Source organism: Microcebus murinus, unplaced genomic scaffold, assembly GCF_040939455.1.
Source record: "Microcebus murinus isolate Inina unplaced genomic scaffold, M.murinus_Inina_mat1.0 scaf002_hap2_Mmur4.0, whole genome shotgun sequence".
Lineage (NCBI taxonomy): Eukaryota > Metazoa > Chordata > Mammalia > Primates > Cheirogaleidae > Microcebus > Microcebus murinus.
Genome location: NW_027438948.1, coordinates 808,467 through 1,012,583, shown reverse-complemented (window position 1 = coordinate 1,012,583; position 204,117 = coordinate 808,467). Strand labels below are relative to the sequence as shown.

Genomic DNA, 204,117 nt, shown 5'->3' with positions numbered 1-204,117 from the left:
TCTGTCCTGCCAGAAGGCCCAGCTGGCCTGCGGGTCCTTAGAGTGGCAAAAACATCCGAAAACTGAGATTGAGGGTCCGGTGGTTGTCTGCACTTTTGTGCTGGGCACCCCAGGGAGGCCCGGGGGCTGGCTGGACAACGCGGTCTGCTGGGCGGGGGGGGGGTTTGGAGGAGCAACTGATGCCCTTTGCACTTTGGGTAGCAAGTGTCTGAGGTGTCTCTGAGCCCTGCGCCATGTCGGGGGTGGGGGTGGGAGGTCGGGGGGGGGTGGAGGAGCAGGAGGAGGAGGAGGAGGAGGAGGTGGGAAGGGCCGTGGCCTGCAGTCGTGTTCCCGGGGTGGCTTCTTCCACAGGCTGCTTGGCCTGGGCTCCCTGCACCTGGGCCTTTGGAGGACTGGCCCTGTGCTTGCCAACGCTTCCCCTGCAGGGACCCAGAGCTGGGAGGTTGCATCTCTCAGCCCTGGGTCGGGCAGAGCCCCAGCGGGCCATGCCCACAACCTCTCTCAGCACGGGTCCCCCAGAAGGCTCCTTTGGGACCAGGATTCTCTTGCGGGTGACTCTTTAAGGTCTGGCCCCTGGATGGAGGGGCACCAGGAGTAGAGGAGCAGGAAGGGGAAGGGGGTGGCCGTGCGAGGGGACACTTTCAGGCCAAGTCCCAGCTTCAGCCTGATCCTCCTGGGAACCCCGGGGTGTACGTCACACCTCCTGGTTGTCCCGCTCTGAGACAAGGAGCCGGGCTTCGCATTCCCCCAGCAGCCAGTCGTGGGCTGAGGACACCTGGGGCGTTGGGAACTCCCTGGCTTCTCCTTGGCTTAACATCTGGAGCTGCTTGTGAATCGTGCCGCCACACACACCCGAGTGCAGGTGTCTTCTGCACAGACTGCGGGCCTCGCTCTTCTGAATGCCGCTAGCTCGCCACCCACCCACGGGTGAACCTGGTCAGGGTACTTTCTCTCGGGGGCAGACTCTGATCCTGGCGGGCTACCGGTGTCTCTGTTTGCTCGTTTCTTTCTTCCATTTCGGGAAAGGCTTCCTTACTGGGTGTGGAAATCTCCTATGCCTTTCCTCGCCTATTCTGTCAGCTTTAAAATTCTCTTTCAGTTGCCACCCTCACAGATGGATTAGGAAACTCTTTCCGGTGCACTCATTAGTGAAATGACCTCAATGAAGCTGGAATCCAATATCTAATCGCCGATTTTTAGCGAGTCCACACGCTAGGGTGGTCGGGGTCCAATGCAGCCCCGGCCAGGCCCAGGCCCCTTGGACTGGGCCACAGGAGGACACAGAGGAGGGTCCCGGCCCCCACGGTCGCGTTGCCGGCAGTTCTCCAAGGGCTTGGGCGTTTTCCAGAGGTAGGAGATGGAGGGGACTGATTTCTTCAGCGCCCCACTAACCACGCCACCCCACCCATGGGACACATCCCTAGAGAGAGAGAGAGACGCCCCATACACTCGCTCCCCTCCCCCATGCGCTGTGCCCCAGCCCGGGCCCGGGGGAATAGGCGGCAGCCCACCCACAGGGTGGGGGGCGCAGCTGAAAGGGGTTGTCGGGGAGGGCGGCCCCTGCCTGGGGTCAAAGGGCGGGCGACCCGCGCGTGCGCAATCGGCGGCGGCGGCGGCGGCGGCGGCGGCGGCGGCGGCGGCGGCGGCGGCGGGGGCGGCCACGAGCTGGGGGTGGGCCAGGCGAGGAGAGGAAGGGGGCTGGAAGGTCTCCACCTTGGCGAGTCCAGCCGTGGAGGCGCATCTTGTGTGAGTGTGAGTGTGTGTGTGTGTGTGTGTGTGTGTGTGTGTGTGTATAGAGAGACAGCCCCCCACCCCGGCCCGCCGCTCCCTGCCCGCCCCGCCCCACCCCGCCTGTCACCCCCGTCCCTCGGAGCCCTCCCGCCCGGTGCGGGTCAGCGCCGGCGCGGGGCCTGGGGCGGGAGGAGGCGGCGGGGAAGCGCAGAGAGGCTTGGCTTCTTGAGCGGGGCAGGGGCGCCCTCCGCCGTCTAGGGCCACACCACCCTGAACGCGCCCGATCTCGTCTGGTCTCAGAAGCTAAGCAGGGTCGGGCCTGGTTAGTACTTGGATGGGAGACCGCCTGGGAATACCGGGTGCCGTAGGCTTCTTTTTTTTTTTTTTTTTTTTTTTTGTTTTGCCTCTTGTTCTGTCCCCTCTCTGGGAGCGAGGCGGCGGCCCGGGGCGGGGGTCACCCCCACCCTCAGCGCCCGCCGCGGTGCCTGGCGCCCCAGCCCGCACCGTGGGGCCTCCTCTTGTCCCAAGCCGCGACACCGCCGTCACGCGGCAGCATGCGTGGCTTCTGGACTGTCAGGTCTCAGACCAAAGGTCTGCTCTGTGGGAACCGACACGCTGGAGGAAACCTTGAGAGTCTGAGAGGGGAGGGAGTTCCAGAAGAAGGCCAGGATGTCATTTTGAGGGAGTATGTGACCAGAACTCGTCCCGTTGCTTTTGGGGTTCTATGGGCTACACGTAGGAATCTTTGGTGGTGGCACCTGATGTTGGGGGATCCGGAGTCACACCCAGACCTGCCCCACAGGCCTCCTTTTACTTTTCTCTTCGGATTCATTATGTTTAAAAAGTGTCTCTTATCTCTATGATTGCATTTTCTTTTCTCTCTCTTTTCAAGCAGATGATGGGAGTCCAAGTATTAAGGTGACATGTGTTGCCCGTGCCCCCCTCCCCCCTGTGTTCTTATTCATTTACCTCTGATGTTGTTCCAGCGTATTGTGGGGGTACCAATGTTAAGGTCGGGTACGTTGCCCTCTCCCAGCCTCCCCCCTCGGGTCAGAGCCTCAAGTGCGCCCATCCCCCAGTCGGTGCGCACCCACCCCATTCCTAATGGAGGTGTATGCCCATCCCCTCCCCCCACCCGCCCGACACCCACCCGATGAAGGTGATTCCTCTGTGTCCACTTGGGTGTCCGTCGGTTCGTACCCATTTGCTGGTGAGCGCGAGCACGTGGTGCTCGTGTGTCCATTCTTGGGCTACCTGGCTTACTGGAACGGGTTCCAGCTCTGGCCAGGAGAACCACGAGAGGTGCCCTCTCACCGCTGCTCCTCCTAGCTGAATAGCACTCCGTGGTGTCCACGCGCCACATTTCATTTACGCACTGGTGGGTCGATGGGCACTCGGGTCGCTTCCAGGTCTTTGCGATTGTGACTTGTGCCCTGACTCTAACCCTAACCCTTACCCAGCCCCGTCTCCTCCTCGGCCCCTGCCTGAATGACTCCTTCCCGCCCGGCCTGTCACCTGTCACCGTCCTCTGCCCCTGCCTGACACGCTCCTCCCCGCCCGGGCCGTCACCGTCCTCGGCCCCTGCCTGACGGGGCTCCTCCGTCGCCTGGGCCTTCCAAGGGCTTGGTGTGGACGCTGGTTCCAGGACGCCCTCCCAGGAACCCGGTAGCAGGGCGGCCGCAGCGTCTCGCGCCACCCAACCGTCCGCCGGCCGCCGGCCGTCGCTAAGTGGCCTGCGGGGGACGTGCCCCCACTGTGGGGCGGGCGCCCAGCCTGGTGTCTTCTCTGAGGCCCCGTGGCTGCTTTCCCCCCCCCCGCAAGGGGAGAGCCGCGGAGGTGGGGACCGCCTCCTCGTGGGGACGTACACCCAGCTCTCCACGTCGGATTCCGGGGCTCTCTGTCCTGCCAGAAGGCCCAGCTGGCCTGCGGGTCCTTAGAGTGGCAAAAACATCCGAAAACTGAGATTGAGGGTCCGGTGGTTGTCTGCACTTTTGTGCTGGGCACCCCAGGGAGGCCCGGGGGCTGGCTGGACAACGCGGTCTGCTGGGCGGGGGGGGGGTTTGGAGGAGCAACTGATGCCCTTTGCACTTTGGGTAGCAAGTGTCTGAGGTGTCTCTGAGCCCTGCGCCATGTCGGGGGTGGGGGTGGGAGGTCGGGGGGGGGTGGAGGAGCAGGAGGAGGAGGAGGAGGAGGAGGTGGGAAGGGCCGTGGCCTGCAGTCGTGTTCCCGGGGTGGCTTCTTCCACAGGCTGCTTGGCCTGGGCTCCCTGCACCTGGGCCTTTGGAGGACTGGCCCTGTGCTTGCCAACGCTTCCCCTGCAGGGACCCAGAGCTGGGAGGTTGCATCTCTCAGCCCTGGGTCGGGCAGAGCCCCAGCGGGCCATGCCCACAACCTCTCTCAGCACGGGTCCCCCAGAAGGCTCCTTTGGGACCAGGATTCTCTTGCGGGTGACTCTTTAAGGTCTGGCCCCTGGATGGAGGGGCACCAGGAGTAGAGGAGCAGGAAGGGGAAGGGGGTGGCCGTGCGAGGGGACACTTTCAGGCCAAGTCCCAGCTTCAGCCTGATCCTCCTGGGAACCCCGGGGTGTACGTCACACCTCCTGGTTGTCCCGCTCTGAGACAAGGAGCCGGGCTTCGCATTCCCCCAGCAGCCAGTCGTGGGCTGAGGACACCTGGGGCGTTGGGAACTCCCTGGCTTCTCCTTGGCTTAACATCTGGAGCTGCTTGTGAATCGTGCCGCCACACACACCCGAGTGCAGGTGTCTTCTGCACAGACTGCGGGCCTCGCTCTTCTGAATGCCGCTAGCTCGCCACCCACCCACGGGTGAACCTGGTCAGGGTACTTTCTCTCGGGAGCAGACTCTGATCCTGGCGGGCTACCGGTGTCTCTGTTTGCTCGTTTCTTTCTTCCATTTCGGGAAAGGCTTCCTTACTGGGTGTGGAAATCTCCTATGCCTTTCCTCGCCTATTCTGTCAGCTTTAAAATTCTCTTTCAGTTGCCACCCTCACAGATGGATTAGGAAACTCTTTCCGGTGCACTCATTAGTGAAATGACCTCAATGAAGCTGGAATCCAATATCTAATCGCCGATTTTTAGCGAGTCCACACGCTAGGGTGGTCGGGGTCCAATGCAGCCCCGGCCAGGCCCAGGCCCCTTGGACTGGGCCACAGGAGGACACAGAGGAGGGTCCCGGCCCCCACGGTCGCGTTGCCGGCAGTTCTCCAAGGGCTTGGGCGTTTTCCAGAGGTAGGAGATGGAGGGGACTGATTTCTTCAGCGCCCCACTAACCACGCCACCCCACCCATGGGACACATCCCTAGAGAGAGAGAGAGACGCCCCATACACTCGCTCCCCTCCCCCATGCGCTGTGCCCCAGCCCGGGCCCGGGGGAATAGGCGGCAGCCCACCCACAGGGTGGGGGGCGCAGCTGAAAGGGGTTGTCGGGGAGGGCGGCCCCTGCCTGGGGTCAAAGGGCGGGCGACCCGCGCGTGCGCAATCGGCGGCGGCGGCGGCGGCGGCGGCGGCGGCGGCGGCGGCGGCGGGGGCGGCCACGAGCTGGGGGTGGGCCAGGCGAGGAGAGGAAGGGGGCTGGAAGGTCTCCACCTTGGCGAGTCCAGCCGTGGAGGCGCATCTTGTGTGAGTGTGAGTGTGTGTGTGTGTGTGTGTGTGTGTGTGTGTGTGTATAGAGAGACAGCCCCCCACCCCGGCCCGCCGCTCCCTGCCCGCCCCGCCCCACCCCGCCTGTCACCCCCGTCCCTCGGAGCCCTCCCGCCCGGTGCGGGTCAGCGCCGGCGCGGGGCCTGGGGCGGGAGGAGGCGGCGGGGAAGCGCAGAGAGGCTTGGCTTCTTGAGCGGGGCAGGGGCGCCCTCCGCCGTCTAGGGCCACACCACCCTGAACGCGCCCGATCTCGTCTGGTCTCAGAAGCTAAGCAGGGTCGGGCCTGGTTAGTACTTGGATGGGAGACCGCCTGGGAATACCGGGTGCCGTAGGCTTCTTTTTTTTTTTTTTTTTTTTTTTTGTTTTGCCTCTTGTTCTGTCCCCTCTCTGGGAGCGAGGCGGCGGCCCGGGGCGGGGGTCACCCCCACCCTCAGCGCCCGCCGCGGTGCCTGGCGCCCCAGCCCGCACCGTGGGGCCTCCTCTTGTCCCAAGCCGCGACACCGCCGTCACGCGGCAGCATGCGTGGCTTCTGGACTGTCAGGTCTCAGACCAAAGGTCTGCTCTGTGGGAACCGACACGCTGGAGGAAACCTTGAGAGTCTGAGAGGGGAGGGAGTTCCAGAAGAAGGCCAGGATGTCATTTTGAGGGAGTATGTGACCAGAACTCGTCCCGTTGCTTTTGGGGTTCTATGGGCTACACGTAGGAATCTTTGGTGGTGGCACCTGATGTTGGGGGATCCGGAGTCACACCCAGACCTGCCCCACAGGCCTCCTTTTACTTTTCTCTTCGGATTCATTATGTTTAAAAAGTGTCTCTTATCTCTATGATTGCATTTTCTTTTCTCTCTCTTTTCAAGCAGATGATGGGAGTCCAAGTATTAAGGTGACATGTGTTGCCCGTGCCCCCCTCCCCCCTGTGTTCTTATTCATTTACCTCTGATGTTGTTCCAGCGTATTGTGGGGGTACCAATGTTAAGGTCGGGTACGTTGCCCTCTCCCAGCCTCCCCCCTCGGGTCAGAGCCTCAAGTGCGCCCATCCCCCAGTCGGTGCGCACCCACCCCATTCCTAATGGAGGTGTATGCCCATCCCCTCCCCCCACCCGCCCGACACCCACCCGATGAAGGTGATTCCTCTGTGTCCACTTGGGTGTCCGTCAGTTCGTACCCATTTGCTGGTGAGCGCGAGCACGTGGTGCTCGTGTGTCCATTCTTGGGCTACCTGGCTTACTGGAACGGGTTCCAGCTCTGGCCAGGAGAACCACGAGAGGTGCCCTCTCACCGCTGCTCCTCCTAGCTGAATAGCACTCCGTGGTGTCCACGCGCCACATTTCATTTACGCACTGGTGGGTCGATGGGCACTCGGGTCGCTTCCAGGTCTTTGCGATTGTGACTTGTGCCCTGACTCTAACCCTAACCCTTACCCAGCCCCGTCTCCTCCTCGGCCCCTGCCTGAATGACTCCTTCCCGCCCGGCCTGTCACCTGTCACCGTCCTCTGCCCCTGCCTGACACGCTCCTCCCCGCCCGGGCCGTCACCGTCCTCGGCCCCTGCCTGACGGGGCTCCTCCGTCGCCTGGGCCTTCCAAGGGCTTGGTGTGGACGCTGGTTCCAGGACGCCCTCCCAGGAACCCGGTAGCAGGGCGGCCGCAGCGTCTCGCGCCACCCAACCGTCCGCCGGCCGCCGGCCGTCGCTAAGTGGCCTGCGGGGGACGTGCCCCCACTGTGGGGCGGGCGCCCAGCCTGGTGTCTTCTCTGAGGCCCCGTGGCTGCTTTCCCCCCCCCCGCAAGGGGAGAGCCGCGGAGGTGGGGACCGCCTCCTCGTGGGGACGTACACCCAGCTCTCCACGTCGGATTCCGGGGCTCTCTGTCCTGCCAGAAGGCCCAGCTGGCCTGCGGGTCCTTAGAGTGGCAAAAACATCCGAAAACTGAGATTGAGGGTCCGGTGGTTGTCTGCACTTTTGTGCTGGGCACCCCAGGGAGGCCCGGGGGCTGGCTGGACAACGCGGTCTGCTGGGCGGGGGGGGGGTTTGGAGGAGCAACTGATGCCCTTTGCACTTTGGGTAGCAAGTGTCTGAGGTGTCTCTGAGCCCTGCGCCATGTCGGGGGTGGGGGTGGGAGGTCGGGGGGGGGTGGAGGAGCAGGAGGAGGAGGAGGAGGAGGAGGTGGGAAGGGCCGTGGCCTGCAGTCGTGTTCCCGGGGTGGCTTCTTCCACAGGCTGCTTGGCCTGGGCTCCCTGCACCTGGGCCTTTGGAGGACTGGCCCTGTGCTTGCCAACGCTTCCCCTGCAGGGACCCAGAGCTGGGAGGTTGCATCTCTCAGCCCTGGGTCGGGCAGAGCCCCAGCGGGCCATGCCCACAACCTCTCTCAGCACGGGTCCCCCAGAAGGCTCCTTTGGGACCAGGATTCTCTTGCGGGTGACTCTTTAAGGTCTGGCCCCTGGATGGAGGGGCACCAGGAGTAGAGGAGCAGGAAGGGGAAGGGGGTGGCCGTGCGAGGGGACACTTTCAGGCCAAGTCCCAGCTTCAGCCTGATCCTCCTGGGAACCCCGGGGTGTACGTCACACCTCCTGGTTGTCCCGCTCTGAGACAAGGAGCCGGGCTTCGCATTCCCCCAGCAGCCAGTCGTGGGCTGAGGACACCTGGGGCGTTGGGAACTCCCTGGCTTCTCCTTGGCTTAACATCTGGAGCTGCTTGTGAATCGTGCCGCCACACACACCCGAGTGCAGGTGTCTTCTGCACAGACTGCGGGCCTCGCTCTTCTGAATGCCGCTAGCTCGCCACCCACCCACGGGTGAACCTGGTCAGGGTACTTTCTCTCGGGGGCAGACTCTGATCCTGGCGGGCTACCGGTGTCTCTGTTTGCTCGTTTCTTTCTTCCATTTCGGGAAAGGCTTCCTTACTGGGTGTGGAAATCTCCTATGCCTTTCCTCGCCTATTCTGTCAGCTTTAAAATTCTCTTTCAGTTGCCACCCTCACAGATGGATTAGGAAACTCTTTCCGGTGCACTCATTAGTGAAATGACCTCAATGAAGCTGGAATCCAATATCTAATCGCCGATTTTTAGCGAGTCCACACGCCAGGGTGGTCGGGGTCCAATGCAGCCCCGGCCAGGCCCAGGCCCCTTGGACTGGGCCACAGGAGGACACAGAGGAGGGTCCCGGCCCCCACGGTCGCGTTGCCGGCAGTTCTCCAAGGGCTTGGGCGTTTTCCAGAGGTAGGAGATGGAGGGGACTGATTTCTTCAGCGCCCCACTAACCACGCCACCCCACCCATGGGACACATCCCTAGAGAGACAGAGAGACGCCCCATACACTCGCTCCCCTCCCCCATGCGCTGTGCCCCAGCCCGGGCCCGGGGGAATAGGCGGCAGCCCACCCACAGGGTGGGGGGCGCAGCTGAAAGGGGTTGTCGGGGAGGGCGGCCCCTGCCTGGGGTCAAAGGGCGGGCGACCCGCGCGTGCGCAATCGGCGGCGGCGGCGGCGGCGGCGGCGGCGGCGGCGGCGGCGGGGGCGGCCACGAGCTGGGGGTGGGCCAGGCGAGGAGAGGAAGGGGGCTGGAAGGTCTCCACCTTGGCGAGTCCAGCCGTGGAGGCGCATCTTGTGTGAGTGTGAGTGAGTGAGTGTGAGTGTGAGTGTGTGTGTGTGTGTGTGTGTATAGAGAGACAGCCCCCCACCCCGGCCCGCCGCTCCCTGCCCGCCCCGCCCCACCCCGCCTGTCACCCCCGTCCCTCGGAGCCCGCCGGACCCGGCCGGTGAACTCAACAGGCCCGCCCGGTGCGGGTCAGCGCCGGCGCGGGGCCTGGGGCGGGAGGAGGCGGCGGGGAAGCGCAGAGAGGCTCGGCTTCTTGAGCGGGGCAGGGGCGCCCTCCGCCGTCTAGGGCCACACCACCCTGAACGCGCCCGATCTCGTCTGGTCTCAGAAGCTAAGCAGGGTCGGGCCTGGTTAGTACTTGGATGGGAGACCGCCTGGGAATACCGGGTGCCGTAGGCTTCTTTTTTTTTTTTTTTTTTTTTTTTGTTTTGCCTCTTGTTCTGTCCCCTCTCTGGGAGCGAGGCGGCGGCCCGGGGCGGGGGTCACCCCCACCCTCAGCGCCCGCCGCGGTGCCTGGCGCCCCAGCCCGCACCGTGGGGCCTCCTCTTGTCCCAAGCCGCGACACCGCCGTCACGCGGCAGCATGCGTGGCTTCTGGACTGTCAGGTCTCAGACCAAAGGTCTGCTCTGTGGGAACCGACACGCTGGAGGAAACCTTGAGAGTCTGAGAGGGGAGGGAGTTCCAGAAGAAGGCCAGGATGTCATTTTGAGGGAGTATGTGACCAGAACTCGTCCCGTTGCTTTTGGGGTTCTATGGGCTACACGTAGGAATCTTTGGTGGTGGCACCTGATGTTGGGGGATCCGGAGTCACACCCAGACCTGCCCCACAGGCCTCCTTTTACTTTTCTCTTCGGATTCATTATGTTTAAAAAGTGTCTCTTATCTCTATGATTGCATTTTCTTTTCTCTCTCTTTTCAAGCAGATGATGGGAGTCCAAGTATTAAGGTGACATGTGTTGCCCGTGCCCCCCTCCCCCCTGTGTTCTTATTCATTAACCTCTGATGTTGTTCCAGCGTATTGTGGGGGTACCAATGTTAAGGTCGGGTACGTTGCCCTCTCCCAGCCTCCCCCCTCGGGTCAGAGCCTCAAGTGCGCCCATCCCCCAGTCGGTGCGCACCCACCCCATTCCTAATGGAGGTGTATGCCCATCCCCTCCCCCCACCCGCCCGACACCCACCCGATGAAGGTGATTCCTCTGTGTCCACTTGGGTGTCCGTCGGTTCGTACCCATTTGCTGGTGAGCGCGAGCACGTGGTGCTCGTGTGTCCATTCTTGGGCTACCTGGCTTACTGGAACGGGTTCCAGCTCTGGCCAGGAGAACCACGAGAGGTGCCCTCTCACCGCTGCTCCTCCTAGCTGAATAGCACTCCGTGGTGTCCACGCGCCACATTTCATTTACGCACTGGTGGGTCGATGGGCACTCGGGTCGCTTCCAGGTCTTTGCGATTGTGACTTGTGCCCTGACTCTAACCCTAACCCTTACCCAGCCCCGTCTCCTCCTCGGCCCCTGCCTGAATGACTCCTTCCCGCCCGGCCTGTCACCTGTCACCGTCCTCTGCCCCTGCCTGACACGCTCCTCCCCGCCCGGGCCGTCACCGTCCTCGGCCCCTGCCTGACGGGGCTCCTCCGTCGCCTGGGCCTTCCAAGGGCTTGGTGTGGACGCTGGTTCCAGGACGCCCTCCCAGGAACCCGGTAGCAGGGCGGCCGCAGCGTCTCGCGCCACCCAACCGTCCGCCGGCCGGCGGCCGTCGCTAAGTGGCCTGCGGGGGACGTGCCCCCACTGTGGGGCGGGCGCCCAGCCTGGTGTCTTCTCTGAGGCCCCGTGGCTGCTTTTCCCCCCCCCTGCAAGGGGAGAGCCGCGGAGGTGGGGACCGCCTCCTCGTGGGGACGTACACCCAGCTCTCCACGTCGGATTCCGGGGCTCTCTGTCCTGCCAGAAGGCCCAGCTGGCCTGCGGGTCCTTAGAGTGGCAAAAACATCCGAAAACTGAGATTGAGGGTCCGGTGGTTGTCTGCACTTTTGTGCTGGGCACCCCAGGGAGGCCCGGGGGCTGGCTGGACAACGCGGTCTGCTGGGGGGGGGGGGGTTTGGAGGAGCAACTGATGCCCTTTGCACTTTGGGTAGCAAGTGTCTGAGGTGTCTCTGAGCCCTGCGCCATGTCGGGGGTGGGGGTGGGAGGTCGGGGGGGGGGTGGAGGAGCAGGAGGAGGAGGAGGAGGTGGGAAGGGCCGTGGCCTGCAGTCGTGTTCCCGGGGTGGCTTCTTCCACAGGCTGCTTGGCCTGGGCTCCCTGCACCTGGGCCTTTGGAGGACTGGCCCTGTGCTTGCCAACGCTTCCCCTGCAGGGACCCAGAGCTGGGAGGTTGCATCTCTCAGCCCTGGGTCGGGCAGAGCCCCAGCGGGCCATGCCCACAACCTCTCTCAGCACGGGTCCCCCAGAAGGCTCCTTTGGGACCAGGATTCTCTTGCGGGTGACTCTTTAAGGTCTGGCCCCTGGATGGAGGGGCACCAGGAGTAGAGGAGCAGGAAGGGGAAGGGGGTGGCCGTGCGAGGGGACACTTTCAGGCCAAGTCCCAGCTTCAGCCTGATCCTCCTGGGAACCCCGGGGTGTACGTCACACCTCCTGGTTGTCCCGCTCTGAGACAAGGAGCCGGGCTTCGCATTCCCCCAGCAGCCAGTCGTGGGCTGAGGACACCTGGGGCGTTGGGAACTCCCTGGCTTCTCCTTGGCTTAACATCTGGAGCTGCTTGTGAATCGTGCCGCCACACACACCCGAGTGCAGGTGTCTTCTGCACAGACTGCGGGCCTCGCTCTTCTGAATGCCGCTAGCTCGCCACCCACCCACGGGTGAACCTGGTCAGGGTACTTTCTCTCGGGGGCAGACTCTGATCCTGGCGGGCTACCGGTGTCTCTGTTTGCTCGTTTCTTTCTTCCATTTCGGGAAAGGCTTCCTTACTGGGTGTGGAAATCTCCTATGCCTTTCCTCGCCTATTCTGTCAGCTTTAAAATTCTCTTTCAGTTGCCACCCTCACAGATGGATTAGGAAACTCTTTCCGGTGCACTCATTAGTGAAATGACCTCAATGAAGCTGGAATCCAATATCTAATCGCCGATTTTTAGCGAGTCCACACGCCAGGGTGGTCGGGGTCCAATGCAGCCCCGGCCAGGCCCAGGCCCCTTGGACTGGGCCACAGGAGGACACAGAGGAGGGTCCCGGCCCCCACGGTCGCGTTGCCGGCAGTTCTCCAAGGGCTTGGGCGTTTTCCAGAGGTAGGAGATGGAGGGGACTGATTTCTTCAGCGCCCCACTAACCACGCCACCCCACCCATGGGACACATCCCTAGAGAGAGAGAGAGACGCCCCATACACTCGCTCCCCTCCCCCATGCGCTGTGCCCCAGCCCGGGCCCGGGGGAATAGGCGGCAGCCCACCCACAGGGTGGGGGGCGCAGCTGAAAGGGGTTGTCGGGGAGGGCGGCCCCTGCCTGGGGTCAAAGGGCGGGCGACCCGCGCGTGCGCAATCGGCGGCGGCGGCGGCGGCGGCGGCGGCGGCGGCGGCGGCGGCGGGGGCGGCCACGAGCTGGGGGTGGGCCAGGCGAGGAGAGGAAGGGGGCTGGAAGGTCTCCACCTTGGCGAGTCCAGCCGTGGAGGCGCATCTTGTGTGAGTGTGAGTGTGTGTGTGTGTGTGTGTGTGTGTGTGTGTGTGTGTATAGAGAGACAGCCCCCCACCCCGGCCCGCCGCTCCCTGCCCGCCCCGCCCCACCCCGCCTGTCACCCCCGTCCCTCGGAGCCCGCCGGACCCGGCCGGTGAACTCAACAGGCCCGCCCGGTGCGGGTCAGCGCCGGCGCGGGGCCTGGGGCGGGAGGAGGCGGCGGGGAAGCGCAGAGAGGCTTGGCTTCTTGAGCGGGGCAGGGGCGCCCTCCGCCGTCTAGGGCCACACCACCCTGAACGCGCCCGATCTCGTCTGGTCTCAGAAGCTAAGCAGGGTCGGGCCTGGTTAGTACTTGGATGGGAGACCGCCTGGGAATACCGGGTGCCGTAGGCTTCTTTTTTTTTTTTTTTTTTTTTTTTGTTTTGCCTCTTGTTCTGTCCCCTCTCTGGGAGCGAGGCGGCGGCCCGGGGCGGGGGTCACCCCCACCCTCAGCGCCCGCCGCGGTGCCTGGCGCCCCAGCCCGCACCGTGGGGCCTCCTCTTGTCCCAAGCCGCGACACCGCCGTCACGCGGCAGCATGCGTGGCTTCTGGACTGTCAGGTCTCAGACCAAAGGTCTGCTCTGTGGGAACCGACACGCTGGAGGAAACCTTGAGAGTCTGAGAGGGGAGGGAGTTCCAGAAGAAGGCCAGGATGTCATTTTGAGGGAGTATGTGACCAGAACTCGTCCCGTTGCTTTTGGGGTTCTATGGGCTACACGTAGGAATCTTTGGTGGTGGCACCTGATGTTGGGGGATCCGGAGTCACACCCAGACCTGCCCCACAGGCCTCCTTTTACTTTTCTCTTCGGATTCATTATGTTTAAAAAGTGTCTCTTATCTCTATGATTGCATTTTCTTTTCTCTCTCTTTTCAAGCAGATGATGGGAGTCCAAGTATTAAGGTGACATGTGTTGCCCGTGCCCCCCTCCCCCCTGTGTTCTTATTCATTTACCTCTGATGTTGTTCCAGCGTATTGTGGGGGTACCAATGTTAAGGTCGGGTACGTTGCCCTCTCCCAGCCTCCCCCCTCGGGTCAGAGCCTCAAGTGCGCCCATCCCCCAGTCGGTGCGCACCCACCCCATTCCTAATGGAGGTGTATGCCCATCCCCTCCCCCCACCCGCCCGACACCCACCCGATGAAGGTGATTCCTCTGTGTCCACTTGGGTGTCCGTCGGTTCGTACCCATTTGCTGGTGAGCGCGAGCACGTGGTGCTCGTGTGTCCATTCTTGGGCTACCTGGCTTACTGGAACGGGTTCCAGCTCTGGCCAGGAGAACCACGAGAGGTGCCCTCTCACCGCTGCTCCTCCTAGCTGAATAGCACTCCGTGGTGTCCACGCGCCACATTTCATTTACGCACTGGTGGGTCGATGGGCACTCGGGTCGCTTCCAGGTCTTTGCGATTGTGACTTGTGCCCTGACTCTAACCCTAACCCTTACCCAGCCCCGTCTCCTCCTCGGCCCCTGCCTGAATGACTCCTTCCCGCCCGGCCTGTCACCTGTCACCGTCCTCTGCCCCTGCCTGACACGCTCCTCCCCGCCCGGGCCGTCACCGTCCTCGGCCCCTGCCTGACGGGGCTCCTCCGTCGCCTGGGCCTTCCAAGGGCTTGGTGTGGACGCTGGTTCCAGGACGCCCTCCCAGGAACCCGGTAGCAGGGCGGCCGCAGCGTCTCGCGCCACCCAACCGTCCGCCGGCCGCCGGCCGTCGCTAAGTGGCCTGCGGGGGACGTGCCCCCACTGTGGGGCGGGCGCCCAGCCTGGTGTCTTCTCTGAGGCCCCGTGGCTGCTTTCCCCCCCCCCGCAAGGGGAGAGCCGCGGAGGTGGGGACCGCCTCCTCGTGGGGACGTACACCCAGCTCTCCACGTCGGATTCCGGGGCTCTCTGTCCTGCCAGAAGGCCCAGCTGGCCTGCGGGTCCTTAGAGTGGCAAAAACATCCGAAAACTGAGATTGAGGGTCCGGTGGTTGTCTGCACTTTTGTGCTGGGCACCCCAGGGAGGCCCGGGGGCTGGCTGGACAACGCGGTCTGCTGGGCGGGGGGGGGGTTTGGAGGAGCAACTGATGCCCTTTGCACTTTGGGTAGCAAGTGTCTGAGGTGTCTCTGAGCCCTGCGCCATGTCGGGGGTGGGGGTGGGAGGTCGGGGGGGGTGGAGGAGCAGGAGGAGGAGGAGGAGGAGGAGGTGGGAAGGGCCGTGGCCTGCAGTCGTGTTCCCGGGGTGGCTTCTTCCACAGGCTGCTTGGCCTGGGCTCCCTGCACCTGGGCCTTTGGAGGACTGGCCCTGTGCTTGCCAACGCTTCCCCTGCAGGGACCCAGAGCTGGGAGGTTGCATCTCTCAGCCCTGGGTCGGGCAGAGCCCCAGCGGGCCATGCCCACAACCTCTCTCAGCACGGGTCCCCCAGAAGGCTCCTTTGGGACCAGGATTCTCTTGCGGGTGACTCTTTAAGGTCTGGCCCCTGGATGGAGGGGCACCAGGAGTAGAGGAGCAGGAAGGGGAAGGGGGTGGCCGTGCGAGGGGACACTTTCAGGCCAAGTTCCAGCTTCAGCCTGATCCTCCTGGGAACCCCGGGGTGTACGTCACACCTCCTGGTTGTCCCGCTCTGAGACAAGGAGCCGGGCTTCGCATTCCCCCAGCAGCCAGTCGTGGGCTGAGGACACCTGGGGCGTTGGGAACTCCCTGGCTTCTCCTTGGCTTAACATCTGGAGCTGCTTGTGAATCGTGCCGCCACACACACCCGAGTGCAGGTGTCTTCTGCACAGACTGCGGGCCTCGCTCTTCTGAATGCCGCTAGCTCGCCACCCACCCACGGGTGAACCTGGTCAGGGTACTTTCTCTCGGGGGCAGACTCTGATCCTGGCGGGCTACCGGTGTCTCTGTTTGCTCGTTTCTTTCTTCCATTTCGGGAAAGGCTTCCTTACTGGGTGTGGAAATCTCCTATGCCTTTCCTCGCCTATTCTGTCAGCTTTAAAATTCTCTTTCAGTTGCCACCCTCACAGATGGATTAGGAAACTCTTTCCGGTGTACTCATTAGTGAAATGACCTCAATGAAGCTGGAATCCAATATCTAATCGCCGATTTTTAGCGAGTCCACACGCCAGGGTGGTCGGGGTCCAATGCAGCCCCGGCCAGGCCCAGGCCCCTTGGACTGGGCCACAGGAGGACACAGAGGAGGGTCCCGGCCCCCACGGTCGCGTTGCCGGCAGTTCTCCAAGGGCTTGGGCGTTTTCCAGAGGTAGGAGATGGAGGGGACTGATTTCTTCAGCGCCCCACTAACCACGCCACCCCACCCATGGGACACATCCCTAGAGAGACAGAGAGACGCCCCATACACTCGCTCCCCTCCCCCATGCGCTGTGCCCCAGCCCGGGCCCGGGGGAATAGGCGGCAGCCCACCCACAGGGTGGGGGGCGCAGCTGAAAGGGGTTGTCGGGGAGGGCGGCCCCTGCCTGGGGTCAAAGGGCGGGCGACCCGCGCGTGCGCAATCGGCGGCGGCGGCGGCGGCGGCGGCGGCGGCGGGGGCGGCCACGAGCTGGGGGTGGGCCAGGCGAGGAGAGGAAGGGGGCTGGAAGGTCTCCACCTTGGCGAGTCCAGCCGTGGAGGCGCATCTTGTGTGAGTGTGAGTGAGTGAGTGTGAGTGTGAGTGTGTGTGTGTGTGTGTGTGTATAGAGAGACAGCCCCCCACCCCGGCCCGCCGCTCCCTGCCCGCCCCGCCCCACCCTGCCTGTCACCCCCGTCCCTCGGAGCCCGCCGGACCCGGCCGGTGAACTCAACAGGCCCGCCCGGTGCGGGTCAGCGCCGGCGCGGGGCCTGGGGCGGGAGGAGGCGGCGGGGAAGCGCAGAGAGGCTCGGCTTCTTGAGCGGGGCAGGGGCGCCCTCCGCCGTCTAGGGCCACACCACCCTGAACGCGCCCGATCTCGTCTGGTCTCAGAAGCTAAGCAGGGTCGGGCCTGGTTAGTACTTGGATGGGAGACCGCCTGGGAATACCGGGTGCCGTAGGCTTCTTTTTTTTTTTTTTTTTTTTTTTTTTTTTGCCTCTTGTTCTGTCCCCTCTCTGGGAGCGAGGCGGCGGCCCGGGGCGGGGGTCACCCCCACCCTCAGCGCCCGCCGCGGTGCCTGGCGCCCCAGCCCGCACCGTGGGGCCTCCTCTTGTCCCAAGCCGCGACACCGCCGTCACGCGGCAGCATGCGTGGCTTCTGGACTGTCAGGTCTCAGACCAAAGGTCTGCTCTGTGGGAACCGACACGCTGGAGGAAACCTTGAGAGTCTGAGAGGGGAGGGAGTTCCAGAAGAAGGCCAGGATGTCATTTTGAGGGAGTATGTGACCAGAACTCGTCCCGTTGCTTTTGGGGTTCTATGGGCTACACGTAGGAATCTTTGGTGGTGGCACCTGATGTTGGGGGATCCGGAGTCACACCCAGACCTGCCCCACAGGCCTCCTTTTACTTTTCTCTTCGGATTCATTATGTTTAAAAAGTGTCTCTTATCTCTATGATTGCATTTTCTTTTCTCTCTCTTTTCAAGCAGATGATGGGAGTCCAAGTATTAAGGTGACATGTGTTGCCCGTGCCCCCCTCCCCCCTGTGTTCTTATTCATTTACCTCTGATGTTGTTCCAGCGTATTGTGGGGGTACCAATGTTAAGGTCGGGTACGTTGCCCTCTCCCAGCCTCCCCCCTCGGGTCAGAGCCTCAAGTGCGCCCATCCCCCAGTCGGTGCGCACCCACCCCATTCCTAATGGAGGTGTATGCCCATCCCCTCCCCCCACCCGCCCGACACCCACCCGATGAAGGTGATTCCTCTGTGTCCACTTGGGTGTCCGTCGGTTCGTACCCATTTGCTGGTGAGCGCGAGCACGTGGTGCTCGTGTGTCCATTCTTGGGCTACCTGGCTTACTGGAACGGGTTCCAGCTCTGGCCAGGAGAACCACGAGAGGTGCCCTCTCACCGCTGCTCCTCCTAGCTGAATAGCACTCCGTGGTGTCCACGCGCCACATTTCATTTACGCACTGGTGGGTCGATGGGCACTCGGGTCGCTTCCAGGTCTTTGCGATTGTGACTTGTGCCCTGACTCTAACCCTAACCCTTACCCAGCCCCGTCTCCTCCTCGGCCCCTGCCTGAATGACTCCTTCCCGCCCGGCCTGTCACCTGTCACCGTCCTCTGCCCCTGCCTGACACGCTCCTCCCCGCCCGGGCCGTCACCGTCCTCGGCCCCTGCCTGACGGGGCTCCTCCGTCGCCTGGGCCTTCCAAGGGCTTGGTGTGGACGCTGGTTCCAGGACGCCCTCCCAGGAACCCGGTAGCAGGGCGGCCGCAGCGTCTCGCGCCACCCAACCGTCCGCCGGCCGCCGGCCGTCGCTAAGTGGCCTGCGGGGGACGTGCCCCCACTGTGGGGCGGGCGCCCAGCCTGGTGTCTTCTCTGAGGCCCCGTGGCTGCTTTTCCCCCCCCCCGCAAGGGGAGAGCCGCGGAGGTGGGGACCGCCTCCTCGTGGGGACGTACACCCAGCTCTCCACGTCGGATTCCGGGGCTCTCTGTCCTGCCAGAAGGCCCAGCTGGCCTGCGGGTCCTTAGAGTGGCAAAAACATCCGAAAACTGAGATTGAGGGTCCGGTGGTTGTCTGCACTTTTGTGCTGGGCACCCCAGGGAGGCCCGGGGGCTGGCTGGACAACGCGGTCTGCTGGGCGGGGGGGGGGTTTGGAGGAGCAACTGATGCCCTTTGCACTTTGGGTAGCAAGTGTCTGAGGTGTCTCTGAGCCCTGCGCCATGTCGGGGGTGGGGGTGGGAGGTCGGGGGGGGTGGAGGAGCAGGAGGAGGAGGAGGAGGAGGAGGTGGGAAGGGCCGTGGCCTGCAGTCGTGTTCCCGGGGTGGCTTCTTCCACAGGCTGCTTGGCCTGGGCTCCCTGCACCTGGGCCTTTGGAGGACTGGCCCTGTGCTTGCCAACGCTTCCCCTGCAGGGACCCAGAGCTGGGAGGTTGCATCTCTCAGCCCTGGGTCGGGCAGAGCCCCAGCGGGCCATGCCCACAACCTCTCTCAGCACGGGTCCCCCAGAAGGCTCCTTTGGGACCAGGATTCTCTTGCGGGTGACTCTTTAAGGTCTGGCCCCTGGATGGAGGGGCACCAGGAGTAGAGGAGCAGGAAGGGGAAGGGGGTGGCCGTGCGAGGGGACACTTTCAGGCCAAGTCCCAGCTTCAGCCTGATCCTCCTGGGAACCCCGGGGTGTACGTCACACCTCCTGGTTGTCCCGCTCTGAGACAAGGAGCCGGGCTTCGCATTCCCCCAGCAGCCAGTCGTGGGCTGAGGACACCTGGGGCGTTGGGAACTCCCTGGCTTCTCCTTGGCTTAACATCTGGAGCTGCTTGTGAATCGTGCCGCCACACACACCCGAGTGCAGGTGTCTTCTGCACAGACTGCGGGCCTCGCTCTTCTGAATGCCGCTAGCTCGCCACCCACCCACGGGTGAACCTGGTCAGGGTACTTTCTCTCGGGAGCAGACTCTGATCCTGGCGGGCTACCGGTGTCTCTGTTTGCTCGTTTCTTTCTTCCATTTCGGGAAAGGCTTCCTTACTGGGTGTGGAAATCTCCTATGCCTTTCCTCGCCTATTCTGTCAGCTTTAAAATTCTCTTTCAGTTGCCACCCTCACAGATGGATTAGGAAACTCTTTCCGGTGCACTCATTAGTGAAATGACCTCAATGAAGCTGGAATCCAATATCTAATCGCCGATTTTTAGCGAGTCCACACGCTAGGGTGGTCGGGGTCCAATGCAGCCCCGGCCAGGCCCAGGCCCCTTGGACTGGGCCACAGGAGGACACAGAGGAGGGTCCCGGCCCCCACGGTCGCGTTGCCGGCAGTTCTCCAAGGGCTTGGGCGTTTTCCAGAGGTAGGAGATGGAGGGGACTGATTTCTTCAGCGCCCCACTAACCACGCCACCCCACCCATGGGACACATCCCTAGAGAGAGAGAGAGACGCCCCATACACTCGCTCCCCTCCCCCATGCGCTGTGCCCCAGCCCGGGCCCGGGGGAATAGGCGGCAGCCCACCCACAGGGTGGGGGGCGCAGCTGAAAGGGGTTGTCGGGGAGGGCGGCCCCTGCCTGGGGTCAAAGGGCGGGCGACCCGCGCGTGCGCAATCGGCGGCGGCGGCGGCGGCGGCGGCGGCGGCGGCGGCGGCGGCGGCGGGGGCGGCCACGAGCTGGGGGTGGGCCAGGCGAGGAGAGGAAGGGGGCTGGAAGGTCTCCACCTTGGCGAGTCCAGCCGTGGAGGCGCATCTTGTGTGAGTGTGAGTGTGTGTGTGTGTGTGTGTGTGTGTGTGTGTGTGTATAGAGAGACAGCCCCCCACCCCGGCCCGCCGCTCCCTGCCCGCCCCGCCCCACCCCGCCTGTCACCCCCGTCCCTCGGAGCCCTCCCGCCCGGTGCGGGTCAGCGCCGGCGCGGGGCCTGGGGCGGGAGGAGGCGGCGGGGAAGCGCAGAGAGGCTTGGCTTCTTGAGCGGGGCAGGGGCGCCCTCCGCCGTCTAGGGCCACACCACCCTGAACGCGCCCGATCTCGTCTGGTCTCAGAAGCTAAGCAGGGTCGGGCCTGGTTAGTACTTGGATGGGAGACCGCCTGGGAATACCGGGTGCCGTAGGCTTCTTTTTTTTTTTTTTTTTTTTTTTTGTTTTGCCTCTTGTTCTGTCCCCTCTCTGGGAGCGAGGCGGCGGCCCGGGGCGGGGGTCACCCCCACCCTCAGCGCCCGCCGCGGTGCCTGGCGCCCCAGCCCGCACCGTGGGGCCTCCTCTTGTCCCAAGCCGCGACACCGCCGTCACGCGGCAGCATGCGTGGCTTCTGGACTGTCAGGTCTCAGACCAAAGGTCTGCTCTGTGGGAACCGACACGCTGGAGGAAACCTTGAGAGTCTGAGAGGGGAGGGAGTTCCAGAAGAAGGCCAGGATGTCATTTTGAGGGAGTATGTGACCAGAACTCGTCCCGTTGCTTTTGGGGTTCTATGGGCTACACGTAGGAATCTTTGGTGGTGGCACCTGATGTTGGGGGATCCGGAGTCACACCCAGACCTGCCCCACAGGCCTCCTTTTACTTTTCTCTTCGGATTCATTATGTTTAAAAAGTGTCTCTTATCTCTATGATTGCATTTTCTTTTCTCTCTCTTTTCAAGCAGATGATGGGAGTCCAAGTATTAAGGTGACATGTGTTGCCCGTGCCCCCCTCCCCCCTGTGTTCTTATTCATTTACCTCTGATGTTGTTCCAGCGTATTGTGGGGGTACCAATGTTAAGGTCGGGTACGTTGCCCTCTCCCAGCCTCCCCCCTCGGGTCAGAGCCTCAAGTGCGCCCATCCCCCAGTCGGTGCGCACCCACCCCATTCCTAATGGAGGTGTATGCCCATCCCCTCCCCCCACCCGCCCGACACCCACCCGATGAAGGTGATTCCTCTGTGTCCACTTGGGTGTCCGTCGGTTCGTACCCATTTGCTGGTGAGCGCGAGCACGTGGTGCTCGTGTGTCCATTCTTGGGCTACCTGGCTTACTGGAACGGGTTCCAGCTCTGGCCAGGAGAACCACGAGAGGTGCCCTCTCACCGCTGCTCCTCCTAGCTGAATAGCACTCCGTGGTGTCCACGCGCCACATTTCATTTACGCACTGGTGGGTCGATGGGCACTCGGGTCGCTTCCAGGTCTTTGCGATTGTGACTTGTGCCCTGACTCTAACCCTAACCCTTACCCAGCCCCGTCTCCTCCTCGGCCCCTGCCTGAATGACTCCTTCCCGCCCGGCCTGTCACCTGTCACCGTCCTCTGCCCCTGCCTGACACGCTCCTCCCCGCCCGGGCCGTCACCGTCCTCGGCCCCTGCCTGACGGGGCTCCTCCGTCGCCTGGGCCTTCCAAGGGCTTGGTGTGGACGCTGGTTCCAGGACGCCCTCCCAGGAACCCGGTAGCAGGGCGGCCGCAGCGTCTCGCGCCACCCAACCGTCCGCCGGCCGCCGGCCGTCGCTAAGTGGCCTGCGGGGGACGTGCCCCCACTGTGGGGCGGGCGCCCAGCCTGGTGTCTTCTCTGAGGCCCCGTGGCTGCTTTCCCCCCCCCCGCAAGGGGAGAGCCGCGGAGGTGGGGACCGCCTCCTCGTGGGGACGTACACCCAGCTCTCCACGTCGGATTCCGGGGCTCTCTGTCCTGCCAGAAGGCCCAGCTGGCCTGCGGGTCCTTAGAGTGGCAAAAACATCCGAAAACTGAGATTGAGGGTCCGGTGGTTGTCTGCACTTTTGTGCTGGGCACCCCAGGGAGGCCCGGGGGCTGGCTGGACAACGCGGTCTGCTGGGCGGGGGGGGGGTTTGGAGGAGCAACTGATGCCCTTTGCACTTTGGGTAGCAAGTGTCTGAGGTGTCTCTGAGCCCTGCGCCATGTCGGGGGTGGGGGTGGGAGGTCGGGGGGGGGTGGAGGAGCAGGAGGAGGAGGAGGAGGAGGAGGTGGGAAGGGCCGTGGCCTGCAGTCGTGTTCCCGGGGTGGCTTCTTCCACAGGCTGCTTGGCCTGGGCTCCCTGCACCTGGGCCTTTGGAGGACTGGCCCTGTGCTTGCCAACGCTTCCCCTGCAGGGACCCAGAGCTGGGAGGTTGCATCTCTCAGCCCTGGGTCGGGCAGAGCCCCAGCGGGCCATGCCCACAACCTCTCTCAGCACGGGTCCCCCAGAAGGCTCCTTTGGGACCAGGATTCTCTTGCGGGTGACTCTTTAAGGTCTGGCCCCTGGATGGAGGGGCACCAGGAGTAGAGGAGCAGGAAGGGGAAGGGGGTGGCCGTGCGAGGGGACACTTTCAGGCCAAGTCCCAGCTTCAGCCTGATCCTCCTGGGAACCCCGGGGTGTACGTCACACCTCCTGGTTGTCCCGCTCTGAGACAAGGAGCCGGGCTTCGCATTCCCCCAGCAGCCAGTCGTGGGCTGAGGACACCTGGGGCGTTGGGAACTCCCTGGCTTCTCCTTGGCTTAACATCTGGAGCTGCTTGTGAATCGTGCCGCCACACACACCCGAGTGCAGGTGTCTTCTGCACAGACTGCGGGCCTCGCTCTTCTGAATGCCGCTAGCTCGCCACCCACCCACGGGTGAACCTGGTCAGGGTACTTTCTCTCGGGGGCAGACTCTGATCCTGGCGGGCTACCGGTGTCTCTGTTTGCTCGTTTCTTTCTTCCATTTCGGGAAAGGCTTCCTTACTGGGTGTGGAAATCTCCTATGCCTTTCCTCGCCTATTCTGTCAGCTTTAAAATTCTCTTTCAGTTGCCACCCTCACAGATGGATTAGGAAACTCTTTCCGGTGCACTCATTAGTGAAATGACCTCAATGAAGCTGGAATCCAATATCTAATCGCCGATTTTTAGCGAGTCCACACGCCAGGGTGGTCGGGGTCCAATGCAGCCCCGGCCAGGCCCAGGCCCCTTGGACTGGGCCACAGGAGGACACAGAGGAGGGTCCCGGCCCCCACGGTCGCGTTGCCGGCAGTTCTCCAAGGGCTTGGGCGTTTTCCAGAGGTAGGAGATGGAGGGGACTGATTTCTTCAGCGCCCCACTAACCACGCCACCCCACCCATGGGACACATCCCTAGAGAGAGAGAGAGACGCCCCATACACTCGCTCCCCTCCCCCATGCGCTGTGCCCCAGCCCGGGCCCGGGGGAATAGGCGGCAGCCCACCCACAGGGTGGGGGGCGCAGCTGAAAGGGGTTGTCGGGGAGGGCGGCCCCTGCCTGGGGTCAAAGGGCGGGCGACCCGCGCGTGCGCAATCGGCGGCGGCGGCGGCGGCGGCGGCGGCGGCGGCGGCGGCGGCGGCGGGGGCGGCCACGAGCTGGGGGTGGGCCAGGCGAGGAGAGGAAGGGGGCTGGAAGGTCTCCACCTTGGCGAGTCCAGCCGTGGAGGCGCATCTTGTGTGAGTGTGAGTGTGTGTGTGTGTGTGTGTGTGTGTGTGTGTGTATAGAGAGACAGCCCCCCACCCCGGCCCGCCGCTCCCTGCCCGCCCCGCCCCACCCCGCCTGTCACCCCCGTCCCTCGGAGCCCTCCCGCCCGGTGCGGGTCAGCGCCGGCGCGGGGCCTGGGGCGGGAGGAGGCGGCGGGGAAGCGCAGAGAGGCTTGGCTTCTTGAGCGGGGCAGGGGCGCCCTCCGCCGTCTAGGGCCACACCACCCTGAACGCGCCCGATCTCGTCTGGTCTCAGAAGCTAAGCAGGGTCGGGCCTGGTTAGTACTTGGATGGGAGACCGCCTGGGAATACCGGGTGCCGTAGGCTTCTTTTTTTTTTTTTTTTTTTTTTTTGTTTTGCCTCTTGTTCTGTCCCCTCTCTGGGAGCGAGGCGGCGGCCCGGGGCGGGGGTCACCCCCACCCTCAGCGCCCGCCGCGGTGCCTGGCGCCCCAGCCCGCACCGTGGGGCCTCCTCTTGTCCCAAGCCGCGACACCGCCGTCACGCGGCAGCATGCGTGGCTTCTGGACTGTCAGGTCTCAGACCAAAGGTCTGCTCTGTGGGAACCGACACGCTGGAGGAAACCTTGAGAGTCTGAGAGGGGAGGGAGTTCCAGAAGAAGGCCAGGATGTCATTTTGAGGGAGTATGTGACCAGAACTCGTCCCGTTGCTTTTGGGGTTCTATGGGCTACACGTAGGAATCTTTGGTGGTGGCACCTGATGTTGGGGGATCCGGAGTCACACCCAGACCTGCCCCACAGGCCTCCTTTTACTTTTCTCTTCGGATTCATTATGTTTAAAAAGTGTCTCTTATCTCTATGATTGCATTTTCTTTTCTCTCTCTTTTCAAGCAGATGATGGGAGTCCAAGTATTAAGGTGACATGTGTTGCCCGTGCCCCCCTCCCCCCTGTGTTCTTATTCATTTACCTCTGATGTTGTTCCAGCGTATTGTGGGGGTACCAATGTTAAGGTCGGGTACGTTGCCCTCTCCCAGCCTCCCCCCTCGGGTCAGAGCCTCAAGTGCGCCCATCCCCCAGTCGGTGCGCACCCACCCCATTCCTAATGGAGGTGTATGCCCATCCCCTCCCCCCACCCGCCCGACACCCACCCGATGAAGGTGATTCCTCTGTGTCCACTTGGGTGTCCGTCGGTTCGTACCCATTTGCTGGTGAGCGCGAGCACGTGGTGCTCGTGTGTCCATTCTTGGGCTACCTGGCTTACTGGAACGGGTTCCAGCTCTGGCCAGGAGAACCACGAGAGGTGCCCTCTCACCGCTGCTCCTCCTAGCTGAATAGCACTCCGTGGTGTCCACGCGCCACATTTCATTTACGCACTGGTGGGTCGATGGGCACTCGGGTCGCTTCCAGGTCTTTGCGATTGTGACTTGTGCCCTGACTCTAACCCTAACCCTTACCCAGCCCCGTCTCCTCCTCGGCCCCTGCCTGAATGACTCCTTCCCGCCCGGCCTGTCACCTGTCACCGTCCTCTGCCCCTGCCTGACACGCTCCTCCCCGCCCGGGCCGTCACCGTCCTCGGCCCCTGCCTGACGGGGCTCCTCCGTCGCCTGGGCCTTCCAAGGGCTTGGTGTGGACGCTGGTTCCAGGACGCCCTCCCAGGAACCCGGTAGCAGGGCGGCCGCAGCGTCTCGCGCCACCCAACCGTCCGCCGGCCGCCGGCCGTCGCTAAGTGGCCTGCGGGGGACGTGCCCCCACTGTGGGGCGGGCGCCCAGCCTGGTGTCTTCTCTGAGGCCCCGTGGCTGCTTTCCCCCCCCCCGCAAGGGGAGAGCCGCGGAGGTGGGGACCGCCTCCTCGTGGGGACGTACACCCAGCTCTCCACGTCGGATTCCGGGGCTCTCTGTCCTGCCAGAAGGCCCAGCTGGCCTGCGGGTCCTTAGAGTGGCAAAAACATCCGAAAACTGAGATTGAGGGTCCGGTGGTTGTCTGCACTTTTGTGCTGGGCACCCCAGGGAGGCCCGGGGGCTGGCTGGACAACGCGGTCTGCTGGGCGGGGGGGGGGTTTGGAGGAGCAACTGATGCCCTTTGCACTTTGGGTAGCAAGTGTCTGAGGTGTCTCTGAGCCCTGCGCCATGTCGGGGGTGGGGGTGGGAGGTCGGGGGGGGGTGGAGGAGCAGGAGGAGGAGGAGGAGGAGGAGGTGGGAAGGGCCGTGGCCTGCAGTCGTGTTCCCGGGGTGGCTTCTTCCACAGGCTGCTTGGCCTGGGCTCCCTGCACCTGGGCCTTTGGAGGACTGGCCCTGTGCTTGCCAACGCTTCCCCTGCAGGGACCCAGAGCTGGGAGGTTGCATCTCTCAGCCCTGGGTCGGGCAGAGCCCCAGCGGGCCATGCCCACAACCTCTCTCAGCACGGGTCCCCCAGAAGGCTCCTTTGGGACCAGGATTCTCTTGCGGGTGACTCTTTAAGGTCTGGCCCCTGGATGGAGGGGCACCAGGAGTAGAGGAGCAGGAAGGGGAAGGGGGTGGCCGTGCGAGGGGACACTTTCAGGCCAAGTCCCAGCTTCAGCCTGATCCTCCTGGGAACCCCGGGGTGTACGTCACACCTCCTGGTTGTCCCGCTCTGAGACAAGGAGCCGGGCTTCGCATTCCCCCAGCAGCCAGTCGTGGGCTGAGGACACCTGGGGCGTTGGGAACTCCCTGGCTTCTCCTTGGCTTAACATCTGGAGCTGCTTGTGAATCGTGCCGCCACACACACCCGAGTGCAGGTGTCTTCTGCACAGACTGCGGGCCTCGCTCTTCTGAATGCCGCTAGCTCGCCACCCACCCACGGGTGAACCTGGTCAGGGTACTTTCTCTCGGGGGCAGACTCTGATCCTGGCGGGCTACCGGTGTCTCTGTTTGCTCGTTTCTTTCTTCCATTTCGGGAAAGGCTTCCTTACTGGGTGTGGAAATCTCCTATGCCTTTCCTCGCCTATTCTGTCAGCTTTAAAATTCTCTTTCAGTTGCCACCCTCACAGATGGATTAGGAAACTCTTTCCGGTGCACTCATTAGTGAAATGACCTCAATGAAGCTGGAATCCAATATCTAATCGCCGATTTTTAGCGAGTCCACACGCCAGGGTGGTCGGGGTCCAATGCAGCCCCGGCCAGGCCCAGGCCCCTTGGACTGGGCCACAGGAGGACACAGAGGAGGGTCCCGGCCCCCACGGTCGCGTTGCCGGCAGTTCTCCAAGGGCTTGGGCGTTTTCCAGAGGTAGGAGATGGAGGGGACTGATTTCTTCAGCGCCCCACTAACCACGCCACCCCACCCATGGGACACATCCCTAGAGAGAGAGAGAGACGCCCCATACACTCGCTCCCCTCCCCCATGCGCTGTGCCCCAGCCCGGGCCCGGGGGAATAGGCGGCAGCCCACCCACAGGGTGGGGGGCGCAGCTGAAAGGGGTTGTCGGGGAGGGCGGCCCCTGCCTGGGGTCAAAGGGCGGGCGACCCGCGCGTGCGCAATCGGCGGCGGCGGCGGCGGCGGCGGCGGCGGCGGGGGCGGCCACGAGCTGGGGGTGGGCCAGGCGAGGAGAGGAAGGGGGCTGGAAGGTCTCCACCTTGGCGAGTCCAGCCGTGGAGGCGCATCTTGTGTGAGTGTGAGTGAGTGAGTGTGAGTGTGAGTGTGTGTGTGTGTGTGTGTGTATAGAGAGACAGCCCCCCACCCCGGCCCGCCGCTCCCTGCCCGCCCCGCCCCACCCCGCCTGTCACCCCCGTCCCTCGGAGCCCGCCGGACCCGGCCGGTGAACTCAACAGGCCCGCCCGGTGCGGGTCAGCGCCGGCGCGGGGCCTGGGGCGGGAGGAGGCGGCGGGGAAGCGCAGAGAGGCTCGGCTTCTTGAGCGGGGCAGGGGCGCCCTCCGCCGTCTAGGGCCACACCACCCTGAACGCGCCCGATCTCGTCTGGTCTCAGAAGCTAAGCAGGGTCGGGCCTGGTTAGTACTTGGATGGGAGACCGCCTGGGAATACCGGGTGCCGTAGGCTTCTTTTTTTTTTTTTTTTTTTTTTTTGTTTTGCCTCTTGTTCTGTCCCCTCTCTGGGAGCGAGGCGGCGGCCCGGGGCGGGGGTCACCCCCACCCTCAGCGCCCGCCGCGGTGCCTGGCGCCCCAGCCCGCACCGTGGGGCCTCCTCTTGTCCCAAGCCGCGACACCGCCGTCACGCGGCAGCATGCGTGGCTTCTGGACTGTCAGGTCTCAGACCAAAGGTCTGCTCTGTGGGAACCGACACGCTGGAGGAAACCTTGAGAGTCTGAGAGGGGAGGGAGTTCCAGAAGAAGGCCAGGATGTCATTTTGAGGGAGTATGTGACCAGAACTCGTCCCGTTGCTTTTGGGGTTCTATGGGCTACACGTAGGAATCTTTGGTGGTGGCACCTGATGTTGGGGGATCCGGAGTCACACCCAGACCTGCCCCACAGGCCTCCTTTTACTTTTCTCTTCGGATTCATTATGTTTAAAAAGTGTCTCTTATCTCTATGATTGCATTTTCTTTTCTCTCTCTTTTCAAGCAGATGATGGGAGTCCAAGTATTAAGGTGACATGTGTTGCCCGTGCCCCCCTCCCCCCTGTGTTCTTATTCATTAACCTCTGATGTTGTTCCAGCGTATTGTGGGGGTACCAATGTTAAGGTCGGGTACGTTGCCCTCTCCCAGCCTCCCCCCTCGGGTCAGAGCCTCAAGTGCGCCCATCCCCCAGTCGGTGCGCACCCACCCCATTCCTAATGGAGGTGTATGCCCATCCCCTCCCCCCACCCGCCCGACACCCACCCGATGAAGGTGATTCCTCTGTGTCCACTTGGGTGTCCGTCGGTTCGTACCCATTTGCTGGTGAGCGCGAGCACGTGGTGCTCGTGTGTCCATTCTTGGGCTACCTGGCTTACTGGAACGGGTTCCAGCTCTGGCCAGGAGAACCACGAGAGGTGCCCTCTCACCGCTGCTCCTCCTAGCTGAATAGCACTCCGTGGTGTCCACGCGCCACATTTCATTTACGCACTGGTGGGTCGATGGGCACTCGGGTCGCTTCCAGGTCTTTGCGATTGTGACTTGTGCCCTGACTCTAACCCTAACCCTTACCCAGCCCCGTCTCCTCCTCGGCCCCTGCCTGAATGACTCCTTCCCGCCCGGCCTGTCACCTGTCACCGTCCTCTGCCCCTGCCTGACACGCTCCTCCCCGCCCGGGCCGTCACCGTCCTCGGCCCCTGCCTGACGGGGCTCCTCCGTCGCCTGGGCCTTCCAAGGGCTTGGTGTGGACGCTGGTTCCAGGACGCCCTCCCAGGAACCCGGTAGCAGGGCGGCCGCAGCGTCTCGCGCCACCCAACCGTCCGCCGGCCGGCGGCCGTCGCTAAGTGGCCTGCGGGGGACGTGCCCCCACTGTGGGGCGGGCGCCCAGCCTGGTGTCTTCTCTGAGGCCCCGTGGCTGCTTTTCCCCCCCCCTGCAAGGGGAGAGCCGCGGAGGTGGGGACCGCCTCCTCGTGGGGACGTACACCCAGCTCTCCACGTCGGATTCCGGGGCTCTCTGTCCTGCCAGAAGGCCCAGCTGGCCTGCGGGTCCTTAGAGTGGCAAAAACATCCGAAAACTGAGATTGAGGGTCCGGTGGTTGTCTGCACTTTTGTGCTGGGCACCCCAGGGAGGCCCGGGGGCTGGCTGGACAACGCGGTCTGCTGGGGGGGGGGGTTTGGAGGAGCAACTGATGCCCTTTGCACTTTGGGTAGCAAGTGTCTGAGGTGTCTCTGAGCCCTGCGCCATGTCGGGGGTGGGGGTGGGAGGTCGGGGGGGGGGGTGGAGGAGCAGGAGGAGGAGGAGGAGGAGGAGGTGGGAAGGGCCGTGGCCTGCAGTCGTGTTCCCGGGGTGGCTTCTTCCACAGGCTGCTTGGCCTGGGCTCCCTGCACCTGGGCCTTTGGAGGACTGGCCCTGTGCTTGCCAACGCTTCCCCTGCAGGGACCCAGAGCTGGGAGGTTGCATCTCTCAGCCCTGGGTCGGGCAGAGCCCCAGCGGGCCATGCCCACAACCTCTCTCAGCACGGGTCCCCCAGAAGGCTCCTTTGGGACCAGGATTCTCTTGCGGGTGACTCTTTAAGGTCTGGCCCCTGGATGGAGGGGCACCAGGAGTAGAGGAGCAGGAAGGGGAAGGGGGTGGCCGTGCGAGGGGACACTTTCAGGCCAAGTCCCAGCTTCAGCCTGATCCTCCTGGGAACCCCGGGGTGTACGTCACACCTCCTGGTTGTCCCGCTCTGAGACAAGGAGCCGGGCTTCGCATTCCCCCAGCAGCCAGTCGTGGGCTGAGGACACCTGGGGCGTTGGGAACTCCCTGGCTTCTCCTTGGCTTAACATCTGGAGCTGCTTGTGAATCGTGCCGCCACACACACCCGAGTGCAGGTGTCTTCTGCACAGACTGCGGGCCTCGCTCTTCTGAATGCCGCTAGCTCGCCACCCACCCACGGGTGAACCTGGTCAGGGTACTTTCTCTCGGGGGCAGACTCTGATCCTGGCGGGCTACCGGTGTCTCTGTTTGCTCGTTTCTTTCTTCCATTTCGGGAAAGGCTTCCTTACTGGGTGTGGAAATCTCCTATGCCTTTCCTCGCCTATTCTGTCAGCTTTAAAATTCTCTTTCAGTTGCCACCCTCACAGATGGATTAGGAAACTCTTTCCGGTGCACTCATTAGTGAAATGACCTCAATGAAGCTGGAATCCAATATCTAATCGCCGATTTTTAGCGAGTCCACACGCCAGGGTGGTCGGGGTCCAATGCAGCCCCGGCCAGGCCCAGGCCCCTTGGACTGGGCCACAGGAGGACACAGAGGAGGGTCCCGGCCCCCACGGTCGCGTTGCCGGCAGTTCTCCAAGGGCTTGGGCGTTTTCCAGAGGTAGGAGATGGAGGGGACTGATTTCTTCAGCGCCCCACTAACCACGCCACCCCACCCATGGGACACATCCCTAGAGAGAGAGAGAGACGCCCCATACACTCGCTCCCCTCCCCCATGCGCTGTGCCCCAGCCCGGGCCCGGGGGAATAGGCGGCAGCCCACCCACAGGGTGGGGGGCGCAGCTGAAAGGGGTTGTCGGGGAGGGCGGCCCCTGCCTGGGGTCAAAGGGCGGGCGACCCGCGCGTGCGCAATCGGCGGCGGCGGCGGCGGCGGCGGCGGCGGCGGCGGCGGGGGCGGCCACGAGCTGGGGGTGGGCCAGGCGAGGAGAGGAAGGGGGCTGGAAGGTCTCCACCTTGGCGAGTCCAGCCGTGGAGGCGCATCTTGTGTGAGTGTGAGTGTGTGTGTGTGTGTGTGTGTGTGTGTGTGTGTGTATAGAGAGACAGCCCCCCACCCCGGCCCGCCGCTCCCTGCCCGCCCCGCCCCACCCCGCCTGTCACCCCCGTCCCTCGGAGCCCGCCGGACCCGGCCGGTGAACTCAACAGGCCCGCCCGGTGCGGGTCAGCGCCGGCGCGGGGCCTGGGGCGGGAGGAGGCGGCGGGGAAGCGCAGAGAGGCTTGGCTTCTTGAGCGGGGCAGGGGCGCCCTCCGCCGTCTAGGGCCACACCACCCTGAACGCGCCCGATCTCGTCTGGTCTCAGAAGCTAAGCAGGGTCGGGCCTGGTTAGTACTTGGATGGGAGACCGCCTGGGAATACCGGGTGCCGTAGGCTTCTTTTTTTTTTTTTTTTTTTTTTTTTGTTTTGCCTCTTGTTCTGTCCCCTCTCTGGGAGCGAGGCGGCGGCCCGGGGCGGGGGTCACCCCCACCCTCAGCGCCCGCCGCGGTGCCTGGCGCCCCAGCCCGCACCGTGGGGCCTCCTCTTGTCCCAAGCCGCGACACCGCCGTCACGCGGCAGCATGCGTGGCTTCTGGACTGTCAGGTCTCAGACCAAAGGTCTGCTCTGTGGGAACCGACACGCTGGAGGAAACCTTGAGAGTCTGAGAGGGGAGGGAGTTCCAGAAGAAGGCCAGGATGTCATTTTGAGGGAGTATGTGACCAGAACTCGTCCCGTTGCTTTTGGGGTTCTATGGGCTACACGTAGGAATCTTTGGTGGTGGCACCTGATGTTGGGGGATCCGGAGTCACACCCAGACCTGCCCCACAGGCCTCCTTTTACTTTTCTCTTCGGATTCATTATGTTTAAAAAGTGTCTCTTATCTCTATGATTGCATTTTCTTTTCTCTCTCTTTTCAAGCAGATGATGGGAGTCCAAGTATTAAGGTGACATGTGTTGCCCGTGCCCCCCTCCCCCCTGTGTTCTTATTCATTTACCTCTGATGTTGTTCCAGCGTATTGTGGGGGTACCAATGTTAAGGTCGGGTACGTTGCCCTCTCCCAGCCTCCCCCCTCGGGTCAGAGCCTCAAGTGCGCCCATCCCCCAGTCGGTGCGCACCCACCCCATTCCTAATGGAGGTGTATGCCCATCCCCTCCCCCCACCCGCCCGACACCCACCCGATGAAGGTGATTCCTCTGTGTCCACTTGGGTGTCCGTCGGTTCGTACCCATTTGCTGGTGAGCGCGAGCACGTGGTGCTCGTGTGTCCATTCTTGGGCTACCTGGCTTACTGGAACGGGTTCCAGCTCTGGCCAGGAGAACCACGAGAGGTGCCCTCTCACCGCTGCTCCTCCTAGCTGAATAGCACTCCGTGGTGTCCACGCGCCACATTTCATTTACGCACTGGTGGGTCGATGGGCACTCGGGTCGCTTCCAGGTCTTTGCGATTGTGACTTGTGCCCTGACTCTAACCCTAACCCTTACCCAGCCCCGTCTCCTCCTCGGCCCCTGCCTGAATGACTCCTTCCCGCCCGGCCTGTCACCTGTCACCGTCCTCTGCCCCTGCCTGACACGCTCCTCCCCGCCCGGGCCGTCACCGTCCTCGGCCCCTGCCTGACGGGGCTCCTCCGTCGCCTGGGCCTTCCAAGGGCTTGGTGTGGACGCTGGTTCCAGGACGCCCTCCCAGGAACCCGGTAGCAGGGCGGCCGCAGCGTCTCGCGCCACCCAACCGTCCGCCGGCCGCCGGCCGTCGCTAAGTGGCCTGCGGGGGACGTGCCCCCACTGTGGGGCGGGCGCCCAGCCTGGTGTCTTCTCTGAGGCCCCGTGGCTGCTTTCCCCCCCCCCGCAAGGGGAGAGCCGCGGAGGTGGGGACCGCCTCCTCGTGGGGACGTACACCCAGCTCTCCACGTCGGATTCCGGGGCTCTCTGTCCTGCCAGAAGGCCCAGCTGGCCTGCGGGTCCTTAGAGTGGCAAAAACATCCGAAAACTGAGATTGAGGGTCCGGTGGTTGTCTGCACTTTTGTGCTGGGCACCCCAGGGAGGCCCGGGGGCTGGCTGGACAACGCGGTCTGCTGGGCGGGGGGGGGGTTTGGAGGAGCAACTGATGCCCTTTGCACTTTGGGTAGCAAGTGTCTGAGGTGTCTCTGAGCCCTGCGCCATGTCGGGGGTGGGGGTGGGAGGTCGGGGGGGGGTGGAGGAGCAGGAGGAGGAGGAGGAGGAGGAGGTGGGAAGGGCCGTGGCCTGCAGTCGTGTTCCCGGGGTGGCTTCTTCCACAGGCTGCTTGGCCTGGGCTCCCTGCACCTGGGCCTTTGGAGGACTGGCCCTGTGCTTGCCAACGCTTCCCCTGCAGGGACCCAGAGCTGGGAGGTTGCATCTCTCAGCCCTGGGTCGGGCAGAGCCCCAGCGGGCCATGCCCACAACCTCTCTCAGCACGGGTCCCCCAGAAGGCTCCTTTGGGACCAGGATTCTCTTGCGGGTGACTCTTTAAGGTCTGGCCCCTGGATGGAGGGGCACCAGGAGTAGAGGAGCAGGAAGGGGAAGGGGGTGGCCGTGCGAGGGGACACTTTCAGGCCAAGTTCCAGCTTCAGCCTGATCCTCCTGGGAACCCCGGGGTGTACGTCACACCTCCTGGTTGTCCCGCTCTGAGACAAGGAGCCGGGCTTCGCATTCCCCCAGCAGCCAGTCGTGGGCTGAGGACACCTGGGGCGTTGGGAACTCCCTGGCTTCTCCTTGGCTTAACATCTGGAGCTGCTTGTGAATCGTGCCGCCACACACACCCGAGTGCAGGTGTCTTCTGCACAGACTGCGGGCCTCGCTCTTCTGAATGCCGCTAGCTCGCCACCCACCCACGGGTGAACCTGGTCAGGGTACTTTCTCTCGGGGGCAGACTCTGATCCTGGCGGGCTACCGGTGTCTCTGTTTGCTCGTTTCTTTCTTCCATTTCGGGAAAGGCTTCCTTACTGGGTGTGGAAATCTCCTATGCCTTTCCTCGCCTATTCTGTCAGCTTTAAAATTCTCTTTCAGTTGCCACCCTCACAGATGGATTAGGAAACTCTTTCCGGTGTACTCATTAGTGAAATGACCTCAATGAAGCTGGAATCCAATATCTAATCGCCGATTTTTAGCGAGTCCACACGCCAGGGTGGTCGGGGTCCAATGCAGCCCCGGCCAGGCCCAGGCCCCTTGGACTGGGCCACAGGAGGACACAGAGGAGGGTCCCGGCCCCCACGGTCGCGTTGCCGGCAGTTCTCCAAGGGCTTGGGCGTTTTCCAGAGGTAGGAGATGGAGGGGACTGATTTCTTCAGCGCCCCACTAACCACGCCACCCCACCCATGGGACACATCCCTAGAGAGACAGAGAGACGCCCCATACACTCGCTCCCCTCCCCCATGCGCTGTGCCCCAGCCCGGGCCCGGGGGAATAGGCGGCAGCCCACCCACAGGGTGGGGGGCGCAGCTGAAAGGGGTTGTCGGGGAGGGCGGCCCCTGCCTGGGGTCAAAGGGCGGGCGACCCGCGCGTGCGCAATCGGCGGCGGCGGCGGCGGCGGCGGCGGCGGCGGGGGCGGCCACGAGCTGGGGGTGGGCCAGGCGAGGAGAGGAAGGGGGCTGGAAGGTCTCCACCTTGGCGAGTCCAGCCGTGGAGGCGCATCTTGTGTGAGTGTGAGTGAGTGAGTGTGAGTGTGAGTGTGTGTGTGTGTGTGTGTGTATAGAGAGACAGCCCCCCACCCCGGCCCGCCGCTCCCTGCCCGCCCCGCCCCACCCTGCCTGTCACCCCCGTCCCTCGGAGCCCGCCGGACCCGGCCGGTGAACTCAACAGGCCCGCCCGGTGCGGGTCAGCGCCGGCGCGGGGCCTGGGGCGGGAGGAGGCGGCGGGGAAGCGCAGAGAGGCTCGGCTTCTTGAGCGGGGCAGGGGCGCCCTCCGCCGTCTAGGGCCACACCACCCTGAACGCGCCCGATCTCGTCTGGTCTCAGAAGCTAAGCAGGGTCGGGCCTGGTTAGTACTTGGATGGGAGACCGCCTGGGAATACCGGGTGCCGTAGGCTTCTTTTTTTTTTTTTTTTTTTTTTTTGTTTTGCCTCTTGTTCTGTCCCCTCTCTGGGAGCGAGGCGGCGGCCCGGGGCGGGGGTCACCCCCACCCTCAGCGCCCGCCGCGGTGCCTGGCGCCCCAGCCCGCACCGTGGGGCCTCCTCTTGTCCCAAGCCGCGACACCGCCGTCACGCGGCAGCATGCGTGGCTTCTGGACTGTCAGGTCTCAGACCAAAGGTCTGCTCTGTGGGAACCGACACGCTGGAGGAAACCTTGAGAGTCTGAGAGGGGAGGGAGTTCCAGAAGAAGGCCAGGATGTCATTTTGAGGGAGTATGTGACCAGAACTCGTCCCGTTGCTTTTGGGGTTCTATGGGCTACACGTAGGAATCTTTGGTGGTGGCACCTGATGTTGGGGGATCCGGAGTCACACCCAGACCTGCCCCACAGGCCTCCTTTTACTTTTCTCTTCGGATTCATTATGTTTAAAAAGTGTCTCTTATCTCTATGATTGCATTTTCTTTTCTCTCTCTTTTCAAGCAGATGATGGGAGTCCAAGTATTAAGGTGACATGTGTTGCCCGTGCCCCCCTCCCCCCTGTGTTCTTATTCATTTACCTCTGATGTTGTTCCAGCGTATTGTGGGGGTACCAATGTTAAGGTCGGGTACGTTGCCCTCTCCCAGCCTCCCCCCTCGGGTCAGAGCCTCAAGTGCGCCCATCCCCCAGTCGGTGCGCACCCACCCCATTCCTAATGGAGGTGTATGCCCATCCCCTCCCCCCACCCGCCCGACACCCACCCGATGAAGGTGATTCCTCTGTGTCCACTTGGGTGTCCGTCGGTTCGTACCCATTTGCTGGTGAGCGCGAGCACGTGGTGCTCGTGTGTCCATTCTTGGGCTACCTGGCTTACTGGAACGGGTTCCAGCTCTGGCCAGGAGAACCACGAGAGGTGCCCTCTCACCGCTGCTCCTCCTAGCTGAATAGCACTCCGTGGTGTCCACGCGCCACATTTCATTTACGCACTGGTGGGTCGATGGGCACTCGGGTCGCTTCCAGGTCTTTGCGATTGTGACTTGTGCCCTGACTCTAACCCTAACCCTTACCCAGCCCCGTCTCCTCCTCGGCCCCTGCCTGAATGACTCCTTCCCGCCCGGCCTGTCACCTGTCACCGTCCTCTGCCCCTGCCTGACACGCTCCTCCCCGCCCGGGCCGTCACCGTCCTCGGCCCCTGCCTGACGGGGCTCCTCCGTCGCCTGGGCCTTCCAAGGGCTTGGTGTGGACGCTGGTTCCAGGACGCCCTCCCAGGAACCCGGTAGCAGGGCGGCCGCAGCGTCTCGCGCCACCCAACCGTCCGCCGGCCGCCGGCCGTCGCTAAGTGGCCTGCGGGGGACGTGCCCCCACTGTGGGGCGGGCGCCCAGCCTGGTGTCTTCTCTGAGGCCCCGTGGCTGCTTTTCCCCCCCCCCGCAAGGGGAGAGCCGCGGAGGTGGGGACCGCCTCCTCGTGGGGACGTACACCCAGCTCTCCACGTCGGATTCCGGGGCTCTCTGTCCTGCCAGAAGGCCCAGCTGGCCTGCGGGTCCTTAGAGTGGCAAAAACATCCGAAAACTGAGATTGAGGGTCCGGTGGTTGTCTGCACTTTTGTGCTGGGCACCCCAGGGAGGCCCGGGGGCTGGCTGGACAACGCGGTCTGCTGGGCGGGGGGGGGGTTTGGAGGAGCAACTGATGCCCTTTGCACTTTGGGTAGCAAGTGTCTGAGGTGTCTCTGAGCCCTGCGCCATGTCGGGGGTGGGGGTGGGAGGTCGGGGGGGGTGGAGGAGCAGGAGGAGGAGGAGGAGGAGGAGGTGGGAAGGGCCGTGGCCTGCAGTCGTGTTCCCGGGGTGGCTTCTTCCACAGGCTGCTTGGCCTGGGCTCCCTGCACCTGGGCCTTTGGAGGACTGGCCCTGTGCTTGCCAACGCTTCCCCTGCAGGGACCCAGAGCTGGGAGGTTGCATCTCTCAGCCCTGGGTCGGGCAGAGCCCCAGCGGGCCATGCCCACAACCTCTCTCAGCACGGGTCCCCCAGAAGGCTCCTTTGGGACCAGGATTCTCTTGCGGGTGACTCTTTAAGGTCTGGCCCCTGGATGGAGGGGCACCAGGAGTAGAGGAGCAGGAAGGGGAAGGGGGTGGCCGTGCGAGGGGACACTTTCAGGCCAAGTCCCAGCTTCAGCCTGATCCTCCTGGGAACCCCGGGGTGTACGTCACACCTCCTGGTTGTCCCGCTCTGAGACAAGGAGCCGGGCTTCGCATTCCCCCAGCAGCCAGTCGTGGGCTGAGGACACCTGGGGCGTTGGGAACTCCCTGGCTTCTCCTTGGCTTAACATCTGGAGCTGCTTGTGAATCGTGCCGCCACACACACCCGAGTGCAGGTGTCTTCTGCACAGACTGCGGGCCTCGCTCTTCTGAATGCCGCTAGCTCGCCACCCACCCACGGGTGAACCTGGTCAGGGTACTTTCTCTCGGGAGCAGACTCTGATCCTGGCGGGCTACCGGTGTCTCTGTTTGCTCGTTTCTTTCTTCCATTTCGGGAAAGGCTTCCTTACTGGGTGTGGAAATCTCCTATGCCTTTCCTCGCCTATTCTGTCAGCTTTAAAATTCTCTTTCAGTTGCCACCCTCACAGATGGATTAGGAAACTCTTTCCGGTGCACTCATTAGTGAAATGACCTCAATGAAGCTGGAATCCAATATCTAATCGCCGATTTTTAGCGAGTCCACACGCTAGGGTGGTCGGGGTCCAATGCAGCCCCGGCCAGGCCCAGGCCCCTTGGACTGGGCCACAGGAGGACACAGAGGAGGGTCCCGGCCCCCACGGTCGCGTTGCCGGCAGTTCTCCAAGGGCTTGGGCGTTTTCCAGAGGTAGGAGATGGAGGGGACTGATTTCTTCAGCGCCCCACTAACCACGCCACCCCACCCATGGGACACATCCCTAGAGAGAGAGAGAGACGCCCCATACACTCGCTCCCCTCCCCCATGCGCTGTGCCCCAGCCCGGGCCCGGGGGAATAGGCGGCAGCCCACCCACAGGGTGGGGGGCGCAGCTGAAAGGGGTTGTCGGGGAGGGCGGCCCCTGCCTGGGGTCAAAGGGCGGGCGACCCGCGCGTGCGCAATCGGCGGCGGCGGCGGCGGCGGCGGCGGCGGCGGCGGCGGCGGCGGGGGCGGCCACGAGCTGGGGGTGGGCCAGGCGAGGAGAGGAAGGGGGCTGGAAGGTCTCCACCTTGGCGAGTCCAGCCGTGGAGGCGCATCTTGTGTGAGTGTGAGTGTGTGTGTGTGTGTGTGTGTGTGTGTGTGTGTGTATAGAGAGACAGCCCCCCACCCCGGCCCGCCGCTCCCTGCCCGCCCCGCCCCACCCCGCCTGTCACCCCCGTCCCTCGGAGCCCTCCCGCCCGGTGCGGGTCAGCGCCGGCGCGGGGCCTGGGGCGGGAGGAGGCGGCGGGGAAGCGCAGAGAGGCTTGGCTTCTTGAGCGGGGCAGGGGCGCCCTCCGCCGTCTAGGGCCACACCACCCTGAACGCGCCCGATCTCGTCTGGTCTCAGAAGCTAAGCAGGGTCGGGCCTGGTTAGTACTTGGATGGGAGACCGCCTGGGAATACCGGGTGCCGTAGGCTTCTTTTTTTTTTTTTTTTTTTTTTTTTGTTTTGCCTCTTGTTCTGTCCCCTCTCTGGGAGCGAGGCGGCGGCCCGGGGCGGGGGTCACCCCCACCCTCAGCGCCCGCCGCGGTGCCTGGCGCCCCAGCCCGCACCGTGGGGCCTCCTCTTGTCCCAAGCCGCGACACCGCCGTCACGCGGCAGCATGCGTGGCTTCTGGACTGTCAGGTCTCAGACCAAAGGTCTGCTCTGTGGGAACCGACACGCTGGAGGAAACCTTGAGAGTCTGAGAGGGGAGGGAGTTCCAGAAGAAGGCCAGGATGTCATTTTGAGGGAGTATGTGACCAGAACTCGTCCCGTTGCTTTTGGGGTTCTATGGGCTACACGTAGGAATCTTTGGTGGTGGCACCTGATGTTGGGGGATCCGGAGTCACACCCAGACCTGCCCCACAGGCCTCCTTTTACTTTTCTCTTCGGATTCATTATGTTTAAAAAGTGTCTCTTATCTCTATGATTGCATTTTCTTTTCTCTCTCTTTTCAAGCAGATGATGGGAGTCCAAGTATTAAGGTGACATGTGTTGCCCGTGCCCCCCTCCCCCCTGTGTTCTTATTCATTTACCTCTGATGTTGTTCCAGCGTATTGTGGGGGTACCAATGTTAAGGTCGGGTACGTTGCCCTCTCCCAGCCTCCCCCCTCGGGTCAGAGCCTCAAGTGCGCCCATCCCCCAGTCGGTGCGCACCCACCCCATTCCTAATGGAGGTGTATGCCCATCCCCTCCCCCCACCCGCCCGACACCCACCCGATGAAGGTGATTCCTCTGTGTCCACTTGGGTGTCCGTCGGTTCGTACCCATTTGCTGGTGAGCGCGAGCACGTGGTGCTCGTGTGTCCATTCTTGGGCTACCTGGCTTACTGGAACGGGTTCCAGCTCTGGCCAGGAGAACCACGAGAGGTGCCCTCTCACCGCTGCTCCTCCTAGCTGAATAGCACTCCGTGGTGTCCACGCGCCACATTTCATTTACGCACTGGTGGGTCGATGGGCACTCGGGTCGCTTCCAGGTCTTTGCGATTGTGACTTGTGCCCTGACTCTAACCCTAACCCTTACCCAGCCCCGTCTCCTCCTCGGCCCCTGCCTGAATGACTCCTTCCCGCCCGGCCTGTCACCTGTCACCGTCCTCTGCCCCTGCCTGACACGCTCCTCCCCGCCCGGGCCGTCACCGTCCTCGGCCCCTGCCTGACGGGGCTCCTCCGTCGCCTGGGCCTTCCAAGGGCTTGGTGTGGACGCTGGTTCCAGGACGCCCTCCCAGGAACCCGGTAGCAGGGCGGCCGCAGCGTCTCGCGCCACCCAACCGTCCGCCGGCCGCCGGCCGTCGCTAAGTGGCCTGCGGGGGACGTGCCCCCACTGTGGGGCGGGCGCCCAGCCTGGTGTCTTCTCTGAGGCCCCGTGGCTGCTTTCCCCCCCCCCGCAAGGGGAGAGCCGCGGAGGTGGGGACCGCCTCCTCGTGGGGACGTACACCCAGCTCTCCACGTCGGATTCCGGGGCTCTCTGTCCTGCCAGAAGGCCCAGCTGGCCTGCGGGTCCTTAGAGTGGCAAAAACATCCGAAAACTGAGATTGAGGGTCCGGTGGTTGTCTGCACTTTTGTGCTGGGCACCCCAGGGAGGCCCGGGGGCTGGCTGGACAACGCGGTCTGCTGGGCGGGGGGGGGGTTTGGAGGAGCAACTGATGCCCTTTGCACTTTGGGTAGCAAGTGTCTGAGGTGTCTCTGAGCCCTGCGCCATGTCGGGGGTGGGGGTGGGAGGTCGGGGGGGGGTGGAGGAGCAGGAGGAGGAGGAGGAGGAGGAGGTGGGAAGGGCCGTGGCCTGCAGTCGTGTTCCCGGGGTGGCTTCTTCCACAGGCTGCTTGGCCTGGGCTCCCTGCACCTGGGCCTTTGGAGGACTGGCCCTGTGCTTGCCAACGCTTCCCCTGCAGGGACCCAGAGCTGGGAGGTTGCATCTCTCAGCCCTGGGTCGGGCAGAGCCCCAGCGGGCCATGCCCACAACCTCTCTCAGCACGGGTCCCCCAGAAGGCTCCTTTGGGACCAGGATTCTCTTGCGGGTGACTCTTTAAGGTCTGGCCCCTGGATGGAGGGGCACCAGGAGTAGAGGAGCAGGAAGGGGAAGGGGGTGGCCGTGCGAGGGGACACTTTCAGGCCAAGTCCCAGCTTCAGCCTGATCCTCCTGGGAACCCCGGGGTGTACGTCACACCTCCTGGTTGTCCCGCTCTGAGACAAGGAGCCGGGCTTCGCATTCCCCCAGCAGCCAGTCGTGGGCTGAGGACACCTGGGGCGTTGGGAACTCCCTGGCTTCTCCTTGGCTTAACATCTGGAGCTGCTTGTGAATCGTGCCGCCACACACACCCGAGTGCAGGTGTCTTCTGCACAGACTGCGGGCCTCGCTCTTCTGAATGCCGCTAGCTCGCCACCCACCCACGGGTGAACCTGGTCAGGGTACTTTCTCTCGGGGGCAGACTCTGATCCTGGCGGGCTACCGGTGTCTCTGTTTGCTCGTTTCTTTCTTCCATTTCGGGAAAGGCTTCCTTACTGGGTGTGGAAATCTCCTATGCCTTTCCTCGCCTATTCTGTCAGCTTTAAAATTCTCTTTCAGTTGCCACCCTCACAGATGGATTAGGAAACTCTTTCCGGTGCACTCATTAGTGAAATGACCTCAATGAAGCTGGAATCCAATATCTAATCGCCGATTTTTAGCGAGTCCACACGCCAGGGTGGTCGGGGTCCAATGCAGCCCCGGCCAGGCCCAGGCCCCTTGGACTGGGCCACAGGAGGACACAGAGGAGGGTCCCGGCCCCCACGGTCGCGTTGCCGGCAGTTCTCCAAGGGCTTGGGCGTTTTCCAGAGGTAGGAGATGGAGGGGACTGATTTCTTCAGCGCCCCACTAACCACGCCACCCCACCCATGGGACACATCCCTAGAGAGAGAGAGAGACGCCCCATACACTCGCTCCCCTCCCCCATGCGCTGTGCCCCAGCCCGGGCCCGGGGGAATAGGCGGCAGCCCACCCACAGGGTGGGGGGCGCAGCTGAAAGGGGTTGTCGGGGAGGGCGGCCCCTGCCTGGGGTCAAAGGGCGGGCGACCCGCGCGTGCGCAATCGGCGGCGGCGGCGGCGGCGGCGGCGGCGGCGGGGGCGGCCACGAGCTGGGGGTGGGCCAGGCGAGGAGAGGAAGGGGGCTGGAAGGTCTCCACCTTGGCGAGTCCAGCCGTGGAGGCGCATCTTGTGTGAGTGTGAGTGAGTGAGTGTGAGTGTGTGTGTGTGTGTGTGTGTATAGAGAGACAGCCCCCCACCCCGGCCCGCCGCTCCCTGCCCGCCCCGCCCCACCCCGCCTGTCACCCCCGTCCCTCGGAGCCCGCCGGACCCGGCCGGTGAACTCAACAGGCCCGCCCGGTGCGGGTCAGCGCCGGCGCGGGGCCTGGGGCGGGAGGAGGCGGCGGGGAAGCGCAGAGAGGCTCGGCTTCTTGAGCGGGGCAGGGGCGCCCTCCGCCGTCTAGGGCCACACCACCCTGAACGCGCCCGATCTCGTCTGGTCTCAGAAGCTAAGCAGGGTCGGGCCTGGTTAGTACTTGGATGGGAGACCGCCTGGGAATACCGGGTGCCGTAGGCTTCTTTTTTTTTTTTTTTTTTTTTTTTGTTTTGCCTCTTGTTCTGTCCCCTCTCTGGGAGCGAGGCGGCGGCCCGGGGCGGGGGTCACCCCCACCCTCAGCGCCCGCCGCGGTGCCTGGCGCCCCAGCCCGCACCGTGGGGCCTCCTCTTGTCCCAAGCCGCGACACCGCCGTCACGCGGCAGCATGCGTGGCTTCTGGACTGTCAGGTCTCAGACCAAAGGTCTGCTCTGTGGGAACCGACACGCTGGAGGAAACCTTGAGAGTCTGAGAGGGGAGGGAGTTCCAGAAGAAGGCCAGGATGTCATTTTGAGGGAGTATGTGACCAGAACTCGTCCCGTTGCTTTTGGGGTTCTATGGGCTACACGTAGGAATCTTTGGTGGTGGCACCTGATGTTGGGGGATCCGGAGTCACACCCAGACCTGCCCCACAGGCCTCCTTTTACTTTTCTCTTCGGATTCATTATGTTTAAAAAGTGTCTCTTATCTCTATGATTGCATTTTCTTTTCTCTCTCTTTTCAAGCAGATGATGGGAGTCCAAGTATTAAGGTGACATGTGTTGCCCGTGCCCCCCTCCCCCCTGTGTTCTTATTCATTAACCTCTGATGTTGTTCCAGCGTATTGTGGGGGTACCAATGTTAAGGTCGGGTACGTTGCCCTCTCCCAGCCTCCCCCCTCGGGTCAGAGCCTCAAGTGCGCCCATCCCCCAGTCGGTGCGCACCCACCCCATTCCTAATGGAGGTGTATGCCCATCCCCTCCCCCCACCCGCCCGACACCCACCCGATGAAGGTGATTCCTCTGTGTCCACTTGGGTGTCCGTCGGTTCGTACCCATTTGCTGGTGAGCGCGAGCACGTGGTGCTCGTGTGTCCATTCTTGGGCTACCTGGCTTACTGGAACGGGTTCCAGCTCTGGCCAGGAGAACCACGAGAGGTGCCCTCTCACCGCTGCTCCTCCTAGCTGAATAGCACTCCGTGGTGTCCACGCGCCACATTTCATTTACGCACTGGTGGGTCGATGGGCACTCGGGTCGCTTCCAGGTCTTTGCGATTGTGACTTGTGCCCTGACTCTAACCCTAACCCTTACCCAGCCCCGTCTCCTCCTCGGCCCCTGCCTGAATGACTCCTTCCCGCCCGGCCTGTCACCTGTCACCGTCCTCTGCCCCTGCCTGACACGCTCCTCCCCGCCCGGGCCGTCACCGTCCTCGGCCCCTGCCTGACGGGGCTCCTCCGTCGCCTGGGCCTTCCAAGGGCTTGGTGTGGACGCTGGTTCCAGGACGCCCTCCCAGGAACCCGGTAGCAGGGCGGCCGCAGCGTCTCGCGCCACCCAACCGTCCGCCGGCCGGCGGCCGTCGCTAAGTGGCCTGCGGGGGACGTGCCCCCACTGTGGGGCGGGCGCCCAGCCTGGTGTCTTCTCTGAGGCCCCGTGGCTGCTTTTCCCCCCCCCTGCAAGGGGAGAGCCGCGGAGGTGGGGACCGCCTCCTCGTGGGGACGTACACCCAGCTCTCCACGTCGGATTCCGGGGCTCTCTGTCCTGCCAGAAGGCCCAGCTGGCCTGCGGGTCCTTAGAGTGGCAAAAACATCCGAAAACTGAGATTGAGGGTCCGGTGGTTGTCTGCACTTTTGTGCTGGGCACCCCAGGGAGGCCCGGGGGCTGGCTGGACAACGCGGTCTGCTGGGGGGGGGGGGTTTGGAGGAGCAACTGATGCCCTTTGCACTTTGGGTAGCAAGTGTCTGAGGTGTCTCTGAGCCCTGCGCCATGTCGGGGGTGGGGGTGGGAGGTCGGGGGGGGGGTGGAGGAGCAGGAGGAGGAGGAGGAGGAGGAGGTGGGAAGGGCCGTGGCCTGCAGTCGTGTTCCCGGGGTGGCTTCTTCCACAGGCTGCTTGGCCTGGGCTCCCTGCACCTGGGCCTTTGGAGGACTGGCCCTGTGCTTGCCAACGCTTCCCCTGCAGGGACCCAGAGCTGGGAGGTTGCATCTCTCAGCCCTGGGTCGGGCAGAGCCCCAGCGGGCCATGCCCACAACCTCTCTCAGCACGGGTCCCCCAGAAGGCTCCTTTGGGACCAGGATTCTCTTGCGGGTGACTCTTTAAGGTCTGGCCCCTGGATGGAGGGGCACCAGGAGTAGAGGAGCAGGAAGGGGAAGGGGGTGGGCGTGCGAGGGGACACTTTCAGGCCAAGTCCCAGCTTCAGCCTGATCCTCCTGGGAACCCCGGGGTGTACGTCACACCTCCTGGTTGTCCCGCTCTGAGACAAGGAGCCGGGCTTCGCATTCCCCCAGCAGCCAGTCGTGGGCTGAGGACACCTGGGGCGTTGGGAACTCCCTGGCTTCTCCTTGGCTTAACATCTGGAGCTGCTTGTGAATCGTGCCGCCACACACACCCGAGTGCAGGTGTCTTCTGCACAGACTGCGGGCCTCGCTCTTCTGAATGCCGCTAGCTCGCCACCCACCCACGGGTGAACCTGGTCAGGGTACTTTCTCTCGGGGGCAGACTCTGATCCTGGCGGGCTACCGGTGTCTCTGTTTGCTCGTTTCTTTCTTCCATTTCGGGAAAGGCTTCCTTACTGGGTGTGGAAATCTCCTATGCCTTTCCTCGCCTATTCTGTCAGCTTTAAAATTCTCTTTCAGTTGCCACCCTCACAGATGGATTAGGAAACTCTTTCCGGTGCACTCATTAGTGAAATGACCTCAATGAAGCTGGAATCCAATATCTAATCGCCGATTTTTAGCGAGTCCACACGCCAGGGTGGTCGGGGTCCAATGCAGCCCCGGCCAGGCCCAGGCCCCTTGGACTGGGCCACAGGAGGACACAGAGGAGGGTCCCGGCCCCCACGGTCGCGTTGCCGGCAGTTCTCCAAGGGCTTGGGCGTTTTCCAGAGGTAGGAGATGGAGGGGACTGATTTCTTCAGCGCCCCACTAACCACGCCACCCCACCCATGGGACACATCCCTAGAGAGAGAGAGAGACGCCCCATACACTCGCTCCCCTCCCCCATGCGCTGTGCCCCAGCCCGGGCCCGGGGGAATAGGCGGCAGCCCACCCACAGGGTGGGGGGCGCAGCTGAAAGGGGTTGTCGGGGAGGGCGGCCCCTGCCTGGGGTCAAAGGGCGGGCGACCCGCGCGTGCGCAATCGGCGGCGGCGGCGGCGGCGGCGGCGGCGGCGGCGGCGGGGGCGGCCACGAGCTGGGGGTGGGCCAGGCGAGGAGAGGAAGGGGGCTGGAAGGTCTCCACCTTGGCGAGTCCAGCCGTGGAGGCGCATCTTGTGTGAGTGTGAGTGTGTGTGTGTGTGTGTGTGTGTGTGTGTGTGTGTATAGAGAGACAGCCCCCCACCCCGGCCCGCCGCTCCCTGCCCGCCCCGCCCCACCCCGCCTGTCACCCCCGTCCCTCGGAGCCCGCCGGACCCGGCCGGTGAACTCAACAGGCCCGCCCGGTGCGGGTCAGCGCCGGCGCGGGGCCTGGGGCGGGAGGAGGCGGCGGGGAAGCGCAGAGAGGCTTGGCTTCTTGAGCGGGGCAGGGGCGCCCTCCGCCGTCTAGGGCCACACCACCCTGAACGCGCCCGATCTCGTCTGGTCTCAGAAGCTAAGCAGGGTCGGGCCTGGTTAGTACTTGGATGGGAGACCGCCTGGGAATACCGGGTGCCGTAGGCTTCTTTTTTTTTTTTTTTTTTTTTTTTGTTTTGCCTCTTGTTCTGTCCCCTCTCTGGGAGCGAGGCGGCGGCCCGGGGCGGGGGTCACCCCCACCCTCAGCGCCCGCCGCGGTGCCTGGCGCCCCAGCCCGCACCGTGGGGCCTCCTCTTGTCCCAAGCCGCGACACCGCCGTCACGCGGCAGCATGCGTGGCTTCTGGACTGTCAGGTCTCAGACCAAAGGTCTGCTCTGTGGGAACCGACACGCTGGAGGAAACCTTGAGAGTCTGAGAGGGGAGGGAGTTCCAGAAGAAGGCCAGGATGTCATTTTGAGGGAGTATGTGACCAGAACTCGTCCCGTTGCTTTTGGGGTTCTATGGGCTACACGTAGGAATCTTTGGTGGTGGCACCTGATGTTGGGGGATCCGGAGTCACACCCAGACCTGCCCCACAGGCCTCCTTTTACTTTTCTCTTCGGATTCATTATGTTTAAAAAGTGTCTCTTATCTCTATGATTGCATTTTCTTTTCTCTCTCTTTTCAAGCAGATGATGGGAGTCCAAGTATTAAGGTGACATGTGTTGCCCGTGCCCCCCTCCCCCCTGTGTTCTTATTCATTTACCTCTGATGTTGTTCCAGCGTATTGTGGGGGTACCAATGTTAAGGTCGGGTACGTTGCCCTCTCCCAGCCTCCCCCCTCGGGTCAGAGCCTCAAGTGCGCCCATCCCCCAGTCGGTGCGCACCCACCCCATTCCTAATGGAGGTGTATGCCCATCCCCTCCCCCCACCCGCCCGACACCCACCCGATGAAGGTGATTCCTCTGTGTCCACTTGGGTGTCCGTCGGTTCGTACCCATTTGCTGGTGAGCGCGAGCACGTGGTGCTCGTGTGTCCATTCTTGGGCTACCTGGCTTACTGGAACGGGTTCCAGCTCTGGCCAGGAGAACCACGAGAGGTGCCCTCTCACCGCTGCTCCTCCTAGCTGAATAGCACTCCGTGGTGTCCACGCGCCACATTTCATTTACGCACTGGTGGGTCGATGGGCACTCGGGTCGCTTCCAGGTCTTTGCGATTGTGACTTGTGCCCTGACTCTAACCCTAACCCTTACCCAGCCCCGTCTCCTCCTCGGCCCCTGCCTGAATGACTCCTTCCCGCCCGGCCTGTCACCTGTCACCGTCCTCTGCCCCTGCCTGACACGCTCCTCCCCGCCCGGGCCGTCACCGTCCTCGGCCCCTGCCTGACGGGGCTCCTCCGTCGCCTGGGCCTTCCAAGGGCTTGGTGTGGACGCTGGTTCCAGGACGCCCTCCCAGGAACCCGGTAGCAGGGCGGCCGCAGCGTCTCGCGCCACCCAACCGTCCGCCGGCCGCCGGCCGTCGCTAAGTGGCCTGCGGGGGACGTGCCCCCACTGTGGGGCGGGCGCCCAGCCTGGTGTCTTCTCTGAGGCCCCGTGGCTGCTTTCCCCCCCCCCGCAAGGGGAGAGCCGCGGAGGTGGGGACCGCCTCCTCGTGGGGACGTACACCCAGCTCTCCACGTCGGATTCCGGGGCTCTCTGTCCTGCCAGAAGGCCCAGCTGGCCTGCGGGTCCTTAGAGTGGCAAAAACATCCGAAAACTGAGATTGAGGGTCCGGTGGTTGTCTGCACTTTTGTGCTGGGCACCCCAGGGAGGCCCGGGGGCTGGCTGGACAACGCGGTCTGCTGGGCGGGGGGGGGGTTTGGAGGAGCAACTGATGCCCTTTGCACTTTGGGTAGCAAGTGTCTGAGGTGTCTCTGAGCCCTGCGCCATGTCGGGGGTGGGGGTGGGAGGTCGGGGGGGGGTGGAGGAGCAGGAGGAGGAGGAGGAGGAGGAGGTGGGAAGGGCCGTGGCCTGCAGTCGTGTTCCCGGGGTGGCTTCTTCCACAGGCTGCTTGGCCTGGGCTCCCTGCACCTGGGCCTTTGGAGGACTGGCCCTGTGCTTGCCAACGCTTCCCCTGCAGGGACCCAGAGCTGGGAGGTTGCATCTCTCAGCCCTGGGTCGGGCAGAGCCCCAGCGGGCCATGCCCACAACCTCTCTCAGCACGGGTCCCCCAGAAGGCTCCTTTGGGACCAGGATTCTCTTGCGGGTGACTCTTTAAGGTCTGGCCCCTGGATGGAGGGGCACCAGGAGTAGAGGAGCAGGAAGGGGAAGGGGGTGGCCGTGCGAGGGGACACTTTCAGGCCAAGTTCCAGCTTCAGCCTGATCCTCCTGGGAACCCCGGGGTGTACGTCACACCTCCTGGTTGTCCCGCTCTGAGACAAGGAGCCGGGCTTCGCATTCCCCCAGCAGCCAGTCGTGGGCTGAGGACACCTGGGGCGTTGGGAACTCCCTGGCTTCTCCTTGGCTTAACATCTGGAGCTGCTTGTGAATCGTGCCGCCACACACACCCGAGTGCAGGTGTCTTCTGCACAGACTGCGGGCCTCGCTCTTCTGAATGCCGCTAGCTCGCCACCCACCCACGGGTGAACCTGGTCAGGGTACTTTCTCTCGGGGGCAGACTCTGATCCTGGCGGGCTACCGGTGTCTCTGTTTGCTCGTTTCTTTCTTCCATTTCGGGAAAGGCTTCCTTACTGGGTGTGGAAATCTCCTATGCCTTTCCTCGCCTATTCTGTCAGCTTTAAAATTCTCTTTCAGTTGCCACCCTCACAGATGGATTAGGAAACTCTTTCCGGTGTACTCATTAGTGAAATGACCTCAATGAAGCTGGAATCCAATATCTAATCGCCGATTTTTAGCGAGTCCACACGCCAGGGTGGTCGGGGTCCAATGCAGCCCCGGCCAGGCCCAGGCCCCTTGGACTGGGCCACAGGAGGACACAGAGGAGGGTCCCGGCCCCCACGGTCGCGTTGCCGGCAGTTCTCCAAGGGCTTGGGCGTTTTCCAGAGGTAGGAGATGGAGGGGACTGATTTCTTCAGCGCCCCACTAACCACGCCACCCCACCCATGGGACACATCCCTAGAGAGACAGAGAGACGCCCCATACACTCGCTCCCCTCCCCCATGCGCTGTGCCCCAGCCCGGGCCCGGGGGAATAGGCGGCAGCCCACCCACAGGGTGGGGGGCGCAGCTGAAAGGGGTTGTCGGGGAGGGCGGCCCCTGCCTGGGGTCAAAGGGCGGGCGACCCGCGCGTGCGCAATCGGCGGCGGCGGCGGCGGCGGCGGCGGCGGCGGGGGCGGCCACGAGCTGGGGGTGGGCCAGGCGAGGAGAGGAAGGGGGCTGGAAGGTCTCCACCTTGGCGAGTCCAGCCGTGGAGGCGCATCTTGTGTGAGTGTGAGTGAGTGAGTGTGAGTGTGAGTGTGTGTGTGTGTGTGTGTGTATAGAGAGACAGCCCCCCACCCCGGCCCGCCGCTCCCTGCCCGCCCCGCCCCACCCTGCCTGTCACCCCCGTCCCTCGGAGCCCGCCGGACCCGGCCGGTGAACTCAACAGGCCCGCCCGGTGCGGGTCAGCGCCGGCGCGGGGCCTGGGGCGGGAGGAGGCGGCGGGGAAGCGCAGAGAGGCTCGGCTTCTTGAGCGGGGCAGGGGCGCCCTCCGCCGTCTAGGGCCACACCACCCTGAACGCGCCCGATCTCGTCTGGTCTCAGAAGCTAAGCAGGGTCGGGCCTGGTTAGTACTTGGATGGGAGACCGCCTGGGAATACCGGGTGCCGTAGGCTTCTTTTTTTTTTTTTTTTTTTTTTTTGTTTTGCCTCTTGTTCTGTCCCCTCTCTGGGAGCGAGGCGGCGGCCCGGGGCGGGGGTCACCCCCACCCTCAGCGCCCGCCGCGGTGCCTGGCGCCCCAGCCCGCACCGTGGGGCCTCCTCTTGTCCCAAGCCGCGACACCGCCGTCACGCGGCAGCATGCGTGGCTTCTGGACTGTCAGGTCTCAGACCAAAGGTCTGCTCTGTGGGAACCGACACGCTGGAGGAAACCTTGAGAGTCTGAGAGGGGAGGGAGTTCCAGAAGAAGGCCAGGATGTCATTTTGAGGGAGTATGTGACCAGAACTCGTCCCGTTGCTTTTGGGGTTCTATGGGCTACACGTAGGAATCTTTGGTGGTGGCACCTGATGTTGGGGGATCCGGAGTCACACCCAGACCTGCCCCACAGGCCTCCTTTTACTTTTCTCTTCGGATTCATTATGTTTAAAAAGTGTCTCTTATCTCTATGATTGCATTTTCTTTTCTCTCTCTTTTCAAGCAGATGATGGGAGTCCAAGTATTAAGGTGACATGTGTTGCCCGTGCCCCCCTCCCCCCTGTGTTCTTATTCATTTACCTCTGATGTTGTTCCAGCGTATTGTGGGGGTACCAATGTTAAGGTCGGGTACGTTGCCCTCTCCCAGCCTCCCCCCTCGGGTCAGAGCCTCAAGTGCGCCCATCCCCCAGTCGGTGCGCACCCACCCCATTCCTAATGGAGGTGTATGCCCATCCCCTCCCCCCACCCGCCCGACACCCACCCGATGAAGGTGATTCCTCTGTGTCCACTTGGGTGTCCGTCGGTTCGTACCCATTTGCTGGTGAGCGCGAGCACGTGGTGCTCGTGTGTCCATTCTTGGGCTACCTGGCTTACTGGAACGGGTTCCAGCTCTGGCCAGGAGAACCACGAGAGGTGCCCTCTCACCGCTGCTCCTCCTAGCTGAATAGCACTCCGTGGTGTCCACGCGCCACATTTCATTTACGCACTGGTGGGTCGATGGGCACTCGGGTCGCTTCCAGGTCTTTGCGATTGTGACTTGTGCCCTGACTCTAACCCTAACCCTTACCCAGCCCCGTCTCCTCCTCGGCCCCTGCCTGAATGACTCCTTCCCGCCCGGCCTGTCACCTGTCACCGTCCTCTGCCCCTGCCTGACACGCTCCTCCCCGCCCGGGCCGTCACCGTCCTCGGCCCCTGCCTGACGGGGCTCCTCCGTCGCCTGGGCCTTCCAAGGGCTTGGTGTGGACGCTGGTTCCAGGACGCCCTCCCAGGAACCCGGTAGCAGGGCGGCCGCAGCGTCTCGCGCCACCCAACCGTCCGCCGGCCGCCGGCCGTCGCTAAGTGGCCTGCGGGGGACGTGCCCCCACTGTGGGGCGGGCGCCCAGCCTGGTGTCTTCTCTGAGGCCCCGTGGCTGCTTTTCCCCCCCCCCGCAAGGGGAGAGCCGCGGAGGTGGGGACCGCCTCCTCGTGGGGACGTACACCCAGCTCTCCACGTCGGATTCCGGGGCTCTCTGTCCTGCCAGAAGGCCCAGCTGGCCTGCGGGTCCTTAGAGTGGCAAAAACATCCGAAAACTGAGATTGAGGGTCCGGTGGTTGTCTGCACTTTTGTGCTGGGCACCCCAGGGAGGCCCGGGGGCTGGCTGGACAACGCGGTCTGCTGGGCGGGGGGGGGGTTTGGAGGAGCAACTGATGCCCTTTGCACTTTGGGTAGCAAGTGTCTGAGGTGTCTCTGAGCCCTGCGCCATGTCGGGGGTGGGGGTGGGAGGTCGGGGGGGGGTGGAGGAGCAGGAGGAGGAGGAGGAGGAGGAGGAGGAGGTGGGAAGGGCCGTGGCCTGCAGTCGTGTTCCCGGGGTGGCTTCTTCCACAGGCTGCTTGGCCTGGGCTCCCTGCACCTGGGCCTTTGGAGGACTGGCCCTGTGCTTGCCAACGCTTCCCCTGCAGGGACCCAGAGCTGGGAGGTTGCATCTCTCAGCCCTGGGTCGGGCAGAGCCCCAGCGGGCCATGCCCACAACCTCTCTCAGCACGGGTCCCCCAGAAGGCTCCTTTGGGACCAGGATTCTCTTGCGGGTGACTCTTTAAGGTCTGGCCCCTGGATGGAGGGGCACCAGGAGTAGAGGAGCAGGAAGGGGAAGGGGGTGGCCGTGCGAGGGGACACTTTCAGGCCAAGTCCCAGCTTCAGCCTGATCCTCCTGGGAACCCCGGGGTGTACGTCACACCTCCTGGTTGTCCCGCTCTGAGACAAGGAGCCGGGCTTCGCATTCCCCCAGCAGCCAGTCGTGGGCTGAGGACACCTGGGGCGTTGGGAACTCCCTGGCTTCTCCTTGGCTTAACATCTGGAGCTGCTTGTGAATCGTGCCGCCACACACACCCGAGTGCAGGTGTCTTCTGCACAGACTGCGGGCCTCGCTCTTCTGAATGCCGCTAGCTCGCCACCCACCCACGGGTGAACCTGGTCAGGGTACTTTCTCTCGGGGGCAGACTCTGATCCTGGCGGGCTACCGGTGTCTCTGTTTGCTCGTTTCTTTCTTCCATTTCGGGAAAGGCTTCCTTACTGGGTGTGGAAATCTCCTATGCCTTTCCTCGCCTATTCTGTCAGCTTTAAAATTCTCTTTCAGTTGCCACCCTCACAGATGGATTAGGAAACTCTTTCCGGTGCACTCATTAGTGAAATGACCTCAATGAAGCTGGAATCCAATATCTAATCGCCGATTTTTAGCGAGTCCACACGCCAGGGTGGTCGGGGTCCAATGCAGCCCCGGCCAGGCCCAGGCCCCTTGGACTGGGCCACAGGAGGACACAGAGGAGGGTCCCGGCCCCCACGGTCGCGTTGCCGGCAGTTCTCCAAGGGCTTGGGCGTTTTCCAGAGGTAGGAGATGGAGGGGACTGATTTCTTCAGCGCCCCACTAACCACGCCACCCCACCCATGGGACACATCCCTAGAGAGAGAGAGAGACGCCCCATACACTCGCTCCCCTCCCCCATGCGCTGTGCCCCAGCCCGGGCCCGGGGGAATAGGCGGCAGCCCACCCACAGGGTGGGGGGCGCAGCTGAAAGGGGTTGTCGGGGAGGGCGGCCCCTGCCTGGGGTCAAAGGGCGGGCGACCCGCGCGTGCGCAATCGGCGGCGGCGGCGGCGGCGGCGGCGGCGGCGGCGGCGGCGGCGGCGGCGGCGGCGGCGGCGGGGGCGGCCACGAGCTGGGGGTGGGCCAGGCGAGGAGAGGAAGGGGGCTGGAAGGTCTCCACCTTGGCGAGTCCAGCCGTGGAGGCGCATCTTGTGTGAGTGTGAGTGTGTGTGTGTGTGTGTGTGTGTGTGTGTGTGTGTGTATAGAGAGACAGCCCCCCACCCCGGCCCGCCGCTCCCTGCCCGCCCCGCCCCACCCCGCCTGTCACCCCCGTCCCTCGGAGCCCGCCGGACCCGGCCGGTGAACTCAACAGGCCCGCCCGGTGCGGGTCAGCGCCGGCGCGGGGCCTGGGGCGGGAGGAGGCGGCGGGGAAGCGCAGAGAGGCTCGGCTTCTTGAGCGGGGCAGGGGCGCCCTCCGCCGTCTAGGGCCACACCACCCTGAACGCGCCCGATCTCGTCTGGTCTCAGAAGCTAAGCAGGGTCGGGCCTGGTTAGTACTTGGATGGGAGACCGCCTGGGAATACCGGGTGCCGTAGGCTTCTTTTTTTTTTTTTTTTTTTTTTTGTTTTGCCTCTTGTTCTGTCCCCTCTCTGGGAGCGAGGCGGCGGCCCGGGGCGGGGGTCACCCCCACCCTCAGCGCCCGCCGCGGTGCCTGGCGCCCCAGCCCGCACCGTGGGGCCTCCTCTTGTCCCAAGCCGCGACACCGCCGTCACGCGGCAGCATGCGTGGCTTCTGGACTGTCAGGTCTCAGACCAAAGGTCTGCTCTGTGGGAACCGACACGCTGGAGGAAACCTTGAGAGTCTGAGAGGGGAGGGAGTTCCAGAAGAAGGCCAGGATGTCATTTTGAGGGAGTATGTGACCAGAACTCGTCCCGTTGCTTTTGGGGTTCTATGGGCTACACGTAGGAATCTTTGGTGGTGGCACCTGATGTTGGGGGATCCGGAGTCACACCCAGACCTGCCCCACAGGCCTCCTTTTACTTTTCTCTTCGGATTCATTATGTTTAAAAAGTGTCTCTTATCTCTATGATTGCATTTTCTTTTCTCTCTCTTTTCAAGCAGATGATGGGAGTCCAAGTATTAAGGTGACATGTGTTGCCCGTGCCCCCCTCCCCCCTGTGTTCTTATTCATTTACCTCTGATGTTGTTCCAGCGTATTGTGGGGGTACCAATGTTAAGGTCGGGTACGTTGCCCTCTCCCAGCCTCCCCCCTCGGGTCAGAGCCTCAAGTGCGCCCATCCCCCAGTCGGTGCGCACCCACCCCATTCCTAATGGAGGTGTATGCCCATCCCCTCCCCCCACCCGCCCGACACCCACCCGATGAAGGTGATTCCTCTGTGTCCACTTGGGTGTCCGTCGGTTCGTACCCATTTGCTGGTGAGCGCGAGCACGTGGTGCTCGTGTGTCCATTCTTGGGCTACCTGGCTTACTGGAACGGGTTCCAGCTCTGGCCAGGAGAACCACGAGAGGTGCCCTCTCACCGCTGCTCCTCCTAGCTGAATAGCACTCCGTGGTGTCCACGCGCCACATTTCATTTACGCACTGGTGGGTCGATGGGCACTCGGGTCGCTTCCAGGTCTTTGCGATTGTGACTTGTGCCCTGACTCTAACCCTAACCCTTACCCAGCCCCGTCTCCTCCTCGGCCCCTGCCTGAATGACTCCTTCCCGCCCGGCCTGTCACCTGTCACCGTCCTCTGCCCCTGCCTGACACGCTCCTCCCCGCCCGGGCCGTCACCGTCCTCGGCCCCTGCCTGACGGGGCTCCTCCGTCGCCTGGGCCTTCCAAGGGCTTGGTGTGGACGCTGGTTCCAGGACGCCCTCCCAGGAACCCGGTAGCAGGGCGGCCGCAGCGTCTCGCGCCACCCAACCGTCCGCCGGCCGCCGGCCGTCGCTAAGTGGCCTGCGGGGGACGTGCCCCCACTGTGGGGCGGGCGCCCAGCCTGGTGTCTTCTCTGAGGCCCCGTGGCTGCTTTTCCCCCCCCCCCGCAAGGGGAGAGCCGCGGAGGTGGGGACCGCCTCCTCGTGGGGACGTACACCCAGCTCTCCACGTCGGATTCCGGGGCTCTCTGTCCTGCCAGAAGGCCCAGCTGGCCTGCGGGTCCTTAGAGTGGCAAAAACATCCGAAAACTGAGATTGAGGGTCCGGTGGTTGTCTGCACTTTTGTGCTGGGCACCCCAGGGAGGCCCGGGGGCTGGCTGGACAACGCGGTCTGCTGGGCGGGGGGGGGGTTTGGAGGAGCAACTGATGCCCTTTGCACTTTGGGTAGCAAGTGTCTGAGGTGTCTCTGAGCCCTGCGCCATGTCGGGGGTGGGGGTGGGAGGTCGGGGGGGGGGGTGGAGGAGCAGGAGGAGGAGGAGGAGGAGGAGGTGGGAAGGGCCGTGGCCTGCAGTCGTGTTCCCGGGGTGGCTTCTTCCACAGGCTGCTTGGCCTGGGCTCCCTGCACCTGGGCCTTTGGAGGACTGGCCCTGTGCTTGCCAACGCTTCCCCTGCAGGGACCCAGAGCTGGGAGGTTGCATCTCTCAGCCCTGGGTCGGGCAGAGCCCCAGCGGGCCATGCCCACAACCTCTCTCAGCACGGGTCCCCCAGAAGGCTCCTTTGGGACCAGGATTCTCTTGCGGGTGACTCTTTAAGGTCTGGCCCCTGGATGGAGGGGCACCAGGAGTAGAGGAGCAGGAAGGGGAAGGGGGTGGCCGTGCGAGGGGACACTTTCAGGCCAAGTCCCAGCTTCAGCCTGATCCTCCTGGGAACCCCGGGGTGTACGTCACACCTCCTGGTTGTCCCGCTCTGAGACAAGGAGCCGGGCTTCGCATTCCCCCAGCAGCCAGTCGTGGGCTGAGGACACCTGGGGCGTTGGGAACTCCCTGGCTTCTCCTTGGCTTAACATCTGGAGCTGCTTGTGAATCGTGCCGCCACACACACCCGAGTGCAGGTGTCTTCTGCACAGACTGCGGGCCTCGCTCTTCTGAATGCCGCTAGCTCGCCACCCACCCACGGGTGAACCTGGTCAGGGTACTTTCTCTCGGGGGCAGACTCTGATCCTGGCGGGCTACCGGTGTCTCTGTTTGCTCGTTTCTTTCTTCCATTTCGGGAAAGGCTTCCTTACTGGGTGTGGAAATCTCCTATGCCTTTCCTCGCCTATTCTGTCAGCTTTAAAATTCTCTTTCAGTTGCCACCCTCACAGATGGATTAGGAAACTCTTTCCGGTGCACTCATTAGTGAAATGACCTCAATGAAGCTGGAATCCAATATCTAATCGCCGATTTTTAGCGAGTCCACACGCCAGGGTGGTCGGGGTCCAATGCAGCCCCGGCCAGGCCCAGGCCCCTTGGACTGGGCCACAGGAGGACACAGAGGAGGGTCCCGGCCCCCACGGTCGCGTTGCCGGCAGTTCTCCAAGGGCTTGGGCGTTTTCCAGAGGTAGGAGATGGAGGGGACTGATTTCTTCAGCGCCCCACTAACCACGCCACCCCACCCATGGGACACATCCCTAGAGAGAGAGAGAGACGCCCCATACACTCGCTCCCCTCCCCCATGCGCTGTGCCCCAGCCCGGGCCCGGGGGAATAGGCGGCAGCCCACCCACAGGGTGGGGGGCGCAGCTGAAAGGGGTTGTCGGGGAGGGCGGCCCCTGCCTGGGGTCAAAGGGCGGGCGACCCGCGCGTGCGCAATCGGCGGCGGCGGCGGCGGCGGCGGCGGCGGCGGCGGCGGCGGGGGCGGCCACGAGCTGGGGGTGGGCCAGGCGAGGAGAGGAAGGGGGCTGGAAGGTCTCCACCTTGGCGAGTCCAGCCGTGGAGGCGCATCTTGTGTGAGTGTGAGTGTGTGTGTGTGTGTGTGTGTGTGTGTGTGTGTGTGTGTGTATAGAGAGACAGCCCCCCACCCCGGCCCGCCGCTCCCTGCCCGCCCCGCCCCACCCCGCCTGTCACCCCCGTCCCTCGGAGCCCGCCGGACCCGGCCGGTGAACTCAACAGGCCCGCCCGGTGCGGGTCAGCGCCGGCGCGGGGCCTGGGGCGGGAGGAGGCGGCGGGGAAGCGCAGAGAGGCTCGGCTTCTTGAGCGGGGCAGGGGCGCCCTCCGCCGTCTAGGGCCACACCACCCTGAACGCGCCCGATCTCGTCTGGTCTCAGAAGCTAAGCAGGGTCGGGCCTGGTTAGTACTTGGATGGGAGACCGCCTGGGAATACCGGGTGCCGTAGGCTTCTTTTTTTTTTTTTTTTTTTTTTTTGTTTTGCCTCTTGTTCTGTCCCCTCTCTGGGAGCGAGGCGGCGGCCCGGGGCGGGGGTCACCCCCACCCTCAGCGCCCGCCGCGGTGCCTGGCGCCCCAGCCCGCACCGTGGGGCCTCCTCTTGTCCCAAGCCGCGACACCGCCGTCACGCGGCAGCATGCGTGGCTTCTGGACTGTCAGGTCTCAGACCAAAGGTCTGCTCTGTGGGAACCGACACGCTGGAGGAAACCTTGAGAGTCTGAGAGGGGAGGGAGTTCCAGAAGAAGGCCAGGATGTCATTTTGAGGGAGTATGTGACCAGAACTCGTCCCGTTGCTTTTGGGGTTCTATGGGCTACACGTAGGAATCTTTGGTGGTGGCACCTGATGTTGGGGGATCCGGAGTCACACCCAGACCTGCCCCACAGGCCTCCTTTTACTTTTCTCTTCGGATTCATTATGTTTAAAAAGTGTCTCTTATCTCTATGATTGCATTTTCTTTTCTCTCTCTTTTCAAGCAGATGATGGGAGTCCAAGTATTAAGGTGACATGTGTTGCCCGTGCCCCCCTCCCCCCTGTGTTCTTATTCATTTACCTCTGATGTTGTTCCAGCGTATTGTGGGGGTACCAATGTTAAGGTCGGGTACGTTGCCCTCTCCCAGCCTCCCCCCTCGGGTCAGAGCCTCAAGTGCGCCCATCCCCCAGTCGGTGCGCACCCACCCCATTCCTAATGGAGGTGTATGCCCATCCCCTCCCCCCACCCGCCCGACACCCACCCGATGAAGGTGATTCCTCTGTGTCCACTTGGGTGTCCGTCGGTTCGTACCCATTTGCTGGTGAGCGCGAGCACGTGGTGCTCGTGTGTCCATTCTTGGGCTACCTGGCTTACTGGAACGGGTTCCAGCTCTGGCCAGGAGAACCACGAGAGGTGCCCTCTCACCGCTGCTCCTCCTAGCTGAATAGCACTCCGTGGTGTCCACGCGCCACATTTCATTTACGCACTGGTGGGTCGATGGGCACTCGGGTCGCTTCCAGGTCTTTGCGATTGTGACTTGTGCCCTGACTCTAACCCTAACCCTTACCCAGCCCCGTCTCCTCCTCGGCCCCTGCCTGAATGACTCCTTCCCGCCCGGCCTGTCACCTGTCACCGTCCTCTGCCCCTGCCTGACACGCTCCTCCCCGCCCGGGCCGTCACCGTCCTCGGCCCCTGCCTGACGGGGCTCCTCCGTCGCCTGGGCCTTCCAAGGGCTTGGTGTGGACGCTGGTTCCAGGACGCCCTCCCAGGAACCCGGTAGCAGGGCGGCCGCAGCGTCTCGCGCCACCCAACCGTCCGCCGGCCGCCGGCCGTCGCTAAGTGGCCTGCGGGGGACGTGCCCCCACTGTGGGGCGGGCGCCCAGCCTGGTGTCTTCTCTGAGGCCCCGTGGCTGCTTTCCCCCCCCCCGCAAGGGGAGAGCCGCGGAGGTGGGGACCGCCTCCTCGTGGGGACGTACACCCAGCTCTCCACGTCGGATTCCGGGGCTCTCTGTCCTGCCAGAAGGCCCAGCTGGCCTGCGGGTCCTTAGAGTGGCAAAAACATCCGAAAACTGAGATTGAGGGTCCGGTGGTTGTCTGCACTTTTGTGCTGGGCACCCCAGGGAGGCCCGGGGGCTGGCTGGACAACGCGGTCTGCTGGGCGGGGGGGGGGTTTGGAGGAGCAACTGATGCCCTTTGCACTTTGGGTAGCAAGTGTCTGAGGTGTCTCTGAGCCCTGCGCCATGTCGGGGGTGGGGGTGGGAGGTCGGGGGGGGGTGGAGGAGCAGGAGGAGGAGGAGGAGGAGGAGGTGGGAAGGGCCGTGGCCTGCAGTCGTGTTCCCGGGGTGGCTTCTTCCACAGGCTGCTTGGCCTGGGCTCCCTGCACCTGGGCCTTTGGAGGACTGGCCCTGTGCTTGCCAACGCTTCCCCTGCAGGGACCCAGAGCTGGGAGGTTGCATCTCTCAGCCCTGGGTCGGGCAGAGCCCCAGCGGGCCATGCCCACAACCTCTCTCAGCACGGGTCCCCCAGAAGGCTCCTTTGGGACCAGGATTCTCTTGCGGGTGACTCTTTAAGGTCTGGCCCCTGGATGGAGGGGCACCAGGAGTAGAGGAGCAGGAAGGGGAAGGGGGTGGCCGTGCGAGGGGACACTTTCAGGCCAAGTTCCAGCTTCAGCCTGATCCTCCTGGGAACCCCGGGGTGTACGTCACACCTCCTGGTTGTCCCGCTCTGAGACAAGGAGCCGGGCTTCGCATTCCCCCAGCAGCCAGTCGTGGGCTGAGGACACCTGGGGCGTTGGGAACTCCCTGGCTTCTCCTTGGCTTAACATCTGGAGCTGCTTGTGAATCGTGCCAAAACACACACCACAGTGCAGGTGTCTTCTGCACAGACTGCGGGCCTCGCTCTTCTGAATGCCGCTAGCTCGCCACCCACCCACGGGTGAACCTGGTCAGGGTACTTTCTCTCGGGGGCAGACTCTGATCCTGGCGGGCTACCGGTGTCTCTGTTTGCTCGTTTCTTTCTTCCATTTCGGGAAAGGCTTCCTTACTGGGTGTGGAAATCTCCTATGCCTTTCCTCGCCTATTCTGTCAGCTTTAAAATTCTCTTTCAGTTGCCACCCTCACAGATGGATTAGGAAACTCTTTCCGGTGTACTCATTAGTGAAATGACCTCAATGAAGCTGGAATCCAATATCTAATCGCCGATTTTTAGCGAGTCCACACGCCAGGGTGGTCGGGGTCCAATGCAGCCCCGGCCAGGCCCAGGCCCCTTGGACTGGGCCACAGGAGGACACAGAGGAGGGTCCCGGCCCCCACGGTCGCGTTGCCGGCAGTTCTCCAAGGGCTTGGGCGTTTTCCAGAGGTAGGAGATGGAGGGGACTGATTTCTTCAGCGCCCCACTAACCACGCCACCCCACCCATGGGACACATCCCTAGAGAGACAGAGAGACGCCCCATACACTCGCTCCCCTCCCCCATGCGCTGTGCCCCAGCCCGGGCCCGGGGGAATAGGCGGCAGCCCACCCACAGGGTGGGGGGCGCAGCTGAAAGGGGTTGTCGGGGAGGGCGGCCCCTGCCTGGGGTCAAAGGGCGGGCGACCCGCGCGTGCGCAATCGGCGGCGGCGGCGGCGGCGGCGGCGGCGGCGGGGGCGGCCACGAGCTGGGGGTGGGCCAGGCGAGGAGAGGAAGGGGGCTGGAAGGTCTCCACCTTGGCGAGTCCAGCCGTGGAGGCGCATCTTGTGTGAGTGTGAGTGAGTGAGTGTGAGTGTGAGTGTGTGTGTGTGTGTGTGTGTATAGAGAGACAGCCCCCCACCCCGGCCCGCCGCTCCCTGCCCGCCCCGCCCCACCCTGCCTGTCACCCCCGTCCCTCGGAGCCCGCCGGACCCGGCCGGTGAACTCAACAGGCCCGCCCGGTGCGGGTCAGCGCCGGCGCGGGGCCTGGGGCGGGAGGAGGCGGCGGGGAAGCGCAGAGAGGCTCGGCTTCTTGAGCGGGGCAGGGGCGCCCTCCGCCGTCTAGGGCCACACCACCCTGAACGCGCCCGATCTCGTCTGGTCTCAGAAGCTAAGCAGGGTCGGGCCTGGTTAGTACTTGGATGGGAGACCGCCTGGGAATACCGGGTGCCGTAGGCTTCTTTTTTTTTTTTTTTTTTTTTTTTGTTTTGCCTCTTGTTCTGTCCCCTCTCTGGGAGCGAGGCGGCGGCCCGGGGCGGGGGTCACCCCCACCCTCAGCGCCCGCCGCGGTGCCTGGCGCCCCAGCCCGCACCGTGGGGCCTCCTCTTGTCCCAAGCCGCGACACCGCCGTCACGCGGCAGCATGCGTGGCTTCTGGACTGTCAGGTCTCAGACCAAAGGTCTGCTCTGTGGGAACCGACACGCTGGAGGAAACCTTGAGAGTCTGAGAGGGGAGGGAGTTCCAGAAGAAGGCCAGGATGTCATTTTGAGGGAGTATGTGACCAGAACTCGTCCCGTTGCTTTTGGGGTTCTATGGGCTACACGTAGGAATCTTTGGTGGTGGCACCTGATGTTGGGGGATCCGGAGTCACACCCAGACCTGCCCCACAGGCCTCCTTTTACTTTTCTCTTCGGATTCATTATGTTTAAAAAGTGTCTCTTATCTCTATGATTGCATTTTCTTTTCTCTCTCTTTTCAAGCAGATGATGGGAGTCCAAGTATTAAGGTGACATGTGTTGCCCGTGCCCCCCTCCCCCCTGTGTTCTTATTCATTTACCTCTGATGTTGTTCCAGCGTATTGTGGGGGTACCAATGTTAAGGTCGGGTACGTTGCCCTCTCCCAGCCTCCCCCCTCGGGTCAGAGCCTCAAGTGCGCCCATCCCCCAGTCGGTGCGCACCCACCCCATTCCTAATGGAGGTGTATGCCCATCCCCTCCCCCCACCCGCCCGACACCCACCCGATGAAGGTGATTCCTCTGTGTCCACTTGGGTGTCCGTCGGTTCGTACCCATTTGCTGGTGAGCGCGAGCACGTGGTGCTCGTGTGTCCATTCTTGGGCTACCTGGCTTACTGGAACGGGTTCCAGCTCTGGCCAGGAGAACCACGAGAGGTGCCCTCTCACCGCTGCTCCTCCTAGCTGAATAGCACTCCGTGGTGTCCACGCGCCACATTTCATTTACGCACTGGTGGGTCGATGGGCACTCGGGTCGCTTCCAGGTCTTTGCGATTGTGACTTGTGCCCTGACTCTAACCCTAACCCTTACCCAGCCCCGTCTCCTCCTCGGCCCCTGCCTGAATGACTCCTTCCCGCCCGGCCTGTCACCTGTCACCGTCCTCTGCCCCTGCCTGACACGCTCCTCCCCGCCCGGGCCGTCACCGTCCTCGGCCCCTGCCTGACGGGGCTCCTCCGTCGCCTGGGCCTTCCAAGGGCTTGGTGTGGACGCTGGTTCCAGGACGCCCTCCCAGGAACCCGGTAGCAGGGCGGCCGCAGCGTCTCGCGCCACCCAACCGTCCGCCGGCCGCCGGCCGTCGCTAAGTGGCCTGCGGGGGACGTGCCCCCACTGTGGGGCGGGCGCCTAGCCTGGTGTCTTCTCTGAGGCCCCGTGGCTGCTTTTCCCCCCCCCCCGCAAGGGGAGAGCCGCGGAGGTGGGGACCGCCTCCTCGTGGGGACGTACACCCAGCTCTCCACGTCGGATTCCGGGGCTCTCTGTCCTGCCAGAAGGCCCAGCTGGCCTGCGGGTCCTTAGAGTGGCAAAAACATCCGAAAACTGAGATTGAGGGTCCGGTGGTTGTCTGCACTTTTGTGCTGGGCACCCCAGGGAGGCCCGGGGGCTGGCTGGACAACGCGGTCTGCTGGGCGGGGGGGGGGTTTGGAGGAGCAACTGATGCCCTTTGCACTTTGGGTAGCAAGTGTCTGAGGTGTCTCTGAGCCCTGCGCCATGTCGGGGGTGGGGGTGGGAGGTCGGGGGGGGTGGAGGAGCAGGAGGAGGAGGAGGAGGAGGAGGTGGGAAGGGCCGTGGCCTGCAGTCGTGTTCCCGGGGTGGCTTCTTCCACAGGCTGCTTGGCCTGGGCTCCCTGCACCTGGGCCTTTGGAGGACTGGCCCTGTGCTTGCCAACGCTTCCCCTGCAGGGACCCAGAGCTGGGAGGTTGCATCTCTCAGCCCTGGGTCGGGCAGAGCCCCAGCGGGCCATGCCCACAACCTCTCTCAGCACGGGTCCCCCAGAAGGCTCCTTTGGGACCAGGATTCTCTTGCGGGTGACTCTTTAAGGTCTGGCCCCTGGATGGAGGGGCACCAGGAGTAGAGGAGCAGGAAGGGGAAGGGGGTGGCCGTGCGAGGGGACACTTTCAGGCCAAGTCCCAGCTTCAGCCTGATCCTCCTGGGAACCCCGGGGTGTACGTCACACCTCCTGGTTGTCCCGCTCTGAGACAAGGAGCCGGGCTTCGCATTCCCCCAGCAGCCAGTCGTGGGCTGAGGACACCTGGGGCGTTGGGAACTCCCTGGCTTCTCCTTGGCTTAACATCTGGAGCTGCTTGTGAATCGTGCCGCCACACACACCCGAGTGCAGGTGTCTTCTGCACAGACTGCGGGCCTCGCTCTTCTGAATGCCGCTAGCTCGCCACCCACCCACGGGTGAACCTGGTCAGGGTACTTTCTCTCGGGAGCAGACTCTGATCCTGGCGGGCTACCGGTGTCTCTGTTTGCTCGTTTCTTTCTTCCATTTCGGGAAAGGCTTCCTTACTGGGTGTGGAAATCTCCTATGCCTTTCCTCGCCTATTCTGTCAGCTTTAAAATTCTCTTTCAGTTGCCACCCTCACAGATGGATTAGGAAACTCTTTCCGGTGCACTCATTAGTGAAATGACCTCAATGAAGCTGGAATCCAATATCTAATCGCCGATTTTTAGCGAGTCCACACGCTAGGGTGGTCGGGGTCCAATGCAGCCCCGGCCAGGCCCAGGCCCCTTGGACTGGGCCACAGGAGGACACAGAGGAGGGTCCCGGCCCCCACGGTCGCGTTGCCGGCAGTTCTCCAAGGGCTTGGGCGTTTTCCAGAGGTAGGAGATGGAGGGGACTGATTTCTTCAGCGCCCCACTAACCACGCCACCCCACCCATGGGACACATCCCTAGAGAGAGAGAGAGACGCCCCATACACTCGCTCCCCTCCCCCATGCGCTGTGCCCCAGCCCGGGCCCGGGGGAATAGGCGGCAGCCCACCCACAGGGTGGGGGGCGCAGCTGAAAGGGGTTGTCGGGGAGGGCGGCCCCTGCCTGGGGTCAAAGGGCGGGCGACCCGCGCGTGCGCAATCGGCGGCGGCGGCGGCGGCGGCGGCGGCGGCGGCGGCGGGGGCGGCCACGAGCTGGGGGTGGGCCAGGCGAGGAGAGGAAGGGGGCTGGAAGGTCTCCACCTTGGCGAGTCCAGCCGTGGAGGCGCATCTTGTGTGAGTGTGAGTGTGTGTGTGTGTGTGTGTGTGTGTGTGTGTGTGTATAGAGAGACAGCCCCCCACCCCGGCCCGCCGCTCCCTGCCCGCCCCGCCCCACCCCGCCTGTCACCCCCGTCCCTCGGAGCCCTCCCGCCCGGTGCGGGTCAGCGCCGGCGCGGGGCCTGGGGCGGGAGGAGGCGGCGGGGAAGCGCAGAGAGGCTTGGCTTCTTGAGCGGGGCAGGGGCGCCCTCCGCCGTCTAGGGCCACACCACCCTGAACGCGCCCGATCTCGTCTGGTCTCAGAAGCTAAGCAGGGTCGGGCCTGGTTAGTACTTGGATGGGAGACCGCCTGGGAATACCGGGTGCCGTAGGCTTCTTTTTTTTTTTTTTTTTTTTTTTTTGTTTTGCCTCTTGTTCTGTCCCCTCTCTGGGAGCGAGGCGGCGGCCCGGGGCGGGGGTCACCCCCACCCTCAGCGCCCGCCGCGGTGCCTGGCGCCCCAGCCCGCACCGTGGGGCCTCCTCTTGTCCCAAGCCGCGACACCGCCGTCACGCGGCAGCATGCGTGGCTTCTGGACTGTCAGGTCTCAGACCAAAGGTCTGCTCTGTGGGAACCGACACGCTGGAGGAAACCTTGAGAGTCTGAGAGGGGAGGGAGTTCCAGAAGAAGGCCAGGATGTCATTTTGAGGGAGTATGTGACCAGAACTCGTCCCGTTGCTTTTGGGGTTCTATGGGCTACACGTAGGAATCTTTGGTGGTGGCACCTGATGTTGGGGGATCCGGAGTCACACCCAGACCTGCCCCACAGGCCTCCTTTTACTTTTCTCTTCGGATTCATTATGTTTAAAAAGTGTCTCTTATCTCTATGATTGCATTTTCTTTTCTCTCTCTTTTCAAGCAGATGATGGGAGTCCAAGTATTAAGGTGACATGTGTTGCCCGTGCCCCCCTCCCCCCTGTGTTCTTATTCATTTACCTCTGATGTTGTTCCAGCGTATTGTGGGGGTACCAATGTTAAGGTCGGGTACGTTGCCCTCTCCCAGCCTCCCCCCTCGGGTCAGAGCCTCAAGTGCGCCCATCCCCCAGTCGGTGCGCACCCACCCCATTCCTAATGGAGGTGTATGCCCATCCCCTCCCCCCACCCGCCCGACACCCACCCGATGAAGGTGATTCCTCTGTGTCCACTTGGGTGTCCGTCGGTTCGTACCCATTTGCTGGTGAGCGCGAGCACGTGGTGCTCGTGTGTCCATTCTTGGGCTACCTGGCTTACTGGAACGGGTTCCAGCTCTGGCCAGGAGAACCACGAGAGGTGCCCTCTCACCGCTGCTCCTCCTAGCTGAATAGCACTCCGTGGTGTCCACGCGCCACATTTCATTTACGCACTGGTGGGTCGATGGGCACTCGGGTCGCTTCCAGGTCTTTGCGATTGTGACTTGTGCCCTGACTCTAACCCTAACCCTTACCCAGCCCCGTCTCCTCCTCGGCCCCTGCCTGAATGACTCCTTCCCGCCCGGCCTGTCACCTGTCACCGTCCTCTGCCCCTGCCTGACACGCTCCTCCCCGCCCGGGCCGTCACCGTCCTCGGCCCCTGCCTGACGGGGCTCCTCCGTCGCCTGGGCCTTCCAAGGGCTTGGTGTGGACGCTGGTTCCAGGACGCCCTCCCAGGAACCCGGTAGCAGGGCGGCCGCAGCGTCTCGCGCCACCCAACCGTCCGCCGGCCGCCGGCCGTCGCTAAGTGGCCTGCGGGGGACGTGCCCCCACTGTGGGGCGGGCGCCCAGCCTGGTGTCTTCTCTGAGGCCCCGTGGCTGCTTTCCCCCCCCCCGCAAGGGGAGAGCCGCGGAGGTGGGGACCGCCTCCTCGTGGGGACGTACACCCAGCTCTCCACGTCGGATTCCGGGGCTCTCTGTCCTGCCAGAAGGCCCAGCTGGCCTGCGGGTCCTTAGAGTGGCAAAAACATCCGAAAACTGAGATTGAGGGTCCGGTGGTTGTCTGCACTTTTGTGCTGGGCACCCCAGGGAGGCCCGGGGGCTGGCTGGACAACGCGGTCTGCTGGGCGGGGGGGGGGTTTGGAGGAGCAACTGATGCCCTTTGCACTTTGGGTAGCAAGTGTCTGAGGTGTCTCTGAGCCCTGCGCCATGTCGGGGGTGGGGGTGGGAGGTCGGGGGGGGGTGGAGGAGCAGGAGGAGGAGGAGGAGGAGGAGGTGGGAAGGGCCGTGGCCTGCAGTCGTGTTCCCGGGGTGGCTTCTTCCACAGGCTGCTTGGCCTGGGCTCCCTGCACCTGGGCCTTTGGAGGACTGGCCCTGTGCTTGCCAACGCTTCCCCTGCAGGGACCCAGAGCTGGGAGGTTGCATCTCTCAGCCCTGGGTCGGGCAGAGCCCCAGCGGGCCATGCCCACAACCTCTCTCAGCACGGGTCCCCCAGAAGGCTCCTTTGGGACCAGGATTCTCTTGCGGGTGACTCTTTAAGGTCTGGCCCCTGGATGGAGGGGCACCAGGAGTAGAGGAGCAGGAAGGGGAAGGGGGTGGCCGTGCGAGGGGACACTTTCAGGCCAAGTCCCAGCTTCAGCCTGATCCTCCTGGGAACCCCGGGGTGTACGTCACACCTCCTGGTTGTCCCGCTCTGAGACAAGGAGCCGGGCTTCGCATTCCCCCAGCAGCCAGTCGTGGGCTGAGGACACCTGGGGCGTTGGGAACTCCCTGGCTTCTCCTTGGCTTAACATCTGGAGCTGCTTGTGAATCGTGCCGCCACACACACCCGAGTGCAGGTGTCTTCTGCACAGACTGCGGGCCTCGCTCTTCTGAATGCCGCTAGCTCGCCACCCACCCACGGGTGAACCTGGTCAGGGTACTTTCTCTCGGGGGCAGACTCTGATCCTGGCGGGCTACCGGTGTCTCTGTTTGCTCGTTTCTTTCTTCCATTTCGGGAAAGGCTTCCTTACTGGGTGTGGAAATCTCCTATGCCTTTCCTCGCCTATTCTGTCAGCTTTAAAATTCTCTTTCAGTTGCCACCCTCACAGATGGATTAGGAAACTCTTTCCGGTGCACTCATTAGTGAAATGACCTCAATGAAGCTGGAATCCAATATCTAATCGCCGATTTTTAGCGAGTCCACACGCCAGGGTGGTCGGGGTCCAATGCAGCCCCGGCCAGGCCCAGGCCCCTTGGACTGGGCCACAGGAGGACACAGAGGAGGGTCCCGGCCCCCACGGTCGCGTTGCCGGCAGTTCTCCAAGGGCTTGGGCGTTTTCCAGAGGTAGGAGATGGAGGGGACTGATTTCTTCAGCGCCCCACTAACCACGCCACCCCACCCATGGGACACATCCCTAGAGAGAGAGAGAGACGCCCCATACACTCGCTCCCCTCCCCCATGCGCTGTGCCCCAGCCCGGGCCCGGGGGAATAGGCGGCAGCCCACCCACAGGGTGGGGGGCGCAGCTGAAAGGGGTTGTCGGGGAGGGCGGCCCCTGCCTGGGGTCAAAGGGCGGGCGACCCGCGCGTGCGCAATCGGCGGCGGCGGCGGCGGCGGCGGCGGCGGCGGGGGCGGCCACGAGCTGGGGGTGGGCCAGGCGAGGAGAGGAAGGGGGCTGGAAGGTCTCCACCTTGGCGAGTCCAGCCGTGGAGGCGCATCTTGTGTGAGTGTGAGTGAGTGAGTGTGAGTGTGAGTGTGTGTGTGTGTGTGTGTGTATAGAGAGACAGCCCCCCACCCCGGCCCGCCGCTCCCTGCCCGCCCCGCCCCACCCCGCCTGTCACCCCCGTCCCTCGGAGCCCGCCGGACCCGGCCGGTGAACTCAACAGGCCCGCCCGGTGCGGGTCAGCGCCGGCGCGGGGCCTGGGGCGGGAGGAGGCGGCGGGGAAGCGCAGAGAGGCTCGGCTTCTTGAGCGGGGCAGGGGCGCCCTCCGCCGTCTAGGGCCACACCACCCTGAACGCGCCCGATCTCGTCTGGTCTCAGAAGCTAAGCAGGGTCGGGCCTGGTTAGTACTTGGATGGGAGACCGCCTGGGAATACCGGGTGCCGTAGGCTTCTTTTTTTTTTTTTTTTTTTTTTTTGTTTTGCCTCTTGTTCTGTCCCCTCTCTGGGAGCGAGGCGGCGGCCCGGGGCGGGGGTCACCCCCACCCTCAGCGCCCGCCGCGGTGCCTGGCGCCCCAGCCCGCACCGTGGGGCCTCCTCTTGTCCCAAGCCGCGACACCGCCGTCACGCGGCAGCATGCGTGGCTTCTGGACTGTCAGGTCTCAGACCAAAGGTCTGCTCTGTGGGAACCGACACGCTGGAGGAAACCTTGAGAGTCTGAGAGGGGAGGGAGTTCCAGAAGAAGGCCAGGATGTCATTTTGAGGGAGTATGTGACCAGAACTCGTCCCGTTGCTTTTGGGGTTCTATGGGCTACACGTAGGAATCTTTGGTGGTGGCACCTGATGTTGGGGGATCCGGAGTCACACCCAGACCTGCCCCACAGGCCTCCTTTTACTTTTCTCTTCGGATTCATTATGTTTAAAAAGTGTCTCTTATCTCTATGATTGCATTTTCTTTTCTCTCTCTTTTCAAGCAGATGATGGGAGTCCAAGTATTAAGGTGACATGTGTTGCCCGTGCCCCCCTCCCCCCTGTGTTCTTATTCATTAACCTCTGATGTTGTTCCAGCGTATTGTGGGGGTACCAATGTTAAGGTCGGGTACGTTGCCCTCTCCCAGCCTCCCCCCTCGGGTCAGAGCCTCAAGTGCGCCCATCCCCCAGTCGGTGCGCACCCACCCCATTCCTAATGGAGGTGTATGCCCATCCCCTCCCCCCACCCGCCCGACACCCACCCGATGAAGGTGATTCCTCTGTGTCCACTTGGGTGTCCGTCGGTTCGTACCCATTTGCTGGTGAGCGCGAGCACGTGGTGCTCGTGTGTCCATTCTTGGGCTACCTGGCTTACTGGAACGGGTTCCAGCTCTGGCCAGGAGAACCACGAGAGGTGCCCTCTCACCGCTGCTCCTCCTAGCTGAATAGCACTCCGTGGTGTCCACGCGCCACATTTCATTTACGCACTGGTGGGTCGATGGGCACTCGGGTCGCTTCCAGGTCTTTGCGATTGTGACTTGTGCCCTGACTCTAACCCTAACCCTTACCCAGCCCCGTCTCCTCCTCGGCCCCTGCCTGAATGACTCCTTCCCGCCCGGCCTGTCACCTGTCACCGTCCTCTGCCCCTGCCTGACACGCTCCTCCCCGCCCGGGCCGTCACCGTCCTCGGCCCCTGCCTGACGGGGCTCCTCCGTCGCCTGGGCCTTCCAAGGGCTTGGTGTGGACGCTGGTTCCAGGACGCCCTCCCAGGAACCCGGTAGCAGGGCGGCCGCAGCGTCTCGCGCCACCCAACCGTCCGCCGGCCGGCGGCCGTCGCTAAGTGGCCTGCGGGGGACGTGCCCCCACTGTGGGGCGGGCGCCCAGCCTGGTGTCTTCTCTGAGGCCCCGTGGCTGCTTTTCCCCCCCCCCGCAAGGGGAGAGCCGCGGAGGTGGGGACCGCCTCCTCGTGGGGACGTACACCCAGCTCTCCACGTCGGATTCCGGGGCTCTCTGTCCTGCCAGAAGGCCCAGCTGGCCTGCGGGTCCTTAGAGTGGCAAAAACATCCGAAAACTGAGATTGAGGGTCCGGTGGTTGTCTGCACTTTTGTGCTGGGCACCCCAGGGAGGCCCGGGGGCTGGCTGGACAACGCGGTCTGCTGGGCGGGGGGGGGGGTTTGGAGGAGCAACTGATGCCCTTTGCACTTTGGGTAGCAAGTGTCTGAGGTGTCTCTGAGCCCTGCGCCATGTCGGGGGTGGGGGTGGGAGGTCGGGGGGGGGTGGAGGAGCAGGAGGAGGAGGAGGAGGAGGAGGTGGGAAGGGCCGTGGCCTGCAGTCGTGTTCCCGGGGTGGCTTCTTCCACAGGCTGCTTGGCCTGGGCTCCCTGCACCTGGGCCTTTGGAGGACTGGCCCTGTGCTTGCCAACGCTTCCCCTGCAGGGACCCAGAGCTGGGAGGTTGCATCTCTCAGCCCTGGGTCGGGCAGAGCCCCAGCGGGCCATGCCCACAACCTCTCTCAGCACGGGTCCCCCAGAAGGCTCCTTTGGGACCAGGATTCTCTTGCGGGTGACTCTTTAAGGTCTGGCCCCTGGATGGAGGGGCACCAGGAGTAGAGGAGCAGGAAGGGGAAGGGGGTGGCCGTGCGAGGGGACACTTTCAGGCCAAGTCCCAGCTTCAGCCTGATCCTCCTGGGAACCCCGGGGTGTACGTCACACCTCCTGGTTGTCCCGCTCTGAGACAAGGAGCCGGGCTTCGCATTCCCCCAGCAGCCAGTCGTGGGCTGAGGACACCTGGGGCGTTGGGAACTCCCTGGCTTCTCCTTGGCTTAACATCTGGAGCTGCTTGTGAATCGTGCCGCCACACACACCCGAGTGCAGGTGTCTTCTGCACAGACTGCGGGCCTCGCTCTTCTGAATGCCGCTAGCTCGCCACCCACCCACGGGTGAACCTGGTCAGGGTACTTTCTCTCGGGGGCAGACTCTGATCCTGGCGGGCTACCGGTGTCTCTGTTTGCTCGTTTCTTTCTTCCATTTCGGGAAAGGCTTCCTTACTGGGTGTGGAAATCTCCTATGCCTTTCCTCGCCTATTCTGTCAGCTTTAAAATTCTCTTTCAGTTGCCACCCTCACAGATGGATTAGGAAACTCTTTCCGGTGCACTCATTAGTGAAATGACCTCAATGAAGCTGGAATCCAATATCTAATCGCCGATTTTTAGCGAGTCCACACGCCAGGGTGGTCGGGGTCCAATGCAGCCCCGGCCAGGCCCAGGCCCCTTGGACTGGGCCACAGGAGGACACAGAGGAGGGTCCCGGCCCCCACGGTCGCGTTGCCGGCAGTTCTCCAAGGGCTTGGGCGTTTTCCAGAGGTAGGAGATGGAGGGGACTGATTTCTTCAGCGCCCCACTAACCACGCCACCCCACCCATGGGACACATCCCTAGAGAGAGAGAGAGACGCCCCATACACTCGCTCCCCTCCCCCATGCGCTGTGCCCCAGCCCGGGCCCGGGGGAATAGGCGGCAGCCCACCCACAGGGTGGGGGGCGCAGCTGAAAGGGGTTGTCGGGGAGGGCGGCCCCTGCCTGGGGTCAAAGGGCGGGCGACCCGCGCGTGCGCAATCGGCGGCGGCGGCGGCGGCGGCGGCGGCGGGGGCGGCCACGAGCTGGGGGTGGGCCAGGCGAGGAGAGGAAGGGGGCTGGAAGGTCTCCACCTTGGCGAGTCCAGCCGTGGAGGCGCATCTTGTGTGAGTGTGAGTGAGTGAGTGTGAGTGTGAGTGTGTGTGTGTGTGTGTGTGTATAGAGAGACAGCCCCCCACCCCGGCCCGCCGCTCCCTGCCCGCCCCGCCCCACCCCGCCTGTCACCCCCGTCCCTCGGAGCCCGCCGGACCCGGCCGGTGAACTCAACAGGCCCGCCCGGTGCGGGTCAGCGCCGGCGCGGGGCCTGGGGCGGGAGGAGGCGGCGGGGAAGCGCAGAGAGGCTCGGCTTCTTGAGCGGGGCAGGGGCGCCCTCCGCCGTCTAGGGCCACACCACCCTGAACGCGCCCGATCTCGTCTGGTCTCAGAAGCTAAGCAGGGTCGGGCCTGGTTAGTACTTGGATGGGAGACCGCCTGGGAATACCGGGTGCCGTAGGCTTCTTTTTTTTTTTTTTTTTTTTTTGTTTTGCCTCTTGTTCTGTCCCCTCTCTGGGAGCGAGGCGGCGGCCCGGGGCGGGGGTCACCCCCACCCTCAGCGCCCGCCGCGGTGCCTGGCGCCCCAGCCCGCACCGTGGGGCCTCCTCTTGTCCCAAGCCGCGACACCGCCGTCACGCGGCAGCATGCGTGGCTTCTGGACTGTCAGGTCTCAGACCAAAGGTCTGCTCTGTGGGAACCGACACGCTGGAGGAAACCTTGAGAGTCTGAGAGGGGAGGGAGTTCCAGAAGAAGGCCAGGATGTCATTTTGAGGGAGTATGTGACCAGAACTCGTCCCGTTGCTTTTGGGGTTCTATGGGCTACACGTAGGAATCTTTGGTGGTGGCACCTGATGTTGGGGGATCCGGAGTCACACCCAGACCTGCCCCACAGGCCTCCTTTTACTTTTCTCTTCGGATTCATTATGTTTAAAAAGTGTCTCTTATCTCTATGATTGCATTTTCTTTTCTCTCTCTTTTCAAGCAGATGATGGGAGTCCAAGTATTAAGGTGACATGTGTTGCCCGTGCCCCCCTCCCCCCTGTGTTCTTATTCATTAACCTCTGATGTTGTTCCAGCGTATTGTGGGGGTACCAATGTTAAGGTCGGGTACGTTGCCCTCTCCCAGCCTCCCCCCTCGGGTCAGAGCCTCAAGTGCGCCCATCCCCCAGTCGGTGCGCACCCACCCCATTCCTAATGGAGGTGTATGCCCATCCCCTCCCCCCACCCGCCCGACACCCACCCGATGAAGGTGATTCCTCTGTGTCCACTTGGGTGTCCGTCGGTTCGTACCCATTTGCTGGTGAGCGCGAGCACGTGGTGCTCGTGTGTCCATTCTTGGGCTACCTGGCTTACTGGAACGGGTTCCAGCTCTGGCCAGGAGAACCACGAGAGGTGCCCTCTCACCGCTGCTCCTCCTAGCTGAATAGCACTCCGTGGTGTCCACGCGCCACATTTCATTTACGCACTGGTGGGTCGATGGGCACTCGGGTCGCTTCCAGGTCTTTGCGATTGTGACTTGTGCCCTGACTCTAACCCTAACCCTTACCCAGCCCCGTCTCCTCCTCGGCCCCTGCCTGAATGACTCCTTCCCGCCCGGCCTGTCACCTGTCACCGTCCTCTGCCCCTGCCTGACACGCTCCTCCCCGCCCGGGCCGTCACCGTCCTCGGCCCCTGCCTGACGGGGCTCCTCCGTCGCCTGGGCCTTCCAAGGGCTTGGTGTGGACGCTGGTTCCAGGACGCCCTCCCAGGAACCCGGTAGCAGGGCGGCCGCAGCGTCTCGCGCCACCCAACCGTCCGCCGGCCGGCGGCCGTCGCTAAGTGGCCTGCGGGGGACGTGCCCCCACTGTGGGGCGGGCGCCCAGCCTGGTGTCTTCTCTGAGGCCCCGTGGCTGCTTTTCCCCCCCCCCGCAAGGGGAGAGCCGCGGAGGTGGGGACCGCCTCCTCGTGGGGACGTACACCCAGCTCTCCACGTCGGATTCCGGGGCTCTCTGTCCTGCCAGAAGGCCCAGCTGGCCTGCGGGTCCTTAGAGTGGCAAAAACATCCGAAAACTGAGATTGAGGGTCCGGTGGTTGTCTGCACTTTTGTGCTGGGCACCCCAGGGAGGCCCGGGGGCTGGCTGGACAACGCGGTCTGCTGGGCGGGGGGGGGGTTTGGAGGAGCAACTGATGCCCTTTGCACTTTGGGTAGCAAGTGTCTGAGGTGTCTCTGAGCCCTGCGCCATGTCGGGGGTGGGGGTGGGAGGTCGGGGGGGGGGGGTGGAGGAGCAGGAGGAGGAGGAGGAGGAGGAGGTGGGAAGGGCCGTGGCCTGCAGTCGTGTTCCCGGGGTGGCTTCTTCCACAGGCTGCTTGGCCTGGGCTCCCTGCACCTGGGCCTTTGGAGGACTGGCCCTGTGCTTGCCAACGCTTCCCCTGCAGGGACCCAGAGCTGGGAGGTTGCATCTCTCAGCCCTGGGTCGGGCAGAGCCCCAGCGGGCCATGCCCACAACCTCTCTCAGCACGGGTCCCCCAGAAGGCTCCTTTGGGACCAGGATTCTCTTGCGGGTGACTCTTTAAGGTCTGGCCCCTGGATGGAGGGGCACCAGGAGTAGAGGAGCAGGAAGGGGAAGGGGGTGGCCGTGCGAGGGGACACTTTCAGGCCAAGTCCCAGCTTCAGCCTGATCCTCCTGGGAACCCCGGGGTGTACGTCACACCTCCTGGTTGTCCCGCTCTGAGACAAGGAGCCGGGCTTCGCATTCCCCCAGCAGCCAGTCGTGGGCTGAGGACACCTGGGGCGTTGGGAACTCCCTGGCTTCTCCTTGGCTTAACATCTGGAGCTGCTTGTGAATCGTGCCGCCACACACACCCGAGTGCAGGTGTCTTCTGCACAGACTGCGGGCCTCGCTCTTCTGAATGCCGCTAGCTCGCCACCCACCCACGGGTGAACCTGGTCAGGGTACTTTCTCTCGGGGGCAGACTCTGATCCTGGCGGGCTACCGGTGTCTCTGTTTGCTCGTTTCTTTCTTCCATTTCGGGAAAGGCTTCCTTACTGGGTGTGGAAATCTCCTATGCCTTTCCTCGCCTATTCTGTCAGCTTTAAAATTCTCTTTCAGTTGCCACCCTCACAGATGGATTAGGAAACTCTTTCCGGTGCACTCATTAGTGAAATGACCTCAATGAAGCTGGAATCCAATATCTAATCGCCGATTTTTAGCGAGTCCACACGCCAGGGTGGTCGGGGTCCAATGCAGCCCCGGCCAGGCCCAGGCCCCTTGGACTGGGCCACAGGAGGACACAGAGGAGGGTCCCGGCCCCCACGGTCGCGTTGCCGGCAGTTCTCCAAGGGCTTGGGCGTTTTCCAGAGGTAGGAGATGGAGGGGACTGATTTCTTCAGCGCCCCACTAACCACGCCACCCCACCCATGGGACACATCCCTAGAGAGAGAGAGAGACGCCCCATACACTCGCTCCCCTCCCCCATGCGCTGTGCCCCAGCCCGGGCCCGGGGGAATAGGCGGCAGCCCACCCACAGGGTGGGGGGCGCAGCTGAAAGGGGTTGTCGGGGAGGGCGGCCCCTGCCTGGGGTCAAAGGGCGGGCGACCCGCGCGTGCGCAATCGGCGGCGGCGGCGGCGGCGGCGGCGGCGGCGGCGGCGGGGGCGGCCACGAGCTGGGGGTGGGCCAGGCGAGGAGAGGAAGGGGGCTGGAAGGTCTCCACCTTGGCGAGTCCAGCCGTGGAGGCGCATCTTGTGTGAGTGTGAGTGAGTGAGTGTGAGTGTGAGTGTGTGTGTGTGTGTGTGTATAGAGAGACAGCCCCCCACCCCGGCCCGCCGCTCCCTGCCCGCCCCGCCCCACCCCGCCTGTCACCCCCGTCCCTCGGAGCCCGCCGGACCCGGCCGGTGAACTCAACAGGCCCGCCCGGTGCGGGTCAGCGCCGGCGCGGGGCCTGGGGCGGGAGGAGGCGGCGGGGAAGCGCAGAGAGGCTCGGCTTCTTGAGCGGGGCAGGGGCGCCCTCCGCCGTCTAGGGCCACACCACCCTGAACGCGCCCGATCTCGTCTGGTCTCAGAAGCTAAGCAGGGTCGGGCCTGGTTAGTACTTGGATGGGAGACCGCCTGGGAATACCGGGTGCCGTAGGCTTCTTTTTTTTTTTTTGTTTTGCCTCTTGTTCTGTCCCCTCTCTGGGAGCGAGGCGGCGGCCCGGGGCGGGGGTCACCCCCACCCTCAGCGCCCGCCGCGGTGCCTGGCGCCCCAGCCCGCACCGTGGGGCCTCCTCTTGTCCCAAGCCGCGACACCGCCGTCACGCGGCAGCATGCGTGGCTTCTGGACTGTCAGGTCTCAGACCAAAGGTCTGCTCTGTGGGAACCGACACGCTGGAGGAAACCTTGAGAGTCTGAGAGGGGAGGGAGTTCCAGAAGAAGGCCAGGATGTCATTTTGAGGGAGTATGTGACCAGAACTCGTCCCGTTGCTTTTGGGGTTCTATGGGCTACACGTAGGAATCTTTGGTGGTGGCACCTGATGTTGGGGGATCCGGAGTCACACCCAGACCTGCCCCACAGGCCTCCTTTTACTTTTCTCTTCGGATTCATTATGTTTAAAAAGTGTCTCTTATCTCTATGATTGCATTTTCTTTTCTCTCTCTTTTCAAGCAGATGATGGGAGTCCAAGTATTAAGGTGACATGTGTTGCCCGTGCCCCCCTCCCCCCTGTGTTCTTATTCATTAACCTCTGATGTTGTTCCAGCGTATTGTGGGGGTACCAATGTTAAGGTCGGGTACGTTGCCCTCTCCCAGCCTCCCCCCTCGGGTCAGAGCCTCAAGTGCGCCCATCCCCCAGTCGGTGCGCACCCACCCCATTCCTAATGGAGGTGTATGCCCATCCCCTCCCCCCACCCGCCCGACACCCACCCGATGAAGGTGATTCCTCTGTGTCCACTTGGGTGTCCGTCGGTTCGTACCCATTTGCTGGTGAGCGCGAGCACGTGGTGCTCGTGTGTCCATTCTTGGGCTACCTGGCTTACTGGAACGGGTTCCAGCTCTGGCCAGGAGAACCACGAGAGGTGCCCTCTCACCGCTGCTCCTCCTAGCTGAATAGCACTCCGTGGTGTCCACGCGCCACATTTCATTTACGCACTGGTGGGTCGATGGGCACTCGGGTCGCTTCCAGGTCTTTGCGATTGTGACTTGTGCCCTGACTCTAACCCTAACCCTTACCCAGCCCCGTCTCCTCCTCGGCCCCTGCCTGAATGACTCCTTCCCGCCCGGCCTGTCACCTGTCACCGTCCTCTGCCCCTGCCTGACACGCTCCTCCCCGCCCGGGCCGTCACCGTCCTCGGCCCCTGCCTGACGGGGCTCCTCCGTCGCCTGGGCCTTCCAAGGGCTTGGTGTGGACGCTGGTTCCAGGACGCCCTCCCAGGAACCCGGTAGCAGGGCGGCCGCAGCGTCTCGCGCCACCCAACCGTCCGCCGGCCGGCGGACGTCGCTAAGTGGCCTGCGGGGGACGTGCCCCCACTGTGGGGCGGGCGCCCAGCCTGGTGTCTTCTCTGAGGCCCCGTGGCTGCTTTTCCCCCCCCCCCCGCAAGGGGAGAGCCGCGGAGGTGGGGACCGCCTCCTCGTGGGGACGTACACCCAGCTCTCCACGTCGGATTCCGGGGCTCTCTGTCCTGCCAGAAGGCCCAGCTGGCCTGCGGGTCCTTAGAGTGGCAAAAACATCCGAAAACTGAGATTGAGGGTCCGGTGGTTGTCTGCACTTTTGTGCTGGGCACCCCAGGGAGGCCCGGGGGCTGGCTGGACAACGCGGTCTGCTGGGCGGGGGGGGGGGTTTGGAGGAGCAACTGATGCCCTTTGCACTTTGGGTAGCAAGTGTCTGAGGTGTCTCTGAGCCCTGCGCCATGTCGGGGGTGGGGGTGGGAGGTCGGGGGGGGGTGGAGGAGCAGGAGGAGGAGGAGGAGGAGGAGGTGGGAAGGGCCGTGGCCTGCAGTCGTGTTCCCGGGGTGGCTTCTTCCACAGGCTGCTTGGCCTGGGCTCCCTGCACCTGGGCCTTTGGAGGACTGGCCCTGTGCTTGCCAACGCTTCCCCTGCAGGGACCCAGAGCTGGGAGGTTGCATCTCTCAGCCCTGGGTCGGGCAGAGCCCCAGCGGGCCATGCCCACAACCTCTCTCAGCACGGGTCCCCCAGAAGGCTCCTTTGGGACCAGGATTCTCTTGCGGGTGACTCTTTAAGGTCTGGCCCCTGGATGGAGGGGCACCAGGAGTAGAGGAGCAGGAAGGGGAAGGGGGTGGCCGTGCGAGGGGACACTTTCAGGCCAAGTCCCAGCTTCAGCCTGATCCTCCTGGGAACCCCGGGGTGTACGTCACACCTCCTGGTTGTCCCGCTCTGAGACAAGGAGCCGGGCTTCGCATTCCCCCAGCAGCCAGTCGTGGGCTGAGGACACCTGGGGCGTTGGGAACTCCCTGGCTTCTCCTTGGCTTAACATCTGGAGCTGCTTGTGAATCGTGCCGCCACACACACCCGAGTGCAGGTGTCTTCTGCACAGACTGCGGGCCTCGCTCTTCTGAATGCCGCTAGCTCGCCACCCACCCACGGGTGAACCTGGTCAGGGTACTTTCTCTCGGGGGCAGACTCTGATCCTGGCGGGCTACCGGTGTCTCTGTTTGCTCGTTTCTTTCTTCCATTTCGGGAAAGGCTTCCTTACTGGGTGTGGAAATCTCCTATGCCTTTCCTCGCCTATTCTGTCAGCTTTAAAATTCTCTTTCAGTTGCCACCCTCACAGATGGATTAGGAAACTCTTTCCGGTGCACTCATTAGTGAAATGACCTCAATGAAGCTGGAATCCAATATCTAATCGCCGATTTTTAGCGAGTCCACACGCCAGGGTGGTCGGGGTCCAATGCAGCCCCGGCCAGGCCCAGGCCCCTTGGACTGGGCCACAGGAGGACACAGAGGAGGGTCCCGGCCCCCACGGTCGCGTTGCCGGCAGTTCTCCAAGGGCTTGGGCGTTTTCCAGAGGTAGGAGATGGAGGGGACTGATTTCTTCAGCGCCCCACTAACCACGCCACCCCACCCATGGGACACATCCCTAGAGAGAGAGAGAGACGCCCCATACACTCGCTCCCCTCCCCCATGCGCTGTGCCCCAGCCCGGGCCCGGGGGAATAGGCGGCAGCCCACCCACAGGGTGGGGGGCGCAGCTGAAAGGGGTTGTCGGGGAGGGCGGCCCCTGCCTGGGGTCAAAGGGCGGGCGACCCGCGCGTGCGCAATCGGCGGCGGCGGCGGCGGCGGCGGCGGGGGCGGCCACGAGCTGGGGGTGGGCCAGGCGAGGAGAGGAAGGGGGCTGGAAGGTCTCCACCTTGGCGAGTCCAGCCGTGGAGGCGCATCTTGTGTGAGTGTGAGTGAGTGAGTGTGAGTGTGAGTGTGTGTGTGTGTGTGTGTATAGAGAGACAGCCCCCCACCCCGGCCCGCCGCTCCCTGCCCGCCCCGCCCCACCCCGCCTGTCACCCCCGTCCCTCGGAGCCCGCCGGACCCGGCCGGTGAACTCAACAGGCCCGCCCGGTGCGGGTCAGCGCCGGCGCGGGGCCTGGGGCGGGAGGAGGCGGCGGGGAAGCGCAGAGAGGCTCGGCTTCTTGAGCGGGGCAGGGGCGCCCTCCGCCGTCTAGGGCCACACCACCCTGAACGCGCCCGATCTCGTCTGGTCTCAGAAGCTAAGCAGGGTCGGGCCTGGTTAGTACTTGGATGGGAGACCGCCTGGGAATACCGGGTGCCGTAGGCTTCTTTTTTTTTTTTTTTTTTTTTTGTTTTGCCTCTTGTTCTGTCCCCTCTCTGGGAGCGAGGCGGCGGCCCGGGGCGGGGGTCACCCCCACCCTCAGCGCCCGCCGCGGTGCCTGGCGCCCCAGCCCGCACCGTGGGGCCTCCTCTTGTCCCAAGCCGCGACACCGCCGTCACGCGGCAGCATGCGTGGCTTCTGGACTGTCAGGTCTCAGACCAAAGGTCTGCTCTGTGGGAACCGACACGCTGGAGGAAACCTTGAGAGTCTGAGAGGGGAGGGAGTTCCAGAAGAAGGCCAGGATGTCATTTTGAGGGAGTATGTGACCAGAACTCGTCCCGTTGCTTTTGGGGTTCTATGGGCTACACGTAGGAATCTTTGGTGGTGGCACCTGATGTTGGGGGATCCGGAGTCACACCCAGACCTGCCCCACAGGCCTCCTTTTACTTTTCTCTTCGGATTCATTATGTTTAAAAAGTGTCTCTTATCTCTATGATTGCATTTTCTTTTCTCTCTCTTTTCAAGCAGATGATGGGAGTCCAAGTATTAAGGTGACATGTGTTGCCCGTGCCCCCCTCCCCCCTGTGTTCTTATTCATTAACCTCTGATGTTGTTCCAGCGTATTGTGGGGGTACCAATGTTAAGGTCGGGTACGTTGCCCTCTCCCAGCCTCCCCCCTCGGGTCAGAGCCTCAAGTGCGCCCATCCCCCAGTCGGTGCGCACCCACCCCATTCCTAATGGAGGTGTATGCCCATCCCCTCCCCCCACCCGCCCGACACCCACCCGATGAAGGTGATTCCTCTGTGTCCACTTGGGTGTCCGTCGGTTCGTACCCATTTGCTGGTGAGCGCGAGCACGTGGTGCTCGTGTGTCCATTCTTGGGCTACCTGGCTTACTGGAACGGGTTCCAGCTCTGGCCAGGAGAACCACGAGAGGTGCCCTCTCACCGCTGCTCCTCCTAGCTGAATAGCACTCCGTGGTGTCCACGCGCCACATTTCATTTACGCACTGGTGGGTCGATGGGCACTCGGGTCGCTTCCAGGTCTTTGCGATTGTGACTTGTGCCCTGACTCTAACCCTAACCCTTACCCAGCCCCGTCTCCTCCTCGGCCCCTGCCTGAATGACTCCTTCCCGCCCGGCCTGTCACCTGTCACCGTCCTCTGCCCCTGCCTGACACGCTCCTCCCCGCCCGGGCCGTCACCGTCCTCGGCCCCTGCCTGACGGGGCTCCTCCGTCGCCTGGGCCTTCCAAGGGCTTGGTGTGGACGCTGGTTCCAGGACGCCCTCCCAGGAACCCGGTAGCAGGGCGGCCGCAGCGTCTCGCGCCACCCAACCGTCCGCCGGCCGGCGGCCGTCGCTAAGTGGCCTGCGGGGGACGTGCCCCCACTGTGGGGCGGGCGCCCAGCCTGGTGTCTTCTCTGAGGCCCCGTGGCTGCTTTTCCCCCCCCCCCGCAAGGGGAGAGCCGCGGAGGTGGGGACCGCCTCCTCGTGGGGACGTACACCCAGCTCTCCACGTCGGATTCCGGGGCTCTCTGTCCTGCCAGAAGGCCCAGCTGGCCTGCGGGTCCTTAGAGTGGCAAAAACATCCGAAAACTGAGATTGAGGGTCCGGTGGTTGTCTGCACTTTTGTGCTGGGCACCCCAGGGAGGCCCGGGGGCTGGCTGGACAACGCGGTCTGCTGGGCGGGGGGGGGGGTTTGGAGGAGCAACTGATGCCCTTTGCACTTTGGGTAGCAAGTGTCTGAGGTGTCTCTGAGCCCTGCGCCATGTCGGGGGTGGGGGTGGGAGGTCGGGGGGGGGTGGAGGAGCAGGAGGAGGAGGAGGAGGAGGAGGTGGGAAGGGCCGTGGCCTGCAGTCGTGTTCCCGGGGTGGCTTCTTCCACAGGCTGCTTGGCCTGGGCTCCCTGCACCTGGGCCTTTGGAGGACTGGCCCTGTGCTTGCCAACGCTTCCCCTGCAGGGACCCAGAGCTGGGAGGTTGCATCTCTCAGCCCTGGGTCGGGCAGAGCCCCAGCGGGCCATGCCCACAACCTCTCTCAGCACGGGTCCCCCAGAAGGCTCCTTTGGGACCAGGATTCTCTTGCGGGTGACTCTTTAAGGTCTGGCCCCTGGATGGAGGGGCACCAGGAGTAGAGGAGCAGGAAGGGGAAGGGGGTGGCCGTGCGAGGGGACACTTTCAGGCCAAGTCCCAGCTTCAGCCTGATCCTCCTGGGAACCCCGGGGTGTACGTCACACCTCCTGGTTGTCCCGCTCTGAGACAAGGAGCCGGGCTTCGCATTCCCCCAGCAGCCAGTCGTGGGCTGAGGACACCTGGGGCGTTGGGAACTCCCTGGCTTCTCCTTGGCTTAACATCTGGAGCTGCTTGTGAATCGTGCCGCCACACACACCCGAGTGCAGGTGTCTTCTGCACAGACTGCGGGCCTCGCTCTTCTGAATGCCGCTAGCTCGCCACCCACCCACGGGTGAACCTGGTCAGGGTACTTTCTCTCGGGGGCAGACTCTGATCCTGGCGGGCTACCGGTGTCTCTGTTTGCTCGTTTCTTTCTTCCATTTCGGGAAAGGCTTCCTTACTGGGTGTGGAAATCTCCTATGCCTTTCCTCGCCTATTCTGTCAGCTTTAAAATTCTCTTTCAGTTGCCACCCTCACAGATGGATTAGGAAACTCTTTCCGGTGCACTCATTAGTGAAATGACCTCAATGAAGCTGGAATCCAATATCTAATCGCCGATTTTTAGCGAGTCCACACGCCAGGGTGGTCGGGGTCCAATGCAGCCCCGGCCAGGCCCAGGCCCCTTGGACTGGGCCACAGGAGGACACAGAGGAGGGTCCCGGCCCCCACGGTCGCGTTGCCGGCAGTTCTCCAAGGGCTTGGGCGTTTTCCAGAGGTAGGAGATGGAGGGGACTGATTTCTTCAGCGCCCCACTAACCACGCCACCCCACCCATGGGACACATCCCTAGAGAGAGAGAGAGACGCCCCATACACTCGCTCCCCTCCCCCATGCGCTGTGCCCCAGCCCGGGCCCGGGGGAATAGGCGGCAGCCCACCCACAGGGTGGGGGGCGCAGCTGAAAGGGGTTGTCGGGGAGGGCGGCCCCTGCCTGGGGTCAAAGGGCGGGCGACCCGCGCGTGCGCAATCGGCGGCGGCGGCGGCGGCGGCGGCGGCGGGGGCGGCCACGAGCTGGGGGTGGGCCAGGCGAGGAGAGGAAGGGGGCTGGAAGGTCTCCACCTTGGCGAGTCCAGCCGTGGAGGCGCATCTTGTGTGAGTGTGAGTGAGTGAGTGTGAGTGTGAGTGTGTGTGTGTGTGTGTGTATAGAGAGACAGCCCCCCACCCCGGCCCGCCGCTCCCTGCCCGCCCCGCCCCACCCCGCCTGTCACCCCCGTCCCTCGGAGCCCGCCGGACCCGGCCGGTGAACTCAACAGGCCCGCCCGGTGCGGGTCAGCGCCGGCGCGGGGCCTGGGGCGGGAGGAGGCGGCGGGGAAGCGCAGAGAGGCTCGGCTTCTTGAGCGGGGCAGGGGCGCCCTCCGCCGTCTAGGGCCACACCACCCTGAACGCGCCCGATCTCGTCTGGTCTCAGAAGCTAAGCAGGGTCGGGCCTGGTTAGTACTTGGATGGGAGACCGCCTGGGAATACCGGGTGCCGTAGGCTTCTTTTTTTTTTTTTGTTTTGCCTCTTGTTCTGTCCCCTCTCTGGGAGCGAGGCGGCGGCCCGGGGCGGGGGTCACCCCCACCCTCAGCGCCCGCCGCGGTGCCTGGCGCCCCAGCCCGCACCGTGGGGCCTCCTCTTGTCCCAAGCCGCGACACCGCCGTCACGCGGCAGCATGCGTGGCTTCTGGACTGTCAGGTCTCAGACCAAAGGTCTGCTCTGTGGGAACCGACACGCTGGAGGAAACCTTGAGAGTCTGAGAGGGGAGGGAGTTCCAGAAGAAGGCCAGGATGTCATTTTGAGGGAGTATGTGACCAGAACTCGTCCCGTTGCTTTTGGGGTTCTATGGGCTACACGTAGGAATCTTTGGTGGTGGCACCTGATGTTGGGGGATCCGGAGTCACACCCAGACCTGCCCCACAGGCCTCCTTTTACTTTTCTCTTCGGATTCATTATGTTTAAAAAGTGTCTCTTATCTCTATGATTGCATTTTCTTTTCTCTCTCTTTTCAAGCAGATGATGGGAGTCCAAGTATTAAGGTGACATGTGTTGCCCGTGCCCCCCTCCCCCCTGTGTTCTTATTCATTAACCTCTGATGTTGTTCCAGCGTATTGTGGGGGTACCAATGTTAAGGTCGGGTACGTTGCCCTCTCCCAGCCTCCCCCCTCGGGTCAGAGCCTCAAGTGCGCCCATCCCCCAGTCGGTGCGCACCCACCCCATTCCTAATGGAGGTGTATGCCCATCCCCTCCCCCCACCCGCCCGACACCCACCCGATGAAGGTGATTCCTCTGTGTCCACTTGGGTGTCCGTCGGTTCGTACCCATTTGCTGGTGAGCGCGAGCACGTGGTGCTCGTGTGTCCATTCTTGGGCTACCTGGCTTACTGGAACGGGTTCCAGCTCTGGCCAGGAGAACCACGAGAGGTGCCCTCTCACCGCTGCTCCTCCTAGCTGAATAGCACTCCGTGGTGTCCACGCGCCACATTTCATTTACGCACTGGTGGGTCGATGGGCACTCGGGTCGCTTCCAGGTCTTTGCGATTGTGACTTGTGCCCTGACTCTAACCCTAACCCTTACCCAGCCCCGTCTCCTCCTCGGCCCCTGCCTGAATGACTCCTTCCCGCCCGGCCTGTCACCTGTCACCGTCCTCTGCCCCTGCCTGACACGCTCCTCCCCGCCCGGGCCGTCACCGTCCTCGGCCCCTGCCTGACGGGGCTCCTCCGTCGCCTGGGCCTTCCAAGGGCTTGGTGTGGACGCTGGTTCCAGGACGCCCTCCCAGGAACCCGGTAGCAGGGCGGCCGCAGCGTCTCGCGCCACCCAACCGTCCGCCGGCCGGCGGACGTCGCTAAGTGGCCTGCGGGGGACGTGCCCCCACTGTGGGGCGGGCGCCCAGCCTGGTGTCTTCTCTGAGGCCCCGTGGCTGCTTTTCCCCCCCCCCCCCGCAAGGGGAGAGCCGCGGAGGTGGGGACCGCCTCCTCGTGGGGACGTACACCCAGCTCTCCACGTCGGATTCCGGGGCTCTCTGTCCTGCCAGAAGGCCCAGCTGGCCTGCGGGTCCTTAGAGTGGCAAAAACATCCGAAAACTGAGATTGAGGGTCCGGTGGTTGTCTGCACTTTTGTGCTGGGCACCCCAGGGAGGCCCGGGGGCTGGCTGGACAACGCGGTCTGCTGGGCGGGGGGGGGGGTTTGGAGGAGCAACTGATGCCCTTTGCACTTTGGGTAGCAAGTGTCTGAGGTGTCTCTGAGCCCTGCGCCATGTCGGGGGTGGGGGTGGGAGGTCGGGGGGGGGTGGAGGAGCAGGAGGAGGAGGAGGAGGAGGAGGTGGGAAGGGCCGTGGCCTGCAGTCGTGTTCCCGGGGTGGCTTCTTCCACAGGCTGCTTGGCCTGGGCTCCCTGCACCTGGGCCTTTGGAGGACTGGCCCTGTGCTTGCCAACGCTTCCCCTGCAGGGACCCAGAGCTGGGAGGTTGCATCTCTCAGCCCTGGGTCGGGCAGAGCCCCAGCGGGCCATGCCCACAACCTCTCTCAGCACGGGTCCCCCAGAAGGCTCCTTTGGGACCAGGATTCTCTTGCGGGTGACTCTTTAAGGTCTGGCCCCTGGATGGAGGGGCACCAGGAGTAGAGGAGCAGGAAGGGGAAGGGGGTGGCCGTGCGAGGGGACACTTTCAGGCCAAGTCCCAGCTTCAGCCTGATCCTCCTGGGAACCCCGGGGTGTACGTCACACCTCCTGGTTGTCCCGCTCTGAGACAAGGAGCCGGGCTTCGCATTCCCCCAGCAGCCAGTCGTGGGCTGAGGACACCTGGGGCGTTGGGAACTCCCTGGCTTCTCCTTGGCTTAACATCTGGAGCTGCTTGTGAATCGTGCCGCCACACACACCCGAGTGCAGGTGTCTTCTGCACAGACTGCGGGCCTTGCTCTTCTGAATGCCGCTAGCTCGCCACCCACCCACGGGTGAACCTGGTCAGGGTACTTTCTCTCGGGGGCAGACTCTGATCCTGGCGGGCTACCGGTGTCTCTGTTTGCTCGTTTCTTTCTTCCATTTTGGGAAAGGCTTCCTTACTGGGTGTGGAAATCTCCTATGCCTTTCCTCGCCTATTCTGTCAGCTTTAAAATTCTCTTTCAGTTGCCACCCTCACAGATGGATTAGGAAACTCTTTCCGGTGCACTCATTAGTGAAATGACCTCAATGAAGCTGGAATCCAATATCTAATCGCCGATTTTTAGCGAGTCCACACGCCAGGGTGGTCGGGGTCCAATGCAGCCCCGGCCAGGCCCAGGCCCCTTGGACTGGGCCACAGGAGGACACAGAGGAGGGTCCCGGCCCCCACGGTCGCGTTGCCGGCAGTTCTCCAAGGGCTTGGGCGTTTTCCAGAGGTAGGAGATGGAGGGGACTGATTTCTTCAGCGCCCCACTAACCACGCCACCCCACCCATGGGACACATCCCTAGAGAGAGAGAGAGACGCCCCATACACTCGCTCCCCTCCCCCATGCGCTGTGCCCCAGCCCGGGCCCGGGGGAATAGGCGGCAGCCCACCCACAGGGTGGGGGGCGCAGCTGAAAGGGGTTGTCGGGGAGGGCGGCCCCTGCCTGGGGTCAAAGGGCGGGCGACCCGCGCGTGCGCAATCGGCGGCGGCGGCGGCGGCGGCGGCGGCGGCGGGGGCGGCCACGAGCTGGGGGTGGGCCAGGCGAGGAGAGGAAGGGGGCTGGAAGGTCTCCACCTTGGCGAGTCCAGCCGTGGAGGCGCATCTTGTGTGAGTGTGAGTGAGTGAGTGTGAGTGTGAGTGTGTGTGTGTGTGTGTGTATAGAGAGACAGCCCCCCACCCCGGCCCGCCGCTCCCTGCCCGCCCCGCCCCACCCCGCCTGTCACCCCCGTCCCTCGGAGCCCGCCGGACCCGGCCGGTGAACTCAACAGGCCCGCCCGGTGCGGGTCAGCGCCGGCGCGGGGCCTGGGGCGGGAGGAGGCGGCGGGGAAGCGCAGAGAGGCTCGGCTTCTTGAGCGGGGCAGGGGCGCCCTCCGCCGTCTAGGGCCACACCACCCTGAACGCGCCCGATCTCGTCTGGTCTCAGAAGCTAAGCAGGGTCGGGCCTGGTTAGTACTTGGATGGGAGACCGCCTGGGAATACCGGGTGCCGTAGGCTTCTTTTTTTTTTTTTTTTTTTTTTTTTTTGTTTTGCCTCTTGTTCTGTCCCCTCTCTGGGAGCGAGGCGGCGGCCCGGGGCGGGGGTCACCCCCACCCTCAGCGCCCGCCGCGGTGCCTGGCGCCCCAGCCCGCACCGTGGGGCCTCCTCTTGTCCCAAGCCGCGACACCGCCGTCACGCGGCAGCATGCGTGGCTTCTGGACTGTCAGGTCTCAGACCAAAGGTCTGCTCTGTGGGAACCGACACGCTGGAGGAAACCTTGAGAGTCTGAGAGGGGAGGGAGTTCCAGAAGAAGGCCAGGATGTCATTTTCAGGGAGTATGTGACCAGAACTCGTCCCGTTGCTTTTGGGGTTCTATGGGCTACACGTAGGAATCTTTGGTGGTGGCACCTGATGTTGGGGGATCCGGAGTCACACCCAGACCTGCCCCACAGGCCTCCTTTTACTTTTCTCTTCGGATTCATTATGTTTAAAAAGTGTCTCTTATCTCTATGATTGCATTTTCTTTTCTCTCTCTTTTCAAGCAGATGATGGGAGTCCAAGTATTAAGGTGACATGTGTTGCCCGTGCCCCCCTCCCCCCTGTGTTCTTATTCATTAACCTCTGATGTTGTTCCAGCGTATTGTGGGGGTACCAATGTTAAGGTCGGGTACGTTGCCCTCTCCCAGCCTCCCCCCTCGGGTCAGAGCCTCAAGTGCGCCCATCCCCCAGTCGGTGCGCACCCACCCCATTCCTAATGGAGGTGTATGCCCATCCCCTCCCCCCACCCGCCCGACACCCACCCGATGAAGGTGATTCCTCTGTGTCCACTTGGGTGTCCGTCGGTTCGTACCCATTTGCTGGTGAGCGCGAGCACGTGGTGCTCGTGTGTCCATTCTTGGGCTACCTGGCTTACTGGAACGGGTTCCAGCTCTGGCCAGGAGAACCACGAGAGGTGCCCTCTCACCGCTGCTCCTCCTAGCTGAATAGCACTCCGTGGTGTCCACGCGCCACATTTCATTTACGCACTGGTGGGTCGATGGGCACTCGGGTCGCTTCCAGGTCTTTGCGATTGTGACTTGTGCCCTGACTCTAACCCTAACCCTTACCCAGCCCCGTCTCCTCCTCGGCCCCTGCCTGAATGACTCCTTCCCGCCCGGCCTGTCACCTGTCACCGTCCTCTGCCCCTGCCTGACACGCTCCTCCCCGCCCGGGCCGTCACCGTCCTCGGCCCCTGCCTGACGGGGCTCCTCCGTCGCCTGGGCCTTCCAAGGGCTTGGTGTGGACGCTGGTTCCAGGACGCCCTCCCAGGAACCCGGTAGCAGGGCGGCCGCAGCGTCTCGCGCCACCCAACCGTCCGCCGGCCGGCGGCCGTCGCTAAGTGGCCTGCGGGGGACGTGCCCCCACTGTGGGGCGGGCGCCCAGCCTGGTGTCTTCTCTGAGGCCCCGTGGCTGCTTTTCCCCCCCCCCGCAAGGGGAGAGCCGCGGAGGTGGGGACCGCCTCCTCGTGGGGACGTACACCCAGCTCTCCACGTCGGATTCCGGGGCTCTCTGTCCTGCCAGAAGGCCCAGCTGGCCTGCGGGTCCTTAGAGTGGCAAAAACATCCGAAAACTGAGATTGAGGGTCCGGTGGTTGTCTGCACTTTTGTGCTGGGCACCCCAGGGAGGCCCGGGGGCTGGCTGGACAACGCGGTCTGCTGGGCGGGGGGGGGGTTTGGAGGAGCAACTGATGCCCTTTGCACTTTGGGTAGCAAGTGTCTGAGGTGTCTCTGAGCCCTGCGCCATGTCGGGGGTGGGGGTGGGAGGTCGGGGGGGGGGTGGAGGAGCAGGAGGAGGAGGAGGAGGAGGAGGTGGGAAGGGCCGTGGCCTGCAGTCGTGTTCCCGGGGTGGCTTCTTCCACAGGCTGCTTGGCCTGGGCTCCCTGCACCTGGGCCTTTGGAGGACTGGCCCTGTGCTTGCCAACGCTTCCCCTGCAGGGACCCAGAGCTGGGAGGTTGCATCTCTCAGCCCTGGGTCGGGCAGAGCCCCAGCGGGCCATGCCCACAACCTCTCTCAGCACGGGTCCCCCAGAAGGCTCCTTTGGGACCAGGATTCTCTTGCGGGTGACTCTTTAAGGTCTGGCCCCTGGATGGAGGGGCACCAGGAGTAGAGGAGCAGGAAGGGGAAGGGGGTGGCCGTGCGAGGGGACACTTTCAGGCCAAGTCCCAGCTTCAGCCTGATCCTCCTGGGAACCCCGGGGTGTACGTCACACCTCCTGGTTGTCCCGCTCTGAGACAAGGAGCCGGGCTTCGCATTCCCCCAGCAGCCAGTCGTGGGCTGAGGACACCTGGGGCGTTGGGAACTCCCTGGCTTCTCCTTGGCTTAACATCTGGAGCTGCTTGTGAATCGTGCCGCCACACACACCCGAGTGCAGGTGTCTTCTGCACAGACTGCGGGCCTCGCTCTTCTGAATGCCGCTAGCTCGCCACCCACCCACGGGTGAACCTGGTCAGGGTACTTTCTCTCGGGGGCAGACTCTGATCCTGGCGGGCTACCGGTGTCTCTGTTTGCTCGTTTCTTTCTTCCATTTCGGGAAAGGCTTCCTTACTGGGTGTGGAAATCTCCTATGCCTTTCCTCGCCTATTCTGTCAGCTTTAAAATTCTCTTTCAGTTGCCACCCTCACAGATGGATTAGGAAACTCTTTCCGGTGCACTCATTAGTGAAATGACCTCAATGAAGCTGGAATCCAATATCTAATCGCCGATTTTTAGCGAGTCCACACGCCAGGGTGGTCGGGGTCCAATGCAGCCCCGGCCAGGCCCAGGCCCCTTGGACTGGGCCACAGGAGGACACAGAGGAGGGTCCCGGCCCCCACGGTCGCGTTGCCGGCAGTTCTCCAAGGGCTTGGGCGTTTTCCAGAGGTAGGAGATGGAGGGGACTGATTTCTTCAGCGCCCCACTAACCACGCCACCCCACCCATGGGACACATCCCTAGAGAGACAGAGAGACGCCCCATACACTCGCTCCCCTCCCCCATGCGCTGTGCCCCAGCCCGGGCCCGGGGGAATAGGCGGCAGCCCACCCACAGGGTGGGGGGCGCAGCTGAAAGGGGTTGTCGGGGAGGGCGGCCCCTGCCTGGGGTCAAAGGGCGGGCGACCCGCGCGTGCGCAATCGGCGGCGGCGGCGGCGGCGGCGGCGGCGGCGGGGGCGGCCACGAGCTGGGGGTGGGCCAGGCGAGGAGAGGAAGGGGGCTGGAAGGTCTCCACCTTGGCGAGTCCAGCCGTGGAGGCGCATCTTGTGTGAGTGTGAGTGAGTGAGTGTGAGTGTGAGTGTGTGTGTGTGTGTGTGTGTATAGAGAGACAGCCCCCCACCCCGGCCCGCCGCTCCCTGCCCGCCCCGCCCCACCCCGCCTGTCACCCCCGTCCCTCGGAGCCCGCCGGACCCGGCCGGTGAACTCAACAGGCCCGCCCGGTGCGGGTCAGCGCCGGCGCGGGGCCTGGGGCGGGAGGAGGCGGCGGGGAAGCGCAGAGAGGCTCGGCTTCTTGAGCGGGGCAGGGGCGCCCTCCGCCGTCTAGGGCCACACCACCCTGAACGCGCCCGATCTCGTCTGGTCTCAGAAGCTAAGCAGGGTCGGGCCTGGTTAGTACTTGGATGGGAGACCGCCTGGGAATACCGGGTGCCGTAGGCTTCTTTTTTTTTTTTTTTTTTTTTTTTGTTTTGCCTCTTGTTCTGTCCCCTCTCTGGGAGCGAGGCGGCGGCCCGGGGCGGGGGTCACCCCCACCCTCAGCGCCCGCCGCGGTGCCTGGCGCCCCAGCCCGCACCGTGGGGCCTCCTCTTGTCCCAAGCCGCGACACCGCCGTCACGCGGCAGCATGCGTGGCTTCTGGACTGTCAGGTCTCAGACCAAAGGTCTGCTCTGTGGGAACCGACACGCTGGAGGAAACCTTGAGAGTCTGAGAGGGGAGGGAGTTCCAGAAGAAGGCCAGGATGTCATTTTGAGGGAGTATGTGACCAGAACTCGTCCCGTTGCTTTTGGGGTTCTATGGGCTACACGTAGGAATCTTTGGTGGTGGCACCTGATGTTGGGGGATCCGGAGTCACACCCAGACCTGCCCCACAGGCCTCCTTTTACTTTTCTCTTCGGATTCATTATGTTTAAAAAGTGTCTCTTATCTCTATGATTGCATTTTCTTTTCTCTCTCTTTTCAAGCAGATGATGGGAGTCCAAGTATTAAGGTGACATGTGTTGCCCGTGCCCCCCTCCCCCCTGTGTTCTTATTCATTAACCTCTGATGTTGTTCCAGCGTATTGTGGGGGTACCAATGTTAAGGTCGGGTACGTTGCCCTCTCCCAGCCTCCCCCCTCGGGTCAGAGCCTCAAGTGCGCCCATCCCCCAGTCGGTGCGCACCCACCCCATTCCTAATGGAGGTGTATGCCCATCCCCTCCCCCCACCCGCCCGACACCCACCCGATGAAGGTGATTCCTCTGTGTCCACTTGGGTGTCCGTCGGTTCGTACCCATTTGCTGGTGAGCGCGAGCACGTGGTGCTCGTGTGTCCATTCTTGGGCTACCTGGCTTACTGGAACGGGTTCCAGCTCTGGCCAGGAGAACCACGAGAGGTGCCCTCTCACCGCTGCTCCTCCTAGCTGAATAGCACTCCGTGGTGTCCACGCGCCACATTTCATTTACGCACTGGTGGGTCGATGGGCACTCGGGTCGCTTCCAGGTCTTTGCGATTGTGACTTGTGCCCTGACTCTAACCCTAACCCTTACCCAGCCCCGTCTCCTCCTCGGCCCCTGCCTGAATGACTCCTTCCCGCCCGGCCTGTCACCTGTCACCGTCCTCTGCCCCTGCCTGACACGCTCCTCCCCGCCCGGGCCGTCACCGTCCTCGGCCCCTGCCTGACGGGGCTCCTCCGTCGCCTGGGCCTTCCAAGGGCTTGGTGTGGACGCTGGTTCCAGGACGCCCTCCCAGGAACCCGGTAGCAGGGCGGCCGCAGCGTCTCGCGCCACCCAACCGTCCGCCGGCCGGCGGCCGTCGCTAAGTGGCCTGCGGGGGACGTGCCCCCACTGTGGGGCGGGCGCCCAGCCTGGTGTCTTCTCTGAGGCCCCGTGGCTGCTTTTCCCCCCCCCCGCAAGGGGAGAGCCGCGGAGGTGGGGACCGCCTCCTCGTGGGGACGTACACCCAGCTCTCCACGTCGGATTCCGGGGCTCTCTGTCCTGCCAGAAGGCCCAGCTGGCCTGCGGGTCCTTAGAGTGGCAAAAACATCCGAAAACTGAGATTGAGGGTCCGGTGGTTGTCTGCACTTTTGTGCTGGGCACCCCAGGGAGGCCCGGGGGCTGGCTGGACAACGCGGTCTGCTGGGCGGGGGGGGGGTTTGGAGGAGCAACTGATGCCCTTTGCACTTTGGGTAGCAAGTGTCTGAGGTGTCTCTGAGCCCTGCGCCATGTCGGGGGTGGGGGTGGGAGGTCGGGGGGGGGGTGGAGGAGCAGGAGGAGGAGGAGGAGGAGGAGGTGGGAAGGGCCGTGGCCTGCAGTCGTGTTCCCGGGGTGGCTTCTTCCACAGGCTGCTTGGCCTGGGCTCCCTGCACCTGGGCCTTTGGAGGACTGGCCCTGTGCTTGCCAACGCTTCCCCTGCAGGGACCCAGAGCTGGGAGGTTGCATCTCTCAGCCCTGGGTCGGGCAGAGCCCCAGCGGGCCATGCCCACAACCTCTCTCAGCACGGGTCCCCCAGAAGGCTCCTTTGGGACCAGGATTCTCTTGCGGGTGACTCTTTAAGGTCTGGCCCCTGGATGGAGGGGCACCAGGAGTAGAGGAGCAGGAAGGGGAAGGGGGTGGCCGTGCGAGGGGACACTTTCAGGCCAAGTCCCAGCTTCAGCCTGATCCTCCTGGGAACCCCGGGGTGTACGTCACACCTCCTGGTTGTCCCGCTCTGAGACAAGGAGCCGGGCTTCGCATTCCCCCAGCAGCCAGTCGTGGGCTGAGGACACCTGGGGCGTTGGGAACTCCCTGGCTTCTCCTTGGCTTAACATCTGGAGCTGCTTGTGAATCGTGCCGCCACACACACCCGAGTGCAGGTGTCTTCTGCACAGACTGCGGGCCTCGCTCTTCTGAATGCCGCTAGCTCGCCACCCACCCACGGGTGAACCTGGTCAGGGTACTTTCTCTCGGGGGCAGACTCTGATCCTGGCGGGCTACCGGTGTCTCTGTTTGCTCGTTTCTTTCTTCCATTTCGGGAAAGGCTTCCTTACTGGGTGTGGAAATCTCCTATGCCTTTCCTCGCCTATTCTGTCAGCTTTAAAATTCTCTTTCAGTTGCCACCCTCACAGATGGATTAGGAAACTCTTTCCGGTGCACTCATTAGTGAAATGACCTCAATGAAGCTGGAATCCAATATCTAATCGCCGATTTTTAGCGAGTCCACACGCCAGGGTGGTCGGGGTCCAATGCAGCCCCGGCCAGGCCCAGGCCCCTTGGACTGGGCCACAGGAGGACACAGAGGAGGGTCCCGGCCCCCACGGTCGCGTTGCCGGCAGTTCTCCAAGGGCTTGGGCGTTTTCCAGAGGTAGGAGATGGAGGGGACTGATTTCTTCAGCGCCCCACTAACCACGCCACCCCACCCATGGGACACATCCCTAGAGAGAGAGAGAGACGCCCCATACACTCGCTCCCCTCCCCCATGCGCTGTGCCCCAGCCCGGGCCCGGGGGAATAGGCGGCAGCCCACCCACAGGGTGGGGGGCGCAGCTGAAAGGGGTTGTCGGGGAGGGCGGCCCCTGCCTGGGGTCAAAGGGCGGGCGACCCGCGCGTGCGCAATCGGCGGCGGCGGCGGCGGCGGCGGCGGCGGCGGCGGGGGCGGCCACGAGCTGGGGGTGGGCCAGGCGAGGAGAGGAAGGGGGCTGGAAGGTCTCCACCTTGGCGAGTCCAGCCGTGGAGGCGCATCTTGTGTGAGTGTGAGTGAGTGAGTGTGAGTGTGAGTGTGTGTGTGTGTGTGTGTATAGAGAGACAGCCCCCCACCCCGGCCCGCCGCTCCCTGCCCGCCCCGCCCCACCCCGCCTGTCACCCCCGTCCCTCGGAGCCCGCCGGACCCGGCCGGTGAACTCAACAGGCCCGCCCGGTGCGGGTCAGCGCCGGCGCGGGGCCTGGGGCGGGAGGAGGCGGCGGGGAAGCGCAGAGAGGCTCGGCTTCTTGAGCGGGGCAGGGGCGCCCTCCGCCGTCTAGGGCCACACCACCCTGAACGCGCCCGATCTCGTCTGGTCTCAGAAGCTAAGCAGGGTCGGGCCTGGTTAGTACTTGGATGGGAGACCGCCTGGGAATACCGGGTGCCGTAGGCTTCTTTTTTTTTTTTTTTTTTTTTTGTTTTGCCTCTTGTTCTGTCCCCTCTCTGGGAGCGAGGCGGCGGCCCGGGGCGGGGGTCACCCCCACCCTCAGCGCCCGCCGCGGTGCCTGGCGCCCCAGCCCGCACCGTGGGGCCTCCTCTTGTCCCAAGCCGCGACACCGCCGTCACGCGGCAGCATGCGTGGCTTCTGGACTGTCAGGTCTCAGACCAAAGGTCTGCTCTGTGGGAACCGACACGCTGGAGGAAACCTTGAGAGTCTGAGAGGGGAGGGAGTTCCAGAAGAAGGCCAGGATGTCATTTTGAGGGAGTATGTGACCAGAACTCGTCCCGTTGCTTTTGGGGTTCTATGGGCTACACGTAGGAATCTTTGGTGGTGGCACCTGATGTTGGGGGATCCGGAGTCACACCCAGACCTGCCCCACAGGCCTCCTTTTACTTTTCTCTTCGGATTCATTATGTTTAAAAAGTGTCTCTTATCTCTATGATTGCATTTTCTTTTCTCTCTCTTTTCAAGCAGATGATGGGAGTCCAAGTATTAAGGTGACATGTGTTGCCCGTGCCCCCCTCCCCCCTGTGTTCTTATTCATTAACCTCTGATGTTGTTCCAGCGTATTGTGGGGGTACCAATGTTAAGGTCGGGTACGTTGCCCTCTCCCAGCCTCCCCCCTCGGGTCAGAGCCTCAAGTGCGCCCATCCCCCAGTCGGTGCGCACCCACCCCATTCCTAATGGAGGTGTATGCCCATCCCCTCCCCCCACCCGCCCGACACCCACCCGATGAAGGTGATTCCTCTGTGTCCACTTGGGTGTCCGTCGGTTCGTACCCATTTGCTGGTGAGCGCGAGCACGTGGTGCTCGTGTGTCCATTCTTGGGCTACCTGGCTTACTGGAACGGGTTCCAGCTCTGGCCAGGAGAACCACGAGAGGTGCCCTCTCACCGCTGCTCCTCCTAGCTGAATAGCACTCCGTGGTGTCCACGCGCCACATTTCATTTACGCACTGGTGGGTCGATGGGCACTCGGGTCGCTTCCAGGTCTTTGCGATTGTGACTTGTGCCCTGACTCTAACCCTAACCCTTACCCAGCCCCGTCTCCTCCTCGGCCCCTGCCTGAATGACTCCTTCCCGCCCGGCCTGTCACCTGTCACCGTCCTCTGCCCCTGCCTGACACGCTCCTCCCCGCCCGGGCCGTCACCGTCCTCGGCCCCTGCCTGACGGGGCTCCTCCGTCGCCTGGGCCTTCCAAGGGCTTGGTGTGGACGCTGGTTCCAGGACGCCCTCCCAGGAACCCGGTAGCAGGGCGGCCGCAGCGTCTCGCGCCACCCAACCGTCCGCCGGCCGGCGGCCGTCGCTAAGTGGCCTGCGGGGGACGTGCCCCCACTGTGGGGCGGGCGCCCAGCCTGGTGTCTTCTCCGAGGCCCCGTGGCTGCTTTTCCCCCCCCCGCAAGGGGAGAGCCGCGGAGGTGGGGACCGCCTCCTCGTGGGGACGTACACCCAGCTCTCCACGTCGGATTCCGGGGCTCTCTGTCCTGCCAGAAGGCCCAGCTGGCCTGCGGGTCCTTAGAGTGGCAAAAACATCCGAAAACTGAGATTGAGGGTCCGGTGGTTGTCTGCACTTTTGTGCTGGGCACCCCAGGGAGGCCCGGGGGCTGGCTGGACAACGCGGTCTGCTGGGCGGGGGGGGGGGTTTGGAGGAGCAACTGATGCCCTTTGCACTTTGGGTAGCAAGTGTCTGAGGTGTCTCTGAGCCCTGCGCCATGTCGGGGGTGGGGGTGGGAGGTCGGGGGGGGGTGTGGAGGAGCAGGAGGAGGAGGAGGAGGTGGGAAGGGCCGTGGCCTGCAGTCGTGTTCCCGGGGTGGCTTCTTCCACAGGCTGCTTGGCCTGGGCTCCCTGCACCTGGGCCTTTGGAGGACTGGCCCTGTGCTTGCCAACGCTTCCCCTGCAGGGACCCAGAGCTGGGAGGTTGCATCTCTCAGCCCTGGGTCGGGCAGAGCCCCAGCGGGCCATGCCCACAACCTCTCTCAGCACGGGTCCCCCAGAAGGCTCCTTTGGGACCAGGATTCTCTTGCGGGTGACTCTTTAAGGTCTGGCCCCTGGATGGAGGGGCACCAGGAGTAGAGGAGCAGGAAGGGGAAGGGGGTGGCCGTGCGAGGGGACACTTTCAGGCCAAGTCCCAGCTTCAGCCTGATCCTCCTGGGAACCCCGGGGTGTACGTCACACCTCCTGGTTGTCCCGCTCTGAGACAAGGAGCCGGGCTTCGCATTCCCCCAGCAGCCAGTCGTGGGCTGAGGACACCTGGGGCGTTGGGAACTCCCTGGCTTCTCCTTGGCTTAACATCTGGAGCTGCTTGTGAATCGTGCCGCCACACACACCCGAGTGCAGGTGTCTTCTGCACAGACTGCGGGCCTCGCTCTTCTGAATGCCGCTAGCTCGCCACCCACCCACGGGTGAACCTGGTCAGGGTACTTTCTCTCGGGGGCAGACTCTGATCCTGGCGGGCTACCGGTGTCTCTGTTTGCTCGTTTCTTTCTTCCATTTCGGGAAAGGCTTCCTTACTGGGTGTGGAAATCTCCTATGCCTTTCCTCGCCTATTCTGTCAGCTTTAAAATTCTCTTTCAGTTGCCACCCTCACAGATGGATTAGGAAACTCTTTCCGGTGCACTCATTAGTGAAATGACCTCAATGAAGCTGGAATCCAATATCTAATCGCCGATTTTTAGCGAGTCCACACGCCAGGGTGGTCGGGGTCCAATGCAGCCCCGGCCAGGCCCAGGCCCCTTGGACTGGGCCACAGGAGGACACAGAGGAGGGTCCCGGCCCCCACGGTCGCGTTGCCGGCAGTTCTCCAAGGGCTTGGGCGTTTTCCAGAGGTAGGAGATGGAGGGGACTGATTTCTTCAGCGCCCCACTAACCACGCCACCCCACCCATGGGACACATCCCTAGAGAGACAGAGAGACGCCCCATACACTCGCTCCCCTCCCCCATGCGCTGTGCCCCAGCCCGGGCCCGGGGGAATAGGCGGCAGCCCACCCACAGGGTGGGGGGCGCAGCTGAAAGGGGTTGTCGGGGAGGGCGGCCCCTGCCTGGGGTCAAAGGGCGGGCGACCCGCGCGTGCGCAATCGGCGGCGGCGGCGGCGGCGGCGGCGGCGGCGGCGGCGGCGGCGGCGGCGGCGGCGGGGGCGGCCACGAGCTGGGGGTGGGCCAGGCGAGGAGAGGAAGGGGGCTGGAAGGTCTCCACCTTGGCGAGTCCAGCCGTGGAGGCGCATCTTGTGTGAGTGTGAGTGAGTGAGTGTGAGTGTGAGTGTGTGTGTGTGTGTGTGTGTATAGAGAGACAGCCCCCCACCCCGGCCCGCCGCTCCCTGCCCGCCCCGCCCCACCCCGCCTGTCACCCCCGTCCCTCGGAGCCCGCCGGACCCGGCCGGTGAACTCAACAGGCCCGCCCGGTGCGGGTCAGCGCCGGCGCGGGGCCTGGGGCGGGAGGAGGCGGCGGGGAAGCACAGAGAGGCTCGGCTTCTTGAGCGGGGCAGGGGCGCCCTCCGCCGTCTAGGGCCACACCACCCTGAACGCGCCCGATCTCGTCTGGTCTCAGAAGCTAAGCAGGGTCGGGCCTGGTTAGTACTTGGATGGGAGACCGCCTGGGAATACCGGGTGCCGTAGGCTTCTTTTTTTTTTTTTTTTTTTTTTTTGTTTTGCCTCTTGTTCTGTCCCCTCTCTGGGAGCGAGGCGGCGGCCCGGGGCGGGGGTCACCCCCACCCTCAGCGCCCGCCGCGGTGCCTGGCGCCCCAGCCCGCACCGTGGGGCCTCCTCTTGTCCCAAGCCGCGACACCGCCGTCACGCGGCAGCATGCGTGGCTTCTGGACTGTCAGGTCTCAGACCAAAGGTCTGCTCTGTGGGAACCGACACGCTGGAGGAAACCTTGAGAGTCTGAGAGGGGAGGGAGTTCCAGAAGAAGGCCAGGATGTCATTTTGAGGGAGTATGTGACCAGAACTCGTCCCGTTGCTTTTGGGGTTCTATGGGCTACACGTAGGAATCTTTGGTGGTGGCACCTGATGTTGGGGGATCCGGAGTCACACCCAGACCTGCCCCACAGGCCTCCTTTTACTTTTCTCTTCGGATTCATTATGTTTAAAAAGTGTCTCTTATCTCTATGATTGCATTTTCTTTTCTCTCTCTTTTCAAGCAGATGATGGGAGTCCAAGTATTAAGGTGACATGTGTTGCCCGTGCCCCCCTCCCCCCTGTGTTCTTATTCATTAACCTCTGATGTTGTTCCAGCGTATTGTGGGGGTACCAATGTTAAGGTCGGGTACGTTGCCCTCTCCCAGCCTCCCCCCTCGGGTCAGAGCCTCAAGTGCGCCCATCCCCCAGTCGGTGCGCACCCACCCCATTCCTAATGGAGGTGTATGCCCATCCCCTCCCCCCACCCGCCCGACACCCACCCGATGAAGGTGATTCCTCTGTGTCCACTTGGGTGTCCGTCGGTTCGTACCCATTTGCTGGTGAGCGCGAGCACGTGGTGCTCGTGTGTCCATTCTTGGGCTACCTGGCTTACTGGAACGGGTTCCAGCTCTGGCCAGGAGAACCACGAGAGGTGCCCTCTCACCGCTGCTCCTCCTAGCTGAATAGCACTCCGTGGTGTCCACGCGCCACATTTCATTTACGCACTGGTGGGTCGATGGGCACTCGGGTCGCTTCCAGGTCTTTGCGATTGTGACTTGTGCCCTGACTCTAACCCTAACCCTTACCCAGCCCCGTCTCCTCCTCGGCCCCTGCCTGAATGACTCCTTCCCGCCCGGCCTGTCACCTGTCACCGTCCTCTGCCCCTGCCTGACACGCTCCTCCCCGCCCGGGCCGTCACCGTCCTCGGCCCCTGCCTGACGGGGCTCCTCCGTCGCCTGGGCCTTCCAAGGGCTTGGTGTGGACGCTGGTTCCAGGACGCCCTCCCAGGAACCCGGTAGCAGGGCGGCCGCAGCGTCTCGCGCCACCCAACCGTCCGCCGGCCGGCGGCCGTCGCTAAGTGGCCTGCGGGGGACGTGCCCCCACTGTGGGGCGGGCGCCCAGCCTGGTGTCTTCTCCGAGGCCCCGTGGCTGCTTTCCCCCCCCCCGCAAGGGGAGAGCCGCGGAGGTGGGGACCGCCTCCTCGTGGGGACGTACACCCAGCTCTCCACGTCGGATTCCGGGGCTCTCTGTCCTGCCAGAAGGCCCAGCTGGCCTGCGGGTCCTTAGAGTGGCAAAAACATCCGAAAACTGAGATTGAGGGTCCGGTGGTTGTCTGCACTTTTGTGCTGGGCACCCCAGGGAGGCCCGGGTGCTGGCTGGACAACGCGGTCTGCTGGGCGGGGGGGGGGTTTGGAGGAGCAACTGATGCCCTTTGCACTTTGGGTAGCAAGTGTCTGAGGTGTCTCTGAGCCCTGCGCCATGTCGGGGGTGGGGGTGGGAGGTCGGGGGGGGGTGTGGAGGAGCAGGAGGAGGAGGAGGAGGTGGGAAGGGCCGTGGCCTGCAGTCGTGTTCCCGGGGTGGCTTCTTCCACAGGCTGCTTGGCCTGGGCTCCCTGCACCTGGGCCTTTGGAGGACTGGCCCTGTGCTTGCCAACGCTTCCCCTGCAGGGACCCAGAGCTGGGAGGTTGCATCTCTCAGCCCTGGGTCGGGCAGAGCCCCAGCGGGCCATGCCCACAACCTCTCTCAGCACGGGTCCCCCAGAAGGCTCCTTTGGGACCAGGATTCTCTTGCGGGTGACTCTTTAAGGTCTGGCCCCTGGATGGAGGGGCACCAGGAGTAGAGGAGCAGGAAGGGGAAGGGGGTGGCCGTGCGAGGGGACACTTTCAGGCCAAGTCCCAGCTTCAGCCTGATCCTCCTGGGAACCCCGGGGTGTACGTCACACCTCCTGGTTGTCCCGCTCTGAGACAAGGAGCCGGGCTTCGCATTCCCCCAGCAGCCAGTCGTGGGCTGAGGACACCTGGGGCGTTGGGAACTCCCTGGCTTCTCCTTGGCTTAACATCTGGAGCTGCTTGTGAATCGTGCCGCCACACACACCCGAGTGCAGGTGTCTTCTGCACAGACTGCGGGCCTCGCTCTTCTGAATGCCGCTAGCTCGCCACCCACCCACGGGTGAACCTGGTCAGGGTACTTTCTCTCGGGGGCAGACTCTGATCCTGGCGGGCTACCGGTGTCTCTGTTTGCTCGTTTCTTTCTTCCATTTCGGGAAAGGCTTCCTTACTGGGTGTGGAAATCTCCTATGCCTTTCCTCGCCTATTCTGTCAGCTTTAAAATTCTCTTTCAGTTGCCACCCTCACAGATGGATTAGGAAACTCTTTCCGGTGCACTCATTAGTGAAATGACCTCAATGAAGCTGGAATCCAATATCTAATCGCCGATTTTTAGCGAGTCCACACGCCAGGGTGGTCGGGGTCCAATGCAGCCCCGGCCAGGCCCAGGCCCCTTGGACTGGGCCACAGGAGGACACAGAGGAGGGTCCCGGCCCCCACGGTCGCGTTGCCGGCAGTTCTCCAAGGGCTTGGGCGTTTTCCAGAGGTAGGAGATGGAGGGGACTGATTTCTTCAGCGCCCCACTAACCACGCCACCCCACCCATGGGACACATCCCTAGAGAGACAGAGAGACGCCCCATACACTCGCTCCCCTCCCCCATGCGCTGTGCCCCAGCCCGGGCCCGGGGGAATAGGCGGCAGCCCACCCACAGGGTGGGGGGCGCAGCTGAAAGGGGTTGTCGGGGAGGGCGGCCCCTGCCTGGGGTCAAAGGGCGGGCGACCCGCCCGTGCGCAATCGGCGGCGGCGGCGGCGGCGGCGGCGGCGGCGGCGGGGGCGGCCACGAGCTGGGGGTGGGCCAGGCGAGGAGAGGAAGGGGGCTGGAAGGTCTCCACCTTGGCGAGTCCAGCCGTGGAGGCGCATCTTGTGTGAGTGTGAGTGAGTGAGTGTGAGTGTGAGTGTGTGTGTGTGTGTGTGTGTATAGAGAGACAGCCCCCCACCCCGGCCCGCCGCTCCCTGCCCGCCCCGCCCCACCCCGCCTGTCACCCCCGTCCCTCGGAGCCCGCCGGACCCGGCCGGTGAACTCAACAGGCCCGCCCGGTGCGGGTCAGCGCCGGCGCGGGGCCTGGGGCGGGAGGAGGCGGCGGGGAAGCGCAGAGAGGCTCGGCTTCTTGAGCGGGGCAGGGGCGCCCTCCGCCGTCTAGGGCCACACCACCCTGAACGCGCCCGATCTCGTCTGGTCTCAGAAGCTAAGCAGGGTCGGGCCTGGTTAGTACTTGGATGGGAGACCGCCTGGGAATACCGGGTGCCGTAGGCTTCTTTTTTTTTTTTTTTTTTTTTTTTGTTTTGCCTCTTGTTCTGTCCCCTCTCTGGGAGCGAGGCGGCGGCCCGGGGCGGGGGTCACCCCCACCCTCAGCGCCCGCCGCGGTGCCTGGCGCCCCAGCCCGCACCGTGGGGCCTCCTCTTGTCCCAAGCCGCGACACCGCCGTCACGCGGCAGCATGCGTGGCTTCTGGACTGTCAGGTCTCAGACCAAAGGTCTGCTCTGTGGGAACCGACACGCTGGAGGAAACCTTGAGAGTCTGAGAGGGGAGGGAGTTCCAGAAGAAGGCCAGGATGTCATTTTCAGGGAGTATGTGACCAGAACTCGTCCCGTTGCTTTTGGGGTTCTATGGGCTACACGTAGGAATCTTTGGTGGTGGCACCTGATGTTGGGGGATCCGGAGTCACACCCAGACCTGCCCCACAGGCCTCCTTTTACTTTTCTCTTCGGATTCATTATGTTTAAAAAGTGTCTCTTATCTCTATGATTGCATTTTCTTTTCTCTCTCTTTTCAAGCAGATGATGGGAGTCCAAGTATTAAGGTGACATGTGTTGCCCGTGCCCCCCTCCCCCCTGTGTTCTTATTCATTAACCTCTGATGTTGTTCCAGCGTATTGTGGGGGTACCAATGTTAAGGTCGGGTACGTTGCCCTCTCCCAGCCTCCCCCCTCGGGTCAGAGCCTCAAGTGCGCCCATCCCCCAGTCGGTGCGCACCCACCCCATTCCTAATGGAGGTGTATGCCCATCCCCTCCCCCCACCCGCCCGACACCCACCCGATGAAGGTGATTCCTCTGTGTCCACTTGGGTGTCCGTCGGTTCGTACCCATTTGCTGGTGAGCGCGAGCACGTGGTGCTCGTGTGTCCATTCTTGGGCTACCTGGCTTACTGGAACGGGTTCCAGCTCTGGCCAGGAGAACCACGAGAGGTGCCCTCTCACCGCTGCTCCTCCTAGCTGAATAGCACTCCGTGGTGTCCACGCGCCACATTTCATTTACGCACTGGTGGGTCGATGGGCACTCGGGTCGCTTCCAGGTCTTTGCGATTGTGACTTGTGCCCTGACTCTAACCCTAACCCTTACCCAGCCCCGTCTCCTCCTCGGCCCCTGCCTGAATGACTCCTTCCCGCCCGGCCTGTCACCTGTCACCGTCCTCTGCCCCTGCCTGACACGCTCCTCCCCGCCCGGGCCGTCACCGTCCTCGGCCCCTGCCTGACGGGGCTCCTCCGTCGCCTGGGCCTTCCAAGGGCTTGGTGTGGACGCTGGTTCCAGGACGCCCTCCCAGGAACCCGGTAGCAGGGCGGCCGCAGCGTCTCGCGCCACCCAACCGTCCGCCGGCCGGCGGCCGTCGCTAAGTGGCCTGCGGGGGACGTGCCCCCACTGTGGGGCGGGCGCCCAGCCTGGTGTCTTCTCTGAGGCCCCGTGGCTGCTTTTCCCCCCCCCCGCAAGGGGAGAGCCGCGGAGGTGGGGACCGCCTCCTCGTGGGGACGTACACCCAGCTCTCCACGTCGGATTCCGGGGCTCTCTGTCCTGCCAGAAGGCCCAGCTGGCCTGCGGGTCCTTAGAGTGGCAAAAACATCCGAAAACTGAGATTGAGGGTCCGGTGGTTGTCTGCACTTTTGTGCTGGGCACCCCAGGGAGGCCCGGGGGCTGGCTGGACAACGCGGTCTGCTGGGCGGGGGGGGGGTTTGGAGGAGCAACTGATGCCCTTTGCACTTTGGGTAGCAAGTGTCTGAGGTGTCTCTGAGCCCTGCGCCATGTCGGGGGTGGGGGTGGGAGGTCGGGGGGGGTGGAGGAGCAGGAGGAGGAGGAGGAGGAGGAGGTGGGAAGGGCCGTGGCCTGCAGTCGTGTTCCCGGGGTGGCTTCTTCCACAGGCTGCTTGGCCTGGGCTCCCTGCACCTGGGCCTTTGGAGGACTGGCCCTGTGCTTGCCAACGCTTCCCCTGCAGGGACCCAGAGCTGGGAGGTTGCATCTCTCAGCCCTGGGTCGGGCAGAGCCCCAGCGGGCCATGCCCACAACCTCTCTCAGCACGGGTCCCCCAGAAGGCTCCTTTGGGACCAGGATTCTCTTGCGGGTGACTCTTTAAGGTCTGGCCCCTGGATGGAGGGGCACCAGGAGTAGAGGAGCAGGAAGGGGAAGGGGGTGGCCGTGCGAGGGGACACTTTCAGGCCAAGTCCCAGCTTCAGCCTGATCCTCCTGGGAACCCCGGGGTGTACGTCACACCTCCTGGTTGTCCCGCTCTGAGACAAGGAGCCGGGCTTCGCATTCCCCCAGCAGCCAGTCGTGGGCTGAGGACACCTGGGGCGTTGGGAACTCCCTGGCTTCTCCTTGGCTTAACATCTGGAGCTGCTTGTGAATCGTGCCGCCACACACACCCGAGTGCAGGTGTCTTCTGCACAGACTGCGGGCCTCGCTCTTCTGAATGCCGCTAGCTCGCCACCCACCCACGGGTGAACCTGGTCAGGGTACTTTCTCTCGGGGGCAGACTCTGATCCTGGCGGGCTACCGGTGTCTCTGTTTGCTCGTTTCTTTCTTCCATTTCGGGAAAGGCTTCCTTACTGGGTGTGGAAATCTCCTATGCCTTTCCTCGCCTATTCTGTCAGCTTTAAAATTCTCTTTCAGTTGCCACCCTCACAGATGGATTAGGAAACTCTTTCCGGTGCACTCATTAGTGAAATGACCTCAATGAAGCTGGAATCCAATATCTAATCGCCGATTTTTAGCGAGTCCACACGCCAGGGTGGTCGGGGTCCAATGCAGCCCCGGCCAGGCCCAGGCCCCTTGGACTGGGCCACAGGAGGACACAGAGGAGGGTCCCGGCCCCCACGGTCGCGTTGCCGGCAGTTCTCCAAGGGCTTGGGCGTTTTCCAGAGGTAGGAGATGGAGGGGACTGATTTCTTCAGCGCCCCACTAACCACGCCACCCCACCCATGGGACACATCCCTAGAGAGAGAGAGAGACGCCCCATACACTCGCTCCCCTCCCCCATGCGCTGTGCCCCAGCCCGGGCCCGGGGGAATAGGCGGCAGCCCACCCACAGGGTGGGGGGCGCAGCTGAAAGGGGTTGTCGGGGAGGGCGGCCCCTGCCTGGGGTCAAAGGGCGGGCGACCCGCGCGTGCGCAATCGGCGGCGGCGGCGGCGGCGGCGGCGGCGGCGGCGGCGGCGGCGGCGGCGGCGGCGGCGGCGGGGGCGGCCACGAGCTGGGGGTGGGCCAGGCGAGGAGAGGAAGGGGGCTGGAAGGTCTCCACCTTGGCGAGTCCAGCCGTGGAGGCGCATCTTGTGTGAGTGTGAGTGAGTGAGTGTGAGTGTGAGTGTGTGTGTGTGTGTGTGTGTATAGAGAGACAGCCCCCCACCCCGGCCCGCCGCTCCCTGCCCGCCCCGCCCCACCCCGCCTGTCACCCCCGTCCCTCGGAGCCCGCCGGACCCGGCCGGTGAACTCAACAGGCCCGCCCGGTGCGGGTCAGCGCCGGCGCGGGGCCTGGGGCGGGAGGAGGCGGCGGGGAAGCGCAGAGAGGCTCGGCTTCTTGAGCGGGGCAGGGGCGCCCTCCGCCGTCTAGGGCCACACCACCCTGAACGCGCCCGATCTCGTCTGGTCTCAGAAGCTAAGCAGGGTCGGGCCTGGTTAGTACTTGGATGGGAGACCGCCTGGGAATACCGGGTGCCGTAGGCTTCTTTTTTTTTTTTTTTTTTTTTTTTTGTTTTGCCTCTTGTTCTGTCCCCTCTCTGGGAGCGAGGCGGCGGCCCGGGGCGGGGGTCACCCCCACCCTCAGCGCCCGCCGCGGTGCCTGGCGCCCCAGCCCGCACCGTGGGGCCTCCTCTTGTCCCAAGCCGCGACACCGCCGTCACGCGGCAGCATGCGTGGCTTCTGGACTGTCAGGTCTCAGACCAAAGGTCTGCTCTGTGGGAACCGACACGCTGGAGGAAACCTTGAGAGTCTGAGAGGGGAGGGAGTTCCAGAAGAAGGCCAGGATGTCATTTTGAGGGAGTATGTGACCAGAACTCGTCCCGTTGCTTTTGGGGTTCTATGGGCTACACGTAGGAATCTTTGGTGGTGGCACCTGATGTTGGGGGATCCGGAGTCACACCCAGACCTGCCCCACAGGCCTCCTTTTACTTTTCTCTTCGGATTCATTATGTTTAAAAAGTGTCTCTTATCTCTATGATTGCATTTTCTTTTCTCTCTCTTTTCAAGCAGATGATGGGAGTCCAAGTATTAAGGTGACATGTGTTGCCCGTGCCCCCCTCCCCCCTGTGTTCTTATTCATTAACCTCTGATGTTGTTCCAGCGTATTGTGGGGGTACCAATGTTAAGGTCGGGTACGTTGCCCTCTCCCAGCCTCCCCCCTCGGGTCAGAGCCTCAAGTGCGCCCATCCCCCAGTCGGTGCGCACCCACCCCATTCCTAATGGAGGTGTATGCCCATCCCCTCCCCCCACCCGCCCGACACCCACCCGATGAAGGTGATTCCTCTGTGTCCACTTGGGTGTCCGTCGGTTCGTACCCATTTGCTGGTGAGCGCGAGCACGTGGTGCTCGTGTGTCCATTCTTGGGCTACCTGGCTTACTGGAACGGGTTCCAGCTCTGGCCAGGAGAACCACGAGAGGTGCCCTCTCACCGCTGCTCCTCCTAGCTGAATAGCACTCCGTGGTGTCCACGCGCCACATTTCATTTACGCACTGGTGGGTCGATGGGCACTCGGGTCGCTTCCAGGTCTTTGCGATTGTGACTTGTGCCCTGACTCTAACCCTAACCCTTACCCAGCCCCGTCTCCTCCTCGGCCCCTGCCTGAATGACTCCTTCCCGCCCGGCCTGTCACCTGTCACCGTCCTCTGCCCCTGCCTGACACGCTCCTCCCCGCCCGGGCCGTCACCGTCCTCGGCCCCTGCCTGACGGGGCTCCTCCGTCGCCTGGGCCTTCCAAGGGCTTGGTGTGGACGCTGGTTCCAGGACGCCCTCCCAGGAACCCGGTAGCAGGGCGGCCGCAGCGTCTCGCGCCACCCAACCGTCCGCCGGCCGGCGGCCGTCGCTAAGTGGCCTGCGGGGGACGTGCCCCCACTGTGGGGCGGGCGCCCAGCCTGGTGTCTTCTCCGAGGCCCCGTGGCTGCTTTCCCCCCCCCCGCAAGGGGAGAGCCGCGGAGGTGGGGACCGCCTCCTCGTGGGGACGTACACCCAGCTCTCCACGTCGGATTCCGGGGCTCTCTGTCCTGCCAGAAGGCCCAGCTGGCCTGCGGGTCCTTAGAGTGGCAAAAACATCCGAAAACTGAGATTGAGGGTCCGGTGGTTGTCTGCACTTTTGTGCTGGGCACCCCAGGGAGGCCCGGGGGCTGGCTGGACAACGCGGTCTGCTGGGCGGGGGGGGGGTTTGGAGGAGCAACTGATGCCCTTTGCACTTTGGGTAGCAAGTGTCTGAGGTGTCTCTGAGCCCTGCGCCATGTCGGGGGTGGGGGTGGGAGGTCGGGGGGGGGTGTGGAGGAGCAGGAGGAGGAGGAGGAGGTGGGAAGGGCCGTGGCCTGCAGTCGTGTTCCCGGGGTGGCTTCTTCCACAGGCTGCTTGGCCTGGGCTCCCTGCACCTGGGCCTTTGGAGGACTGGCCCTGTGCTTGCCAACGCTTCCCCTGCAGGGACCCAGAGCTGGGAGGTTGCATCTCTCAGCCCTGGGTCGGGCAGAGCCCCAGCGGGCCATGCCCACAACCTCTCTCAGCACGGGTCCCCCAGAAGTCTCCTTTGGGACCAGGATTCTCTTGCGGGTGACTCTTTAAGGTCTGGCCCCTGGATGGAGGGGCACCAGGAGTAGAGGAGCAGGAAGGGGAAGGGGGTGGCCGTGCGAGGGGACACTTTCAGGCCAAGTCCCAGCTTCAGCCTGATCCTCCTGGGAACCCCGGGGTGTACGTCACACCTCCTGGTTGTCCCGCTCTGAGACAAGGAGCCGGGCTTCGCATTCCCCCAGCAGCCAGTCGTGGGCTGAGGACACCTGGGGCGTTGGGAACTCCCTGGCTTCTCCTTGGCTTAACATCTGGAGCTGCTTGTGAATCGTGCCGCCACACACACCCGAGTGCAGGTGTCTTCTGCACAGACTGCGGGCCTCGCTCTTCTGAATGCCGCTAGCTCGCCACCCACCCACGGGTGAACCTGGTCAGGGTACTTTCTCTCGGGGGCAGACTCTGATCCTGGCGGGCTACCGGTGTCTCTGTTTGCTCGTTTCTTTCTTCCATTTCGGGAAAGGCTTCCTTACTGGGTGTGGAAATCTCCTATGCCTTTCCTCGCCTATTCTGTCAGCTTTAAAATTCTCTTTCAGTTGCCACCCTCACAGATGGATTAGGAAACTCTTTCCGGTGCACTCATTAGTGAAATGACCTCAATGAAGCTGGAATCCAATATCTAATCGCCGATTTTTAGCGAGTCCACACGCCAGGGTGGTCGGGGTCCAATGCAGCCCCGGCCAGGCCCAGGCCCCTTGGACTGGGCCACAGGAGGACACAGAGGAGGGTCCCGGCCCCCACGGTCGCGTTGCCGGCAGTTCTCCAAGGGCTTGGGCGTTTTCCAGAGGTAGGAGATGGAGGGGACTGATTTCTTCAGCGCCCCACTAACCACGCCACCCCACCCATGGGACACATCCCTAGAGAGAGAGAGAGACGCCCCATACACTCGCTCCCCTCCCCCATGCGCTGTGCCCCAGCCCGGGCCCGGGGGAATAGGCGGCAGCCCACCCACAGGGTGGGGGGCGCAGCTGAAAGGGGTTGTCGGGGAGGGCGGCCCCTGCCTGGGGTCAAAGGGCGGGCGACCCGCGCGTGCGCAATCGGCGGCGGCGGCGGCGGCGGCGGCGGCGGCGGCGGCGGCGGCGGCGGCGGCGGCGGCGGCGGCGGCGGCGGCGGCGGGGGCGGCCACGAGCTGGGGGTGGGCCAGGCGAGGAGAGGAAGGGGGCTGGAAGGTCTCCACCTTGGCGAGTCCAGCCGTGGAGGCGCATCTTGTGTGAGTGTGAGTGAGTGAGTGTGAGTGTGAGTGTGTGTGTGTGTGTGTGTGTATAGAGAGACAGCCCCCCACCCCGGCCCGCCGCTCCCTGCCCGCCCCGCCCCACCCCGCCTGTCACCCCCGTCCCTCGGAGCCCGCCGGACCCGGCCGGTGAACTCAACAGGCCCGCCCGGTGCGGGTCAGCGCCGGCGCGGGGCCTGGGGCGGGAGGAGGCGGCGGGGAAGCGCAGAGAGGCTCGGCTTCTTGAGCGGGGCAGGGGCGCCCTCCGCCGTCTAGGGCCACACCACCCTGAACGCGCCCGATCTCGTCTGGTCTCAGAAGCTAAGCAGGGTCGGGCCTGGTTAGTACTTGGATGGGAGACCGCCTGGGAATACCGGGTGCCGTAGGCTTCTTTTTTTTTTTTTTTTTTTTTTTTGTTTTGCCTCTTGTTCTGTCCCCTCTCTGGGAGCGAGGCGGCGGCCCGGGGCGGGGGTCACCCCCACCCTCAGCGCCCGCCGCGGTGCCTGGCGCCCCAGCCCGCACCGTGGGGCCTCCTCTTGTCCCAAGCCGCGACACCGCCGTCACGCGGCAGCATGCGTGGCTTCTGGACTGTCAGGTCTCAGACCAAAGGTCTGCTCTGTGGGAACCGACACGCTGGAGGAAACCTTGAGAGTCTGAGAGGGGAGGGAGTTCCAGAAGAAGGCCAGGATGTCATTTTGAGGGAGTATGTGACCAGAACTCGTCCCGTTGCTTTTGGGGTTCTATGGGCTACACGTAGGAATCTTTGGTGGTGGCACCTGATGTTGGGGGATCCGGAGTCACACCCAGACCTGCCCCACAGGCCTCCTTTTACTTTTCTCTTCGGATTCATTATGTTTAAAAAGTGTCTCTTATCTCTATGATTGCATTTTCTTTTCTCTCTCTTTTCAAGCAGATGATGGGAGTCCAAGTATTAAGGTGACATGTGTTGCCCGTGCCCCCCTCCCCCCTGTGTTCTTATTCATTAACCTCTGATGTTGTTCCAGCGTATTGTGGGGGTACCAATGTTAAGGTCGGGTACGTTGCCCTCTCCCAGCCTCCCCCCTCGGGTCAGAGCCTCAAGTGCGCCCATCCCCCAGTCGGTGCGCACCCACCCCATTCCTAATGGAGGTGTATGCCCATCCCCTCCCCCCACCCGCCCGACACCCACCCGATGAAGGTGATTCCTCTGTGTCCACTTGGGTGTCCGTCGGTTCGTACCCATTTGCTGGTGAGCGCGAGCACGTGGTGCTCGTGTGTCCATTCTTGGGCTACCTGGCTTACTGGAACGGGTTCCAGCTCTGGCCAGGAGAACCACGAGAGGTGCCCTCTCACCGCTGCTCCTCCTAGCTGAATAGCACTCCGTGGTGTCCACGCGCCACATTTCATTTACGCACTGGTGGGTCGATGGGCACTCGGGTCGCTTCCAGGTCTTTGCGATTGTGACTTGTGCCCTGACTCTAACCCTAACCCTTACCCAGCCCCGTCTCCTCCTCGGCCCCTGCCTGAATGACTCCTTCCCGCCCGGCCTGTCACCTGTCACCGTCCTCTGCCCCTGCCTGACACGCTCCTCCCCGCCCGGGCCGTCACCGTCCTCGGCCCCTGCCTGACGGGGCTCCTCCGTCGCCTGGGCCTTCCAAGGGCTTGGTGTGGACGCTGGTTCCAGGACGCCCTCCCAGGAACCCGGTAGCAGGGCGGCCGCAGCGTCTCGCGCCACCCAACCGTCCGCCGGCCGGCGGCCGTCGCTAAGTGGCCTGCGGGGGACGTGCCCCCACTGTGGGGCGGGCGCCCAGCCTGGTGTCTTCTCCCAGGCCCCGTGGCTGCTTTTCCCCCCCCCCGCAAGGGGAGAGCCGCGGAGGTGGGGACCGCCTCCTCGTGGGGACGTACACCCAGCTCTCCACGTCGGATTCCGGGGCTCTCTGTCCTGCCAGAAGGCCCAGCTGGCCTGCGGGTCCTTAGAGTGGCAAAAACATCCGAAAACTGAGATTGAGGGTCCGGTGGTTGTCTGCACTTTTGTGCTGGGCACCCCAGGGAGGCCCGGGGGCTGGCTGGACAACGCGGTCTGCTGGGCGGGGGGGGGGTTTGGAGGAGCAACTGATGCCCTTTGCACTTTGGGTAGCAAGTGTCTGAGGTGTCTCTGAGCCCTGCGCCATGTCGGGGGTGGGGGTGGGAGGTCGGGGGGGGGGGTGGAGGAGCAGGAGGAGGAGGAGGAGGAGGAGGAGGAGGTGGGAAGGGCCGTGGCCTGCAGTCGTGTTCCCGGGGTGGCTTCTTCCACAGGCTGCTTGGCCTGGGCTCCCTGCACCTGGGCCTTTGGAGGACTGGCCCTGTGCTTGCCAACGCTTCCCCTGCAGGGACCCAGAGCTGGGAGGTTGCATCTCTCAGCCCTGGGTCGGGCAGAGCCCCAGCGGGCCATGCCCACAACCTCTCTCAGCACGGGTCCCCCAGAAGGCTCCTTTGGGACCAGGATTCTCTTGCGGGTGACTCTTTAAGGTCTGGCCCCTGGATGGAGGGGCACCAGGAGTAGAGGAGCAGGAAGGGGAAGGGGGTGGCCGTGCGAGGGGACACTTTCAGGCCAAGTCCCAGCTTCAGCCTGATCCTCCTGGGAACCCCGGGGTGTACGTCACACCTCCTGGTTGTCCCGCTCTGAGACAAGGAGCCGGGCTTCGCATTCCCCCAGCAGCCAGTCGTGGGCTGAGGACACCTGGGGCGTTGGGAACTCCCTGGCTTCTCCTTGGCTTAACATCTGGAGCTGCTTGTGAATCGTGCCGCCACACACACCCGAGTGCAGGTGTCTTCTGCACAGACTGCGGGCCTCGCTCTTCTGAATGCCGCTAGCTCGCCACCCACCCACGGGTGAACCTGGTCAGGGTACTTTCTCTCGGGGGCAGACTCTGATCCTGGCGGGCTACCGGTGTCTCTGTTTGCTCGTTTCTTTCTTCCATTTCGGGAAAGGCTTCCTTACTGGGTGTGGAAATCTCCTATGCCTTTCCTCGCCTATTCTGTCAGCTTTAAAATTCTCTTTCAGTTGCCACCCTCACAGATGGATTAGGAAACTCTTTCCGGTGCACTCATTAGTGAAATGACCTCAATGAAGCTGGAATCCAATATCTAATCGCCGATTTTTAGCGAGTCCACACGCCAGGGTGGTCGGGGTCCAATGCAGCCCCGGCCAGGCCCAGGCCCCTTGGACTGGGCCACAGGAGGACACAGAGGAGGGTCCCGGCCCCCACGGTCGCGTTGCCGGCAGTTCTCCAAGGGCTTGGGCGTTTTCCAGAGGTAGGAGATGGAGGGGACTGATTTCTTCAGCGCCCCACTAACCACGCCACCCCACCCATGGGACACATCCCTAGAGAGAGAGAGAGACGCCCCATACACTCGCTCCCCTCCCCCATGCGCTGTGCCCCAGCCCGGGCCCGGGGGAATAGGCGGCAGCCCACCCACAGGGTGGGGGGCGCAGCTGAAAGGGGTTGTCGGGGAGGGCGGCCCCTGCCTGGGGTCAAAGGGCGGGCGACCCGCGCGTGCGCAATCGGCGGCGGCGGCGGCGGCGGCGGCGGCGGCGGCGGCGGCGGCGGCGGCGGGGGCGGCCACGAGCTGGGGGTGGGCCAGGCGAGGAGAGGAAGGGGGCTGGAAGGTCTCCACCTTGGCGAGTCCAGCCGTGGAGGCGCATCTTGTGTGAGTGTGAGTGAGTGAGTGTGAGTGTGAGTGTGTGTGTGTGTGTGTGTGTATAGAGAGACAGCCCCCCACCCCGGCCCGCCGCTCCCTGCCCGCCCCGCCCCACCCCGCCTGTCACCCCCGTCCCTCGGAGCCCGCCGGACCCGGCCGGTGAACTCAACAGGCCCGCCCGGTGCGGGTCAGCGCCGGCGCGGGGCCTGGGGCGGGAGGAGGCGGCGGGGAAGCGCAGAGAGGCTCGGCTTCTTGAGCGGGGCAGGGGCGCCCTCCGCCGTCTAGGGCCACACCACCCTGAACGCGCCCGATCTCGTCTGGTCTCAGAAGCTAAGCAGGGTCGGGCCTGGTTAGTACTTGGATGGGAGACCGCCTGGGAATACCGGGTGCCGTAGGCTTCTTTTTTTTTTTTTTTTTTTTTTTTGTTTTGCCTCTTGTTCTGTCCCCTCTCTGGGAGCGAGGCGGCGGCCCGGGGCGGGGGTCACCCCCACCCTCAGCGCCCGCCGCGGTGCCTGGCGCCCCAGCCCGCACCGTGGGGCCTCCTCTTGTCCCAAGCCGCGACACCGCCGTCACGCGGCAGCATGCGTGGCTTCTGGACTGTCAGGTCTCAGACCAAAGGTCTGCTCTGTGGGAACCGACACGCTGGAGGAAACCTTGAGAGTCTGAGAGGGGAGGGAGTTCCAGAAGAAGGCCAGGATGTCATTTTGAGGGAGTATGTGACCAGAACTCGTCCCGTTGCTTTTGGGGTTCTATGGGCTACACGTAGGAATCTTTGGTGGTGGCACCTGATGTTGGGGGATCCGGAGTCACACCCAGACCTGCCCCACAGGCCTCCTTTTACTTTTCTCTTCGGATTCATTATGTTTAAAAAGTGTCTCTTATCTCTATGATTGCATTTTCTTTTCTCTCTCTTTTCAAGCAGATGATGGGAGTCCAAGTATTAAGGTGACATGTGTTGCCCGTGCCCCCCTCCCCCCTGTGTTCTTATTCATTAACCTCTGATGTTGTTCCAGCGTATTGTGGGGGTACCAATGTTAAGGTCGGGTACGTTGCCCTCTCCCAGCCTCCCCCCTCGGGTCAGAGCCTCAAGTGCGCCCATCCCCCAGTCGGTGCGCACCCACCCCATTCCTAATGGAGGTGTATGCCCATCCCCTCCCCCCACCCGCCCGACACCCACCCGATGAAGGTGATTCCTCTGTGTCCACTTGGGTGTCCGTCGGTTCGTACCCATTTGCTGGTGAGCGCGAGCACGTGGTGCTCGTGTGTCCATTCTTGGGCTACCTGGCTTACTGGAACGGGTTCCAGCTCTGGCCAGGAGAACCACGAGAGGTGCCCTCTCACCGCTGCTCCTCCTAGCTGAATAGCACTCCGTGGTGTCCACGCGCCACATTTCATTTACGCACTGGTGGGTCGATGGGCACTCGGGTCGCTTCCAGGTCTTTGCGATTGTGACTTGTGCCCTGACTCTAACCCTAACCCTTACCCAGCCCCGTCTCCTCCTCGGCCCCTGCCTGAATGACTCCTTCCCGCCCGGCCTGTCACCTGTCACCGTCCTCTGCCCCTGCCTGACACGCTCCTCCCCGCCCGGGCCGTCACCGTCCTCGGCCCCTGCCTGACGGGGCTCCTCCGTCGCCTGGGCCTTCCAAGGGCTTGGTGTGGACGCTGGTTCCAGGACGCCCTCCCAGGAACCCGGTAGCAGGGCGGCCGCAGCGTCTCGCGCCACCCAACCGTCCGCCGGCCGGCGGCCGTCGCTAAGTGGCCTGCGGGGGACGTGCCCCCACTGTGGGGCGGGCGCCCAGCCTGGTGTCTTCTCTGAGGCCCCGTGGCTGCTTTTCCCCCCCCCCGCAAGGGGAGAGCCGCGGAGGTGGGGACCGCCTCCTCGTGGGGACGTACACCCAGCTCTCCACGTCGGATTCCGGGGCTCTCTGTCCTGCCAGAAGGCCCAGCTGGCCTGCGGGTCCTTAGAGTGGCAAAAACATCCGAAAACTGAGATTGAGGGTCCGGTGGTTGTCTGCACTTTTGTGCTGGGCACCCCAGGGAGGCCCGGGGGCTGGCTGGACAACGCGGTCTGCTGGGCGGGGGGGGGGTTTGGAGGAGCAACTGATGCCCTTTGCACTTTGGGTAGCAAGTGTCTGAGGTGTCTCTGAGCCCTGCGCCATGTCGGGGGTGGGGGTGGGAGGTCGGGGGGGGGGGTGGAGGAGCAGGAGGAGGAGGAGGAGGAGGAGGAGGAGGTGGGAAGGGCCGTGGCCTGCAGTCGTGTTCCCGGGGTGGCTTCTTCCACAGGCTGCTTGGCCTGGGCTCCCTGCACCTGGGCCTTTGGAGGACTGGCCCTGTGCTTGCCAACGCTTCCCCTGCAGGGACCCAGAGCTGGGAGGTTGCATCTCTCAGCCCTGGGTCGGGCAGAGCCCCAGCGGGCCATGCCCACAACCTCTCTCAGCACGGGTCCCCCAGAAGGCTCCTTTGGGACCAGGATTCTCTTGCGGGTGACTCTTTAAGGTCTGGCCCCTGGATGGAGGGGCACCAGGAGTAGAGGAGCAGGAAGGGGAAGGGGGTGGCCGTGCGAGGGGACACTTTCAGGCCAAGTCCCAGCTTCAGCCTGATCCTCCTGGGAACCCCGGGGTGTACGTCACACCTCCTGGTTGTCCCGCTCTGAGACAAGGAGCCGGGCTTCGCATTCCCCCAGCAGCCAGTCGTGGGCTGAGGACACCTGGGGCGTTGGGAACTCCCTGGCTTCTCCTTGGCTTAACATCTGGAGCTGCTTGTGAATCGTGCCGCCACACACACCCGAGTGCAGGTGTCTTCTGCACAGACTGCGGGCCTCGCTCTTCTGAATGCCGCTAGCTCGCCACCCACCCACGGGTGAACCTGGTCAGGGTACTTTCTCTCGGGGGCAGACTCTGATCCTGGCGGGCTACCGGTGTCTCTGTTTGCTCGTTTCTTTCTTCCATTTCGGGAAAGGCTTCCTTACTGGGTGTGGAAATCTCCTATGCCTTTCCTCGCCTATTCTGTCAGCTTTAAAATTCTCTTTCAGTTGCCACCCTCACAGATGGATTAGGAAACTCTTTCCGGTGCACTCATTAGTGAAATGACCTCAATGAAGCTGGAATCCAATATCTAATCGCCGATTTTTAGCGAGTCCACACGCCAGGGTGGTCGGGGTCCAATGCAGCCCCGGCCAGGCCCAGGCCCCTTGGACTGGGCCACAGGAGGACACAGAGGAGGGTCCCGGCCCCCACGGTCGCGTTGCCGGCAGTTCTCCAAGGGCTTGGGCGTTTTCCAGAGGTAGGAGATGGAGGGGACTGATTTCTTCAGCGCCCCACTAACCACGCCACCCCACCCATGGGACACATCCCTAGAGAGAGAGAGAGACGCCCCATACACTCGCTCCCCTCCCCCATGCGCTGTGCCCCAGCCCGGGCCCGGGGGAATAGGCGGCAGCCCACCCACAGGGTGGGGGGCGCAGCTGAAAGGGGTTGTCGGGGAGGGCGGCCCCTGCCTGGGGTCAAAGGGCGGGCGACCCGCGCGTGCGCAATCGGCGGCGGCGGCGGCGGCGGCGGCGGCGGCGGCGGCGGCGGCGGCGGCGGCGGCGGCGGCGGGGGCGGCCACGAGCTGGGGGTGGGCCAGGCGAGGAGAGGAAGGGGGCTGGAAGGTCTCCACCTTGGCGAGTCCAGCCGTGGAGGCGCATCTTGTGTGAGTGTGAGTGAGTGAGTGTGAGTGTGAGTGTGTGTGTGTGTGTGTGTGTATAGAGAGACAGCCCCCCACCCCGGCCCGCCGCTCCCTGCCCGCCCCGCCCCACCCCGCCTGTCACCCCCGTCCCTCGGAGCCCGCCGGACCCGGCCGGTGAACTCAACAGGCCCGCCCGGTGCGGGTCAGCGCCGGCGCGGGGCCTGGGGCGGGAGGAGGCGGCGGGGAAGCGCAGAGAGGCTCGGCTTCTTGAGCGGGGCAGGGGCGCCCTCCGCCGTCTAGGGCCACACCACCCTGAACGCGCCCGATCTCGTCTGGTCTCAGAAGCTAAGCAGGGTCGGGCCTGGTTAGTACTTGGATGGGAGACCGCCTGGGAATACCGGGTGCCGTAGGCTTCTTTTTTTTTTTTTTTTTTTTTTTTTGTTTTGCCTCTTGTTCTGTCCCCTCTCTGGGAGCGAGGCGGCGGCCCGGGGCGGGGGTCACCCCCACCCTCAGCGCCCGCCGCGGTGCCTGGCGCCCCAGCCCGCACCGTGGGGCCTCCTCTTGTCCCAAGCCGCGACACCGCCGTCACGCGGCAGCATGCGTGGCTTCTGGACTGTCAGGTCTCAGACCAAAGGTCTGCTCTGTGGGAACCGACACGCTGGAGGAAACCTTGAGAGTCTGAGAGGGGAGGGAGTTCCAGAAGAAGGCCAGGATGTCATTTTGAGGGAGTATGTGACCAGAACTCGTCCCGTTGCTTTTGGGGTTCTATGGGCTACACGTAGGAATCTTTGGTGGTGGCACCTGATGTTGGGGGATCCGGAGTCACACCCAGACCTGCCCCACAGGCCTCCTTTTACTTTTCTCTTCGGATTCATTATGTTTAAAAAGTGTCTCTTATCTCTATGATTGCATTTTCTTTTCTCTCTCTTTTCAAGCAGATGATGGGAGTCCAAGTATTAAGGTGACATGTGTTGCCCGTGCCCCCCTCCCCCCTGTGTTCTTATTCATTAACCTCTGATGTTGTTCCAGCGTATTGTGGGGGTACCAATGTTAAGGTCGGGTACGTTGCCCTCTCCCAGCCTCCCCCCTCGGGTCAGAGCCTCAAGTGCGCCCATCCCCCAGTCGGTGCGCACCCACCCCATTCCTAATGGAGGTGTATGCCCATCCCCTCCCCCCACCCGCCCGACACCCACCCGATGAAGGTGATTCCTCTGTGTCCACTTGGGTGTCCGTCGGTTCGTACCCATTTGCTGGTGAGCGCGAGCACGTGGTGCTCGTGTGTCCATTCTTGGGCTACCTGGCTTACTGGAACGGGTTCCAGCTCTGGCCAGGAGAACCACGAGAGGTGCCCTCTCACCGCTGCTCCTCCTAGCTGAATAGCACTCCGTGGTGTCCACGCGCCACATTTCATTTACGCACTGGTGGGTCGATGGGCACTCGGGTCGCTTCCAGGTCTTTGCGATTGTGACTTGTGCCCTGACTCTAACCCTAACCCTTACCCAGCCCCGTCTCCTCCTCGGCCCCTGCCTGAATGACTCCTTCCCGCCCGGCCTGTCACCTGTCACCGTCCTCTGCCCCTGCCTGACACGCTCCTCCCCGCCCGGGCCGTCACCGTCCTCGGCCCCTGCCTGACGGGGCTCCTCCGTCGCCTGGGCCTTCCAAGGGCTTGGTGTGGACGCTGGTTCCAGGACGCCCTCCCAGGAACCCGGTAGCAGGGCGGCCGCAGCGTCTCGCGCCACCCAACCGTCCGCCGGCCGGCGGCCGTCGCTAAGTGGCCTGCGGGGGACGTGCCCCCACTGTGGGGCGGGCGCCCAGCCTGGTGTCTTCTCCGAGGCCCCGTGGCTGCTTTCCCCCCCCCCGCAAGGGGAGAGCCGCGGAGGTGGGGACCGCCTCCTCGTGGGGACGTACACCCAGCTCTCCACGTCGGATTCCGGGGCTCTCTGTCCTGCCAGAAGGCCCAGCTGGCCTGCGGGTCCTTAGAGTGGCAAAAACATCCGAAAACTGAGATTGAGGGTCCGGTGGTTGTCTGCACTTTTGTGCTGGGCACCCCAGGGAGGCCCGGGGGCTGGCTGGACAACGCGGTCTGCTGGGCGGGGGGGGGGTTTGGAGGAGCAACTGATGCCCTTTGCACTTTGGGTAGCAAGTGTCTGAGGTGTCTCTGAGCCCTGCGCCATGTCGGGGGTGGGGGTGGGAGGTCGGGGGGGGGTGTGGAGGAGCAGGAGGAGGAGGAGGAGGTGGGAAGGGCCGTGGCCTGCAGTCGTGTTCCCGGGGTGGCTTCTTCCACAGGCTGCTTGGCCTGGGCTCCCTGCACCTGGGCCTTTGGAGGACTGGCCCTGTGCTTGCCAACGCTTCCCCTGCAGGGACCCAGAGCTGGGAGGTTGCATCTCTCAGCCCTGGGTCGGGCAGAGCCCCAGCGGGCCATGCCCACAACCTCTCTCAGCACGGGTCCCCCAGAAGTCTCCTTTGGGACCAGGATTCTCTTGCGGGTGACTCTTTAAGGTCTGGCCCCTGGATGGAGGGGCACCAGGAGTAGAGGAGCAGGAAGGGGAAGGGGGTGGCCGTGCGAGGGGACACTTTCAGGCCAAGTCCCAGCTTCAGCCTGATCCTCCTGGGAACCCCGGGGTGTACGTCACACCTCCTGGTTGTCCCGCTCTGAGACAAGGAGCCGGGCTTCGCATTCCCCCAGCAGCCAGTCGTGGGCTGAGGACACCTGGGGCGTTGGGAACTCCCTGGCTTCTCCTTGGCTTAACATCTGGAGCTGCTTGTGAATCGTGCCGCCACACACACCCGAGTGCAGGTGTCTTCTGCACAGACTGCGGGCCTCGCTCTTCTGAATGCCGCTAGCTCGCCACCCACCCACGGGTGAACCTGGTCAGGGTACTTTCTCTCGGGGGCAGACTCTGATCCTGGCGGGCTACCGGTGTCTCTGTTTGCTCGTTTCTTTCTTCCATTTCGGGAAAGGCTTCCTTACTGGGTGTGGAAATCTCCTATGCCTTTCCTCGCCTATTCTGTCAGCTTTAAAATTCTCTTTCAGTTGCCACCCTCACAGATGGATTAGGAAACTCTTTCCGGTGCACTCATTAGTGAAATGACCTCAATGAAGCTGGAATCCAATATCTAATCGCCGATTTTTAGCGAGTCCACACGCCAGGGTGGTCGGGGTCCAATGCAGCCCCGGCCAGGCCCAGGCCCCTTGGACTGGGCCACAGGAGGACACAGAGGAGGGTCCCGGCCCCCACGGTCGCGTTGCCGGCAGTTCTCCAAGGGCTTGGGCGTTTTCCAGAGGTAGGAGATGGAGGGGACTGATTTCTTCAGCGCCCCACTAACCACGCCACCCCACCCATGGGACACATCCCTAGAGAGAGAGAGAGACGCCCCATACACTCGCTCCCCTCCCCCATGCGCTGTGCCCCAGCCCGGGCCCGGGGGAATAGGCGGCAGCCCACCCACAGGGTGGGGGGCGCAGCTGAAAGGGGTTGTCGGGGAGGGCGGCCCCTGCCTGGGGTCAAAGGGCGGGCGACCCGCGCGTGCGCAATCGGCGGCGGCGGCGGCGGCGGCGGCGGCGGCGGCGGCGGCGGCGGCGGCGGCGGCGGCGGCGGGGGCGGCCACGAGCTGGGGGTGGGCCAGGCGAGGAGAGGAAGGGGGCTGGAAGGTCTCCACCTTGGCGAGTCCAGCCGTGGAGGCGCATCTTGTGTGAGTGTGAGTGAGTGAGTGTGAGTGTGAGTGTGTGTGTGTGTGTGTGTGTATAGAGAGACAGCCCCCCACCCCGGCCCGCCGCTCCCTGCCCGCCCCGCCCCACCCCGCCTGTCACCCCCGTCCCTCGGAGCCCGCCGGACCCGGCCGGTGAACTCAACAGGCCCGCCCGGTGCGGGTCAGCGCCGGCGCGGGGCCTGGGGCGGGAGGAGGCGGCGGGGAAGCGCAGAGAGGCTCGGCTTCTTGAGCGGGGCAGGGGCGCCCTCCGCCGTCTAGGGCCACACCACCCTGAACGCGCCCGATCTCGTCTGGTCTCAGAAGCTAAGCAGGGTCGGGCCTGGTTAGTACTTGGATGGGAGACCGCCTGGGAATACCGGGTGCCGTAGGCTTCTTTTTTTTTTTTTTTTTTTTTTTTGTTTTGCCTCTTGTTCTGTCCCCTCTCTGGGAGCGAGGCGGCGGCCCGGGGCGGGGGTCACCCCCACCCTCAGCGCCCGCCGCGGTGCCTGGCGCCCCAGCCCGCACCGTGGGGCCTCCTCTTGTCCCAAGCCGCGACACCGCCGTCACGCGGCAGCATGCGTGGCTTCTGGACTGTCAGGTCTCAGACCAAAGGTCTGCTCTGTGGGAACCGACACGCTGGAGGAAACCTTGAGAGTCTGAGAGGGGAGGGAGTTCCAGAAGAAGGCCAGGATGTCATTTTGAGGGAGTATGTGACCAGAACTCGTCCCGTTGCTTTTGGGGTTCTATGGGCTACACGTAGGAATCTTTGGTGGTGGCACCTGATGTTGGGGGATCCGGAGTCACACCCAGACCTGCCCCACAGGCCTCCTTTTACTTTTCTCTTCGGATTCATTATGTTTAAAAAGTGTCTCTTATCTCTATGATTGCATTTTCTTTTCTCTCTCTTTTCAAGCAGATGATGGGAGTCCAAGTATTAAGGTGACATGTGTTGCCCGTGCCCCCCTCCCCCCTGTGTTCTTATTCATTAACCTCTGATGTTGTTCCAGCGTATTGTGGGGGTACCAATGTTAAGGTCGGGTACGTTGCCCTCTCCCAGCCTCCCCCCTCGGGTCAGAGCCTCAAGTGCGCCCATCCCCCAGTCGGTGCGCACCCACCCCATTCCTAATGGAGGTGTATGCCCATCCCCTCCCCCCACCCGCCCGACACCCACCCGATGAAGGTGATTCCTCTGTGTCCACTTGGGTGTCCGTCGGTTCGTACCCATTTGCTGGTGAGCGCGAGCACGTGGTGCTCGTGTGTCCATTCTTGGGCTACCTGGCTTACTGGAACGGGTTCCAGCTCTGGCCAGGAGAACCACGAGAGGTGCCCTCTCACCGCTGCTCCTCCTAGCTGAATAGCACTCCGTGGTGTCCACGCGCCACATTTCATTTACGCACTGGTGGGTCGATGGGCACTCGGGTCGCTTCCAGGTCTTTGCGATTGTGACTTGTGCCCTGACTCTAACCCTAACCCTTACCCAGCCCCGTCTCCTCCTCGGCCCCTGCCTGAATGACTCCTTCCCGCCCGGCCTGTCACCTGTCACCGTCCTCTGCCCCTGCCTGACACGCTCCTCCCCGCCCGGGCCGTCACCGTCCTCGGCCCCTGCCTGACGGGGCTCCTCCGTCGCCTGGGCCTTCCAAGGGCTTGGTGTGGACGCTGGTTCCAGGACGCCCTCCCAGGAACCCGGTAGCAGGGCGGCCGCAGCGTCTCGCGCCACCCAACCGTCCGCCGGCCGGCGGCCGTCGCTAAGTGGCCTGCGGGGGACGTGCCCCCACTGTGGGGCGGGCGCCCAGCCTGGTGTCTTCTCCGAGGCCCCGTGGCTGCTTTTCCCCCCCCCCGCAAGGGGAGAGCCGCGGAGGTGGGGACCGCCTCCTCGTGGGGACGTACACCCAGCTCTCCACGTCGGATTCCGGGGCTCTCTGTCCTGCCAGAAGGCCCAGCTGGCCTGCGGGTCCTTAGAGTGGCAAAAACATCCGAAAACTGAGATTGAGGGTCCGGTGGTTGTCTGCACTTTTGTGCTGGGCACCCCAGGGAGGCCCGGGGGCTGGCTGGACAACGCGGTCTGCTGGGCGGGGGGGGGGTTTGGAGGAGCAACTGATGCCCTTTGCACTTTGGGTAGCAAGTGTCTGAGGTGTCTCTGAGCCCTGCGCCATGTCGGGGGTGGGGGTGGGAGGTCGGGGGGGGGGTGGAGGAGCAGGAGGAGGAGGAGGAGGAGGAGGAGGAGGTGGGAAGGGCCGTGGCCTGCAGTCGTGTTCCCGGGGTGGCTTCTTCCACAGGCTGCTTGGCCTGGGCTCCCTGCACCTGGGCCTTTGGAGGACTGGCCCTGTGCTTGCCAACGCTTCCCCTGCAGGGACCCAGAGCTGGGAGGTTGCATCTCTCAGCCCTGGGTCGGGCAGAGCCCCAGCGGGCCATGCCCACAACCTCTCTCAGCACGGGTCCCCCAGAAGGCTCCTTTGGGACCAGGATTCTCTTGCGGGTGACTCTTTAAGGTCTGGCCCCTGGATGGAGGGGCACCAGGAGTAGAGGAGCAGGAAGGGGAAGGGGGTGGCCGTGCGAGGGGACACTTTCAGGCCAAGTCCCAGCTTCAGCCTGATCCTCCTGGGAACCCCGGGGTGTACGTCACACCTCCTGGTTGTCCCGCTCTGAGACAAGGAGCCGGGCTTCGCATTCCCCCAGCAGCCAGTCGTGGGCTGAGGACACCTGGGGCGTTGGGAACTCCCTGGCTTCTCCTTGGCTTAACATCTGGAGCTGCTTGTGAATCGTGCCGCCACACACACCCGAGTGCAGGTGTCTTCTGCACAGACTGCGGGCCTCGCTCTTCTGAATGCCGCTAGCTCGCCACCCACCCACGGGTGAACCTGGTCAGGGTACTTTCTCTCGGGGGCAGACTCTGATCCTGGCGGGCTACCGGTGTCTCTGTTTGCTCGTTTCTTTCTTCCATTTCGGGAAAGGCTTCCTTACTGGGTGTGGAAATCTCCTATGCCTTTCCTCGCCTATTCTGTCAGCTTTAAAATTCTCTTTCAGTTGCCACCCTCACAGATGGATTAGGAAACTCTTTCCGGTGCACTCATTAGTGAAATGACCTCAATGAAGCTGGAATCCAATATCTAATCGCCGATTTTTAGCGAGTCCACACGCCAGGGTGGTCGGGGTCCAATGCAGCCCCGGCCAGGCCCAGGCCCCTTGGACTGGGCCACAGGAGGACACAGAGGAGGGTCCCGGCCCCCACGGTCGCGTTGCCGGCAGTTCTCCAAGGGCTTGGGCGTTTTCCAGAGGTAGGAGATGGAGGGGACTGATTTCTTCAGCGCCCCACTAACCACGCCACCCCACCCATGGGACACATCCCTAGAGAGAGAGAGAGACGCCCCATACACTCGCTCCCCTCCCCCATGCGCTGTGCCCCAGCCCGGGCCCGGGGGAATAGGCGGCAGCCCACCCACAGGGTGGGGGGCGCAGCTGAAAGGGGTTGTCGGGGAGGGCGGCCCCTGCCTGGGGTCAAAGGGCGGGCGACCCGCGCGTGCGCAATCGGCGGCGGCGGCGGCGGCGGCGGCGGCGGCGGCGGCGGCGGCGGCGGCGGCGGGGGCGGCCACGAGCTGGGGGTGGGCCAGGCGAGGAGAGGAAGGGGGCTGGAAGGTCTCCACCTTGGCGAGTCCAGCCGTGGAGGCGCATCTTGTGTGAGTGTGAGTGAGTGAGTGTGAGTGTGAGTGTGTGTGTGTGTGTGTGTGTATAGAGAGACAGCCCCCCACCCCGGCCCGCCGCTCCCTGCCCGCCCCGCCCCACCCCGCCTGTCACCCCCGTCCCTCGGAGCCCGCCGGACCCGGCCGGTGAACTCAACAGGCCCGCCCGGTGCGGGTCAGCGCCGGCGCGGGGCCTGGGGCGGGAGGAGGCGGCGGGGAAGCGCAGAGAGGCTCGGCTTCTTGAGCGGGGCAGGGGCGCCCTCCGCCGTCTAGGGCCACACCACCCTGAACGCGCCCGATCTCGTCTGGTCTCAGAAGCTAAGCAGGGTCGGGCCTGGTTAGTACTTGGATGGGAGACCGCCTGGGAATACCGGGTGCCGTAGGCTTCTTTTTTTTTTTTTTTTTTTTTTTTGTTTTGCCTCTTGTTCTGTCCCCTCTCTGGGAGCGAGGCGGCGGCCCGGGGCGGGGGTCACCCCCACCCTCAGCGCCCGCCGCGGTGCCTGGCGCCCCAGCCCGCACCGTGGGGCCTCCTCTTGTCCCAAGCCGCGACACCGCCGTCACGCGGCAGCATGCGTGGCTTCTGGACTGTCAGGTCTCAGACCAAAGGTCTGCTCTGTGGGAACCGACACGCTGGAGGAAACCTTGAGAGTCTGAGAGGGGAGGGAGTTCCAGAAGAAGGCCAGGATGTCATTTTGAGGGAGTATGTGACCAGAACTCGTCCCGTTGCTTTTGGGGTTCTATGGGCTACACGTAGGAATCTTTGGTGGTGGCACCTGATGTTGGGGGATCCGGAGTCACACCCAGACCTGCCCCACAGGCCTCCTTTTACTTTTCTCTTCGGATTCATTATGTTTAAAAAGTGTCTCTTATCTCTATGATTGCATTTTCTTTTCTCTCTCTTTTCAAGCAGATGATGGGAGTCCAAGTATTAAGGTGACATGTGTTGCCCGTGCCCCCCTCCCCCCTGTGTTCTTATTCATTAACCTCTGATGTTGTTCCAGCGTATTGTGGGGGTACCAATGTTAAGGTCGGGTACGTTGCCCTCTCCCAGCCTCCCCCCTCGGGTCAGAGCCTCAAGTGCGCCCATCCCCCAGTCGGTGCGCACCCACCCCATTCCTAATGGAGGTGTATGCCCATCCCCTCCCCCCACCCGCCCGACACCCACCCGATGAAGGTGATTCCTCTGTGTCCACTTGGGTGTCCGTCGGTTCGTACCCATTTGCTGGTGAGCGCGAGCACGTGGTGCTCGTGTGTCCATTCTTGGGCTACCTGGCTTACTGGAACGGGTTCCAGCTCTGGCCAGGAGAACCACGAGAGGTGCCCTCTCACCGCTGCTCCTCCTAGCTGAATAGCACTCCGTGGTGTCCACGCGCCACATTTCATTTACGCACTGGTGGGTCGATGGGCACTCGGGTCGCTTCCAGGTCTTTGCGATTGTGACTTGTGCCCTGACTCTAACCCTAACCCTTACCCAGCCCCGTCTCCTCCTCGGCCCCTGCCTGAATGACTCCTTCCCGCCCGGCCTGTCACCTGTCACCGTCCTCTGCCCCTGCCTGACACGCTCCTCCCCGCCCGGGCCGTCACCGTCCTCGGCCCCTGCCTGACGGGGCTCCTCCGTCGCCTGGGCCTTCCAAGGGCTTGGTGTGGACGCTGGTTCCAGGACGCCCTCCCAGGAACCCGGTAGCAGGGCGGCCGCAGCGTCTCGCGCCACCCAACCGTCCGCCGGCCGGCGGCCGTCGCTAAGTGGCCTGCGGGGGACGTGCCCCCACTGTGGGGCGGGCGCCCAGCCTGGTGTCTTCTCTGAGGCCCCGTGGCTGCTTTTCCCCCCCCCCGCAAGGGGAGAGCCGCGGAGGTGGGGACCGCCTCCTCGTGGGGACGTACACCCAGCTCTCCACGTCGGATTCCGGGGCTCTCTGTCCTGCCAGAAGGCCCAGCTGGCCTGCGGGTCCTTAGAGTGGCAAAAACATCCGAAAACTGAGATTGAGGGTCCGGTGGTTGTCTGCACTTTTGTGCTGGGCACCCCAGGGAGGCCCGGGGGCTGGCTGGACAACGCGGTCTGCTGGGCGGGGGGGGGGTTTGGAGGAGCAACTGATGCCCTTTGCACTTTGGGTAGCAAGTGTCTGAGGTGTCTCTGAGCCCTGCGCCATGTCGGGGGTGGGGGTGGGAGGTCGGGGGGGGGTGGAGGAGCAGGAGGAGGAGGAGGAGGAGGAGGTGGGAAGGGCCGTGGCCTGCAGTCGTGTTCCCGGGGTGGCTTCTTCCACAGGCTGCTTGGCCTGGGCTCCCTGCACCTGGGCCTTTGGAGGACTGGCCCTGTGCTTGCCAACGCTTCCCCTGCAGGGACCCAGAGCTGGGAGGTTGCATCTCTCAGCCCTGGGTCGGGCAGAGCCCCAGCGGGCCATGCCCACAACCTCTCTCAGCACGGGTCCCCCAGAAGTCTCCTTTGGGACCAGGATTCTCTTGCGGGTGACTCTTTAAGGTCTGGCCCCTGGATGGAGGGGCACCAGGAGTAGAGGAGCAGGAAGGGGAAGGGGGTGGCCGTGCGAGGGGACACTTTCAGGCCAAGTCCCAGCTTCAGCCTGATCCTCCTGGGAACCCCGGGGTGTACGTCACACCTCCTGGTTGTCCCGCTCTGAGACAAGGAGCCGGGCTTCGCATTCCCCCAGCAGCCAGTCGTGGGCTGAGGACACCTGGGGCGTTGGGAACTCCCTGGCTTCTCCTTGGCTTAACATCTGGAGCTGCTTGTGAATCGTGCCGCCACACACACCCGAGTGCAGGTGTCTTCTGCACAGACTGCGGGCCTCGCTCTTCTGAATGCCGCTAGCTCGCCACCCACCCACGGGTGAACCTGGTCAGGGTACTTTCTCTCGGGGGCAGACTCTGATCCTGGCGGGCTACCGGTGTCTCTGTTTGCTCGTTTCTTTCTTCCATTTCGGGAAAGGCTTCCTTACTGGGTGTGGAAATCTCCTATGCCTTTCCTCGCCTATTCTGTCAGCTTTAAAATTCTCTTTCAGTTGCCACCCTCACAGATGGATTAGGAAACTCTTTCCGGTGCACTCATTAGTGAAATGACCTCAATGAAGCTGGAATCCAATATCTAATCGCCGATTTTTAGCGAGTCCACACGCCAGGGTGGTCGGGGTCCAATGCAGCCCCGGCCAGGCCCAGGCCCCTTGGACTGGGCCACAGGAGGACACAGAGGAGGGTCCCGGCCCCCACGGTCGCGTTGCCGGCAGTTCTCCAAGGGCTTGGGCGTTTTCCAGAGGTAGGAGATGGAGGGGACTGATTTCTTCAGCGCCCCACTAACCACGCCACCCCACCCATGGGACACATCCCTAGAGAGAGAGAGAGACGCCCCATACACTCGCTCCCCTCCCCCATGCGCTGTGCCCCAGCCCGGGCCCGGGGGAATAGGCGGCAGCCCACCCACAGGGTGGGGGGCGCAGCTGAAAGGGGTTGTCGGGGAGGGCGGCCCCTGCCTGGGGTCAAAGGGCGGGCGACCCGCGCGTGCGCAATCGGCGGCGGCGGCGGCGGCGGCGGCGGCGGCGGCGGCGGCGGCGGCGGCGGCGGCGGCGGCGGCGGGGGCGGCCACGAGCTGGGGGTGGGCCAGGCGAGGAGAGGAAGGGGGCTGGAAGGTCTCCACCTTGGCGAGTCCAGCCGTGGAGGCGCATCTTGTGTGAGTGTGAGTGAGTGAGTGTGAGTGTGAGTGTGTGTGTGTGTGTGTGTGTATAGAGAGACAGCCCCCCACCCCGGCCCGCCGCTCCCTGCCCGCCCCGCCCCACCCCGCCTGTCACCCCCGTCCCTCGGAGCCCGCCGGACCCGGCCGGTGAACTCAACAGGCCCGCCCGGTGCGGGTCAGCGCCGGCGCGGGGCCTGGGGCGGGAGGAGGCGGCGGGGAAGCGCAGAGAGGCTCGGCTTCTTGAGCGGGGCAGGGGCGCCCTCCGCCGTCTAGGGCCACACCACCCTGAACGCGCCCGATCTCGTCTGGTCTCAGAAGCTAAGCAGGGTCGGGCCTGGTTAGTACTTGGATGGGAGACCGCCTGGGAATACCGGGTGCCGTAGGCTTCTTTTTTTTTTTTTTTTTTTTTTTTGTTTTGCCTCTTGTTCTGTCCCCTCTCTGGGAGCGAGGCGGCGGCCCGGGGCGGGGGTCACCCCCACCCTCAGCGCCCGCCGCGGTGCCTGGCGCCCCAGCCCGCACCGTGGGGCCTCCTCTTGTCCCAAGCCGCGACACCGCCGTCACGCGGCAGCATGCGTGGCTTCTGGACTGTCAGGTCTCAGACCAAAGGTCTGCTCTGTGGGAACCGACACGCTGGAGGAAACCTTGAGAGTCTGAGAGGGGAGGGAGTTCCAGAAGAAGGCCAGGATGTCATTTTGAGGGAGTATGTGACCAGAACTCGTCCCGTTGCTTTTGGGGTTCTATGGGCTACACGTAGGAATCTTTGGTGGTGGCACCTGATGTTGGGGGATCCGGAGTCACACCCAGACCTGCCCCACAGGCCTCCTTTTACTTTTCTCTTCGGATTCATTATGTTTAAAAAGTGTCTCTTATCTCTATGATTGCATTTTCTTTTCTCTCTCTTTTCAAGCAGATGATGGGAGTCCAAGTATTAAGGTGACATGTGTTGCCCGTGCCCCCCTCCCCCCTGTGTTCTTATTCATTAACCTCTGATGTTGTTCCAGCGTATTGTGGGGGTACCAATGTTAAGGTCGGGTACGTTGCCCTCTCCCAGCCTCCCCCCTCGGGTCAGAGCCTCAAGTGCGCCCATCCCCCAGTCGGTGCGCACCCACCCCATTCCTAATGGAGGTGTATGCCCATCCCCTCCCCCCACCCGCCCGACACCCACCCGATGAAGGTGATTCCTCTGTGTCCACTTGGGTGTCCGTCGGTTCGTACCCATTTGCTGGTGAGCGCGAGCACGTGGTGCTCGTGTGTCCATTCTTGGGCTACCTGGCTTACTGGAACGGGTTCCAGCTCTGGCCAGGAGAACCACGAGAGGTGCCCTCTCACCGCTGCTCCTCCTAGCTGAATAGCACTCCGTGGTGTCCACGCGCCACATTTCATTTACGCACTGGTGGGTCGATGGGCACTCGGGTCGCTTCCAGGTCTTTGCGATTGTGACTTGTGCCCTGACTCTAACCCTAACCCTTACCCAGCCCCGTCTCCTCCTCGGCCCCTGCCTGAATGACTCCTTCCCGCCCGGCCTGTCACCTGTCACCGTCCTCTGCCCCTGCCTGACACGCTCCTCCCCGCCCGGGCCGTCACCGTCCTCGGCCCCTGCCTGACGGGGCTCCTCCGTCGCCTGGGCCTTCCAAGGGCTTGGTGTGGACGCTGGTTCCAGGACGCCCTCCCAGGAACCCGGTAGCAGGGCGGCCGCAGCGTCTCGCGCCACCCAACCGTCCGCCGGCCGGCGGCCGTCGCTAAGTGGCCTGCGGGGGACGTGCCCCCACTGTGGGGCGGGCGCCCAGCCTGGTGTCTTCTCCGAGGCCCCGTGGCTGCTTTTCCCCCCCCCCGCAAGGGGAGAGCCGCGGAGGTGGGGACCGCCTCCTCGTGGGGACGTACACCCAGCTCTCCACGTCGGATTCCGGGGCTCTCTGTCCTGCCAGAAGGCCCAGCTGGCCTGCGGGTCCTTAGAGTGGCAAAAACATCCGAAAACTGAGATTGAGGGTCCGGTGGTTGTCTGCACTTTTGTGCTGGGCACCCCAGGGAGGCCCGGGGGCTGGCTGGACAACGCGGTCTGCTGGGCGGGGGGGGGGTTTGGAGGAGCAACTGATGCCCTTTGCACTTTGGGTAGCAAGTGTCTGAGGTGTCTCTGAGCCCTGCGCCATGTCGGGGGTGGGGGTGGGAGGTCGGGGGGGGGGGTGGAGGAGCAGGAGGAGGAGGAGGAGGAGGAGGAGGAGGTGGGAAGGGCCGTGGCCTGCAGTCGTGTTCCCGGGGTGGCTTCTTCCACAGGCTGCTTGGCCTGGGCTCCCTGCACCTGGGCCTTTGGAGGACTGGCCCTGTGCTTGCCAACGCTTCCCCTGCAGGGACCCAGAGCTGGGAGGTTGCATCTCTCAGCCCTGGGTCGGGCAGAGCCCCAGCGGGCCATGCCCACAACCTCTCTCAGCACGGGTCCCCCAGAAGGCTCCTTTGGGACCAGGATTCTCTTGCGGGTGACTCTTTAAGGTCTGGCCCCTGGATGGAGGGGCACCAGGAGTAGAGGAGCAGGAAGGGGAAGGGGGTGGCCGTGCGAGGGGACACTTTCAGGCCAAGTCCCAGCTTCAGCCTGATCCTCCTGGGAACCCCGGGGTGTACGTCACACCTCCTGGTTGTCCCGCTCTGAGACAAGGAGCCGGGCTTCGCATTCCCCCAGCAGCCAGTCGTGGGCTGAGGACACCTGGGGCGTTGGGAACTCCCTGGCTTCTCCTTGGCTTAACATCTGGAGCTGCTTGTGAATCGTGCCGCCACACACACCCGAGTGCAGGTGTCTTCTGCACAGACTGCGGGCCTCGCTCTTCTGAATGCCGCTAGCTCGCCACCCACCCACGGGTGAACCTGGTCAGGGTACTTTCTCTCGGGGGCAGACTCTGATCCTGGCGGGCTACCGGTGTCTCTGTTTGCTCGTTTCTTTCTTCCATTTCGGGAAAGGCTTCCTTACTGGGTGTGGAAATCTCCTATGCCTTTCCTCGCCTATTCTGTCAGCTTTAAAATTCTCTTTCAGTTGCCACCCTCACAGATGGATTAGGAAACTCTTTCCGGTGCACTCATTAGTGAAATGACCTCAATGAAGCTGGAATCCAATATCTAATCGCCGATTTTTAGCGAGTCCACACGCCAGGGTGGTCGGGGTCCAATGCAGCCCCGGCCAGGCCCAGGCCCCTTGGACTGGGCCACAGGAGGACACAGAGGAGGGTCCCGGCCCCCACGGTCGCGTTGCCGGCAGTTCTCCAAGGGCTTGGGCGTTTTCCAGAGGTAGGAGATGGAGGGGACTGATTTCTTCAGCGCCCCACTAACCACGCCACCCCACCCATGGGACACATCCCTAGAGAGAGAGAGAGACGCCCCATACACTCGCTCCCCTCCCCCATGCGCTGTGCCCCAGCCCGGGCCCGGGGGAATAGGCGGCAGCCCACCCACAGGGTGGGGGGCGCAGCTGAAAGGGGTTGTCGGGGAGGGCGGCCCCTGCCTGGGGTCAAAGGGCGGGCGACCCGCGCGTGCGCAATCGGCGGCGGCGGCGGCGGCGGCGGCGGCGGCGGCGGCGGCGGCGGCGGCGGGGGCGGCCACGAGCTGGGGGTGGGCCAGGCGAGGAGAGGAAGGGGGCTGGAAGGTCTCCACCTTGGCGAGTCCAGCCGTGGAGGCGCATCTTGTGTGAGTGTGAGTGAGTGAGTGTGAGTGTGAGTGTGTGTGTGTGTGTGTGTGTATAGAGAGACAGCCCCCCACCCCGGCCCGCCGCTCCCTGCCCGCCCCGCCCCACCCCGCCTGTCACCCCCGTCCCTCGGAGCCCGCCGGACCCGGCCGGTGAACTCAACAGGCCCGCCCGGTGCGGGTCAGCGCCGGCGCGGGGCCTGGGGCGGGAGGAGGCGGCGGGGAAGCGCAGAGAGGCTCGGCTTCTTGAGCGGGGCAGGGGCGCCCTCCGCCGTCTAGGGCCACACCACCCTGAACGCGCCCGATCTCGTCTGGTCTCAGAAGCTAAGCAGGGTCGGGCCTGGTTAGTACTTGGATGGGAGACCGCCTGGGAATACCGGGTGCCGTAGGCTTCTTTTTTTTTTTTTTTTTTTTTTTTGTTTTGCCTCTTGTTCTGTCCCCTCTCTGGGAGCGAGGCGGCGGCCCGGGGCGGGGGTCACCCCCACCCTCAGCGCCCGCCGCGGTGCCTGGCGCCCCAGCCCGCACCGTGGGGCCTCCTCTTGTCCCAAGCCGCGACACCGCCGTCACGCGGCAGCATGCGTGGCTTCTGGACTGTCAGGTCTCAGACCAAAGGTCTGCTCTGTGGGAACCGACACGCTGGAGGAAACCTTGAGAGTCTGAGAGGGGAGGGAGTTCCAGAAGAAGGCCAGGATGTCATTTTGAGGGAGTATGTGACCAGAACTCGTCCCGTTGCTTTTGGGGTTCTATGGGCTACACGTAGGAATCTTTGGTGGTGGCACCTGATGTTGGGGGATCCGGAGTCACACCCAGACCTGCCCCACAGGCCTCCTTTTACTTTTCTCTTCGGATTCATTATGTTTAAAAAGTGTCTCTTATCTCTATGATTGCATTTTCTTTTCTCTCTCTTTTCAAGCAGATGATGGGAGTCCAAGTATTAAGGTGACATGTGTTGCCCGTGCCCCCCTCCCCCCTGTGTTCTTATTCATTAACCTCTGATGTTGTTCCAGCGTATTGTGGGGGTACCAATGTTAAGGTCGGGTACGTTGCCCTCTCCCAGCCTCCCCCCTCGGGTCAGAGCCTCAAGTGCGCCCATCCCCCAGTCGGTGCGCACCCACCCCATTCCTAATGGAGGTGTATGCCCATCCCCTTTCCCCACCCGCCCGACACCCACCCGATGAAGGTGATTCCTCTGTGTCCACTTGGGTGTCCGTCGGTTCGTACCCATTTGCTGGTGAGCGCGAGCACGTGGTGCTCGTGTGTCCATTCTTGGGCTACCTGGCTTACTGGAACGGGTTCCAGCTCTGGCCAGGAGAACCACGAGAGGTGCCCTCTCACCGCTGCTCCTCCTAGCTGAATAGCACTCCGTGGTGTCCACGCGCCACATTTCATTTACGCACTGGTGGGTCGATGGGCACTCGGGTCGCTTCCAGGTCTTTGCGATTGTGACTTGTGCCCTGACTCTAACCCTAACCCTTACCCAGCCCCGTCTCCTCCTCGGCCCCTGCCTGAATGACTCCTTCCCGCCCGGCCTGTCACCTGTCACCGTCCTCTGCCCCTGCCTGACACGCTCCTCCCCGCCCGGGCCGTCACCGTCCTCGGCCCCTGCCTGACGGGGCTCCTCCGTCGCCTGGGCCTTCCAAGGGCTTGGTGTGGACGCTGGTTCCAGGACGCCCTCCCAGGAACCCGGTAGCAGGGCGGCCGCAGCGTCTCGCGCCACCCAACCGTCCGCCGGCCGGCGGCCGTCGCTAAGTGGCCTGCGGGGGACGTGCCCCCACTGTGGGGCGGGCGCCCAGCCTGGTGTCTTCTCTGAGGCCCCGTGGCTGCTTTTCCCCCCCCCCGCAAGGGGAGAGCCGCGGAGGTGGGGACCGCCTCCTCGTGGGGACGTACACCCAGCTCTCCACGTCGGATTCCGGGGCTCTCTGTCCTGCCAGAAGGCCCAGCTGGCCTGCGGGTCCTTAGAGTGGCAAAAACATCCGAAAACTGAGATTGAGGGTCCGGTGGTTGTCTGCACTTTTGTGCTGGGCACCCCAGGGAGGCCCGGGGGCTGGCTGGACAACGCGGTCTGCTGGGCGGGGGGGGGGTTTGGAGGAGCAACTGATGCCCTTTGCACTTTGGGTAGCAAGTGTCTGAGGTGTCTCTGAGCCCTGCGCCATGTCGGGGGTGGGGGTGGGAGGTCGGGGGGGGGTGGAGGAGCAGGAGGAGGAGGAGGAGGAGGAGGTGGGAAGGGCCGTGGCCTGCAGTCGTGTTCCCGGGGTGGCTTCTTCCACAGGCTGCTTGGCCTGGGCTCCCTGCACCTGGGCCTTTGGAGGACTGGCCCTGTGCTTGCCAACGCTTCCCCTGCAGGGACCCAGAGCTGGGAGGTTGCATCTCTCAGCCCTGGGTCGGGCAGAGCCCCAGCGGGCCATGCCCACAACCTCTCTCAGCACGGGTCCCCCAGAAGGCTCCTTTGGGACCAGGATTCTCTTGCGGGTGACTCTTTAAGGTCTGGCCCCTGGATGGAGGGGCACCAGGAGTAGAGGAGCAGGAAGGGGAAGGGGGTGGCCGTGCGAGGGGACACTTTCAGGCCAAGTCCCAGCTTCAGCCTGATCCTCCTGGGAACCCCGGGGTGTACGTCACACCTCCTGGTTGTCCCGCTCTGAGACAAGGAGCCGGGCTTCGCATTCCCCCAGCAGCCAGTCGTGGGCTGAGGACACCTGGGGCGTTGGGAACTCCCTGGCTTCTCCTTGGCTTAACATCTGGAGCTGCTTGTGAATCGTGCCGCCACACACACCCGAGTGCAGGTGTCTTCTGCACAGACTGCGGGCCTCGCTCTTCTGAATGCCGCTAGCTCGCCACCCACCCACGGGTGAACCTGGTCAGGGTACTTTCTCTCGGGGGCAGACTCTGATCCTGGCGGGCTACCGGTGTCTCTGTTTGCTCGTTTCTTTCTTCCATTTCGGGAAAGGCTTCCTTACTGGGTGTGGAAATCTCCTATGCCTTTCCTCGCCTATTCTGTCAGCTTTAAAATTCTCTTTCAGTTGCCACCCTCACAGATGGATTAGGAAACTCTTTCCGGTGCACTCATTAGTGAAATGACCTCAATGAAGCTGGAATCCAATATCTAATCGCCGATTTTTAGCGAGTCCACACGCCAGGGTGGTCGGGGTCCAATGCAGCCCCGGCCAGGCCCAGGCCCCTTGGACTGGGCCACAGGAGGACACAGAGGAGGGTCCCGGCCCCCACGGTCGCGTTGCCGGCAGTTCTCCAAGGGCTTGGGCGTTTTCCAGAGGTAGGAGATGGAGGGGACTGATTTCTTCAGCGCCCCACTAACCACGCCACCCCACCCATGGGACACATCCCTAGAGAGACAGAGAGACGCCCCATACACTCGCTCCCCTCCCCCATGCGCTGTGCCCCAGCCCGGGCCCGGGGGAATAGGCGGCAGCCCACCCACAGGGTGGGGGGCGCAGCTGAAAGGGGTTGTCGGGGAGGGCGGCCCCTGCCTGGGGTCAAAGGGCGGGCGACCCGCGCGTGCGCAATCGGCGGCGGCGGCGGCGGCGGCGGCGGCGGCGGCGGCGGCGGCGGCGGCGGCGGGGGCGGCCACGAGCTGGGGGTGGGCCAGGCGAGGAGAGGAAGGGGGCTGGAAGGTCTCCACCTTGGCGAGTCCAGCCGTGGAGGCGCATCTTGTGTGAGTGTGAGTGAGTGAGTGTGAGTGTGAGTGTGTGTGTGTGTGTGTGTGTATAGAGAGACAGCCCCCCACCCCGGCCCGCCGCTCCCTGCCCGCCCCGCCCCACCCCGCCTGTCACCCCCGTCCCTCGGAGCCCGCCGGACCCGGCCGGTGAACTCAACAGGCCCGCCCGGTGCGGGTCAGCGCCGGCGCGGGGCCTGGGGCGGGAGGAGGCGGCGGGGAAGCGCAGAGAGGCTCGGCTTCTTGAGCGGGGCAGGGGCGCCCTCCGCCGTCTAGGGCCACACCACCCTGAACGCGCCCGATCTCGTCTGGTCTCAGAAGCTAAGCAGGGTCGGGCCTGGTTAGTACTTGGATGGGAGACCGCCTGGGAATACCGGGTGCCGTAGGCTTCTTTTTTTTTTTTTTTTTTTTTTTTTGTTTTGCCTCTTGTTCTGTCCCCTCTCTGGGAGCGAGGCGGCGGCCCGGGGCGGGGGTCACCCCCACCCTCAGCGCCCGCCGCGGTGCCTGGCGCCCCAGCCCGCACCGTGGGGCCTCCTCTTGTCCCAAGCCGCGACACCGCCGTCACGCGGCAGCATGCGTGGCTTCTGGACTGTCAGGTCTCAGACCAAAGGTCTGCTCTGTGGGAACCGACACGCTGGAGGAAACCTTGAGAGTCTGAGAGGGGAGGGAGTTCCAGAAGAAGGCCAGGATGTCATTTTGAGGGAGTATGTGACCAGAACTCGTCCCGTTGCTTTTGGGGTTCTATGGGCTACACGTAGGAATCTTTGGTGGTGGCACCTGATGTTGGGGGATCCGGAGTCACACCCAGACCTGCCCCACAGGCCTCCTTTTACTTTTCTCTTCGGATTCATTATGTTTAAAAAGTGTCTCTTATCTCTATGATTGCATTTTCTTTTCTCTCTCTTTTCAAGCAGATGATGGGAGTCCAAGTATTAAGGTGACATGTGTTGCCCGTGCCCCCCTCCCCCCTGTGTTCTTATTCATTAACCTCTGATGTTGTTCCAGCGTATTGTGGGGGTACCAATGTTAAGGTCGGGTACGTTGCCCTCTCCCAGCCTCCCCCCTCGGGTCAGAGCCTCAAGTGCGCCCATCCCCCAGTCGGTGCGCACCCACCCCATTCCTAATGGAGGTGTATGCCCATCCCCTCCCCCCACCCGCCCGACACCCACCCGATGAAGGTGATTCCTCTGTGTCCACTTGGGTGTCCGTCGGTTCGTACCCATTTGCTGGTGAGCGCGAGCACGTGGTGCTCGTGTGTCCATTCTTGGGCTACCTGGCTTACTGGAACGGGTTCCAGCTCTGGCCAGGAGAACCACGAGAGGTGCCCTCTCACCGCTGCTCCTCCTAGCTGAATAGCACTCCGTGGTGTCCACGCGCCACATTTCATTTACGCACTGGTGGGTCGATGGGCACTCGGGTCGCTTCCAGGTCTTTGCGATTGTGACTTGTGCCCTGACTCTAACCCTAACCCTTACCCAGCCCCGTCTCCTCCTCGGCCCCTGCCTGAATGACTCCTTCCCGCCCGGCCTGTCACCTGTCACCGTCCTCTGCCCCTGCCTGACACGCTCCTCCCCGCCCGGGCCGTCACCGTCCTCGGCCCCTGCCTGACGGGGCTCCTCCGTCGCCTGGGCCTTCCAAGGGCTTGGTGTGGACGCTGGTTCCAGGACGCCCTCCCAGGAACCCGGTAGCAGGGCGGCCGCAGCGTCTCGCGCCACCCAACCGTCCGCCGGCCGGCGGCCGTCGCTAAGTGGCCTGCGGGGGACGTGCCCCCACTGTGGGGCGGGCGCCCAGCCTGGTGTCTTCTCTGAGGCCCCGTGGCTGCTTTTCCCCCCCCCCGCAAGGGGAGAGCCGCGGAGGTGGGGACCGCCTCCTCGTGGGGACGTACACCCAGCTCTCCACGTCGGATTCCGGGGCTCTCTGTCCTGCCAGAAGGCCCAGCTGGCCTGCGGGTCCTTAGAGTGGCAAAAACATCCGAAAACTGAGATTGAGGGTCCGGTGGTTGTCTGCACTTTTGTGCTGGGCACCCCAGGGAGGCCCGGGGGCTGGCTGGACAACGCGGTCTGCTGGGCGGGGGGGGGGTTTGGAGGAGCAACTGATGCCCTTTGCACTTTGGGTAGCAAGTGTCTGAGGTGTCTCTGAGCCCTGCGCCATGTCGGGGGTGGGGGTGGGAGGTCGGGGGGGGTGTGGAGGAGCAGGAGGAGGAGGAGGAGGAGGAGGTGGGAAGGGCCGTGGCCTGCAGTCGTGTTCCCGGGGTGGCTTCTTCCACAGGCTGCTTGGCCTGGGCTCCCTGCACCTGGGCCTTTGGAGGACTGGCCCTGTGCTTGCCAACGCTTCCCCTGCAGGGACCCAGAGCTGGGAGGTTGCATCTCTCAGCCCTGGGTCGGGCAGAGCCCCAGCGGGCCATGCCCACAACCTCTCTCAGCACGGGTCCCCCAGAAGGCTCCTTTGGGACCAGGATTCTCTTGCGGGTGACTCTTTAAGGTCTGGCCCCTGGATGGAGGGGCACCAGGAGTAGAGGAGCAGGAAGGGGAAGGGGGTGGCCGTGCGAGGGGACACTTTCAGGCCAAGTCCCAGCTTCAGCCTGATCCTCCTGGGAACCCCGGGGTGTACGTCACACCTCCTGGTTGTCCCGCTCTGAGACAAGGAGCCGGGCTTCGCATTCCCCCAGCAGCCAGTCGTGGGCTGAGGACACCTGGGGCGTTGGGAACTCCCTGGCTTCTCCTTGGCTTAACATCTGGAGCTGCTTGTGAATCGTGCCGCCACACACACCCGAGTGCAGGTGTCTTCTGCACAGACTGCGGGCCTCGCTCTTCTGAATGCCGCTAGCTCGCCACCCACCCACGGGTGAACCTGGTCAGGGTACTTTCTCTCGGGGGCAGACTCTGATCCTGGCGGGCTACCGGTGTCTCTGTTTGCTCGTTTCTTTCTTCCATTTCGGGAAAGGCTTCCTTACTGGGTGTGGAAATCTCCTATGCCTTTCCTCGCCTATTCTGTCAGCTTTAAAATTCTCTTTCAGTTGCCACCCTCACAGATGGATTAGGAAACTCTTTCCGGTGCACTCATTAGTGAAATGACCTCAATGAAGCTGGAATCCAATATCTAATCGCCGATTTTTAGCGAGTCCACACGCCAGGGTGGTCGGGGTCCAATGCAGCCCCGGCCAGGCCCAGGCCCCTTGGACTGGGCCACAGGAGGACACAGAGGAGGGTCCCGGCCCCCACGGTCGCGTTGCCGGCAGTTCTCCAAGGGCTTGGGCGTTTTCCAGAGGTAGGAGATGGAGGGGACTGATTTCTTCAGCGCCCCACTAACCACGCCACCCCACCCATGGGACACATCCCTAGAGAGACAGAGAGACGCCCCATACACTCGCTCCCCTCCCCCATGCGCTGTGCCCCAGCCCGGGCCCGGGGGAATAGGCGGCAGCCCACCCACAGGGTGGGGGGCGCAGCTGAAAGGGGTTGTCGGGGAGGGCGGCCCCTGCCTGGGGTCAAAGGGCGGGCGACCCGCGCGTGCGCAATCGGCGGCGGCGGCGGCGGCGGCGGCGGCGGGGGCGGCCACGAGCTGGGGGTGGGCCAGGCGAGGAGAGGAAGGGGGCTGGAAGGTCTCCACCTTGGCGAGTCCAGCCGTGGAGGCGCATCTTGTGTGAGTGTGAGTGAGTGAGTGTGAGTGTGAGTGTGTGTGTGTGTGTGTGTGTATAGAGAGACAGCCCCCCACCCCGGCCCGCCGCTCCCTGCCCGCCCCGCCCCACCCCGCCTGTCACCCCCGTCCCTCGGAGCCCGCCGGACCCGGCCGGTGAACTCAACAGGCCCGCCCGGTGCGGGTCAGCGCCGGCGCGGGGCCTGGGGCGGGAGGAGGCGGCGGGGAAGCGCAGAGAGGCTCGGCTTCTTGAGCGGGGCAGGGGCGCCCTCCGCCGTCTAGGGCCACACCACCCTGAACGCGCCCGATCTCGTCTGGTCTCAGAAGCTAAGCAGGGTCGGGCCTGGTTAGTACTTGGATGGGAGACCGCCTGGGAATACCGGGTGCCGTAGGCTTCTTTTTTTTTTTTTTTTTTTTTTTTTGTTTTGCCTCTTGTTCTGTCCCCTCTCTGGGAGCGAGGCGGCGGCCCGGGGCGGGGGTCACCCCCACCCTCAGCGCCCGCCGCGGTGCCTGGCGCCCCAGCCCGCACCGTGGGGCCTCCTCTTGTCCCAAGCCGCGACACCGCCGTCACGCGGCAGCATGCGTGGCTTCTGGACTGTCAGGTCTCAGACCAAAGGTCTGCTCTGTGGGAACCGACACGCTGGAGGAAACCTTGAGAGTCTGAGAGGGGAGGGAGTTCCAGAAGAAGGCCAGGATGTCATTTTGAGGGAGTATGTGACCAGAACTCGTCCCGTTGCTTTTGGGGTTCTATGGGCTACACGTAGGAATCTTTGGTGGTGGCACCTGATGTTGGGGGATCCGGAGTCACACCCAGACCTGCCCCACAGGCCTCCTTTTACTTTTCTCTTCGGATTCATTAGGTTTAAAAAGTGTCTCTTATCTCTATGATTGCATTTTCTTTTCTCTCTCTTTTCAAGCAGATGATGGGAGTCCAAGTATTAAGGTGACATGTGTTGCCCGTGCCCCCCTCCCCCCTGTGTTCTTATTCATTAACCTCTGATGTTGTTCCAGCGTATTGTGGGGGTACCAATGTTAAGGTCGGGTACGTTGCCCTCTCCCAGCCTCCCCCCTCGGGTCAGAGCCTCAAGTGCGCCCATCCCCCAGTCGGTGCGCACCCACCCCATTCCTAATGGAGGTGTATGCCCATCCCCTCCCCCCACCCGCCCGACACCCACCCGATGAAGGTGATTCCTCTGTGTCCACTTGGGTGTCCGTCGGTTCGTACCCATTTGCTGGTGAGCGCGAGCACGTGGTGCTCGTGTGTCCATTCTTGGGCTACCTGGCTTACTGGAACGGGTTCCAGCTCTGGCCAGGAGAACCACGAGAGGTGCCCTCTCACCGCTGCTCCTCCTAGCTGAATAGCACTCCGTGGTGTCCACGCGCCACATTTCATTTACGCACTGGTGGGTCGATGGGCACTCGGGTCGCTTCCAGGTCTTTGCGATTGTGACTTGTGCCCTGACTCTAACCCTAACCCTTACCCAGCCCCGTCTCCTCCTCGGCCCCTGCCTGAATGACTCCTTCCCGCCCGGCCTGTCACCTGTCACCGTCCTCTGCCCCTGCCTGACACGCTCCTCCCCGCCCGGGCCGTCACCGTCCTCGGCCCCTGCCTGACGGGGCTCCTCCGTCGCCTGGGCCTTCCAAGGGCTTGGTGTGGACGCTGGTTCCAGGACGCCCTCCCAGGAACCCGGTAGCAGGGCGGCCGCAGCGTCTCGCGCCACCCAACCGTCCGCCGGCCGGCGGCCGTCGCTAAGTGGCCTGCGGGGGACGTGCCCCCACTGTGGGGCGGGCGCCCAGCCTGGTGTCTTCTCTGAGGCCCCGTGGCTGCTTTTCCCCCCCCCCGCAAGGGGAGAGCCGCGGAGGTGGGGACCGCCTCCTCGTGGGGACGTACACCCAGCTCTCCACGTCGGATTCCGGGGCTCTCTGTCCTGCCAGAAGGCCCAGCTGGCCTGCGGGTCCTTAGAGTGGCAAAAACATCCGAAAACTGAGATTGAGGGTCCGGTGGTTGTCTGCACTTTTGTGCTGGGCACCCCAGGGAGGCCCGGGGGCTGGCTGGACAACGCGGTCTGCTGGGCGGGGGGGGGTTTGGAGGAGCAACTGATGCCCTTTGCACTTTGGGTAGCAAGTGTCTGAGGTGTCTCTGAGCCCTGCGCCATGTCGGGGGTGGGGGTGGGAGGTCGGGGGGGGGGGGGTGGAGGAGCAGGAGGAGGAGGAGGAGGAGGAGGTGGGAAGGGCCGTGGCCTGCAGTCGTGTTCCCGGGGTGGCTTCTTCCACAGGCTGCTTGGCCTGGGCTCCCTGCACCTGGGCCTTTGGAGGACTGGCCCTGTGCTTGCCAACGCTTCCCCTGCAGGGACCCAGAGCTGGGAGGTTGCATCTCTCAGCCCTGGGTCGGGCAGAGCCCCAGCGGGCCATGCCCACAACCTCTCTCAGCACGGGTCCCCCAGAAGGCTCCTTTGGGACCAGGATTCTCTTGCGGGTGACTCTTTAAGGTCTGGCCCCTGGATGGAGGGGCACCAGGAGTAGAGGAGCAGGAAGGGGAAGGGGGTGGCCGTGCGAGGGGACACTTTCAGGCCAAGTCCCAGCTTCAGCCTGATCCTCCTGGGAACCCCGGGGTGTACGTCACACCTCCTGGTTGTCCCGCTCTGAGACAAGGAGCCGGGCTTCGCATTCCCCCAGCAGCCAGTCGTGGGCTGAGGACACCTGGGGCGTTGGGAACTCCCTGGCTTCTCCTTGGCTTAACATCTGGAGCTGCTTGTGAATCGTGCCGCCACACACACCCGAGTGCAGGTGTCTTCTGCACAGACTGCGGGCCTCGCTCTTCTGAATGCCGCTAGCTCGCCACCCACCCACGGGTGAACCTGGTCAGGGTACTTTCTCTCGGGGGCAGACTCTGATCCTGGCGGGCTACCGGTGTCTCTGTTTGCTCGTTTCTTTCTTCCATTTCGGGAAAGGCTTCCTTACTGGGTGTGGAAATCTCCTATGCCTTTCCTCGCCTATTCTGTCAGCTTTAAAATTCTCTTTCAGTTGCCACCCTCACAGATGGATTAGGAAACTCTTTCCGGTGCACTCATTAGTGAAATGACCTCAATGAAGCTGGAATCCAATATCTAATCGCCGATTTTTAGCGAGTCCACACGCCAGGGTGGTCGGGGTCCAATGCAGCCCCGGCCAGGCCCAGGCCCCTTGGACTGGGCCACAGGAGGACACAGAGGAGGGTCCCGGCCCCCACGGTCGCGTTGCCGGCAGTTCTCCAAGGGCTTGGGCGTTTTCCAGAGGTAGGAGATGGAGGGGACTGATTTCTTCAGCGCCCCACTAACCACGCCACCCCACCCATGGGACACATCCCTAGAGAGACAGAGAGACGCCCCATACACTCGCTCCCCTCCCCCATGCGCTGTGCCCCAGCCCGGGCCCGGGGGAATAGGCGGCAGCCCACCCACAGGGTGGGGGGCGCAGCTGAAAGGGGTTGTCGGGGAGGGCGGCCCCTGCCTGGGGTCAAAGGGCGGGCGACCCGCCCGTGCGCAATCGGCGGCGGCGGCGGCGGCGGCGGCGGCGGCGGCGGCGGCGGGGGCGGCCACGAGCTGGGGGTGGGCCAGGCGAGGAGAGGAAGGGGGCTGGAAGGTCTCCACCTTGGCGAGTCCAGCCGTGGAGGCGCATCTTGTGTGAGTGTGAGTGAGTGAGTGTGAGTGTGAGTGTGTGTGTGTGTGTGTGTGTATAGAGAGACAGCCCCCCACCCCGGCCCGCCGCTCCCTGCCCGCCCCGCCCCACCCCGCCTGTCACCCCCGTCCCTCGGAGCCCGCCGGACCCGGCCGGTGAACTCAACAGGCCCGCCCGGTGCGGGTCAGCGCCGGCGCGGGGCCTGGGGCGGGAGGAGGCGGCGGGGAAGCGCAGAGAGGCTCGGCTTCTTGAGCGGGGCAGGGGCGCCCTCCGCCGTCTAGGGCCACACCACCCTGAACGCGCCCGATCTCGTCTGGTCTCAGAAGCTAAGCAGGGTCGGGCCTGGTTAGTACTTGGATGGGAGACCGCCTGGGAATACCGGGTGCCGTAGGCTTCTTTTTTTTTTTTTTTTTTTTTTTTTGTTTTGCCTCTTGTTCTGTCCCCTCTCTGGGAGCGAGGCGGCGGCCCGGGGCGGGGGTCACCCCCACCCTCAGCGCCCGCCGCGGTGCCTGGCGCCCCAGCCCGCACCGTGGGGCCTCCTCTTGTCCCAAGCCGCGACACCGCCGTCACGCGGCAGCATGCGTGGCTTCTGGACTGTCAGGTCTCAGACCAAAGGTCTGCTCTGTGGGAACCGACACGCTGGAGGAAACCTTGAGAGTCTGAGAGGGGAGGGAGTTCCAGAAGAAGGCCAGGATGTCATTTTGAGGGAGTATGTGACCAGAACTCGTCCCGTTGCTTTTGGGGTTCTATGGGCTACACGTAGGAATCTTTGGTGGTGGCACCTGATGTTGGGGGATCCGGAGTCACACCCAGACCTGCCCCACAGGCCTCCTTTTACTTTTCTCTTCGGATTCATTATGTTTAAAAAGTGTCTCTTATCTCTATGATTGCATTTTCTTTTCTCTCTCTTTTCAAGCAGATGATGGGAGTCCAAGTATTAAGGTGACATGTGTTGCCCGTGCCCCCCTCCCCCCTGTGTTCTTATTCATTAACCTCTGATGTTGTTCCAGCGTATTGTGGGGGTACCAATGTTAAGGTCGGGTACGTTGCCCTCTCCCAGCCTCCCCCCTCGGGTCAGAGCCTCAAGTGCGCCCATCCCCCAGTCGGTGCGCACCCACCCCATTCCTAATGGAGGTGTATGCCCATCCCCTCCCCCCACCCGCCCGACACCCACCCGATGAAGGTGATTCCTCTGTGTCCACTTGGGTGTCCGTCGGTTCGTACCCATTTGCTGGTGAGCGCGAGCACGTGGTGCTCGTGTGTCCATTCTTGGGCTACCTGGCTTACTGGAACGGGTTCCAGCTCTGGCCAGGAGAACCACGAGAGGTGCCCTCTCACCGCTGCTCCTCCTAGCTGAATAGCACTCCGTGGTGTCCACGCGCCACATTTCATTTACGCACTGGTGGGTCGATGGGCACTCGGGTCGCTTCCAGGTCTTTGCGATTGTGACTTGTGCCCTGACTCTAACCCTAACCCTTACCCAGCCCCGTCTCCTCCTCGGCCCCTGCCTGAATGACTCCTTCCCGCCCGGCCTGTCACCTGTCACCGTCCTCTGCCCCTGCCTGACACGCTCCTCCCCGCCCGGGCCGTCACCGTCCTCGGCCCCTGCCTGACGGGGCTCCTCCGTCGCCTGGGCCTTCCAAGGGCTTGGTGTGGACGCTGGTTCCAGGACGCCCTCCCAGGAACCCGGTAGCAGGGCGGCCGCAGCGTCTCGCGCCACCCAACCGTCCGCCGGCCGGCGGCCGTCGCTAAGTGGCCTGCGGGGGACGTGCCCCCACTGTGGGGCGGGCGCCCAGCCTGGTGTCTTCTCCGAGGCCCCGTGGCTGCTTTCCCCCCCCCCGCAAGGGGAGAGCCGCGGAGGTGGGGACCGCCTCCTCGTGGGGACGTACACCCAGCTCTCCACGTCGGATTCCGGGGCTCTCTGTCCTGCCAGAAGGCCCAGCTGGCCTGCGGGTCCTTAGAGTGGCAAAAACATCCGAAAACTGAGATTGAGGGTCCGGTGGTTGTCTGCACTTTTGTGCTGGGCACCCCAGGGAGGCCCGGGGGCTGGCTGGACAACGCGGTCTGCTGGGCGGGGGGGGGGGTTTGGAGGAGCAACTGATGCCCTTTGCACTTTGGGTAGCAAGTGTCTGAGGTGTCTCTGAGCCCTGCGCCATGTCGGGGGTGGGGGTGGGAGGTCGGGGGGGGGTGTGGAGGAGCAGGAGGAGGAGGAGGAGGTGGGAAGGGCCGTGGCCTGCAGTCGTGTTCCCGGGGTGGCTTCTTCCACAGGCTGCTTGGCCTGGGCTCCCTGCACCTGGGCCTTTGGAGGACTGGCCCTGTGCTTGCCAACGCTTCCCCTGCAGGGACCCAGAGCTGGGAGGTTGCATCTCTCAGCCCTGGGTCGGGCAGAGCCCCAGCGGGCCATGCCCACAACCTCTCTCAGCACGGGTCCCCCAGAAGGCTCCTTTGGGACCAGGATTCTCTTGCGGGTGACTCTTTAAGGTCTGGCCCCTGGATGGAGGGGCACCAGGAGTAGAGGAGCAGGAAGGGGAAGGGGGTGGCCGTGCGAGGGGACACTTTCAGGCCAAGTCCCAGCTTCAGCCTGATCCTCCTGGGAACCCCGGGGTGTACGTCACACCTCCTGGTTGTCCCGCTCTGAGACAAGGAGCCGGGCTTCGCATTCCCCCAGCAGCCAGTCGTGGGCTGAGGACACCTGGGGCGTTGGGAACTCCCTGGCTTCTCCTTGGCTTAACATCTGGAGCTGCTTGTGAATCGTGCCGCCACACACACCCGAGTGCAGGTGTCTTCTGCACAGACTGCGGGCCTCGCTCTTCTGAATGCCGCTAGCTCGCCACCCACCCACGGGTGAACCTGGTCAGGGTACTTTCTCTCGGGGGCAGACTCTGATCCTGGCGGGCTACCGGTGTCTCTGTTTGCTCGTTTCTTTCTTCCATTTCGGGAAAGGCTTCCTTACTGGGTGTGGAAATCTCCTATGCCTTTCCTCGCCTATTCTGTCAGCTTTAAAATTCTCTTTCAGTTGCCACCCTCACAGATGGATTAGGAAACTCTTTCCGGTGCACTCATTAGTGAAATGACCTCAATGAAGCTGGAATCCAATATCTAATCGCCGATTTTTAGCGAGTCCACACGCCAGGGTGGTCGGGGTCCAATGCAGCCCCGGCCAGGCCCAGGCCCCTTGGACTGGGCCACAGGAGGACACAGAGGAGGGTCCCGGCCCCCACGGTCGCGTTGCCGGCAGTTCTCCAAGGGCTTGGGCGTTTTCCAGAGGTAGGAGATGGAGGGGACTGATTTCTTCAGCGCCCCACTAACCACGCCACCCCACCCATGGGACACATCCCTAGAGAGAGAGAGAGACGCCCCATACACTCGCTCCCCTCCCCCATGCGCTGTGCCCCAGCCCGGGCCCGGGGGAATAGGCGGCAGCCCACCCACAGGGTGGGGGGCGCAGCTGAAAGGGGTTGTCGGGGAGGGCGGCCCCTGCCTGGGGTCAAAGGGCGGGCGACCCGCGCGTGCGCAATCGGCGGCGGCGGCGGCGGCGGCGGCGGCGGCGGCGGCGGCGGCGGCGGCGGCGGCGGCGGCGGGGGCGGCCACGAGCTGGGGGTGGGCCAGGCGAGGAGAGGAAGGGGGCTGGAAGGTCTCCACCTTGGCGAGTCCAGCCGTGGAGGCGCATCTTGTGTGAGTGTGAGTGAGTGAGTGTGAGTGTGAGTGTGTGTGTGTGTGTGTGTGTATAGAGAGACAGCCCCCCACCCCGGCCCGCCGCTCCCTGCCCGCCCCGCCCCACCCCGCCTGTCACCCCCGTCCCTCGGAGCCCGCCGGACCCGGCCGGTGAACTCAACAGGCCCGCCCGGTGCGGGTCAGCGCCGGCGCGGGGCCTGGGGCGGGAGGAGGCGGCGGGGAAGCGCAGAGAGGCTCGGCTTCTTGAGCGGGGCAGGGGCGCCCTCCGCCGTCTAGGGCCACACCACCCTGAACGCGCCCGATCTCGTCTGGTCTCAGAAGCTAAGCAGGGTCGGGCCTGGTTAGTACTTGGATGGGAGACCGCCTGGGAATACCGGGTGCCGTAGGCTTCTTTTTTTTTTTTTTTTTTTTTTTTGTTTTGCCTCTTGTTCTGTCCCCTCTCTGGGAGCGAGGCGGCGGCCCGGGGCGGGGGTCACCCCCACCCTCAGCGCCCGCCGCGGTGCCTGGCGCCCCAGCCCGCACCGTGGGGCCTCCTCTTGTCCCAAGCCGCGACACCGCCGTCACGCGGCAGCATGCGTGGCTTCTGGACTGTCAGGTCTCAGACCAAAGGTCTGCTCTGTGGGAACCGACACGCTGGAGGAAACCTTGAGAGTCTGAGAGGGGAGGGAGTTCCAGAAGAAGGCCAGGATGTCATTTTGAGGGAGTATGTGACCAGAACTCGTCCCGTTGCTTTTGGGGTTCTATGGGCTACACGTAGGAATCTTTGGTGGTGGCACCTGATGTTGGGGGATCCGGAGTCACACCCAGACCTGCCCCACAGGCCTCCTTTTACTTTTCTCTTCGGATTCATTATGTTTAAAAAGTGTCTCTTATCTCTATGATTGCATTTTCTTTTCTCTCTCTTTTCAAGCAGATGATGGGAGTCCAAGTATTAAGGTGACATGTGTTGCCCGTGCCCCCCTCCCCCCTGTGTTCTTATTCATTAACCTCTGATGTTGTTCCAGCGTATTGTGGGGGTACCAATGTTAAGGTCGGGTACGTTGCCCTCTCCCAGCCTCCCCCCTCGGGTCAGAGCCTCAAGTGCGCCCATCCCCCAGTCGGTGCGCACCCACCCCATTCCTAATGGAGGTGTATGCCCATCCCCTCCCCCCACCCGCCCGACACCCACCCGATGAAGGTGATTCCTCTGTGTCCACTTGGGTGTCCGTCGGTTCGTACCCATTTGCTGGTGAGCGCGAGCACGTGGTGCTCGTGTGTCCATTCTTGGGCTACCTGGCTTACTGGAACGGGTTCCAGCTCTGGCCAGGAGAACCACGAGAGGTGCCCTCTCACCGCTGCTCCTCCTAGCTGAATAGCACTCCGTGGTGTCCACGCGCCACATTTCATTTACGCACTGGTGGGTCGATGGGCACTCGGGTCGCTTCCAGGTCTTTGCGATTGTGACTTGTGCCCTGACTCTAACCCTAACCCTTACCCAGCCCCGTCTCCTCCTCGGCCCCTGCCTGAATGACTCCTTCCCGCCCGGCCTGTCACCTGTCACCGTCCTCTGCCCCTGCCTGACACGCTCCTCCCCGCCCGGGCCGTCACCGTCCTCGGCCCCTGCCTGACGGGGCTCCTCCGTCGCCTGGGCCTTCCAAGGGCTTGGTGTGGACGCTGGTTCCAGGACGCCCTCCCAGGAACCCGGTAGCAGGGCGGCCGCAGCGTCTCGCGCCACCCAACCGTCCGCCGGCCGGCGGCCGTCGCTAAGTGGCCTGCGGGGGACGTGCCCCCACTGTGGGGCGGGCGCCCAGCCTGGTGTCTTCTCCGAGGCCCCGTGGCTGCTTTTCCCCCCCCCCGCAAGGGGAGAGCCGCGGAGGTGGGGACCGCCTCCTCGTGGGGACGTACACCCAGCTCTCCACGTCGGATTCCGGGGCTCTCTGTCCTGCCAGAAGGCCCAGCTGGCCTGCGGGTCCTTAGAGTGGCAAAAACATCCGAAAACTGAGATTGAGGGTCCGGTGGTTGTCTGCACTTTTGTGCTGGGCACCCCAGGGAGGCCCGGGGGCTGGCTGGACAACGCGGTCTGCTGGGCGGGGGGGGGGTTTGGAGGAGCAACTGATGCCCTTTGCACTTTGGGTAGCAAGTGTCTGAGGTGTCTCTGAGCCCTGCGCCATGTCGGGGGTGGGGGTGGGAGGTCGGGGGGGGGGTGGAGGAGCAGGAGGAGGAGGAGGAGGAGGAGGAGGAGGTGGGAAGGGCCGTGGCCTGCAGTCGTGTTCCCGGGGTGGCTTCTTCCACAGGCTGCTTGGCCTGGGCTCCCTGCACCTGGGCCTTTGGAGGACTGGCCCTGTGCTTGCCAACGCTTCCCCTGCAGGGACCCAGAGCTGGGAGGTTGCATCTCTCAGCCCTGGGTCGGGCAGAGCCCCAGCGGGCCATGCCCACAACCTCTCTCAGCACGGGTCCCCCAGAAGGCTCCTTTGGGACCAGGATTCTCTTGCGGGTGACTCTTTAAGGTCTGGCCCCTGGATGGAGGGGCACCAGGAGTAGAGGAGCAGGAAGGGGAAGGGGGTGGCCGTGCGAGGGGACACTTTCAGGCCAAGTCCCAGCTTCAGCCTGATCCTCCTGGGAACCCCGGGGTGTACGTCACACCTCCTGGTTGTCCCGCTCTGAGACAAGGAGCCGGGCTTCGCATTCCCCCAGCAGCCAGTCGTGGGCTGAGGACACCTGGGGCGTTGGGAACTCCCTGGCTTCTCCTTGGCTTAACATCTGGAGCTGCTTGTGAATCGTGCCGCCACACACACCCGAGTGCAGGTGTCTTCTGCACAGACTGCGGGCCTCGCTCTTCTGAATGCCGCTAGCTCGCCACCCACCCACGGGTGAACCTGGTCAGGGTACTTTCTCTCGGGGGCAGACTCTGATCCTGGCGGGCTACCGGTGTCTCTGTTTGCTCGTTTCTTTCTTCCATTTCGGGAAAGGCTTCCTTACTGGGTGTGGAAATCTCCTATGCCTTTCCTCGCCTATTCTGTCAGCTTTAAAATTCTCTTTCAGTTGCCACCCTCACAGATGGATTAGGAAACTCTTTCCGGTGCACTCATTAGTGAAATGACCTCAATGAAGCTGGAATCCAATATCTAATCGCCGATTTTTAGCGAGTCCACACGCCAGGGTGGTCGGGGTCCAATGCAGCCCCGGCCAGGCCCAGGCCCCTTGGACTGGGCCACAGGAGGACACAGAGGAGGGTCCCGGCCCCCACGGTCGCGTTGCCGGCAGTTCTCCAAGGGCTTGGGCGTTTTCCAGAGGTAGGAGATGGAGGGGACTGATTTCTTCAGCGCCCCACTAACCACGCCACCCCACCCATGGGACACATCCCTAGAGAGAGAGAGAGACGCCCCATACACTCGCTCCCCTCCCCCATGCGCTGTGCCCCAGCCCGGGCCCGGGGGAATAGGCGGCAGCCCACCCACAGGGTGGGGGGCGCAGCTGAAAGGGGTTGTCGGGGAGGGCGGCCCCTGCCTGGGGTCAAAGGGCGGGCGACCCGCGCGTGCGCAATCGGCGGCGGCGGCGGCGGCGGCGGCGGCGGCGGCGGCGGCGGCGGCGGCGGCGGGGGCGGCCACGAGCTGGGGGTGGGCCAGGCGAGGAGAGGAAGGGGGCTGGAAGGTCTCCACCTTGGCGAGTCCAGCCGTGGAGGCGCATCTTGTGTGAGTGTGAGTGAGTGAGTGTGAGTGTGAGTGTGTGTGTGTGTGTGTGTGTATAGAGAGACAGCCCCCCACCCCGGCCCGCCGCTCCCTGCCCGCCCCGCCCCACCCCGCCTGTCACCCCCGTCCCTCGGAGCCCGCCGGACCCGGCCGGTGAACTCAACAGGCCCGCCCGGTGCGGGTCAGCGCCGGCGCGGGGCCTGGGGCGGGAGGAGGCGGCGGGGAAGCGCAGAGAGGCTCGGCTTCTTGAGCGGGGCAGGGGCGCCCTCCGCCGTCTAGGGCCACACCACCCTGAACGCGCCCGATCTCGTCTGGTCTCAGAAGCTAAGCAGGGTCGGGCCTGGTTAGTACTTGGATGGGAGACCGCCTGGGAATACCGGGTGCCGTAGGCTTCTTTTTTTTTTTTTTTTTTTTTTTTGTTTTGCCTCTTGTTCTGTCCCCTCTCTGGGAGCGAGGCGGCGGCCCGGGGCGGGGGTCACCCCCACCCTCAGCGCCCGCCGCGGTGCCTGGCGCCCCAGCCCGCACCGTGGGGCCTCCTCTTGTCCCAAGCCGCGACACCGCCGTCACGCGGCAGCATGCGTGGCTTCTGGACTGTCAGGTCTCAGACCAAAGGTCTGCTCTGTGGGAACCGACACGCTGGAGGAAACCTTGAGAGTCTGAGAGGGGAGGGAGTTCCAGAAGAAGGCCAGGATGTCATTTTGAGGGAGTATGTGACCAGAACTCGTCCCGTTGCTTTTGGGGTTCTATGGGCTACACGTAGGAATCTTTGGTGGTGGCACCTGATGTTGGGGGATCCGGAGTCACACCCAGACCTGCCCCACAGGCCTCCTTTTACTTTTCTCTTCGGATTCATTATGTTTAAAAAGTGTCTCTTATCTCTATGATTGCATTTTCTTTTCTCTCTCTTTTCAAGCAGATGATGGGAGTCCAAGTATTAAGGTGACATGTGTTGCCCGTGCCCCCCTCCCCCCTGTGTTCTTATTCATTAACCTCTGATGTTGTTCCAGCGTATTGTGGGGGTACCAATGTTAAGGTCGGGTACGTTGCCCTCTCCCAGCCTCCCCCCTCGGGTCAGAGCCTCAAGTGCGCCCATCCCCCAGTCGGTGCGCACCCACCCCATTCCTAATGGAGGTGTATGCCCATCCCCTCCCCCCACCCGCCCGACACCCACCCGATGAAGGTGATTCCTCTGTGTCCACTTGGGTGTCCGTCGGTTCGTACCCATTTGCTGGTGAGCGCGAGCACGTGGTGCTCGTGTGTCCATTCTTGGGCTACCTGGCTTACTGGAACGGGTTCCAGCTCTGGCCAGGAGAACCACGAGAGGTGCCCTCTCACCGCTGCTCCTCCTAGCTGAATAGCACTCCGTGGTGTCCACGCGCCACATTTCATTTACGCACTGGTGGGTCGATGGGCACTCGGGTCGCTTCCAGGTCTTTGCGATTGTGACTTGTGCCCTGACTCTAACCCTAACCCTTACCCAGCCCCGTCTCCTCCTCGGCCCCTGCCTGAATGACTCCTTCCCGCCCGGCCTGTCACCTGTCACCGTCCTCTGCCCCTGCCTGACACGCTCCTCCCCGCCCGGGCCGTCACCGTCCTCGGCCCCTGCCTGACGGGGCTCCTCCGTCGCCTGGGCCTTCCAAGGGCTTGGTGTGGACGCTGGTTCCAGGACGCCCTCCCAGGAACCCGGTAGCAGGGCGGCCGCAGCGTCTCGCGCCACCCAACCGTCCGCCGGCCGGCGGCCGTCGCTAAGTGGCCTGCGGGGGACGTGCCCCCACTGTGGGGCGGGCGCCCAGCCTGGTGTCTTCTCCGAGGCCCCGTGGCTGCTTTTCCCCCCCCCCGCAAGGGGAGAGCCGCGGAGGTGGGGACCGCCTCCTCGTGGGGACGTACACCCAGCTCTCCACGTCGGATTCCGGGGCTCTCTGTCCTGCCAGAAGGCCCAGCTGGCCTGCGGGTCCTTAGAGTGGCAAAAACATCCGAAAACTGAGATTGAGGGTCCGGTGGTTGTCTGCACTTTTGTGCTGGGCACCCCAGGGAGGCCCGGGGGCTGGCTGGACAACGCGGTCTGCTGGGCGGGGGGGGGGTTTGGAGGAGCAACTGATGCCCTTTGCACTTTGGGTAGCAAGTGTCTGAGGTGTCTCTGAGCCCTGCGCCATGTCGGGGGTGGGGGTGGGAGGTCGGGGGGGGGGGTGGAGGAGCAGGAGGAGGAGGAGGAGGAGGAGGAGGAGGTGGGAAGGGCCGTGGCCTGCAGTCGTGTTCCCGGGGTGGCTTCTTCCACAGGCTGCTTGGCCTGGGCTCCCTGCACCTGGGCCTTTGGAGGACTGGCCCTGTGCTTGCCAACGCTTCCCCTGCAGGGACCCAGAGCTGGGAGGTTGCATCTCTCAGCCCTGGGTCGGGCAGAGCCCCAGCGGGCCATGCCCACAACCTCTCTCAGCACGGGTCCCCCAGAAGGCTCCTTTGGGACCAGGATTCTCTTGCGGGTGACTCTTTAAGGTCTGGCCCCTGGATGGAGGGGCACCAGGAGTAGAGGAGCAGGAAGGGGAAGGGGGTGGCCGTGCGAGGGGACACTTTCAGGCCAAGTCCCAGCTTCAGCCTGATCCTCCTGGGAACCCCGGGGTGTACGTCACACCTCCTGGTTGTCCCGCTCTGAGACAAGGAGCCGGGCTTCGCATTCCCCCAGCAGCCAGTCGTGGGCTGAGGACACCTGGGGCGTTGGGAACTCCCTGGCTTCTCCTTGGCTTAACATCTGGAGCTGCTTGTGAATCGTGCCGCCACACACACCCGAGTGCAGGTGTCTTCTGCACAGACTGCGGGCCTCGCTCTTCTGAATGCCGCTAGCTCGCCACCCACCCACGGGTGAACCTGGTCAGGGTACTTTCTCTCGGGGGCAGACTCTGATCCTGGCGGGCTACCGGTGTCTCTGTTTGCTCGTTTCTTTCTTCCATTTCGGGAAAGGCTTCCTTACTGGGTGTGGAAATCTCCTATGCCTTTCCTCGCCTATTCTGTCAGCTTTAAAATTCTCTTTCAGTTGCCACCCTCACAGATGGATTAGGAAACTCTTTCCGGTGCACTCATTAGTGAAATGACCTCAATGAAGCTGGAATCCAATATCTAATCGCCGATTTTTAGCGAGTCCACACGCCAGGGTGGTCGGGGTCCAATGCAGCCCCGGCCAGGCCCAGGCCCCTTGGACTGGGCCACAGGAGGACACAGAGGAGGGTCCCGGCCCCCACGGTCGCGTTGCCGGCAGTTCTCCAAGGGCTTGGGCGTTTTCCAGAGGTAGGAGATGGAGGGGACTGATTTCTTCAGCGCCCCACTAACCACGCCACCCCACCCATGGGACACATCCCTAGAGAGAGAGAGAGACGCCCCATACACTCGCTCCCCTCCCCCATGCGCTGTGCCCCAGCCCGGGCCCGGGGGAATAGGCGGCAGCCCACCCACAGGGTGGGGGGCGCAGCTGAAAGGGGTTGTCGGGGAGGGCGGCCCCTGCCTGGGGTCAAAGGGCGGGCGACCCGCGCGTGCGCAATCGGCGGCGGCGGCGGCGGCGGCGGCGGCGGCGGCGGCGGCGGCGGCGGCGGGGGCGGCCACGAGCTGGGGGTGGGCCAGGCGAGGAGAGGAAGGGGGCTGGAAGGTCTCCACCTTGGCGAGTCCAGCCGTGGAGGCGCATCTTGTGTGAGTGTGAGTGAGTGAGTGTGAGTGTGAGTGTGTGTGTGTGTGTGTGTGTATAGAGAGACAGCCCCCCACCCCGGCCCGCCGCTCCCTGCCCGCCCCGCCCCACCCCGCCTGTCACCCCCGTCCCTCGGAGCCCGCCGGACCCGGCCGGTGAACTCAACAGGCCCGCCCGGTGCGGGTCAGCGCCGGCGCGGGGCCTGGGGCGGGAGGAGGCGGCGGGGAAGCGCAGAGAGGCTCGGCTTCTTGAGCGGGGCAGGGGCGCCCTCCGCCGTCTAGGGCCACACCACCCTGAACGCGCCCGATCTCGTCTGGTCTCAGAAGCTAAGCAGGGTCGGGCCTGGTTAGTACTTGGATGGGAGACCGCCTGGGAATACCGGGTGCCGTAGGCTTCTTTTTTTTTTTTTTTTTTTTTTTTGTTTTGCCTCTTGTTCTGTCCCCTCTCTGGGAGCGAGGCGGCGGCCCGGGGCGGGGGTCACCCCCACCCTCAGCGCCCGCCGCGGTGCCTGGCGCCCCAGCCCGCACCGTGGGGCCTCCTCTTGTCCCAAGCCGCGACACCGCCGTCACGCGGCAGCATGCGTGGCTTCTGGACTGTCAGGTCTCAGACCAAAGGTCTGCTCTGTGGGAACCGACACGCTGGAGGAAACCTTGAGAGTCTGAGAGGGGAGGGAGTTCCAGAAGAAGGCCAGGATGTCATTTTGAGGGAGTATGTGACCAGAACTCGTCCCGTTGCTTTTGGGGTTCTATGGGCTACACGTAGGAATCTTTGGTGGTGGCACCTGATGTTGGGGGATCCGGAGTCACACCCAGACCTGCCCCACAGGCCTCCTTTTACTTTTCTCTTCGGATTCATTATGTTTAAAAAGTGTCTCTTATCTCTATGATTGCATTTTCTTTTCTCTCTCTTTTCAAGCAGATGATGGGAGTCCAAGTATTAAGGTGACATGTGTTGCCCGTGCCCCCCTCCCCCCTGTGTTCTTATTCATTAACCTCTGATGTTGTTCCAGCGTATTGTGGGGGTACCAATGTTAAGGTCGGGTACGTTGCCCTCTCCCAGCCTCCCCCCTCGGGTCAGAGCCTCAAGTGCGCCCATCCCCCAGTCGGTGCGCACCCACCCCATTCCTAATGGAGGTGTATGCCCATCCCCTTTCCCCACCCGCCCGACACCCACCCGATGAAGGTGATTCCTCTGTGTCCACTTGGGTGTCCGTCGGTTCGTACCCATTTGCTGGTGAGCGCGAGCACGTGGTGCTCGTGTGTCCATTCTTGGGCTACCTGGCTTACTGGAACGGGTTCCAGCTCTGGCCAGGAGAACCACGAGAGGTGCCCTCTCACCGCTGCTCCTCCTAGCTGAATAGCACTCCGTGGTGTCCACGCGCCACATTTCATTTACGCACTGGTGGGTCGATGGGCACTCGGGTCGCTTCCAGGTCTTTGCGATTGTGACTTGTGCCCTGACTCTAACCCTAACCCTTACCCAGCCCCGTCTCCTCCTCGGCCCCTGCCTGAATGACTCCTTCCCGCCCGGCCTGTCACCTGTCACCGTCCTCTGCCCCTGCCTGACACGCTCCTCCCCGCCCGGGCCGTCACCGTCCTCGGCCCCTGCCTGACGGGGCTCCTCCGTCGCCTGGGCCTTCCAAGGGCTTGGTGTGGACGCTGGTTCCAGGACGCCCTCCCAGGAACCCGGTAGCAGGGCGGCCGCAGCGTCTCGCGCCACCCAACCGTCCGCCGGCCGGCGGCCGTCGCTAAGTGGCCTGCGGGGGACGTGCCCCCACTGTGGGGCGGGCGCCCAGCCTGGTGTCTTCTCTGAGGCCCCGTGGCTGCTTTTCCCCCCCCCCGCAAGGGGAGAGCCGCGGAGGTGGGGACCGCCTCCTCGTGGGGACGTACACCCAGCTCTCCACGTCGGATTCCGGGGCTCTCTGTCCTGCCAGAAGGCCCAGCTGGCCTGCGGGTCCTTAGAGTGGCAAAAACATCCGAAAACTGAGATTGAGGGTCCGGTGGTTGTCTGCACTTTTGTGCTGGGCACCCCAGGGAGGCCCGGGGGCTGGCTGGACAACGCGGTCTGCTGGGCGGGGGGGGGGTTTGGAGGAGCAACTGATGCCCTTTGCACTTTGGGTAGCAAGTGTCTGAGGTGTCTCTGAGCCCTGCGCCATGTCGGGGGTGGGGGTGGGAGGTCGGGGGGGGGTGGAGGAGCAGGAGGAGGAGGAGGAGGAGGAGGTGGGAAGGGCCGTGGCCTGCAGTCGTGTTCCCGGGGTGGCTTCTTCCACAGGCTGCTTGGCCTGGGCTCCCTGCACCTGGGCCTTTGGAGGACTGGCCCTGTGCTTGCCAACGCTTCCCCTGCAGGGACCCAGAGCTGGGAGGTTGCATCTCTCAGCCCTGGGTCGGGCAGAGCCCCAGCGGGCCATGCCCACAACCTCTCTCAGCACGGGTCCCCCAGAAGGCTCCTTTGGGACCAGGATTCTCTTGCGGGTGACTCTTTAAGGTCTGGCCCCTGGATGGAGGGGCACCAGGAGTAGAGGAGCAGGAAGGGGAAGGGGGTGGCCGTGCGAGGGGACACTTTCAGGCCAAGTCCCAGCTTCAGCCTGATCCTCCTGGGAACCCCGGGGTGTACGTCACACCTCCTGGTTGTCCCGCTCTGAGACAAGGAGCCGGGCTTCGCATTCCCCCAGCAGCCAGTCGTGGGCTGAGGACACCTGGGGCGTTGGGAACTCCCTGGCTTCTCCTTGGCTTAACATCTGGAGCTGCTTGTGAATCGTGCCGCCACACACACCCGAGTGCAGGTGTCTTCTGCACAGACTGCGGGCCTCGCTCTTCTGAATGCCGCTAGCTCGCCACCCACCCACGGGTGAACCTGGTCAGGGTACTTTCTCTCGGGGGCAGACTCTGATCCTGGCGGGCTACCGGTGTCTCTGTTTGCTCGTTTCTTTCTTCCATTTCGGGAAAGGCTTCCTTACTGGGTGTGGAAATCTCCTATGCCTTTCCTCGCCTATTCTGTCAGCTTTAAAATTCTCTTTCAGTTGCCACCCTCACAGATGGATTAGGAAACTCTTTCCGGTGCACTCATTAGTGAAATGACCTCAATGAAGCTGGAATCCAATATCTAATCGCCGATTTTTAGCGAGTCCACACGCCAGGGTGGTCGGGGTCCAATGCAGCCCCGGCCAGGCCCAGGCCCCTTGGACTGGGCCACAGGAGGACACAGAGGAGGGTCCCGGCCCCCACGGTCGCGTTGCCGGCAGTTCTCCAAGGGCTTGGGCGTTTTCCAGAGGTAGGAGATGGAGGGGACTGATTTCTTCAGCGCCCCACTAACCACGCCACCCCACCCATGGGACACATCCCTAGAGAGACAGAGAGACGCCCCATACACTCGCTCCCCTCCCCCATGCGCTGTGCCCCAGCCCGGGCCCGGGGGAATAGGCGGCAGCCCACCCACAGGGTGGGGGGCGCAGCTGAAAGGGGTTGTCGGGGAGGGCGGCCCCTGCCTGGGGTCAAAGGGCGGGCGACCCGCGCGTGCGCAATCGGCGGCGGCGGCGGCGGCGGCGGCGGCGGCGGCGGCGGCGGCGGCGGCGGCGGGGGCGGCCACGAGCTGGGGGTGGGCCAGGCGAGGAGAGGAAGGGGGCTGGAAGGTCTCCACCTTGGCGAGTCCAGCCGTGGAGGCGCATCTTGTGTGAGTGTGAGTGAGTGAGTGTGAGTGTGAGTGTGTGTGTGTGTGTGTGTGTATAGAGAGACAGCCCCCCACCCCGGCCCGCCGCTCCCTGCCCGCCCCGCCCCACCCCGCCTGTCACCCCCGTCCCTCGGAGCCCGCCGGACCCGGCCGGTGAACTCAACAGGCCCGCCCGGTGCGGGTCAGCGCCGGCGCGGGGCCTGGGGCGGGAGGAGGCGGCGGGGAAGCGCAGAGAGGCTCGGCTTCTTGAGCGGGGCAGGGGCGCCCTCCGCCGTCTAGGGCCACACCACCCTGAACGCGCCCGATCTCGTCTGGTCTCAGAAGCTAAGCAGGGTCGGGCCTGGTTAGTACTTGGATGGGAGACCGCCTGGGAATACCGGGTGCCGTAGGCTTCTTTTTTTTTTTTTTTTTTTTTTTTTGTTTTGCCTCTTGTTCTGTCCCCTCTCTGGGAGCGAGGCGGCGGCCCGGGGCGGGGGTCACCCCCACCCTCAGCGCCCGCCGCGGTGCCTGGCGCCCCAGCCCGCACCGTGGGGCCTCCTCTTGTCCCAAGCCGCGACACCGCCGTCACGCGGCAGCATGCGTGGCTTCTGGACTGTCAGGTCTCAGACCAAAGGTCTGCTCTGTGGGAACCGACACGCTGGAGGAAACCTTGAGAGTCTGAGAGGGGAGGGAGTTCCAGAAGAAGGCCAGGATGTCATTTTGAGGGAGTATGTGACCAGAACTCGTCCCGTTGCTTTTGGGGTTCTATGGGCTACACGTAGGAATCTTTGGTGGTGGCACCTGATGTTGGGGGATCCGGAGTCACACCCAGACCTGCCCCACAGGCCTCCTTTTACTTTTCTCTTCGGATTCATTATGTTTAAAAAGTGTCTCTTATCTCTATGATTGCATTTTCTTTTCTCTCTCTTTTCAAGCAGATGATGGGAGTCCAAGTATTAAGGTGACATGTGTTGCCCGTGCCCCCCTCCCCCCTGTGTTCTTATTCATTAACCTCTGATGTTGTTCCAGCGTATTGTGGGGGTACCAATGTTAAGGTCGGGTACGTTGCCCTCTCCCAGCCTCCCCCCTCGGGTCAGAGCCTCAAGTGCGCCCATCCCCCAGTCGGTGCGCACCCACCCCATTCCTAATGGAGGTGTATGCCCATCCCCTCCCCCCACCCGCCCGACACCCACCCGATGAAGGTGATTCCTCTGTGTCCACTTGGGTGTCCGTCGGTTCGTACCCATTTGCTGGTGAGCGCGAGCACGTGGTGCTCGTGTGTCCATTCTTGGGCTACCTGGCTTACTGGAACGGGTTCCAGCTCTGGCCAGGAGAACCACGAGAGGTGCCCTCTCACCGCTGCTCCTCCTAGCTGAATAGCACTCCGTGGTGTCCACGCGCCACATTTCATTTACGCACTGGTGGGTCGATGGGCACTCGGGTCGCTTCCAGGTCTTTGCGATTGTGACTTGTGCCCTGACTCTAACCCTAACCCTTACCCAGCCCCGTCTCCTCCTCGGCCCCTGCCTGAATGACTCCTTCCCGCCCGGCCTGTCACCTGTCACCGTCCTCTGCCCCTGCCTGACACGCTCCTCCCCGCCCGGGCCGTCACCGTCCTCGGCCCCTGCCTGACGGGGCTCCTCCGTCGCCTGGGCCTTCCAAGGGCTTGGTGTGGACGCTGGTTCCAGGACGCCCTCCCAGGAACCCGGTAGCAGGGCGGCCGCAGCGTCTCGCGCCACCCAACCGTCCGCCGGCCGGCGGCCGTCGCTAAGTGGCCTGCGGGGGACGTGCCCCCACTGTGGGGCGGGCGCCCAGCCTGGTGTCTTCTCTGAGGCCCCGTGGCTGCTTTTCCCCCCCCCCGCAAGGGGAGAGCCGCGGAGGTGGGGACCGCCTCCTCGTGGGGACGTACACCCAGCTCTCCACGTCGGATTCCGGGGCTCTCTGTCCTGCCAGAAGGCCCAGCTGGCCTGCGGGTCCTTAGAGTGGCAAAAACATCCGAAAACTGAGATTGAGGGTCCGGTGGTTGTCTGCACTTTTGTGCTGGGCACCCCAGGGAGGCCCGGGGGCTGGCTGGACAACGCGGTCTGCTGGGCGGGGGGGGGGTTTGGAGGAGCAACTGATGCCCTTTGCACTTTGGGTAGCAAGTGTCTGAGGTGTCTCTGAGCCCTGCGCCATGTCGGGGGTGGGGGTGGGAGGTCGGGGGGGGTGTGGAGGAGCAGGAGGAGGAGGAGGAGGAGGAGGTGGGAAGGGCCGTGGCCTGCAGTCGTGTTCCCGGGGTGGCTTCTTCCACAGGCTGCTTGGCCTGGGCTCCCTGCACCTGGGCCTTTGGAGGACTGGCCCTGTGCTTGCCAACGCTTCCCCTGCAGGGACCCAGAGCTGGGAGGTTGCATCTCTCAGCCCTGGGTCGGGCAGAGCCCCAGCGGGCCATGCCCACAACCTCTCTCAGCACGGGTCCCCCAGAAGGCTCCTTTGGGACCAGGATTCTCTTGCGGGTGACTCTTTAAGGTCTGGCCCCTGGATGGAGGGGCACCAGGAGTAGAGGAGCAGGAAGGGGAAGGGGGTGGCCGTGCGAGGGGACACTTTCAGGCCAAGTCCCAGCTTCAGCCTGATCCTCCTGGGAACCCCGGGGTGTACGTCACACCTCCTGGTTGTCCCGCTCTGAGACAAGGAGCCGGGCTTCGCATTCCCCCAGCAGCCAGTCGTGGGCTGAGGACACCTGGGGCGTTGGGAACTCCCTGGCTTCTCCTTGGCTTAACATCTGGAGCTGCTTGTGAATCGTGCCGCCACACACACCCGAGTGCAGGTGTCTTCTGCACAGACTGCGGGCCTCGCTCTTCTGAATGCCGCTAGCTCGCCACCCACCCACGGGTGAACCTGGTCAGGGTACTTTCTCTCGGGGGCAGACTCTGATCCTGGCGGGCTACCGGTGTCTCTGTTTGCTCGTTTCTTTCTTCCATTTCGGGAAAGGCTTCCTTACTGGGTGTGGAAATCTCCTATGCCTTTCCTCGCCTATTCTGTCAGCTTTAAAATTCTCTTTCAGTTGCCACCCTCACAGATGGATTAGGAAACTCTTTCCGGTGCACTCATTAGTGAAATGACCTCAATGAAGCTGGAATCCAATATCTAATCGCCGATTTTTAGCGAGTCCACACGCCAGGGTGGTCGGGGTCCAATGCAGCCCCGGCCAGGCCCAGGCCCCTTGGACTGGGCCACAGGAGGACACAGAGGAGGGTCCCGGCCCCCACGGTCGCGTTGCCGGCAGTTCTCCAAGGGCTTGGGCGTTTTCCAGAGGTAGGAGATGGAGGGGACTGATTTCTTCAGCGCCCCACTAACCACGCCACCCCACCCATGGGACACATCCCTAGAGAGACAGAGAGACGCCCCATACACTCGCTCCCCTCCCCCATGCGCTGTGCCCCAGCCCGGGCCCGGGGGAATAGGCGGCAGCCCACCCACAGGGTGGGGGGCGCAGCTGAAAGGGGTTGTCGGGGAGGGCGGCCCCTGCCTGGGGTCAAAGGGCGGGCGACCCGCGCGTGCGCAATCGGCGGCGGCGGCGGCGGCGGCGGCGGCGGGGGCGGCCACGAGCTGGGGGTGGGCCAGGCGAGGAGAGGAAGGGGGCTGGAAGGTCTCCACCTTGGCGAGTCCAGCCGTGGAGGCGCATCTTGTGTGAGTGTGAGTGAGTGAGTGTGAGTGTGAGTGTGTGTGTGTGTGTGTGTGTATAGAGAGACAGCCCCCCACCCCGGCCCGCCGCTCCCTGCCCGCCCCGCCCCACCCCGCCTGTCACCCCCGTCCCTCGGAGCCCGCCGGACCCGGCCGGTGAACTCAACAGGCCCGCCCGGTGCGGGTCAGCGCCGGCGCGGGGCCTGGGGCGGGAGGAGGCGGCGGGGAAGCGCAGAGAGGCTCGGCTTCTTGAGCGGGGCAGGGGCGCCCTCCGCCGTCTAGGGCCACACCACCCTGAACGCGCCCGATCTCGTCTGGTCTCAGAAGCTAAGCAGGGTCGGGCCTGGTTAGTACTTGGATGGGAGACCGCCTGGGAATACCGGGTGCCGTAGGCTTCTTTTTTTTTTTTTTTTTTTTTTTTTGTTTTGCCTCTTGTTCTGTCCCCTCTCTGGGAGCGAGGCGGCGGCCCGGGGCGGGGGTCACCCCCACCCTCAGCGCCCGCCGCGGTGCCTGGCGCCCCAGCCCGCACCGTGGGGCCTCCTCTTGTCCCAAGCCGCGACACCGCCGTCACGCGGCAGCATGCGTGGCTTCTGGACTGTCAGGTCTCAGACCAAAGGTCTGCTCTGTGGGAACCGACACGCTGGAGGAAACCTTGAGAGTCTGAGAGGGGAGGGAGTTCCAGAAGAAGGCCAGGATGTCATTTTGAGGGAGTATGTGACCAGAACTCGTCCCGTTGCTTTTGGGGTTCTATGGGCTACACGTAGGAATCTTTGGTGGTGGCACCTGATGTTGGGGGATCCGGAGTCACACCCAGACCTGCCCCACAGGCCTCCTTTTACTTTTCTCTTCGGATTCATTAGGTTTAAAAAGTGTCTCTTATCTCTATGATTGCATTTTCTTTTCTCTCTCTTTTCAAGCAGATGATGGGAGTCCAAGTATTAAGGTGACATGTGTTGCCCGTGCCCCCCTCCCCCCTGTGTTCTTATTCATTAACCTCTGATGTTGTTCCAGCGTATTGTGGGGGTACCAATGTTAAGGTCGGGTACGTTGCCCTCTCCCAGCCTCCCCCCTCGGGTCAGAGCCTCAAGTGCGCCCATCCCCCAGTCGGTGCGCACCCACCCCATTCCTAATGGAGGTGTATGCCCATCCCCTCCCCCCACCCGCCCGACACCCACCCGATGAAGGTGATTCCTCTGTGTCCACTTGGGTGTCCGTCGGTTCGTACCCATTTGCTGGTGAGCGCGAGCACGTGGTGCTCGTGTGTCCATTCTTGGGCTACCTGGCTTACTGGAACGGGTTCCAGCTCTGGCCAGGAGAACCACGAGAGGTGCCCTCTCACCGCTGCTCCTCCTAGCTGAATAGCACTCCGTGGTGTCCACGCGCCACATTTCATTTACGCACTGGTGGGTCGATGGGCACTCGGGTCGCTTCCAGGTCTTTGCGATTGTGACTTGTGCCCTGACTCTAACCCTAACCCTTACCCAGCCCCGTCTCCTCCTCGGCCCCTGCCTGAATGACTCCTTCCCGCCCGGCCTGTCACCTGTCACCGTCCTCTGCCCCTGCCTGACACGCTCCTCCCCGCCCGGGCCGTCACCGTCCTCGGCCCCTGCCTGACGGGGCTCCTCCGTCGCCTGGGCCTTCCAAGGGCTTGGTGTGGACGCTGGTTCCAGGACGCCCTCCCAGGAACCCGGTAGCAGGGCGGCCGCAGCGTCTCGCGCCACCCAACCGTCCGCCGGCCGGCGGCCGTCGCTAAGTGGCCTGCGGGGGACGTGCCCCCACTGTGGGGCGGGCGCCCAGCCTGGTGTCTTCTCTGAGGCCCCGTGGCTGCTTTTCCCCCCCCCCGCAAGGGGAGAGCCGCGGAGGTGGGGACCGCCTCCTCGTGGGGACGTACACCCAGCTCTCCACGTCGGATTCCGGGGCTCTCTGTCCTGCCAGAAGGCCCAGCTGGCCTGCGGGTCCTTAGAGTGGCAAAAACATCCGAAAACTGAGATTGAGGGTCCGGTGGTTGTCTGCACTTTTGTGCTGGGCACCCCAGGGAGGCCCGGGGGCTGGCTGGACAACGCGGTCTGCTGGGCGGGGGGGGGTTTGGAGGAGCAACTGATGCCCTTTGCACTTTGGGTAGCAAGTGTCTGAGGTGTCTCTGAGCCCTGCGCCATGTCGGGGGTGGGGGTGGGAGGTCGGGGGGGGGGGGGTGGAGGAGCAGGAGGAGGAGGAGGAGGAGGAGGTGGGAAGGGCCGTGGCCTGCAGTCGTGTTCCCGGGGTGGCTTCTTCCACAGGCTGCTTGGCCTGGGCTCCCTGCACCTGGGCCTTTGGAGGACTGGCCCTGTGCTTGCCAACGCTTCCCCTGCAGGGACCCAGAGCTGGGAGGTTGCATCTCTCAGCCCTGGGTCGGGCAGAGCCCCAGCGGGCCATGCCCACAACCTCTCTCAGCACGGGTCCCCCAGAAGGCTCCTTTGGGACCAGGATTCTCTTGCGGGTGACTCTTTAAGGTCTGGCCCCTGGATGGAGGGGCACCAGGAGTAGAGGAGCAGGAAGGGGAAGGGGGTGGCCGTGCGAGGGGACACTTTCAGGCCAAGTCCCAGCTTCAGCCTGATCCTCCTGGGAACCCCGGGGTGTACGTCACACCTCCTGGTTGTCCCGCTCTGAGACAAGGAGCCGGGCTTCGCATTCCCCCAGCAGCCAGTCGTGGGCTGAGGACACCTGGGGCGTTGGGAACTCCCTGGCTTCTCCTTGGCTTAACATCTGGAGCTGCTTGTGAATCGTGCCGCCACACACACCCGAGTGCAGGTGTCTTCTGCACAGACTGCGGGCCTCGCTCTTCTGAATGCCGCTAGCTCGCCACCCACCCACGGGTGAACCTGGTCAGGGTACTTTCTCTCGGGGGCAGACTCTGATCCTGGCGGGCTACCGGTGTCTCTGTTTGCTCGTTTCTTTCTTCCATTTCGGGAAAGGCTTCCTTACTGGGTGTGGAAATCTCCTATGCCTTTCCTCGCCTATTCTGTCAGCTTTAAAATTCTCTTTCAGTTGCCACCCTCACAGATGGATTAGGAAACTCTTTCCGGTGCACTCATTAGTGAAATGACCTCAATGAAGCTGGAATCCAATATCTAATCGCCGATTTTTAGCGAGTCCACACGCCAGGGTGGTCGGGGTCCAATGCAGCCCCGGCCAGGCCCAGGCCCCTTGGACTGGGCCACAGGAGGACACAGAGGAGGGTCCCGGCCCCCACGGTCGCGTTGCCGGCAGTTCTCCAAGGGCTTGGGCGTTTTCCAGAGGTAGGAGATGGAGGGGACTGATTTCTTCAGCGCCCCACTAACCACGCCACCCCACCCATGGGACACATCCCTAGAGAGACAGAGAGACGCCCCATACACTCGCTCCCCTCCCCCATGCGCTGTGCCCCAGCCCGGGCCCGGGGGAATAGGCGGCAGCCCACCCACAGGGTGGGGGGCGCAGCTGAAAGGGGTTGTCGGGGAGGGCGGCCCCTGCCTGGGGTCAAAGGGCGGGCGACCCGCCCGTGCGCAATCGGCGGCGGCGGCGGCGGCGGCGGCGGCGGCGGCGGCGGCGGGGGCGGCCACGAGCTGGGGGTGGGCCAGGCGAGGAGAGGAAGGGGGCTGGAAGGTCTCCACCTTGGCGAGTCCAGCCGTGGAGGCGCATCTTGTGTGAGTGTGAGTGAGTGAGTGTGAGTGTGAGTGTGTGTGTGTGTGTGTGTGTATAGAGAGACAGCCCCCCACCCCGGCCCGCCGCTCCCTGCCCGCCCCGCCCCACCCCGCCTGTCACCCCCGTCCCTCGGAGCCCGCCGGACCCGGCCGGTGAACTCAACAGGCCCGCCCGGTGCGGGTCAGCGCCGGCGCGGGGCCTGGGGCGGGAGGAGGCGGCGGGGAAGCGCAGAGAGGCTCGGCTTCTTGAGCGGGGCAGGGGCGCCCTCCGCCGTCTAGGGCCACACCACCCTGAACGCGCCCGATCTCGTCTGGTCTCAGAAGCTAAGCAGGGTCGGGCCTGGTTAGTACTTGGATGGGAGACCGCCTGGGAATACCGGGTGCCGTAGGCTTCTTTTTTTTTTTTTTTTTTTTTTTTTGTTTTGCCTCTTGTTCTGTCCCCTCTCTGGGAGCGAGGCGGCGGCCCGGGGCGGGGGTCACCCCCACCCTCAGCGCCCGCCGCGGTGCCTGGCGCCCCAGCCCGCACCGTGGGGCCTCCTCTTGTCCCAAGCCGCGACACCGCCGTCACGCGGCAGCATGCGTGGCTTCTGGACTGTCAGGTCTCAGACCAAAGGTCTGCTCTGTGGGAACCGACACGCTGGAGGAAACCTTGAGAGTCTGAGAGGGGAGGGAGTTCCAGAAGAAGGCCAGGATGTCATTTTGAGGGAGTATGTGACCAGAACTCGTCCCGTTGCTTTTGGGGTTCTATGGGCTACACGTAGGAATCTTTGGTGGTGGCACCTGATGTTGGGGGATCCGGAGTCACACCCAGACCTGCCCCACAGGCCTCCTTTTACTTTTCTCTTCGGATTCATTATGTTTAAAAAGTGTCTCTTATCTCTATGATTGCATTTTCTTTTCTCTCTCTTTTCAAGCAGATGATGGGAGTCCAAGTATTAAGGTGACATGTGTTGCCCGTGCCCCCCTCCCCCCTGTGTTCTTATTCATTAACCTCTGATGTTGTTCCAGCGTATTGTGGGGGTACCAATGTTAAGGTCGGGTACGTTGCCCTCTCCCAGCCTCCCCCCTCGGGTCAGAGCCTCAAGTGCGCCCATCCCCCAGTCGGTGCGCACCCACCCCATTCCTAATGGAGGTGTATGCCCATCCCCTCCCCCCACCCGCCCGACACCCACCCGATGAAGGTGATTCCTCTGTGTCCACTTGGGTGTCCGTCGGTTCGTACCCATTTGCTGGTGAGCGCGAGCACGTGGTGCTCGTGTGTCCATTCTTGGGCTACCTGGCTTACTGGAACGGGTTCCAGCTCTGGCCAGGAGAACCACGAGAGGTGCCCTCTCACCGCTGCTCCTCCTAGCTGAATAGCACTCCGTGGTGTCCACGCGCCACATTTCATTTACGCACTGGTGGGTCGATGGGCACTCGGGTCGCTTCCAGGTCTTTGCGATTGTGACTTGTGCCCTGACTCTAACCCTAACCCTTACCCAGCCCCGTCTCCTCCTCGGCCCCTGCCTGAATGACTCCTTCCCGCCCGGCCTGTCACCTGTCACCGTCCTCTGCCCCTGCCTGACACGCTCCTCCCCGCCCGGGCCGTCACCGTCCTCGGCCCCTGCCTGACGGGGCTCCTCCGTCGCCTGGGCCTTCCAAGGGCTTGGTGTGGACGCTGGTTCCAGGACGCCCTCCCAGGAACCCGGTAGCAGGGCGGCCGCAGCGTCTCGCGCCACCCAACCGTCCGCCGGCCGGCGGCCGTCGCTAAGTGGCCTGCGGGGGACGTGCCCCCACTGTGGGGCGGGCGCCCAGCCTGGTGTCTTCTCCGAGGCCCCGTGGCTGCTTTCCCCCCCCCCGCAAGGGGAGAGCCGCGGAGGTGGGGACCGCCTCCTCGTGGGGACGTACACCCAGCTCTCCACGTCGGATTCCGGGGCTCTCTGTCCTGCCAGAAGGCCCAGCTGGCCTGCGGGTCCTTAGAGTGGCAAAAACATCCGAAAACTGAGATTGAGGGTCCGGTGGTTGTCTGCACTTTTGTGCTGGGCACCCCAGGGAGGCCCGGGGGCTGGCTGGACAACGCGGTCTGCTGGGCGGGGGGGGGGGTTTGGAGGAGCAACTGATGCCCTTTGCACTTTGGGTAGCAAGTGTCTGAGGTGTCTCTGAGCCCTGCGCCATGTCGGGGGTGGGGGTGGGAGGTCGGGGGGGGGTGTGGAGGAGCAGGAGGAGGAGGAGGAGGTGGGAAGGGCCGTGGCCTGCAGTCGTGTTCCCGGGGTGGCTTCTTCCACAGGCTGCTTGGCCTGGGCTCCCTGCACCTGGGCCTTTGGAGGACTGGCCCTGTGCTTGCCAACGCTTCCCCTGCAGGGACCCAGAGCTGGGAGGTTGCATCTCTCAGCCCTGGGTCGGGCAGAGCCCCAGCGGGCCATGCCCACAACCTCTCTCAGCACGGGTCCCCCAGAAGGCTCCTTTGGGACCAGGATTCTCTTGCGGGTGACTCTTTAAGGTCTGGCCCCTGGATGGAGGGGCACCAGGAGTAGAGGAGCAGGAAGGGGAAGGGGGTGGCCGTGCGAGGGGACACTTTCAGGCCAAGTCCCAGCTTCAGCCTGATCCTCCTGGGAACCCCGGGGTGTACGTCACACCTCCTGGTTGTCCCGCTCTGAGACAAGGAGCCGGGCTTCGCATTCCCCCAGCAGCCAGTCGTGGGCTGAGGACACCTGGGGCGTTGGGAACTCCCTGGCTTCTCCTTGGCTTAACATCTGGAGCTGCTTGTGAATCGTGCCGCCACACACACCCGAGTGCAGGTGTCTTCTGCACAGACTGCGGGCCTCGCTCTTCTGAATGCCGCTAGCTCGCCACCCACCCACGGGTGAACCTGGTCAGGGTACTTTCTCTCGGGGGCAGACTCTGATCCTGGCGGGCTACCGGTGTCTCTGTTTGCTCGTTTCTTTCTTCCATTTCGGGAAAGGCTTCCTTACTGGGTGTGGAAATCTCCTATGCCTTTCCTCGCCTATTCTGTCAGCTTTAAAATTCTCTTTCAGTTGCCACCCTCACAGATGGATTAGGAAACTCTTTCCGGTGCACTCATTAGTGAAATGACCTCAATGAAGCTGGAATCCAATATCTAATCGCCGATTTTTAGCGAGTCCACACGCCAGGGTGGTCGGGGTCCAATGCAGCCCCGGCCAGGCCCAGGCCCCTTGGACTGGGCCACAGGAGGACACAGAGGAGGGTCCCGGCCCCCACGGTCGCGTTGCCGGCAGTTCTCCAAGGGCTTGGGCGTTTTCCAGAGGTAGGAGATGGAGGGGACTGATTTCTTCAGCGCCCCACTAACCACGCCACCCCACCCATGGGACACATCCCTAGAGAGAGAGAGAGACGCCCCATACACTCGCTCCCCTCCCCCATGCGCTGTGCCCCAGCCCGGGCCCGGGGGAATAGGCGGCAGCCCACCCACAGGGTGGGGGGCGCAGCTGAAAGGGGTTGTCGGGGAGGGCGGCCCCTGCCTGGGGTCAAAGGGCGGGCGACCCGCGCGTGCGCAATCGGCGGCGGCGGCGGCGGCGGCGGCGGCGGCGGCGGCGGGGGCGGCCACGAGCTGGGGGTGGGCCAGGCGAGGAGAGGAAGGGGGCTGGAAGGTCTCCACCTTGGCGAGTCCAGCCGTGGAGGCGCATCTTGTGTGAGTGTGAGTGTGTGTGTGTGTGTGTGTGTGTGTGTGTGTGTGTGTATAGAGAGACAGCCCCCCACCCCGGCCCGCCGCTCCCTGCCCGCCCCGCCCCACCCCGCCTGTCACCCCCGTCCCTCGGAGCCCGCCGGACCCGGCCGGTGAACTCAACAGGCCCGCCCGGTGCGGGTCAGCGCCGGCGCGGGGCCTGGGGCGGGAGGAGGCGGCGGGGAAGCACAGAGAGGCTCGGCTTCTTGAGCGGGGCAGGGGCGCCCTCCGCCGTCTAGGGCCACACCACCCTGAACGCGCCCGATCTCGTCTGGTCTCAGAAGCTAAGCAGGGTCGGGCCTGGTTAGTACTTGGATGGGAGACCGCCTGGGAATACCGGGTGCCGTAGGCTTCTTTTTTTTTTTTTTTTTTTTTTTTGTTTTGCCTCTTGTTCTGTCCCCTCTCTGGGAGCGAGGCGGCGGCCCGGGGCGGGGGTCACCCCCACCCTCAGCGCCCGCCGCGGTGCCTGGCGCCCCAGCCCGCACCGTGGGGCCTCCTCTTGTCCCAAGCCGCGACACCGCCGTCACGCGGCAGCATGCGTGGCTTCTGGACTGTCAGGTCTCAGACCAAAGGTCTGCTCTGTGGGAACCGACACGCTGGAGGAAACCTTGAGAGTCTGAGAGGGGAGGGAGTTCCAGAAGAAGGCCAGGATGTCATTTTGAGGGAGTATGTGACCAGAACTCGTCCCGTTGCTTTTGGGGTTCTATGGGCTACACGTAGGAATCTTTGGTGGTGGCACCTGATGTTGGGGGATCCGGAGTCACACCCAGACCTGCCCCACAGGCCTCCTTTTACTTTTCTCTTCGGATTCATTATGTTTAAAAAGTGTCTCTTATCTCTATGATTGCATTTTCTTTTCTCTCTCTTTTCAAGCAGATGATGGGAGTCCAAGTATTAAGGTGACATGTGTTGCCCGTGCCCCCCTCCCCCCTGTGTTCTTATTCATTTACCTCTGATGTTGTTCCAGCGTATTGTGGGGGTACCAATGTTAAGGTCGGGTACGTTGCCCTCTCCCAGCCTCCCCCCTCGGGTCAGAGCCTCAAGTGCGCCCATCCCCCAGTCGGTGCGCACCCACCCCATTCCTAATGGAGGTGTATGCCCATCCCCTCCCCCCACCCGCCCGACACCCACCCGATGAAGGTGATTCCTCTGTGTCCACTTGGGTGTCCGTCGGTTCGTACCCATTTGCTGGTGAGCGCGAGCACGTGGTGCTCGTGTGTCCATTCTTGGGCTACCTGGCTTACTGGAACGGGTTCCAGCTCTGGCCAGGAGAACCACGAGAGGTGCCCTCTCACCGCTGCTCCTCCTAGCTGAATAGCACTCCGTGGTGTCCACGCGCCACATTTCATTTACGCACTGGTGGGTCGATGGGCACTCGGGTCGCTTCCAGGTCTTTGCGATTGTGACTTGTGCCCTGACTCTAACCCTAACCCTTACCCAGCCCCGTCTCCTCCTCGGCCCCTGCCTGAATGACTCCTTCCCGCCCGGCCTGTCACCTGTCACCGTCCTCTGCCCCTGCCTGACACGCTCCTCCCCGCCCGGGCCGTCACCGTCCTCGGCCCCTGCCTGACGGGGCTCCTCCGTCGCCTGGGCCTTCCAAGGGCTTGGTGTGGACGCTGGTTCCAGGACGCCCTCCCAGGAACCCGGTAGCAGGGCGGCCGCAGCGTCTCGCGCCACCCAACCGTCCGCCGGCCGCCGGCCGTCGCTAAGTGGCCTGCGGGGGACGTGCCCCCACTGTGGGGCGGGCGCCCAGCCTGGTGTCTTCTCTGAGGCCCCGTGGCTGCTTTCCCCCCCCCCGCAAGGGGAGAGCCGCGGAGGTGGGGACCGCCTCCTCGTGGGGACGTACACCCAGCTCTCCACGTCGGATTCCGGGGCTCTCTGTCCTGCCAGAAGGCCCAGCTGGCCTGCGGGTCCTTAGAGTGGCAAAAACATCCGAAAACTGAGATTGAGGGTCCGGTGGTTGTCTGCACTTTTGTGCTGGGCACCCCAGGGAGGCCCGGGGGCTGGCTGGACAACGCGGTCTGCTGGGCGGGGGGGGGGTTTGGAGGAGCAACTGATGCCCTTTGCACTTTGGGTAGCAAGTGTCTGAGGTGTCTCTGAGCCCTGCGCCATGTCGGGGGTGGGGGTGGGAGGTCGGGGGGGGGTGGAGGAGCAGGAGGAGGAGGAGGAGGAGGAGGTGGGAAGGGCCGTGGCCTGCAGTCGTGTTCCCGGGGTGGCTTCTTCCACAGGCTGCTTGGCCTGGGCTCCCTGCACCTGGGCCTTTGGAGGACTGGCCCTGTGCTTGCCAACGCTTCCCCTGCAGGGACCCAGAGCTGGGAGGTTGCATCTCTCAGCCCTGGGTCGGGCAGAGCCCCAGCGGGCCATGCCCACAACCTCTCTCAGCACGGGTCCCCCAGAAGGCTCCTTTGGGACCAGGATTCTCTTGCGGGTGACTCTTTAAGGTCTGGCCCCTGGATGGAGGGGCACCAGGAGTAGAGGAGCAGGAAGGGGAAGGGGGTGGCCGTGCGAGGGGACACTTTCAGGCCAAGTCCCAGCTTCAGCCTGATCCTCCTGGGAACCCCGGGGTGTACGTCACACCTCCTGGTTGTCCCGCTCTGAGACAAGGAGCCGGGCTTCGCATTCCCCCAGCAGCCAGTCGTGGGCTGAGGACACCTGGGGCGTTGGGAACTCCCTGGCTTCTCCTTGGCTTAACATCTGGAGCTGCTTGTGAATCGTGCCGCCACACACACCCGAGTGCAGGTGTCTTCTGCACAGACTGCGGGCCTCGCTCTTCTGAATGCCGCTAGCTCGCCACCCACCCACGGGTGAACCTGGTCAGGGTACTTTCTCTCGGGGGCAGACTCTGATCCTGGCGGGCTACCGGTGTCTCTGTTTGCTCGTTTCTTTCTTCCATTTCGGGAAAGGCTTCCTTACTGGGTGTGGAAATCTCCTATGCCTTTCCTCGCCTATTCTGTCAGCTTTAAAATTCTCTTTCAGTTGCCACCCTCACAGATGGATTAGGAAACTCTTTCCGGTGCACTCATTAGTGAAATGACCTCAATGAAGCTGGAATCCAATATCTAATCGCCGATTTTTAGCGAGTCCACACGCCAGGGTGGTCGGGGTCCAATGCAGCCCCGGCCAGGCCCAGGCCCCTTGGACTGGGCCACAGGAGGACACAGAGGAGGGTCCCGGCCCCCACGGTCGCGTTGCCGGCAGTTCTCCAAGGGCTTGGGCGTTTTCCAGAGGTAGGAGATGGAGGGGACTGATTTCTTCAGCGCCCCACTAACCACGCCACCCCACCCATGGGACACATCCCTAGAGAGACAGAGAGACGCCCCATACACTCGCTCCCCTCCCCCATGCGCTGTGCCCCAGCCCGGGCCCGGGGGAATAGGCGGCAGCCCACCCACAGGGTGGGGGGCGCAGCTGAAAGGGGTTGTCGGGGAGGGCGGCCCCTGCCTGGGGTCAAAGGGCGGGCGACCCGCCCGTGCGCAATCGGCGGCGGCGGCGGCGGCGGCGGCGGCGGCGGCGGCGGCGGGGGCGGCCACGAGCTGGGGGTGGGCCAGGCGAGGAGAGGAAGGGGGCTGGAAGGTCTCCACCTTGGCGAGTCCAGCCGTGGAGGCGCATCTTGTGTGAGTGTGAGTGAGTGAGTGTGAGTGTGAGTGTGTGTGTGTGTGTGTGTGTATAGAGAGACAGCCCCCCACCCCGGCCCGCCGCTCCCTGCCCGCCCCGCCCCACCCCGCCTGTCACCCCCGTCCCTCGGAGCCCGCCGGACCCGGCCGGTGAACTCAACAGGCCCGCCCGGTGCGGGTCAGCGCCGGCGCGGGGCCTGGGGCGGGAGGAGGCGGCGGGGAAGCGCAGAGAGGCTCGGCTTCTTGAGCGGGGCAGGGGCGCCCTCCGCCGTCTAGGGCCACACCACCCTGAACGCGCCCGATCTCGTCTGGTCTCAGAAGCTAAGCAGGGTCGGGCCTGGTTAGTACTTGGATGGGAGACCGCCTGGGAATACCGGGTGCCGTAGGCTTCTTTTTTTTTTTTTTTTTTTTTTTTTGTTTTGCCTCTTGTTCTGTCCCCTCTCTGGGAGCGAGGCGGCGGCCCGGGGCGGGGGTCACCCCCACCCTCAGCGCCCGCCGCGGTGCCTGGCGCCCCAGCCCGCACCGTGGGGCCTCCTCTTGTCCCAAGCCGCGACACCGCCGTCACGCGGCAGCATGCGTGGCTTCTGGACTGTCAGGTCTCAGACCAAAGGTCTGCTCTGTGGGAACCGACACGCTGGAGGAAACCTTGAGAGTCTGAGAGGGGAGGGAGTTCCAGAAGAAGGCCAGGATGTCATTTTGAGGGAGTATGTGACCAGAACTCGTCCCGTTGCTTTTGGGGTTCTATGGGCTACACGTAGGAATCTTTGGTGGTGGCACCTGATGTTGGGGGATCCGGAGTCACACCCAGACCTGCCCCACAGGCCTCCTTTTACTTTTCTCTTCGGATTCATTATGTTTAAAAAGTGTCTCTTATCTCTATGATTGCATTTTCTTTTCTCTCTCTTTTCAAGCAGATGATGGGAGTCCAAGTATTAAGGTGACATGTGTTGCCCGTGCCCCCCTCCCCCCTGTGTTCTTATTCATTAACCTCTGATGTTGTTCCAGCGTATTGTGGGGGTACCAATGTTAAGGTCGGGTACGTTGCCCTCTCCCAGCCTCCCCCCTCGGGTCAGAGCCTCAAGTGCGCCCATCCCCCAGTCGGTGCGCACCCACCCCATTCCTAATGGAGGTGTATGCCCATCCCCTCCCCCCACCCGCCCGACACCCACCCGATGAAGGTGATTCCTCTGTGTCCACTTGGGTGTCCGTCGGTTCGTACCCATTTGCTGGTGAGCGCGAGCACGTGGTGCTCGTGTGTCCATTCTTGGGCTACCTGGCTTACTGGAACGGGTTCCAGCTCTGGCCAGGAGAACCACGAGAGGTGCCCTCTCACCGCTGCTCCTCCTAGCTGAATAGCACTCCGTGGTGTCCACGCGCCACATTTCATTTACGCACTGGTGGGTCGATGGGCACTCGGGTCGCTTCCAGGTCTTTGCGATTGTGACTTGTGCCCTGACTCTAACCCTAACCCTTACCCAGCCCCGTCTCCTCCTCGGCCCCTGCCTGAATGACTCCTTCCCGCCCGGCCTGTCACCTGTCACCGTCCTCTGCCCCTGCCTGACACGCTCCTCCCCGCCCGGGCCGTCACCGTCCTCGGCCCCTGCCTGACGGGGCTCCTCCGTCGCCTGGGCCTTCCAAGGGCTTGGTGTGGACGCTGGTTCCAGGACGCCCTCCCAGGAACCCGGTAGCAGGGCGGCCGCAGCGTCTCGCGCCACCCAACCGTCCGCCGGCCGGCGGCCGTCGCTAAGTGGCCTGCGGGGGACGTGCCCCCACTGTGGGGCGGGCGCCCAGCCTGGTGTCTTCTCCGAGGCCCCGTGGCTGCTTTCCCCCCCCCCGCAAGGGGAGAGCCGCGGAGGTGGGGACCGCCTCCTCGTGGGGACGTACACCCAGCTCTCCACGTCGGATTCCGGGGCTCTCTGTCCTGCCAGAAGGCCCAGCTGGCCTGCGGGTCCTTAGAGTGGCAAAAACATCCGAAAACTGAGATTGAGGGTCCGGTGGTTGTCTGCACTTTTGTGCTGGGCACCCCAGGGAGGCCCGGGGGCTGGCTGGACAACGCGGTCTGCTGGGCGGGGGGGGGGGTTTGGAGGAGCAACTGATGCCCTTTGCACTTTGGGTAGCAAGTGTCTGAGGTGTCTCTGAGCCCTGCGCCATGTCGGGGGTGGGGGTGGGAGGTCGGGGGGGGGTGTGGAGGAGCAGGAGGAGGAGGAGGAGGTGGGAAGGGCCGTGGCCTGCAGTCGTGTTCCCGGGGTGGCTTCTTCCACAGGCTGCTTGGCCTGGGCTCCCTGCACCTGGGCCTTTGGAGGACTGGCCCTGTGCTTGCCAACGCTTCCCCTGCAGGGACCCAGAGCTGGGAGGTTGCATCTCTCAGCCCTGGGTCGGGCAGAGCCCCAGCGGGCCATGCCCACAACCTCTCTCAGCACGGGTCCCCCAGAAGGCTCCTTTGGGACCAGGATTCTCTTGCGGGTGACTCTTTAAGGTCTGGCCCCTGGATGGAGGGGCACCAGGAGTAGAGGAGCAGGAAGGGGAAGGGGGTGGCCGTGCGAGGGGACACTTTCAGGCCAAGTCCCAGCTTCAGCCTGATCCTCCTGGGAACCCCGGGGTGTACGTCACACCTCCTGGTTGTCCCGCTCTGAGACAAGGAGCCGGGCTTCGCATTCCCCCAGCAGCCAGTCGTGGGCTGAGGACACCTGGGGCGTTGGGAACTCCCTGGCTTCTCCTTGGCTTAACATCTGGAGCTGCTTGTGAATCGTGCCGCCACACACACCCGAGTGCAGGTGTCTTCTGCACAGACTGCGGGCCTCGCTCTTCTGAATGCCGCTAGCTCGCCACCCACCCACGGGTGAACCTGGTCAGGGTACTTTCTCTCGGGGGCAGACTCTGATCCTGGCGGGCTACCGGTGTCTCTGTTTGCTCGTTTCTTTCTTCCATTTCGGGAAAGGCTTCCTTACTGGGTGTGGAAATCTCCTATGCCTTTCCTCGCCTATTCTGTCAGCTTTAAAATTCTCTTTCAGTTGCCACCCTCACAGATGGATTAGGAAACTCTTTCCGGTGCACTCATTAGTGAAATGACCTCAATGAAGCTGGAATCCAATATCTAATCGCCGATTTTTAGCGAGTCCACACGCCAGGGTGGTCGGGGTCCAATGCAGCCCCGGCCAGGCCCAGGCCCCTTGGACTGGGCCACAGGAGGACACAGAGGAGGGTCCCGGCCCCCACGGTCGCGTTGCCGGCAGTTCTCCAAGGGCTTGGGCGTTTTCCAGAGGTAGGAGATGGAGGGGACTGATTTCTTCAGCGCCCCACTAACCACGCCACCCCACCCATGGGACACATCCCTAGAGAGAGAGAGAGACGCCCCATACACTCGCTCCCCTCCCCCATGCGCTGTGCCCCAGCCCGGGCCCGGGGGAATAGGCGGCAGCCCACCCACAGGGTGGGGGGCGCAGCTGAAAGGGGTTGTCGGGGAGGGCGGCCCCTGCCTGGGGTCAAAGGGCGGGCGACCCGCGCGTGCGCAATCGGCGGCGGCGGCGGCGGCGGCGGCGGCGGCGGCGGCGGGGGCGGCCACGAGCTGGGGGTGGGCCAGGCGAGGAGAGGAAGGGGGCTGGAAGGTCTCCACCTTGGCGAGTCCAGCCGTGGAGGCGCATCTTGTGTGAGTGTGAGTGTGTGTGTGTGTGTGTGTGTGTGTGTGTGTGTGTGTATAGAGAGACAGCCCCCCACCCCGGCCCGCCGCTCCCTGCCCGCCCCGCCCCACCCCGCCTGTCACCCCCGTCCCTCGGAGCCCGCCGGACCCGGCCGGTGAACTCAACAGGCCCGCCCGGTGCGGGTCAGCGCCGGCGCGGGGCCTGGGGCGGGAGGAGGCGGCGGGGAAGCACAGAGAGGCTCGGCTTCTTGAGCGGGGCAGGGGCGCCCTCCGCCGTCTAGGGCCACACCACCCTGAACGCGCCCGATCTCGTCTGGTCTCAGAAGCTAAGCAGGGTCGGGCCTGGTTAGTACTTGGATGGGAGACCGCCTGGGAATACCGGGTGCCGTAGGCTTCTTTTTTTTTTTTTTTTTTTTTTTTGTTTTGCCTCTTGTTCTGTCCCCTCTCTGGGAGCGAGGCGGCGGCCCGGGGCGGGGGTCACCCCCACCCTCAGCGCCCGCCGCGGTGCCTGGCGCCCCAGCCCGCACCGTGGGGCCTCCTCTTGTCCCAAGCCGCGACACCGCCGTCACGCGGCAGCATGCGTGGCTTCTGGACTGTCAGGTCTCAGACCAAAGGTCTGCTCTGTGGGAACCGACACGCTGGAGGAAACCTTGAGAGTCTGAGAGGGGAGGGAGTTCCAGAAGAAGGCCAGGATGTCATTTTGAGGGAGTATGTGACCAGAACTCGTCCCGTTGCTTTTGGGGTTCTATGGGCTACACGTAGGAATCTTTGGTGGTGGCACCTGATGTTGGGGGATCCGGAGTCACACCCAGACCTGCCCCACAGGCCTCCTTTTACTTTTCTCTTCGGATTCATTATGTTTAAAAAGTGTCTCTTATCTCTATGATTGCATTTTCTTTTCTCTCTCTTTTCAAGCAGATGATGGGAGTCCAAGTATTAAGGTGACATGTGTTGCCCGTGCCCCCCTCCCCCCTGTGTTCTTATTCATTTACCTCTGATGTTGTTCCAGCGTATTGTGGGGGTACCAATGTTAAGGTCGGGTACGTTGCCCTCTCCCAGCCTCCCCCCTCGGGTCAGAGCCTCAAGTGCGCCCATCCCCCAGTCGGTGCGCACCCACCCCATTCCTAATGGAGGTGTATGCCCATCCCCTCCCCCCACCCGCCCGACACCCACCCGATGAAGGTGATTCCTCTGTGTCCACTTGGGTGTCCGTCGGTTCGTACCCATTTGCTGGTGAGCGCGAGCACGTGGTGCTCGTGTGTCCATTCTTGGGCTACCTGGCTTACTGGAACGGGTTCCAGCTCTGGCCAGGAGAACCACGAGAGGTGCCCTCTCACCGCTGCTCCTCCTAGCTGAATAGCACTCCGTGGTGTCCACGCGCCACATTTCATTTACGCACTGGTGGGTCGATGGGCACTCGGGTCGCTTCCAGGTCTTTGCGATTGTGACTTGTGCCCTGACTCTAACCCTAACCCTTACCCAGCCCCGTCTCCTCCTCGGCCCCTGCCTGAATGACTCCTTCCCGCCCGGCCTGTCACCTGTCACCGTCCTCTGCCCCTGCCTGACACGCTCCTCCCCGCCCGGGCCGTCACCGTCCTCGGCCCCTGCCTGACGGGGCTCCTCCGTCGCCTGGGCCTTCCAAGGGCTTGGTGTGGACGCTGGTTCCAGGACGCCCTCCCAGGAACCCGGTAGCAGGGCGGCCGCAGCGTCTCGCGCCACCCAACCGTCCGCCGGCCGCCGGCCGTCGCTAAGTGGCCTGCGGGGGACGTGCCCCCACTGTGGGGCGGGCGCCCAGCCTGGTGTCTTCTCTGAGGCCCCGTGGCTGCTTTCCCCCCCCCCGCAAGGGGAGAGCCGCGGAGGTGGGGACCGCCTCCTCGTGGGGACGTACACCCAGCTCTCCACGTCGGATTCCGGGGCTCTCTGTCCTGCCAGAAGGCCCAGCTGGCCTGCGGGTCCTTAGAGTGGCAAAAACATCCGAAAACTGAGATTGAGGGTCCGGTGGTTGTCTGCACTTTTGTGCTGGGCACCCCAGGGAGGCCCGGGGGCTGGCTGGACAACGCGGTCTGCTGGGCGGGGGGGGGGTTTGGAGGAGCAACTGATGCCCTTTGCACTTTGGGTAGCAAGTGTCTGAGGTGTCTCTGAGCCCTGCGCCATGTCGGGGGTGGGGGTGGGAGGTCGGGGGGGGGTGGAGGAGCAGGAGGAGGAGGAGGAGGAGGAGGTGGGAAGGGCCGTGGCCTGCAGTCGTGTTCCCGGGGTGGCTTCTTCCACAGGCTGCTTGGCCTGGGCTCCCTGCACCTGGGCCTTTGGAGGACTGGCCCTGTGCTTGCCAACGCTTCCCCTGCAGGGACCCAGAGCTGGGAGGTTGCATCTCTCAGCCCTGGGTCGGGCAGAGCCCCAGCGGGCCATGCCCACAACCTCTCTCAGCACGGGTCCCCCAGAAGGCTCCTTTGGGACCAGGATTCTCTTGCGGGTGACTCTTTAAGGTCTGGCCCCTGGATGGAGGGGCACCAGGAGTAGAGGAGCAGGAAGGGGAAGGGGGTGGCCGTGCGAGGGGACACTTTCAGGCCAAGTCCCAGCTTCAGCCTGATCCTCCTGGGAACCCCGGGGTGTACGTCACACCTCCTGGTTGTCCCGCTCTGAGACAAGGAGCCGGGCTTCGCATTCCCCCAGCAGCCAGTCGTGGGCTGAGGACACCTGGGGCGTTGGGAACTCCCTGGCTTCTCCTTGGCTTAACATCTGGAGCTGCTTGTGAATCGTGCCGCCACACACACCCGAGTGCAGGTGTCTTCTGCACAGACTGCGGGCCTCGCTCTTCTGAATGCCGCTAGCTCGCCACCCACCCACGGGTGAACCTGGTCAGGGTACTTTCTCTCGGGGGCAGACTCTGATCCTGGCGGGCTACCGGTGTCTCTGTTTGCTCGTTTCTTTCTTCCATTTCGGGAAAGGCTTCCTTACTGGGTGTGGAAATCTCCTATGCCTTTCCTCGCCTATTCTGTCAGCTTTAAAATTCTCTTTCAGTTGCCACCCTCACAGATGGATTAGGAAACTCTTTCCGGTGCACTCATTAGTGAAATGACCTCAATGAAGCTGGAATCCAATATCTAATCGCCGATTTTTAGCGAGTCCACACGCCAGGGTGGTCGGGGTCCAATGCAGCCCCGGCCAGGCCCAGGCCCCTTGGACTGGGCCACAGGAGGACACAGAGGAGGGTCCCGGCCCCCACGGTCGCGTTGCCGGCAGTTCTCCAAGGGCTTGGGCGTTTTCCAGAGGTAGGAGATGGAGGGGACTGATTTCTTCAGCGCCCCACTAACCACGCCACCCCACCCATGGGACACATCCCTAGAGAGAGAGAGAGACGCCCCATACACTCGCTCCCCTCCCCCATGCGCTGTGCCCCAGCCCGGGCCCGGGGGAATAGGCGGCAGCCCACCCACAGGGTGGGGGGCGCAGCTGAAAGGGGTTGTCGGGGAGGGCGGCCCCTGCCTGGGGTCAAAGGGCGGGCGACCCGCGCGTGCGCAATCGGCGGCGGGGGCGGCCACGAGCTGGGGGTGGGCCAGGCGAGGAGAGGAAGGGGGTTGGAAGGTCTCCACCTTGGCGAGTCCAGCCGTGGAGGCGCATCTTGTGTGAGTGTGAGTGTGAGTGTGTGTGTGTGTGTGTGTGTGTGTATAGAGAGACAGCCCCCCACCCCGGCCCGCCGCTCCCTGCCCGCCCCGCCCCGGCCCGCCTGTCACCCCCGTCCCTCGGAGCCCGCCGGACCCGGCCGGTGAACTCAACAGGCCCGCCCGGTGCGGGTCAGCGCCGGCGCGGGGCCTGGGGGGGGAGGAGGCGGCGGGGAAGCGCAGAGAGGCTCGGCTTCTTGAGCGGGGCAGGGGCGCCCTCCGCCGTCTAGGGCCACACCACCCTGAACGTGCCCGATCTCGTCTGGTCTCAGAAGCTAAGCAGGGTCGGGCCTGGTTAGTACTTGGATGGGAGACCGCCTGGGAATACCGGGTGCCGTAGGCTTCTTTTTTTTTTTTTTTTTTTTTTTGTTTTGCCTCTTGTTCTGTCCCCTCTCTGGGAGCGAGGCGGCGGCCCGGGGCGGGGGTCACCCCCACCCTCAGCGCCCGCCGCGGTGCCTGGCGCCCCAGCCCGCACCGTGGGGCCTCCTCTTGTCCCAAGCCGCGACACCGCCGTCACGCGGCAGCATGCGTGGCTTCTGGACTGTCAGGTCTCAGACCAAAGGTCTGGCACCCTGTCTGACCGTCCCCCATGGGTGTGTGGACACACGCAGATCGACACAGCGCACGGCCTGCCCATCTCCCATGGGTGTGTGGAAACAGCTAGATCCACACAGAGCCCTGCCTTCCTGTCACCCATGGGTGAGTGGACACAGCCTGATCCACACTGCGCCCTGCCTGCCTGTGTCCCTTTGGTGTGTGGACACAGCCAGTTCCACACTGCGCCCTGACTGCCCGTCTCCCGTGGGTGAGTTTACACAGTCACATCCACACTGCGCCCTGTCCGCCTGTCTCTGCTGGGTGTGTGGACACAAGAAGTTCCACACAGCGCACTGCCACCCGTCTCCCGTGGGTGAGGGGACACAATAAATCCACACGGCGCCCAGCCAACATGTCTCCCATGGGTGAGTAGACACAGCCACGTCCACACAGCGTCCTGCCTACCCGTCTGTTTGATGTGTGGACACAGCAAGTTCCACACTGCTCCCTGTCTGCCCGTGTCCCGTGGATGTGTGGACAATGACAGTTCCACACATAGCCCAGCCTGCATGTCACCCATGGGTGAGTGGATACAGCCAGATCCACACTGTGCCCTGCCTGCCCTTCTCCCGTGGGTGAGTGGACACAGCCAGATCCACACGGCGAACAGCCTGCCCGTCTCCCATGGTTCAGTGGACACAGCCACATCCAAACTGCGCCTGACTGACCGTCTCCCTTGGGTTTTTGGACACAGCCACATCCACACGACGCCCTGCCTGCCCGTCTCCCGTGAGTAAGTGGACACAGCCAGTTCCACACAGAGCCCTGCCTGCCCATCTCCCTTTGGTGAGTGGACACCTCCACATCCGTACTGCGCCCTGCATGCCCGTCTCCCATGGGTGAGTGGACACAGCCAGTTCCACACTGCGCCTAGCCTGCCTGTCACCCATGGGTGAGTGGACACAGCTAGATCCACACTGCGCCCGGCCTGCACGTCTACTGTGCTTGTGTGGACACAGTCAGTTCCACACAGAGCACTGCCTGACCGTCTCCCGTAGGTGTGTGGACATAGCCAGTTCCACACTGCGCTCTGCCTTCTCGTCACCCATGCGTGAGTGGACACAGCCAGATGCACACTGCGCCCTGCATGCCCCTCTCCCGTTTGTGTGTGGACACAGCCAGATCCACACGGCTCCCAGCCTGCCCGTCTCCCGTGGGTGTGTTGACACAGCCACATCCACACAGCACCCTGCTTGACCGTCTCCCGTGGGTGAGTAGACACAGCCAGTTCCACACTGCGCCCTGCCTGCCCGTCTCCCGTGGGTGAGTGGAGACAGCCACATCTACACATGCCCTGCCTGCCCGTCTCTGGTGGGTGTGTGGACACAGCCATTTCCACACTGCGTCCTGCTTGCCCGTCACCCATGGGTGAGTGATCACAGCCAGATCCACACTGCACCCTGCCTGCCCATCTTCCGTGTGTGAGTGGACACAGCCAGTTCCACACTGCGCCCTGCCTGCCCGTCACCCATTGGAGATTGGACAAGCCAGATCCACACTGCACCCTGCCTGTCCTTCTCCCGTGGTTGAGTGGACACAGCCAGTTCCACACTGCACCCTGCCTGCCAGTCTCCTGTGGGTGAGTGGAGATAGCCACATCCACACAGCGCCCTGCCTGCCCGTCTCTTGTGGGTGTGTGTACACAGCCATTTCGACACTGCGCCCTGCTTGCCCGTCAACCATGTGTGAGTGGACACAGCCAGATCCACACAGCACCCTGCCTGCCCGTCTCCGGTGGGTGTGTGGACACAGCCATATCCACACAGCGCCCTGCCTGCCCGTCTCCCATGGGTGAATGGACACAGACAGATCCACACAGCGCCCTGCATGCCCGTCTCCGGTGGGTGTGTGGACACAGCCAGATCCACACAGCGCCCTGATGCCCGTCTCCCATGGGTGATTGGACACAGCCAGATCCACACAGCGCCCTGCCTGCCCGTCTCTGGTGGGTGTGTGGACACAGCCAGATCCACACAGCGCCCTGCCTGCCCATCTCCCATGAGTGTGTCGACACAACCATATCCACACGGCGCCCAGCCTGCCCGAATCCCGTGGGTGAGTGGACACAGCCACATCCACACAGCACCCTTTCTGACCATCTCCCATGGATGTGTGGACACAGCATGTTCCACACAGCGCCCTGCCTGCCCGTCTGCCGTGGGTGAGTGGACACAGCCAGATCCACATAGCGCCCTCCCTGCCCGTCTCCGTGAGTGTGTGTACACGGCAACATCCACACGGCGCCCAGCCTGCCCGTCTCCCGTGCGTGAGTGGACACAGCCACATCCACACAGCCCCCTGCCTGCCCGTCTACCGTGGGTGAGTAGACACAGCCAGATCCACACAGTGCTGCGACCTGCCTGCCCGTCTCCCGTATGTTAGTGGACATAGCCAGATCCACACAGTGCCCTGCCTGCCCGTCTCTCATGAGTGTGTCGACACAACCAGATCCACACGGCGCCCAGCCTGCACGTCTCCCATGGGTGTGTGGACACAGCCAGATACACACAGTGCCCTGCCTGCCCGTCTCCCATGGGTATGTGGACACGGCCAGAACCACACTGCACTCTGCATGCCCGTCTCCCGTGGGTGTGTGGACACAGCGAGTTCCACACAGAACCCTGCCTGGCAGTCTCCCATGGGTGTATGCACACAGCCGGATCCACACGACGCCCAGCCTGCCCGTCTCCCATGGGTGTGTGGACACAGTCAGATGCACACGGCACCCAGCCTGCCCGTCTTCAGTGAGTGAGTGGACACAGCCAGATCTACACTGCGCCCTGCCTGCCCATCTACTGTGGGTGTGTGGTCACAGCCAGTTGCACACAGAGCCCTGCCTGCCCGTCTCCGGTGCGTGTGTGGACACAGCCAGTTCCACACTGCGCCCTGCCTGCCCATCTCCCGTAGGTGAGTAGACACTACCATTTCCACACTGCGCCCTGCCTGCCAATCTTCCGTGGCTGAGTGGAGACAGGCACATCCACACAGAGTCCTGCCTGCCCGTCTCTGGTGGTGGTTGTGGACACTGCCAGTTCCAAACTGCGCCCTGCCTGCCAGTCACAGATGTGTGATTGGACACAGCCACATCCACACTGCGCCCTGCCTGCCAGTCTCCCGTGGGTGTGTGGATACGGCAAGATCCACACTGCGCCCTTCCTGCCCGTCTCCCGTGTGTGAGTGGGCACAGCCACATCTATACTCCACCCTGCCTGCCCGTCACCCATGGGTGAGTGGACATAGCCAGTTCCACACTGCGCCCTGCCTGTCTGTCTCGTGGGTGAGTGGACACAGCCAGTTCCACACAGCGCCCTACCTGACGTCTCAGGTGGTTGTGTGGACACAGCAAGTTCCACACTGCACCCTGCCTGCCCGTCTCCCGTGGGTGAGTGGACACAGCCACATTCACACTGCGCCCTGCCTGCCAGTCTCCCGTGGGTGAGTGGACACAGCTAGTTCCACACAGAGCCCTTCCTGCCCGTCTCCCTTGGGTGAGTGGACACAGCCACTTCTACACTCTGCCCTGCCTGCCCGTCTCCTGTAGGTGAGTGGACACAGCCACATCCACATGCGACATTCCTGTACATCTCCCGTGGATGAGAGGACACAGACAGTTCCACACTGCGACCTACTTGCCCGTCAGACTTGGGTGTGTGAACACGGCAAGATCCACACTGTGCCCTGCCTGCCTGTCTCCCGTGGGTGAGTGGACACAGCCTGTTACACACTGTGCCCTACCTGCCCGTCTCCCGTGGGTGTGTGGACACGGCCAGATCCACACAGCGCCCTGCCTGCCCATCTCCCGTGGGTGAGTGGACACAGACACATTCACACTGCGCCGTGCCTGCCCGTCTCCCATGGGTGTGTGGACACAGCAAGATCCACTCTGCGCCCTGCCTGTCCATCTCCCGTGGGTGAGTGGACACAGCCAGATCCACACTGCGCCTTGCCTGCCCGTCTCCCGTGGGTGAGTGGACACAGCCAGATCCGCATTGCGCCCTGCCTGCCCATCTGCCGTGGGTGAGTGGACACAGCCAGATCCGCACTGCGCCCTGCCTGCCCGTCTGCCGTGGGTGAGTGGACACAGCCAGATCCGCACTGCGCCCTGCCTGCCCGTCAGCCATGGGTGAGTGGACACAGCCTGATCCACACTGCGCCCTACCTGCCCGTCTCTTGTGGGTAGTGGACACAGCCAGATCCGCACAGGCCCTGCCTGCCAGTCTGCCGTGGGTGAGTGGACACAGCCAGATCCGCACTGCGCCCTGCCTGCCCATCTGCCGTGGGTCAGTGGACATAGCCAGATCCACTCAGCACCCTTTCTGCCCGTCTCCCGTGGGTGAGTGGACACAGCCATATCCACACTGCGCCTTGCCTGCCCGTCTCTCGTGGGTGAGTGGACACAGCCAGATCCGCACTGCGCCCTGCCTGCCCGTCTGCCGTGGGTGAGTGGACATAGCCAGATCCGCACTGGGCCCTGCCTGCTCGTCTGCCATGAGTCAGTGGACATAGCCAGATCCACACAGCACCCTCTCTGCCCGTCAACCTTAAGGTAGTGGACACAGCCAGATCCACACAACGCCTTGCCTGCCCGGCTCCCGTGGGTGAGTGGACACAGCCAGAACAACACTGCGCACTCACTGCCCGTCTCCCGTGGGAGTGTGGACACAGCCCGATCCACACTGCGCAATGCCTGCCCCTCTGCCGTGGGTCAGTGGACATAGCCAGATCCACACGGCACCCTCTCTGCCCGTCTCCCGTGGGTGAGTGGACACAGCCAGATCCACACTGCGCCCTGCCTGCCCGTCTGCCGTGGGTGAGTGGACACAGTCAGATCCGCACTGCGCCCTGCCTGACCGTCTGCCGTGGGTGAGTTGACACAGCCAGATCCGCACTGCGCCCTGCCTGCCCGTCTGCCGTGGGTGATTGGACACAGCAATATCCGCACTGCACCCTGCCTGCCCATCTGCCGTGGGTCAGTGGACATAGCCAGATGCAAACAGCACCCTCTCTGCCCGTCTCCCGTGGGTGAGTGGACACAGCCAGATCCACACTGTGCCCTGCCTGCCCTTCTCCAATGGGTGAGTGGACACAGCCAGATCCACACTGCGCCTTGCCTGCCCGTCTCCCATGGGTGAGTGGACACAGCCAGATCCCCACAGCGCCCTGACTGCCCGTCTGCTGTGGGTGAGTGGACACAGCTAGATCCACACTGCGCCCTCACTGCCCGTCTCCCGTGGGAGTGTGGTCACAGCCAGATCCACACTGTGCCCTGCCTGCCTGTCTCCCGTGGGTGAGTGGACACAGCCAGATCCACACTGCGCCTTGCCTGCCCATCTACCGTGGGTGAGTGGACACAGCCAGATCCGCACTCCGCCCTGCATGCCCGTTTGCCGTGGGTGAGTGTACAAAGCCAGATCCGCACTGCGCCCTGCCTGCCCGTCTGCCGAGGGTCAGTGGACATAGCCAGATCCACACAGCACCCTCTCTGCCCGTCTCCCGTGGGTGAGTGGACACAGCCAGATCCAAACTGCGCCTTGCCTGTCGGTCTCTCGTTGGTGAGTGGAGACAGCTAGATCCGCAGTGCGCCCTGCCTGCCCGTCTGCCGTGGGTGAGTGGACATAGCCTGATCCGCACAGCGCCCTGCCTGCCCATCTGCCGTGGGTCAGTGGACATAGCCAGATCCACACAGCACCCTCTCTGTCCGTCTCCCGTGGGTGAGTGGACACAGCCAGATCCACACTACGCCTTGCCTGCCCGTCTCCCGTGGGTGAATGGACACATCCAGATCAGCAATGCGCAATGTCTGCCCGTCTTCCGTAGGTGAGTGGACACAGCCAGATCCGCACTGCGCCCTGCCTGTCCATCTGCCGTGGGTCAGTGGACATAGCCAGATCCACACAGCACCCTCTCTGCCCGTCTCCCGTGGGTGAGTGGAAACAGCCAGAACCGCACTGCGCCTTGCCTGCCCGTCTCCCGTGGGTGAGCGGACACAGCCAGATCCAAACTGCGCCCGGTCTGCCCGTCTGCCGTGGGTGAGTTTACACAGCCATATCCGCACTGCGCTCTGCCTGCCCATCTGCCGTGGGTCAGTGGACATAGCCAGATCCACACAGCACCCTCTCTGCCCGTCTCCCGTGGGTGAGTGGACACAGCCAGATCCGCACTGCGCCCTGCTTGCCCGTCTGCCGTGGGTGAGTGGACACAGCCAGATCCACACTACACCCTCACTGCTCGTCTCCCGTTGGAGTGTGGACACAGCCAGATCCACACTGCGCCTTGCCTGCCCGTCTGCCGTGGGTGAGTAGACACAGCCAGATCCGCACTGCGCCCTGCCTGCCCGTCTGCCGTGGGTGAGTCGACACAGCCAGATCCGCACTGTGCCCTGCCTGCCCATCTGCCATGGGTGAGTGGACACAGCCAGATCCACACTGCGCCCTCACTTCCCGTCTCCGGTGGGTGAGTGGACACAGCCAGATCCACACTGCGCCCTCACTGCCCGTCTCCCGAGGGAGTGTGGACACAGCCAGATCCACAATGTGCCCTGCCTGCCTGTCTCCCGTGGGTGAGTGGACATAGCCAGATCCACACAGCACCCTCTCTGCCCGTCTGCCGTGGTGAGTGGACACAGCCAGATCCACACTGCGCCTTGCCTGCCCGTCTTCCGTGGGTGAGTAGTCACAGCCAGATCCGCACTGCAGCCTGCCTGCCCGTCAGCCATGGGTGAGTGGACACAGCCTGATCCACACTGCGCCCTACCTGCCCGTCTCTTGTGGGTAGTGGACACAGCCAGATCCGCACAGGCCCTGCCTGCCAGTCTGCCGTGGGTGAGTGGACACAGCCAGATCCGCACTGCGCCCTGCCTGCCCATCTGCCGTGGGTCAGTGGACATAGCCAGATCCACACAGCACCCTTTCTGCCCGTCTCCCGTGGGTGAGTGGACACAGCCATATCCACACTGCGCCTTGCCTGCCCGTCTCCCGTGGGTGAGTGGACACAGCCAGATCCGCACTGCTCCCTGCCTGCCCGTCTGCCGTGGGTGAGTGGACACAGGCAGATCCGTACTGCGCCCTGCCTGCCCGTCTGCCATGGGTCAGTGGACATAGCCAGATCCACACAGTACCCTCTCTGCCCGTCTTTCGTGGGTGCATGGACACAGCCAAATCCACACTGCGGCTTGACTGCACGTCTCCCGTGGGTGAGTGAGCACAGCCAGATCCGCACTGCGCCCTGCTTGCCCGTCTGCCGTGGGTGAGTGGACATAGCCAGATCCGCACTGCGCCCTTCCTGCTCGTCTCCCGTGGGTGAGTGGGCACAGCCAGATCCGCACTGCGCCCTGCCTGCCCGTCTGCCGTGGGTGAGTGGACATAGCCAGATCCGCACTGGGCCCTGCCTGCTCGTCTGCCATAAGTCAGTGGACATAGCCAGATCCACACAGCACCCTCTCTGGCCGTCTCCCGTGGGTGAGTGGACACAGCCAGATCTGCACTGCGCCCTGCCTGCCTGTCTCCCGTGGGTGAGTGGACACAGCCAGATCCACACTGCGCCTTGCCTGCCCGACTCCCGTGCGTGAGTGGACACAGCCAGATCCACACTGTGCCCTGCCTGCCCCTCTCCCGTGGGGGAGTGGACACAGCCAGATCCACACTGTGCCCTGCCTGCCCGTCTGCCGTGGGTGAGTGGATACAGCCAGATCCGCACTGCGCCCTGCCTACCCGTCTGCCGTGGGTCACTGGACATAGGCAGATCCACAGAGCACCCTCTCTACCCGTCTCCCGTGGGTGAGTGGACACAGCCTGATCCACACTGTGCCCTACCTGCCCGTCTCTTGTGGTTAGTGGACACAGCCAGATCCGCACAGGCCCTGCCTGCCAGTCTGCCGTGGGTGAGTGGACACAGCCAGATCCGCACTGCGCCCTGCCTGCCCATCTGCCGTGGGTCAGTGGACATAGCCAGATCCACACAGCACCCTCTCTGCCCGTCTCCCTTGGGTGAGTGGACACAGCCATATCCAAACTGCGCCTTGCCTGCCCGTCTGCCGTTGGTGAGTGGACACAGCCAGATCCGCACTGCTCCCTGCCTGCCTGTCTGCCGTGGGTGAGTGGACACAGCCAGATCCGCACTGCGCCCTACCTGCTCGTCTGCCGTGGGTCAGTGGACATAGCCAGATCCACACAGTACACTCTCTGCCCATCTTTCGTGGGTGAGTGGACACAGCCAGATCAACACTGCGGCTTGACTGCACGTCTCTCGAGGGTGAGTGGGCACAGCCAGATCCGCAATGCGCCCTGCCTGCCCGTCTGCCTTGGGTGAGTGGACATAGCCAGATCCGTACTGCGCCCTGCCTGCTCGTCTGCCATGAGTCAGTGGACATAGCCAGATCCACACAGCACCCTCTCTGCCCGTCTCCCGTGGGTGAGTGGACACAGCCAGATCCACAGTGCGCATTGCCTGCCCGTCTCCCGTGGGTGAGTGGACACAGCCAGATCTGCACTGTGCCCTGCCTGCCTGTCTGCCGTGGGTCAGTGGACACAGCCAGATCCGCACTGCGCCCTGCCTGCCCGTCTTCCAGGGGTCAGTGGACATAGCCAGATCCACACAGCACCCTCTCTGCCCGTCTCCCGTGGGTGAGTGGACACAGCCAGATCCACACTGCGCCCTGCCTGCCGGACTCCTGTGGGTGAGTGGACACAGCCAGATCCACACTGTGCCCTGCCTGCCCGTCTCCCGTGGGTGAGTGGACCTAGCCAGATCCACACTGTGCCCTGCCTGCCCGTCTCCCGTGGGTGAGTGGACACAGCCAGATCCACACTGCGCCTTGCCTGCCCGTCTCCCGTGGGTGAGTGGACACAGCCAGATCCCCACAGCGCCCTGACTGCCCACCTGCCGTGGGTGAGTGGACACAGCCAGATCCACACTGCGCTCTCACTGCCCATCTCCCGTGGGAGTGTGGACACAGCCAGATCCACACTGTTCCCTGCCTGCCTGTCTCCCGTGGGTGAGTGGACATAGCCAGATCCACACAGCACCCTCTCTGCCCGTCTCCCATGGGTGAGTGGACACACCCAGATCCACACTGTGCCCTGCCTGCCCCTCTCCCGTGGGTGAATGGACACAGCCAGATCCACACTGTGCCCTGCCTGCCCGTCTCCCGTGGGTGAGTGGACACAGCCAGATCCACACTGCGCCTTGCCTGCCCGTCTCCCGTGGGTTAGTGGACACAGCCAGATCCCCACAGCGCCCTGACTGCCCGTCTGCCGTGAGTGAGTGGACACAGCCAGATCCACACTGTGCCCTCACTACCTGTCTCCCGTTGGAGTGTGGATACAGCCAGATCCAGACTGTGCCCTGCCTGCCTGTCTCCCGTGGGTGAGTGGACATAGCAAGATCCACACAGCACCCTCTCTGCCCGTCTCCCGTGCGTGAGTGGACACAGCCAGATCCGCACTGCGCCCTGCCTGCTCGTCTGCCGTGGATCAGTGGACACAGCCAGATCCACACTGCGCCTTGCCTGCCCGTCTCCCGTGGATGCGTGGACACAGCCAGATCCACACTGCGCCTTGCCTGCCCGTCTGCCGTGGGTGAGTTGACACAGCCAGATCCGCACTGTGCCCTGCCTGCCCGTCTGCCGTGGGTGAGTGGACACAGCCAGATCCGCACAGCGCCCTGCCTGCCCGTGTACCCTGGGTCAGTGGACATAGCCAGATCCACACAGCACCCTCTCTGCCCGTCTCCCGTGGGTGACAGGACACAGCCAGATCCACACTGCGCCTTGCCTGCCCGTCGCCCGTGGGTGAGTGGACACAGCCAATTCCGTACTGCTCCCTGTCTGCCCGTCTGCCGTGGGTGAGTGGACACAGCCAGATGCACACTGTGCCCTGCCTGCCCGTCTGCTGTGGGTCAGTGGACATAGCCAGATCCACACAGCACCCTCTCTGCCCGTCTCTTGTGGGTGAGTGGACACAGCCATATCCACATGTGCCTTGCCTGCCCGTCTCCCGTGGGTGAGTGGACACAGCCAGATCCTCACTGCGCCCTGCCTGCCCGTCTCCCGTGGGCGAGTGGACACAGCCAGATCCGCACTGCGCCTTGCCTACCCGTCTCCCCTGGGTGAGTGGACACTGCCAGTTCCACACAGCGCCCTACCTGCCCGTCACCCATGGGTCAGTGGACACAGCCAGTTCCACACAGCGCCCCACCTGCCCGTCACACGTGGGAGTGTGGACACTGCCAGATCCACACCACGCCCTGCCTGCCCGTGTCTCGTGGGTGAGTGGACACTGCCAGAACAAAACAGCGCCCTGCCTGCCCGTCCCCCGTGGGTGAGTGGACAAAGCCAGTTCCACACAGTGCTTTACCTACCCGTCACCCGTGTGTCCGTGGACACAGCCCGTCCCACAGAGCGCCCTACCTGCCACTCTATCATGGGTGAGTGGACAGCGCCAGTTCCACACCGAGCCCTGCCTGCCCGTCTCCCGTGGGTGATTGGACACTGCCAGTTGAACACAGCACCCTGCCTGCCCGTCTCCCGTGTGTGAATGGACACTGCTACTTCCACAGAGCGCCCTACCTGCCTGTCACCCGTGGGTCAGTGGACACAGCCAGTTCCACACAGCGCCCTACCTGCCCGTCAGCCGTGGGTGAGTGGACACTGCCAGTTCCACACCGCGCCCTGCCTGCCCGTGTCCCATTGGTGAGTGGACACTGCCAGTAAAAAACAGCGCCCTGCCTGCCCGTCTCCCGTGTGTGAGTGGACACTGCCAGTTCCACACCGCGCCCTACCGGCCTGTCACCCGTGGGTCAGTGGACAGAGCCAGTTCCACACAGCGCCCTACCTGCCCGTCACCCGTGGGTCAGTGGACTCAGCCTGTCCCACAGAGCGCCCCACCTGCCTCTCTACCATTTGTGAGTGGACAGCGCCTGTTCCATATTGCGCCCTGCCTGCCCGTCTCCCATCGGTGAGTGGACACAGCCAGGTCAACACAGTGACTTGCCTGCCCGTCTCCCGTGGGTGAGTGGACACTGCCAGTTCAACACATCGCCCTGCCTGCCCGTCTCCCGTGTGTGAGTGGACACAGCCAGTTCAACACAGCGACCTGCCTGCCTGTCTCCCGTGGGTCAGTGGACACAGCCCGTCCCACAGGGCGCACTACCTGCCTCTCTACCATGGGTGAGTGGACAGCGCCACTTCCACACCGCGCCCTGCCTGCCCGTTTCCCGTGGGTGAGTGGACACTGCCAGTTCCACACAGCGCCCTACCTGCCCGTCACCCGTGGGTCAGTGGACACAGCCAGTTCCACACAGCGCCCTACCTGCCCAGCAACCGTGGGTGAGTGGACACTGCCAGTTCCACACAGCGCCCTACCTGCCTGTCACCCGTGGGTCCGGGGACACAGCCAGTTCCACACAGCGCCCAACCTGCCTCTCTACCATGGGTGAGTGGACAGCGCCAGTTCCACACCGTGCCCTGCCTGCCCATCTCCCGTGGGTGAGTAGACACTGCCAGTTCCACACAGCGCCCTACCTGCCCATCACCCGTGGGTCTGTGGACACAGCCAGTTCCCCACAGTGCCCTACCTGCCCGTCAACTGTCTTTGAGTGTACATTGCCAGTTCCACACCGCGCCCTGACTGCCTGTGTCCCGTGTGTGAGTGGACACAGCCAGGTGAACACAGTGACCTGCCTGCCCGTCTCCCGTGGGTGAGTGGACTCTGCCAGTTCAACACAGCGCCCTGCCTGCCCGTCTCCCATGTGTGAGCGGACACAGCCAGTTCAACACAACGACCTGCCTGCCCGTCTCCCGTCGGTGAGTGGACAAAGCCAGTTCCACACAGTGCCTTACCTACCCGTCACCTGTGGGTCAGTGGACACAGCCCGTCCCACAGGGCGCACTACCTGCCTCTCTACCATGGGTGAGTGGACAGCGCCAGTTCCACACTGCGCCCTGCCTGCCCCTCTCCCGTGGGTGAGTGGACACTGCCAGTTCCACACAGCGCCCTACCTGCCCGTCACCTGTGGGTCATTGGACACAGCCAGTTCCACACAGCGCCCTACCTTCCTGTCACCTGAGGGTCAGTGGACATGGCCAGTTCCACATAGCACCCTACATGCCCGTCAGCCGTGGGTGAGTGGAAACTGCCAGTTCCACACCACGCCCTGCCTGCCCGTGTCCCGTGGGTGAGTGGACACTGCCAGTACAAAACAGCGCCCTGCCTGCCCGTCCCCTGTGTGTGAGTGGACAAAGCCAGTTCCACACAGTGACTTACCTACCCATCACCCGTGGGTCAATGGACACAGCCCGTCCTACAGAGTGCCCTACCTGCCCGTCTACCATGGGTGAGTGGAAAGCGCCAGTTCCACACCGCGCCCTGCCTGCCCGTCTCCCGTGAGTGAGTGGACACAGCCAGTTCCACACAGCGCCCTACCTGCCCGTCACCCGTGGGTCATTGGACACAGCCCGTCCCACAGACAACCGTACCTGCCTCTCTACCATGAGTGAGTGGATAGCGCCTGTTCCACATTGCGGCCTGCCTGCCCATCTCCCGTCGGTGAGTGGACACAGCCAGTTCCACACAGCTCCCTATATGCCCGTCTCCCGTGGGTCACTGGACACAGCAAGGTCAACCCAGTGACCTGCCTGCCCGTCTCCCGTGTGTGAGTGGACACTGGCATTTCAACACAGCGCCTTGCCTGCCCATCTCCCCTGTGTGAGTGGACACAGCCTGTTCAACACAGCCCCCTGCCTGCCCGTCCCCCGTGGGTGAGTGGACAAAGCCAGTTCCACACTGTGCCTTACCTACCTGTCTCCCATGGGACATTGGACACAGCCCGTCCCACAGAGCGCCCTACCTGCCTCTCTATCATGGGTGATTGGACAGCGCCAGTTCCACACCGCGCCCTTCTTACCCGTGTCCCGTGTGTGAGTGGACACAGCCAGTTAAACACAGCGACTTGCCTGCCCGTCTCCCATGGGTGAGTGGACACTGGCAGTTCCACACAGTGCCTTACCTACCCATCACCCGTGGGTCAGTGGACACAGCCCGTCCCACAGGGCGCACTGCCTGCCTCTCTACCATGGGTGAGTGGACAGCGCCAGTTCCACACCGCGCCCTGCCTGCCCCTCTCCTGTGGGTTAATGGACACTGCCAGTTCCACACAGCGCCCTACCTGCCCGTCACCCGTGGGTCAGTGGACACAGCCAGTTCCACACAGCGCCCTACCTGCCCGTCAACCGTGGGTGAGTGGACACTGCCAGATCCACACTGCGCACCACCTGCCCATCAGCCGTGGGTGAGTGGACACTGCCAGTTCCACACTGCGCCCTACCTGTCCGTCAACTGTGGGTGAGTGGACACTGCCAGTTCCACACCGCGCTCTGCCTGCCCGTGACCCGTCGGTGAGTGGACACAGCCAGGTCAACACAGTGACCTGCCTGCCCGTCTCCCATGGGTGAGTGGACACTGCCAGTTCCACACAGTGCCTTAGCTACCTGTCACGTGTGGGGCAGTGGACACCGCCGGTCCCACAGAGCGCCCTACCTGCCTCTCTACCATGGGTGAGTGTACATCGCCTGTTCCATATTGCGCCCTCCCTGTCTGTTTCCCGTCGGGCAGTAGACACTGCCAGTTCAACACAGCACCCTGCCTGCACGTCTCCCATGGGTGAGTGGACACAGGCAGTTCCACACAGCGCCCGACCTGCCCGACTCCCGTGGGTGAGTGGACACAGCCAGGTCAACACAGTGACCTGCATGCCCGTCTCCCGTGGGTGACAGGACATTGCCAGTTCAACACAGCGCCCTGCCTGCTTGTCTCCCGTGGGTGAGTGGACACTGTCAGTTCCACACAGCGCCCTACCTGCCTGTCACCCGTGGGTCCGGGGACACAGCCAGTTCCACACAGCGCCCAACCTGCCTCTCTACCATGGGTGAGTGGACAGCGCCAGTTCCACACCGTGCCCTGCCTGCCCATCTCCCGTGGGTGAGTAGACACTGCCAGTTCCACACAGCGCCCTACCTGCCCGTCACCCGTGGGTCTGTGGACACAGCCAGTTCCCCACAGTGCCCTACCTGCCCGTCAACTGTCTTTGAGTGTACATTGCCAGTTCCACACCGCGCCCTGACTGCCTGTGTCCCGTGTGTGAGTGGACACAGCCAGGTGAACACAGTGACCTGCCTGCCCGTCTCCCGTGGGTGAGTGGACTCTGCCAGTTCAACACAGCGCCCTGCTTGCCTGTCACCCGTGGGTCCGGGGACACAGCCAGTTCCACACAGCGCCCAACCTGCCTCTCTACCATGGGTGAGTGGACAGCGCCAGTTCCACACCGTGCCCTGCCTGCCCATCTCCCGTGGGTGAGTAGACACTGCCAGTTCCACACAGCGCCCTACCTGCCCATCACCCGTGGGTCTGTGGACACAGCCAGTTCCCCACAGTGCCCTACCTGCCCGTCAACTGTCTTTGAGTGTACATTGCCAGTTCCACACCGCGCCCTGACTGCCTGTGTCCCGTGTGTGAGTGGACACAGCCAGGTGAACACAGTGACCTGCCTGCCCGTCTCCCGTGGGTGAGTGGACTCTGCCAGTTCAACACAGCGCCCTGCCTGCCCGTCTCCCATGTGTGAGCGGACACAGCCAGTTCAACACAACGACCTGCCTGCCCGTCTCCCGTCGGTGAGTGGACAAAGCCAGTTCCACACAGTGCCTTACCTACCCGTCACCTGTGGGTCAGTGGACACAGCCCGTCCCACAGGGCGCACTACCTGCCTCTCTACCATGGGTGAGTGGACAGCGCCAGTTCCACACTGCGCCCTGCCTGCCCCTCTCCCGTGGGTGAGTGGACACTGCCAGTTCCACACAGCGCCCTACCTGCCCGTCACCTGTGGGTCATTGGACACAGCCAGTTCCACACAGCGCCCTACCTTCCTGTCACCTGAGGGTCAGTGGACATGGCCAGTTCCACATAGCACCCTACATGCCCGTCAGCCGTGGGTGAGTGGAAACTGCCAGTTCCACACCACGCCCTGCCTGCCCGTGTCCCGTGGGTGAGTGGACACTGCCAGTACAAAACAGCGCCCTGCCTGCCCGTCCCCTGTGTGTGAGTGGACAAAGCCAGTTCCACACAGTGACTTACCTACCCATCACCCGTGGGTCAATGGACACAGCCCGTCCTACAGAGTGCCCTACCTGCCCGTCTACCATGGGTGAGTGGAAAGCGCCAGTTCCACACCGCGCCCTGCCTGCCCGTCTCCCGTGAGTGAGTGGACACAGCCAGTTCCACACAGCGCCCTACCTGCCCGTCACCCGTGGGTCATTGGACACAGCCCGTCCCACAGACAACCGTACCTGCCTCTCTACCATGAGTGAGTGGATAGCGCCTGTTCCACATTGCGGCCTGCCTGCCCGTCTCCCGTCGGTGAGTGGACACAGCCAGTTCCACACAGCTCCCTATATGCCCGTCTCCCGTGGGTCACTGGACACAGCAAGGTCAACCCAGTGACCTGCCTGCCCGTCTCCCGTGTGTGAGTGGACACTGGCATTTCAACACAGCGCCTTGCCTGCCCATCTCCCCTGTGTGAGTGGACACAGCCTGTTCAACACAGCCCCCTGCCTGCCCGTCCCCCGTGGGTGAGTGGACAAAGCCAGTTCCACACTGTGCCTTACCTACCTGTCTCCCATGGGACATTGGACACAGCCCGTCCCACAGAGCGCCCTACCTGCCTCTCTATCATGGGTGATTGGACAGCGCCAGTTCCACACCGCGCCCTTCTTACCCGTGTCCCGTGTGTGAGTGGACACAGCCAGTTAAACACAGCGACTTGCCTGCCCGTCTCCCATGGGTGAGTGGACACTGGCAGTTCCACACAGTGCCTTACCTACCCATCACCCGTGGGTCAGTGGACACAGCCCGTCCCACAGGGCGCACTGCCTGCCTCTCTACCATGGGTGAGTGGACAGCGCCAGTTCCACACCGCGCCCTGCCTGCCCCTCTCCTGTGGGTTAATGGACACTGCCAGTTCCACACAGCGCCCTACCTGCCCGTCACCCGTGGGTCAGTGGACACAGCCAGTTCCACACAGCGCCCTACCTGCCCGTCAACCGTGGGTGAGTGGACACTGCCAGATCCACACTGCGCACCACCTGCCCATCAGCCGTGGGTGAGTGGACACTGCCAGTTCCACACTGCGCCCTACCTGTCCGTCAACTGTGGGTGAGTGGACACTGCCAGTTCCACACCGCGCTCTGCCTGCCCGTGACCCGTCGGTGAGTGGACACAGCCAGGTCAACACAGTGACCTGCCTGCCCGTCTCCCATGGGTGAGTGGACACTGCCAGTTCCACACAGTGCCTTAGCTACCTGTCACGTGTGGGGCAGTGGACACCGCCGGTCCCACAGAGCGCCCTACCTGCCTCTCTACCATGGGTGAGTGTACATCGCCTGTTCCATATTGCGCCCTCCCTGTCTGTTTCCCGTCGGGCAGTAGACACTGCCAGTTCAACACAGCACCCTGCCTGCACGTCTCCCATGGGTGAGTGGACACAGGCAGTTCCACACAGCGCCCGACCTGCCCGACTCCCGTGGGTGAGTGGACACAGCCAGGTCAACACAGTGACCTGCATGCCCGTCTCCCGTGGGTGACAGGACATTGCCAGTTCAACACAGCGCCCTGCCTGCTTGTCTCCCGTGGGTGAGTGGACACTGTCAGTTCCACACAGCGCCCTACCTGCCCGTCACCCGTGGGTGAGTGGACACAGCCAGTTCCACACAGAGCCCTACCTGCCCGTCAACCGTGGGTGAGTGGACACTGCCACTTCCACACAGCGCCCTACCTGCCCGTCAGCCATGGGTGAGTGGACACTGCCAGTTCCACACCACGTCCTGTCTGCCCGTGTCCTGTGGCTGAGTGGACACTGCCAGTACAAAACAGCGCCCTGCCTGCCCATCCCCCATGGGTGAGTGGACAAAGCCAGTTCCACACAGTGCCTTACCTACCCGTCACCCGTGGGTCAGTGGACACATCCCGTACCACAGAGCACCCTACCTGCCTCTCTACGATGGGTGAGTGGACAACGCCAGTTCCACACCGCGCCCTGCCTGCCTGTCTCCCGTGGGTGAGTGGACACAGCCAGTTCCAGACAGCGCCCTACCTGCCCGTCACCCGTGGGTCAGTGGACACAGCCAGTTCCACACAGCGCCTTACCAGCCCATCAACCGTGGGTGAGTGGACACTGCCAGTTACACACAGAGCCCTACCTGCCAGTCACACGTGGGTCAGTGGACATAGCCAGTTCCACATAGTTCCCTACCTGCCCATCAGCCTTCGGTGAGTGGACACTGCCAGTTCAACACCGCGCACTGCCTGCCCTTCTCCCGTGGGTGAGAGGACACTGCCAGTTCCACACAGCGCCCTACATACCCATCACCTGTGGGTCAGTGTACACAGACAGTCCACACAGCGCCCTACTTGCCCGTCAGCCGTGGGTGAGTGGACACTGCCAGTTCCACACCACGCCCTGCCTGCCCGTGTCCCGTGGGTGAGTGGACACTGCCAGTGCAAAACTGCGCCCTGCCTGCTTGTCCCTCGTGGGTGAGTGGACAAAGCCAGTTTCACACAGTGCCTTACCTACCCGTCACCCGTGGGTCAGTGGACACAGCCCGTCCCAAAGAGCGCCCTACCTGCCTCTCTACCATGGGTGAGTGGACAGCGCCAGTTCCACACCGCGCCCTGCCTGCCCGTCTCCCGTGGGTGAGTGGACACAGCCAGTTGCACACAGTTCCCTACCTGCCCGTCAGCCGTGGGTGAGTGGAAACTGCCAGTTCCACACAGCGCCCTACCTGCCTGTCAACCGTGGGACAGTGGACACAGCCAGTTCCACACAGCGCCCTACCTGCCCATCAGCCTTGGGTGAGTGGACACTGCCAGTTCCACACCATGCCCTGCCTGCCCGTGTCCCGTGGGTGAGTGGACAATGCCAGTACAAAACAGCAACCTGCCTGCCCATCCCCCGTGGGTGAGTGGACAAAGCAAGTTCCACACAGTGCCTTACCTACCCGTCACCGGTTTGTCAGTGGACACAGCCCGTCCCACAGAGCGCCCTACCTGCCTCTCTACCATGGGTGAGTGGACAGCGCCAGTTCCTCACCGTGCCCTGCCTGCCCGTCTCCCGTGGGTGAGTGGACACTGCCAGTTCCACACAGCGCCCTACCTGCCCGTCACCCGTGCGACTCTGGACACAGCCAGTTCCACACAGCACACTACCTGCCATCAACCGTCGGTGAGTGGACACTGCCAGTTCCACACCGCGCCCTGACTGCCCGTGTCCCGTGCGTGAGTGGACACGGCCAGGTCTACACAGTGACCTGCCTGCCCGTCTCCCGTGGGTGAGTGGACACTGCCAGTTCAACACAGCGCCCTGCCTGCCCGTCTCCCATGGGAGTGTGGACACTGCCAGTTCCACACAGTGCCTTACCAACCTGTCTCGCGTGGGGCAGTGGACACAGCCGGTCCCACAGAGCGCCCTACCTGCCTCTCTACCATGGGTGAGTGTACATCGCCTGTTCCATATTGCGCCCTCCCTGTCTGTTTCCCGTCGGGGATTGGACACTGCCAGTTCAACACAGCACCCTGCCTGCACGTCTCCCATGGGTGAGTGGACAGAGCCAGTTCCACACAGCGCCCGACCTGCCCGACTCCCGTGGGTGAGTGGACACAGCCAGGTCAACACAGTGACCTGCATGCCCGTCTCCCGTGGGTGACTGGACATTGCCAGTTCAACACAGCGCCCTGCCTGCCCGTCTCCCGTGTGTGAGTGAACACAGCCAGTTCAACACAGCGACTTGCCTGCCCTTCTCCCGTGGGTGAGTGGACACTGCCAGTTCCACACAGCTCTCTACCTGCCTGTCACCCATGGGTCAGTGGACAGAGCCAGTTCCAAACAGCGCCCTACCTGCCCGTCAACCGTGGGTCAGTGGACACAGCCTGTCCCATAGAGCGCCCTACCTGCCTCTCTACCATGGGTGAGTGGGCAGCGCCTGTTCCACATTGCGCCCTGCCTGCCCATCTCCCGTGGGTGAGTGGACACACCCAGATCAACACAGCGCCCTATCTGCCCGTCTCCCGAGGGTGTGTGGACACAGCCAGTTCCACATTGCGCCCTGCCTGCCCGTCACCCATGGGTGAGTGGACACAGCCAGATCCACAATGCTCCCTGCTTGCCCATCTCCCTTTGGTGTGTGCACACAGCTTGTTTCACACTGCGCCCTACCTGCCGGTCTCCCGTGGGTGAGTGGACACAGCCACACTGCACCCGGCCTGCCCGTCTCACTTGGGTCATTGGACACAGCCAGTTCCACACTGCGCCCTGCCTTCCGGTCTACCGGGGTGAGTGGACACAGTCACATCCACACTGTGCCCTACCTGCCCGTCTCCCTTGGGTGTGTGGACTCAGCCCGATCCACTAGGCGCCCAGCCTGCCCGTCCCCCGTGGGTGTGTGGACAAGCCACATCCACACAGCATTCTGCCTGACCGTCTCCCATGGGTGTGTGGATACAGCCACATCCACACTGCGCCCTGCCTGCCCATCTCCCGTGGGGGAGTGGACACAGCCAGATCCACACGGTACCCTGCCTGCCCGTCTCCGAAGGATGTGTGGACACAGCCATTTCCACTCTGCGCCCTGCCTGCCCTTCACCCATGGGTGAGTGGACACGGCCACATCCACACTGCGCCCTGCCTGCTCATCTCCCGTGGGTGTGTGGACACGGCCAGATCTACACAGCGCCCTGCCTGCCCATCTCCCGTGAGTGAGTGGACACAGCCAGATCCACTCAGCGCCCTGCCTACCCATCTCCTGTGGGTGTGCGGACACAGCCAGTTCCACACAGAGCCCTGCCTGCTCGTCTCCCGTGGGTGAGTGGACACAGCCAGATCCACACAGCGCCCGGCCTGCCCGTCTCCCGTGGGTGTGTGGACACGGCCACATCCACACTGCGCCCTGCCTGCCCGTCTCTCGTGGGTGTGTGGACACAGCCAGATCTACATAGCGCCCTGCCTGACCGTCCCCCATGGGCTGTGGACACAGCCAGTTCCACACTGCGCCCTGCCTGCCCATCTCCTGTGGGTGAGTGGACAAGCCAGATCCACAGAGCGCCCTGCCTGCCCGTCTACCGTGAGTGGCCACAGCCAGTTCCACACAGCGCCCTGCCTGACCGTATCCCTTGGGTGTTTGGAGAGAGCCAGATCCACACAGCGCCCAACCTGCCCATCTCCGGTGGTTGTGTGGACACAATCAGATCCACACAGAGCTCTGCCTGCCCGTAACCCATGGGTGAGTGGAAACAGTCAGATCCAAACTGCACCCTGCCTGCCCATCTCCTGTGGGTGAGTAGACATAGTCAGATCCACACTGCGCCCTGCCTGCCCGTCTACAGTGGGTGTGTGGACACGGCCACATCCAGACTGCCCCCTGCCTGACCGTCTCCTGAGGGTGTGTGGACAAGCCAGATCCACACTGCGCCCTGCCTGTCCATTTCCCGTGGGTGTTTGGACACGACAAATCTACACTGCGTCCTGCCAGATCATCTCCCGTGGGTGAGTGGACACAGCCAGATCCACACTGCGCCCTGCGTGCCCGTCTCCCGTGGGAGTGTGGACACGACAAGATCCACACTGCGCTCTGCCAGCCCATCTCCCGTGGGTGAGTGGACACAGCCAGTTCCACACTGCGCCCTACCTGCCTGTCACCCGTCGGTCAGTGGTCACAGTCAGTTCCACACAGCGCCCTAGCTGCCAGTCACCCGTGGGTCAGTGGACACAGCCCGTTCCACAGAGCGCCCTACCTGCCTCTCTACCATGGGTGAGTGGACAGGGCCTGTTCCACATTGCGCCCTGCCTGCCCGTCTCCCGTCGGTGAGTGGACACAGCCAGTTCCACACAGCGCCCTATCTGCCCGTCTCCCTTGGGTCAGTGGACACAGCCAGTTCAACTCAGTGACCTGCCTGCCCGTCTCCCGTGGGTAAGTGGACACTGGCATTTCCAAATAGCGCCCTGCCTGCCCGTGTCCCATGGGTGAGTGGACACTGCCAGTACAAAACGGCGCCCTGCCTGCCCGTTCCCCGTGGGTGAGTGGACAAAGCCAGTTCCACACAGTGCCTTACCGACCGGTCACCCGTGGGTCAGTGGACACAGCCCGTCCCACAGAGCGCCCTACCTTCCTCTCTACCATGGGTGAGTGGACACTGCCAGATCCACACTGCGCCCTGCCTGCCCGTCTCCCGTGGGTGAGTGGACACAGCCAGTTCCACCCAGCGCCCTATCTGCCCGTCTCCCTTGGGTCAGTGGACACAGCCAGGTCAACACAGTGACCTGCCTACCCGTCTCCTGTGGGTGAGTGGACACTGCCAGTTCCACACTGCGCCTGCCTGCCAGTATACCGTGCGTGAGTGGACACAGCCAGGTCAACACAGTGACCTGCCTGCACGGATCCCGTGGTTGAGTGGACACTGCCAGTTCCACACAGCGCCCTATCTGCCCGTCTGCCGTGGGTCAGTGGACACAGCCAGGTCAACACAGTGACCTGCCTGCCCGTCTCCTATGGGTGAGTGGACACTGCCAGTTCAGAACAGCACCCTGCCTGCCCGTATTCCGTGTGTGACTGGACACAGCCAGTTCCTAAGAGCGCCCTACGTGCCCGTCACCCGTGGGCAGTGGACACAGCCAGTTCCACACAGCGCCCTACCTGCCCGACAACCGTGGGTGAGTGGACACTGCCAGTTCCACACAGCGCCCTACCTGCCTGTCACCCGTGGGTCAGTGGACACAGCCAGTTCCACACAGCGCACTGCCTGCCCGTCTCCCGTGTGTGAGTGGACACAGCCAGTTCCAAACAGCGCACTACCTGCCCGTCACCCGTGGGACAGTGGACACAGCCAGTTCCACACAGCGCCCTACCTGCCCGTCAGCCGTGGGTGAGTGGACACTGCCAGTTCTACATCACGCCCTACCTCCCCGTGTCCCGTGGGTGAGTGGACAAAGCCAGTTCCACACAGTGCCTTACCGACCCGTCACCCGTGGGTCAGTGGACACAGCCCGTCCCACAGAGCGCCCTACCTGCCTCTCTACCATGGGTGAGTGGACAGCGCCAGTTCCACACCGTGCCCTGCCTGCCCGTCTCCCGTGGGTGAGTGGACACTGCCAGTTCCACATAGCGCCCTACCTGCCCGTCACCCGTGGGTCTGTGGACACAGCCAGTTCCACATAGCGCCCTACCTGCCCGTCAACCGTCGGTGAGTGGACACTGCCAGTTCCACACTGCGCCCTAACGGCCCGTGTCCTGTGCGTGAGTGGACACAGCCAGGTCAACACAGTGACCTGCCTGCCCGTCTCCCGTGTGTGAGTGGACACAGCCAGTTCAACAGAGTGACGTGCCTACCTGTCTCCCGTGGGTGAGTGGACACAGCCAGGTCAACACAGTGACCGGCCTGCCTGTCTCCCGTGGGTGAGTGGACACTGCCAGTACAAAACAGCGCCCTGCCTGTCCATCCCCCGTGGGTGAGTGCACAAATCCAGTTCCACACAGTGCCTTACCTCCCCGTTACCCGTGGGTCAGTGGACACAGCCCGTCCCACAGAGCGCCCTACCTGCCTCTCTACCATGGGTGAGTGGACAGCGCCTGTTCCACATTGCGCCCTGCCTGCACGTCTCCCGTGGGTGAGTGGACACAGCCAGTTCCACACAGCGCCCTATATGCCCGTCTCCCGTGCGTCAGTGGACACAGCCAGGTCAACACAGTGACCAGCCTACCCGTCTCCCGTGGGTGAGTGGACACAGCCAGTTCCACACCGTGCCCTGCCTGCCCGTGTCCCGTGGGTGAGTGGACACAGCCAGGTCAACACAGTGACCTGCCTGCCCGTCTACCGTAGGTGAGTGGACACTGCCAGTTCCACACCGCGCCCTGCCTGCCCGTGTCCCGTGGGTGAGTGGAGACTGCCAGTCCAACACAGCGCCCTGCGTGCCCGTCTTTCCTTGGTGAGTGGACACAGTAAGGTCCACTCAGCCCCCTACCTGCCCGTCACCCGTGGGTCAGTGGACACAGCTCGTCCCACAGAGCGCCCTACCTTCCTCTGTTCCATGGGTGAGTGGACAGCGCATGTTCCACAATGTGCCCTGCCTGCCCGTCTCCCGTGTGTGAGTGGACACAGCCAGTTCAACACAGTGACCTGCCTGCCCGTCCCCCGTGGGTGAGTGGACAAAGCCAGTTCCACACAGTGCCTTACCTACTCGTCACCCGTGGGTCAGTGGACACAGCCCGTCCCACAGAGCGCCCTACCTGCCTCTCTACCATGGGTGAGTGGACAGCGCCAGTTCCACACCGCGCCCTGCCTGCCCGTATCCCGTGGGTGAGTGGACACTGCCAGTACCACACAGCGCCCTACCAGCCCGTCACCCATGGGAAAGTGGACACTGCCAGTTCCACACAGGGCCCAACCTGCCCGTGAACCGTGGGTGAGTGTACCCTGCCAGTTCCACAAAGCGCCCTACCTGCCTGTCACGCATGGGTCAGGGGACACAGCCAGTTCCACACAGCGTCCTACCTGCCCGTCAACTGTGGGTGAGTGGACACTGCCAGTTCCACACCGTGCCCTGCCTGCCCGTGTCCCGTGGGTGAGTGGACACAGCCAGGTCAACACAGTGACCTGCCTGCCCGTCTCCCGTGGGTGAGTGGACACTGCCAGTTCAACACAGCGCCCTGCATGCCCGTCTCCCGTGTGTGAGTGGACACAGCCAGTCCAACACAGCGCCTTGTCTGCCCATCTTGCGTGGGTGAGTGGACAAAGCCAGTTCCACACAGTGCCTTACCTACCCGTCACCCGTGGGTCAGTGGACACAGCCCGTCCCACAGAGCGCCCTATCTGCCTCTCTACCATGGGTGAGTGGACAGCGCCTGTTCCACATTGCGCCCTGCCTGCCCGTCTCCCGTCGGTGAGTGGACACAGCCAGTTACACACAGCGCCCTATCTGCCCGTCTCCCGTGGGTCAGTGGACACAGCCAGGTCAACACTGTGACCTGCCTGTCCGTCTTCCGTGGGTGAGTGGACATTGCCAGTTCCACACCATGCCCTGCCTGCCCATGACCCGTGGGTGAGTGGACACTGCCAGTACAAAACAGCGCCCTGCCTGTTCGTCCCCCGTGGGTGAGTGGACAAAGCCAGTTAAACACAGTGCCTTATCTACCTGTCACCCGTGGGTCAGTGGACACAGCCCGTCCCACCTAGCGCCCTACCTTCCTCTCTACCATGGGTGAGTGGACAGCGCCAGCTCCACACCATGCCCTGCCGGCCCGACTCCCGTGGGTGAGTGGACACTTCCAGTACCACATAGCGCCCTACCTGCCCATCACCCGTGGGTCAGTGGACACAGCCAGTTCCACACAGCGCCCTACCTACCCGTCAACCGTGGGTGAGTGGAAACTGCCAGTTCCACACCGCGCCCTGCCTGCCCGTGTCCCGTGCGTGAGTGGACACAGCCAGATCTACACAGTGACCTGCCTGCCAGTCTCCCGTAGGTGAGTGGACACTGCCAGTTCCAGACAGCACCCTGCCTGCCCGTCACCTGTGGGTCAGTGGTCACAGCCAGTTCCACACAGTGCCCTACCTGCCCGTCAGCTGTGGGTGAGTGGACACTGCCAGTTCCACACCACGCCCTGCCTGCCCATTTCCCGTGGGTGAGTGGACACTGCCAGTAAAAAACAGCGCCATGCCTGCCCGTTCCCCGTGGGTGTGTGGACAAAGCCACTTCCACACAGTGCCTTACCTACCCGTCACCCGTGTGTCAGTGGACACAGCCCGTCCCACAGAGCGCCCTACCTGCCTCTCTACCATGGGTGAGTGGACAGCGCCAGATCCACACCGTGCCCTGCCAGCCCGTCTCCCGTGGGTGAGTGGACAAGGCCAGTTCCACACAGCGCCCTACCTGCCCATCACCCATGGGTCTGTGGACACAGCCAGTTCCACACAGCACCCTACCTGCCCGTCAACCGTCGGTGAGTGGACACTGCCAGTTCCACACCGCGCCCTGACTGCTCGTGTCCCGTGGGTGAGTGGACACAGCCAGGTAAACACATTGACCTGCCTGCCCGTCTCTCGTGAGTGAGTGGACACTGCCAGTTCAACACAGCGCCCTGCCTGACTGTCTCCCGTGTGTGAGTGGACACAGCCAGTTCAACACAGTGACCTGCCTGCCCGTCTCCCATGGGTGAGTGGACACTGCCAGTTCCACACAGCGCCCTACCTGCCTGTCACCCGTGGGTCAGTGGACACAGCCAATTCCACACAGCGCACTGCCTGCCCGTCTCCCGTGTGTGAGTGGACTCAGCCAGTTCAAAACAGTGCCCTGCCTGCCCGTCTCCCGTGTGTTAGTGGACACAACCAGTTCCAAACAGCGCACTACCTGCCCGTCACCCGGGGGACAGTGGACACAGCCAGTTCCACACAGCGCCCTACCTGCCCGTCAACCGTGGGTGAGTGGACACTGCCAGTTCTACATCACGCCCTACCTCCCCGTGTCCCGTGGGTGAGTGGACAAAGCCAGTTCCACACAGTGCCTTACCGACCCGTCACCCGTGGGTCAGTGGACACAGCCCGACCCACAGAGCGCCCTACCTGCCTCTCTACCATGGGTGAGTGGACAGCGCCAGTTCCACACCGTGCCCTGCCTGCCCGTCTCCCGTGGGTGAGTGGACACTGCCAGTTCCACATAGCGCCCTACCTGCCCGTCACCCGTGGGTCTGTGGACACAGCCAGTTCCACATAGCGCCCTACCTGCCCGTCAACCGTCGGTGAGTGGACACTGCCAGTTCCACACCGCGCCCTAACGGCCCGTGTCCTGTGCGTGAGTGGACACAGCCAGGTCAACACAGTGACCTGCCTGCCCGTCTCCCGTGTGTGAGTGGACACAGCCAGTTCAACAGAGTGACGTGCCTGCCTGTCTCTCGTGGGTGAGTGGACACAGCCAGGTCAACACAGTGACCGGCCTGCCCATCTCCCGTGGGTGAGTGGACACTGCCAGTACAAAACAGCGCCCTGCCTGTCCATCCCCCGTGGGTGAGTGGACAAAGCCAGTTCCACACAGTGCCTTACCTCCCCGTTACCCGTGGGTCAGTGGACACAGCCCGTCCCACAGAGCGCCCTACCTGCCTCTCTACCATGGGTGAGTGGACAGCGCCTGTTCCACATTGCGCCCTGCCTGCACGTCTCCCGTGGGTGAGTGGACACAGCCAGTTCCACACAGCACCCTATATGACCGTCTCCCGTGCGTCAGTGGACACAGCCAGGTCAACACAGTGACCAGCATGCCCGTCTCCCGTGGGTGAGTGGACACTGCCAGTTCCACACAGCACCCCACCTGCCCTTCAACTGTGGGTGAGTGGACAGCACCAGTTCCACACCGTGCCCTGCCTGCCCATCTCCCGTGGGAGAGTGGACACTGCCAGTTCCAGACAGCGCCCTACCTGCCCATCATCCGTGGTCAGTGGACACAGCAAGTTCCACACAGCGCCCTACCTGCGCATCAACCGTGGGTGAGTGGACACTGCCAGTTCCACACAGCACCCTACCTGCCT

At 63.7% G+C, this 204,117-nt stretch overlaps 49 non-coding genes across 49 annotated transcripts; all 49 read left to right on the top strand.

Moving 5' to 3' along the window:
- The first annotated feature begins 1,983 nt into the window (after nt 1-1,983).
- LOC142866180 (5S ribosomal RNA) lies at nt 1,984-2,102 on the top strand. Its single transcript, XR_012916221.1, has one exon. It is a non-coding gene; the product is annotated as a 5S ribosomal RNA (ribosomal RNA).
- A 3,502-nt stretch (nt 2,103-5,604) lies between these two features.
- On the top strand, nt 5,605-5,723 carry LOC142866359 (5S ribosomal RNA). Its single transcript, XR_012916366.1, has one exon. It is a non-coding gene; the product is annotated as a 5S ribosomal RNA (ribosomal RNA).
- A 3,532-nt stretch (nt 5,724-9,255) lies between these two features.
- LOC142866358 (5S ribosomal RNA) lies at nt 9,256-9,374 on the top strand. Its single transcript, XR_012916365.1, has one exon. It is a non-coding gene; the product is annotated as a 5S ribosomal RNA (ribosomal RNA).
- A 3,526-nt stretch (nt 9,375-12,900) lies between these two features.
- On the top strand, nt 12,901-13,019 carry LOC142866357 (5S ribosomal RNA). Its single transcript, XR_012916364.1, has one exon. It is a non-coding gene; the product is annotated as a 5S ribosomal RNA (ribosomal RNA).
- Nucleotides 13,020-16,541: 3,522 nt separating this feature from the next.
- LOC142866356 (5S ribosomal RNA) lies at nt 16,542-16,660 on the top strand. Its single transcript, XR_012916363.1, has one exon. It is a non-coding gene; the product is annotated as a 5S ribosomal RNA (ribosomal RNA).
- A 3,505-nt stretch (nt 16,661-20,165) lies between these two features.
- LOC142866355 (5S ribosomal RNA) lies at nt 20,166-20,284 on the top strand. The gene has a single exon (XR_012916362.1). It is a non-coding gene; the product is annotated as a 5S ribosomal RNA (ribosomal RNA).
- Nucleotides 20,285-23,787: 3,503 nt separating this feature from the next.
- Nucleotides 23,788-23,906, top strand: LOC142866353 (5S ribosomal RNA). Its single transcript, XR_012916360.1, has one exon. It is a non-coding gene; the product is annotated as a 5S ribosomal RNA (ribosomal RNA).
- A 3,523-nt stretch (nt 23,907-27,429) lies between these two features.
- LOC142866352 (5S ribosomal RNA) lies at nt 27,430-27,548 on the top strand. The gene has a single exon (XR_012916359.1). It is a non-coding gene; the product is annotated as a 5S ribosomal RNA (ribosomal RNA).
- Nucleotides 27,549-31,071: 3,523 nt separating this feature from the next.
- On the top strand, nt 31,072-31,190 carry LOC142866351 (5S ribosomal RNA). The gene has a single exon (XR_012916358.1). It is a non-coding gene; the product is annotated as a 5S ribosomal RNA (ribosomal RNA).
- Nucleotides 31,191-34,714: 3,524 nt separating this feature from the next.
- On the top strand, nt 34,715-34,833 carry LOC142866350 (5S ribosomal RNA). The gene has a single exon (XR_012916357.1). It is a non-coding gene; the product is annotated as a 5S ribosomal RNA (ribosomal RNA).
- Nucleotides 34,834-38,335: 3,502 nt separating this feature from the next.
- Nucleotides 38,336-38,454, top strand: LOC142866349 (5S ribosomal RNA). Its single transcript, XR_012916356.1, has one exon. It is a non-coding gene; the product is annotated as a 5S ribosomal RNA (ribosomal RNA).
- Nucleotides 38,455-41,972: 3,518 nt separating this feature from the next.
- LOC142866348 (5S ribosomal RNA) lies at nt 41,973-42,091 on the top strand. Its single transcript, XR_012916355.1, has one exon. It is a non-coding gene; the product is annotated as a 5S ribosomal RNA (ribosomal RNA).
- Nucleotides 42,092-45,614: 3,523 nt separating this feature from the next.
- Nucleotides 45,615-45,733, top strand: LOC142866347 (5S ribosomal RNA). Its single transcript, XR_012916354.1, has one exon. It is a non-coding gene; the product is annotated as a 5S ribosomal RNA (ribosomal RNA).
- A 3,523-nt stretch (nt 45,734-49,256) lies between these two features.
- On the top strand, nt 49,257-49,375 carry LOC142866346 (5S ribosomal RNA). The gene has a single exon (XR_012916353.1). It is a non-coding gene; the product is annotated as a 5S ribosomal RNA (ribosomal RNA).
- Nucleotides 49,376-52,931: 3,556 nt separating this feature from the next.
- On the top strand, nt 52,932-53,050 carry LOC142866345 (5S ribosomal RNA). The gene has a single exon (XR_012916352.1). It is a non-coding gene; the product is annotated as a 5S ribosomal RNA (ribosomal RNA).
- Nucleotides 53,051-56,585: 3,535 nt separating this feature from the next.
- LOC142866344 (5S ribosomal RNA) lies at nt 56,586-56,704 on the top strand. Its single transcript, XR_012916351.1, has one exon. It is a non-coding gene; the product is annotated as a 5S ribosomal RNA (ribosomal RNA).
- Nucleotides 56,705-60,227: 3,523 nt separating this feature from the next.
- LOC142866342 (5S ribosomal RNA) lies at nt 60,228-60,346 on the top strand. The gene has a single exon (XR_012916349.1). It is a non-coding gene; the product is annotated as a 5S ribosomal RNA (ribosomal RNA).
- Nucleotides 60,347-63,843: 3,497 nt separating this feature from the next.
- On the top strand, nt 63,844-63,962 carry LOC142866341 (5S ribosomal RNA). The gene has a single exon (XR_012916348.1). It is a non-coding gene; the product is annotated as a 5S ribosomal RNA (ribosomal RNA).
- A 3,524-nt stretch (nt 63,963-67,486) lies between these two features.
- Nucleotides 67,487-67,605, top strand: LOC142866340 (5S ribosomal RNA). Its single transcript, XR_012916347.1, has one exon. It is a non-coding gene; the product is annotated as a 5S ribosomal RNA (ribosomal RNA).
- Nucleotides 67,606-71,127: 3,522 nt separating this feature from the next.
- Nucleotides 71,128-71,246, top strand: LOC142866339 (5S ribosomal RNA). Its single transcript, XR_012916346.1, has one exon. It is a non-coding gene; the product is annotated as a 5S ribosomal RNA (ribosomal RNA).
- A 3,529-nt stretch (nt 71,247-74,775) lies between these two features.
- Nucleotides 74,776-74,894, top strand: LOC142866338 (5S ribosomal RNA). The gene has a single exon (XR_012916345.1). It is a non-coding gene; the product is annotated as a 5S ribosomal RNA (ribosomal RNA).
- A 3,508-nt stretch (nt 74,895-78,402) lies between these two features.
- On the top strand, nt 78,403-78,521 carry LOC142866337 (5S ribosomal RNA). Its single transcript, XR_012916344.1, has one exon. It is a non-coding gene; the product is annotated as a 5S ribosomal RNA (ribosomal RNA).
- A 3,519-nt stretch (nt 78,522-82,040) lies between these two features.
- LOC142866336 (5S ribosomal RNA) lies at nt 82,041-82,159 on the top strand. The gene has a single exon (XR_012916343.1). It is a non-coding gene; the product is annotated as a 5S ribosomal RNA (ribosomal RNA).
- Nucleotides 82,160-85,674: 3,515 nt separating this feature from the next.
- LOC142866335 (5S ribosomal RNA) lies at nt 85,675-85,793 on the top strand. The gene has a single exon (XR_012916342.1). It is a non-coding gene; the product is annotated as a 5S ribosomal RNA (ribosomal RNA).
- A 3,528-nt stretch (nt 85,794-89,321) lies between these two features.
- LOC142866334 (5S ribosomal RNA) lies at nt 89,322-89,440 on the top strand. The gene has a single exon (XR_012916341.1). It is a non-coding gene; the product is annotated as a 5S ribosomal RNA (ribosomal RNA).
- Nucleotides 89,441-92,966: 3,526 nt separating this feature from the next.
- On the top strand, nt 92,967-93,085 carry LOC142866333 (5S ribosomal RNA). The gene has a single exon (XR_012916340.1). It is a non-coding gene; the product is annotated as a 5S ribosomal RNA (ribosomal RNA).
- Nucleotides 93,086-96,627: 3,542 nt separating this feature from the next.
- Nucleotides 96,628-96,746, top strand: LOC142866331 (5S ribosomal RNA). Its single transcript, XR_012916338.1, has one exon. It is a non-coding gene; the product is annotated as a 5S ribosomal RNA (ribosomal RNA).
- A 3,522-nt stretch (nt 96,747-100,268) lies between these two features.
- Nucleotides 100,269-100,387, top strand: LOC142866330 (5S ribosomal RNA). The gene has a single exon (XR_012916337.1). It is a non-coding gene; the product is annotated as a 5S ribosomal RNA (ribosomal RNA).
- Nucleotides 100,388-103,940: 3,553 nt separating this feature from the next.
- On the top strand, nt 103,941-104,059 carry LOC142866329 (5S ribosomal RNA). The gene has a single exon (XR_012916336.1). It is a non-coding gene; the product is annotated as a 5S ribosomal RNA (ribosomal RNA).
- A 3,565-nt stretch (nt 104,060-107,624) lies between these two features.
- Nucleotides 107,625-107,743, top strand: LOC142866328 (5S ribosomal RNA). The gene has a single exon (XR_012916335.1). It is a non-coding gene; the product is annotated as a 5S ribosomal RNA (ribosomal RNA).
- A 3,550-nt stretch (nt 107,744-111,293) lies between these two features.
- LOC142866327 (5S ribosomal RNA) lies at nt 111,294-111,412 on the top strand. Its single transcript, XR_012916334.1, has one exon. It is a non-coding gene; the product is annotated as a 5S ribosomal RNA (ribosomal RNA).
- A 3,562-nt stretch (nt 111,413-114,974) lies between these two features.
- On the top strand, nt 114,975-115,093 carry LOC142866326 (5S ribosomal RNA). The gene has a single exon (XR_012916333.1). It is a non-coding gene; the product is annotated as a 5S ribosomal RNA (ribosomal RNA).
- Nucleotides 115,094-118,643: 3,550 nt separating this feature from the next.
- On the top strand, nt 118,644-118,762 carry LOC142866325 (5S ribosomal RNA). Its single transcript, XR_012916332.1, has one exon. It is a non-coding gene; the product is annotated as a 5S ribosomal RNA (ribosomal RNA).
- A 3,552-nt stretch (nt 118,763-122,314) lies between these two features.
- LOC142866318 (5S ribosomal RNA) lies at nt 122,315-122,433 on the top strand. The gene has a single exon (XR_012916331.1). It is a non-coding gene; the product is annotated as a 5S ribosomal RNA (ribosomal RNA).
- A 3,557-nt stretch (nt 122,434-125,990) lies between these two features.
- Nucleotides 125,991-126,109, top strand: LOC142866307 (5S ribosomal RNA). Its single transcript, XR_012916330.1, has one exon. It is a non-coding gene; the product is annotated as a 5S ribosomal RNA (ribosomal RNA).
- Nucleotides 126,110-129,659: 3,550 nt separating this feature from the next.
- LOC142866296 (5S ribosomal RNA) lies at nt 129,660-129,778 on the top strand. The gene has a single exon (XR_012916329.1). It is a non-coding gene; the product is annotated as a 5S ribosomal RNA (ribosomal RNA).
- Nucleotides 129,779-133,323: 3,545 nt separating this feature from the next.
- On the top strand, nt 133,324-133,442 carry LOC142866284 (5S ribosomal RNA). Its single transcript, XR_012916325.1, has one exon. It is a non-coding gene; the product is annotated as a 5S ribosomal RNA (ribosomal RNA).
- A 3,523-nt stretch (nt 133,443-136,965) lies between these two features.
- Nucleotides 136,966-137,084, top strand: LOC142866273 (5S ribosomal RNA). The gene has a single exon (XR_012916314.1). It is a non-coding gene; the product is annotated as a 5S ribosomal RNA (ribosomal RNA).
- A 3,537-nt stretch (nt 137,085-140,621) lies between these two features.
- LOC142866262 (5S ribosomal RNA) lies at nt 140,622-140,740 on the top strand. The gene has a single exon (XR_012916303.1). It is a non-coding gene; the product is annotated as a 5S ribosomal RNA (ribosomal RNA).
- A 3,551-nt stretch (nt 140,741-144,291) lies between these two features.
- On the top strand, nt 144,292-144,410 carry LOC142866251 (5S ribosomal RNA). The gene has a single exon (XR_012916292.1). It is a non-coding gene; the product is annotated as a 5S ribosomal RNA (ribosomal RNA).
- Nucleotides 144,411-147,962: 3,552 nt separating this feature from the next.
- On the top strand, nt 147,963-148,081 carry LOC142866240 (5S ribosomal RNA). Its single transcript, XR_012916281.1, has one exon. It is a non-coding gene; the product is annotated as a 5S ribosomal RNA (ribosomal RNA).
- A 3,550-nt stretch (nt 148,082-151,631) lies between these two features.
- On the top strand, nt 151,632-151,750 carry LOC142866229 (5S ribosomal RNA). Its single transcript, XR_012916270.1, has one exon. It is a non-coding gene; the product is annotated as a 5S ribosomal RNA (ribosomal RNA).
- A 3,545-nt stretch (nt 151,751-155,295) lies between these two features.
- Nucleotides 155,296-155,414, top strand: LOC142866218 (5S ribosomal RNA). Its single transcript, XR_012916259.1, has one exon. It is a non-coding gene; the product is annotated as a 5S ribosomal RNA (ribosomal RNA).
- A 3,523-nt stretch (nt 155,415-158,937) lies between these two features.
- On the top strand, nt 158,938-159,056 carry LOC142866207 (5S ribosomal RNA). Its single transcript, XR_012916248.1, has one exon. It is a non-coding gene; the product is annotated as a 5S ribosomal RNA (ribosomal RNA).
- Nucleotides 159,057-162,593: 3,537 nt separating this feature from the next.
- Nucleotides 162,594-162,712, top strand: LOC142866196 (5S ribosomal RNA). Its single transcript, XR_012916237.1, has one exon. It is a non-coding gene; the product is annotated as a 5S ribosomal RNA (ribosomal RNA).
- A 3,523-nt stretch (nt 162,713-166,235) lies between these two features.
- On the top strand, nt 166,236-166,354 carry LOC142866185 (5S ribosomal RNA). The gene has a single exon (XR_012916226.1). It is a non-coding gene; the product is annotated as a 5S ribosomal RNA (ribosomal RNA).
- A 3,532-nt stretch (nt 166,355-169,886) lies between these two features.
- Nucleotides 169,887-170,005, top strand: LOC142866354 (5S ribosomal RNA). Its single transcript, XR_012916361.1, has one exon. It is a non-coding gene; the product is annotated as a 5S ribosomal RNA (ribosomal RNA).
- Nucleotides 170,006-173,528: 3,523 nt separating this feature from the next.
- On the top strand, nt 173,529-173,647 carry LOC142866343 (5S ribosomal RNA). The gene has a single exon (XR_012916350.1). It is a non-coding gene; the product is annotated as a 5S ribosomal RNA (ribosomal RNA).
- A 3,489-nt stretch (nt 173,648-177,136) lies between these two features.
- On the top strand, nt 177,137-177,255 carry LOC142866238 (5S ribosomal RNA). The gene has a single exon (XR_012916279.1). It is a non-coding gene; the product is annotated as a 5S ribosomal RNA (ribosomal RNA).
- Nucleotides 177,256-204,117: the final 26,862 nt, after the last annotated feature.